Source organism: Cyprinus carpio, chromosome B20 (assembly GCF_018340385.1).
Source record: "Cyprinus carpio isolate SPL01 chromosome B20, ASM1834038v1, whole genome shotgun sequence".
NCBI classification, from domain to species: Eukaryota; Metazoa; Chordata; class Actinopteri; order Cypriniformes; family Cyprinidae; genus Cyprinus; species Cyprinus carpio.
Window position 1 is genome coordinate 14,151,773 of NC_056616.1, and position 288,358 is coordinate 14,440,130.

The 288,358-nt window shown below is 37.2% G+C and overlaps 7 protein-coding genes and 1 long non-coding RNA gene across 14 annotated transcripts; 4 read left to right on the plus strand and 4 right to left on the minus strand.

Moving 5' to 3' along the window:
- The first annotated feature begins 1,931 nt into the window (after positions 1-1,931).
- LOC109112697 (glycoprotein integral membrane protein 1-like) lies at positions 1,932-7,303 on the plus strand. Its single transcript, XM_019125602.2, has 8 exons — positions 1,932-2,097; positions 2,364-2,426; positions 2,525-2,624; positions 3,401-3,558; positions 3,737-3,896; positions 4,001-4,206; positions 6,116-6,279; positions 6,427-7,303. Exons 1-8 carry the CDS (start codon positions 2,008-2,010, stop codon positions 6,536-6,538), a joined length of 1,053 nt encoding a protein of 350 aa, XP_018981147.2. The 5' UTR covers positions 1,932-2,007; the 3' UTR covers positions 6,539-7,303.
- Positions 7,304-7,374: 71 nt separating this feature from the next.
- On the minus strand, positions 7,375-12,645 carry LOC109112971 (katanin p60 ATPase-containing subunit A1). Of its 2 annotated transcripts, none has more exons than XM_042746297.1 (11): positions 12,439-12,645; positions 12,180-12,360; positions 11,949-12,091; positions 10,917-11,103; positions 10,391-10,506; positions 10,199-10,304; positions 9,392-9,550; positions 9,158-9,284; positions 8,642-8,773; positions 8,403-8,529; positions 7,375-8,307 (listed from the first exon to the last, which is right to left on the minus strand). In XM_042746297.1, exons 2-11 carry the CDS (start codon positions 12,357-12,359, stop codon positions 8,109-8,111), a joined length of 1,476 nt encoding a protein of 491 aa, XP_042602231.1. In that variant the 5' UTR covers position 12,360; positions 12,439-12,645; the 3' UTR covers positions 7,375-8,108. The 2 variants fall into 2 exon arrangements, with proteins under 2 accessions (XP_042602231.1, XP_042602232.1); XM_042746298.1 differs by having other exon boundaries at positions 12,198-12,360; positions 12,439-12,642.
- A 731-nt stretch (positions 12,646-13,376) lies between these two features.
- Positions 13,377-58,936, minus strand: mdn1 (midasin AAA ATPase 1). The gene is given in 103 exon segments (XM_042746842.1): positions 13,377-14,560; positions 14,870-15,012; positions 15,124-15,190; positions 15,316-15,430; positions 15,570-15,643; positions 15,897-16,071; positions 16,249-16,364; positions 16,511-16,600; positions 16,980-17,137; positions 17,222-17,386; positions 17,506-17,704; positions 17,861-17,962; positions 18,352-18,507; positions 18,606-18,919; positions 19,471-19,606; positions 19,800-20,104; positions 20,257-20,395; positions 20,571-20,708; positions 20,935-21,096; positions 21,187-21,365; positions 21,450-21,587; positions 21,874-22,097; positions 22,616-23,035; positions 23,311-23,426; positions 23,562-23,667; positions 23,750-23,876; positions 24,025-24,171; positions 24,411-24,564; positions 24,966-25,149; positions 25,475-25,548; positions 25,640-25,749; positions 26,026-26,178; positions 26,316-26,440; positions 26,546-26,640; positions 26,756-26,851; positions 28,286-28,524; positions 28,616-28,901; positions 29,011-29,172; positions 29,772-30,429; positions 30,878-30,990; positions 31,098-31,485; positions 31,726-31,940; positions 32,064-32,228; positions 32,511-32,637; positions 33,086-33,326; positions 33,464-33,680; positions 34,432-34,552; positions 34,648-34,808; positions 34,897-35,030; positions 35,167-35,273; positions 35,355-35,484; positions 36,001-36,114; positions 36,212-36,435; positions 37,261-37,460; positions 37,556-37,704; positions 38,136-38,344; positions 38,465-38,581; positions 38,912-39,071; positions 39,387-39,651; positions 39,736-39,999; positions 40,994-41,083; positions 41,175-41,239; positions 41,242-41,362; positions 41,453-41,560; positions 41,648-41,727; positions 41,730-41,844; positions 41,968-42,090; positions 42,283-42,491; positions 42,623-42,820; positions 43,557-43,814; positions 44,021-44,150; positions 44,286-44,424; positions 44,694-44,824; positions 44,937-45,075; positions 45,410-45,548; positions 45,976-46,110; positions 46,669-46,810; positions 46,902-47,048; positions 47,147-47,355; positions 47,728-47,906; positions 48,441-48,592; positions 48,693-48,800; positions 49,650-49,797; positions 50,150-50,263; positions 50,414-50,510; positions 51,015-51,159; positions 51,248-51,351; positions 51,470-51,681; positions 51,778-51,838; positions 51,922-52,070; positions 53,482-53,594; positions 53,826-53,921; positions 54,079-54,160; positions 54,748-54,923; positions 55,006-55,120; positions 55,393-55,496; positions 55,913-56,044; positions 56,160-56,369; positions 56,504-56,696; positions 56,811-56,917; positions 56,999-57,236; positions 57,581-57,807; positions 58,626-58,936. Coding segments are annotated over 103 exon segments (16,590 nt in total). The 5' UTR covers positions 58,722-58,936; the 3' UTR covers positions 13,377-14,374.
- Positions 58,937-59,794: 858 nt separating this feature from the next.
- Positions 59,795-69,405, plus strand: casp8ap2 (caspase 8 associated protein 2). Of its 2 annotated transcripts, XM_042746235.1 has the most exons (11): positions 59,795-60,039; positions 60,381-60,441; positions 61,005-61,082; positions 61,223-61,326; positions 61,437-61,511; positions 61,629-61,744; positions 61,869-63,852; positions 63,916-64,785; positions 64,984-67,488; positions 68,074-68,172; positions 68,252-69,405. In XM_042746235.1, the coding sequence occupies exons 2-11, from the start codon at positions 60,393-60,395 to the stop codon at positions 68,312-68,314; spliced, it is 5,943 nt and encodes a 1,980-aa protein (XP_042602169.1). In that variant the 5' UTR covers positions 59,795-60,039; positions 60,381-60,392; the 3' UTR covers positions 68,315-69,405. The 2 variants fall into 2 exon arrangements, with proteins under 2 accessions (XP_042602169.1, XP_042602168.1); XM_042746234.1 differs by having other exon boundaries at positions 61,869-64,785.
- A 955-nt stretch (positions 69,406-70,360) lies between these two features.
- On the plus strand, positions 70,361-72,628 carry LOC109112696 (gap junction alpha-10 protein-like). The gene has a single exon (XM_042746791.1). It carries the CDS (start codon positions 71,123-71,125, stop codon positions 72,539-72,541), a length of 1,419 nt encoding a protein of 472 aa, XP_042602725.1. The 5' UTR covers positions 70,361-71,122; the 3' UTR covers positions 72,542-72,628.
- Positions 72,629-75,463: 2,835 nt separating this feature from the next.
- Positions 75,464-172,017, minus strand: bach2b (BTB and CNC homology 1, basic leucine zipper transcription factor 2b). 3 transcript variants are annotated; one of them, XM_042746788.1, is made up of 6 exons: positions 171,699-172,017; positions 158,487-158,759; positions 106,002-106,256; positions 89,554-91,044; positions 82,051-82,257; positions 75,464-80,260 (listed from the first exon to the last, which is right to left on the minus strand). In XM_042746788.1, the coding sequence occupies exons 2-6, from the start codon at positions 158,550-158,552 to the stop codon at positions 79,808-79,810; spliced, it is 2,472 nt and encodes an 823-aa protein (XP_042602722.1). In that variant the 5' UTR covers positions 158,553-158,759; positions 171,699-172,017; the 3' UTR covers positions 75,464-79,807. The 3 variants fall into 3 exon arrangements, with proteins under 3 accessions (XP_042602722.1, XP_042602724.1, XP_042602723.1); XM_042746790.1 differs by lacking the exon at positions 158,487-158,759; XM_042746789.1 differs by lacking the exons at positions 158,487-158,759; positions 171,699-172,017 and adding an exon at positions 109,726-111,470.
- Positions 172,018-180,381: 8,364 nt separating this feature from the next.
- LOC122141093 lies at positions 180,382-191,400 on the plus strand. The gene is made up of 3 exons (XR_006157540.1): positions 180,382-180,507; positions 180,733-180,879; positions 191,264-191,400. It is a non-coding gene; the product is annotated as an uncharacterized LOC122141093 (long non-coding RNA).
- map3k7 (mitogen-activated protein kinase kinase kinase 7) lies at positions 181,957-199,186 on the minus strand. Of its 3 annotated transcripts, none has more exons than XM_042747128.1 (17): positions 198,380-199,186; positions 198,082-198,192; positions 197,901-197,966; positions 197,710-197,755; positions 196,447-196,585; positions 194,802-194,926; positions 193,149-193,277; positions 192,934-193,064; positions 192,752-192,833; positions 191,531-191,637; positions 191,304-191,454; positions 190,585-190,665; positions 186,622-186,689; positions 185,633-185,696; positions 184,993-185,054; positions 184,383-184,498; positions 181,957-183,864 (listed from the first exon to the last, which is right to left on the minus strand). In XM_042747128.1, exons 1-17 carry the CDS (start codon positions 198,464-198,466, stop codon positions 183,684-183,686), a joined length of 1,746 nt encoding a protein of 581 aa, XP_042603062.1. In that variant the 5' UTR covers positions 198,467-199,186; the 3' UTR covers positions 181,957-183,683. The 3 variants fall into 3 exon arrangements, with proteins under 3 accessions (XP_042603062.1, XP_042603064.1, XP_042603063.1); XM_042747130.1 differs by having other exon boundaries at positions 198,670-199,185; XM_042747129.1 differs by lacking the exon at positions 190,585-190,665 and having other exon boundaries at positions 198,380-199,185.
- Positions 199,187-288,358: the final 89,172 nt, after the last annotated feature.

Consider the following 288,358-nt stretch of genomic DNA (forward strand, 5'->3'; position numbering starts at 1 on the left):
TAATAGATATGACCATGGAAAATATGTATTGCAAAATCATTTCTTTTGCGCGCTATCATTTATGTTTTGCAATTCTTTATTTTTGTTTGCAAAAAGCAAAATTATTTTCCTCAATACTTTAATTTTCGTTTGCAAAACTTTATTTTCTTTTGCAAAACTTTATTGTTTTGCGTATATATATGAAATTACTTTGACTCCATATCTTTCAGCATGTTATTCAGCTAGGCTACATCTCATAGACAGTAAAAGAAATGGACACAGCGACCCCATTAGAACTCAATTGAGACAAGTGAAGCCCGTTTTTAGCGATTTTTAGAACTTCCGTTCCTGACGCGCAGACTCAAACTAAGCTTGATGACGTCAGCAACCTGTCTGACAGATGTAAACCTTCTAGTAGCTGTGCGTGCAAACTGCCATCGTTAATCTTGCAGAGACGGCGAGCTTGAGCGGGGAGTTCTTTGGCGTGAGTGAGCAGGAGTAAGTATTCTGATTAATTATTTTGTATAGTATTTTAAAATGTAACGCCAGTACGCCATATCTCTTGACGTCTCCCCGATTGCCTGCGAGCTTCTCCTCCTGTCTGTACGGTAATTTCTCTACTGTGCGACAGAGAGTCGAGTGGTTATGATGCAATCGTTAGCCTATTTTTACAAAAACTGTTTCTACGGGGGCCATAATGTAACATAGAAGGTAATGGAGCCCTTTATACATTGTCGTGTATCTTTAGAAATAAATAATGGACAAATGGAGTCTTTAAAACGCCTCAGATGTAAAGTTATTCGCTGTCAAAGTGACGCAAAAATGAATGGGAGTCAATGGGATGCTAACGCAAGTGAAGTTCTGCTACAAGATGGCGGCACGCGGCCGACTTCAACTTCCGGTCGACTTCCTTGCCCCCTGGGCTACATCTACAGCGAAAGCTGAATTTCCTGGAACTTCATCAGTGAGTCTCACTTTTGGAGTTTTTGCGCGAGGGCGCCCTCCGGCGAGGAGTAAGAATGAAAAATCAATTAATTGAGTACTCATTATTGCTCACGAAACCCTAATTTGAGTAAAAATAGCTATTCTAATTACTTTGAGGTAAAAATTTGCAAATCCTTATGTTTTTCTCCAGGGTAATGAAGTGTGCAATTTTCTTTTTTTATTGCTGCTATATTTATTCTTATATTTATTCTTAAATACTCAGTTTTGTATATTATAGTGAAATAGTATTATTACAAAAGTAATATTCCTTATTTTGTTTAATGTTTTTATTTAGATATAATAACCATAATCATTATTAGTTTTATTGATATATAAAAAACAACATTTTTGGCAAACCTGGTGTTTTATTTTTTTAACTTTTTTTTTAAAAAATAAATTTATTCCTTATTTTCAAAAAAAAAAAATTTTTGCCTTAAAACCCAAAAAAATAAAATTTTTGTCTCAAAACAACCCTGTACAGAATATTTATGTAAAACATTCAATGTCTGTAGCACCAGTGCTAATGAATAAGTACTAGTATCTAATGAATAAATACTAGTATCTAATAAATAATTACTAGAATCTAATAAATAAGTACTAGTATTTAATCAATAAGCACTAGTATCTAATGAATAAATACTAGTAGTACCTAATAAATAAGTACTAGTACCAAATAAATAAGCACTAGTATCTAATGAATAAATACTAGTAGTACCTAATAAATAAGTACTAGTACCAAATAAATAAGCACTAGTATCTAATGAATAAATACTAGTATCTAATAAATAAGCACTAGTATCTAATGAATAAATACTAGTATCTAATAAATAAGCACTAGTATCTAATGAATAAGTACTAGTAACGAATTCACGCGTCGTCATTACAAAATGTATTATTGTATGAATCTTCCTGTAGTACTCCTAATATCCAATAGGGGACAATGCTACCCCAAGGCAAACGGGAATGACCGAAATTACGACATCACGCATAGAGCGTCATGCGCGCATTTTAATTCACGTATTGTTGATATCTAGCGTGATAAAAATGGCGTGTACATGGAAAATACATTTAACGGTTGTTTATTTAAGCGTCTTGTTTGTCCTGGCCAATGCACAGTCGAAACAAACAACCACGGTGGGTGACATTTCTCATATTTTTAGGTATTTTACCGTCTCTCTGATACATTCACGTGTAGCAGTACAAAGGCTTATCTGATAGATAGATGTAACGTAGCTACACAATAGTTTGTCTGACACATTTAAAGAAATCGTCGGTTTAATATTCACGGTTAGTTTACCCAAAGCAGTGTCTTCCAGCATTGAAAACGTAAGCACATTACTGTAAAGTCGGAATCCTGTAAACAAACGCGTTTGTGATTGTGTATGCGGTTTGTTTGACAGGAAACGGTTGTGTTAAACGTGACAGCGGTTAGTGAAACTAACCAGACTAAGTACAGTGTACAGGTAAGATAACTCGTGGAATAATTATACGAGAATGGTGCATCACATCCGTATTATGTTGTTTTGTGAAGGCAAAAATGATTTCTCATCCCTTCTTTCAGATAAATTTAAATATAGGTCTTTTGGACAATGAAACGTTTATTAATGGAGCTCTTCTCAAGCCTTCAGGAGTCACAAGGATGACATGTCCCGCTTTATTGTGTATGTATCTTTGTCTGCCTTCTTCCTACATTTAATTAATTAAATTTCCTCTAACTAACAGTGAAAAATGCAAAGAAAATAAACCCGACCTAACATAAACTAATAATTAGCTAACAGTTGTATTTTTATAAATTCATGTTAAGTACTGCAACGTATAGGTCATTGTTTGTAAATGCTAGTTAATGCATTAACTAACATTTAAAGGAATAGTTCACACAAAAATGAAAAAAAAAAATTGCTGAAAATTCACTTACCCTTAGGCCATCCAAGATGTATTAGAAATTTGTTTCTTCACAGAAACAGATTTATAGAAATGTAGCATTACATTGTCCAACAGTGGATGCACTGCAGTGAATGGGTGCCGTCAAAATGACAGTCCAAATAACTGATAAAAACATCACAAGAATCCACAAGTAATCCACATGACTCCAGTCCTTCCAGTTTGTTAAAAATCTGCATGCTTGTAATTCGAGACGTCATTATTAACTTCAAACCAATGCTTCCAGCTAAAATATGAGTCCTGTATCCATGGTCTGGAGTTGTGGATTAGTATGATTTTTTTTTTTTTTTTTTTTTTTGTCATCTGTTTGAACTCTGACGGCACCTATTCACTACAGAGGATCCATTGGTAAGCAAATGATGTAATGCTAAATTTCTGCTGTTCCGATGAAGAAACAAACTCCATATCTGGGATGGCTTGAGGGTGAGTAAATTTAAATATTTTTGGTGAACTATTCCTGCAGTAGTGGAAATTGATTTTTTCTCTGTGTTTTTAGTGGATGGTTCTAATGTGAGCTCTAGTGATCTGGCGGATGGGTTGGTCAGCAGTGAGCTGAGGCTGATGGTGAATCAGTCATATGTTCAGAGTGATGCTGGAGAGCAGCTTCTGTTACTCGTCCTGAGTCAGGAGATAATCCAGCTGGCAGATGAAAAGGTTTTGATCATTTACCCTATAAATGATGACTGACAACTGAATTCTTTTTCATATCTGTTATGTCCTTTCTAGAGTAATTGAGTCTTAAACATGGAATGGCAGCTTTAATGCTTTGGAATGGATCCAAACTCTAGAATGAAGCTGTGCACGTGAATACTTGATGCCGTACATTTTGTAGGTCCAGCAGCCAGACGCCTGTGAGGTGGAGATCCTGTGGAACCAGAGCTCTGAGGAGATCACACAGGTGACCAATATTTACCCTTCATCAAGAAGCAAGCTCTCTGCCATCCCACGAGAGAGTGACATCTTGGTGACTAATGCATCCATGCGTAATACAGGTTAGATAGATTCCTGGAGTAAAATGCCTGTTGTTTGAAATCTCCAAAAAATGACTGATGCTTTAACTGGAAGGAATTTTATGAATGGTTTTCTGTCTTCACAGTTGAAGACCAAGTGCTTACCACCAGCCACTATCTACTCAAACATGCAGAGACCACTCAGGAGGAGATCGCAGCTCCGGGGAAACTTCCTGAAACACCCTTGCGGATGGACCCTGAAACTCTTTATGAGTCCAGAGAGGAAGAGGAAAGGACCTCAGATTCCTTGCTGCTCGAGTCTCCTCTGAGTGGGTCAATGTCCTCCTATAGTGTGAGTGACTGTTTACTGTTAACTCTTGGACCATAAAAATAATTTCCACAAAAATATTAAGCAGCACAACTGTTTTCAGTATTTGTAATAAGTAGAAAGGTTTCTTGTGCAGGATATCAGCATATTAGAATGATTTCTGAAGGATCATGCGACAATTAAAACTTGAATAACGTCTGCTGAAAATTCAGCGTTGCCATAGGGGAATTATTTTAAATTGTAATAATGTCACAATATTACTGTTTTTCTTTGGGGAGGATGAGAGACCAAAAAATCTTACTGTTCCCAAACCTTTATGTAAATATAATTGAGTAAAAATATAATTAATACATTTTTAAAACCATTAACTCTGGATGACCTTAAAGGGATAGTTCACCCAAAAATGAAAATTATGTCATTAATGACTCACCCTCATGTCGTTCCAAACCCGTAAGACCTCCGTTCATCTTCGGAACACAGTATAAGATATTTTAGATTTAGTCCGAGAGCTTTCTGTCCCTCCATTGAGAATGTATGTACGGTATACTGTCCACGTCAAGAAAGGTAATAAAAACATCTTCAAAGTAGTCCATGTGACATCAGAGGGTCCGTTAGAATTTTTTGAAGCATCGAAAATACATTTTGGTCCAAAAATATCAAAAACTACTACTTTATTCAGCATTGACTTCTCTCCCGGGTCTGTTATGAGCGTGTTCACAACACTGCAGTTTAGTGATATCCGGTTCGCGAACGAATCACTCGATGTAACCGGATCTTCTTGAACCAGTTCACCAAATCGAACTGAATCGTTTGAAACACCGATGAACACCGAGCCGAGCCAGATAACGAACGAAACATTGACTCGTTCTCGAGTCAAGAACCGGTTGCATCGGTTTTCGGATCACCGGTAGTGATGGGAAGTTCTGTTCTTTTCCGCGAACCGGTTCTTTCGGACAGTTTGATTCAATAAACCAGTTGCCGAAAACGGTTCACCAGTTCTTTTGCGCTCGACGTAATGACTTCATTGGCGATGATTGCCCATGATTCAAGCCTTCGGTTTATCCGCGCTCATAACATTAGCACAGAATCAGTTCAGAATCAATCACCAAAAGAACCAGTTCAGTTCAGACGCGCTGTGTGTCAGTCTGCTTCACGCATGCGCAGTATCATCAGCTCCTCGGTTCTCGAACCAGACGCGTCCGACAGAAACGGTTCTTGACTCGAGAACGAGTCAATCTTTCGTTCGTTATCTGGCTCGGTGTTCATCAGTTCTCTCTTCACAGCAGTTCAGTCAGTGTACTGTTTGAGTAAATGAATTACTCCGGGATATTGGTTTATTTGAACTCAGAGGGAGTGTCAGCCATGTTAAAAAAGTTAACAGCTTAAGTCATTTGTGGATTAATGCTTATTGTTGATGTGAACCGTTTCAAACGATTCAGTTCGATTTGGTGAACTGGTTCAAGAAGATCCGGTTACATCGAGTGATTCGTTCGCGAACCGGATATCACTAAACTGCAGTGTTGTGAACGCGCTCATAACAGACCCGGGAGAGAAAGTCAATGCTGAATAAAGTCGTAGTTTTTGATATTTTTGGACCAAAATGTATTTTCGATGCTTCAAAAAATTCTAACGGACCCTCTGATGTCACATGGACTACTTTGGAGATGTTTTTATTACCTTTCTGGACGTGGACAGTATACCGTACATACATTCTCAATGGAGGGACAGAAAGCTATCGGACTAAATCTAAAATATCTTATACTGTGTTCCGAAGATGAACGGAGGTCTCACGGGTTTGGAACGACATGAGGGTGAGTCATTAATGACATAATTTTCATTTTTGGGTGAACTATCCCTTTAATTTCCTTTTTTTTATGCTCTGTTATTCAATATTGTCATTTTCCTCATGTGTTGTTATTGTGTGTGTTGGCAGGTGGCCTGTCAGTGGGTCAAGGGGCTGAGAGATAAACTGAGGCGCTTCTGGTCTGATTCTATCCCACTCTTCTTCTTGATCATGTGGGTGGTGGTGGTTGGTGTTGCAGGTTCAGCTGTCATCATTAAGATCCTGGATCTTCTGTTCCCCTCCTGTGAACACAGGTACAACCTGCACCGACCCTGCATCAAATTCATGCCCATTTCATTTAGTACTGTAGACCTAAACACAGCTGGATTAGAAGTGATATACGGGTTAGTTATCTGAATATCACATATAAATAATACATGGTTCTCTTCTGTCTTTCTTAGGGGATTCTTTCATTTGAATCCAGAGACTCTGATGCCAGATGATGAAAAACAGAGGCTAATGGATAACATGGAGGGAGAAACAACTGAAAAAAGCATTTTGATAGAAAAGTGATGGATGTGTTCTCATTAGTTCGGTTATGTGGCTTTATTTGGTTGACAATACCAATGATTTCAATGTAGCACTTTTAAAAGAAAAAAAATATTCCCCAACATTTCCTAATGAAACAGATTTCTATTTTCACATCTGTGTCTGTTTAACAGCATGATTAGCAAATTACTTTTTGTATTTTTCACTACATTGTGAGGTGGAACAGGTGCATGTATTTAAATATGCACAGTCCGTAAAATATCCTTGCCTTTTTCCCACTAAAGTTTTTGTTTTATGGTAAGACAGGAATTTCTTTGCCTGTTGTGTGGACATGACATTAGGTCAATACTGACAATTAAAGGGCACAGCATTAAAAAAAATGGACAAATAATCCATTAAAGTTAATGTAAAGAACCATCAAAATAACTTTAAAAAATAACAGCTGATTTTTAACTGTCCATATTATTTAAATGGATTTTATTTCTTATTTCTCTGTTTTTAAATGGCCTGTATAAAACTGTTGCTTAATGTTAATATTCATGTTGTGTCAGATATTGCCTGTTACGTTAAGCATGCACACCAGCAATACATTTCAACTTGCATTATGATGAATGAAACAAAGATTTGTACACTTGGGCCTGAGCAGTCTGTCAAAGTATTCCCCATCACATCACAATGTTTCAGTCATTTCAAGCGTTGTACTTTAACGTTTTAAACATTTCAACAGGATGCTTATATTTCATTGTAGCCCTGTCATTGGCTGTTAATAAAATCAGTCATTTTCTGTCATTCTGACGCATTGTTTTTCCTAATAGTTTTTTACAAGAGTAAATTCTGCACAAATGAGTTTGCCTCTGTGAGTCTTTTAAAAAATATTTATTCAATAAACTACATCATTTTACAATTTGATCATAACAATGGAATGTCAGTAATGAAAAGAAACCAGAAGTTCCATAGTGTTTATAAAAGTCAAGTGCTGTACACACCGTTAAGACACGCTGGTCTCATCATTATTAAGACAATTGGCCGACGCTGGAAACTTTGGCCTTTAAATCAACCACAGGAGCAGTAAACCTTTTAGCTTGCATAGCTTTTCACCTCAAGTAGCATTTGGAGACAACAGAGAATAGGGTTTGCTGGTCTTTGGTCATTGGCAGTGATTTTACAAGTAAAGTAAAACCCAATCCTGTGTCCACATTAACATTATTGTCTGTACACACTACAGTAAGGCAACACATCATGGGGCTGTTTGTTATAAGGGCACCAAAACAGGTTTTCCAGCACTCTGGATTTACTGGATAATTAGTTCAGCCTTCATCCTTACAAACTTATGCGAGTGAACTTCAGTTTAAGAGAAAGCTTAACCTGTTTCAAGCTAATCAAGTCCTGTAGATGTAAAACCAATTCTATTACTAGTAAATATTAAACTATTACTGTGAATCTGTACACTCATGATACAAACCTCATGCAAGGCAAGACTTCCCATCCTTTGATTTCAGTCTGGTACAGGGTGGAAGTGCTCTGAGATTTAGTGAAACTGACCCTCAGTCTTTCAAAGTGCTAACGGAGGAACAATTAAGGTTCTTTGGCATCATCAGCAGGAGCCAAACTCCGCTATCCACTTTTCATATTTTTCTAGGTCAGTAGCAGATACAGACTTGGACACTTTCTTGAGTGCCGTCTCAAAGTCCTCCATTGTAGTGGGCATGTGCATCTCATCTTTCGACAAGTTTCGTATTTCCTCAGGGGTCAAGCCCTCAATCCGCCTTCTCATTGCCATCAGGGATGCATCTCTACAATTATTCAAAAACAATGAATCACTTCTAGAATTGTGGGACTTTTAAGCATTGAAAATAATTTCAGCTAGCACACAAAAGAAAGGCTGCACCTGCAAACATTGGTGATGTCAGCACCAGAGTATCCCTCCATCTGCTCAGCGATCTTGTCCACGTTGACATCATTGGCCAGCTCCAGCTCCTTCAGGCTGATCTTGAGTAACTCCACTCTTCCTTTAGCTACAGTAATACAAATGATGACTACAAATACTTCCTTTATGTTTATGCATCTTGAGAGGAGATGTATAAAGCTGATGTCATTTAATACGGTGTGATGGGTAATTCTGAATACCTGAGGGCAGAGGGATGTAAATTCTCTTCTCTAGCCTGCGTCTCAGAGCTTCATCGATGTCCCATGGAAAGTTGGTGGCTGCCAGAACCATGACCATTTTCGAAGGGTCGTTTTCAGACGTCCCACCAACACCTGGAAACACGAGGTGTATTTATTGATTTTCTTTTTTTTTTTCAGAGCAGCTTGACATTAATAACCAAAAATGTTGTAAAATTCATAAATTATGAAATGAAGCAGTAAAGCAACTCTACAGAAGATGTGTCCTTATACAGCTCAGTTAGGAATTCAAATAAGCAGCTCTACAGAAGGCAATAGTGTTTATTCAGCTTATATCAGTTTGATGTTGATTTAATTCAGTTCAATAACAGAGTCAATGTTGCAAAGTTAGTTTCATTTTCCAGCTCCATTCAGATTTTCTTCTCTTCCAGGAGTGTCTGTGTGGTTAAACTGACAATATTGCTGAACATTAATAACTTTTAAAGTTATTATGTATATAAAGTTTGTATGAAGCAGTACCATCCATCTGGACGAGTAGTTCAGCTTTGACGCGTCTGCTGGCTTCATGTTCCTCAGAGTTTCCTCTACGGCTACATATGGAGTCTATCTCATCAATGAAGATGGTGGTGGGGGCATAAAAGCGTGCCTGTATGAACATGCAAACACACAAATGTATGTATGGTGATAAAACAAAGGTAGTTTGGCTACCATTTCACATTTATTAAGGAGGAGTAGCACAGAAAGTGTTTTTACCATCTCAAACAGCAGCCGCACAAGTTTTTCAGACTCTCCTCTGTATTTGGAGGTGAGGGTGGAGGAGGATACGTTAAAGAAGGTGGTTCGGCACTCAGTGGCAACAGCTTTGGCCAGCAATGTCTTTCCTGTGCCTGGCGGACCCACCATCAACACTCCCTAAAATCATATTTGAGTTCAGTTACTGTGTGTATCAGAAATATAGTATATAATGTATATATAAACATAATGTAGAATATAATATAGTAAAAGTGTAACATATAATGCAGCAAAGATTACCCAAAAAGTGGATGGTAATAAATATAAAAGTTTCACAGCTGTTAAATAATACTGTCTCAAATAATTAGTTACACTTTTTGTGTGTGTGACAGTTAAGGGATTTATAACATTACAAAAAAAAAAATCCACTTCAAACAAATGCTGTACTTTTGAACTTATTAAAGAATCCTTCGAAAATGTATGTTTCCACAAAAATATCAAGCAGCACAACGGTTTTCAATATTCATAAGAAGTGCTTCTTGAGCTCCAAATCAGCATATTACAAGAATTTCTGAAGGATCATGTGACACTCAAGACTGAGAATGTAGGTTTTACATTATAGAAATAAATTATATTTCAAAATATAGTACTGTTATTTTAAATTGTAATATTACAACGCAATATTGCTGTTTTTACTGTATTTATGATTAAATAAAAGAAGCTTTGGTGAGCATGGCACTGTGAACGGTTCACCATTGATATCTGAAAGATCTGGGATGGGGCTTTTTGAAATCCATAAGAGTGTATGTGATTTTCTTGTATTCATACTTTCCACGGGCGTCTTATTCCTTTAAAGAACTCGGGCATCCACATGGGCAGAACCACGGCTTCCTTCAAAAGCTTCTTGGCCTCCTCCAGGTCAGCAATGTCATCCCTATATTAAAAATGAAAAACCATCATCTATGACTGATTATTTTGCTAAAAAACATATTTGAGAAAATAAAAGTGAGATGAACCTACCATGTGACATTGGGGTTTTGGGAGATGATGTCTCTCTCCAGAGTTTCAATCAGATCTTTGTCCTCTCCTCCTCTGTCAAACCTCTTCACCTCCATCTCCACACCCTCCGCTTTGTTCTAAAGAGGGCAGAGAGTTTCGTCAAATCAAATCATTTTTAAAATGATTTCTTTGGCAAAAGGTTCTGATGGGCTTTTCTGCTAAATTGAAGACTATTGCAAATGGCTTTGCAAAAATGGTAAGATCAGATTAAGAAGACTTCAACCAAATGCACTGCAAGTACAGCAAGTTCTGTTATTTCATTCTTTGGACAAAAACCAAAGTGCTTATAGTAAAGAGCACAAAGGAAACACCTGCATGTTTTTCTTTAACTCTTTCTGAACTGTTTGCTTTGATGTCAGAAACTGGTATCACAGGTTCATAACATTAATACAGCGAAAGGCATCTGATCCTTTGAGTAAATATTGCGACACAATAGGCCTTGATCAAACAGTAGACAGAAATATGAAATGGATCCACAAGCTCTTACTCTATCATCTTTTGGCTTGGATGGGTTTTCTTTCTTTTCTTTGCCTTTCTGAGGTTTTCCCTTGTCACCGTTGGCAACACGAGGTGAGGGTCGTGGTTGGTTGCGGGGCCCAGCGCTCAATCGGTTCCCGTGGCCTTTGCCTTCTTTATGCGGGCCGGAGGATTTCCGCACTACACATGGAGACGGCCTGCTCACCAACACACAGACACACGCATGTAGTATCAGGACATACAGTGTGACTGAAAGGGGACCTTTAGCAATTTTATTTGAATTTGGCTGAATGGAGTGAACTGTCCTTAATTAACATGGCTGTAATCGCTCATTCAAATGGTACTTCATAATCAGATTATAGTTTATATAACAGGCTCAAGAGAATGAAAGAGAATGAGGGTCTGAGAGACGGTGGGACGCCATTCAGAGCTTAATCTACTTCACATGACAGGAGTGCTGATGGGGGCGTTAAAACTCAACAACTACTATAGACAGGATTCCCACACAGTGTGACCAATGAATTTCCATTTGTCGAAGTACTTGATAAAGATTCTTAAATCTTGTTTTAAAAAAAAGCATATTTTCATGAAATGGAAAATTGTAAATTAAAAAATTAAATCGAATTATTTCAATTAAAATTTCCACTATTTAGTATGGACTTTTTCATGATGTGTTAAAAATGGATTATAATTAATTGACTTTTTAAAAATATATCTCCATCCCAAACCCAAATAGGGAAAACAAGCAAAATTAGCAACCAAAAAAGTAGATGTCTGCACACTGATATTAAAGCTGCACAACCAAGTACAATGTTTCAACCAGTTTTGACTTCATTAGCCACAATCCATCAGGTGCCTGATGCAGACCTGGTCTAAATTCTGGAAAGTCTGATGGCTTGCAATACAAAACGGCATGTTGAAGTCTATGAAACATGCTGAAAAGCAGAATTCTACTTCAAATGTATTATACACACATCCTACTGCATGAGAAAAAGAGTTTGTGAGACTCTGTGATGGCTGTCTGAAGGGTTCAGAATAAAACCTGTGCTCCACGTGAACAGGCATAATGTCATTCTCCTGGCCAAAGCTGCTGGGTTTGGATGGGGTCGACTCCAGCTGGAAGCTCTCAAGTGTTGCCATGATCTCCCGAACTTGCTTAGTTTCCTCATTTATCTCCTGCCAGACCTGGATGAGACAACATGAACACACAAAAGCCTGTTACAAAAAGTGAAAAAAATTAAAGTATACTTTCAGACAGTGTGAACAATAATACCCAGGAAGGAACTCGAACCTGCTGCCACTTCTGCTGTAGAGAGGAGTCTCTGACTGAGTAGAGGTATTTTCTGATCTGCTCCAGGACCCCCTGATAACAGACCACCGCAGAGCTGTAGTTCCCCAGCAGCGCGTACTCTCTGGCCAGCTTCACATTCTCATTGATCTCCGCCAAACTCATTCTGCAAACAAACATTTCAGCTGTATTTTATAGCAATGTGTGTAACGTTAGTTATGGAGTTGAACTGTAACTTACAAACCTGTGAAGTGATCAGTTGTCTCTGAAGTGTGTAAAACTTTCCACGAAAGAGTTAGAAAAGAAAAGGCTCAGCATTCAAAACTCATGTGTGTGCTGCTTTGGATGAGGATTATGTTTGAAAAAATTTAGGATCCAGACAAACTCAAATTCACTTGTTTGGGAAGGGCACTTAGGATTGTGAAGGCGGAAGCAAAGGTAAAAATCCCTCGCGTCGCTGCTTGTCAACATAAAGGTCTTTTCAAAATAAAAGTAGAGTATGGGGATACAAAATTCAGTTATAAACTGAATTAACTAAATGCATAAACAATACATATAAACTAAAATATCTAATTAAAGGAAAATTATTTAATAAAACAACGTTATGAGCATTGTAAAAATAAAACAAGGCACAAATAAAAAAAAAACATCGTTGTTAAAAGGTTGCCTACTTTGGGGCAACATTGTTTTTGCTGGGCATAAGTCTATATGCTACAGCACAGATACATTTTTTTATAGAGCTGTTAATTAGGTATTTATAAAACTCAGAATAGATATAACTTAGTACTGCAAATGTGGGTTCTTTTAGGAATCAGTTTTTAGAATAGCGGTTTTTGATTTAGAAGTAAAAGATCTGTGATTAACATTAGTTGAAAAGATCTTAACATTTTGTTTTACAACATAAATTATAGCCATAACTAAAAGTTGCTAAATAAGGACTACTACAACGCATACATATGAGTTCACATGCCTTATAAATGTAATAAATTGTATTCCTAATGTAGACCGTAACAACAACAGCTTCTAAATTAATGTTTGAGGTGATTCACTTTTGCTCTTCCAGAAATTATATCCATAGAGGTAAATTTATGTAACATCAAAGTCATCAAATCGGTCAAGTTTAACAGCTGTTTCTTCATCTGCAGCTTTTCATTACATAAAGTCAATTATCAATTCAGTTCATAATGAAAACATGTCAAAAATGTTTTATTGTTATTTCCACGGTTATCAGCAAGTTATTTCACGAACTAATATAAGGAAGATGACAGGAGACCATAGAAGTATACCAGGTCACTGCTGGGTTTTGACGAGGTGTACATGGTGAAAGAGTTGGTTTTTTGATGCTGCTTTCTTTGAGACAGAATGCACAGGCCGAGCGAAAAAAATGTGTGCAAAATGTAGATGATACAAAATACTTCAAAATGAAATGTTTAAACCTAGATAAGTCTAGTAAGAGATGCAGCTATTGGCTATACGGTTAAATGTCTAAGAACTGTAGGATATAGAACAGTGTTTGAAATCACAGACAATTTAGAACAGCTTTCAAAAAGTTTCCTTCACTTGCAGAAATTGTGCTTCTGGTTGTAAAGATGAAATAGCCAGTAGTTCAGTAGTTAGAACCCTTTCAAATATACACTGTGGGCGATGAGTAAGTACCAAAGTTTTCATTGAGAACCGTCTAGATGGGAACATGGGTTTTTGTAAAGGCACAGTTTTTTTTTGGATACCATAAACCATAAATGGGTCTGAAGGTGATTACTGACATGCAGATGGACTTTTTTGCATATGATATTATCAAACACTGGCAGTGCCATCACAAACTGGATGCATACAAGACAAGAAAGGGCAAGACAATACTCCTGGGTTGGAGGTCTCTCCAGTCAACATTCAGTCACGTGCATCACATTTCCTTGCAGTTAAAGAAAAAAAATAAAAGATGTGCAAAGTTGACTGATGGTAACAATGGGAAACAATTCCTGGTGACTGTGGTGATGAAAAGGAGAAACCACTTCAATCAAACTACAAATTCAAAAAAATAAAAAAGGCACATGTACAGCAGCCTTTCTAATGTCTTTGTGTGTGTGCTGTGTGCACTGATGTTTGGGACGACTAGCAGCAGTGGAACTTCAATTTTACAATTGTGTCTTCTGGCCCCTCTTAATTTGCCTCCATGTGGTCCATTACTGGTCTGTGGCTGTGACAAGCTCGAACCACTGTCTCAAAGCATCACTGAGGGTCTCTGGGAGGGCGTTCACATTTCGCAAGATAATGTAGAAGGGGAAGGGGAATTCCTCCATGTAGGACCGAATCTCCGGCAGCTCACCCGGCCCTTTAAATATGGGTACTTTGATATCCAATATGGAATCCTAACAAGGAGAGATTCATATATTAAACATCACAATTAAGAATGTATATTTATTTTATTATTTTAATTATGTATTTAAGTAATTATATTATAATAAATATAATTCTAACAATTTTACGATAAATGTTACAAATTCATAAATGCAAAAAAAACAAAAAAACAAAAAAAACCCTGGGGATCATTCAGCATCTTCAAAGTGCATTTCATTTGACTAATTTAGATAATGTCAAAACACATAGCAAATAATTTTTTTAGTTCAGCTAAACCTGGATTGTTAACAAAATCCTGTTGAACCAATCAGATTCCTCACCCTGGAGTTTGGGTTATCCAGCACTACAAATATGACAAAGATGTTTGCGCTGCGAGCAGCCTGAACAGCAGCTGCGACTCTCTCTTTCCCTTCCAAGAACAAACCGCGACCATCAGATACTATTAGCAGTAACTGAGACGTTTCTGTTAAGAGGAAAAATAAAACAAAGCAAAGAAATGCATTAGATCAGAAGGTAAACAAGACTCATAACTAAGGGCTGCTTTGTTTACATCAATGTGACCAAACTAGTTTACCAGTGTTTGTTGAGCCAGGGGTCTGCTGTTTGGCTGCCATGAACATATTTGTTGAAGTCTCTAAAAACTGAAAGATAAAAATATTCCAAATGCTTTTAATTTGCAGTGGGATAAAATCTGACAGTCATCAGTTTAAACATATAACAAGATAATGCAAATCAAGACAATAAGGAAGTCCATAGAGATATTTACTTGAGCTATTCTGGTCTTTTTCTGCTGGAACTGACAGAGCCGCAGTATTTTTGCTCCTGTTTGGTCATTGAACTGCTGGTGGAAGGGATGGAGCAGCTGGACACTCTCTCCAAAACTACAGCAAAAGATGGATAAATGAGTGTGTGGAATGGATGCATGCATTAATTCATTTATTCAAGCAAAAATAGAAAAACTGAGAAACTTTGCACCAATATTACCCGGCCATAAGAGTAAAAAAAATGAGCTGAACTCACCTGCACACAGCCACCTGACCCACCTCCAAAAGTGTGAGAGCATTCACTATGACAGAAACCGACTCAAATGCCAGCTACAGAGACACACACACAATATCAAATACAATATTTATTAAAATAAATAGGGTAACACATCTTTCCATTTTAACAGGTTCAAATTAGGGGTGTCGCAATATACCCCTATTGAGAATAACTGAGTAATAACTGTAAAAAAAAACTATATATTGATATTATGTTAACACTACACATGTAATATTGTTACAGCCCTAGTTAAGTTGAATTCAGTACGTGATATTTAATATCTAAAGTGATTTTGGGAAACTGTACCTGTTTGGAGTGGTTGTCCACCATACTGGAGGAGTCATCCACAGCCAGGCAGATCTGGTAGTTTCTCTTACTGGGTTTTGTTCTCCTCAGCCAGATCTTATCCTTGCGGAACTGACTGGCGATGTAAGGAATGACCTTGCGCATGTTCAGCCGTTTGCCTGTGCGAAAGTCTCCCCTGTGTAGGATCATTAAATAGTGTTAGTGGAAAACTGTTGAGGAGAACTGAAAGAAAACCCAAATGTTGAGGGTCTGGACCAGTGAAAGAACAACATCGGAGAAGATACTCTTTAAATGTTCATTCATGAAGAAGAAATGGTTCTTTTGAGGTTGGATGGGACGGTGAAGGACCGACCTGAGTTTAGCAGCCTGTGTGGGCTCCAAGACAAGCCGGAGCTGCTCACAGAGCTGCTGGGACAGAGGAGATGTCAGGTTCTGGTACTGATGCCACAGCGCTGCTGCTGCACTCTCCTGAGGGACATGGAGTAAGAAGGGGAAAAACAACAACGAAGAAATGGATTAATGAATTAAAAAAATATTGATTTATTACAGTTTCGATATGTGAGGTAAAGAAAAGAAACTCAGGTGTCATCATGTGACTGGTATTATGATGTCACCTCTTCCTGGGATCCTAAAGTCTGTCTCTGCCAGGCCTCCAACTGCAGCTCCATCTCTCTTCTCAGCTCTTCTGGGTTCTTCAGTGGTGCCTGACAGAACACAAATTGGTGTACAATCTATATCCTGAATGTACTAAAGCGGCTTGCCCTCCAAGGCAGCATTAATTTGATCAAAAATACAGTAAAAACAGTAATATTGTGAAATATGATTACAATTTCAAATAACTGTTTCCCGTTTCAAAATTAAATTTATTCCCGTGATGGGAAAGTTACACCACTAGTTTTCAGTGTCACATGATCCTTCAGAAATCAGTCTAATGTGATGATTTGCTGATCAAGAAACAACTTAATGATTAGAAGGTTTAAAAGGATATCACATATATTTTGCAACAATTATAGATGTCTTTACTGTCACTTTTGCTTAAATTAAGAAAAACAAACCTTCTGGAGTAAGCATAAATCAGCATACCTTTTGCATGTCCATGAGTAATTCAGGCACAGTGTGGATGGTGGACTCATCACTCCTCTCTTTCATCTCTTCTTCATTACTGCTCCTCTGTGTCTCTGGCTTCTCCATTTCTTCTTCATTGGCCTGTTTCTGTGCCTCCAAGTCCCCACACTCCAAACCTGAGAGAGAACGGATGGACGTTAACCATGGACACACAGGTTACATGTATGTGCACACACAGCTGGTGGATGTTAATATTCCACCTTTCTGAGAAGCTGTATTGTCGTTTAGCTTCTCAGGTTTAAGCTCCTGGGCTTCAACAGCTTGCAGGTCCTTTTCATCCTCCACATCCATTGCAATGTCTTCTTCTTCATCCTCCTCTTCCTGTTTCACACCAGTCGGCTTCTGCTGTTCTGCGCTGGCAGCATCTAGTCAGAGAATGTTTACATGGATTGGAATGCATTGCAGGGCAGATTCAAACCTGTCTGAATTACAAAATTAAGTATTTGGTGTGCACTTTACACAAAATGAAAGAACAAATCCTCACCATATGTCTGGGCATCGTATCTCTCCTCTCCGTGTTTTATGTGCTCGTACAGGTCAGACTCTTGTTGTGTGTTGGGCTGAGACTGATCTTGTGTTTTCTCCTCTCTGTTGTCAACCGTACACAAACGTTTATTCACACGCTCATTATAATCACCCATTGAGCGCTCATTATCTGCCTGTCCAGGTTTGCGTTTGAAGCTCTGGTACAAAAAATAAAAATAAAATAAGTGCGGACATCAGCTTTTCTATATTTTACACTTCATGCCTTTATGTTGTGATTTGAAAACTGCACTGTTCTCAGCAACAAGACAAAATACCACTTCTATATTAAATAAACGATCAATTAATTAACTGACCTGCGTGTTTCTCTGCCTCTGTTTGTGTGAACTCATCCTGGCCATCAGCTTGGAGTCGTGCCCCTCAGACTGACTGGCATCTGCGGCCCCGCTGCCGTCCTCCTGTGGACATGGATCATTTACATAACTGATTTACTCAACTGAGCTCCAAAATTGACAAAAATTTTATACTGACTATAGAAATTTCATTTAAAGATTTTATTAAACATCCATGACTTTTCCAGGCCCAGAAATAATTTCTAATGTTCCCTATTGTGAAGTATATCTGAGTGAAAGGGGACTTCATATCTATTGGGAACTGATAACTGATTGGATTGTTGGATCATTGTTGTTTGTTGAGTGACAGGCTACTGGAAAGGAGCGATTACTGTCCCGTCATTAACGGGCATAATGTTTTTGATTAAAGATTACAAGAGCACTTGAAAAAATTATTTATTTTTTCTTTTAAGAAATAAAACCCCTTTTTTTATGTAAGGCTGTCACTTGCGCACCTCCTTTGCCTGGTCTCTCTCTGACGCAGCTCCAGCCAGCTCTACTGCGGTGTCGCTCTGAACGTTCTCCTCTCCTGTCAGTCCATCTGACGCATGTTCCTTCCTCTCTGCAGATTCCATCTGTGCTTCATCATCCTCACCCTCATTCTCTTCCTCCTGTGAAATGTCAGATTTCAATTATTAGGCGAGTCTTTTACCTCTGCATGTTTGTATAACTAAACATTTCCATAACAAATTACTTTCAAACAACACACATTTGGTTTTTGCCCTTGATCAGCTGGAATGGACTTGTTCTCATCTCGCCCTTCTTCCTGTCCTTTATTTTTCTCCTCCTCCTCTTTCTCCTCTTCTTCATTCTGCCCTCTTTCATCTGTTTCAGACTCTTGATTCTCTGATTTTTCTGCTCCTTCCTTCTCTTCTGTTTCGTTTTCTTCTCCCTGTTCCTCTATCTGTCCTTCTTGTTGTTCATCTGTCATCTCATCTCCACCTTCCTCCGACCCATCTTTCTCTTCTTCCTTGTTCTCATCCACCTCCATGAGTTTGTCATCTATATCAAATGGATTCTCCTCTGAAACAAAAGGAATAAGTGTGTGAAAAACAAAGCTCAAATTAAGAATAATTACAGTTACACCAATTTTATAGTACATGTAAACTACTGTGCAAAATTTGGAATTAATACGATTTTTTTTAAAGAAATATTATTTTCGGTTAGGATGCATTGAATAGATTAAAGGTGATAGTAAAGGCATTTATAAATAATGTTACAAAAGATTTCTATTTCAAATGAATGCTGCTCTTTTGAACTTTTTATTCATTGAAGAATCATGAAAAAATGCATCATTATTTCCACAAAAATATTAAGCAGCACAACCATTTCTTGAGCAGCAAATTATGATGACATTTAGAATTCTTTCTGAAGGATCATGTGACACTGAAGACTGGAGTAATAATGCTAAAAATGCAGTTTTGCAATCACAGGAATAAATCACATTTTAAAATAGGCATTTTAATTTGTAATATTTTTTGTTGCAGCCTGGTGAGCATGAGAGACTATGTTTCAAAAACATTACAAAATATTAGCAACCCTATTGTTTTGAGATGCCTGAATATTGAACATACCGTCTCCTTCTCCTCCCTCTTCATCCTTGCCATCTTCATCCAGGTTGAGATCATCTGGCAGGTCCATGGCTTCTGTTTCTCCCGCCTTCTCCTGCTTACCGTGGTACGGGTCTACTTCATTTTCATCAAACTCACGCTACAAACACACATGGACATGTTGTTAAATATATACCTATTATTATACTCTCTTCCATTGGGTTCCACAGTTTTGATATTGAGGTAAAGAAATGGTGAAGATTGACATGGGCGTTTCGAGTTTGAATCCCAAAACTGTTTGTTTTACACTGTCCTGTCTAAATAAAAAAATAAAAAAATGGTGCAGGACTGACCTCATCCAGCTGTTCATGGATTTTCTCCTTTTCTTCCTCTTCTTTTAGGTGATCTTTGTCCTGGTTCTTATCTTTGTTTGACTCTCCAGCATCCGTGTTGTCATCCTTTGCCACCAGCTCTGACTCTCCCTGATCCATTCCTGCACCAGACTCTTCCTCTTTATCACTGTCAACATCATCCTCATCATCCTCTTCATCTCCCCACATTCTCTCGTCCAGAGTATCTGTCTGACCATCACCCAGATCCCCCATCTTCTTATCCAGCTCCTCATCTTCTTCCTTATCAGAGTCTTCTTCATCCTCCCCTAAACAGGTGACGCGAGATTCATTTCATTATGTTTTTTCTAATTCTTTGATTGATTGTGAAATTCAAGTTATATATTGTACTATTTGCACCTGCTAAAAAACTATTTCAGTTCAATCTGTTAACAAACTGAGTAACAGTTAGTGCAGTCACCTGGCTCATGGTCTGTGCCGTCATGTATCTTTCCATCAAAGTCTTCAGACATCTCAATGGCATTGTCCTCCTCTTTAATGTCCTGTTTGTTTTGCTCCTCCTCCTTCTTGTCCTGACCCTCCTGGAAGGTGTCTTCAACCTATACAAAGGCAAAGGTTCAGAAATGCATTTAGATTCCAGTTCAGAAATTCATTTCAACTCAAGTGAGAATTCAGTTTAGTGTAAAATGTAAGTTTAATACCAATTCCAATTAATTTCAGATAGTTTAAATGTTCAAATGCTTTCTTAACAGTGATTCACTTGTACTAATGTACCTGATCCTCGTTCTCGATTTTGTCACTGACGTCTTTTACTCCTTCACCTTCTCCTATTCCTCCACCCTCATAATCATGGAACTCCGTCGCTCCCTCACCGTCTCCTCCTCCCATCAGCTCCTGGGGCAGACAGAAACCCTGTAGAGTGAAAGCAGAGAGAGGAAGAGAAAGAGATAGACGAAAGGACAGAGTAACAAAAATGTAAAAAAATAATGAATTAAAAATCAGGACAATTAAGTGTTTTTGGGGGAAAGTGGTTTTAAAGTCAAACTAAATTCAAATTTTGCAAACAGTAGCTTTTCAGGTTGAACAATTCTGTTTCAGAAAGGCTCCAGTGACCAGTGAGGAGCACGAGACAATATACCTTCTGTGCGAGTTCAGTGAAGACATTAGCGAGGACGGACAGCAGCTTTCCTGTGGTACGGTGAGCTCCCATCAGTACAGCCAGATAATACCTCACCAACTCAGAGTACAGACACAGCATGGGCTCCAAACGCACCACACCCCGACATGCCTCTTTCAGTTCCTTCATATAAAATATTCAATACACACATATCCACTGTTATTTTCAGACATAATCTTTTTGGAGATAAAACTGATTATGTGTGCGACTGACCTGTAGTTGGTGGGGCTGACAGTCATCCCTGTGTGATCCAAGTCTCTCCAGCAGCTCTGTCACGACTCCATTGATCTCTGGTAATGAGAGGCTGGACACATCTCCACTCAGATCTTCTTCCAGTAACCTGCTCAAGTGTCCTGGTTTCAAGAGCTCCTCTGCCACCTCTGAGTCACTCTCTAGAGAAGCACACATAAAATGAGCACACACACACATAGATTCCCTCGAACATGCTCTGTGTGAAATCCTGGGTGAATATCTACCTCTCTTGCTTTCTGACTGCTGATCCTCCGCTTTTTCCTTCTCCTTCCTCTTAACAAGTGTCTGAACCGCACACAGAACCATGTTTATTGTTTTCTCCAGCTGCCTGGAGAACTCAGCAGAAAATGGATCGGAGCGTCCTGCATGCAGACAAGAAAAAAGAAAAGAAAAGGGTAAATTTAGATCAATATAGATTACACAGGCAAGATGTTACTCTTTTTATATTTCTATTTAGCTTTAATTTATTTCAGTTTTAGTTTTATTAATTTTAGTCTTCAAGTTTTTCCATCTAATATTTATATTTTATTTTATTTAAAAAATATTTTTATCAGTTTTAGTTAACAACGACAACACTTGTGTCAGTGTGTTGAAAGAGGAAGTAAGGACCGGACATGTCTAAGGTCTGAAAAGTACCTGTGCTCTTACGTTTCTGTGACTGTCTGATAGAGAGCAGGTGAGTCTTCCAGGTGGTGAACTCTGTGAGACAGGTGTCCACCTCCGTCCTTACGGCCTGGAGACCGCAGATCAGGGCAGGCTGGGTACGGAGGACCGGAACACCATCAGGAATAAAGAGTTGTTCTAGAGCCGGCATCTGACCCACCACGATGCCTAGCCGGTCCAGAGAGGAACAGCAAAGTGTGAAGTGATCCCTATAAGGAGGAGACAGGAGAGAAATGTTGATGTATAATTTAAATCTAAAGAGTGATGGATTAAGAACAGAGCTGAGACTAAATATAAAAATTTCCATGACATTGTTACTGAGGACTTCTAGTAAAATAGATAAAAAAATAAAAATAAAATAAAAAATTCACTACAGAAAATTTCCCTTTTTTTTTTAATTCTAGGCCGAAAAAAAGCAAATAAACAAATATAAAATACATATTTTTTAAATAAACAAATTTAAATAAAAAAACATTTTTGACTTTTCTAGGCCTAAAAATTAAATCAAATAAAGTAAAATATAAAACAAAACTATTTTTTTACAGAAATTTCTGTAGTAAAATTTAATTAATTAAATTCAGTATAGAAATCTCCCATCATTTTTAATTATGACCTTCCCCAGGCCTATATGTAAAATAAAACAAAACAAAACAAAACTAAAACTAAAATAAATAAATAAAAATAAAATAAACATTTTCACAACATTTCCACACTTTCTTTTACTTACCAGCTATGGACAACTCTTTCTGTGGATTCCAGGGCCAATCCATCCAGCTTCTCTTTCAGGTCTTTTACTTCCTTCGTTAGGTTCTCCACCTTCTGCTGCACCTCCTTCCAAGCCTGCTCCCCTCTCCGCAGCAAACACGCCTGTGGCTGGATGTGCGGGGGCATGGGAGACGGGTGGCTCAGTGTGGCTTGACCCTGCATGACCTCCCCCTCCCTGGCCTCAGCAGGAGCTGCAGAAGAACCTTCAGGACAGCACTGGAGGATCCAAGAGAGCTGCTGGAGAACAACAGAGCAGTGCAGCACTGAAGACTGAGCCCTGGTGATCCAGTGCTGGAGAGGCTTCTGAGGAGGGAGACCGCTGACATCATCTTCAGAGCAGTGCGTGTCAGACTTGATGCTCTGGATACTGTCAATCAACTTCCTGTTGTTTTAAACAGAAACGAATCAGAAAACATGAAAACAGAAAATACATTTTTTTAAGTGGATCATTCAAAAGTTTGGAGTTGGTACTTTTTTTTAATGTTTATAAAGGTGTCTTATTCTCACCAAAAATTCAGGGTCACATGATCTTTCAGAAATCATTCTAATATGCTGCTTTGGTGCTTAAGAAACATTTCTTATTATCAATGTTGAAAACAGTTGCGCTGCTTAATATTTGAATGGTAGTCTATCTAATGAATCTCTAAAGGACAGTACCCGAGTTGGACCCAGTGCTCTGTGAGTCCAGCAAGTCTTCCTCTTTGCTTCAGCAAAAGTTTAAACAGATGAGAAGAGAAACCTTTACATCGTTGTATATTTCCCAGCCCAAGCTCCTAGAAGGACAGAGCAAGAATAAAAAAATAAATAAAAAAACAATCCCTTATTGCAGCACTCAGAGGACCACAATAAACCTTTAAATCTAAAGAAGACATTTAACTTAGCTAATTATATTGGTGTGAGGCCCTCACCTTAACAGAGCTTTGTAATGCCGTCAGCATGGCGTTGCGTCTGGCCCAGGATCGATAGAAGTACTTCTCACAGCCTTCCCACGCATCCATCATCTCCGCAAATAACCTGTGAACATTATTACTATCAAAATAAGGCTCTGACTCTAAACTCTATGACAGGCGCTAGTCTGTAGATGCTGGTTACATACTTGTGCACCGTGTTGTCTTGTGTCTTGACTGCAGACAGGGCTATCTTCATCTCCATGGGCTGCAGACACAGCGTCTCATCTGGGTCTGCTGTATGACCCCAATTCAGACCCTTACGGTAGGACAGACCTGGACAGAAACAAAACTCAATCAATCTGCTGTCTGCATACACTTCAAGATTGTAGAAAAAGGAATAGATTTTTAAACATATAAAAATAAAAAGAACCTTGATTTATAAATCAATTTTCTAACACCACATGAAATGACTCAGACTGACCGATCTGTGCAAGCATCTTGAAGAGATCAGCCAGTGCTCTCTGTTTCTGTATAAGGATGTGCTTCACCTCTGCCTTCTGCTTCTCCTGCTCCATGCTGCGGTCCACCGTCAGGCCCTGCAGGGCCTGCACATTGGTAATTATCTCAACTGGAACAATAACAAATTGGAGAAAAAGTTAAGTTTTTTCATTCAATTTTCAAAATTCATACACCCTCACGTATGCCTCTAATAAGCCACAAACATATCAAACATAACATGTTGAGTAAGCTCTACTAGCCGGAGGACAGCAAATATGACAGCATAAAACAATGTAGTTTAATAATAAAAACACAAAACAAACTCCTCTATGAAGTTCTCAGGCTATAAATGAAGGCAAACAGTGATACCTGTGAACTGATCCAGGTCTTCTGAGAGCTCAGGCAGAGTGGTCTTCTTTACCAGTTGAACACACAACTTTTTCATCTTCCTCGTGAGGACAGGAAGACGAGCTTGGAGAGACGAGGGCTCTTTATCAGATGAGAGTTCCTCTGGACCATCAGTCTGATGCATGAAAAGTGTTTGAAATACAACTTTGTTACAAAAAGAAACACCATAATGATCAAGATAAGGACAATAGAGTTGTTCAGTAACAGAAAATACTCTAGAATGTTTGGAAAGAGACAATTGAAGATATGTGAGATTATAGGATGTATTTGTATTAGGAGGCCTTAATAGTTTGTATGCGTTTTTTTTTTTTTTTGTGTTTTAATTCATTAGTCTTGTGGATGTGAGTCCTGTACAAATTGAGATAATGCTAAGTTGCGAAGACATCAATATGTGTCTATACTGCATTTTGTATTTTTGTTCCTGGTGTGTGTGTAATATATGTTGTTAAAAAAGTTAATAAAAAAAAAAAAAGAATGTTTGGAAAGGCCTGAAATTTCAGCTTGAGGTTATGTTACCTGCAGATCCCGGCCCTTTCCAGGCAGGGCAGCTCTCAGTGCTTGATGAACCCTGTGCAGAGAAGTCTCCTCGGGCTGTGAATCCACATCATCCATGCTGCTGCTACTGCCCTGCTCCACCAGACACGGTGCACACGGATCCTTCAGTGTCGCCTCAAACTTCTTCACAAACTTAAACAGGGTCCTGATCACAGACACAATGTCATAACTTTATTTTTTAAACCATTACAGCCAGTTTGATGCCCACTGTTTTAGCAACATGTAAAATATACAAGTCAAAACTAGTCTAGTGCTGCAATATAACTAACATGCTGATGAATAATGACATTATCACGTTCAAAATTCTGGGTTCGGTAAGACTTTTATGCTCACAGAGACTACATTTATATTATCAAACGTAAAGAAAGTATTATTACAGTTTCAAATAACTGTTTTCTGTTTTAATAAATTTAAAATGTATAACCCCAAACTTTTGAATGGTGGTGTAACTTTCAGTCAATCAGCCTCACCTATGTGTCTTCTCCACTGACTGCTTGATGGACCAAAAACTGACATCATTCCACTTGGAGATTTTGACAAAGTCCTATAGGCGTCAAGATAAACATTATATTAACTCAATAAAAGGAGACAAAATTACATCTGACAGTAGTCTTGCTTGCTTTGGTTCCACCTACTTTGAGCTCTTTCTCTATAGGGGACCTCAGCTGGGTGATCTTGGCCTGGATGCTCTCTGAGAACTGTGTGTAATATTTATAGAGATTCCAGAGCAAGCTGCAGAGCGAGTCTGTGAGGATAAAAGAAAGAAGTCATTAATTTAATTTGGCCTGGGGTGCGTTTCCCAAAAGTACATTGTAGACCCATTGAAACCAATGGAGCTTTGAGCAACTTAGGCTTACGATGCTTTTAGGAAACGCAGCCCTGCATAGCCATAATTTTGTCACACAGCAGCACTAATACACAAAATACCACAGAAGTCAAAATAAAACAAACTGTACTGTATCAACATTGTATATGTATTGTTCTGTGCCTATGGATATGCTGTAATCCAGATTTCTCTTACCATGTCCTTCCTGTTTGGGAGCCAGCAGGACGTGGCAGTGAAAACCAAGCAGCATGGACAAGCGAACAGAAAACTCTCCTAAGGTGGAGCCTTCAATGAAGGCCTGCAGGGTGGATGTGACTGACGAGAGGGAAAGATTCTCCACACCATCATCTATTGGACAAGAAAAGTCTCATTCAATGCAAACAGATAAAATATGATTAATAATTTATTGTACAATACAAAGCATAGGATGAAGTACTATATATATATATGAGGAGTGTGTGTGTGTGTGTGCGCATTTCGGTCACCATGTCTGGAGTCTGTCCTCTGCTCCTGTAGGTATCGCTCTATGAGTTGGTAAATGGACAACCAGTGCTTGGTTGAATTCTCAGCATGGCGCTTCTGTGCGTTATCTAGGCTGCTTGACCAGCAGCTGCAGCAATACAGTAGTAAAAAACCAATAAGACCTCCATATAGAAGATTAAAGCAACTTAAGCTTTAATCATCGCCTTCAGTTTAAGACTGTATTATTACTTACTTGAGCTCAAGTTTTCTCCACTGAATGATGAGCTGTGTGATAGCTTCCAGCTCATTCCTAAGAGACACTGCCCGGCTAGCATTGTTTTCCCAGTCCTGTGATGAAGAATGAGAGAAGAACTGCTCGCAAACTAATATCTGAAACTGATGACCTAAGCTGGGCACAAATGGTCAGTAAACTACTGACTAGTGTATGAGCTGATTCCCCTACCTGTGCTTTGCTGAGCAGGATCTCCAGACCGTTTAGGAACTTTGCTAGAGGGCTGGAAAGACTAAACGCTAATATCCTCTCTATTACCATGGAGATCTGTGACACATAATACAGAAGAGCGCATTTGAGAAATAGCCAAAAGTTTGAACATATTTCAAAGCAAATTGAGTTTCAAAGAAGTTACGTCTCAAATGTTAATTAAACCAAAGGGTTTTTACCCTACTTGATTCCAAATATTAGAGCCCAAATTGTGATTATACCATTGTGAGATGCGTTTGCTCCTTAAAATATAAATGCAGCTACAGATTTTCAAGAAAATAGCCATGTATACTTTACAAAGCACAAAGAAAAAAAAATGCAAATTATTAATTTCTTTTATCAAATTAAGCACATCATTTTAACTCACTAATGTTAGATGTACATACCTGACAATAAATATTTTTAATTAAATTCAGATTTATTAGTAAAGTGTTTTTCACAATAAATATTATTTCAAAGCAGTTCTATAAAAACAAGACATTAATAAATAAAAATAAAAATAATTCATAAATAGCCTAAAATACACAACCGATCTTTTTTTTTTAAAGAGTTCAATGATTTTACTCAGCAAAGATGCATTGAACTATTCAAAAGTGACAGAAAAAGACATAACATTATTTCAAATAAATGCTGTTCTTCTTTCTATTCATCAAAGAATCCTGAAATAAAATGTGTCAGTTTCAACAAAAATATTAAGCAGCACAACTGCTTTCAACATTGATAATAACAGGAAATGTTTCCTGAGCACCAATAATTACTATGATTTTTTTAACAATCATGTGACACTAAAAACTAGAGTAATGGCTCCTGAAAAATTGGCATCACAGAAATAAAAAAAAATATAAAAAAAAAAAAAATATAAATAAAATATTAATCACACTTGACAACAAAAACAACAAAACAATACTCCAAAAAAAACATGGTATGGGTCAAAATGATCGATTTTTCTTTTATGCCAAAAATCATTAGGATGAAGATATTTTGTACATTTCCTACCATAAATATATAAAAACCTAATTTTTGATTAGTAATATGCATTGTTAAGAATTTATTTGGACAAATTTAAAGGCGATTTTCTCAGTATATAGATTTTTTTTTGCACCGTCAGATTCCAGATTTTCAAATAGTTGTATCTCACCCAAATATTATCCGAAGCCAAGAAATCAAACATCAATGGAAATGCTTATTTATTCAGCTTTCAGATGATGTATAAATCTCAATTTCGAAAAATTGACACTTAAGACTGGTTTTGTGGTCCAGGGTCACATTTCATAATATTGCTTTATTGTACTGTATTTTCAGTCAAATAAATGAGTGTAACAGACTTTCAACAACATCAACTCCAAACTTTGAACAATAGTGTAAATTTAGTAAAATCTTTTTCTTTTCTCTTATTTTTTTCCTTAAGTTCCTTGGGGCTCCCTTCAACCCAATTTCAAAAAACCTGAAACATATGATTGCAATGACAGTGACAGTAGCAGCCTCTCTCACCTGAACGAGTGCAGGGTGTTCAGGCCAGTCGCTCAGGCGCTGTCTCACAGCCTTACTCAGCTGTTCTAGCGCTGGCAGACAGATCCGGGCCTGACTCATATTGGGGTCTCTGTAGAAGTCATACGGCCCATCACTCTGCACAATCAGTTCAGCTGGACCTCCAGAACCGCTCACAGTGTTCTGGAGCAGAGTACTGAGGAGAAGTTGAGAGCCCATCAATTTAGGGTCCACTTCACAATCTGAGAGAGAAAGGGATAAACAGGGAAAGATCAGATGATGAGATATGTGGGGCCGAGGTTTTCTGATTTGTATAAAATCATGCCTTCATACCCATTAGATGGTAGAAGCGGGCTATCAGTGGAGCTGTGATCTGATATGACGAAACCAGGGCACTGATGTGGTCTTTGCTGTGATTGGTTGGTGGGTTGGGTTGGTACCACAGTGACTGAGCATAAGACAAACAGAGTCTCTGATGGACCTGAACCACTGTGCTCATGCTGCTGACCAACAGGAAGCTGCTCGTCTCACTAGACGACGACTCCATATCTGCATCATCGTCATCCTCTATGATTATTGGCTGATCAAGACTAGGTTCTGAAGTGATATCAGCAAAATCCTGTGGAAAAAAACACATTATTGATCCAAAGACAAACTCCTAACTTGCAAATGAGTGTAAATCAATTACATCCCACTTAAAAACTTTAACCCTTTTAGTCCATGTTTACCTTGTGGTAAGACGGGAAAGAGCGTCTGAACTCTCTCTCTTCCTGCTGGTCCTCTGTAAGGCCTGTCCCATGTAGACGAGAGCGACTGCGGTACAGACTGGCTTCCATCTGCTCTTTTTCTCTCGCTCTCTTCTCCTGCTCGTCCCATTCATTCACTATAGCCTGAAAAAAACATCACAGTCTGTTATAAAAAAAAACAATTATCATATGAAACTAATTATTATATTGTTTTTCAAATATAACCAGTATATTATTTTTCTTCTCACACAATGTCTATATCTATATACTACCTAAACTAACTAATAAAAAACAAAAAAAAGATTTTAAATAATTTTCATGACATATATAGATCATAAATAAAGCTTAAATAAATTATAATTACTGGGTGAACTTAAAACATAACTTAAAACTAAAAATTAGAAATGATGCTTTGGCAACTAACGGAATAATTGAAGTAATAAAAACAAAAAATAAAACAGAAATAAATCTAAATTAAAGCCATATAGAAAAAAAAACTAATAAAAATGAGTAACTAATGAAAACATAAAAATAAAAGGCAATATAAAATATTAATAAATACTAAACTTTTTACATATCCACATTAATTATAAAAATATAAAAAAAACAACATTAAAAATAGTTAATTATTTATGTATTTATTATAAAAAGTTAGAGAACACAACATTAAATATCTGAGATTCAAAATCTCATTGAAATTAAATTAAAAATATTATTTGGGATATTTGTACTTCGTATCTCACCTGGCAAACATGTCTGAAGAGTTTTCGCGTCTCTGCACTGAGATGTCCAGCACTCAGTGTGTGACTCTGTATGTACAGCAGCGCATTCAACAACAAAACTGCATGATCTGGGATCAAACGGCTGACCTCTGTTGCTGGCAACTGCTTTCCCAAGCCATTTAGCATGTGCAAGCATTCCCGTGAACACAGGTAGTCTGCACAGGCCAGATCCGAGGATGCCGCTGGACTTGGAAAAGCTAGCATAGTGGACACGAGACGTGACAGACCCGGTTGGGCAGTCACCGACGAGGACACCTGAGACGCCAGGAGTCGCATGCCATGCTGCACTTGCAAAATTGCTGCCCGTAGCGGCACAACCACGTCAGGATAAAGCGGGTACTCCTCGACCAGCCGTTGGGCAAAGCGGTGCTGTGAAGCCTGCCAGACAGCCTCCTCCTTCAACAAACCCTGAATTCCCAGTCTTGATTTTGGGGCCTGTAAGGCCTTCAGGAGGTGGGAGAGCAGGTCGCCCACTGCAGCTGGTTGGCCGATGCTGCACAAGTAGTGCTGAAGTTCCTGATACAGGCGACCGTATTGGGGGTCAGGGGGGCGGCAGGCTTGTTTACGACTCAGTTCACAAATCTGCTCCTTCACCTGCTGCATACGGACCCACAAGTACCTACAAACACACACAAACAACAAAAGAGAGCTCAACATCCAATTGGAAATTGGAAATTTAATTGAATATCCCTAATGTACAGTATGAAAAAAAGGATATTGAGGGGATTTGATCCTAAACAATTTAATATCAATATTAGACCTGGGCAATGATTAATCGCATCCAAAATAAAAGTTTTTGTGTAGATAATGTGTGTGTGTGTACTGTGCATATTTATACACAGAAGCATGTATATATTTAAGAGAAATATGATATGTTTATTATATATACAAAATATATACTGTATATGCGTGTCTTTATATATACATAACAAATATACATAGTACACACACATATATTATATAAACAAAACCTTTTATTTTGGATGAGCGTTGTCCAGCACTAGTTATTTCAATATCGGTTAATATTAGCTAAAAATCTCTCGTATCTGTTATATCATATTCATTACCTGATGCGAGGATGCTGGAAGTTGTCAGTTGTACTACTCTCTTCAAGCTCCGCCCCTGTGAGCAGCTGTGAGGACAGACTCCGCCCTCTCCACTCTTCCTGTAGCAGAGCAAGCTGAGAGACACAAAGAAAGTCATCTTGAGGTGATTTGCATGTAGTTGAAAGGCTGCAATAGATCTCTAGAAATCTCACAAAAGCTACCACTTGCAAGCTTGTCTCACCTCCTCTTGTGCATAGCGGAGTTTATACGCCCTTTTCACTGCAGGGTCAAAAATTGTTTGTGGAGCCCAAACTTGGATTTGCAGCAGACCCATATTCACCCAGAAAACTCCAGACCGGGCAAGTTGGACCGAATCTTGTGCCCGGTTGTGTGCAAACTGTGTCAAGCATGTCACTAGGGTATCTAGAAAGCCCTCTGGGAGCAGATTTTCTGGCAGGCCTTCTCTGAGGGCGATCTGAATCTCCTGGGCTGCAGAAATATGGTCCTGGCCTTCAGTTAGACTGTCACAGGATTCTGCATAGCTTTCCTGTAAACCTGGAGACAACAGCTCAGAGAGAGACTGCAGCTGTCTACGCAACACAAGTCCTTGCAACCTACAGTCAGTTAATCTACAGAGAATGAGAGAGGAAAAGAGAGACAGAAAATTAAAAATGAATCACTGCACAACAGAAATGACAAACTGTTTATTTTAACAATTATAAAAATATGAAACATTTACCAAGGTATAAAAACATTTATAACATTTTTGCAATAATAATAAAAAATAAAAAATCAAATACCATACTGTTCTAAAATATTTAAAATCTAACATGACGTGTTCCCTAACTAGGTGTCATATGTGTCTCTACCTGAAGTCAGCAAGCTCAGGCATAGCCATATTATCCCAAATCACAGCACTCAGATCTTGTAGCTGCCCGATTCTCTCTCTCCACTCTCCCAGGGTCAAACGTGATGATGACAGGAAGTGTGACCCCGATGGATCCCATCGGCCGCCAGCATCAGTGCTGCTCAGAACTCCCAGCATGCAGCGGGACCACACTGCACGACTCAGCATGCCAGGACCCCACATCAACAGACATCACATCAAGGTTATTCAGTTATGTTAAATACAAATAAAAAAAAACAAACTTTTTTTTAGTTCTACCTCTACAAACACACACACACACACACACACACACACACACACCGTATCAGATGGTCCCAACAGTGATCTGGAGTTCATATGCTCCTCTGGGTTCAGCGGATTCCACTTCAGCCAGCGGTCAGGGTCGGAGGTCACACTGCCGCTCCATAACGCTGCGAGTGTCTCAGACAGCAGCTCACACCACACCAGCGGCAGCTCCTCCACAGGCTGGGGAGAGAATTACAAGATTGATCAGATTTGAAAACTGAGATGAACTGAAATTAAAATATTCATCCCTAGTGCAGCATGTGTTTCTCAGTAAATGGAGGACTAAATGCTTTATATATAACATTTATAAATGGAATGTTTAAGAAAGGTCATTTGTATTGTCTTCATGATAAACGTAAAGATCAAGCTTAATTATTGTATTGTCTGTATGGTAAATTCATCAATCATCAGTGCGGTCATTAATAATAACACCAGAAGGATTCTGAAGGTGTTCTGACAGACCCGCTCAGTGCCGAGCAGGAACCAGAGAGGCTGCAGCTGTCGGATATTCATGGGGGTCGACTGCATACAGAAGCGCAGATGGTTAGAGAAGGACCTGCGCAGGCCATCTTCTGCCTCCTTGCTGCTCCTGTAGACCAAAATATGCAAAACAACATGAATAAAACATTATACAGAACAAAGAATAAAGTCTTATTAACAGCCTTGTGCTACAAGATCCTACTTTACAAAATCAAGTGCCAATTTCCAGTGTTATTGTTTACTAAAATTAAAACTTATATAAAACATTTAGCAAATTGAGATAAAGTTCAAATAAAATGAAATATAAATATTAGATTAAAAAAATCTATATAAAAAAAAGTTTGAGTTCTAATATTACTAAAACCGAAATATATTTAAGCTAAATAGAAATACAAAATGAAAAAAAACTATTTAACTACTAAAAATAAAAGCCAATGGAAAATATTATAAAAATACTGTAATAGTATATAAACAACAATAATACTGACAGTGTCATTAACCTGCCCAATGAATTGTTTTATAATAATTAATAATTTGGTAGAGAAACGCAATCATACCTTGGTGTGACTGACAGGTACAGCAGGTCTGTGGTGACTTTCATTTGGTTAAGGACTGCCAGCTCCTCCAGTGCAGGCCACAGCTGAGCCCTGCGCGCAAGCTGCAGTAACACCTCCCGGCCCGGTGCAGCACTGTCTCCAACTTCCTCCTCATTATCTTCTGAAAGAGAGTCCAACAGGCCACAGGAAGCCATATGACCCTGCTGCCGATCCACACAGCTCACAAGCCTCTCCAGAACCCCTGGATAGAATGATAAGAATATTCTGTGTCATTAAACTAAGCGGTCAGGGTTTGGCTGGTTATATGGTCTAGCACTACACAACTTTGTGCCCACAATCCTTACGAATTACTGTCCAAAATGTAAGTGTCTAGTTCACCTGAGTTCTGAGGCTCCAGCAGGAGGTTGGCCTGAAGCACCAAACCCCAAGCTTCCAGTAGAGCTTCTTTGGAGTCGATTCCCATGGCCACACCACGGAGACGAGACACCTCTTGTTTCCACAGCGATGCGAGGCTGTTGTCAAGGCGCAGGTCCCTAACATCCAAAGCCCTGCACAGCACTCGCAGACGGGCTGCACATTCAGCCACTGCCTCCAGCTGCACAGAAAGAAGGACATCTGAAACTTTTGCTAGAATGTCTTCGTTTATTTTAATTTTTATAAAACCTTTTTTAGAAAAAAAAAAACCTTTTATTCAGCAAAAACAAATTAAATTGATCAAAAGTGACAGTAAATACATTTATAATGATATAAAAGATTTATATTTCCTATACTTCCTATAAAAACATCTTCTGAGAAAATGTATCATGGTTTCTACAAAAATATTAAGCTGCACAACAGTTTTTAACACTGATAATAAGTTTCTAGCACACCACATCAGCATATTACAATGACTTTTGAAGGACACTGAAGACGGGATTAATGGCTGCTGAAAATTCAGCTTTACCATCACAGGAATAAATTATATTTTAAAATAGATTTTAAATTGTAATTATATTTTTTATAATTATTTTATAATTTTATAATTGCTGTATTATACTAGATTTTCAAATCAAATAAACAAAGCTTTGGTAAGCATAAGAGACTCCTCTAAAAAAAAACATTTAAAATGCCAAACATACCAATGCCAAACTTGGCATTGAATGGTAGTGTACAACAGTAAACTAGACGGTTTCCCAATTAGTAACATCCAGCTGAATTTCACATTAAAAAGAAAATCCCTCAAACTTTTAAATGATAGTATTATCTGGAGTTGACCCTGTGTAACCCAATGAGCAACACAGATAAACACCGCCGTGCCATGGAGTTCAAAATGGTACAATTTCTTTGTGTCCGATATATCGCCTAACCTTAAATGGCAGTGGTTTTCCTAATGTCTTCTGAATGCCCTTCAGAGCAGAAGCCACCGCCACAGGACTGGAAAGTGCGTTCTGGATGGCCGTGGAGATCGTGTGTAGTTCCTGTTGGCCTCTGAAATGAACATTCACAACATACATATAAACAAACAAACACTACAGAGAACATTACATGATGTATTTCTGTCACATAATAAAGCCATTACTCACTCATAGTCACTATCCCCCATCAAAAGCTGAGGCAGCCGCAAAATGAGGTTTTTGTGCACCCACTGCCAGTGCAGGGACATCACACACACACTTCGAGTATCCGCGGACAGAGTGTTACACACATGCCAGAAACGATCCCTCCACTGCAGCAGCTGCAGGATCTGGACACACAAACACATCACCTTAAACCAACTGCAGAACAGGGCAGCATGGCTATAATGAATATGTTCTGTGGAATAAAATTCTGACCTCAAACATGAGGTGGTCGGAGATGTAGGGCTGGCCTGACTGCACAGCTTGCAGTACAAATGAATCCCACAGATCAAAGAATGAGCGCAGGTGGACCAACACTGGATGAGGCAGGTGGCCTATGTCTACCCTCCCTATAAAACCCAATTTTATAATGTAATTAGTGACATATGATCCAAGCTTTTTCATTGAATATTGATATATATATTTAAAATTGTATCTAATATCAAAAGTGTATTTTTAACAAGGCTGTGGGAGTGAGTGTTGTACCTTTTGAGAAGGCAGTGGCCAGCCTAAGAGCGCTGTTATGAGGCGAGCTGTTTCCAGCACTGCTGTTAATAGCTGCACTCTCCTCTCGGTCCATCAGCAATGTGATTCTTTCAAAACATAAGACATTCGTTTCTAGCCATTTTCCACTTTACTGGAATATTTCTGTGGCAAAAATGATAAGGATTTACCTGTTGGCAACAGCATTCAGTGCTTCCATGAATTCCATGTATCTCTCCTCATCCTCAAAGTTGCAGGTGTTGGCCAAAATGTCCAAGTACTGCTTGTTCCAGCGCATGTCTACCAGAATCCTGTAGTCATCTGGTGAAGAAAGTAAATTTAGGAACTCCACAAGTCAGCAACTGTATATGAGTTTTGTTTTTTGTAACTATGATTCTGAGTTTTCCATATAAATAAATATTAAAAGGCAATGAAGAATGCATTCCCAATGCATTTAACTTCAATAATGTGATTGACTTCAGAATGAAACAGTATTTTCTCAATATTTTGATTTTTTTTGCACCCTCAGATTCCAGATTTTCTATAGTTGTATTTTGGAAAAATATTGTCATATCCTAACAAACCACACATCAATAGAAAGTTTATTTATTCAGCTTTCAGATGTATAAATCTAAAAAAATCAAAAAAAAAATTGACCCTTATGGCTGGTCTTGTGGTCCATGGTCACATTTACATCAGCAGAAAAGTTGTTTAAAAAGGAAGAGACACTTATAATGAAGTACTTACTATTTTAGACATTTTCTTCGAAAGAACACAATGCCGATTATTATTTCAAGTGGTCTTTAAGTGTGTAAATGTGTGAGTGTGTATATGTACCTGTGCTGTGTGGTTGCAAGAGCTCTGCCAGACATTTGCCTTTCCCGATGAGCTTGCTGCTGAATACAGCCTTCAGCGCTGTGGATCCTGCCTCCAACTGCATCAGAGCTACATCTGCAAGCACAAGTATGATCCCAGGTCTCAAAAATATGATCTCAGGACAACACCTTATTAAACACATTAAAAAAAAAAAAATTTCTATACAGCATACCTGCATGTTTGTACGTTTTGGTAAGGTGGGAGAGCCAGCTGGTTCTGAGGACCCAGTCACTGTGAGAAGCTCTTTCTGTCAGTATTTTAACTGCTGTTGGGAGGAGCCGAAGTGCATTCTCAGCTCCACCGGCCAGTCCTCCACCTCCAGAAAACTGCAGCCCATCCAGCACAGCACCGCTCTGCATTGCCCTCTGCAGGTCAACCAGGCTCAGTGGACGATTTCTGAAGCAGTAAAATGTTATTACTATAATTATTAATAATATATTATTACATTATTATAACCACTGTTTTTGTTTTGTTTTTTACAAAAACTTAAAAGTTTTTTTGCTAACTGAAATAATTATAGAATAATTGAACCAAATTACTAATAACAGAAATGTTCATGGTTCAAAAACTACACCAAAAATAAACAAACCATGAATTTATTGATTAAGTTATAACTGCAGTTTCACTTGTGTATCATCTATTTATCAAATATATAATCTAACAAACAAACAAAATACTGATTTATAACTAAAATAAATAAATAAATAAACCAACAAAAACAAAACAGAAAAACATTAAAGCTAGAAAAAATATCCAAAAAAAAAAACTGAACTAAAGTTTCAAAACAAACTTTTTCAAAACAAAAAACTGATCCTAAAACTGACCTAACACAAATAAACAAAATAAATAAATAAAAATAATAAATAAACTTTAATTATGAAATGCTTTAAAAATTAAGAAAATATATTAAATGGAAATTAAAATCAACTTTTGGGGGCGGGGGACTTTTTATCCTTTATCATTTTAGACAGGACAGTGGAGGGATGACAGGAAAGTATTGAGGAGAGAGGGGAGCGGGATCAGCATAGGACCTCGAGACAGGAATCGAACTCGGGTCGCCGTGAGCGCAGTTGCGCTATATATGTTGGCACCAACAAAAATGACTAACTTTAAATGTCAATAACTTTCATGAGCACAAACAATATTAGAATCTTATTTACAACCAATGACTTGGCCGATAATGAAACACAAAATTGTTTATTTGTATAGTGTAGTTCTGACCTTTTTCCGTAAAGACTGAGAGTGTTGAGGCAGTACAGGAGGACCTGTCCGTCTCTCTGGACACTGGAGAAACAGGAGTCCTCAGTGCACAGCAGGGCTGAGGGGATGCGGTCCGGCCACACACCCGCACACAGCAGCCCACTGCCCCAGTCCTCAGAGTCCAGCACTGCCAGCTGCCTCTCAATGACTTCCTGAGCCAGCTGAGACAGGAAGGGAGACGTAAGTTTGATGTGTCATAAATTCATGGCATCATATATTTTATCTTGTTGTGGTTTATGGACAAACATCCATGTACCTGCTGGTTAGCAGTGGTGCGTTGACAGAAAGCATAAGCCTCTCCACAGGCCTGTAAAAGGGCACTGGGCAGATCAACTCCTCTCTGCAGCTGACCAGACAACAGAGACGCAGCATGGAGCAGAGACGACATGGATGATGCAGGTGAGTCTAGAGGACATTAAAAAGAGCATATCCATTAAAACATATCGAAAGATCTATAGTAAACTAAAAATAAAACCATTAAAATGTTTCCGTATTTGAAATAAATTATGTTAACTAAAATAAACTATTAAAAAACCTTTCTCATTTTCATTTTGCTTAACTTGATATGGTTAAATAACTAAAACTAAAACAAAAATTAATAAAAAAAAATACAGATACAAAAAAACAAAAAAAAAAAAACAACATTTAAAAAAAAAAAAAAAAAAAAATAAAAAAAATTAAAAAAAAATTAAAACAAAAACTATAATAGTATCTCAATGATAATAAAATAACACTGCTTCAACCCCAAATGTAAATAAAACAACAGCAGCAATAACAAGTAAAAACAATGAAAAACTAACAATGACATCAAGTTTTTGATCCAATCACAGACTCACCCCATATTGTGTTCTTGATTTCTGAATGAATGGAGATCAGCAGGTCACACACGCAGTCTCCCGTCACACCCAGGGTGTGTAACACCATCTTTAGATCCAGGGTGTCCGAGCACACTCCCTCGTGCTCGCCAGGGATGTAGATCTCAACACCACGGTTTCTCATGGCTCGAGAGATTTCCCCATGTGTGGGATCCATGGTGAGGAACAACCTGAAAAACACAAAGAGAAATAGGATTGAACAAAGGCAGTGAGTTTGACAGAACTGTACTTTCACATTAGACTTGAAACTGTTCAGCAGGATGTGATGTTGGTTCAGGATTTGTTTGTACCTGAAGTTAGGGTGGGGTGTGATGGTGGGTGTGGTTCCATCAATGATCCCTCGTTCATTAATGGTTAATGACCCGCCAGGCTCCAGAAGGGCATTCAGTCGATCCAACACTGAAGGGCTGCAACACGAATAGTTCATAGTAGAGTTATTTTATTACACGTCTACCTGGAATACATTATTCACACTGTGCTAGTTGTATCACTCTAAACACAAAACCAATATTTCATAACCAAATCACCCATAGTTTATTTTTCAGTAATAAGTGTTGATAAAAATGTTATTTCAGTGCATAGGCTAGAAGTCAGTGACTTTATGTGTTATAAATGTGTCACTGAATCATTTACTCAACCAATTCATTAAAACACAGACTTGACTACAAGTCATTATTCTTTATTAAAATGTATCTACTTAGAGACACCAAAAAGCATCTTTTTTACAAACATCTGACCTGCAGAAGTTGACATTGTCCATGAGCAACCAGTCTCCAGCCTGCAGTGCCTGAACTAACGTCCCATCCAGCCACTCAAAGCCACCATGAGTCCAGCCGTCCTGCATCTGGGCCAACCGCTCCTTCAGTAGAGTGAAGTCCATCTGCAGCTTGGACATATCTGCAGGAGACAATCAGAGATTTAATGACACTCAGACTCTTTTAACAAGGTACAAAGTAAGGATTTATTTGATCTTATTTTAATTAATTTACATGTATTTTATATTGTCATAAAATAATTTTACATTTCTAGTTTCTAGTAATAATTAAATATTTTATATTTATTACATTTATTTAATATACTAAAAATAAATATTAAAAATAAATAAAACTTCAACCAATTCTCATTCTCCCAACTCATTCTTACTAAATGTCTCAGAAATCCAAATATCTAATTTGAAAAGTATACAGAAGACATATACTGTCTGTGTCTTACCTGTTAAGACCTTGAGTTTAGTGTTGAGTTTGTGCAGCAGAACAATGATGACCTCCAGTTTGTTTAAAGCCTCAAACGTGACCATGCCCTCTGTGGTATCCAGACCCTCCTCTCTCAGCCAGCGGCGGAAAGTGCTCCACGTGCTCAGCAGAAACTCAGTGTCCTGCACCGCCCCGTCCAATGACATCAGGCCTCGTCTGGTCACCATGGCAACCACGTAGTCCATGCTCTCCAAGACCTGCTGCCACGGCCGTATGATGTCCACCTAAAAACAATCACAAGTTATCACAATCACAATAATCACACCAAGTTAGTGAAATATTCAACTTGTCTGTCATTTCCAAGTAACCTGCTCAAAACCACCCAGCAGCTCCGTTGTGTCCATGGCGCTGTTCATGGCCATGACTCTCAGTCTGTGTCCTGTTAACAGCGCAAGCAGATGCACTAGACTGCTCTTTCCACTCGCAGTAGGACCCACCAGAATGACCATCCACCCCATCTCCACACACTTCATCAGGGCTTCCAGAGGGCGCAAAGAATGATGGGTAATCGACAAAGGAGGATCCAGAGCAATAGGTGCCCCTCCACTACGCTGCAGGACTGAGTAACCCAACTGTGTGTGTGTGAAACAGAGAAAGATCAAACACCAAGATTACAGATTAAAATTAAAAATAAGGATTAAAACCATTAAAATATGATATATTATATTATATTTAGGGCTGGTAAGCAATTAAAAGTTTTAATTAATTAATTACAAATTAATCAAACATCAAATTTGGCTGAGAAATTACTCCCAAAAGATCATTTTTGGGTGGGTGAACTATACCTTTAATAGTTTATTTGATTAATTTTATTATTATTACTATGGAAATATTAAATTATTTCTTTAATGAAATGAAACTCTAAATAATAAACTCAAACTGCCAGTAGATGGTGGTAAAAGTCATCAAGTCTCTTCAACTTGAAGCTGATCATCACCATCAGACCGATATGGTTATTTTGTATGACATCAAAGTACCGCAAGAGCTATAGAGCAGACGACTCCTTATGCTTCTGAATCGCTCTCGCAATACTCTGATGTCATACACTGATCGGTCTGTGCAGCACCGCTTCAAATCCAATGGCCAATGGTTCAACGTGCCAAATGGTTCACCCAATTCGTTCAAAATGTGCATTAAGAAATTAAATGTCGCTGTGTGTTGCTCGGAGACGAACAGTTCTGCTTTGCAAAACAGACAACATTGTGTCAAAAAGAACACAATATTAACTTCTTACTTACTGAACTGTTGTGCAAGATCAGTATCCCATTTGCACTCGTGTGATATTGCACTTAGCCTATTGCTCGTGTGATATTGCTTAACTTTATGATGTAAAAATGAGACAAAAACTCAAACAGGGACTCTAGGCTCCATCACACTGTGAGTTGTTGCCCTGCCTCATATTTGTCATCAATCAGCTGTATGAAATGTCAGATGACAAACATAGGTCTGGGGCAGGGCAAGTGCGTTAAATGTGCTAATAATTTTAACAATACAATATTGTTATTACAATATTATAATTATATTACAATACAATACAATACAATACAATGTATTATTCTGACCAACCTGTAAGTTCAAAGGGGTGATATGGAACTGTCTGGAGCCCATATAAGGTTCAAAGTCTTCTCCAAACACCTTCCTAAACACTGCTAACACCTGAGGGTAGAACATGTATTACTGATCAATGGCTGTATTTTCATATCTCCAGGTTATGAGTGATAAATGGTATTTAAATTAGCATTGCTACCTGAGCCTTGTCTGCCTCAGTCCTCATGCGGTCTGCATACACAAGTCCAACATGCTGGCCAGGTTGAAGAAGCCTGGTGATTGGTCTGTCTGCATCAGCTGGCACCAACGGAACAGGTCACGGAGATTAAACTCCCATGGTCCACCTATCTGGCCCCATTTCCTTTCAACTGACACTTCTTGGACAAGCAGGAAACAAAAAAATTCATGATACATGGGGAGGTGTCAAATAAAAGAGCGACAGAAAAACACCAGAGAAGTTATGCATCGCCCACTTACCCGGTTACTAAACTGCACCATTTTTGAAATGATCACATTGTCAATGTTAGGAAAGATGGAGTCACCAATGAACTGCATGTCTTCATTGGTTAGCGCGTCCACATAAACCTGAATGAGGAAAATACAGAACTCAGATCCATATCCTCAATCAAATGTGTATTTTGAGAAAACAAACAGAAAATCATTCAATCTTACCTGAGTAAATCTGTTCAGGAAGGACCTGGGAAGCCCTTTGCGTCCTCCTCCCTGTGTGAAAGGGTTTTGGCAGCCAAAATCTTGGTTTTCTCATGCTGAACGTGAAAGCGCATGCCCAGCTCAGGGATGTAGATCTCAGCACGATGGTCAAAGCAAGCGTTCAGACCTTCCAGCACTGACTGAGAGGCCAGATTCAGCTGTAGAGATAAGAGGAAGAAAAACAACAATCATTAAAGCTACTCAACTAATATAAAGAGATATTTTAAAGTGATCAATTCTGTATAAAAAAAAAAGACAAACACATTTCCATTCATCTTTACCTCATCTAGCACAATCCAATGTCCAGCCTTCAGCCCAGCAAGGAGAGGACCGTCACGCCATGCAAACTCTCCTCCTTTCCCACCTTCCACTGGCAGGTCTGTCCCAAAGAGATCCGTAACATCCTGTGCAGAGAGGACAAAACAGCAGAATGAATTAAAAACACTATTTGAAATAATATACTATCCCTTAGAGATTTACATAACATTGATGCCTTTTTTCCACCTGTCAAAAAAGGTTGTCATTGCATTGGTAGAGTCATCAAATATCATTTAGATTGCGTTCAACAAAGTAATGCTAAAGCAAAACTGACATACAGTTTGTTCAGACAGGTTGATTCTGACAAGATGGTTCCCAGAGGCCTTGGCAAGGGCAGCGACCAGGCTGGTTTTGCCCACTCCAGGTGAGCCCTCGAGAAGTATGGGTCTCTGAAGCTTCAGTGCCCGTAATATCCTCTGAGCATTCACTGCAGTGGTGCCCGCACTCAAAGCGTAGTCCGACAGACTCCTGCCCTCACTCTCAGGACCTGTGGGTGGATCAGACTATATGTAGCAAACAGAACCCAAAAGTCCTACCTGGGGAACGATCTGATAACAATAATTGCTAACAACACCCAGCTTTAATATATGTACTTTTACATGTTAATAGATTCCTCACCTGCAGCGATGTAGAAGGGGTCAATGCCAAAGAAGTCTTCACCCCACTGGGGCTCTCGGGGGATACTAGTGTTGTAGACTCTGAGCGCATCCTGCATCTCCTCATCCAGCTCTGTAATTCTGCTCAGTCTCTGCTCAAGGTATTCCATACTCGATTTCCGTGCTGCCAGGGCATTCTCTGCTGCTGACACGGTGGTTCCTGATACCATAAAGAAAAATATTGAGGCCATTAAGAAGGATTCAAATATCAAAAATACATGTATAACGTTACTGTAAAGACATCTAATATCAAAAATACATGTATAACGTTACTGTAAAGACATTTATAATGTTACAAAAGTTTCTATTTCACAAAATGCTGTTTTTTTAAAGACATTTATAATGTTACAAAAGTTTCTATTTCACAAAATGCTGTTTTTTTGACTTCCTATTTATAAAAGAATCCTGAAAACAGAAAAAAGTTTCATGGATTCCACAAAAATATTAAGCAGCACAATAGTTTTCAATATTGCTAAAATGAATAATGTTTTTTCAGCACCCAATCAGCATATCAAAATGATTTCTGAAAGATCATGTTAAGACTAGTTCCAGATGTTGAAATTCAGCTTTGCAATAACAGGAATAAACTACATTTTAGTCTAAAAACTACATTTAGAGTCTCCTAAGCTCAAAAGGCTGCATTTATTTGATCAAAATTAAAAAAAAAGTTTAAAATTGTATGATCAAATAAATGCAGCCTTTTGAGCTTAGGAGACTTCATTAAAAATATCTTACTGACCCCAGAATTTTGATCAAATAAATGCAGCCTTTTGAGCTTAGGAGACTTCATTAAAAATATCTTACTGACCCCAGAAACGGTAGTGTATCTTACTACTTTCGAGGGTAAACTGGTACCAAAACATGAAAAATGCAGTTTGCACTCGCTTTTCTCCCACCTGAGCCGATTCCGTCCACATACACAAGGCACGCAGCATGAATAAAGGCTGTTACGGTGTCCAATCGCAGGTCCCATTCTGGCTCCTCCTCCTCCAGCTCCCCCATGGTCATGAAGCCGTCCTCGTCCCGCTCACATACCGTGTTCATGAAGTTCACCCATGACAGAATGTCTCGCACGCTTAGAATACACCGCCGGCCAAACTCCTGATTGGTCAGCCAGTCGATGAAGTCCAGCATGAGCTCTGCTATGTCTTTACCTGAGATGGGAAGAGCAATGATGAGACTAGAACAGTGCAGGACACTGACTAGCCAGGGACAACAAACAGCTACTGTATGTAGTTTAGTGGTAATTATACAAAGCTATTGACTGTAGAATCCACCTATCGGCCAATCAGATTCAAGTTATTCAAATGGTGTGAAATAAGGCTTTTTATAGTTGATTGCTCTGTGCAGAGTGACTCACCTTGGTGGTCATGCTGGTCCAGAGAGAGTCCAGGCCTCAGATTGTGTTGGACGATCTGCATGAGATCATTACGACTGTTGCTCTGGGGGCACCAAATCTCTGTGAACCTGTTCCTGAGTGCTGGAGACAGCTGTACATATGCAAACACATCAGTGCCACTGGTTGCTTGTTTCATCCATGCAAACACAATCCACTTGTTTCACTATTAATGCTAATCTTCAGGAACATAATGTTCCTCAGTCATGCTAATTTTCCATGTACTGACCTCTTTCTTTCCAAAATCACCTCCAGGGTTCATGGTAGCGACAAGCCGGAACTTCTTCCCGGCTATGATCAGCTCAACATCTTCATCATCTCCACTGCCTTTCTCTGCCAGCACCAATGATTTTTCAGTCTCCAACACACTGCACAGAACACAAAGTCACATAATCACTTTAGACATGAGATGTGCCAATATCAATGATGTACAAAGTTTAAGTGATTCGCATTGTCCTGATGAGATGTAGAAGTTGCACATTTGGGACACAATTTCAATTAATTTTACCTAGAAACAAAGTAGTTTCAGTGACCTGTTTTGGAATTTTCCAAGCAAAACTAAATTGAAAACTTTTTAAAGTAAAATTTAAACTGTTAATAAGCTGTCAATGTGAGAACACTGAGTTTAAATTCACACCTGTTGAGTCTCTCCAGCACAGAGTCATCTGCCAGCGAGATCTCATCCATTAGAAACACACCGTCCTGTTTCATCGCCAGCACCAGTGGTCCATCATGCCATTCAAACAGACGGCCGTCCTCCGCATCAGCCTGAAACATAATACATTCGTGTCAAAAAACAGCATTGATGAATAAGCTAGTCTGATTTTAGGACTGGAAATGAGAGTTTTGTAAACTCAATCTTAAGAAATATGAATATTACCTGTTGGGTTCCTGTGTGACGGACAGGTCGGAGGCCACCCAGAAAGTCAGACGTCTCCATATGCAAGTGACAGTTCACAGAGAAGAACTTCTGACCAGCTAATGCAGCAAACAGCTGGCAGATGGTGGTTTTACCACAGCTGCAGTAAAGGGAAGGAACTTTAATCCATTTGAGCTTCTTTTATCTGATAAATAAATTAAGCTATTAAAGGTTTTAAAGGCAAATTTAGTTTCTTGTGCTGACATATTTTCAATTGAAAAAGGTGTTTCTATTTGTTATTGCTAGATGCCAGGTGGTATTAGAGTAGTAATTCTCAACTCGAAGGCCTCTACAATGTCAATACTTGTATTTGTCCCTGACATTTACAACAATATTTGAAAACAAAATGATAACTTTAAGATATGTCAAAGGGAACTGGTCAGATTTTCGAACCCTCTCACCGAGGTTCAACCAGGGACTGTATCACAGCTTACCCCGTGTCCCCGACAAGTAGAACAGACTCTCCGAAACGAAGTGCTCGTCCTACTAGCACAGCCAGTCTCCTCATGCCCTGGGTCCACACCACATGACCGAACTCTTCAGGGACACCCGCAATGCTGTCCACAAAAGGGCCTGCCAAGTGCCAAGCCATCAACAACCATCAATACACCAAACTGAGCCAGCCAAAACAATCAATCTGGCCATTAGTTATAAAGTGAGCTAATCAAACTGATCTTTAGGTAAGCATCAGAATCAAGAATTTAACATTTCACAGAAACTATTTTGCTATCTTAAATTATCTGCATAGACGGAAATAAAAATCACAAGATACAATCGATAAACTCCTACTAAATAACTGCATTATATAGGGAACACGCTGGTAGTGGGTGTTGCTAAGATGCCTAAGATTAAGGGACTGTCATTAAACTGTGCAGTGCTACTGGTATTTGTTTATGTGATAATGCAATGGAACAACCAGTGAGGACAACATTAGTTATTGAAAGTCATCGACCTGATGTCAGAATTCGGTGTGCCTCTGTGTTTGTGCTTAAAAACTCACTGAACTGAGAGGTGACCTGAGCTTCAGAGAAAAGAGCATCTGAGTTCACAGTCCTTTTAAAATGCTTCTCCAAAATGTTCTGGATGGTTAGCGCTTCCTCTGGCTTCCTGACACGGCCGGCCAACAGCATGTAGCCTGAAAGAGTGGACACAATGATTATTACAGTTGGAAATGTTCAAATATTACATAAAAAATTTTGATCAGTAAAATTGATCGATTCACTGATCAGTTCCTTTCATTCAGCAAGGAGGCACTAATTAAAGTAATTTTAATTTAAATAATAAAAGCACTAAAAGTAACAGTACAGTCTTTTACATTGTTACCAAAGATTTCTACTTCAGATAAATGCTGGTGTTTTGAACTGAATCCTAAAAAAAGTATTACAGTTTCCAGAAAACAAGCACCACAATCAATAACATGAAGTACTGTTTCTTGAGTACAAAATGAGCATATTAAATTGATTTCTGAAGGATCATGTAAAACTGAAGACTGGAGTAATGGCTGCTGAAAATTCAGCTTTGCCATAACAGGAATAAATTCTATTTTGTTTTACTACTAAATAAATGCAGCCTTGGTGCACATAACAGACACAAGATAAACATATCTTACAGACACCAAACCTTTGAACTGTAGGGGACATATTTTATTTTTATTTTTACTCCAAAGGGGTCAAAAGTTTGTAATTGATTTTACCGTCATCAGCCAAATGTTGTAGCCAATCACGTGAGGTGTCATTCTGCTCTTCCAGCCTATAGCGTTCAGCCCAGCGGAACAGGTCTCTTAGGGTAATGTACCCATGTTTCCCAGCAAACACACTGGATCCTCTACGTAAGGACTGATTAAAAAGAATCACCATATCAAAAAATATAATCATGAACTTCTCAAAATAGATTCTTATAACTGATGCAACAAAATGAGATGCGCACCTGCAAGTTCTGCATGACTTTGATAAGTTTGGAGCAGTAGGATGGGGGCAAACTGCAGCGCTGATGGAGAATGTTCTCAAGCTCTACACTGGGCAGTTCATCAAAATGAAGCTCCACAAAACGGTTCCTAAAAGCTCGGGACAGAACCTATACAAAAATGAAAGACACATGGGTCAGACCTTGAAAGGATATTAAGACAAGGCTGCTTGACAAATTGGTCATTTTTAAAAATGTATTGAAGAGACCTTTCTGCCCCCGTAAAGCCCAGGAGGATTCTGGGTGGCAAAGAGCATGAATCTGGGGTGGGCTTTGACCACTTCCTGTGTCTCGGCGATGAAGAGCTCCCGGTTATCATCCAGCAATCTATTCAGGGCCTCAAGGACATCAGTGGGGGCAAGGTTCAATTCATCTAGAATGATCCAATAACCTTTCCGCATGGCATCGATCAGAACGCCTTCAGGGGAAAAGAAACGCATATGTTGTTTACATGAAAACATAAAACATAAGGTTAATTGAACACTGAACTGTACATTAAGAGAGACAACTATCTAATTTACCATCTGATATTGCAGTGAATACTTAAAATTTATTAATATCATTAGCATAAGTCAAGGGTCTTTAATTGTTTCAGCCCCCTTTGTGAGTAGATGGATGAAGCCTGGACCTCCTGAGTGTTGCATGTTAAGCCTGGCCTATAATATCATGCAGTTACTACCATTTGCATGTATTTACATAATTTTAACATTAAAGAAATTTGCAATGTAAACATAACAGATTCACATACTTGTACATTTTCCTCATAATGTGTGCTCCAAAGGTTATATACCTTCTTTGAAGACAAGTTTGCCATGCTCATCAGAGGAGTAGCAGCCGATGTACTCCTGGATATCTGTGTGCTCATGGTTATTGATCCGCACACACTGGTTTCCTGTGGCAGCTGAAAGCCATTTTATCAGACTCGTCTTCCCTACAGACGTTTCTCCCTGAATAAGCACTGGATGGATGCTAATCACCAAAACAACACAAAGAGGAAAGACAATGTATAGAAGAAAATGCTGGGAAATGACTCCTAGTATGTTATAAATACAGTATATATATATATAGTATATATATATATTGGAGATCATTAATATATATATATATATATATATAGTTGACTACTTGTACACAGATAAAGAATTACGAGCAATATAAAGATATAGAAGTGTGGGGTTTCACTGATTTGGTCCAGAAAGGTACAGAAAAAGTTTATTTGGAGATCATGAAATCTGATGTAAAAAGGGTGATGCCCAAAAAGTGCTGAAGTCAGCTATATATAGATATAGAAATAAATTGATCTCTAGGTCTGAACTGTCCCAGACTAATGGCACCAAAACAGAAAAACAAATCAGTCGCTACTATGATTACTACCCAAAGAATTAAAAGTGAATCAAATCCTCCCACAGATGAACAGAGAGATGCTGTATATGTAATATTTATCGACGGTGAGATTGATCTACGGAAAGTCACAGGGGACATATCTGGGGTGGGTTTTCCTACCCGGCAGACACCACCCGTGCCAGGTCTTTCAGGTTGAGCTTGACGGAGGGTGTGAGGATGTAACTGGAGTCTAAAGTAGGCTCCATGTCACCACGAATCAGCCAGTACCCCTCTATCTGCATGCATACGCGGTCCTTCGGCTGTGGGATTGGCTGAAGAGAGAGCACAGGACCATTTTCACACAAAGAACATCTATAGTCTATCCCTTTAAACAAATATTAGCGTGGATAAAAGTAGCTCTGAAATGATTACCTGTTTTAGACACTTGACATTTCCTCCCAGTATGTACTGACACACCAGTTTCTGCACAACAGGGTGAGAGCTGCGATCCAGCTGAGTGAGAAAACTCAGACAGAAACCCTGCAGAAGATATTAAACCTCTACGTAAATATACTTTACTTGGTGTTTTTATTTTCCTTACACAATGCACACAAAACACACTTCTCTATTTAAATGACTACTGTTTATGCCCAACAAAAACAAATACAGAGCACTTTGTCATATGATTGGATTAAAACTTGTTGCATTAACTATAATAAATGAAGCTGGTCAATGGTGAAAAGCAACTACTGATGCATAACAAAGTCTTTAAGCTTTAAACAACCTGGTTGCCCAAAATTGACAAAATTAATGTAAAAAAAATTAACCTTGCTTTCAAAAAAATTTGAATTTAAATGTATTGACAATGTTAATGGTTGAAGAAACCCACCATCTAATGTAATAACCTGTTTTTAATTATTTTATTGTGATGAGCAAATCTACGACCAGCAAAAGCTGGAAACCTATATGGAGTGGACAGATACTGATATTAGTAAATAAACAATCTCAAAAATACAGTGTACTGTGTACAGATTGACTGGTGGAGTAGTCGTCATTTTATAATGCAAACTACTCTGTGGGAAATGCAGTGCCGGTGGGACTTTGAAATCCAATCTACACTGTATCAGAGAGGCGTGTTGTGAAGTAAAGACAGCATTATTCATAATGATGCAGCAAAACAACGCAGCTAGTTTGTTTTATTAAGCTGCTCACTTCTGCTGTTGGCACAAGGTGAAACATCCATACCCAGGCAAAGTTCATGTGCCTTTACATTAACAGAAACATCTTATTTCATTATAGCAACATGTAACAGACACTTACTGCAACATACACAACTCCCTATGTGTCAGACTTTTGAGATATTAATGATGAGGAGGACAAGTACATTACCTCATAGAGAGAGCGCTGGATGTTGTAGCAGGGGTCAGAGGCCACATATTTCAGAGCTCTGCACAGAGTACGCAAGCTGTAGTGAGGCTTGTGACCCGTACCGTCCACTAGCCGAGTGTTAGCCTCCTTTCGAACAGCCAAATAAAAACTGGGGGGAAAAGCAGGGAAGATTCTGTTTTAGGAAACATCACTCACAACTGTCTTTTAGTATAGCACCTAACCAAAGGGATAAACATGAGGGATGAATTCTATATGTTGTGTATTTTACAATGCTTGGGATATAAACCATATTTGTTAAGTAAAAACAAGGCATGTCACACCTAACATTTGAAACTCCCTTAATATTATCAAGAAATGCTGATTTGTTTTAGAATGGTTGTGCTATTGGCTACCCATGATCTTCTATATATCAAAATGCAAAAAGCTGTGTTTTAGTGAGGAAAGTCAGTTTGCTGTTCTATGATTGGCAATGGAGACCTACTAAAGTACTGTGAACAAACCTGATGATTCCATGGATGATGCCTCTGGTCAGATTAAGGCCTTTGAGGTAGTCAGAGACGAGGATTCGTAAATCACTCTCACTCTCCAGCTCCTCCACATACAACTCTGTAAATCTGATACATAAACACAATTACATTAACTTCATATAAACACATACAGTGTTCCCAGAAAAGATTTGAATGCTTAAGAATGTATAAATTTCAGTGTATGATATCTTCAAACAATTGTGCTAGATATTTATTAGGAGTCCAAGCCCCTCTCACCTGTTTCTAATGCCCAGTGGCAGGTTCCTCTTGCCTACATCAGTGGCTGGGTTCATGCAGGCAAACAGGCGGAAGTCTGGGTGACGAACCAGAGGCTCTGCACAGAATGACATCATTTGGTAAAGAACAGTAATTTAGCATCAAGCACACTTGCTGTTCTTTTGAACTTTCAAATCATCAAAGTACCCTGAAAAAATGATTTATACAAATCGAGCACCAAATCGTCATATAAGAATGGTTTCTGAAGAATCATGTGACAATGAAGTAATAGCTGCTGAAAATTCAGCTTTACCATCACAGAAATGAGAAAAAAAAAATATTATTTTTAAATTGTAATAATATTTCACAATATTACTGTCTTTCAAAAACATTAAAACCCCAAACTTTTGAATACCACAAAAAATTAAAAAATAATCTACAACTCTCTCTATAGCAAATAAACCAAACTGTTTCAATAACACTCACACCAAACTAACCCAAACATCTCTCTAATGCATTTTATCCAAAGTGTCTACAGTCAGCCTAAAGAAGCAGCCTGGGGAAAAGCAAAGTACTACTAGGGCACATATTTACCCACTATACCACTTTGTTTGGGACTCACCAGTATCGCCTCGATCCAGCAGCACCAGTGACCCAGCGCTGCCCTCCAGCAATCCACTCAGACACTCCAGCGTCTCTGCAGCAGCCAGATTAATCTCATCCAGCAGGATCCATTGGCCCTTCTTCACAGCCTGGGCTAAAGTCCCCTGTGCGGATACACAGACAGCCACAACATTCAGGAGATAACAAGAGAAAGAAGAGATTTAGACAGGAGGTGAGAGGAGAGACAATTACCTCCACAAATGCAAAGACCAAAGCGGATTCACAGGCCCGAATCTGTTCCTGTGTCTGACTGAGTTTGAGAGCCAAAGCCTCCCACTGCTCCTGCAGCAAGGCAGCTATGAGAAAAACACAAAGAAAAAGATCACTGAAAAACTCAAAACCTCTGTTTACACAAAGAATTTAGAAACATCAGAAATTATGACTGATGCAGTTGATTTGAACCTTTAGAATTACCATTGGGTTTATCATGTAGTTCCTTGGTTAGTGCTGATTTGCAGACATGGTCCATGAGCTTCAGAAGGTCCTGCCAGCGTTTGCCTCTAAAGCAGGTTTGGACGTGACCCAGGAAGGTCAGGTTCTGTTTCCGTGAGTATGTCTGGGAAAAGAGGTCCTCAAATGCTTCCCGGAGGGGCAACAGGATAAGCTTTTGGTCCACTGGTTTATACTCAATCATCAAAGATCAAGGTCAGCAAAAAAATATGTACACAGACAGCTTCCACCACATTTGTACCGTCCATATTTCTTGTCACTCGTCTACTCACCCTCCTAATAGGTCAGCTGTGTCACTCTGTTGGTTCATGTTGACCACTCTGAGTTTGTGTCCTGTGGGCAGTACAACAGGGCAGGAAGTTAACAATGATGCACAGTGTTAAACCTACTGGCTTGGTTTAGTTCAGATGTGTTACCTGTCATTTCTGCCAGGTACTGCACAGTAGAGGTCTTTCCTGTGCCCGTCTCCCCGACCAACAGGACAGGTTCCCCTTTAGTGACACACACTGAGAGCTGCTCCAAAAGTACAGAGGATGGCCGTGTGGTGGCAAATGTTTGTCTGCCTCTGTGGGGTCAATACACATCAATTATAGAGGCTTCAATTGTTTATATACTATTATAGCATTTATCAGAATCAGTTTTATTTTTATATTTCCAATTTTCATTTTAATTTTAGATTTTAAGCTTTTTATTCATTTTTGTTTTTGTAAGTTTAGAACTTTAACACTTATTTTTTAGTTCAACTTATTTCATTTAGTTGCTAAGGCAACATTTCTCATTTTCATTCAAGATTTAAGTTTGAAGTTTTATTTTATTTAATGTATTTGAGTATGGAGGACTAAATTGGGTTGGCTCTTCAAATTGAGGTGAAAATTTATTGGTTGCTCCCACGTGTTTACTGTCCAATGGCATTTTTTTAACTCGATTGACAAATAGTTAAAGAAAAGCAACTGGCAAATAGAGAGAAAAGTGTTTGCCAAATGCATTGTTAAAAATATTTATTAATGACATTTTTATTGTTTTATTAATCCACATTTTAAAACATGAGCTAAATAAACAGTTTAAAATTTGTCTATTTATACATAAAATGAATGTGCATGTATTGAATATACATAAAATGAAAATAAAATGAATTTTTAAATGTACTGTTTTATTAAACTACATTTAAAAACACAAATTAAATAAACATCTTTAAATATGTCTAGTAATTTGTCCATTTAAAAAGTTATTTATATATATTTTTATGTTGAATTATTAAATCAATAAATTGATTTTCATTTTATTTTTAAGTGGCACTCCCGGTCCTCCATATTTCAGCTTTAATTCAATTAACAAAAACATATGAACACACGTAAACAAACCATTAACTTTTGCTTCAATAAACTCCTAATTTGCTGCTTATTAATAGTTAGAATGTGCTTTATAAGTACTAATAAACAACCAATATGTTAATAATAAGCAAGTTAATAATACGCAACTAGTGAAGAGTGAGCACTGGTCCCTATACTAATACTACTTTTTTTTTGTTCTCTGCATTTTTCCTCTTGCTTCTTAATCTAGTTGTCTAATAAACCTACCATTGTATATCCTAAATACTGTTGCTTCTGTGATGAAACACCTTTTCTCCTATTTTGTCACTATGGATAAAAGCATCTGCTAAATGCATAAATATACATGTAAACTTTCTTTCAGTACTCACTTTATGCCTCACGACTAATAAAGGAATCCTGCTATATTTTCCTCTGTTATGCTCAAGGCAGTTGTATTCCCTGTCTTAAACAGCACAGTTACCAATCAATCCCATACTGACTCAACTTCTCAGCAGGGTGCCTTCCACACAGTGGTCAGTGTTGGCACAGCCAGACTGGCAGTTACACAATTTGTAACATAGTAGATTGAAAGGGGTAAAGCCAGTCAGAGAGAGCCAGACAGATGAATGGAGATGGTAAGGTTTCACTCTGATAATGCAATCTCACATGCTCAGCCACACCGCGTCGCTCTGCTTGCGGAGTAACATGGCACGGCCCACCGTCACCTCCAGCTCTGTCACACTGATTGCAGGCAGGTACATCTGGCAAAAGTGCTGGGCCTGAAATGGCACATTGACAGTATTAGAGCAGACTTGGTCTCTATATATTATGGAGAAATTTAAGAGGGTGCTTTTCAGCCATTAATGTAATATTGCACTCCAGGCCTGGAAATCACAAATGTAAATATATAATAAAATGTAAAAATTCACAGGGAATTGTAAAACTCCCAGTTATCTCCAGGTTTTCCATGGCCATGTAATAGTTTGCGTCAGTGAAGAGATAACACATACCTTCTCTCTGGATATGTTGAGTTTGCTGCCAATGATCTCTGCCATCTTGAGTCTGCTCTCGGATTTGGAGAGCATGGCAGTGAAGCAGTCCAGAGCCTGAAGGTAAAAACAAAACTTTTATCTTATAACAACACTGGTTTTATCAGTATTAGTGTTCTTGTTTTCTCAACATTTAATGGTGAACACTATAATGTGATCCAACAAGCAAAAACCAAAAAATGAAAGTGACAGATTAATGCTTGTAGCCACTCACCTCTAGAAACACATTTTGTGCTGTGGAAGCACAAGAGTTGTCAAAATTTAAGAAGATTCTTTCACACCACTTCAGCAAATCCCTGTTAAAAAACAAACAAAACAGATTTATATATCTGATTTATAATCATAAATATTAGACACATAGTGTGTGGTGTCTATTGTACACAGCTAGTTATATAAATGTTTTGCCCTGGCCCAAATCTCATACTGTGTTTCTGGCTAGGGTTCCACAGTGGGAACAGAGAGATCGATGTGTCATTGACTGCAGCAGAGTCCAGTGGAAAGCTGATGAACAGCCTGAGGCCCAACTACACAATGGATGGACACAGACTGATACATCACAACTCTGGAGTAAGGGTTTTATGGAAGAGTCACTGCTTTAGATGAACTGTTTGTTACACTGTGAGGACATAAACGACACTCATCATTTATTGATAAGTCTATGGTGTCATTTCTCCATACAGAGATATTTGTAAATGCCCACAAGCATTTAAAAGAAACTGCACAAATACAAATCTGACTTGATGTTTAACTATTTATAGAAGGTACAAATTAACCCTGTAGTACATATTATTTATATCAGTGTATTATATCATTATGCTTTTTTTTTATAATTATGCAATGATGATTTTGAAGACTTTCTTCTAATTCTGATTAAAAGTGTTACCTCAGTGAGAGGCTTCTGCCCTCCAGTGATGTGATGTGTTCATCTGATATGTTTTGGGCTGCACTAGGACCCTGCGGACTGGAGCTGATTTGATGTCTGTCTCCTGTTAGCTGGCAGTAGATGTCCAAAAGACGCTCCACCACCACTGCCAGGTTAGGGTACCGCTTCATTAGGACCTGAACAGAGAAACAAAATGAGAAATTAAAGATATTATCAGGACCTACACAAAATCTATTCCAGTGTTAGGGAACAGCTTACATGTTTAAGTTCCTCTCGGCTCATGTTGCCAATCTGCAGTTTACTCCAGTATTTGTCCAGAAGTGCAGCACGTGAACTCTGCGGTCTATGCCAGGCTCCTCCACTGTAAAACGTCCTAAAAATAGTGATTTTAATCATCATTAAACTGATGTAACAAATTTAGTTTAGAATATTTCAACATATTGACGACTGGAGTAATGGCAGCTGAAAATTCAGCTTTGGCATCACAGAAATAAATTATATTTATATAAAAATACATTAAAATAGAAAACAGTCATTTTAAATTGCAATAATATTTCACAAAATTAGTGTTTTTGATCAAATAATTTCAGTCTTGTAATTACACAGACACACTATTCATTATTCATAAGTGAATAAAGATCTTACCTTCGTGTTGCAAAAAACTGGAATGATGGGGCCATCTGAATGCAGTCCTCTCGTCCTGGAATTGTCAATTTCTTGTTCTCCATGAGAGGGAGCAGAACCGATATCTACAGAAAAAAACAACAAGAGCATGAATAAATATAGCTTCATCTCCTAAACCATTCAATTTATCAGCAGACCAAACCATTTAAACCATTTATCAAAAGAAAAAATCTTTTATTTATATATATTTACATACAGTCTATTCACAAAGTCAGAATATAAATATATGTAAAATGCCATAATAAAAGCATAATTTTGTTTTTTTTTTCTCACATGCAGAAGCAAAACAACATATGCTATATTTCTTAGACAGCATCAAATGTACTGTAAATGCAAACAGCTCTAATTAATGAAAATCAGCCAAAACTCAGTAACAAAAAAAAAAAAGTATTTTCCCATGCTTTATAGACTTTAATAGTCATAACAGAAACATTTCTAAAAAACACTATGTTTTCCATGTTTTTGTGCATTCACCACCCACCACATCCAAAGGAGCGTGATCAATGTCCTCCAGCAGAATCCAGGAACCTTTAGAGACTGCCTGAGTCAGGGACCCCGGCTGCCACACAAACTTTCCAGGAATATCTGTGCAGCGGTACATACCCAGCAACATCTACAGAAAACAAAGACATGGAAAATCTTTTGAGTACTTAACAGCAAATAAACTAAAAATATTGTAAAACAATAAGCAGCAAAATGAAAATGTTCAAAATTCAAGCCAATCTCACCTTACTGTCGGTTTGATCTCCAAGCTGAACTTTAAGGATGTCAGGGGCTTTAATGTGCCCAGTGACAGCAGCAAGATATTCCACAAGAGCAGTTTTTCCACATCCAATTGGCCCTTCCAAAAGAATGGGCTTCTGGGACGCCACAGCCATGGCGAGTCGCCGAAGATTTTGACAGGTTGAATCCACCAGCACTAAATTGTTTAAACTTGTCTGAGAATTACAGATTGAGACATTTCAATACATGCACATTCTCCCATAATACACTAATAGTAATAATACAACTGGCTTTGATTATAGTTATATTAAATCTGGCTTAATATTCTGCTTTGGGATGTCCGTGTCACCTGTTCATCCTGCCGAGGGGTCCGTCTAGGTAGAATCACCCCACACACCACAGTAACACTCCGTGTCAAGTCTTCTGTCACCACTTGACCGCGGGTGACCTTATTTACCCTCTCTTTACGCCATACTGCTGAGCCCTGATTGGCCAAAACCAGAGCCTTTTCTACCTCCAGCAGCTGTGTCTCCTCAAGTGACCTACACAGATATGATATTGTCATTTTGTTTGCAAGCTATAGCTATTGACTAAATTCTGAACAATTAGAACAAGGTGATAAAACTCACCTTAAAATAAAAGATATTCAAACTTACTTCATTTTCAGATGCAGAATCTCTTCACTCGAAAGCACCTTCCTCAAAAATATTGTTTTCTGGTTATCTGTCATGTGGGACACCAGGGCAAGGCACTGGGCAGTGTACTTAAAAAACACACAAAAAGATACAGATTGAGGATATTCTGAAAACGTTCTGGATGTTCTGAGAGACTTTGTCTGATCTACAAACTGGCAATACCTTCTGACCATGACGTCACTGGTGAGAAGCTGTGAAACACAGGCACTCCAGTCCCACAGGACGCGGAACTTCTCACAGTCGCTTTGGAGGAAGCGGAGGGTGGCCCCCATCAGGTCCCGTAATTTCATCCGTCTGGGCCCATACTGGATGGAAGCAGCCTCTTCGCTGGTGAAGAAGAGCCTCTGAAATACTGGGGGAGAGCTGCTGAAATACCTCGCTGCAAACCTGTGAGAAAACAATTCAAATCTGTTCATAATATACTGGACATTTGTTCATTCAAATTCATTCAAAACCGACTTGCCAATGAATCATTTAGACTAATGACTAAATTGATTTGACAGATGTATGATTCAAAAAAGCTACATGCTCACAAACAGCTAAATTCAAATCCAGCCGATGAAATATATAAATTAATTTTTAAAAAATAGCTACAGAGGCTTCTATAACTTTTCCAACTGTATAATATCCATTTTCCATGTTTTACAATTAACTGATATTTCCAGATTTTCCGCTACTTTCAGAACCCTCCTTTGAATCTGTTTTACATGTGATCCTGCATGGTTACTTACGCTTGAGCATCTGGACTGATGTTAAGAAGTTTGCTCAGAGCCACACACAAGCGCTCATGGAGGTCATGATTCAGCCTGACGTCTACTTTGATCCTCTCAGCATTCCTCTCCAACAGGTCCAGGATCAGGGGTCGCAGGTGACGAGAAATGAGGAGGGTGTACTCCTTCTCCAACAAGAGCTGCGCAAGACATTCTAGTATACACTGCCTGTCCTGCTGACTCCATATCTACAAGGAAAAAAATGAATGCCAGCCAAAACAATAAATAAATAATAAATTATAATAATAATAATTTATAGAATAATAATAAATTCCCACAGGATTTTTTTTCCCATTATTGTTAAGTCATAGAGTCATATTTGGGTTATTAGATCTCAATATTTCTTAAAGAAAAAATGTCTTCTAATAATGATGATGATCACAGGAAGAGTTGTAAGCCTTTTAAAATCCTGAAATATTACCACTAAATTCTTTTTTTTATTTTATACTTTTAGCAATCATTATAATCCTATTGGAACCATGTGCTACAAAATCCCATTTTGTTGTGTTTTATGTTGGAATCCTATTAGAAAATTATCATATTGATACCTTTGGATTGGTTCCAAATTATGATAGATATTCCAACCTGTTTTTATGTGCTGGTTTGTATTCGCACCAGTGAATATTGATCATGACTGCAAAAGTAATCAGTGTTTCTTTTATATTGTACCTTGTGTATGTCAAAATAATGAACCGTGGTAGTGTTTTAGCATGTTTCAACAACCCAAACTACTCAAACTATACTACAACATGACCAAAAAAATCCATCATGCTCAAAACAAGACTGAATTCCCAGATAGACAAGTATGCAGAACACTTAAATTACGGTTATTGTGGAAACGAATGAATTGAAATCATTACTTCTGTATAAACACCCAGTGAGCAGCATGTGTACAACAGAAACGTGGGGCAGTGTGGTGTGACACACACGTTGTCCTTAGCATGTGCTAAACAGATGAAAGCCTCTTATAACAGTCTTATAAAGTGCTCAGATCATGCTGTCTTACCTGTTTTGCGAGATACTTGCTGAGTTCGTTGTGACTTTTATCGATATGTCTTGAGATTGCGCCTAGAGATGTCAGGCTCAACTCCAGGTTTTCCATTCTATTATTTGTCGTGAATACACGGATTTCCGACGATGCCTCTGCGGCTGGTAAAGGCTTTAATATTTCAAGTATTCTACGTGATGGGAACCATACGACTCATCACTCGCTTGGCTGTCTAGATTGTATCAACACAGCAAACACGTTCCCGTCAGTATTAAAATCCCAGTCCACATGTGAGTAAATTAAGAGCACTTCCGGGTCATTCGACTGTGTCGCGGAGCTCACGCTCCCTGTGTTGCAAACATACTGCTGTGATATTTTTGTTAAAGGTTTAGTACGAAACTCTTAAATATGTAACGAATATGGTTTTATTATTTTGGACTGCACTATTCAGTGTGAGTGTCACAGCCGTATATTGCTCTTCAAAACGTGTATCTTTCATCTTATTTGGTCAACTCACATAGAGCTGTGTTACATCTATGAGGCCAAAATAAGTTGTCAATAATGAGTTAAGTGTAGGCAATGTTTTAAATATAGGAAATGACATGAGCTCTGAAGGACGTTTGGACAGCAGTAGTTAGATTTAACGTTAAGCATTAAAATTGTTGCAGTCTGTTTAAATACTTGGCCAGCAAGCAATGAACCATGAAAAACAGATGAGGCATGCTTACCATTATTTTGTCAAATTTATTTCTGCTACACCATTTTTATAAATAATATAGATTACTAGACTCAAAAAAAATTAGACTGAAAAGTAAAAAGGAATTGAATTATAAAATATTCTCCTATTCTCATATTAAGAAACGAGATACCCATAACGTTACATATAAAATACAATAAACACAGCAGCATACCAGTACTGAAAAACTGAAAATTGCATTATAAAACATATCCATAAGTACCAAATATGGACTATTTGTATTTAAATTAGGAACGTGAAATTTAGCTAAGAAAAAATTATATATATATATATATATATATATATATATATATATATATATATATATATATATATATATATATATATATATATATATATATATTATATATTTTTTTTGTTTAATACGTTAATACGTTAACGTTAATGACATTTTTTTTTTTTTTTTTAGAAAAGGAGAGACCGCGGGAAAATGATGTCACTTCCTGTTTAGCGAATGTGTATGGTGAAAGGTTGGCGGGGAGCTGGTGGAAGTATGCTACAAATTTTTTTTAAATCGCTGTCTACAAGAAAATTGGAAATTGTTGATTAACTGCAAATGTCATTATACACGCGCATTTGCATGTACGTCAGATCCTGAAGTCCGCTTTGTAGTGTTTGGCTCATCTTACAGATTTATATCCGCCTGTTGTCGTTAGCACACCACCAGAGATACAGGTACGTTATTGTTCATATACTTGAATTTGAAATCACTTTGTGGGCATACTATAGTAATACTGTATTTTGATCGCTTTAATTTGTCGGAGTTTGTGTAAATCCACGGTCGTGCAAGTGTAGCTTGTGTAAGAATTGTAGTGGAATCGTTGGGTGGGTAATTACTTTAATATTACGTTTATAATTTAGTTCATATTTAGTATCACATTTCAATGACTTCGTTTCAGTACACTGTTTCTGCACTACATGACAGGAAGTGGTGTAGTTGAACTGACACATGCCCACTGTTGCTGGTTTTATCACGGTTTTGAGGAACTTAATGTGCTATTTTTTTTGTTTTTCAGTATCTGACTAAAATGGATTTAACAGATGAATATTATGGAGATCTTGATGACAAGCCGTTTGGTAAGACAGTCTTTCTCTCCCGTGCAACAGGCATTTCTTTATTTTCACCTAGTTAACATGCAGTTTTCAGGTAGAGTGCTACTGTGTTGTACCTATTATCTAGTATTTACTTAAGCCTTTATCACTATTTATACTGTAAGTTAATTAAAAAAATGTCTAAGTAATCCACAAGAAATGCTTTTAAAAATAACACATCATTAAATAATAATAATTAAACAATAATTCCTCAGCCGTTTCATGAGATCATAGGCAAGTCGTGCAAAACCAACCGAGTGTAGATAAATACATAAGATGCATGAGCACCACAACAACTGCACTTGAAATTGAGGTCGGGAATGAGCTCATTAATACCTGGTTACATGTAGCTCACTGGAGTGTGCTGTCTGATGTGTAATTTAATCCAGATAATCTTGTTTTATTTACCTCTTTTGATCTATTTCCCAATTTCTCGTCTTAACAGGTTAAGGGGCTTTCAAAGCTCTGAAAACATAACTTACATGTATTGGTCAAGTGTGTATGCTGGAGTTGCTGTTGCATTATGACATTATCAGTGTTTGTTACAGGTACTCTGCATCACAATGAGGACTCGGTGGATATTTACTCTGGCCTGGAAAACAGCCCTAAAATTGATGGGCACAGAGGTGGGTTTCATTAATGAGTCTTGAACTGAGTACAGCACATTCATAGTTTTTATTGAAAGTAATTTGTTGATATATGTGTGTCACAGAAATAGCAAGATAAAACTTTTTAGTCTTCAATAATTCAATAATTTGTAAATTAGGTAAAGTCAACCCACTCCTTTCCCCACGCACAATGGAATCAATGGATATATATGAGGACATTATCAGAGAAGAACAAGAAGAAAAGGAGGCAACATATAATGAGGCATGTGACTTGAACTTTGAATATGGATGCATGGCATTGGTTTGGTTTTGCGTTTAAAAGAAATGGACAGGAAAGTTATATCGTCTCATTGTACTTTTCTTTTATTACAGTTAAAGCAAAAATGTGATGAAGCACAAAAGCAAGTTAAGGAACTGATCTCACAATTACAGCTACTGGAGACAAAGGTGTGTTTCCTTTAATGGTTGTTCTGTTATATATTGATGCTGAATAAATACCCCCCACAAATTAGTTAAAATCTTGGAATAATTTATTTTTTTTTTTTGCACTTTTTATATTTAAAGAATTCGAGTTTGAACAATGAAAACATACTCCTGAAGAAGAACATTTGTTCGGTCATCAAGACAGCTAGAATGGAGATTGTGCGTAAGGATGAGGAAATTAGCAGACTCAGCAATAGGTAAAAACTCCAGCTCTGGTACTAAGATCAGCAAACAGATGTTTGATACTAAGCTTGGCTTGTGTCAGTCTTGGATGGTCTTATATAAAACTCACTTTCCTGTTTTTGTGTGTTGTCATCACAGGTCTGGTCGAGGAAGTTATTTTCGTCGATCTCAAATGGAAAGTGGTCCGACAAACACAAGGCACAGTTTAAACAATTCTAATAGTTCTGTTTTGGAATCACAAGGTGCTAGACAAGATAACGTTGTGAGTGAAGTAAATCAGCACAAAGGTAGAAACTCTGTGTCGGATCCCTGTGCATATCCACCAACAACGTCAACTCCAGCAACACAACCATTTGAGGTGCTCCAGAGATGCCCTAGAACTGATCTTGATAGTCCTCTGCAGTGTCAGAATAAATCTGCTGCTAAATCTGATAGTAAGACCCTCACTGTTCAACCACAGCAGGAGTCCGGAACAGTTCATCCTAACAGAACATCCCACACATCCACAGTAGCAGATGTCTCAAATGCTCCAAAAACGAGTGACTCTGCACTCAGAGTTCCTGATACAACTACTGATTCTCAATTCAGTACCTTGAAAGACAATAAGAACAGTTCATCAAAACAGGCAGACAAGCTAGAAAAAACACAAAAATGCACAAGCCGGGACAAAGAGTGTAACTCAAAGGATAAGAATGTGTCACAAAAGGCTCAGAGAAGAGTGGAAAGCAAATTAGGAAGAACTGAAAAAGAGCTCAAGAAAGGCAATTTTGTGTCCAGTGAAAACAGGAATCAGCAGCCTGAGGTTCCAGTTGTTCTTAAAAGTTCAGAACAATCGAAAAGCCCTTCCTCGCAGTCACACAAAGCCTCACAATCTGTCTCTTCCCAGTTATCCAAAAATTCATTTAAGACAGCAGCAGATGTAGAGACACAGAGTCAAGGGCACATGCATCATCAAAATCCGGATAGAACTAGCAGAGAAACTAAACACTCTGGCTTGAGCAGCACAACTTGTACTTTGGTGGATGAAACAAGCCATTCCCAAAACCACAAAGGGAAGAAAAGAGATGCAAGTGGCCATGAAAGGAAAGAGGAGAAAAGTTCTAGTGCAGAAAGGAGGAGCAGAACTGAAAGAAGCAGAGACCATGAGCAAAAGAGGCCGAAGGAGAGTGACAGAAGTAAAAGAGATGAGGGTAACAGCAGCAGCAGTAGTAGTAAAGAAAGAAGAAGCAACAGATCAGACAGTAGCAAAGAGTATGAGCGAAGGAATATACGGGAAACGGGTAATAAATCTGAAGATAAAAGATCTAAGAAACAAGTTGATGCTTGTGGGCAAGATTTTACTTCTTCCAAATGGGAATCTCAACGAAAGGATGCTTATAAGGAGAAATCATCAAGCAGACTCGATGAACCATCATCAAAAAGCAGAAGGTCTCACGGCCATGACAAAGCTAGAAAGATGGAGGATCTGAAATGCCCAGTCAGAAATGGAAATTCTGATAAGAGTTGTTTTGGAGACAAGGGTATAGACAAGGACAGAGAAAGAAAAAGAGGTGGACATTTGGATCATAGGGTACATAAGCACAGAGAATCAAAAAATTATCTTACGAAAGATGATAGAAAGAAATCTCCTAAAAAGCACAATGTTGTCGGAAAAGGTCAAGATAGTAAGAATGAGCAGGACAAACACCTTGAATCTGAGTCTTCATCAGTGGTGGCTGTCAGCAGCAGTCCCTGCAAAACAGCTGAGGATAATAGTCCAGACAAAAAACTGAGTTTCATGGAAACACTGAATCTTACACTATCGCCTCTTAAAAAGCAAAAGCAGTCTTCTGATCTCAAAGAAGCAACATCTGAAGATGCATCACCTCATAACAGCAGATTATCTGATGCTGGGGAGGAATTCTTTGTCATTGATGAATTAAATAACAGCCAGAACAGAGTTGAGGAAGTGGATGAGGTCCCTGTGCCCACAACTGCAGGTAAAAAAGAAGACCTGACCAGTTCTTGCAAAGAGTCTAGACAAGTTGTTGATCTTTCCACAGCTATAGTCTCTGAGAAGCCATCAGGTGAACAAACAGATATGGATGTACAAGAAGGGAATGCCATGGAAAGTCAAGAGGCTGTGGACAAAGTGTTAAATGTCAGTGTTAAATGCTCAGAGGAGAAAAAGAACAAGATTTCAGATTCCAATGTGTTAGACAAAGATTCATTATCAAAATTAACCCTTACAAGAGAATCTCCAAATCGTGTCTGTCATAACAGCCCCAGAGACTCTCCAGGAATTATAGATAATTCTGTTGTCTCTAATATTTTGCCTACTAAAACTTCAGAAGTGGTAGTTTCAGATAATATTCCTGATTCAATTGTTGAAGTTTATCAGCAGCAAGATCCTATTATTGCTGTATCTGAGGACACTTCTCCAATGAAAATCCAAAGGAGTCCTCAGACCAAGTCTCAGGATTTACCACCAGCGTCAAATGGGATTTGTCAAGATGATGTGTCGTCCTCAGACAAGGCACAAAGTGTTCCTGAGATTAATTCTTCTAGGATTTCTGATAGTTCTGTCAACGTGGAAGTGTCCTCTAGCACAGTTAGTGCAGATCTTGATGAGCCAAGAAAAGTTATTTGTGATTTTGAACAAGTGGATACTTCAAAACTGGACTGTAAGGGAGCAGGGGAAGCAATTGACAATTCAAAAATGATTGAAACACCGCACTCATCTGAAAATCTGAAAACCTCTGAAAAATCCCATCAGAGTCCATCATGGGGTGAGAACAATGTGGCTCCAAATGATAGCACTACTGTCAGAGAGGAGGCCATGTCATCTTCACAGCCTGGTTTCTCAGAGCCAGATTCCACAGAGAAAGAGGAACAGAACACAAAGTCATCAAACCCTGTTGTGTTTTGCCCTGATGAAGACTCCATGATGCTTACTCTTAGGAACATCAGAGTTATCCCAGAGGCTCTCAGCCCTCTTACAAGCCCAGTCCGTCAGGTGAAAAAGGTACAGCCACAGCGTGCTGAGAAGCAACCACATGTCAAAAGTCTTAACAAAGGTAAGCGTTTCTTTTTTGTTGTTGTTGAAAGTATGGATTTAATATTGTATGCATCATATAATATCCAGAATAGCATTATTTTTCTTATGAACAAAGCTGAAAAAAATTCAAAATTGAAATACACGTTTGCGTGACTTGACCTAATGGGTTTTGTCTACAACTTGCTAATGTTAATTTCTTATTGTTTTGTTTTTTCCGATCTCTCAACTGTAACCACTGGATGCAATAAGGATAAAGTGAAAATGGACATGAACAAGGAGAATAAGTCACCTGACTCTTCTGTCACAGCTTCCTCCTACAAAGGGACAAAGGACACCCTCTCGGCTAGTGGAACTGAGGAAGATGAACTAGAGGATGGTGAGATAGTGAGTGAGAGTGAGGAAGAGGGACCTCTGTTTATCCAGACTCCTCCAAGAGAAAAGGACAAATCAACCTCAGGGACTGATTCAAGTCCAAAGCTATCTGGAGTTGGGAAAAGAGTGTCCCAAAAGAAATCTTGCATCCCTGCTAAATATTCAGAGCGAAGCAAGAGTTCAAAGTCGTCGTCTTCTAATGACAGTCCCACCTCAAGTAAAAGACGTTTTAAAACTGTCAGCCCACCATTGAAAGCAGCAGTCTATACCATTGACGGATTTATGGACATGATCGGATCAATTCGATCAGAGTTGAGGAAAAAGTACATGAAGCTTCAGAAAAATGTCACTAAAACTGCCTTCTGCTGTATAGTGGATATGTCTCAGGCTTCTTTTATAGAATTCATTAATGCTGTTGACTTGGATAAATTGTGCTGCCAAGGTAATGACATCAAAGTTAGACTTAATAAAATTATTTCATCTATCATGAGCAAGGTCACCAAGAATGGCATCGTCAATCGTATCTTTGAGCAGAGAGCTGGAGACCTCAAGCAGAAGTTGTGGACATTTGTGGATGGGCAGTTTGACTTCTTGTTCAAGGAACTGAAGACAGCACTCAAAAGTGGATCTGAGCCATCTAAGGATGCCTCATTGGATAATGAAAATGCAACTCTTAAAAGAAAAGAGATTGAAAGTGAGGTGGTGGAAAAAGAACCTTTTAACACATCTGGGCATCTTCACAGAACCAAGATGTCAAAAGTTGACATGGGAAGTTTTGTCAGAGAGGCCCCTCCAAATAATCTCCCTCGCAGGGGCCTTGGGAGCAGGGGTAAAAACATAAAAGCTGTCATGAATGAAGAGGATCAGCCGGCAAAGTTGGCAAGTGCAACATCACATCAGCTTCCTCCTCAATCCTCTGAAAGGTCTGTCCATGAAGGTACCTCTGGATCTGAGACTAGAATCTCTTCCTATGTCCGACGTCTCTCCCATAATGGATCGATTCAGGATAAGTCAGACTTTGAAATTCTCACCGAGCAGCAAACAACAAGCTTAACCTTCAACCTGGTCTCTGACTCTCAAATGGGAGAGATATTCAAGTGTCTTTTGCAAGGGTCTGATTTGCTTGAATCCAGTGTTCCCATAGGTGACAATACAAGTTGGCCACTCAGCACACCTCGAAAGGAAGGACTTCCAGGGGAGAGTTTGATTGGGATTATGACACCTAATAAGACAACCCCATCTAAGTTCCTCACATCCTGGCCTTCCATTTCCCCCTACAAGTTTGCTTCGAATAGCAAAATGCCGGTAGACCCAGCAATTCTCGATGAGAGCTGCTTGCTAGAAGTTCCTTCTAATTCTGAACCATGCCAGCTCCCTCTTCATTCAACTGTATTCTCTCAGAAATCGTACTCTATCTTGGCGGAAGATCTAGCCGTGTCCCTTACCATTCCCTCACCACTGAAGTCAGATAGTCACTTGAGTTTCTTGCACCCTGGAACTGGACAGCCGCTGTCTGCCCCAAACAGTGTCCTGAGTGCCCATTATAGTGAAGATGCTCTTCTTGACGGAGAAGATGCCACTGAGCAGGACATACACCTTTCTCTGGACACCGACAACTCCAGTTGTGGGTCAAGTCCCAGCAGGACATGGGAAGCCTCTGATCCACCCTCTTTCCAATTCCAACCCAATTTACAAATGCAGGCTGTAGTAATGGAGAGGTCAAATGATCATTTCATTGTGCGAATAAGACGAACATCATCTGGCCCAATTGAAAGCAATCAAAATGAAGGGAAAGTGGCACCAGAATTAGCTGAATGTCCAGAGCCGACTCCTAAGCCTAATCTCACTCTGACCCATCAAGACTTGGGTTCCACACCTGGAGAGACGTCGAACAAAATCCCAACTAAGGTAAACGAGTCATGTCACATTTTCGATAAAGCAATAGAAGCTCAACCATCAAGCCAAAAATCCTCATCTGAAGGGGTTTGTGATGACAATGCTGAGCCTGATTCTGAAGCATGTGTTATTGAGGAAAGTAGTACAACAGAGACTGAAACATCAGAGGTGGTTTCAGGAAACATAAAGAACGCCATACAGAGCTCAAGCGCACCAGAGTCTGAATCTGAGAGGGTGTCAAGGAAACGCAAGGAGCACAGATCAGCGACAAAGGCAAAGCGCCAAAAAGTAGAGAAATCTCAAGATAAACATTCTAAATCCAAGCATAAGAAAAGGTCAAAATCCTCCAAAGAAAAACACTCCAAAATTGCAGAACCCCAGGTGTCCCCTAGCAGCCTGTCTGCTAAGAATGTAATCAGGAAGAAAGGGGAGGTAGTGGTGACGTGGACCAGGTGAGTTTATAGAATTAATACCAAAATGGGTGGAAACCAAAGTCCTTTTAAGACAAGTCATGTCCCTCGGTGGCCATCTTTGAAACGCCTCTTGGGCATGCAAGTGCAACTCCTATCTCTTTGAATGGGGAAACATAAAATTCTCCAAAACTGTTCACTAAACTTACGATTAAATTTCATATTTGAAATCACCAAAGAAATCTGACAACAACTGTGTAATAAATGTTGTTACTTTGGCTCAAATAGCGTTATAAAAGGCTTTTTGTTTAGGCTAGATCAGCCTGTGTGCATGCGCAGTCCTGAGCGCACGTCTCGGAGAGCTGACTGTTTCTATAGCAACCGGGACTTCTAACGGCAGCTGCAGTGATGTGCTGACTTTATAGATTAGCGATTGGCTCTTTCATTCAGAAGGCGGGGCTTCCTGCGATTGATCAGCCATATCGAGCGTTGCATTTTTCCCCATTCAAAACTATACGAGTGACATGTCTTGGGTATTCTAGTCTTTGTGGAAACTTAGTGTGCATAACTAAGTACAGAAATACACATTAAGTCAAAGCAACCAATTAATAAGCTAATGTATTTTGAAGACGAAGATCGGGACATACTCATTGAGCTTAAAATGAAAGGCACTTCACCAAAGACATTTGCTGCTCTTTCAAAAAGGCTAAAGAAGTCATCAGAGCAGGTATGCTTCACTATCGTGCTCTTATATGAAGCAAGTTAAACAGCTTTGTTATAAATTAATGATTGATGTTTTTTGACAGATTGAGGAGCGATTCTCTCAACTGATGAAGCTGTTCAAGAAGAAAGAGAAAATGGAGAATTGATTTTAACGAAAAAGTTTGAACTGACTTTATGAGGGATGCTGATGCACGTATCAGAATCTCCTTAGACTCCATAGGCAGAAATATGATACATTGATTTTGAAAATGTGTATTATTTCTGTTGATGTTCATCTGTTTGAAAAAAGCACTTACAGTTGTAACTTCCCAAAAGATCTTCAGTAAATGGTATAATCTGTTTTAGAGGCTTTTTTTTTTTTTTGGCTGACATTCAGTGTTATCCAATTACCAAAATTCATAATCAGAGCAGACACCAATTAGGCTACATTTTTATTACCTAGAGATTTATTTGCAACGTGGTATGCTCTGAAATTGACCTTAATCCCTGTCAAGGACATAAACAGACACAAAAAAGTAGATAAATGACGGTTCATATTATTTTAAGTGCATAAAGCCCTGTGCAGTGCCATGCAATTTACTTGTTTTTGGCAAGTTGGTGATTGCAAAAAGTAGTGCAGATACTGTTTTGTTGATGCTGACATTTTTATGCAATGGAAAAAAAAAGTATTCGAAGGAATTACAAGTTGACTTTTGCAGCATTTGCAATGCCTTTGAAACCTACCTCTGAAGACTACAAATGCTTTTAAATCTTTGACCTAAATGCTTGTCTGCCAGTAGGCCACATGTTTTGATCACTTAATTTTTCCCTCCTTTTGTTTTGTGTACAGTATGAGGTTGGCGTTGGAATAACATGGCTCTAAATGTTGAGATGGAAAGAATATTTGCTTGTTTATTTGTTTTGGTCCTCAACTGTCAGACTTTGAGTTTAAAATCTTTTTCATTAGTCATCCTGATAGAAGAAACTTGATATTTTCCTATTAAGAGTAACATGTTTTTGTTGTTTTATAGGGAATGAGTAAAGGGATTGTTCCCTTGTGTATATATTTGTAAAGTTTAATTGAACTGAAAGATTTTTAAGTTTGAACTCTTTTTAAACCATTTTATTTTTCTCAACAAGAAAAATGTAGATGTGGGAAAAATACATTGTATGTTGTTCGGAAATACATTTTGTAAATATTTGTAACTTCTGACAAACCTCTCAATCTTTTGAAATAAAGCTTATTTATTTAAATGTTTATTTTGAGAAGAATATTTCTTTTTCTATATTGCGTTCTTCAATGCATAATCTTCCTCAGTGATTTGTAGCTCTTATTTTGGATTAGTAAATTTTTTTTATATCATGGGATTAAATAGAACCTACTGTGTAGAACCAAACAGTATCGGGAAGTTTGTAAAATGATACAGCAAAAAACAAGGGCAAACTACTGATTTTTAATTTTAATAATTTTTCCATTAATGTTAACCAATTGGAGGTTAAGGGTTTTCGGCAATGCTTGAAATCCCTAAATAACTTATCACCATAATATTTAGGCTTACTATTACAGTTTGTATACCACTGGGTATAAATGCAGTCACTGAACAATTCCCAGCTCATTGACAATACTATGGTCCAGGCATAAGTGGGATATTTAGGTCACAGACTGGCAGTTGTTAACCTTACTTCACCTCTGAAATCCAGATCTAACTTCTGTCCACACTTATGTAACCCGTGAGACTTCAGCGTGTTAGTACTAAATACTTTTATAAAAGTTTTTAATAAATGTATAAAAATTTAGTTTTTAGCCATTTTGAAAATTATATGAGATCATTTCTAGACTCAAATGACAGCTGAATTCATGCTAAAAATTCTAACTAAAATTCATGTACATGAACACTATAATACTTTATATATTAATATATTTAAAAAATTAAAAGGTAAAACACATAAGCCTACTGTAAGTAAATGAGGTTCAGCTGGTAGGCTGTAATTAAATCTCAAAATTTTGTGCCTAGTGAAGTGTTATTGGTTACGTGAGGCTGAACAGTATCCACTTGTTGAACTCTGCAGTTAATTACATATATCTTATTTCTAAGCGATTAACAGGTGGCTCACATTGCTGAAGTTACATCACTCTCAGACTACAGACAACTAAAAATAGCCCTTCAAGCGTTTGACTATGAAATCGGACGTGTCTCATTGATCATCATGTCTCACCTAAAAACAAAGGCTGTATTAATGGAATACTGACTTATTGCTTACTAAATACTACACAATAGACACTGTACACTGCATATTATTTTTCAGAATTAGTGAATAAGTATATTACGCAACAATAAATGTTTCAAGAAACAGTGTGCTAAAACAAAATGTGTAAAAATGTCTTCAGTTTCGGTAGTCATTTGGTAGTTTGGTAGTCAGTATAGCCAATACCAAGATGCGTTCAGATTTTACAAGTATTCGTTATTAATTATCTAAACTATAGATACTTTGGCATATTTCCACACAGGTCATGGGGTATTTTGGGATTGTTGCTAATATGTTCCCCATGACCCGCCCTCAACAGTTGTGATGCAAGTTAGCCCCTCAGGGTACCGTCCAGCCTACAGATCGATAGCAGCATTGTATGAGTTCAATGCACAGAGAAACTGGACTTCATTCAACAAAGCAATGTTCACAGAAGAGTACTAAACACTCCCACAAGGGGGAAAGGATACTGGAGTTGTATGATATTGTTTTTGTGTGATGGACTGATGCAGCAAGTGTTCTGTGAATACCACAAAAATGTAAGTTTCCCTATATAATTGGATGTAGGTAATCTAACATTTTTATGTGACCTAGTCTATCTATCTATCTATCTATCTATCTATCTATCTATCTATCTATCTATCTATCTATCTATCTATCTATCTATCTATCTATCTATTTCTTAGAGATTTCTAACCTTCACTTTTCCAGTTTTAGGCCATGCGAAAATGGGAGATTGGAACTTGCTAGGGAGTATCTTGGAGGAGGTTCACATTCACTCCACCATTGTAGGCAAAATCTGGCTCACCATTCTTTTTATTTTCCGTATGCTCGTGCTCGGGGTTGCCGCCGAAGACGTGTGGGACGATGAGCAAAGTGAGTTTGTGTGCAACACAGAGCAGCCTGGATGCAAGAACGTCTGCTATGACCAGGCATTCCCCATATCCCTCATCCGATACTGGGTCTTGCAGATCATCTTTGTCTCCTCACCTTCTTTGGTGTACATGGGTCACGCACTATACAGGCTCCGGGCACTAGAGAAGGAGCGCCACAAGAAAAAAGCTCAACTGAAGGTGGAGCTGGAGGAGACGGAGGCTTTGGAGGAGCACAAAAGAATTGAGAAGGAGCTTAAGAAGGTGGAAGAGCAGAAGAAAGTGAGGAAGGCTCCTCTGAGGGGTTCCTTGCTGCGCACATATGTGTTGCATATCATAACAAGGTCAGTAGTGGAAGTGGGATTCATAGTGGGGCAATACGTGCTCTATGGTATCGGACTGTCACCGTTATACAAGTGCGAGCGGGACCCCTGTCCCAATAGTGTGGACTGCTTTGTTTCACGGCCAACGGAGAAGAACATCTTCATGATTTTCATGCTAGTCATCGCAGGGGTGTCTCTGATCCTCAATCTCCTGGAGATATTCCACCTTGGTGTGAAACAGATCAAGCAGGCCATTTATGGATCCAAGTACATTGGAGATGACGAAAGTATTTGCAGGTCAAAGAAAAACTCCATGGTCCAACAAGTATGCATCCTTACCAATTCCTCACCACAAAAACTTATGCATTTGACGCACACTTCCCTCGCGGTTGTGCCCGATGCACAGACAGCACCCATGCCTCACTATATGCCAATGGCTGCTCCTCCATCTAGCCAAGAGGTGCCAAACAGTGACCCTAATGGAGCTGAGCAGCCTCTCAGGCAGAACCGTCTTCCTAGCCAGCCTGAATTTCAGGCTCTCCAACAGTTAGGAGCAACAGAACGACGACCCACTTTGGACAACCGTCCGCAGTCCTGTAGCAGTGAGGAGTCTGGGCCCAAGGGCTCTGGACCGCCCAAGAACATCGGTCAGCAGCCCAGAGCTTCATTCAGAGCCAGTAACATAGAGATACCAGCATCATTACGGAAACATAGCCGAGTCAGTAAAGACTTCAGCGAGGAGAGCGATTCCCAGGAGAGCGGGAACCACCCCACTGCCAGGAAAGCCAGTTTCATGTCACGAGGGCTTTCAGAAAGCCCATCCGAAAGTGCAGCCTCCAAAAGTGGATCGGACACAGAGGCCAACCGTATAGCTCAAGGAGAGAGTCCAGCTATGACACCGCCTCCTGCCACTGGACGCAGAATGTCAATGGTGAGTAGAAAAACACACTAATGCTTATCCACTTGTTGAGTTGTGATGAAACAAATACTGTTTCTTCCACTCAAGTGGGTTTCAAGTGAGAATACTACCTTAACAGCCGTTGAGCGCTATGAGCACTTTATGCTTTTAAAACTCATGGTGTACAGTCTCCGGACTGATGGTGTCTTGGACACCACCACTGTCTAAAAAGTTTTTTTTTTTTTTGGTAGTGCTACAATACAGAAGAATGTTTATTAACACCCCATTTGTTGTATGTTTTTGGGATCTGATAGTGTTTGGACCCAGAAACTATGACAAGTGATGTCAGACTTAATAGCCAGATACTAGTTATGATAATTTGTCAAAAAAATCATGAACATGTTTGGTATTTTGCAAAATTAAAAAAAAAATGTTTAAACAAAAAGAAAAGAAAAATGCTCATCATAACAGTAATTAGACAACAAAGGCAGTATTCACGTTATATCAAATGCCTGTTTAATTTTGCACTTTTGTCAGGGACTACAATGCTGTTTTCATCAAAAAAGAAAAGTTGTTTTAACCAGAGTAAAACATATTATAATTAATAGATGACAATAAACTGACAATCAATCAATAAAACTCCAACCCAAGTGTGAAACATTTTGTTTTAATTTTGTGTGGGCAAAGTGCACCTATGTTAGGAAAGAGTATAAATTTTAAATATTGATATCTAGCCCAATGATTCATTCAGTAAATATGAACAACTTCTCTCTCTTTTCAGAGCATGATTCTGGAGCTGTCTTCAATCATGAAAAAGTGACATTTTGGAGTTTGAAGTATCAGCTGTGCTCTGAGCAGAGAGCAATGGGATGGATATCGCTGTGTGTACCTCTGGCTTAATTTTCATTGACTCCATAATTACTGCAAACATTATAATTACACATTAAAATAATTTAACTGACTTACTGTAGTGCTGCTCTCAATAAACGCTTATAATAATAATAATAATAATAATAATAATAAAAAAGCATTTTAACACACCTCTTTTCAGTGCTTGTATCATTTCTGGTTTTCATTAACAGTGTTTAATAAGAACATGAATTGTGCTGTGACATTTTGCATATGAAATCTATGACTAAGCTCAAAGAGCAATCAATGGATATCTATAACAACAATCAGTCTTAAAAATGCGAATTGACTTAATTAGGCATATTCTTTTGTGCATTTTATAGATAGTGGGGTATATCATCGGATATGTTTTTGAATCAGTCAAGATTTAAGGGCTTTATTTATTTTTTTTAATTATTACTTTTCTTTAAAGTCTTGTAAAAACAAGAATTTTTAGCAAATAGCACCTGTTACAAATCCCTACTGTGAAATAAAGTGCTTCTGTATTCACTGCGATATTATTATTAGAACTTTGGTTGTCTATCTCCAAAATGTAATACTTCATTCTTAATATTTAATAAACAAAATATCTCATATCCGTCCTTTATACTATCTCAAACTGTTTTATAAGCTGTTCTAAAACAGCCGATGAGTTCAGAATGAGAATGTGCTCTACTGCCATCTGGTGGTGAACTTCATATTATAAAAATATTTGACCTTTAACACTGTTTAAACCTCGTGTGATTATAGAATAATGACCTAATACATGTCTTATTTTAACGTTAAGTTTCCACTAGTGGGAGCAACATAGATCTACTATCAGATTTCAGGAAATTGGCTCACCCAGGCCTCATTAACATATCAATACATGCTAAATTTAGTCTCACCCTAGATACAGTTAATCTCACACAGCTGAGGCAAACTTAATTTAAAGATTGATGGGTGTTAATTCTTGAGTACTTGGACAAAACATGTGAATGAAAACGAGAAAATGAGTTTTTCTTGTCTCTCATAAATATAGCTACAGTTATAATACATAAATAATCTCAAATATTAACTGGAAGTACTCACAAATATAATTAACTTCAGTGAATGAATGAACATACAGGATGTTTTTTTCCCTCCCCACAAAAGACTTTATGGTGGTAAGAAAATCAACATTTTGCAAATCACACATACCGTATGACCTTTGTAAAATAAGAGAAACTCAACCCCCCTCAACAAATGCTTTATTGTTTGTGTGACCGAGTTGGTTTAACTCAGGGGTAAAAAAGAACTATAAAACTCACCAGAGTGTGTGCAGTCTTGCTGAACTCAAAGCAGGTCAAGTTTGGAAAGAGGGCCTTCAGAATGAAGGCTGACTTTGATTTTGCCTGATTTATTTTTATAAATCACTTTTATGAAAATAAATAACTGAAATTAGAGTTAACCTTTCATGTGGAAATATGTGTTGCCTTCCTTGAGCATCAGTAAATGTTTCCACCTTTTGTAATAGCTGTGTATGAGTCCCTCAATTGCCCTCAGCTCAGTGTGAAAAGATGGATCTAAAAATCATACAGTCACTGTTGGAAATGATTCAAATATGCAGAAGATGCTGGAAAACCACAGAACGTGCAGGAGCTAGAGGATTTTTCTGAAGAACAGCAGGCAGCTGAACTACTCAGGACCAGCGCAGGACTCATGGACAACTATCACAAAACAGAAAGACCGTCATGGATCATCCAGGAAACCACACACAGTATTAAAATTCAAGGGTATGTAAACTTTTGAACGGGGTCATTTTTTTAAATAAATTATTATTTTGTCTTGTGGACAATATATAAACATCTGTTATGTGAAATAGCTTATTCAGGACAGTATTAAATAAACAATAACATGCAATTTTCATGATCCCTCTTATTAAGTTAAAATTTGCATATTCTGCAAGGAGTATATAATCTTAAAGGACACCTATATATATATATATATATATATATATATATATATATATATATATATATATATAAACACACACAAAGAAGAACTTATAAATGGTTCTAAATGAGCTTATTGAACAATGAGTGGGGAATCAAGCAACTACGACACAACTTACATGATATGTTTCTTTATTTCATAAACAGAAATGGTGTCTAGACAAAATCTGTCAATTATATAACACTAGCAATTGAAATGCATGAAAATGAGTCCTGCACAATACCGTATGTACAATGGTTTTTAAGTCATTAGGGTCATGTAGCATTTCGAAATGAAAAAAAAAGTAAAAACTCTTAGTACAGAATAAGCAAAGAAACAGCTACCTCAAATCGACAATATTAACACAAAACAGTCTTCTAGAAAAAATGCGATAAAGAGTCAGAAAGAGAGATAGAGAGAGAAAAACAACTCGTGTGACTACAAGCCAAAGAGCTATTCCATTAAAAATGATGCACCAAAATCTACCAATACAATAATCCATATAATCTGTGTAAAAAGCATGTAGAAAAAACACCTGATGCAGTTTGCTGATACAGTCATTGACCAGTAATGAGAGGTATGAAGGATTTCACAGGTAGATAAGTGTGAGAGAGAGAGAGTCCGCTCTGCTAGCCGAAACATGGGGGCTCACAGCCCCTGCATACACTCTTCACTTGAATGTGAACTATGGCCTCTGGAAGTTCTAAGGCAAAGTTGGAGGTGCACTTTGTATTCATGGTACACTGGAGCATCCCCGTCGGGCAAAAAGACAACTTGAGGAAAAGGAGCATAGTTATCAAACGGCCATTTCTCTGTTCGCTTGTAAAAACGTACAAAACAAAGAGACAGAATGCTAAACCTATCCATTCGAACGAGCCTCACGATTTCTATGTACATGGCAAAATTCTCGTAAAACACGACACTTTTTTGTAAACATTTTGCCTTTTTCTCATGCTGTTATCAGTCCGAATACTAAATGTTTTATAAAGTTAAGCAAATTGTGAAAAAGGCATGTTTTTGAGCAACCCTTTGGAACGCCAGTGTTCATATTTCAGAGGAGCAGCACGAACGAAACAAACCGGCCAAATTATTCAAACAAATGACATTAAATGGGAGCTTACATAGATGAAGACATGTAGGGCGTTTTCTTGTACAGTATTGTACATTTACGAAGCTTAAAATACACATCTTTTGATAAGTGTGTATTAAAAAGATGTGTGCTTAAAATACACATCTTTTGAACGCAATTGCAAATCCAAAGCTTAAACGATTAGCTGTAGCAGCCAACTGACAACCAAAAACGAATTGCTGGATTTTATTTTGAGATATTTCATAGCCCTTGTTGGGTTTTCATCCAAAATAATTGTGCAAATCTAGTTGGTTTTCTCTACGAATCAGTTATTCTTAGCTTAGAAACTCTATACAAAAAAAAAAAAAAAAAAAAAAAAAAATCATGCTACCCACCCATTAGTTTTATAAGAAGACACAAAAACGCAAGACACAAAAATACGCGAAGAACGAAGGCTGAGCTCACCAGCTACCATCAAAAATGTCTGAAAACCAAAAACCAAAACCAAAAACCTTGGCACGCACCCTGAGACAAGATACAAGAGCAACCACGAGTCCGATACGAAAATAAAACCTCTGTAAAACAACAAAAACTAGCAGAAGTGTTGTTGAGAGGAGAGCTAATAAGCTTATTTAACCTGTGACCAGGACGAACCCTTGAAGTCACCGTGGAGGCAAACATGATGCAGCTTTTAGTAACAGAGGCTAACAGAGGTCAGAATTCCAATCCGTGTCACCCAGACTCCCAGTTTCTTCCACCGTTTCTTCATCGAAACGTCGGCCTGAACCAAAGCATCCCCAGGCTCTTAAGGCCAAGTGTGCAAGCGTGAGGAGTCACAACAGAAAACACAACAAGTACACTGCTATGCGAGGAACATAAATAAAAGCAGATTTGGGAAAATGTTTTTGGATCGCCTTGATGCAGGTGTGACCTTTGATTTTTTTAGAAATGTCAAAATTGTGGACATAGATTCTAAAGTGTACGACAGTGTGCTTGTCAAGTGGAAGTTCATGCTTTCCACGCTTCATTATTCATTATCTATACAACATGAAATAAGAAAAACGCATCATTATAGGGATGATTTGCATATGTGTGCACAAATGTCCACTTGGACCCATAAATCTTTAGTTCTAGTCTTGCACCTGATTACAATTTAGAAATGGCAAATACTGTTTCAATTTCTTTAGAAAAAAGAGAAAGAGAGAAAGAGAAAAAGATCCACAATGAAAACAACAGCACAACTATTCATCACAACACCTCTAGATTCTACATCCCAGGAGAGACACTCCACCCAGTGTGACGTGTTTGTGTGTGTGTGTGTGTTTGTGTGTGTGTGCTTGCATATGAGAGGGAGACGGGATGTATTACAACTTGAAACGCGTCTGAATATTTATCAATCAGACTTGCAAAAACACAAGCACGCATACATAGAGCTCTAGGGGTCAAAGGTCATTCAAATAATATAGAACTATGTCAAATGAGAGGCATTCCCAACAGTTGGGAGATCCAATTCTTCAAGAAAAATGCTCTCAGTTTATGCTCAACTAAACCAGAATAAACAACCATCGAACTGTTTTTTTGAGGCCTACATTTTGAGGCAAAGAAACTCTAAACAAACTATATAAAACAAACAGGCAGCATGCAATCCCATTAGTATGGATATACGTGTCTAACAAATGTACAATAAAGAGAAATATAGGACGAATTTAAAGAATGGGCTTATTCCATCCATCTCAGATCAGATTTTCGATGCTTTTTAATATAGTTTTTTTTAGTGTCTTCCGTAAATATGCAGTTTGAACACTTCCTTATTTTTTTCATTTAAATGAACCTGAAAAAATTCTTTATAAGATACCAAGTCATTAAAGATCATCTGCCTGAAAAGACACTTTTAAGTGTCCGCGTTAAGTGCTTCAATTTCAGACTTTTTAGGGTCCTGAAAAAGAAATCTACCCTTTCTGAAGTGCTAAACGGTCAAAGAGTGCTGAGGGAAGAAAAAAAGCCTTTAATTGACTTTAACATCATTTCCTGTTCCTGTCAGAGCGATAAAATGGGCCGAAACTGAAAGGGTGTGTGATCGTGACGACGTTTGTTTTAGATAACACTGTTCGGAGGTGTCCGTGAACACACTGTAAATACTGATAAGAAATAAGGTTTCCTCAGAGAGCACTTTTTCACATTTAAAGGAGAACAGCATTACGCACACCATTTTCATCCAAATTACATGCAAGGGGCTCTATGCGCTGCACTGGGGTGGAGGGGGGTTGTCGTATGCGAGCGTGTGTGTGCATGCGTGAGTGTAAGAGTGCTAGTTTCCTGAGTTTAAGCACACCCATCGTCATGGGGGATTCATTTGAGACAGGAAACAGCAACAATTTTCCCTTCGGGACAAAAAGGTGCTTGTTAAAACCCCAGAGAAAAGAAAGCAAAGAAAAACGAAAAAGCCATCTAAAGTTCTACCTGTACAATATTACCGAAACCGTCTCCATGCGCCGCATTATTTACAATACGCTTTCTGCCGAGCAAGCACTTCTCGAAAAACATCCAATGGTACAGTATTGCTGACGCAAAAGGTGGGCGAAACTACGATGCGAATCATTCGTCTTTCCGTCGTACTTTCTTTCGTATCAGTGCTGTGGAAGGCAAAGGAGGAATGTTTTAGATACCACCATCTGTACAAATTAAGTGTTGCGGTACACAGACACTACTAACGTATGATGCAGAAGACATTTTTGCATATGGACATTTACAGTCTAGCTGCTGTAGAAAAAAAATCTGTATTATTTTTTTTTTTTTTCATGAGTTATACTGAACATTCAGAATATTTCCTGAGTTTGAATTTACTGTGACAAGGGCCACAAAGAGAAAGAGAAGAGAGAAGGAGTGGTAGAGATTTAGAGGTAGAGGGCAGGAACAGTGAACGTGGGTGGGGGGGGGGGGGTGGGGGGGGGGGGGACGAAGAGAGAGAGAGAGAGAGACAGAGAGAGAGAGAGAGAGAGAGAGCAAAAAGCTGCTGCTAGGTCCGTAGAGGTCTGAATTTGAGATGTGGTCAGAGCCCATCCCATCTGAATGGACTGTAATTGGAAACAGACAGTGTTGCCACTGTCATGGAAAGGTGTAGCACCATCGTGAAGTTCTGTGAGAAGGTCTCAGCCACTCTGCCATGGCTGAATGAGAGAGAACCTGGAGAACAGTATTGCTGCTGTTAAGACAACTGTAGTGTCAACCTTTGTTTAAAAAAAGACAATAAAAAGACATAAATATATATAAAAAAAAAATCAAAAACACTGGCAGAGGCTGGCCATCTCAACAGCCCTCGATTTTTGAGGGTTTATCAGAAGACATAACTAAATTAAATAATAAAAAAAAAAAACATCGTAAAACAAATCAACACAGAGAAACCACCATCATTAGGTACAGTCCTTTCTGTTGGGCTGTTCGTCGGTTGTACATTTATCTGTCATCTCCTGACAGAAGTCTACTGTCACCGTCTGATTGGACTGTTCCAGGGACAGCCCCGCCTCCAGGTAGGCGGAGCCAGGTTCTTGCTCCTCCCTGTCGTTGCTTACGTCTTCGGACCCGTTTCCGGTCTTCCACTGGGCCGGTCGCGGTTGACCGTCTTTTGCGGTGGCCGATTTGTGGAAGCTCTGTTCGGGGGTGGAGCAAGTGGTGAGGTCGATGCTGCCGGTGGGCAGGGCCTGGTTGCCGGGGCGCAGAATGGGGCAGTAGTGATGGACCTGTTCCGGGCTCAGCTGCACATCTCGACACACCTCCTCAGATAGACAGGAGAAATTCTCCCATAACTCTCCCATGCACGCCTTCAACTGGTTGCGCTCTGTTAAGAGCTTCTCCTTCTCACACACCTGTGGGGTGGACACACAGAAAACACACACAGACACACATTTGAAACCTGTGTGTAGCACAGTTTACACACTTTTTGACTAATAAATAACCATGATCTTGCATGACCTTCCGAGTTGTTAATGATTATGAATAAGTATTTATTTTTAGACATCCTTTTGCAGAGACTGCTGGGCACATTACTTGCAAATTTATATGTCAAGTATCAGTTTTTTGAATGATTAGATTTACTTTATCAGAAAAACACTTATCGGATAATCGGGTGAAAACACTTATCGGATAATCTAATGTGTCATGTTTTTCCACTCTTAATATATCCATATTTCAGTGCAGCATAAAAATAACTATACTTAATATAATTATTTTTCATACTGAATATGATCCTATATGTATATACATATGATATGTAATAGTTTTATAGTTTTAGAATAGTTTTGAGCAAAGGTACATGAAATAGATAGTTTTTTTTATATGATTTATAATGTTACTAAATATTTACATTTCAAATAAATGTTTTTTTTTTCTATTCATTAAAGAATCCAGAAAAATATCAATATAAGAAATGTTTCTTGAGCATCAAAGCAGCATATCAGAATAATTTCTGAATGATCATGTGACACTGAAGAATAAAGAAACTGCTGCTGAAAATTTAGCCTTGCCAACACAGGATAAAAAAAAAAAAATTATATATATACATGTGTGTGTGGAAAATAGTTTGAAAAAACAGTTTGCACAATGTACAAAAGTTATTTTAATTTGTAATAGTATTTCACAATATTGCTGTTTACGGTATTTTTAATCAAATAATGCATCATTTGACAAGCATAATAGACATTAAAAAATCTTTTGAATGGAACATTAATAATGTTGTAATTTTTTTCAAATTTAAAATGCACTGAAATATTTCATTATATTTGTATTGAACATACATATAGTCACTAGTCACTAAATAATAGAAATTTCCACGACTTTTAAAGATCTTACTAAAATGACTAAAATGAAAAATCACCTTTTAAAATTCCCTGATATTTACATATTCACAGTTTTTTAATTGTAGGGGCCTTGTACAGTAAAATAAACACTTATTGAGCATAATCATATTATGTAAGTTTTCATTTAACATTATTTACTGTCTTATAAGCCTGATGCCGACAGTGAGGTTATTTCGTGGTTTACTATTCTTGCAGGAAAATTCTTGGTCCCCACAACAGTCAAAACCTGCTCCACATGCATGCATTCACACTTTGTTATGAATGTACAGTGATCTATAGGGACCAGCTGAGTTATGTAGGTCACCCTGCAGCACTAACACTGTCTTCCCGTTCTCAATCTCCACGGAGATCTACACACTTCACACATCTCCCGTCTTCATAAATTCATTCATGCTACAACTTCATTTCAGTTGAGCTTTAATATAGCTGTCAAACTCTGATGATAAGAGGATGGAAGAGCAGGAGGAGAAAAAGAAGAGGAGCAGAGGCATCTCTCCTGCTGCTGTCTGTGAGATTATAGAAAGGATGCACATGTGGCATCAAAGCGCAGGCTGTCAGGCTTCATGCACATACACCGCATCACACATCAAAGACAGTCGGCTCCGCCTCCATCATGGAAACAGCATTGGACCGCCTCTGTGATTGACAGGCAGCGGCGCTGTCATGGCAACGTGACAGCCTAGGAGATAAGGTCCCCTGCCGCTTGTGGTGTTTGATAAAAACCTGAAGGCCGACGTGTAAAATAAAGATGTTGTGTCACATACAGCAGGACAGAGACAGCGAGGTGTTTGTGTGCTTACTAGTTTGCGTATTTCACACTCAAGGTTCAGAATGCAGTCAAGTTTCCTCTTGCGGCAGCGCTGGGCCGCGATGCGGTTCTTACTGCGTCTGCGCACGTCGTGGATAAATTCCAGCTGCTCTGAGGTCAGCTTGTGCATTTTCACCATCATTTGGAAGTCGTTGCGTGGAAGATTTGTGATTTGATCGACTGGGAACGGAAGCTTGACCTGTAAAGACATACATGAGCAAAGCATTATTAGGTGACCTTTTTGCTCTTCTTCCTGAAAGCATTTCTATGTCAGAGCTGAACTGATTGACAGCTGATGGCAGAACAAGGGAATTCATCACACAAGGTGTTTTACTATGCCATTTGTTTGAAAAAAATCATATCATAAAAATAAATCATCCTTTTTGGAAAATGATCTGTGAATTCTGATTAAATAAAAATGTAACCGAACTTGCAATGTATTTCATTACCACTAGGTGGGGGCAGAACACAGTTCTTCACATGTACAAAAAGCATTTCTCAAGATTTCTAACATCACAAGCTTTCAGCTACTGTACATCTACCAGCATCTCTTATTAACAAAGAGGTCAAAAGAGCAAGAAAGACAGACAGGAACAAAGACTGAGAACGAAGAGTGAGAAAGACAAGAACAAGAAAGCATCTTTCTGTCAGAGAAATGAGATAAAATGCTCAGATACTTTAGTCGTTTCTTCCTCTGTTTCACATTCCTGTCAAGTGATTACCAGAGGGCATGAGTATGCAAATAACAAGTGTTAACGAGCTAAGCTGTCAGTGGATTCTGAACATATCGCCGCTTCCATACACACACTCAGCAGAGTAGGAACTCATGTCTCCTTCATGTACGATGAGCGTTTGGCAGTATAAAGCAGCATTTGACTTCTCTTCATCATGGTCTGGAGGGCTTTCTGAGGGCATGTCATACTTCAACACCCTGCTGTTGTCAGAGTGAGCTATCACAAGGGATAAATGAAGGAATACGTGTCATGAGGAGAGGAAAATTCAGGTTAACAAAGTGAGAGGGAGCAAGTACCAGTAGATAAATCTGGTGATATACAAAATCTATCACGGTTTTGAGAGAGAGATTGCCTTTGTCTTTGTACCTGCTTAACACTATGCTTATGGTGACTTCTGTCTGTACGATTTGAAAAGTTTTGGGGTTGGTAAGACTTTTTTTTTAAAATTTTAAAAAGTCACCAAGACTGCATTTATCTGATCAAAAATCAAGTAAAACAGACATATTGTTAAATATTATTAAAATTTAAAATAGCAGTTTTCTATTTAAATGTGATTTATTCTTGTGATGGCGAAGCAGTCATTATTCCATTCTTCAGAGTCACATGATCCTTCAGAAAACATTCTAATATGCTGATTGGTGCTCATGAATAATTTCTTATTATTATCAGTAATAAAAAAAGTTTTGTGCTTTTTGTGGCTTTTTTTCAGAATTCTGTGATTAATAGAAAGTTTAAAAGAACAGCATTTATGAAATGGAAATCTTTTGATCAATTTAATGCATTCTTGCTGAATAAATGTATTGTTTTTATTATTTATTTGAAATTATTTTGTACATTATTGAAAATTACATAGGTACCTTTTCAATTATCGGTTGACATTATTATTATTATTATTTTTTTTACATCTACTGGTATTGGGCAATTTTAGATTTTCAGATTTTATTTTTAGATTTCCCCTATATTTGCCATTAAAATTGCCTTTGCCATCCTCCAATGCACTCTTAATATTTAAAACTAATAATTCATGTTTACACACTTTTAATGTACATCCCAAAATGTATATTTATCTTTATACAGGACATCAAATGTGTAAATTCACTTGATGTATTTAATCTGGCTCTTTTTAATTTGGGGATTTTATTTTTAATTAATTCAGAAAAAAAAATATTACAGAATTTTAATACTGGCTATTTTTCAGCTATTGGCCATAACAAGAAAATAATCTCACATAAACTAGAGTTGTCAATGAATGAGGCAACCAAAGTGTAACCAGTATACTGACTATAGTACTGCCCTACTTAAAAACTCACATGGGCTTTGTGTGATTATGACCCCATAAACCTGAACCACAGCGGTGCAGCTACTCTTCTATGTGAAGTGGACCGCTCTGCTGGGAAGCCCACGGTGACTCTGGTTGAGGCCGAGAAGATGAAAGTGTAGATCTGGCTCAGTCTGGCGCAGAGCAGCAGGGGGCCCGGAGCACTGGCAGGTCACCCCGTTCGGTCTCTATGGCATCATTAATAAATGATGGACAGACCTTTTTCTACTCTCACAGCTCAGCCGTCATCGAGAATTGCTCTGCGTACATGCTCAGTGTGATTTTTGTGTTGTCTTAATGATCTGATTTTTTAGATGGAGAGGAATGTGTTTTTACACGGTCCAAGGAGATGCTTTCTTTCTATGACCTTCTCATGTGTCCTTCCCCTCTCTGGTATATCCGTTTGAGAGGTGTGTGTGTGTGTGTGTGTGTGTGGCAGTAGCATAAGAGTGATGTCTATATTTAGTGTCTTACCACCAGAACCAGTTTAGAAAGCCGGCAGAGATGACAGAACACACACCAGCGGCACTTATAAATTCAAACGTGATCCCGATTCTCTCTCTCTCTCTTCTCTTGTCCCTTTACTCTTTCTATAGGTCATTATTCCTGAAATGGATCTGGAGTGAAAAGTAGGACTCATCTGTTACTGGGAGCAAAGTGGCCCCACTCTTTTTGTCCCTTGCTTCCTCTCTCTTAGCATGGACATCTGCAGAAGGGAATTGTGGGATGGCGATGAACAAAAGAGGTGACTGGAATGAGAGAGGCCAAATGCCAGAGGTCACACACAGATATTTTAGCAATATTATAGGCACACTGTCTCTATGATGAGCTCTTAATTTCCTGTCTAATGTGAATTTAATGTGCAAATAACAAGCGGAGTTAGCCGTCTGGTCAGTTAAAATGCCTTTAGAGGTAATTAGATCATCTATTTGCTAAATATCATTACTGTCCTTCAGACATTCCCAGAATCGTTACTGTGCTGCTATGCATCTCTTCTTTTCACATGTCTCGATAATGAGACGCCATGTGACACAGATAAGAAAACAGTCTGAAACAACCCCTAAGATATTCCTCTTTTTTAACCTTCCCTGCTTTCTTCTCTTGTTTTTCTTCTCTCAGCCCTGTTGCTATTACTGGAACTCTCCACAGGGGCTGAGTAATGGGGGAAAGATATCCATGAACACACACACACACACACACATGCATGCATCCCCCCTCTCACAGACACAGGACAGACACACATGCACACATTCACTCTGTCTAATGGAGTGATGGGATTGTCTGTGGTCACCATAGGGCTTCCTCCCCATCAGGACCAAAGCGTATGCTTGTGCGTGTATGTGTATGCCTAAGATAAATGGCCTGTATGAATGCCTGTCTAGGTCAGTGGTAAATTCCTAATGTAACACATCTGGAGTAAAAAGCACCATCCTGTAGCAATGAAATTATTTTCTCTTAGACGGTAATTGGTTTAAATGAAGAGCTAATAGAGACTTAAATCTCCAGCTTCTCTAATTTTTCTCCCGAGAAACAGACCCTAGCAGAATTATTGGAAATTATTACTATTTAAAATAACGGTTTTATATTTAAAGTGAAAAAAAAGAGAAAAAAAGTGAAAGTGACGTGACATACTATACAGCCAAGTATAGTGACCCATACTCAGAATTCATGCTCTGCATTTAACCCATCCAAAGTGCACACACACAGCAGTGAACACACCCCCGGAGCAGTGGGCAGCCATTTATGCTGCGGCGCCCAGGGAGCAGCTGGGGGTTCGGTGCCTTGCTCAAGGGCACCTCAGTCGTGGTATTGCCGGCCCGAGACTCGAACTCACAACTTTAGGGTTAGGAGTCAAACTCTCTAACCATTAGGCCATTTAAGTGTAATTTAAAATGTAATTCATTCCTGTGTTGGCAGAGCTGAATATTTAGCATACCATAGTACTCCAGTCTTCAGTGTTGCACAATTTTTCAGAAATCATTCTAATATGCTGATTTCTTAGTATTATTAATGATGGAAAAAATTGTTGCTTAATACTTTTGTAGAAACGGATTTTTTTTTTCAGGATTATTTTGTGAATAGAAGGTTCAAAAGGACAGCATTTATTAGAATTTCTTTTCATTCCTTTTTTTTTATTACAAAAATTTCAAAATGACTAAATAGCAGACCGTTATTTGACTGATATATCAATCTAGCACTAAATGAACTAAAACTGAAAAAAAAAAAAACAAGCAGAAATTTTGCATGTTCATGTTTTAAATCTACACCATAATGTTTACTAAAAAAAGTTTACTATAAATCATTATTCCAACATAACAAACTGCAGCGATTTACCCTCCATTTATGTTTTTGTTTTTTAATATCTAAGCAAGTTTCACATTTAACAGAGTTTTAGATTGACTCTAGACATCCATTTATTAAACAGAAACATGTAATATCCGATTCTTCTTGAACAAACAAACAGTGAGCTTTCGTAATATTTCAGTTTTTCACCTTGAGCATACTTCAATCGTGCGGTTTTACAGTTCACCAATGCAACGTCTGACGAATAATTCGTAGACCACAATCGGCTCATATTGAGAGAGCGGCTTGGCTTAAAAGACGGAATGAGAGGAACAGAAATGGTTCTGACTTCACTCCTCACTTCCTGCGGTGCATGCAGCTAAAGGGTTAATGCTTCTTGCACACTGATTTTGAAGAATGAGAATGAAGAAGTGAGAGTGAGATTTTCGTCTGTGGGCTTTTCTGATCACACCCACTCACTTCGAGATCAATACTTCACCCAGTGCAACTGAATGACTAAAGCATAAAGAAAACGGTGGAGATATCAAGATATGATTATGGCCCTCAGTAGGGCATTTTTTTTCTTTCTTTGCCCCCTCTCCTGAAATTTCTGCTGTCAATCTACAGAGAAATCTTCAGGTAGCTGTCAGAGTGAGTTGCCCTTAAAAGCGGTTAAGACTTCACTCCTTCAGTATCTTCTTGGTGTCAATTGAGCCTCAAAAAGTATATATTATTGTGTGTGAAACAGGTTAAAGTAAGTCCAAATCAAATGATATGGGAATACAGCTGCTCTTGAACCTCAGCTCTTCCTGTCTGAATAGGTGCTGATCGCAGAGGGTAAGTGATACTGTATATGTCTCATAAAGGAGAGAGAAAAGTTCAAAGTCCTGGTTTAACTCCAGTATCTAGACTGGCCGAGACTAGCATTTTGATTAGCCTACAGTTTAACAACTTCCTTCCTCCCTTGAATTCATTGTTTCGAGCAGCAGGCTGAAGCTATTTTTGAGACTGTGTTTCTCTCTTTGTGTGCAGATCCTCCTCTCTGTCATGCTCTTTCTCTAACCTGCCATCTGCTGTAAAACCACAGAAAGGACAGAGTCTCTTCCCTCAAAAGTCTGTTTATATTGTGTTAATACTGTCATACCACTAGGGGAGAGAGCAAGTAAAAAACAAAGAGAGAGACAAGTTTGTTTATCTGTAAGCATGGGTTTTTATAAAACTAACAATTTTGAAACAAGTTTTTGGTAAGATATTAAGTAGCATAACTGTTTTCAATATTGATAATAAGAAATGTTTCTTGAGCACTGAGTGAAAAAAAGCCAATTTATGAAGTATGGAAAGTTTATGAAAGGTAGCGCTTGCTCTCGATGAAGTTTCTGAATGAAAGAAGTGAGACTTTCAGTCCTTTTAACAGACTTTTGTCAGCCTAGCTTCAAAGAAACGGTCAGGTTGTAGAACAACAGTGAGAACGAAACTGAGAAGAAGGGTGAATTTTGGAATTAAATGGTATTTCAGATACTAGAGTGTCATGATGAGAGCTTTCAGCATCAGCAGCTATCTGAGATCTTGAACATCTGGAGATACAGTTCCAACTCAATTGTACCTGAAACTAAATGAAGCCGTTTGTGAAATTAGTCATCTTTAAGTGATTTTTGGACTGTTGCTGAATGAAAACTGGAAAGAGAGAGTAAACTAGTTGAACAACAAAGCTCCATTGAAAAGCCAAATGAAGAGTCAGATGTTCTGACATTAGCTTCTGGCTTGTCTAGCTGTTCGGATGCTGCACACAGTGTCTCGTGTCTTGTAAGCACAACACAGAATCAATGCATAAACTGCTGAAAGCTAGCCAATTCATTCCTGAGTGCTCAGTGTTGCCATGACAACGGACCAGTTTCTTCATCATGGCCCCTACATGCATTCCTAAAGGTCTCAACTCCAGTCTATAAATCTCCAGTCTTTATAGTGCTTTACTCTTTCAAAATATATAGCATCATCCCTAGTGAAATCTCGCTCAACTCACACTCAGATCAGACAATATGCTCTAACCAACTTCACATTAATGTTTATCCATTCTTTTTCTTCATACCAAACCTCATAAACAGTTTTTTATCAATGGCTTCTTTAGAAAGACAGTGAGAAATATCATATACCTTCAGTTTAAGCACTGGGGCTTGGTGTGTGAACATATGCTTTGATTCTCGCTTAAATTTTTCTTAGGATGAGGCTGTGAATTGTAGCTTACTCTGTTACATTACACATTACTGTTTTGCCTGTAGGGCTATATACATATTTGACCTATTCTTAGCTGCCCTATTTTGCCCTGTTTTACTTTAATCTTCACTTCATCATTCCATTGTACTGTACATTGTCATGTTAACACTGAGACTGAGGGTTTCAAAGTTTTAGATTCAATTTTGATTTGAACAATTTTAAAGGGATAGTTCTCCCAAAAATCTGATCAAATATCCTGTATTCATGTTATTCAAAACCTGTATGACTTTCTTTGCTTTGTGAACAGGAAAGATATTTTGAAGAATGTTTCATTTGCTTTGTCCATATAATAAAACTCACTGGGGTCCAAACGCAACACAGGACCCCACTGACTTTCATTATATGGACAAAAAACACTGAGACATTTTTAAAAATAACATCTGTCTTCTGCTGAACAAAGAAAGTCATACAGTTTTAGAACAGCATGAGAGTGATTAAATGATGACCAAACTGTCATTTTAGGAGAACTATCCCTTTATCACTTTCTCCAAATCATATGTTAAGAGACACGATTTCAGTCATCGCTTACTGTGCTTTCCCTATACAAAACTTGAATGTCAAATCATGTTTGCTCCTCTCTGCTTTATTCCACACTATTAGCTTTTTCCAAACAACACAAAAAAGGTCAGAGTAGTATCATTGCAGTTATTCATGTTCATGTCGGTACAGACATGAAAATTATTACAGTGTTTATTGGCCCATTAGGAGTCTGCAGTTCTATTCAATGAATAAGGATCAAAGGGGAGGTCTCTGATAGCATGAGGGTAGAGTGCTTAAGCTAATTGGTTTCTGAATGAATGGACTTCAGGGAATGAGATGCATAGTGTGCTTCTGGAAGGACGACTGTTGGACAACAGGTAAACACGAGAGAGAAATCTAAAAGACTCACCTCAGGGCCTTGCTCTCGAGCATGACATGATTCACTGTCCCCCTCCGAAAAGGACCCTGACTCATCACTGGAATTGGTTCCATACGACTGCTCACACTTTATCTTGGGCCGCACGCGTGCAAATAGCGCATCCGTCCCACCGCCTGCCTCCTGCGGGTCAGTCGTGAGACACCGTGTCACATTGGGGCAAGGAGAGGACGAAAACTCGAACTGCGGCAGGCTGCAGGGAGACCCGCCACTCCCGTCCTCAGCATAAGAATACGACGAACAGGAACTGGAGGTCCGAGTTCGGGTCTCTGAGGGGGGCGATCGCGGGCATACTTTGATTGGCACTGGGCAACTGGTGTTGGGCCTTTGGCGGCAAAGCAGGGGTGGGTCGCTGGCTGTGGTGCTGGGGGAGTAGGTCTGGGAGCTGGGGAGGGACTGGCTGCCGCCGGCCCACAATCCCTTTGGCATGTGTTCTGACAGCTCCTTCTCCAGTGAGTTCCCGCTGGGATGGGAGTGGGTGGGTGTACCCAGTCGGTCACAGGGCCCTGAGGAGAAGATGACACTGCGGCGATCCGGCTCCACCTCTTGCTTGCACACACCATCGCAGGGAGCTGACTTCAACGTAAGCCCTGGCGGGAAACCATCTGTGTCTTTGGGGAACGCCACAGGCATGCCAAGCTCATTGCCAAGCGAAGGCCTGTAGTCTTTTTTGTGGTCTCCCTGAGTGGTTCCTTTATCCTGGGCACTGACGAGTCTGTTAGCGAAGACCTGCTGGGGTGTGCTAGGCAGGTCCTTCTTAAAGAGAGTTCGTAGGCAGGTGGGTGACTTGCTGCTGCCTTTTGGTTGGTCCACTGCAATGGAACCATCCAGTTCCATCTCGGCCACACCGTCCTTTTCACCACCATCCTGCTCGTCCCCTGACAGGCAAAGCGAGATGGACTCTTCCTCGCTGCGTGGCTCCTGCTTGATTTGCATCACAGCTGGCCTGTTCATCTCCTTGAATGTGCTTGGAAAACCTGAGGTACTGGTGTGTGAGGAGGTGTCGTTATTGTGCTTGTTGCATGCCCACTGGTACTTCCTGTATTTAGGGCATCGTGGCAGGTCTGAGGTGCCGTGATGCTCGAAGTCCATCCGTCCATCAGCGAACTCCTCTGTCGCTGCCAGCCGCTCATGGTCTGGCCGCCGCAAGGAGTTCAGGGCAAGTTCACGGCGAGAGTGTGGAGAGCCAGACAGGGTCACTGCAGTTGGCGTTGTTGTCAGCAACTCAGGTTGCATGCTTTCTTCCTCCGAGTGATTGCTCTCAGATGCCATCTTGCGACAGAGGACCAGGCCATCCTCCTCACTGCGCAGCTGGGCCTCCAGGAAGCGAAAGCAGGAGTCTTCCAGGTTGTGCATGCGCAGGAATTCAGCACAGCGGATGACCTCCTGGATGTTTTCTCTGCTGAGCAGCAGCTTAGCCGTATAGGCAAACTGTAACAATGGAGCGAATCCCCGGGCACTGACCTGCGGACACACACACAGAAAGAACAGGGGAAATTGCCAATGTTACCATTAGCACTGCCATTGTTCAGCGCACTTGGAGTGTGCTGAGAGAACTCGACAGCTCAAATGACCGTAAACAAACACTGTAAAGTGCCAGTTAATCTTTTATCAGGTCAGCACAGAACGTTCTATACAGAGGGAAACAAAAAGTGAAAAGGTGGAGGCTGTCGGTAAGGTCAAGAGACCAACCTCATTTATGTAACAAAGATATCTGACCTTCACCTCTCTAAGTTAAGCTTGGCTAGTGCCTCCATTTTTTTGCGAATGGTTTGGGTTTATACACATAATGTCACATCTATCCCTTGGGTGAGCCACCTTAAAGCCTAATGGGCTCTAGGACTCTTACGACTTATCCCTACTACAGCCATCCTGAGCCTGCTGAGAGAGAGAGAGAGAGAGAGAGAGAGAGAGAGAGAGAGAGAGAGAGAGAGAGAGAGAGAGAGAGAGAGTGAGAAAGATAGAGAAACAGATGCAGACAGATATGGAAGCCTTCCATTTGACCTACTGCTAGATAATTAGGTAAATGCCTGAGCCTGCAAAAGCTTGGCAGGCCCGCTGTGGCCTTTGCGCTGTTAGCAAATGTGAGTAAGTACATTTAGGTGGGGAGAAAATAATAACCCATCACAGCTTTTCATGTTTTGAGACCCCCCCCCCACCTTGTAAGATCTATAAACCCAGGCTCTATATAACTCTCTGTATAGGCTTACTTGTAAACAAGAGAAATTGTAATTGAATGCTGATTGATAAATCATATTAAGCTAATTATTACATTACCGTTACATCACTAAAAGTAGCTTTTCAAGTCAAAACAAGTACTAAAATGTCTCAAAACCTTTGGATGTTGTTCTTTCTCTGCCAGTGAGTCAGACTCTGCCTGTGCTATGCTAGAGTCAAAACGTCATGGAGAGACATCGATGTAGGTGCTCTTCGTTCTCAGACACATTACAATGGCTGGACTTTGATCTGGGCCAGCATTGTTCAGTCCACAAAGTGCTCTCTCTTTTCTCTCAATGATGTAAAGTGCTTAACAGCACAAGTGAACTTGTGCTCATAGATGGGAGGGAATGAGATCAACACTTTATGTTCAATGAATAGGAGACAAGACACTGCTTACTATGAGTTTGTTTGTTTTGTTGATAGGGACAAACAGCAACAGTAAGTCTTCCTTGATGTTATCAACACACTTTTCTTGTGGTTAGAAGAAAGTTCAGAGAACCTCTTTCCTACTATAACACCAGAACCAAAGAATTTGTTTTGTAGATTTTTCCATTTAGAAAAAACATGGGGATTGTATTTACAGTCAGGGCAAAGGCATGGAGGGAAACCCCAAGCTTATGGTTAAATAAGCCTTTTCTGTTATGATAAGTCAAAGCAAAGCTGATTGCTGTAGTGTGGGGAACGTAAAACAAATTAGACAGGAACACATTCTTACACTCAGTGAAAGACTGTGGATTAAGCTAACTGTTGTCTCTTTGATTACAGTAAAATAACAAAAGCACAGTATAATTTCAAACCTTTTTTTCCTGTACAAACATTTGAGGATATTGTTAATCATTTGAATGTTACCTGTATTAATTATCAGCCATATTTGAATATATTCAAAGGAAATAACAGTCTCTGAAAAGCAGAACATGCATAGACTTTGGACTTTTGCTTAGGACACTACATAAGAAACAGGGTGACCAGAATCTTTCTGAAGAGGTTTATTTTGTGATAATGATCAACTGACTGACAACCGACAGACTATATATCCCCCTAATTTTATGGCTAATTTCCAAAAGAAAAAGGCACATGAACTACTTTCAGTTACATTATTTTTGTATGTGAGATGAAAGACACTGCAGAATGATGCAAAAACATGAAACCAGCACAGTGTAGGAGACTTGTTGCCAGGGACAACAGTAAACTGTTTAGTGTTCATTATACAAGAATATTCAACTGTGAAATGCTGTGACTGACCAATCAGAATCAAGTATTCCAGATATATGACTGTTGATATATGATAATGTGCAAATCTATAGACTTTCATTCTTGCAAAGTGCAGAATGAAGAACATATCAAATCTTCCTAAGAAAGATTTGAATGAATAATAGATGACATTTATTTTCCATCTCCTTCAGAGATGTCATGCTCATCCAGTCATACTGTACACAAACAAAAGGTTCTATAGCATCCACAAATATGCACACAAACAAAACTGATGACTACCGACTCTGAGTCATCCGGGGCTGTCTGTGTCCAGCAGACGCATTATAGAACAGAGAGAGAGAGAGAGAGAGAGAGAGAGAGAGAGAGAGAGAGAGAGAGAGAGAGAGGCTCATCTGCCCGCTGGCAACACAACAGCACTAATCAGTCACTGTTGAGAGGAAGCTGCTGACTCGTAATCTTTGTGGGGGATGGTGTGTGCTAGTGTGTGTATTGTATGTGTGTGTACAGTGTATGGGTGTGGGGGAGGACTGTATGTAGAATGTGCATGTGTGTCTGAAGGGGATGATCATGTCTCTTAGACAGGAAGTGTGTCCACTTAGGAAAGAAAGAAACAGATACAGAATGAGGGAGAGATTTCATTCAAACCAATGATGTTTTTTTTTTTTTTTTAAAGCAAGATCATTCAGCGTAACCTTATCATACAAGCATTAATAAAGACCCTTGAATTATTGAATATTCAATGTTCAGTTATAGGAGTTATAAAATTAAACATTATTGTGAATAGTACAATTATTTTAATGCATTTTTTTCAATTAAGATGTTTCAGTAGCAAAAATGACATTAGTATTCAATTCATATCCAATAATCAATTTAAAATGTTGAATCAAATGAATTTTTTAAATCGATCATTGAAATGAATGTTTAAATTAATCAAAATTCTTTGCATGATACTTTTCATATATTACAATTTTCCAGTAAAAATTTAGATATGTGGCTGAATATTGCTGTTGTTATATTGATGCATTTAAATAAAAATAATGATGATTATTATGCATTAATAATTATGATTATTCATTTTATAACAGAAGAGAAGGGGATTGGAAATCAACCCTTTCAATAGGTATCTAGAAAATAAATTCAATATCATCAGAAACCTGAACATCTTTTACATTTTCCCAATGTTTTGTGACAGAAGGTGGAGAGCGACAGTTATGTCGGGAGGTGTAAAGGTATGGAGAGGTTATGCCTGACAAACAGCTCTCTCTGCTGGGGAAAAAAGTGCTGAAATGTGTTTTTCAGCTGACATCAGCAGACACAGGCTGCAGCGGCAGCATCGGCAGCATCGGCTGCGCCATCTGTGACTGCTACTACAAGTGTCTCTGTGACACCCACCCATTAGCCTGATGGAGACAAAAGAAAAGAAGGAAGGCAAGAGGGATGGAAAGTAAGCGATGGAAATGTGAAAACAAAGGGAAAGAATTAAAAGATGGAGGGGTTAGAATTAAAATGGGGTGGGGGGTGGGTCATATGATCCAAGACAAAGGCTTAAAGTGATAACACCCTAAAAATATTAAATCATTTATTATTTACTCTTCCTCATGTCTGCATAAAAGTATAATAATCCAAATGTTATTCTCTGTGTGATGAACAGATTGAAATCTAGAATGAATTTATTCACTGAATATCTTCTAGAAGTCAGAAGGTATTTTGAAAAATGTTGGTAGCCCAACAGTTTCAGTTCCTATTGTCTTCCACTGAATGGACAAAAAAAAAAAAAAAAAAAAAAAAAAAAAAATTTCAATGGAACTGAAACATAAAGGTTTGGAAGGACATGAGTGCGAGTAAATGATGATGGAATTTTCATTTTTGGATGAAGTATCCCTTTAACTGCTGTGACTGGATCAGTGAGACATCAGAGCTGTTTCAGTCCGATTCATGAAGCAATCAATTATGAACAAAAAATTCAGAAAAGTTCAACCAATTAAATGAAAAGATCCAACTCAAAAGAATGATTCTAACTTTAACCGTGTAGCACTACAAAGTCAAACAACAAAAGAGAAGACAAAAGGTGCTCACAGAAGAGGAAAAATAAAGCACTATTGCAGCTCATTAAGGGACAGACTTTGACATATGAGCCACTGGACCTGTTAACAACATTTATTATGTGGAAAACAGACAAAGGAGCAAATTTATCTCTACGACAGATCTGGGCCATTTATGCTAATTCCGACTACAGACTATTCTCCCTCATTGGGCCTCAAAAGGGTCATATTGTTACAAAGCAGGAAATTACATGAATTGTACATCATGCATCCTGACAACTCCTGACTATTCGGGAATTCTGCCAAGCGATTCCTTCCACGGAATGCTATAAACCCCTCACACCTGCCCTCTCGTTCATTTATCCCCCCTCTCTTTGATCTTCTGCCTTTCCCCTCTCAGTAGCAGAGACGGCTAATTTATGTAAATTCGCTCCAGCAAATTCCTGCATGTCATGAATGTTAATGAGGCAAAGATCCGCATGACAATGGAGTGAGCGCTTTACAAGGGTGTCTGAAAAATACAAAACCTCTACTGAAGACGGGACACCTGCGATATGAAATCTGCTGACTAACCTGACATTAAACTCCAAATGGAGACACAGACAAATGAGCCACGGTGCAGCACAAAGTCACGGTTCATGCTGAACGCGAATGTGCGGGGCCACGGTAAGGGCATTTATTGGCTGTGCTTCAAAACCTACTGAGACAGCATTTTTGAGCATCATAGGAAATTTGAAGGTTCGTACACAAAGTTAGAGAAGGCAGATCAGTGGGTTTTGAAACAGACCTTCAAAATGATCACAAATACCATGTTTTAAGGCAGCAGTTCATCATTTTTTAGCTTTTTAGCACTGCATGAATAAAATGTGAAAAGGGTTACTACTGTATATCTGGAACTGTCATCTTCATGGACCAATCACGCTAAACCTGTCACATTTTTATCCATGTGGAAAAATCGTTATTTACAATTCGGGAAATCTTGGACAGTTCAATTATTACCAATATTTTTGTTGTTATAATTTTATGTTTTTTTTTATTTTTTTTATTATTATTATTTATAGTAATTTAAGGTTCATATAATGATGTGATGCTATTTTTAGTTTTTATTTATTAATAAAAATACATTCAAATGCAATTAACAAATTGACATGAATACAGCATATTTTTTTTCTATTTTTTCTTTTATTTTCTTTTTTTGATGGATAAAGTCAAAAATAAAAATCAAATAAAATACATCCCAACCCTACATAACAAAAAAAAAATACACCAAAAAAACTGCTTCACTATTTATTAATATTTGAAAAAAGTCTGTCCACAAAATCGTGATATGAATAACATGCAGAAAAAAACACAAAATTATACTCTCTGATAGAAATGACATAAACAATACTGCTGTGCAAAGGCAAAAAAATGTTACTTAGATATTTGTCGAAAATCAGTTATTGATATTTTTGGGACATTCAAGACATCCTTTATCATGTGTATGAGTATCTTGAGTCAGTTTTGTTGTTTTTCCGAGAAAATAATGGGTCGTCTCAACCATAACTTTGAAAAGCCCCAGAGAAACCAAGGCAGAACAGCGTATAACACCAGTTACCACTCTTACACTTAGTATGGAACGCTCAAATTGAATAACGGCATTCTGCCTTTGTTTAGCCGCACGTTAATATGAAGTTACGGTGCCAGCTTGGAGTTATACAGTGTTCTGACTTTGTTTTACTGTCCATTAAAGTCTGCCGGATTTTAATTACGGTGTAGACAAATGAGTTAGATAGATCGTGATCTACCAAACAGCTCCATATAACAAAGCACTGTAAAGACTAGATACCTTGGCATCAATATGTAATTGTGAATAACCTTTAAAGATTTTTCTTTTTCTTTTTGTAATGCAGATTATTCATCAGGCTATCACTTCTAGTTGGATGCATGTGGACTCAAATGCAGTAGCTAGCATGATCAATCATAAAATCAGTAGCCTACTAACAGTTCTCAATTAAATCCATATCTTACCTTTTCTTGTAACCCAATAAAATCAATCCATGGCGATGAACGTCATCGGAGATGTTTAATCCACAAGCATTCTGAACATTATTCCCATTTGCTGGTGTTCACATCAATCCACAAGTCGTTCTTTTAGGTTAGGTTATTTCATACAATATAAAATCACTTATGCTATGTCTAGCATTCTTTTACGTTACTGAGCATAGCAATTGAATTGGTATCCACTCATGTTTAACTTTCAGTCTGCTTGTTATTATCAAAAAAAAAAAAAAAAAAAAAACTTAATACAGTCACATTACTATATGCAATAGCCTATATGAGACAGGCCATGATCACTAGATTTTATACAGGTGTTACCATAACGATTGTGTAAATGGTGATCGGCAACCAAATATTGATAATGTGGAAGTTACTGTCTTTTGCCTTAGTGTGACTTCTCACTGTTTGCAGACAATGCAAAGGCAAAGTACATTAACTTCAAAATAGGGGTAAAAATCAAGTTTGAGCTCACAATTTTTTAATGTAGATAATTTTCATTACTAAAACATCTAATTGTTAAATTTCCAGTGTCCTACCTACAATTAATTTGGCTGGAGAAGTAAAAAACTTTAAAGTTGTTTTTCTCACTTTCGCACTCTAGCGAGTTAAGGTCTTTTGCCTTTGTAGGGCAAAATACATTTCTAAGAACTTCTTTTAAATTAAAATTTTCCTAACATCAATTATTTATTTAATTAATTGCCCTTTATTCCTTTTAATTTTACTTCCTTTTACAAGTTTCTTTATTGTGGACACTCCTCTGACATTTGTTTTTCAGATGCAGATTTAGGTATTTAATGCCATTGCCATTCAGATATTTACAGGTCTATCTAAAGTGCCCAAATTCATTTTGGGTTCACTGTATAATGTGTCGGACACGTACACACACAATGTCACATGCAGACACTCAGATGGGTAAACGCTTCACAGATTTAGAGTGCGATGGATTAAATCAGATACTCCACTGGCTAATCCTCTCAAAGTGAGGTTTACGGTACACCACCAGACAGAGAAAAGGACATGACCTCGCCGTCCTTAAGAGCTGGACATTGCAGCGTTGTTTGGCCTTTAAGACTTTTTCACTCTTGTTTTCCTTCTTGAGTAATTTCTCTTCTTACACAGATTTCCATTTTACAGACGGACTTCCTCTCTTGCTGGCTTTCCCTCTCTGCCCAACCCCCCCGGCTGTGATAAAAGACAGATCTCCTTCCATCTGCATGATCGGCTGCAAATGTGTGATAGTCTCGTGCAGCATTCATGTATAGTCTGCTGTTATTTCCTCTCTGACTTGCTCTACCCCTTAGGATTAGCCCTCGACTGCCCCAGCCAGGTCCTGACCTGCTTGAAAGCCTCTTACCATGTTTGGGGATATCAGCAATTAACCGTAACACCTGCTAAACATTTAGCCTTTCCCTCAGATGAGACATTTTCTGTATATGTGGTTATGAGGTGACGCAGCACTGATGTTTCACAAACCCGAAAACTGCCTGTTGAATTCAAATGGTCAGGGAGAGGATAAAAATAAAATAAAATATTATATATTAAATAATTAGTTTAAATTCAATTAAATTTAGAATGTAAGCGAAAAACATGTAAAAGTGAACAAATTAATTATGGTAACACTTTATAAAAGGTTAAATTCATTAACGCATTAGGTATCATAACAATGAAAAATACCTTTATTTAATCATTTATTAATCTAGTTAAATTACTTTTATTATTTATTTTTTATAAATATACTATTGTATTTCATGTTTGTTCATAATATATCCAGCTTATGTTCATTTATTCTAATTTAAATGTTATAAAAATTAATATATAAGTTTATGTATATCAACATTACCCAAGATCAATAAATGCTGTCAAACTACTACTGTTAAAAAGTTTGAGGTTGGTGCTATTTTTTATGTTTTGAAAGAAGTATCAGTAAAAATAGCAATATTGTAAAATATTACAATTAAAAAACACTTTTCTTTTTTAATATATGTTCACATGTGTGATGGCAAAGCTGAATTTTCAGCAGTAATTACTCCAGTCTATAGTGTCACGTGATCTTTCAGAAATCATTCTGATATGCTGATTTGTTGCTCAAGAAACATTTCTTATTAATATCAGTTTTGAAAGTTGTTCTGCTTAATATTTTTTAGAAAAGTTTTTTTTTTCCTGAAAGGTTTCATTTGTTCATGATTCTGTGATATCTGAGATTTCTTTCTTATCTCTTTTTAACATTATAAATGTCTTTACTGTTCATTTTGATCAATTTAATCCATCCTTGTTCAATTATTAAAAAAAAAGAACTTACTGAGCTCAAAATTTAGATTTTGTTCTTTGTTAATTCATCAAGATACCTAATGCATCCAAAATATTAATGAAAAGTGTTACCTTAACATTTATAAAAGTAAAAAGTAAAATTACTTAACCTTTAATGATTTAGCTACTGCTTATTAGGAACAATTAACTTGTCACTATATATCATATTACTGGACAAAACACTGAAGGAACACCAAACTTGCTAAACAAAGGAAGGAAATCTCTTTAAATTCAGCAATCCAAAGTGACCCTCCCAACAGGCCCTTCAGAAATACAGTTTCTCAGAGCTAGTGTTTGGAGGAATGAGGATATTTTGCAATTCACAGCAGTATGGGGTGTGTTTAGATATGTGTTTTGCAGTGTACGTGTGTGTTGGGGTTTGAGAGATTTGCAATGGTGCCGAATCGCATGTGGTTGCTATTCACAAAACTGTAAACTTTATAACAGGAGGTGGTTTGAGGTCACTGTACAGACTAGTGCTGAATCAGAGTCGCCGAGACAGACATACATAAACATACAGACACAGACTGACGCTGGCTGTCTAAAGCAATGCTGAATCACAGTGACACAGCTGCAGAGCACAGCTGCGGGACTCAAGTATGCATACACACACTCATAAATACCACACCACACACACATACTCTCTGGTATACATCAATAGTCAAGTTCAATCAAGCTCTGAAGTACTGCATTAAAATAAATTGTGCTCAAAAACGCAAAAACAGGTACGTTGTACAGTTCTCTGCAGAAGATTCTTGCAGTAATGATGGGCTTTATCTCATGTGCTATATGGCTATTCACCAAATACATGGATTAGTACTCTTCAAGCATTTGTTTTATGTTGTCTAAAAGCTCCCACTAAGAACAAAGTAGTCCATTACAATGTACAACGAAGTCGAAACTTGGACGAGCGGAGTAATTTGAGCTCTGGGCCAACACTGCAGCAATATTACAGTAAGAATAAAAACAGAAGTCTTCTGAAATAATTTTCAAAATAACTGAGACACAAGATGGCGCAAGTAGCATTTGTATGCAACAGGAGCGTGCGAATCTGCGGTGCGAAACGAAAGAAATTGAAAGTAGCACCACTTTCATTTACCCGGATGAGCAGAATTATATATAGAGTTGCCATGGATGATGGTGAACATTAGGAAATAGAGTGAAATAGCAAGCCAAATCTTTCAGCCTCCTCGGTTATGGAAGTATTTTTACCTTCTTTTTTTCATAGAAATTTTAAAATAAAGTCAATTAAACCATCAGCTACGAGGTGAATCACATTACAAACTTTGATTTGAGGCAAAAAAGTATTTAAAAAAAAAGTCAAAAACAAGTTTGTGTACTTAATATATTAATGAGGTAAAGAACTACAATCCCACGAAGCACTTCAAATGCAGATTTTTTTCCTGCAGAATCATGGGTAATGTAGTTTTTAACAGGAAATCTGCTGTTCAACACCATCATTTAAAACAAAATCAAAGTTGAAATAATCTGTGCTGATGGTTTCATCAAAACCTTACATCGATTAACAGTCTTGTAGCTCACAGTAAGTGTGCTTTTGAAGGTTTAAAAGTTAGCATTCAAAATCAGTTTCCCTGTGGAGAAATTGAAAGAGATATTTACTTCTGGTACTTGACTGCTGCACTTTATTAAAAATACCAGACAGCTGGATGGCGCAATTGACAAATCAGAATGATGAATTTATATGGTACAGATGCTGAATGATGGTTTTATTATAAGACAGCCTTAAGGCCACTCTTAAAAGTAATGCATGAGTCACAACAGTAGCTGTGAAAAAAAGATAACAGACAGAGAAGAAACTGGGATGAAATCCTGAGCCATTAGGTGGTGTCACAGAATAATACAGAAGAAAGAATCACTTGAATCAGCAGAGGTTACAATGGTAAGGCAAATTACATGATTAAGGAATATAATACAGGAAGAGAGTGGTGAATCAACTTCCTTTGAAAATTAGTCACACTAATACTTTTTATGTTGAACTATGTCTACAGATGAAGAACGAACTGAAAGCAAATATCTGGGTCATATATAAACTGACAAACCTAACACTTACACACGGTTTCATCATGTGACGGATGGCCATTCAGACTGGATGCTGACAGCGCTCAACTCCTAAAGCGCCAGTTAATAAGGCCAATTCACACCCGTCTGTGCATCTAGCGCAGCGGACCTTAAGCCAAAGTCCTGGCAGCTATCTTGGTAACACCCCTTGGCAGTTATTTTTTTATGCAGTTAATTAGCAGTTTACCAACACTATACAATACAAGTGCAGACCAAAATTTCTGAAAGTGTTTAAGATGTGTATGTGTGTTCTGGATGGATGGATAGATAGCTATATACATTTTTTAGTATAATTTTTTTATACTATTATTATTATTATTTAACTGAAAGGACTTTAATTTCTACATCTGCCAAACTGAGCTCTATTCTCTACATTAGCTCAACTTCTATTCATTTTATATGAGTGGTTCACCTTCTCCTGTTACTGTGTCTGGTTATGACCTCAAAATGGGTTGCATACATCTAAAAACAAATAATAAAATGCAGCTAATCATATATGGAATTCATGCAAATAAGCTTCCATAGTAAAACAGGCTTATCAATGTAAAAAGGGAGAAAAAGCTTTTAGTATCATTTATTGGAGAAGTAGAAACTGTATGGTATTTTGGTGCAAACTCATCTGTCACTTTGGCCCAGAGTTTATTCCATGCATTAGGCTGGCAAATGAATGATAAATTACTCTGTCTATATCATATTAATAATTTTGCATATTGTTGAGCCTTCTTCAGTAATACATTTTAAATATTCAGAGTCAATTTTGTACAATAACAATTTGTTGGTTGCCATTCGTTATCCAATATAAAATCTATAAAGGAGCAGAAGCAGTTGAGAAGCACTGATCTAACATGCGGTTTTCTCTCATAATGACTGTGGCTGGAGGGAATCCAAGACCATCATCAAAGCACAACCTTTAATATGAAAGCCAAATAATAACCACTACTAGCATAATAACCAAATTAACCTGATAATCACACTCAAGACATAAAAATCGTCCTGTGTATCATTAAGTTCTATTTTTTAGGCATTAAAAAGCTTTAAAGAAAATCTATTTGTATAAAGACACTGCAGACAGTACATTTTTCATGGATATCTTGGTATCGGAATCTTGGTAGTCTAATACAGGGTTTCAGGGTTTCTTCATCTCCGCAGGGGGTTGAGGGGGAGGCTGTTTTTCTGTCTCTCTTCATGATCTGATTCCCAACAAAGAGCCGATTAAGGACCTCTCTCTCTCTGCTCAACATTCCCTGGCTAACACAGATGATGTCACTAACCCGATGCGGTCCCCACGACTCAACAATAACAAGGTCATCTGGGAGGGGTGGGGTGGATGTGGGGGGTGTTGCGGAGGGGAAGAGAAGGAGGTGGCGGTGCTCTTTGTTTCACATTTCATCTGCAGTGAATTTTTTTTCATCAACCACCCCTCCAGCACACCCCCACCTCAGCTTAAACCCCCTCCCGTTCTTCTCCACCGTCACTTGCCTCTTGAGACATATAGGGGGCGATGTTCAGCAAACCAAATCACTGGATGCTGCTGCGAATGTGTGCGACACACAGAGCACAAAGTCTACACACACTTACGGCACAGCAGACACACCGCCTGAGACTTTCAAGAGCTGCAGACTCTGAATCAACATGACAAAACAAATCATTCATCATATTACAAAACAACAGAGGCTCTGTAACTGAAATATGAAATGCGCCTCGATTTTCTGCTGTTGAAAAAAAAAGCATTAAATTAAACTTATCTGGAATATGCGTGACATTTACCGCTATTAATAGTAAGAGACAGTAACACATTTTCTGTCACATCTGAGGTGAAGATAGGCTCTTTTTTTAATCTTTCGATGTAATTCTCTCCTCGTTCACACTCACACTTGACTATCAGAGTGAAAGACTGATGAATAATTGATGAAGGAGGCAAGATGTGAATGAAGCGTTTCATTTTGTTGGAAGTCTCTATAACTCCTTTAAATCATATTAAATCACAATTCTGCACAAACAAACCTGTCAACATATCGCTTCCTTATTTTTAACATTCCTCAATGACAGAAAGGCAATGCCAACACTCTTCGACTGGCATATAATAAATAATAAATACATCTCAACAATAATGTGGTCGTAGCCAGTGTATATTCTATAATAGTACTTATTAATATTTTAAATTAGCATCTATTTTTTATTTTCAGTCTTCATTTCAATGTTAAAGTTTTAGTAATTTTGTTATGTGCGGTTGTCATTTTTATTATTTTCAAAAAATATTTTTATACAGCTTAGAAAGTATTTTAATTTCTGTTTTAGTAATTTTAGCACTTCAACTTATTTCAGTTTCATTGCAAAATTTCTAATTCTAATTTCAGTTTTAAGTTTACTTTTTAACTTCATATTCATGTTTCATTTCAGCTGTATTTCAATGAAACACATTTTAATTGTTAACAATATCATCACTGGTCATATTCCACTTTCAACCACACGTCCCATGTGTTACAAGTGTCCCACTTGAAGATGTGCATGTGCGTGCTCACAAGATAGTGAATGTATGAGCGGAGGTGTGAATACATGACTGGAGGTGTTCTTATGCCACATTAACACCTCTGTGGAAAACTCAATCGCTCCAGAGTCCGGAAAGCAGGGGTGTGTGTATGTGCATTTCTGTGCTAATGTGTACAGCAACCACAAAATCTTAGCACACCTTAGACCACAATTTGAATTGTTCAGTTCCATTGAAACTCACATCATAATCGTACTTTAACACACCTAGAGGAAGACTGCAGAAGCCTTTGATTCAGAAGTATTTTCCTCATTTATCTGTCCCATAGGGTTTTTAAAAGTCTTTGTGAAATGATTATTAGCCAAGAACCAAACCAATCAGCAATAAGATCAATCACAACATTACAAACTTTGATTTAAAGCACAAATGTATTCAAAAATTGTACAAAAAGATGGTTTTAACAAGGTTAAAAACTATAATCCCACTATAATATAATGATAATTAAATTCTGAATGAATTAAAAACATATTGATTTGAAGGAAGCAATTATATAAAATTAAACCATGTAATTTCCGTCTATTGCAATATGTACAGTATACAAAGACCACAGGGAAATTCACAGTGTTTTATGGGAGTGGTTCTCTGGCATGATTTTCTGCTTTAATTCTAATTGGTGGAGATTTCAGTGCAGAACCATGGGAAATGTAGTTTTTCACTAGCAATTTCCTATGCTAAAGATGATTATATTAAAAAATATATTGAAACAATATGGACTGGCACCTTAAACAACCTCGTAGGCCACAGTATAGGTCTGTTAATTTATTGTTACAAATCTATTTCCCTATGCTAAATGTTTTTTTTTTTTTTACTTCCAGAACCCAACTGTTGCCCTATATAATATTCAATTCTCTAATCCATTAATGGGCTAAAATTACAAGTAATAATGCTTGTCACTTCAGACAATTTTCAAATCTGAAATTGTCACAACTAAGTCTTGTTTAAAAAAATCTTCATAGTTTTGCTCTGTTTACTAATAGCTATATGTATTGCTTGCTATATGCTTACTAGTTTGCTAACTTTACTTTCATTGAAATCTCTGCCTTGTTTTTGTTTAGTTGATATGAACTTTAAACGTCATTAAAACACTATAATTGCTAAAGTACGTCTCATTAAAATCACACTATGTTCTTACTCAGCTACATAATAGAAAGTATAATAAATGCATCCACTTGTTATGCTAACGCTTTGCTTTCGAGAAACTTTGCATCTTAATTTTAGATTCATGATGGAGGGTTAATGTAACAGATGCTAGTTCATTAAATGTGCATTTTGGGCTGTGAGAGAAGACAAACTACTGCTCATGTAGGTGTATGAGTGTGTGTTAGAGAGACACGGTTTTGCTCATAAAGATGAGAAAAATAATGGCCGCTGCCATATGGTAGGTAGACAGGTGATGAGTGATGATTATAGTCATGCTTTACTGTACATCATGATGTTAGTATACTGGAAAAGTGATGCATGAAAAACCATGGATTTTTTTTTTGTTTTTTACTATTTTTACTAGCAATACTCAAATGCTATGTTGTGAGGCCCACCTAAAACATACAATATTATTTAAAGGTTTGGGGTCTGTAAGATTTTTCTAATGATTTTGTAATGTATTTTGAAATAAGTCTAATTGACTGTAAAATTACAGTAAAACAGTAATATTGTAAAATAACTTATTTTAATATATATATTTTTAAATCAATTGAATTATATGTTGAAACAGCTGTACTGCTTAATATTTTTAAGGAAAACTTGATATATTTTTTAGAATTCTTTGATGAATAGAAAATTGTATAACATTACATTATTAATTTCTTTCAGTCACTTTTGATCAATTAACAGCATGCTTGCTAAATAAAAATATTGCTTAAAAAATATTACTGACCCAAAACTTTTGAATGGTAGTGTATTCACCAGTGACCTGGCAGCCTCTCAGTAATTTATTGGATCATTAATGTGCATGATAAAAATGTGTTTATCCATACCTCCTCTGGCATGCTGAGAACCAGTTCATTGTCACTTTGGGTGACGAACCCCTGTAGGAAGTACTCGCTGCAGGCTGCTAGGACAGCCCTGTGCGCGCGGAACTCCTTCCCCTCCACCAGCACGGTCACATCACAGAGCAGGCCCTGCTTCCGCTGCTCATTCAGACCCAGCAGGATGTTGGTACAGTGCACTGTCGACTCATACACGTACATGGGAGCTTCAGACTTCTCATCCACGGACATACCGCTCACACCCTGCGCAGAAACAGACAGACAGACATAGACGGGTCAACTTATGTCATCCAGGTGACAGCAGAAGTGCAACAAAAACCTGGTCTGAAATGAACTCTCTAAACCCCAAATGTAAGCACAACTGAGTTTGGAGAGGAAATACAATGAGCTAGAGAGGAAAGGAGCTACAAGACAACTGCAAACTGGTTGAAATCGCAAGAACAGTCATTCTATCTTATATGTCATTTAAGCTAATGAAATCAAAGACATGCTCTAATAACAACGGAAGGGCTTGTGTTTTCATTGCAAACACTTCTCAGATCTTGCTTGTAAGTCACAATCATCTACTAACATTCTCAGATTCTTGTGTTTTGTTTTTTGTTTTTTTACCCTAATGAGGCCTTATTACAGAAACTTCCTGTTTTAAGTCTTAAGTTAAGATAAGACTGTATTATGATGTATTATGAATCTAGATAGGACAAGGATTGAAGTGGCCACAAGTGTGATTCATGAAATAAAATGTGACTAAAATATGGTATGCTGTGAATAATATAATAATGTGCTAATAATATAATGACCAGCTGTTTTGCACAAACATGCAAATCATTTACTTGTGTGTGTATATATGCATATCTCTTTCACACACACATAATATCATTTAACACTGCTTTTTATTGCAATTATGCAAATTCTATGGGTGGTGTATTTTTTAATTTATAAGAACACTTATTTACATTATTAAAAAAAATATTTATATTTTTACTTTTTTTAACAATAGCTAATACAATAGCTAACATGAAATGTTACATTAATGTATTATGAATAAATTATATATATTTAATAAATATAACTTAACATTAACCTAGATTAATAAATGCTATAAAATGGTAATTTATTGCTAATTCATAATACTTATGCATTAAAAATGCTAATCAACAGAAACTTCACCAAAAACTCTTTGTTTTGCATCTGGCAACAAGGTTGAACTATCTCACCGTGACCACCTCCTCAAAGATGCCACCTACAGCAAGTAAACACATAACCACACACAAAGCAAAACAGCACAAACAAAGCCCCAAACCCTCCCACACAACCAGAGCGGGGATCATCTGCTGTGGCAGTATTCACACTCACTCATTTAACATACACCCCCATGTAAACAGGTATGCATTCACACTTTAAACAATGATCCTATGTGCGCACACACAGTGGTGGATTAGCTGGGGAAGGTGATTTAGCTGTCAAAACAGTGGGGTCTCTGCTATCGGTTCTTACGTAGGAGGCACACAGAGAGATATTGGCACATGCGATCTTCAGACATCCAGTCACAAAGATTACCTTGAGCTCTTATTCCTTTTCCTTTCCCCTTATTTCACCCATCAAAGCAGCTCAACCGGTGCATGTGTGATTAGGGGCTTAAGTGTCTCTGGATTCTGGATCAACTCTGTGTACACAAACGTGTCCTGCCCCCGTACCCCACGTCCTGTATCAGAACCCTTTGACAATCGCTCCTCTCAATGACTCCGACACATTTAATCTCATCAGGGATTCTCGTTGGATGGGCTGCCTTCTGGCTGCCAAGTGAATATCACTAACTTCAAATTAGCATTCAGCCCTGCTGCTGATTTGAATAAGTGCAGATTGAATATGACGAGTCAGGAGCAGACCTCAGCATAAAGCATAACCTTATGATCCTCTTAAGGAATTTTATTTGCAATATTGGCAAGGTGTGCATATGTTCTCTGAACGTATAACAGGCCAGGCAAATCCGTTCGTTTAGAAAGAACGGAGAGAGAGATGGGCTTTTCACACTTGAAATTGTTAAACAGGGAGATGCTAAACTCTAGGTAAATGCAAACCTAGGTTATCTTGTTTCAGACTCTAGTATAAGGTCAATAACTTAAGATGAATCCAACTTGCCATGGGCACATGACCTATATGTGACCCCGGACCACAAAACCAGTCTTAAGTCGCTGGGGTATATTTTTAGCAATAGCCAAAAAAACATTGTATGGGTCAAAATTATAGATTTTTCTTTTATGCCAAAAATCATTAGGATATTAAGTAAAGATCATGTTCCATGAAGATATTTTGTAAATTTCCTACCGTAAATGTATATAAAAATGAATTTTTGATTAGTAACATGCATTGTTAAAAATTCATTTGGACAACTTCAAAGGCGATTTTCTCAGTATTAAGATTTTTTGCACCCTCAGATTCCAGATTTTCAAATAGTTGTATCTCGGCAAATATTGTCAGATCCTAATAAACCATACATCAATGTGGAGCTTATTTATTCAGCTTTCAGATTATGTATAAATGTCAATTTTGAAAAATTGACACTTAAAACTGGTTTTGTGGTCCAGGGTCACATATTACTAAACAAAAATACAGTATATAATAATAAAAAAAAATATATAAATAAAAAAATTACAATATTTGTACTACTGTTTGTGTTGTCCCACCATTTAACATTTAAATTTTTTCCCCCTCAGTTGGGAACTAAATAGTATGTAAAGGTTTGATGAAAAGCGCATGCATAATTAATAAGGTAAGCACTGTGTAGTTTATGATTGATTGATGATACAATATCTCGAAAATATAACTCTACATGGTTTACATCAGTGTTGTTGTTATTTTTTAAAAATGGACATGAAAATACACTGAAAATATAAAAATAAAAGCTAATTCAAAATATTAATACATGTAAATAATAGCAAAATAACACTGGTTTATATTGGCATAATTATTGCGACCCTTTTTATGTTATTTTATTAAATAATTGATTAATATAATTAATGTGATATGATATGATATGATATAACATAACATAATATAATATAATACAGTAGACGCTTTGATATATACCATACTAACTCCAAGGTACTTCCAAGAATACGACAGTACATGCTCAAAAACATGAAAGAACCATGGTTAAAGTTAAAAAAGGTAGTACCATTGTACATTCATGATTCATGCTACCTTTTCCAAAAAGCCATGGTACTTTGTGGCACAGATTTGCAGCACATCGTCAGAAGCTTTTGAAAGAAATTACAAGTGTGAATGTTGCATTGCCCAGGGTTAAAGTGCCTTTAAAAAGCTTATAAACCAAGGTTAAGCACAGCGTGAAAAGACACACAGAAAGAGAGGATGCTTAAGCTCTGAATCAGGCAGATTTAAACTGCTTTTGAAACTACACAATCTCTACTTTCAGTCTCTGCCAGCAGTCTTTTCCACAACACACTGAGCTATTTAAGTTGTCCGGGGCCAACTTCTGCTCGCGGAATGATCGGTGCATGACTAAACAATTCCTACAGAGCTCCAGTGGCAGCCAACGCTGCTCTTTCCATCCCTCCCGAAGCCAGGGCTGCCCCTGTCTGCCCCGCTGTGGTGAGGGTTGTGCAGCCAGCGCTCCTCCCTGCTCCCACAACCACCACTGACTGCACCTTAGGCAAACTCTGACCCGCAGAGACACAGGCCTGAAATTTCTTACCCTTGTCATCTTGATTTAACTCCTGACTGGGCAAAAGAGGCAGTTTGTGTACTCCATACAGACGATGCAGACAGGCGCAAGCCCTCAAAGCTGGACTCCATTCACAGCAGGTTGCATGTGGTGGTTACTGTCGAAAGGCTCCTTCAATCAGAGCGAGCGTGTAGAAGCTGTGAGCCTTGACGAACGCTGACGGTTTACTGCTGCCCAAATTAAAACGTAAAAACAGAAAGTAGTCCTTGGTCATTGGAAATGGCTGTGTGCCAATGGAAACTCCTTAACTAAGAGAATGGAATCAGTGGGCCCAACGCCTCCCTGTCTTTCTTTCTTTCTCTTTCTTATCTCTCTCACTTACTCTCCGAGAAAATTAAACCACACGGCATGTGGGTTAAGAGATCCTATACTGCAGTGTGTGAGTGTGCATGCGTATATGTGCGTGTGTGTGGGAGGGACACTGTGGTTACCATGAAAAGGAAGAAAACAAAAGACAAAGATGGGTAGAGAGTGGCTGTAATGCATCTGTGGCTGTGCAAAGCACCAATCACATCCTTATGAAGCAAAGAATCATTTTTGTTATTGTTAATTTTATTAAGTTTATTTAATGCATTTGTCTGCCACAAAGAGCCTTTGCATAAGAGCCATTAATTTGGGAATCAGGTTACATTAGCCAGGATTCCATTCAAAGTTACAAATAATAATACAATAAAATAATACAAAAAATAAGCACTGTTTCCACTATATGTGTGTTCCAATATATATTACTAAAAAAGTAGAAGGCACTGAATATAATAATTTTCATATATAATATGTTACTTGCACCTGTGCAAGCAGACAAAATAAAATAAATTTGGTCATTGTTTTCATGCATGCCAGAATGTAACAGTTCTGGGAGGCAATTATACAGAAATATACAGACGACAGACTTTGCTTGGGCATTTCATAATGGCCATAACAACATTTCAGATGCTGTGGAATGAGATCGGTCCACTGGTTACTCAGGTTTTGCCATCCCATAGTGCAAAGTCACATTAACTTTTTAGATGGGCATGAAGGAATTTATTTGGCAAATGCATTTCAATCTCCCATTATTCCCACAAGTCCTTTTCGCACAAGTCAAAACCACCTCAAGCGAGCGTAAAAACTTTTTTGCAAGTGGTGTATTCATCACTCGTTTCTCATTCGATACTTCAAAATGCGCATAAAAACATGGTGATGGAAACATAGCTACTGACTGTGCTGTATCTTTTTTCTTTGCTAAAAAGAACCATGCAGTTCATAAGAATCAGTACATCAGGAAACATAGAGCACAAGCTGTTTAGTCTGATTCTGATGAAATAATGATTCTTATGAACTGGTTCTTTTTAGCGAATCAGAAACATTCAGTGCTAGAAGTTTAGTTTGTTTTTGATTCACGATTAAAGAACTGGTTTATAAGAGTTGTTGTTGAATTTGAATGCGCTGGTTGCATTGTATGTTGTTGACAGCACAGTCCATAGGGACGGCACCATTAAAATACACATTCTCTGCATTATAAAACAGCACATGGTCTTTTTATTGCATCACATTCAGTACAGACTGCAAAACGATCATCTACGTCTCAGGTCAATTATGAGTTATTTTGTCATGTCTCAGCAGCGGGGGATTGCCACTGCTGAAAAGTAGTGCAGGAAACACTGATTCCAACTGTGAAATTTGACTGAACTATACCTAAGTATAAGCAAATTTGTGTCCGACATTCCCAGACATTTACAGCAAAAGTCCCTCCAATTATTGTTTTTCATTTTGTTTCCTTTCCTCGCTCTAAATATGTTTTCTATGCTGCCTTTGGTGGATAATGACCTGTGTGTTTCCAGATGTGGTTGCAAGGTTCATAAGATGCCAAACACACTATTTCAAAATTGGAATGTGCTTTCTTTCCATGCTGGGATTTTCAGATGTGTGCACTGTGTGCACAAAAGGATGATGCATATGCGCACAAACTCTCCACAAATGACTACTCTCGGCCGTGTTACCGATTAGAACTGCTGAGGGATGCAAGAGGTTTGTGTTACGTCTCATTCTTTCTCTCCATTCCCTTTCTTCTTTTATTCTGCAGGCCTTTCTCAATCTTGTTAAGCATGGCAGCTAACTGGTTTTGCGAGGAACACTCCCACACACATCAAAAGCAGAGCTCCATGATGGGTTTCCTACAGCTGTTGCTGGCGTTCTACTTTTTCCTGCTCCAGGGGCTGGAAGAATACCAGAGCACTGAGACTAATCTAAAACCAGTCGATTAGACTGAGTATGAAGTCTCACTTTCAGAGACGAACACCCCCGAGACAAAGACAAATGATTGTGCATCCAACTTTTTAATAGGCAATGCAGACTTGGTTAATCACTGGCATAAACAACATCTTCAAACTGAATTGTCTCCTCAAAGTGTTCCGATGGAAACAGGACTATGTGTTTAACCTGAGATCTGTGCTGAATTTAGAACCTGATTTCAGACTGATTTGTGAATGAATTGTGTGGCGGACAGTTACAGCTGATTCACTCAAAGATCCGACTCAAAATAACAACCCAAGCTTGTTGGAGAAATGTACCTGTGGCAATCTTTCTGCAAAATGATATTCTTGCATGTTTTGCAACACTTTCAAAGTGAAATGTCAAGTCAGTCATGCTTAACGCGTGTTCAGTTTTATCTAAAACAAATTGGGACAGAATCTGGCAGTGTTTTATTACATTGGTTGTACATATCTTGGCACTTCAGAAAATAAATGTCTGATAAGTGGCGTTAAATGCAATTTGAATGCATTTGAAAATAATATACCACCTATACTAAACTTTACCCTAAACCTAAACTTAACAAAAGCAAACATGAGATTTGCCAAAACAATGTCATTTTAGCATTCTTCTACAAGTCTTTGAGCTCATTTATGAAGTGCTGTCAATCATGTTTCAAAGGACTCAAAGGAAAAATGTGCTATGCATTGCAAGTGTAAAGCTGTACCAGAGGAGCTGCTGAGCAAGTTTACTACATCAGAAATCCCATAGATATGGAACTGCTTGTGAAGATGTAAACGTCAATATGTATTAGTTTACAAATCACATTCTATGGTAAAAGTGTTCATAATACAGTAGTGTGCAGTCATATTTTGTGTTAAAAATAATAAAAGTAGTTGTTTTTTCCTACACTAAAGTGAATTGTATATGTGTAGGTACATTTTTGAAATTTGTGAAAATGTGGGTATGGTAGAGGCTGTGTTGCAGAAGAACAATTCAATTCACAAGTCAAACATCGCTTCAGTTGCTGAAGAATGCATCTACATGATTAAATTTATCTTTAATTGAAGCACTTCTTAGTCTATTTATGTCTTGTGGTCGTTTGACCACTCTGAGCAAAGCAGTAATTTTCCTGATATAAAGGACACTGACCTAATGTCCTTATAATTAGCACTCAAACATTCTTCACTTGGCTTCAGATTTCAGGCGAACTCATTTGAGACTCTAAAAATAAACAAAACCATGAGAGGCCTTCTTTACAGCTTCACTATGCCAACAAAGCAGAGCTGGGTGTTTCCATGTCTGTCAACCTTTAAACTCGTTTAAATATCTCAGCTAACATCAGTAAACAACAGCTCAGATTCAGTCCTGATAGAGGTGCATGCTACGTGTGGAATGGGTTTGCAGCTGTGCTCTTGCACTCTGCAGGAAAGCCTGACATGGCGGTTTAGGGGGGCGACAGCATATGATGTGCTCTGTGATGTGTGTTCTCCTCCCCGTCTCCATAGACATTCTCTGCTGTTGAGCAGAACGCTTCTGACAGAATAAAGCCACCTGCGCTGCTACATCAACAGAAAACACTCAACTCACCTGTGACCATCTCCATAAACACCCCTTACTAAAATCATAGTTTCCACACAGATAGAGCTCTAAATACACTTGATACCACAGACTGTTACTACAAGGGGTAACACGATGAATCAGAAAAATGATCAAGATTACAATTAGTCATGAATTAATCATGGAAACATTCAGTTACAGCATTGATTTAGATCTACTGTCGTTCTTTTAAAAACGTGCATGTTTCCACTGTAAAACAACAAGATGTAAACACAATGTAAATAAGATATTTACTATACAGTATAAACAGCTACACTGACAGACTGAGTGACATTCAGTGACTATTAAAGAGCATTGTCACATTGCTTAATTTATGTGTGTTATGTGTTAATATTTTTATTCAGCAAGGCTAATTAAAACACCAAATCAGCATATTAGAATGATTTCTGAAGGATCATGTGACACTGAAGACTTTAGCTTTGGCATCACAAAAAGAAACAATTATTTATTTTACTTGAATAATTATAACTTACATTGATTTGTGATGGTTTTACAGTAAAACAGTGTTAGCATACACATTTTTTTCTAAGGCAAGTGCTATGACACCTTTCCAAAATTGCTGGCCACTCAACAGACTCATTCCACTTATGTAGTCAACATTAGCAGCAGTTACTAGCATGGCAGATTGCATCATCATTACCAGCACTCATTTTATTATTACTGCAGATGAAGTGTTAAAAGCAACTGATTTGCTTTATGCTAATCCTCACGCTAAATCCTAGCACGATATAGATTTACATTCAACTCTCTCATTTCAGCAAATGATCCAATGAACTAGGTAGCGGTTTTACATGTGATGACACCAATCAACTAAACCTGCAGTTTGACAGGTTTGCTTTCCACCAGTAGCTAATTATCAGCTATTACCTGTTAAAAGCCCATTTACCTTTAGTACACACATGGCCAAACACACAAAAAGACAAACGTGCACACACATGCAATCTCGTACAGGCTTGTGATCTGTGACTTCCATTCAGTAGTACATTTCCTTCAACCCTCTGACACTGAAACAGACTTAATGGCTCATTACATTCCAGCTCTGCTGGGTATTAATCATCAGCCTCTATGACTAATCCTTCTATTCCACATGCGCATACGCTGACAAAAGTGCACACTCACTAATGGAGCCCTTTTAATGGTTCTGTCTCAGTGGGCCTGAATGACAATAATGGACATTTAGAGCAGCGTTTGATAGAGTGTTCATCTGCGGCAGAGGACGGTCTCGACTGTTACTGCACTGGACTCTAACAGCTCTGCTAGAATTATTTGTCCTAATTGGGTAGGAATCCTAGTAAATAGCTCTTGTTATAGAGGGTAATGTGTAAAGACAAGCACGTGGAATGAGTATAATTCCTCTGCTTTGTTGAAACAATTACCCACTGGCTACAGATTTTCATTTAGACTCTCATGCAGCAGTGCGGGAACAGTCCTCTCTGGACCTTCTCACAAGCCACAGGCTGTTGTTGTTCTCGATTATTTACTTACAGTAGTTGACAGAAGATGGATTTTTTTCCATCAGACACACTTTTGACTACAGTAATAAAGGTAAATGGTACTTCAGTCCCTCAAAGGAAAGTCACTGTGGTTCTCTCCAGGCACTGAGTGTGCTTGTCTGAAGGAGATCATCCACTTGCCTCCTCAGCCGCAATAGCTCTTTTCCAGTTGTGCATGCAAAACTGGTGCATAAAACAACATCAAAGGCTTGTGGGTGTTTCCAAAATGATAATCTAAGTGTGCATCACGCATTCATTCCACTCATTACTATTGATCCTGTAGGTCTCTTTGATTAAGATCAAATGAAGAACTAATAAGCTTATTTAGTGCTAGGCAAAGTGCATTAATCTGTGCACAGAGAGAAAAGAAATTATTATTGGGTGCGGTTGGAGTAAACAAGCCTCTGGCAGAGTATGGCTTACTAAGTGTTTTTTGTTTATACTATGCCACATGTATGATACAGTTTTTTTATCGGATTTAAGGGGTGAACCATTACTTCTACAGGCGATACATCTGCGATAATGAACCCGATATTGCGTAGCTTGTCAGTGATCTACGGCTCTGTCTATTAAATGCCGGTCCATTTGAAAGCAGGTGATGGCGATTTAGCGCTAATCAGGGAACCGGCTTTACTGACTAGATGTGCATGATTATATCGTTAGATATATCGCACAGCCCTAATTCCAAGCTTCATCAAATAGATCTATATATGTAGAAAACCTTAACCTTGGACAATCACATGTCATAAGCTCTTGATAAGAATAACACGACTTTATACAAATACTTTCAGTGTGATGTTCCTAATGGAATGCAATTACTATTCTCAATGCTAACTGCATATCCAGGATACATAATCATGCTTCATTAGTGCCAAACATAATCAGTCTATCATTTCTCTGTGTGGCTCTCCTACGCACTTGAGAGGAATGCACCTTTTTCTTTCTTAAAGGTCAAGAGACTTTACCAGCTCACTTTTTATTATAAGAAAATTTCCACTTTCCCTCTAAATTTGTTTCAATTTCATCATTTATGCAGAAGCTGAAGTCTAGATTTCGTGTGGGTGCCAAGCGCTTGATAATGTGATGATCTGAGCTCACATCCAAGATATTACTCTGTATTGTCTGTGTATATAGAATACAGTACTGTGTAATAAAAAGTGAGTTCAAAAAGGGCAAAGTATGTTTGCACAAATACAGATTTTTCTTGCTTTCCCGACAACATGCAAAATAATATTCAAACATTTTATCACTGTCATCTTAGTTGCATACAGTCAAACATTATTTAGGATATTTATATAAATTACATTTCAAACTGTTGGGGCAGTAAAGAAAGAAAGAACGAAAGAAAGAAAGGAAGAAATTCTTTTATTTAGCAAAGATTTTTATTTCAAATAAATGCTGTTCTTTCAAACTTTTTTCAAACTATTTATCAAAGAATCTTGAAAAACTGAATGATGGTTTCCACAAAATAAGCAGAGCAACTGTTTTTAGCATCGATAATGAAAATAAAAGTTTCCCGATTACCAAATCAGCATGATTTCTGAAGGATCATGTAACAATGAAGACTATAAAATTCAACTTTGTCATCACAGAAATAAATTACATTTTAATATATATTTAAATAGAAAACAGTTATTTTATACTTCAATAATATTACACAATATTCCTGCTTTTAACGCATTGTTGATCAAACAAATGCAGCCTTTGGAGTACAAAAAAAACCCCAAAAAACCAACAACAACAACAACACAAAAAAAACCCTGAATGGTCGTGTATATATTAATATCATCTTTCCGTGTAGTTTTTAGTACTCCGCTAGCCTACTCACTTTCTTTCACCGGGCGGTTCACATCACCCTTATCATTATTATACAGCTAATAATGGCTCATTCACAGAACACTTAACTCCTATCCTGCCCTTGTCTGGACCACAGGAGAGTTTCATCCACAATAAATCTACCTGAGAACTAATTAAAGCCTCTTAGACTTTGGCTGGGTCTTGAAACAATAATTCACAAATGATCACAGACATTAAGTATGGCACAGGGCACCTGCTGTCAGCAAGAGGTCAATGAGTTCTGGTGTTTTGCATTATGGCAGAGGTCTAATAAGGACACAGTGGCATTGACATGTAGATTTAGGTCAAAGGCATACCTCTTCAAACATCTGACAAGAGGAACTAGGTTTCGTGAAAGTGTAAGAAACCAAATCGCTTGTCCTCGCCTTCCGCTCCATTCAACACCCTTCTTTCAGTATTACTAATAGTTTTGTCAGTGATTTACATGAAGATGACAGGTACTGACAGACAGAGAGACAAGCAGACAGAAAACTGCAAAAAAGCAGGTGACTAGAGTGTGAAACAACAGAAACAGACTTAGAAATGAGAGGACAGGAAGAAGGGATTTTCTTTATTCTTTCATTGGGGCTTTCCAGTTCAGCCACATGCAGATAAATGACTGGTGACCTCTGCGTCTGCACGCACAAAGCTGCATATAGTATTTCCCAAACCTTTAACAAAGACATGTTTTTACTTCTTGTTGGGAATACCTGGCATTCACATATTTGGCTGCTCAGTTTTGTTTAAGATAGGATCTGATTGATTCCCGGTCGTGAAGATAACATGGAATCCTGCATGGAGTGATGAAGTTAATTAGATCTTTGTATCGATTGGGAATGTGCCTGTTCGATGCAGACATATCATAATGCCCCTGGAAGCCTAGACTAACATCCTGACTGAGCTCTTTTGTGCTGAACACACAACTAAGTGTTATTTGAGCTCACTTCAGTCATACTTCAGACACGCTTATCAGATAAAAGTCAACCCAACCACACGGTTTCACAAGCGGCAGCCACAGCAGACGTAATAAGAATATTCGACGTATATGATACACAGATATGACCTCACTGCAGATTAAGGTCAAATAATTTTCCTTCAAGTTGCAGTTTTTAGTTTTATTTTATTTACTTTACTTCAACTTAATCTAAATGAAAATGGATTTTAGATTAAATAAAATATTTTTTTGTACTTTATTTATTTATTTTTACAGTTTTAGTTTTAGTTAATAACCCTGGATCACATTAGACTTGATAAAAATATATATATATTTTAATAATTAGTGCTGTCAAACGATTAATTGCGATTAATCGCATCCAAAATAAAAAGTTTTTGTTTGCATAATAAATGTGTGTGTTCTGTGTATATTTATGTATTTATATACACACACAAAGTATATATTTTGAAAATATTTACATGTATTTTTACGTCTATATTTATATTCATATAATTTATAATATAAATAAATATATTTATAATATAATAAAATAACAATAATATATAAATATATAAAAATAAATTTTTTTTTAAATATATACATGAATGTGTGTGTATTTATATATACGTAATAAATATACACACTACGCATACATATATTATTAAACAAAAAAAAAATTTGTATGGGATTAATTGCGGTTAATCATTTGACATATTGCTTTTTTAAAATATAATATTATTTAAATTAAATTGTATAATGTTTAAGGTGTTTATTTTAATTCAGTAAATGTTTAATTTATTTTAAGCAATTGCAAAATTATGTTTACTGTTTTAGTTTTAGTTAACGATAATAACACTGGATCACATAAAATTGATTAATTAATTATATTTCAAATAATGTTATATATTATATCATAAATAATATATATAATAAACATGTAAAAATAAAATTAATATATTTTATATACATTATTTTTTCATATGGTAATATATTTTTTTAATTTTAATTGTACAGCAGGCTAATAAAAAGTGAAATATTATAACTTTAGATAAAGGGCCCAGATATTTTATACTGTCATCAACATAAATAAACATCTTTACAAATATGAGGATGGTGATCTGGTTGTGTGTGGAAAGTTCAAGGTAGAGGTATGAAGCCATGCCTTTGTTCATTAAGCCAAGCTCAATCTCTAAATGGATTCAAGTGCCTCTTGCGCAGGCAGAAATCAATAGTATTGTCTGCTTGTGCTGTACCCCTAGGGAAAGAAAAAGCAAGGCATCATCGCTTTCTCTCTCTCTTTCCTGGAGTACACTGAGACATTGTTAATTATTCATGACTGGGACTGCCAGCTGTGTGTGAGTGCGACTTATTCATAATGGAAAATGTAGAGGGGGCACGGCTTTGCTTGAGTTATTGTACAGCTGGGGTAGCCAGAAGCCCAGATCCCATCATCATCAATCTCTGACGACCCCTACTGCCTGAGGATCTGCGTGTTGCAGACATATAACACAGTAAAAATAACAAAAGCAACAACACAACACTACACATGGACAATATTACTGACCCTCAGATATTTTCAGAGCATTTTTGGTAGAGCAGCTAGAGAAATCAATCGTTCTGAGTCACTGTAACTACTCTTCTCTGCACTAGACTCATTTTCTGAGGTAGACGCAGACTAAAACCCTCTTTGAATAACTCAATACTAAACACACGAGATCAGCCATTTAGGAAAAACAATCAGTAAAAAACAAATCATAATGTCTTCCTGGCTTCTACTCAAGATGACAGCGTTTATCTGGGCTATAATATGAAACATTCATGTTGTACGGCAGGGCAATCAGAGGTCACATTCTGGGATGTGCTCATCGCAGAGGACTGACATTTAGCACATCTTCTCTACTCTTTTCATGGGTCATCAGTTTACTTTATGCAAGTTGCTTAAGATTATGACTGAATTTGAAACCTAATATTTGAATATTTTGTAACATTTTCTAAAAAACCCAGACAAGCATGTCAAAATCTCTACACATAATATAATATAATATAATATAATATAATATAATATAATATAATATAATATAATATAATATAATATAATATAATATAATATAATATAATATAATATAATATCAAAATTAGAACATATTAGGAAAAAGCTCATTTCAAATGTTTTATAATATTATATTATGGTATATTGTAAAATAATGAATATAATACAAATTATGAACATTAAAGACTATTAATTTATATTATACTATTAAAATACTTAAAGTACATATAATAAAAAAATGGAATCCATCAGCAAAAAGTAAATTTCAAACTTTTTACATTTTTACTTTTTTTAAATTCCAGTTGATTATAAGCTCATTATAAGATAAACTTTATTGTCCCGAAGGAAACTTGTATTGGACACAGATTTGATGTAAAAGAACATACACATTAATTAAATCAGTTACTCCTGTCATAAATGCCTTCACAACAGAAAGCACGTGAACTGATGGAAGCAGCGTTACCTCTGAATGATGTCACAGCAGAACCATGTCAGTGCAAGGGATGATGGGATAGTCTGGAAATTCCAATGATAAACAAAACCATTCCACTGAAAGAACGTTCATATTGTTTGAAATCTAAATAACCTAACTTTGAACTCAGGCCACTGCAAGCACAATGACACAAGAGTGGTGGCATCTGGGGAGCTGATCGTTCCTGTGTATGTGTGTGTGTGTGTGTGTGTGTGTGTGTGTGTGTGTGTGTGTGTGTGTGTGTGTGTGTGTGTGTGTGTGTGCGTGTGTGTATGTGTGTGAGTGGAGGGGAGGAGGATCAAGCATGCTGGAGTATTTTGAGCTGAGGTTGATTAAATGTAGCTTGTATGAATCATGACTTCCCACATTGCAGTTCACAAAGCAGCATGAGTCATGAGCAAGTCTTATATGGTAACAGACAGGACACACACACTCTCACTATGTTATGCCTGAACGAGTGCAGATCTCTGCTGCTGATCTGCAACAGTTACACCCTGAATCAGAGAACCAACCTTTTATATTCTTGGGAAAGCTGTGAAAGACACCTGTTTGATGCAAGTCACTTTAAAAACGTGGATGTGATTGCTAGTCACTTTGATTACAGAAAAGAGTTGTCACTCCTGTTTATAAACCAACTGGGTGTGAACAGAACTGTATTTAGCAGGACTGACGTCTATCTATCTATCTAGTCTCTGTCTGTCTGTCTACCTATCTATCTATCTATCTATCTATCTATCTATCTATCTATCTATCTATCTATCTATCTATCTATCTATCTATCTATCTATCTATCTATCTAGTTTCTGTCTGTCTGTCTGTCTATCTATCTATGTCTGTCTGTCTGTCTGTCTGTCTGTCCATAGAACAGATGTTGATGTTTAATGTATATACAGTATATATATAGTCACGCTTGAGCAGATTGACAGGCTGTGATCACATTCTCTAAGAAAAAAAAACAGGTATTCCTGTCTTAAACATAAAGAGAATCATAACATCCTGCAATGATAATCCTCAAGCACCTCGAGCAAATTCTTTTCATTTCCAGAGACAAACACACAATTCAGCCGATGTCAATCAATCATTGAATGCATTATTGCAGCTGCCCTATACAGGTTTTCACCCAAAACATCACGGATATGACATACAATTACAAAATGCATGCACTTAACATACTCATAAATCCATTCACACATAGATATACTATCACAGTCAACACAAGTCTGACCACTGTTGAACCAACAAACCGAGTTAACTAGTGGTCAGACCTGTCAGAAGACCATTTTAGAAGATGGGATGCACAACTGCATCACTGGAATTTAACTGCACATAGTGAATTCATATTAGATTTGCTAGGATTTTATTTTGCACAAAACAAACCTCAAACCAATGGAGGAAATGTAGACTGATGGAAAATCTCCCCATAGGAAAGAAGTGACACTTAGCGCCACCCACATCTGTACTCTCAGGGCAAGTGTGTTACAAACTGTGTCATGTGTGTGTTTGAGTTGAAATGGAATATGAACATTTGCACATATTATAAATGTTGCATGACTCTTTTTGCATACACTTTCTCTTATCAGACACACACAGACAGTAAAACTTGCTTGGGTCCATTTAAATTGCATGTCAGGAATATATATTTTTGATGGAAGCGATGATCAGTGTCGGCTAGTGTCCACAGATAACCTTCGAGCCACTACAATGGCTGTTTCATTGATAAAGTAGCTTGTTCCTCTTCTGCAAACCTGTCCAAAATTCATTCAAAGAACTATTTATTCAAAAGGGAACTATGGCTTTATGCTGAGGTTGTCAAACTTTAGTACTCCAAATACAACTACATGCTGTTTACCCCTGAGTAAAATGCAGTCTCTGAATATGTTTAGAGAAGTTACACGGTAGAAATAAAGAACGGCCTCCCTCAGGATCAAATAACAGGCTGGCAGCCCTGGTGACAAAATGCTAAGAGCTAATATAAGCACATAGAGGTGTACATTTGTTAGCGAGTGTGTCAGATACACACGTTAGACACGTAGGTTTCCAAAACAACGGCAGTTTGCTGTTCATGGGTCTCAGCTACTGAGACAAATATAGCAAATGAGAAAATAAAGGTGTGAAAACATGATTCCTTTGAAAATAACAGAGAAGACAGAATTACGGACAGGGCCTCAGTGAGCCTCAGACTTATCAAGGGCCACAAAAGCCTCAGACCACATGGACTGAAGAGGCAGAGCACAGGTCCCCTATGTACATACTGCACAAACTGATCACTAGGGCCCCTCAATACTATTTATAATTGTCTAATGTTAACCTGTCAAAACACCATTTCCTTTTTTTTTAGCCAAATTTGTTAAACTCACTAATCTATTCTTCTGTCTGTCTATCTTTCTGTCATGTCTATCTATTTATCATCTGCCTGTCTGGGTATTTATCTCTGTATGCCTGTCTGTCTGTCTATCTATCTATCTATCTATCTATCTATCTATCTATCTATCTATCTATCTATCTATCTATCTATCTATCTATCTATCTATCTATCTATCTATCTCTGTCTGTCTGTCTGTCTGTCTGTCTGTCTGTCTGTCTGTCTGTCTATCTATCTATCTATCTATCTATCTATGTCTGTCTGTCTGTCTGTCTGTCTATCTATGTCTATATGTATATCTATCTATCTATCTATCTATCTATCTATCTATCTATCTATCTATCTATTATGTTTTAAAACTGTCTGTCTGTCTGTATATCTATCTATCTATCTATGTCTATATGTATATCTATCTATCTATCTATCTATCTATCTATCTATCTATCTATCTATCTATCTATCTATCTATCTATCTGTATATCTATCTGTCTGTATATCTATCTATCTATCTATCTATCTATCTATCTATCTATCTATCTATCTATCTATCTATCTATCTATCTGTCTGTCTGTCTGTCCTGTCTGTCTGTCTGTCTGTCTGTCTGGCTGTCTGTCTGTCTGTCTTTCTTTCAATCTAACAAACAATGGCTAAATATATCTATCTATCTATCTATCTATCTATCTATCTATCGTTGCCTGTCTGTCTATTTATGTCTTTTCATAAATATGAATTTAAAGTATTTACTTTTTTTATAATTAAAAATGACTAGTTTATAAACTTAGAATTATATAATTTTAAATTCTACGTCTTTACATTCAAGTTCTAATTGTATTTAATTTGCTACCTCAACTAAAATTCAGGACATTAAAAAGACATTTGGGTGGTTTGTACAGGTCTAGACAATGTGAGAAATCACCAATATTTTAAGACAATATTATTACCATTATTTTCATCTTCCCCTTTTATAATCCATGAAGTCATTACCCATGTTTTTCCACTCTAAAAGGCTGTGTATTTGTCTGTTTGCGTGTGAGTGCGTATATGCTCCTTCAGATAAATCATAGTTTTAAAGGTTATGATCCCAAGTGTACGCAACTGAGACCTGTGGGTTTGGGGTTAAACACATATGAGGCTGACTCAGAACGAGAGGACAAATATTTCTCTCTCTCTCTCTCTCTCTCTCTCTCTCTCTCTCAAACACACACATAAACATACGGTGGAAATATTCAGATCAGCTTAAAGCTGTAGAGTGTGTAACTGATGTCAGACATCAGTGGGAGGCTTCTGCCCACTGCTTACTGTGTGCTGGTGACAGGGTTTCCTTTATCAGCCATCTGACATTTGGGATGTGGGATTCTTGCTGCTGACCTATTCAAATATTAACCGTTAACTGTTTTTTTAAACAAGGCTTTCACAAAACTCAAGATGTCAGTCACTGAGAGGCTCTAGAAATGCCAACGATCTGCCTCTTTTTCTTGCACACTGATATCCACCCACACACACGTTTTGGTCGGGCCTGTTTTGTGTCAATAAAGATGTAGCATCTGTTTTCATACTGATTATGCTACAGAATTTTGCTAGTCGATATAGGGTCACTGGCAGCATTGAGAGATCAATACGAATCTTGCAGAATATTGATTTCATCTTGATGAAAACACTGAATCTTAACATGGTGTGTAGCCTGGGAGTACAGCAATGCAGGTCTTTCTGAATTCCATCAGTACTGATACAATCGAGGGATGCAGGATGCATTCACACATACATCTGCATGAAGGGCCCAAGGGCCCCTCTGGGGGTGTACTGACCAGCTGAACTGTACAGTTGTTGTCTTAACCCAGTGTCGCTCCACATGGACTTTATGTGCATTTAATTTACTGTAAGTACCTAGAGAGTTTTGTCAAGTGTATGCTAAGTAATATAGCAGCCAGCGTTCAAGCAAAACTTTGTAATTTTGTAGATTGGATTGTAGCTTAGAGGCTAAATATCTTGGTTTGTAACTGAAATACTGTAGGGTTGAACCCAATAAGGTGTGATAAATAAAATCACCAACGATCAACCATAACGTCTTTTTAAAGCTAAAAATAGACAACATTCCCGGATTGTGAAAAGCTTAAAACAAAAAAATTGTGAGAATTTTAAATTCAACTTTTCACTCAATTGTTATGCTGATAATATAATTTATACAAAATATTTTATTTAATTAGAAAAATATAAAGTAAAACAGAAGCATTTTCACAAGTGGCCTCACATGTGTGCATTACCAGCTGATAAAAAACGTACAAAGACGATTTATAAGAAAGAGGTGGATTTATAAGAAAAAGAAGAAATGGTATCTTATTCATAAAGTGATCATGATATTACGTGTAATTGAACATTTCCAAACAATAGAAGAAAAATTACACTAGAATGATTCAGCTTGGGCCAGGGTTAGTCATTCGGTGGCAGATTAAAACTAAAGGGAATTAAATCATACAGAGTCTGTTACAGTCTTGAGTCAATCTGAATGACTCAGTACTACAGTGAGGACAGGTAAAAATGAGCCCCTCTTTGGAAACCACATTTTCCATAGTTGGTGAGAAGCTTTCGAAAAACTACCAGCTGTCATTTGACTAAATGAAACCGCTTCTTGAAAGAGCTTAAAGGGATTGTTCACCCCAAAATGAAAGTTCTGTTAACATTTCCTCACCTTCACGTCAATGCAAACCTGTATGACTTTCATTCCACTGCAGAACACAACAGAACATATTTGAGAAATGTCTCACTGTTGTTTTCAGTATATACAACAAAATTCTTTCAAATATCTTCTTTTGCATCTCACAGAAGAAATAAAATCATACAATCATACACGGGAAATACATTTTTGGTGAACTATCCCTTTAACTGTGTGCCATTGCACAACTGTACATGTTATTTATTTTACACCTCAAATCAACTATTTTTTAATTTCAAATGATTTACCTCCCTTTTTATGATATGATGCTTCAAGTGCTGAGTAATAAAGAGACCCAGTAACATTTCATAGCACAGTCTTTGTCCTAGAGAATGAAAGGAAGAGGAGGATGATAGACAATTAGTGAGAGACAATAGAAAGAGAGAAAGGAAAATGTCCCTTCTGAACTCTGTATCAGCCCTTGCTAGTTTCGCCTCATAGTGAAAACGCTCACAGAAGCGGTTTCTATTTGCAGACGGGCGATGTAGCAGTTAAGCAGTTTGAAATGACACGCCTGAGACTGTCGGTCCGGTCCAGTTTGGTTGGTCTGGGCTGAGTTCTCAGAAAGCAAGGGCTGGTGCGTGCCGCTATAGCAACGGATGTGGTTTAGCATCATTAAGCGTTTTAGCCAGTCTGTGGTGTTGCTACTCCCACACGTTGGACACCAGCCTCCATGTCTGCATGTGTTTCTGATGCAGCGAGCGAGAGGGACTCATGCTTCCGACAGCGCCTGACCGAGGTCAGCCTCCCACAGGCCGCAAATGATTCCCTGTAGCCCTGTGCAGACGGGGCCCGCCTAGGCCAGCGGCGCAGATCCACGCTTGTTTGTTTATAAGGAGGCAGCGGACTAAGTCTCTCTCTGCGTAAGTGCCTATTTTTAGCACCTTTTATCCTTCAATGGATTTGTAATGGCTCAGACTAGAGATGAAAAAAAAATGAATAACACATAAAAAGAATGAGAAGGATATAAAAGATGATGCTAAAGCACGTCAGAGGTTTTTATGTGATCTTTCATTATTTTCTGGGCAAAGAATTTCCACCTGGAACCTGCATTTCCAGTATTTTCCAGTGTCACATTTAGGTTAATAACTGTGCCATGTTTAGATTTATAGCCATACTATCCAACATATAACTATTCCAGGGATGATTACTACATGGAGAGGTCATGGTACATGGTAATCCACACTGGTCAGGGTTTTTCTGCCATAAAGAGAAGAAAATAAATCAGCATCTTCTCCGTCTGTGTGGCATCCCATCTGTCCCTTTGTGACTCTTACTCTGCAGATACACAAAGGCTGTGAAAGCTGGCTAATCTGCTCTCTTTATTAAACAGGGATGTGAGAAATATAAATACATCTCAACTCTCTGACGAGACTACAGAACATTTTACATGAAAAAAAAATGCACTCGCTCATTATAAATTGCTGTTTGCATGACAAACACTGTAATTTTTACTCTGTAAACTCATGCAAGATGAAGACTCCAGTCATTTCATTAGCTTTATAAAAGTTTTCAAATTTACACAGTATGGGTCTCATCCTGGGGGCAGCCATTTTGAGGTCACATGACATGCTTTATCTTGGTAAACTTACTTTTAACATAACTAACAAATACATCAGCAGCTAGGGCATTTCTATAACTGAATGTTTGATTTTGCATGCTCAGGGAGCAGTAACAGGATCTTGGTCAGACAGCGAGACAGTTCATGCCTCTCAGTGCTCAGCCTAAAATCAGTTCAATTCCTGCTTTTTTAAACACATCAAACATACACTTCTGTTCAAAAGTTACAGGTCAGTAAGATTTCTTTTTTTTTTTGAAAGAAAGAAATGCTTTTTTTTTTAACCAGGGCACATTAAACTGATTAAAAGTTTAGTAAAGACACTTATAATGTTACAAAGCATTTCTATTTCAAATAAATGCTCCTCTTTTGAACTTTCATCAAAGAATCCTGAAAAAAAAATGTATCATGGTTTCCATAAATATTAAGCAGCACTACTATTTTCAACACTGATAATAATAAGAAATGTTTTTTGAACAGCATATTGTTATAACATTTCTGAAGGATCATGTGACAATGGAGACTGGAGTAATGACTGCTGAAAATTGAGCTTTCCGAATAAATTACATTTTAAAAGATATTAAAATAGTAGTTTTAATTGTAATATTTTCACAACATTAGTGTATTTAATGTCTTTTTATCACATAAATGCAGCACTAGTGAGCATGATACTTTTTTCAAAAACAAAAAACATTAAAAATCTTACAGACCTCAACCTTTTGAATGGTACGGTACACAACTTATAGAAATATATCTATTTTATCATTTTTACATATCTATTTTAGATTGAATTGATCTAATATCTAATTTAGATGACTATTGTCTCTGACTTGCTGAAATATGAAGAACTGATTTGAAAGCAATATCCAGCTATATTCCACAGCCTTCCGACACAGCTAATAAAATCATTTCAAAACACCCAGCTCTCTCTCAGCATGTTAGTGTGGTCATTTACAGCCATGTCATTCTTTCTGCTCGATACGTTTGCTTCAACAGACCTTGCATAAACCCTGACCATTGATTCCTTTCGTTGCATGTGTGCAGTTATATTCTATGTGATCGACACCTCACATGAACGTCAATTGGGAAATTAACACTAATGAGATATATAATTAGTCAGATGGCATACACAGCTCAGGTCAAAAAAACACCTAGATAAGGAACTAACAAATGTATAGGGTTACAAGTGCCAGATGAGTCACTGAAATGCATGGTAACTCTAACCGCTTTAGATTAGAATCACTGAAAATGGTGACAATGTGCGTCTATGTACAGATTCTGCTCAGTTTGAATAAGAATGCTCAGTACAGACGTACTCAGCTCTGAATGAATCACCACACATCAAGCTGCGCCTCTCATACTGTAATCACTGAGGCCGATAAAAGCCTTTTCACAGCCCTCCACCTGCCAGTGATCTCGAGTGATGACTCACCAGGCATCCATCACCTCACTGCAGAGTGACTCAGTTACAGCAAACTTGCAGGTCATTTAAGGGGAGCGCTGACGCACCGCACCGCACCGCCTGAAACACCTGTGTGTAACGCATACCCTTCCCCTTCTAACAGACTCAACCACCAACCCAAAGTAACCTAGCAAACCTTACAACAACAAAATGAGTTTCCTGTTAACAAAGGCTATGCTGCACAAAAACTGAGAGCACCTATTTAGCAGCAACCTTGGCTGGAGGGGGCTAGATTGCATATCTCTTAATCTGAAATATGGATAAAATTGTTATATTTGCCATACAGTGGACCCAAAAATTAAGCATGCACTGATGTTAAATCTGATTAGCCAAGGAATTCTCCAGTGGCCAGCCCAGGCCTCCCACACACAGAGATATGTCAGTGTAATAATAATTACTATTGTATATGACAAATAGTATCCCGCTTATTACACGGCTACTTACCACATAAGTAAATAAATAGATGCAAAATATTGATTTGAGTTGAAATATTTGAACGCAAAGCTTCCGTGAAGACAGCAGTTGTGAGCAAGCGGAGAGTTCAAACTAGACGGACATTTAAGGGAAACGGTGCAGTCAAACCACTTATTACACAACATTTGACCACAAAATAATTAAGGCAATAAAATAATTAAGAAGAAAATGTTTTAAAACCTTACCAGTTTGTTAGTTCTCTTATAATCCATTACAGCATACAAAACAATCGTAGCAAAATGGCAGCAGCTGCGTTTGTATGAAACAAGAGCGAGTCTGCGATACCAGTATGACATAATTAAACAATTATACACCATTTTGAATCGAGTTTTATTATTTTATTAGCTAAACAAACACAAAGCTTCCACCAAGAAAAAAATTGTTCAAGCAAGAGTACAGCGCCGACTGTTGTTACCCGGATGAGCCTGCGTTATTAGCTTTTACCAGTTGTTATCAAGGGATAACATACCTCGGAATGTTGCGCTTTATATTAAATAATAAACTATTCCACATAGCCACATAATAAAAAAGTTTATACAACACTTAACATTCCAGTTCCTAGATTGTTTCTGTGTATTAATGGTGGAGATATGTCAATAATATATATATATATCTTTTGCAAGTTACATACGTAGTTGCACCAGCAGGTGTCGACAAGTGACTTTACGAGTTACTGAGTCACTGAGTCATTCATTCAAATGATTCATAAAACACAGATTCATTCAGTAACAAATCAACTGTCTTTTATGAGTAAGTCAGTGGAGAACTTGTTCAAAAATTCAACTAGTGAACTAATGAATTTATTCTATATAATTTATGAATTAATAAATTGATTCAAAACTGTTGATACTGTAAATGTATTAATAAGACTGTACATTTTTAATTTATAAATTAACATTTTGAAACCTTATTAATCTCTCAATTACATTTTTCTCCCCTCACTAACAATAGCCGGGTTTCCATCCGAAGTTGTGAATTTAACTTATGTGCAAAATTGGAATATCACACAAAACATTTTCGAACAAGCACCGTTTCCATCCAACGATAAAAATATAACAAAATCACCAATAAAAGAAAAACAAACAACAAAATAAAACAATAAAAATATAAAACAACACTGAACACAATAATTTTCATATATAATAAATTACTTGCACCTCAGAACAAGCAGACGAAACACAATGAATGCAGTTATTGCTTTCGGAGGTGGATGCTGCTGTTTGGGTATGCAGTCGTTTAACAGTTCTGGGAGGCAATTATACAGAATTGTTTTGTTGACAAACTTTGCTCTGACATTTCGGAATGACCATAACAACATTTCAGATGCTGAGGAACAAGTCAGGATTTATCGTCCCATAACGCAAAGTCACATGACTTTTTTGATGCGCTTGGAGGAATTTATTTGCAAAATGCATTTTCATCTCCCATTATTAGCATTAACCCTTTTTCGCAGTAGTCAAAAACCACCTCAAGCGAGCGTAAAAACTTTTTTGCCATTTTTATTCGAAATTCAGCGTTTCCGACACTCGATTCTGATACGATACTTCAAAATGCGCATAAAAGCAGGGTGATGGAAAGCCAGCTATTGTTTTAGGTTTGGCATATTACCTTAAAGTTATGTAAACTAAATATTTTATGCAATTTTTAACCAATTTAAGTTTTTGTAAAGCTATATGCAAATTCATATATCTCTGTTTATGATATTTTTTCACTGGAATGAAGCTTAGTATCACAAAGGCTTAGTAAAAGTGATATTTTGATGTCAATGCAACAAATTTCATCTACTTTAAGTATTTCATATGTGTCCAAATACTTTTTGAATCCACGATAAAATAACTATAACTTATAGATACAGCATGTGGTCCCTGCACACTACACAAACCCACATGCATACTTGAGATGAAAGGATGCACCTTTCAAAACGGTGCCGCGTGTACAAAATATTTTCTGAACTTTGCACCAAAAAACCCAAGACGTTGCACCTTGGGGAAGAAGTCTAATACAGTATGATAATCCTCTTTTCAACTTTATGTGGAGAAATCCCCTCTTCCTTAACTCTCGAGGCGGTGCTGTCCCCTTTAAGAGGAGAAAATGACAGGTTGAGGAGGGCAGACCGGGGCAGGGGGCGAGAGACAAGATGAGGAAGGAGATTGTCTGAGCGAGGGTGAGGGTGAGGGGTCTAACAGATAATTGGGACCACAGCTCTCGTTCAAAGGGCCTCATAAACTCCACGTACACCCACCAACACAGTTGCTCGTAAACATGCTCACGCTCGCATGGAAAAATGCTGCCGAGGTTGCACATAGGAATAATGCCACATATGAACATACACGCACACCCACGTGCAGAATACACATGCATACATGCGACACACACACACTAACCGAGCAGACGTGGTTGAGACCAGGGTGCAAAACATAAGCATGCACACAATCTTCAAATGTTTTAACAGACAAAACAAAGAGTTTCACAATTCAATTGCCACATTATTCTTATTAATATATTCTTAAAAACGCACATAATTACAAGAACGAAACGTCTTTCACCCTGAACATACAGTACACTCACATAAATACACACTCACAGTACAGAACACAAAGAATGTTCTGAGATGTGTGTGTTACTTCCTCTGAGTCATAATTTTTCAGTGGGTGCCAGAGATGAGTCATAGAATGTTCCACAAGCCCAATAGTACAGACTCGCAAGAAACGCCTGAATGAGTTCCAAACACACTATTCATATTCTGTCCACATTTAGGTAAACAAACCACATTTACTCTGCTATTATTTACTGAATGAACAAACAGTCTATAATGACATATTATAAGCGTCTCCTCAGGTGTAACGTCCCCTCAAGTAACCTTCATTTCAATGCCAATGTAGCAGTTATTGTTCTAAACACGTGTCAAAACTGCGTCAAGAGTAGAGGTGAGCGGGGTAAGATATGCCAGTGAACTGTGCATAATGTTTGCCGTGACATCATATAACATATCATTTATAAAAAGCAGATCATACTGTTCAAAGTTGGGCTCAGTAAGATTTTTTTTACATTTAAAAAAAAAAAGAAATGAACACTTTTACTAAGCAAGATTGCATTAAATCGATCAAAAGACACAGTAAAACCTTTTACACAAATTTCTCTATTTCACATAAATGCTCTTCTTTTGAACTTTCTATTCATCAAAGAAGCACACACACACACACACACACACACACACACATATATATATATATATATATATATATATACTATTTAAAAAATATTTCAAAATTTCACTTTTTTACTTTTGGTCAAATATGCAGCCTTAGTGAACATAAGAATTTTACAAAACAATAAAAACATTTTAATGACTATATATGATAGTATATAGCTGTAAAGTTATTAAAGTAAAAATAATCTGTATTTTCTACATGCAAATTTAATTTTGTGTAAAAGAACTTACTCCGATTACTTTAAAAAAAAAGCATTCACTTTACTAAAAAATTATGATATGTGATAAGATTAGCACACAATTATTAAATTAAGTAAATGATGTTGTGTGGTAAAATATGTAAGAGGCTACGGGGTAAACTGAAAGCTTTGCCTCAAAATCCAGGATACAATTATGGAATTATATTCAAATGTTCTAAACATTAAGTTTTTGCTCTGACTAACTTATGACAGTGTAAATAAGACTTTGGAATGCATTAGTCATTTTATTTCCTATTTATGTTCATGTCTTTATTGGAAATGAAATGATCACTTATTCATCAATGATTCAATGTATCACTTCATTTGATACTGTTCCTATGCTGTAGGGGTTTTCTTGCAGATCTTTTTCTTTTTGTATATCAGGTCATAGAAATGACAGATATGGTAAAACTATGGTACACTGCATTCATCACTTAATGTGAATTCGACATTAGTGCTTTATTTCTCTCCATCTGCTGTCTTTGAAGTTCAATTCCGTTTGAGAAATTAATAGGCTTTGCAAAAGAAATGTATTGTTATACGAGTCTTGAATAAGGAGGCTTAGAAAACATGCATCACATCAAAGGAAGTTCAATTAGAGCAGGCCTCCCATGCGTTACTGAAATGTGGGAGCAAGGGATGAGCAGGGTGTGGCAGAGAGGGGTCCCGCTCATTATGAATTCAATAATTCTCCCTAGATGGCTCCAGTCATAAAAGCGCTTTCTGAAAACGGCGAGGGGGGGGGGCGCTCACATCATTGTATGGATTATCTAGACAGCTGTGCATGAATATGGCCGGTCTGCAGCCATCCTCACACTTACAGAAGCATGTGATAATATACAACATGATCTCATTTGGCTTGGTTGAAGTGGAGCGCAGAGGAAAGCCTCCTGTGAACAGACTGTGTTCGCATGGATGATGTGTATGTTGATGGTGGCAGTGTGAAACCTTGTTCTGTACATTCTTCTAAGACGCTTAAATGCGACAACGACAAATGACAAGTGCCTACATTTTTTAAATGTTTAAAATATACTCATTGTACTCATGTTGATTTAATATGGTTTTGAATTTATATTATAACATCTTTAAGGAAAGTTTAATGTTATGTGGTGCAACCATCAAGAAAACGTGATAACATTTTAATTATATGTACACATCTTAATTGTTATTTAAAAAAATGTATATTTATATATTTCTCAAGGTAAAAAAGTTATACTAATATTCAAAAGTTTGGGGTCAGTTTTTTTAATGTTTTTAAAAGTGGTCTCTTATGGCTGCATTTATTTGATCAGAAATACAGTAAAACAGTAATATTGTGATTTATTTTTAAATTTTAAAGAACTGTTTTCTACTTTAATACATTTTAAAATGTGATTGATTCGTGTGATGGCAAAGTTGACTTTTCAACAGCCTTTACTCCACTATTCAGTGTCACATGGTCCTTCAGAAACCATTTTAATTAGCTGATTTGCTGCTTAATATTTTTGTGGAAATTGTGATTTAAAAAAAAAAAAATTCAACATTTAAAAGAACAGCATTTTTACAATTTTTGCAGCGCTATAAATATTTAACTGTCACCTTTGATCAATTTAATGCATCCGTGCTGAAAAAAAAAAAAAATCTTCCTGACCGCAAACTTTTGAACAGTACTGTAAATATCATAATATATAATTTTGCTTGCCAGGAGTGATTCTAGAAAGGACCAACACACTGCACACATGCTGATAATGCTGCGAAAGTAAATCAAGATCTACTACTTTTGTCCCCGACAAAGACACCCCTACGTCAGGAGGATTTGCCTATGCATACTACTACAGTTTCTCAGCAGAGGTTGAGCCACTCGACTCCCGGAGCATGCAAAAGAAAGGATTAGCATTTGAAGCTCCGCGACACAAAGCGTGGGTTCCCTGCTCGTGAAACCAGAGAGTGCCTCTTCCTTCACATTTATTGTTACCATGTGAGCCTCAAAGGAATTAGAGCCATTCATCAAACCTCCAGACCCACTACCCATGCGCCGACGTTTGAAGTGCGGTCAACTTTGCCAGGCTATTCAGTTGTCGCAGGGCCACAGAGCCTCAAAAAAAAAAAGAGTAATACAGAGAACGTGAAAGGGGTCTTTTGTACAGAAGAGACGTTAACCGTGTATGCAGCCAATGTACATCTGTTTCAAAGCTCTTGGGGCAGACGGACACTTTATGATGAAGAACGCATTCCTGAAATAGTCCAAACTAAACATGGGGAAAAGGATATTTCTCTTGTCTTCCATTGGCAAATCTTGAGGATCTTGTATGGTGAAGGTACAGGTGCTGTTTTGAGCATTAAGAAGTGGTAATCTCTACTGATAGAGAGGGATTATTCAGACTCAGTCTGATTTATTGCTTGCTTTATTGGGTTAGCCTGCAGTGCAAGATGTCATCAGCGGCTTCCAGCAAGCTCTATTCTTGCAGTGATAAATATTGATTTACAGTCACAACACTTTTGAGACTTTATGCTGCACTGTCACTAAGAGGTGGTGTGCATCTTCTTCTGATGTCCAAAGGAAGGAGGCTGTCAATAAACCAACAGAGAGCAACAATAAATTCACCTCATATACAACGACTAGGGGAGGCAGAAGTCACAATGTTTATTTTATAATTCAATAAATTGCACAAAAGCCTCACAACAATCAATCAACATCCAAAAGCTCTGAGATCAAATTTACTGTGATCAAAACGCTGAACCCTCCTTTTATGCATCATCTTCAACTGCTTAAACACCAGAGATGGATCTAGCACAGTTATGATAGCAAAATTAGAAGTCAATATCAATATCAGTAAAACTTCATGACAAAAAAATCAACTTTTAGATGTACTTTATAAATATAAATCTATTAAATTATAGCATCTCTTCAAGCCATTACCAAGTTATTCTTATTTCAAGTCAGTATAAATAAATAAGCAAACAATGTTTTTACTTTACTTACAATTCATTTAAAAATGATTGTGATTATAACTGATGGAATTTAATATTATTGAAAAAAAGCACAACAGTGTTTCCGCTGCATCAGAGGTTTCTATTTACGTAATGTTTTTGCAGCAATGAGTATTGTAGCCAATCACAGATGAGTACATATTTGTAATGGCCAATCAGAGGTGTTTAATTAAATCAGCCACTAGTGCTGAAGAAATTAGTTCAAATACATATCAACGTACCAGTTTTGAATAAGTGATGTAAATAAGAGATTTATTGTGCAGTGTAGTCAGCTTCACAGATTCTAAAATCTCTTATTTTGTAAATTTTACAGATGCACAGCATAAAAACTAATAACCAATATATGGTTTATTATAAAAGTCAATTAAAAAATAAAACACTTAAACTTAAATTAATCCCTTTAAATGCTACAATATCCAGGTAAATAAATCAACAATTATTTTTTCCCCTAGTTTACGTTGATTATTAACATAATAGACACCAACAAGTCAACTGAGCTGCATGTAGTTTTTTTTTTTTTAATTATAGTCTTTTTTTTTTGTATTGAGTTGACTTAGTACCAAAGTACTTTTGACATCCCTAGGTGAGGCAGTAGAAAATAAGGGGAACAAGTGCACATTTAGCAAGCGTGCAGTCTCTTAGACAATGCAGAGAGTCATTGAGAGGCTTCAAGTCCCATCAATGGCAGTCAGTGTCCCATGGGTCTCTCAGTGTCTGAACATGGAGGGGATGGAGTGGGGAGGAAGGTGCTGGAAACACAATAGAGCACCAAGATCTCGGCGCCTGATATTGATGTCATAGCGCGCATCTCCACATTATCCCTGCTATTGATGAGTCTGATCTCAGCCTGAGGGGGGAAGTGTAGTAATCGTGTGGTCTCTCTCTATCTCGCTTTCGCCTTACATCACCAGAACTTGCCTTGGTGACGCTGACATTAAGTATTCCATTAATAACAGCATCATGCAAATATAATTCAAGCAGAGTGGAGAAAACTGTAAGGTCACAGCATATGAAAATCTACACTCACAGAAAAAAAGGTACAAAAGCTGTCACTGGGGCGGTACCTTTCAAAAGGCAGCTCCAAAACACCACTGCAAGCAAATATCATAAAATGTGTTGTAAAAGCATTAAAGACATCAGAAATTAAATGGGTGTAATAAGTGTAATAATGAACTGGCTGCTGATATAGCTAAAAATATGATTTATAATTCTCAATATTGTATATATATATACAGACAGAAAGACAGACAGTCAAAAATCTAAAATATGATTGACAATTAACAATCTATGTATATATAGACAGATAGATAGATAGATAGATAGATAGATAGATAGATAGATAGATAGATAGATAGATAGATAGATAGATAGATAGATAGATGGATGGATAGATGGATAGATAGAGATAAAAAACAGATCCATGGAAATAAATTCTAACAACGTAACTGTTAATAAAGTTTAAATCCAAGATGCTATTAAAACATTTTTGTCTTTCCATTGATATACTTTTGAATTGTAAGGCAAGGAAGGAATCTCACAACTTTAAGAAACGTAATAGCACTACAAAAATGATCTAGATACTCACAGTGTTGCTTAATTTCACATCAACAGCAAAATCATCGCTAATACTTCAATTCAAAGTACAGTACATCACCCCGTCCTTTTATGAATACAGTAGAAAATGTTTATCTCCTCCTGTGCATTGCAAAAAATGACACAGAATCTAAGATATCAAAATGCACTGTTGGCCTTGATGATGGAAACTTTGAGCCACCCACTGTAACATTTAATGAAATTAAAAAAGGAAAGGAATCAAAGAAACGTAGGTTGGGTCTCTCCCTCAGTATTTCCACGAAGAGAAGCAAGAAATGTTGTCCTTTCTGTATCACCATCATCATCACCATAACTGGTGATCTTTTATCTGCAAAACATGTCGGGAAAAAATCTGATTAAACAAGAGAGTAATTTCACTCCTTTTTGTGGTTTAAAGAGTGTATTGATGACTGGGGTGTTTTTTGCTGCCTCTCTTGTCCATTAGAGCCAATAAACACAGACATGACTGGAAGTTCTCAGTGAGTGGCTTTCCCGCTACAGGAACCGAATATGGCACACAGCCATTAAGAAAATATGCAGCAAAATAAAGGATGATCGCCAAACAGGAAACAGTTCCATTGTGCTGTTATGACATCATCCAAACCCGAGGCTTGCATCTCCACCTTTCTCCATCTATCGTTGGTCTTCCTACTCCTTCATTCATCTCCAGCTCCTCTTTCGTGTAATGGAAGGTGTACGACATGCTTAATTGGTCTTTGGCCGTCTGGTAGGACACACTATCTGCGTCTCTAAAAATATCCCTGTGTGTACGTTGACTCATGTGCACGGGAGCCCCGAAAACAGTAGAAGGAAAGGATTTCGTTGAGTATTGATAACGGAAAAAGACAGATAAGATGCATATCCGTGGTGACCTGAGAGGGATGAGAATGCTCCTACATGCACGTCTGACGTCACCAGAAACTCGAGGAGGTCTGGAAGAGGAATGGATTTATGCTTTTGCACGCCTCACTCAAAAGGCCAACACATCAGGTTACCTTCTCACGGACTTTAGTTACCCACAAAACACTGTCTCTCAATGGACTGACCTCATCTTTCTACAGGGGGCTAATAGATGAAAATGGAGTGAAATTACAGTGCTGTTTATGGCTTACGATAAACGGTCTATGTCTAACATGTTATTTTTATCAGAAAGAAATGCAAACTATTTGTGTAGAACTGCTCTTTTATTCACTTTAGGGATGCACGATATCAAAACTGATAACCAATAAATGGCTCGCAATTCAAATGAAAGAATATTTTGTCAAAATAAAATAAAAAATAAACACTTGGAACTTAAAATTAATCGTTTTAAATTGCAATTTAGGGACCATAACATTAAAATGTACAGCATGAAAAATACACATTTTGAGATTTGCTAAATATTATGTTACTATTATTGTTTTCACTGTTGTTATTATTATTATTAGTGTTTTCATTAACTTAATTTTTAATTGAATTAAACATACTCTTTGAGCGTTATATGTCAGAGTTATTCTAAAAGTCAAAACTAAAAGTAAATATATATATATGTATATAAATAATGAGCAATATACATACACTACAACAAAAAAAAAAAAAAAAGACAAAATCTGTGTAAAATAAAAAAAAAAAAAAATTCATGTATGCACCAAAGCAGCCTTATACTTAAAGGGAAGGTTCACTCAAAAATAATGAAAATCACCCCAAACCTCCGCTACGCCTATGACCTAAGTCATATGTTGGAACACCGCTCTCTCGTGAACATATGTATGACAGTTATTGGAAGCTAGAGATTATGGTTTATAAATTCATGGAAATTTTTCTTACACAAACGCTTAAGAAGGCCTTTATTACCCCCCAAGAGCTGCGGATGGATGCACTTTTTTGGGCTTCAAAATCTCAAGCACCATTCACTGCCATTGTAAAGCTTGGAAGAGCCAGGACATTGTCTAGACATTGACAAGTCTGATTGTATTCGTCTGAAAGAAGAAAGTCATATCCACCTAGGATGGTTTGACGGTGAGTAATTTTCAATTTTGGGTGGACTATCCCTTTAAGGTTATAATAGATTTAAAGTTGTTTAGAAATTTTGTATTTTCACACAACATGCGCATTTGGGTTTAGCCTCATGTCCACGTTGAAATCAATCGTATAAAAAAAAACACTGTTGTGCTCTGGTGAGAGAGAAGTAGGCTATTACTTTTTCCCACAAATCCACCTGGCAAACGGCTGTCAGGTCTGTGGCTTCTCAGTGGAGCAACCAAACTGTGTAGGATCTTGTTAGGTCTGATCTTATCTGCCCTGCTTGTTTTTCTACAATAGACGAGTCACCCGTATATAAGATGTTTCCAGGGGACAGGCCAAAAGAACAGTTAAACTGAAATGCGGCGATGGCCTCTTTTTGCCCTCATGAAATACAGGGTGAGGATGTGTGTGCGTCAGTATGAGTGTGTGTGGCCCCACTGTCTGCTACTCTCGTCTTATGGAGGGTGATGGAAACACATGTCAAAAAGGAACTGAGTGTTTAACGTCTCCTGTTCAGCAGACTTCCTGAAACAGGAGGCCTCTCTCCGTTTGGGTGTATGTGTATGCATGCTTTTGTGTAAAAGTGCTGTCTCATACTTTGCCTTTTTCTGCGATATTTCACTGAACCACTTCCAAATTGTATCCACAAAAAGAAATGAATGGTAATCATGACGTCGTTTTTTCACGTGGAGTGGAAACCGCCATGTTGCATTCACACAACCAAACATCAAACATCAATGAATAATTGTATCATGCCTGACTGTAAATAATGCATTTTGTAAATGACATTGGTTACTGAAAACTTTCATAAAATACCGCAATCACACCACTAGGTAGCAGTAAAAGTCACAACGTCTGTTTCTAAAATAAAATTCTCGTACTCAAACCTTATTCAAGTTTCAGCATTTACTGCAATAATTTGCTTCATTTTTTAATTTGTTGAATGTTTTATTGCTATTATCTATCTATCTATCTATCTATCTATCTATACACACACGCACATATACATATATATAAAAGACTTGAAAAATGCAACTGCAAATTGCAAAAATTAAAATCAAATCAAAAATCAAAAACAGGCAGTATAATAACTAATCCAAAGGAGACAAATGAATGTTTTAGGGAACTTAGTGAATCTTTACAGGTCTGAGCTAGAATCCGAACTCTCAATCGAAGATTTATTAAAGGCAATTCATGCTTTTCCATCTGGAAAAACTGCAGGCCCAGACGGGTTTGGCTGCAAATTTTTTAAAGATTTCAGTAAAAGACTGGCCCCCTTTATGCTGAGAATACTACACGATTCAATCCAGAAGAATAAACTTCCTGATTCTTTATTTGTTGCAAATATCTGTGCCAGGTTAGCACAACACTTCTCAACAATTATTCATCCTGAGCAAACTGGGTTTATTCCAGGAAGGTTTTCATTCTGTAACGTCCGCCTACTTCTAAATATTTTATTTGCAAATCGTCAATTAGCTAACAATTCTGCTGCTGTTATTGCACTAGATGCCCAAAAAGCCTTCGATCAGATTGAATGACCATTTATGTTTGAAGCACTAAAACAGTTTGGATTTGGGGATAGATTTATCATCTGGATCAAAACTGTTCTGACCAATGGTATTAAATCAAGCTCTTTTGAACTGCAACGGGGTGTAACATTGTACTTGAGCCATTAGCTAGGAATGAGAACCCATCCACATATTCATGGTATCTTTCTGAGCAATGCTGAAAGTCTGATCAGTTTATATGCTGATGATCTTTTACTATGTGTTATGGATCCTGTTGTTTCAGTTCTAAAAATGTAGTAAACTATCAGGATACTCAATAAATTTAAATAAAAGTGAATTTATGCCCCTAACAAATAACTTAAGTGATGCCTTTTTGAATAACATACCATTTAAAATAGTGAAGGATCACTTTACACATCTTGGTTTGAAAATTCCAAAAAATCCTCAATATTTGTTTAAATATTTTTTTTATATTGTTTTTTATATCCTTATATGTTTGATAAAGTCAAATTAAACATTTAAACATGTACAGTTTATGCTGTATTGGAAATCTCTATATAGAAGATCAATTTGCATCTTTTTCACAAGTTAAAAGTACGTTTACACTCCCACAGTCTCACATTTTCCATTATTTGCAAATTAGAAATTATGTAAAAAAAATATTCCACAGTTCATAAATAAACCTGAAAATCAGACATCAGAAAATTCTTGAAACCAGACATCTGGTATCTTGCATTATTCGTGCTTTTGCAATATCTGTATGCACTAAGCACCTTAAAGCAGTGTGGTCTACTGAACTGAATGATGAAGTGACTGATGAGATCTGGGAAGAAGCCTTGTTGAGAATAAAGAATTGTTCGGTAAATTCGAGATATAAATTAATCCAGTTCAAAGTTATACATCGCCTTCTTATTCCAAAACTAGAATAAATAAAATATTTCCCTCTATAGCTTCTCAATGTGATCAATGCAATAGGGAGAAGGGGACACTGGCACGTTTATTTTGGTTTTGTCCAATTCTTTATGTTTTCTGTTCTAAAATTTTCAAATTGTTTTCTAGTTTTTAAAATTAATATTCAACCTGACCACAGTCTGGCTATTTTTGGCTATTCTAATGTAATGGACTATAATAAATATATATAATATATATAATATATAATAACTATAATATATATATATATATATATATATATATATATATATATATATATATCTGAAGTATTGAATTTATAAAATAATTGTAAATATTGCCATTTATGTATGTGTGTGTGTGTGTGTATATATATATATATATATATATATATATATATATATATATATATATATATATTAGGGCTGTCAAACGATTAATCACGATTAATCACATCCAAAATAAAAGTTTTGTTTACATAATATATGTGTGTATACTGTGTATATTTATTATGTATATATAAATACACACACATGCATGTATATATTTAAGAAGAATATGCTATGTTTATATATTAAATATATTTATATATAATATAAAATATAAGAATATAAACATATAAATGTATATACATGTAAATATTTTCTAAATATATAATTTATGTGTGTGTATTTATATATACATAATAAATATACCCTGGTCTGTACACATACATATATTATGTAAACAAAACTTTTAAATAAAATACAATTTTTATAAATAAAACAATAAACAGCACAAATAAATAAATAAATATATATATATATATATATATATATACATATTTTAAAATAAAAATACATATATTTAAAATCTATTTAACAGAAAAATATGAAAACTATGTTGTATATATTTGTTAATTGAGGCAGTCCTTTTTTTCTTTCTGTGTGTGTGTAAATATGTGTATTTTATAATCCTATGTTAGTTACTGTTTTTTTGCATTTGTGTTTGTTAATATAACTTCTAAACTTTAAATAAAATATAAAAAATAAAATAATTTTCATTTAATAAATTAGTCAAGTAAATAATATACAAGTTAATATATAATATTTGTAATGTTACATAATCATTTTCATAAGTGAGATAGTTATTCTAAATATATGTATTTATCTGAATAAAAATTATATTCATACATATATATATTTTCATATAACATATATAATAATATTAGAGCATATATTAATTGTAAAAATAGATGGCAAGTTACTGTCACATAAGATAAAACACAAAATAAGTACCAAAAAAAAAAGGTACACCGCTATAACACTTTGCCTTCTGAAAATCACATCCATTCTGGATTTGAATCATGTGAACAGATATATAGCTTTTCCATCATATAAATAGCGATGCAGGTCACGTCATTATAGGAAAAGGACTAATATAGTTGTAAGTTTGTGAAAACCACACTAGCACAAAGAGGCACGTCTCTCTGCATGCTTTAGCAGCTCTGTAGTGCTAATTGAGCGAACGGAGTTAGCGCCAGCCTTGGAGGCCAACTGTTCACAATCCCCCTCAGAGCTAAAGATAAATTCTCCCACCACAGTTAGCAGCACACAGCACAGGTTCGCAGAATGACATTACAACTACTATATCACACCCACACACGCTCAAACTTACACATCCTCACACACAGTGAGCTAAAGAACTTCTGAATCAAGCACACACTCACACATCACTGGATCCTAAAATATGATGAGCGCCTGGATAGAAGTGCTGTAAAATCATGTTGAGCTGACAAAAGAAAATCCTTTCTGCTACTATCTCTCTGGTTGCCAAGAGGTGACTTTTCAGAAATGCAGTCCAAGTTTAATTTAATTTAGCATAATATTTCCAAACACATAATTCAAAATCAGATCTACGGTATTTTCAGTGTGACTCAAGAACATCACGGCTCAGTATGAATTAGTGAAATATGAAATATTTTGCACTCACTTTACTAGTGCTGTTGTAATACGTGTGTGTGGTGAACCATCTGTGATCACATGTCACTGTATGTTTCAGACTAAAAGTGACTGACAGGATGTCAGTGCAAAGGACAGGTGTGCTTCATTTCCACACAGTCATGGATCACCAACGCTCACAGAAACAGGTTCATTCATCTCTCTTTTTCAGCACGTCAGTCTTGTAACAGTGAAACAAAAAAATGCCTTTGGAAATGGTAATGTTCAATGCAATAATAAATAAATTAATAATACACTGCTTTATGACGGTTTTGGACTATAATAAATGTCTATGAAGAGGAACTGCATGTCTGTTGACAGCACACAACATCTGGATATTTCTCTAAATAAATTATGTTAAATTCCAGGGCTGTCATTAAGATATATCTTTTAAAGAAATTAATTATTTTATTTCAGCAAGGATGCATTAAATTGATCAAAAGTGACAGTAAAGACATTTATAACGTTACAACATATTAATCAAAAATTAATCAAAAAAAAAAAAAAATATATATATATATATATATATATATATATATAATATATATATATAAATATATATATTATATATATAAATATATAAACAGAACAACTGTTCAAAATTGATAATAAGAAATGTTTCTTGAGCACCAAATCAGCATAGATTGATTCCTCAAGAATTAGGTGACACTGAGGACTGGAGTTGACTGCTGAAAATTCAGCATTTTAAAATATATTCAGATATTCAACAACCATTTTAAATTGTAATTGTAACAATAATAGTTTTTTTACACTATTTTTATCCAATAAATGCATTAGAAACCTCAACATTTGAACGGTAATGCACAAATAAAGTGGAACATTTTAATATAAAAATAAAACCTAAGAAATTATTCAAGGAAACTTAACATTAAATCAAAGCTAACTTTTTTGTATTTTATTAATATTCATTTCATTTTAATAATATCAATTCTTATTGTTGGCCCCTTGAATCCCTGCGTACGTGCTGTATTCATAGCAGCACTGATGTACATGACAGCTTAGGACAGAATGTGCAATGATTACCAACATTAGAGATAAACAAAGATCAGTGAAGCACTTCAGACCATCCGGGTGAGACAGATGTGTGTCTCTGAAGGTCAGACAGACAGATTATCCAGCCTAAAAGAAGGGGGATGAGGGCTAAAGGCTGCAGATAACGGTAATCATAGTAACAAAAACGACTCCAAAGTCTAGCTCAAGAGTGTTTTTACTAATGTTATTAATCGCTCTTAGCCTATATCTACTATGAGTTCCACATTCACCACAACCAAGAGTCCCATTGCCGTAGATGTTTCATCACCCATTTGCAGCATGTTCCTCCTGACCTCAGCCTAGACAGGAGGGCGGGAGGAGGCGGAGTCAGGAGGGGGAGGGGTTGTTTTGACACTGAGTTCTGCCAATCATGCAGCAACAGCTTGTTTCTCGATCAATGAGGGGGGTAGGGAACCAGAAGAAGACAGGACTACAGGCAACAGAAAGAGAGACCGGGTTGAAATAGGACGAGTCCCTGACTGCAGCGGGCTGATGAGGAAGCCGCTGACTCAGGAGTTCCTGGTGTTTAGCGAGTGAATATGTGACTAAACGGAGTGCATTCCACAGCCTTGATTCACCCCGCTCCCTTCCCCCCTAACAGCAGCCCGCCCAACCCCTCGTGCCTTTTTTCCAGGGTGATCCCTGCATTTTTCTCTCTCTTTCTTCTCCTCATTCTTGGTATGTCAACACTTCCAGACTCGCTCTCTGCCAGGTCTGCTCACTGACCACGGCATTTTTAATTGGGTGAGTTTGCCACACAAGAACAGAAACGCAGCCCCCCCGCCCCTCTCGCTTCGTCCCAAACAAAAACATCCTGAGGGCCAGGCCTGCACAGGGCTCCACTACAGGAAACAGGGATTGAGCCGAGGCCAGGCTCAGACCCAGACAATGTGTTATTAGCTAGAAAAAAGGATGTTCTTCTGGAAACAATGACTCGGGGGCTTTGTGAGCGATACAGTATTGACGTTAGCATATGCTAATTGAGGAATACAGCTTGCTAATTAAAAAAAAAAAAGTAGACCCACAATGAATCTGTGCATATTTTGCATAATTTCTGCACTGATTGTGAGGGAACCATCTGTGGAATTCTGCTCAAATACATAGTCAGATACCAGCTAAAAAATATGTAATAAGAATTTTTGTGAGCTGACATAGCAATTCTGCTGAAACGTTGCATTATCTTGTCATTTCCAATAAAATTATCTAATTATGCTTAAAACAAAACTAAATGTAGCCTACTTGAGAAGCGTATTAGACATCTTGTCAGAGAAAATATCTTAATTTGTTTTTTTACCTAATAAGCAAATTTAGGTTCACATGTATAGCATAAATACTACACACTTGATGTAAAGTTTGGCGATTTTGACTTTATGAAGATACAACAGCTTTTTTTTTTTTTTAGAGTTGACAGAAAGTGAAGTGGGAGAGAGAGAGGTGCAGGATGGGAAAAGGTCCTCAAGCCGGGTTTGAACTCGGGACACCCGTCGCACAATGGCGCTGTAATTCAGCACAACTGCCCACAAGGCTATCGGCACCAACATAAATAAAGACATTTATAATGTTACAAAATAAATGCTGTTATTTTCTATTCATTATATCACCCTGGTAAAAAAACAACAACCACAAAAAAAAATAAAAAAATAAACAGTTTCCACAAAAATACGAAGCAGCTGTTATCTGTAATGATTTCTGAAGGATCATGCGACTCTGAAAATTCAGCTTTTCCATCACAGGAATAAATCACATTTTAAAATATATTCAGATATTCAACAGACATTTTAAAATTATAATAATATTTCACATTATTACTGTTTTTAATAACTAAATACAGCCTTGGTGAGCATAATAATGTAAAAAATATACATTTTCTGTATTATCATCTTACACATTCCTGCTTCTCAAATAACGGTTTATTGTTTAAGGGTTGTTTCCGCTATTTTAACCAGAATACAGGACAAATCTACAGAGCATTGTGAAATCCTGCGAGTGCAGATTGAGTGGCGATGAGCTCTGCTAACAGAACGCACTGATCTAACTGGCCTTGTAAGGAAGTATGTGTAGATTACCCCCAAAGCTATGAGGAACCTAGCCATGGCACCATCTGTCCAACTTCAGCTAATCACCTCTGCCAGATGGAAGAGAATATGGAGCTTTTTTTTGTTTTTGAGATTGTTTCTGCAAAAATGCTCCTCTGGATAATTTACCTCACTTAAACCTTATTAACGGTGCTTAGTATACTGTTATAACACACTACTTAACTCAACGTAATCTCTAATTTTCCTGACACGTCCTGTCACACAATTACAGGAGTTAATCTTAATACATTTTCAAGAGTCATTGATTAGAGCAGATTTAGCTTAGGTTAGGTCCACAGTAGCGGAGTCGACCATCTTAGATTATTGACAAATCCACATTCCTCAGACGGCTCTGTGAAGGGCAACCAGTCCTCGACTGAAAGCCTTAGTATTCAGCTCAGCTCTCGTCAATACTTCTGACTTGAGTCATCAGCGCTTTCGTTTGATGGCAATTTGATTGCAACAGTGGACATTTCTCAGTGGGAGCTATAAAAAAAATGTGAATACTGCTATCAACCTGCGATGATTCATTTGCCTGATGCCTGATAAATACACACAATTAAGATCAATATCAAAAGGAACCGTGAATAACTCCATGTTAGTCATGTAGGAAGCTAAGCAAACTGCATGTAGTGACAAAAGCCAGGCTTTGCAATCTGCCAAAAACGTTCAGCTTCCAGTTACCCATAATAGCGGTAACCATGGTGATCATGACTTCAGAGCGTGAAAAGGAAGCCATTCAAACTTTCAACATTCATGACAACAAGCTGTATGTTGCATGGCGGTGGAAAACATATTCTTAAACATATTAGAAAGAATTTAAATTTTTTTCCAGTCACATGAATGATGTTATGTAGTCATTTCTTAACATTTCATGTGCCGATGAGCTTTCTGTCCCTCACCCGTTGGTCAAGCCCCAGAGGCGTTTATAGTTTCCCATGGGAATTCAGTCAAATTTCAGTTTCCAGCACACGGAGGGATTTAATATGCCTCAGGAAATCTTAAGCATGATCACTTCAGCTGAGACATTATGCAACAAGTGCATATTAAATGTCTTAAACTCCCAGTGGTGAGTATATTGATGTAAAATGGCTGCCATCGAGCTGTAGAGAGGAATTACAATGTCTGGACCTGTTAGAAACCCACAGGGGTTTTCCCTTCGAAATAGAGCGCAGGAGGTCATTTTAATGTGAATATTTGTCATTCGGCAACACACATTTGAAAACAGGTTAGAGCAGAGTGATTTATTTATTTATTTTTTGACACATACATTATAAAATGCCCCACTAGCCTTTCTGTTTCTTTTGGACTTGACTGATAAATACAGCAAGAGTGGGATAAATGAGTGGAGAGCTGGCCACTAACAACATGCTTCACAAGACCCACTCAATCAAACACTATCTAACTGAATACCAATAACAGCAAGAGATCTAATCAATAGGTGTGAAATAGAGTTAGAATGCCAATGAGCTTGAAATAAAATAAAATAAAATAAAATAAAATAAAATAAAATAAAATAAAATAAAATAAAATAAAATAAAATAATAAAATAATAAAATAAAAATAGAATAAAATAAAATAAAATGAAATAATGAATTAAGATTAGAAGACACTGGAATAAATTAAGGTAATTAGAAAACTAGTATAAAAATAGTTGTTATTTAAAAAACTGTTTTTATATAATAAAATAATGCATTTTGGATTACACTGTTTTTTTCTTAGACAAAAAATTTAAATAAAATAAAATAAAATAAAATAAAATAAAATAAAATAAAATAAAATAAAATAAAATAAAATAAAATAAAATATGAGAATTATGTTAGAGGTACTGGATATTTGGTAATACTTTGGGAAAAAATTGTTGTTAATTTGCAAAAAAATATATAATAAAATAATACACTACATTATCACATAATTACTCACATTATTACTACATATTTACACTGGCAATGGCTTAAAAAAATAAATAAAATAAAATAAAATATAAAATAAGTGCTTTTTTGAAAACATTGTCAATTTGCGTGTTTTAAAAACAATAAGAAAGAAAGAAAGAAGGAAAGAAAGAAAGAGAAAGAAAGAAAGAAAGAAAAAAAGATTGGATATACAAAACTATATATACGTATAAAATATAAATATTTTGAAACTTGTTGGCGGGTTTTAGTGGATATAGTCTGGTTTTGGCGTTTAAATACACATTCTTGAGTAAACAGTAAAAAAAAAACAGCTAGACAGAGTGCAGAGCAATGGACAAAGACACATTTATATAAATTCTATTTAAAAGTTAACTTGACAATCTTAAAAATACAATTCTCATGGTCAGATGCTAAAAAAAAAACTGCATTAAGATGCATGTAAAAATAAAAAAAGTGCGCTACAATCAGACAGCATGTTCACACACATTCTGATGTGCGGTGATGTCACATGGGACGAGAGGATAGACAGATAACTGAGGGTACAGCAGGGCTGTGTCAGTGCCTGCTGAAGCTTGTACTTAACCATGGTCTGAACCCTGCCCCGGGCTGATCCTGACACCATAATAGTCAAATTAGATTTGAGAGGTGCTGTGAATGAGAATAGCACTGACAACACTGGAGGGATGGAGCGGGGCACAGATGTGACACATGCACACGTCCCACATACTAGAGATATGCAGTTCTGAGAAATACACGAGCTCAAAGACAATTCATAAACATACTTTAATACAAACGCACTTCCTGCAAACTAGTTCAGAGAACCAAAATTTGCTTTTTGGGAGAAAAAATGTTGAAAATCTGTTTTCCACAAGCTTTTCAGTATTTCACTGAGTTTGAGACATTACATTGGTGGTTTTGCTGAATCATGCCAGCTCATCAGTACTCAATTGTTGACTAGCTCATAAATAGTTAATTAGCATGTGACGCCGCATTTCCTCATTTGAAACTTGCTTTAGATAAAAGCGCCTGCAAAATGAATACATGTAAAATGTACTTACTTGGCAAAAAATATATAAATGGTAAATAAATAAACTAAAATAAAAAGAAGTATAAATAAAAAGAACTAAATAAATAACTAACTAAATAAACTAATAAATAAATATATGAATATATATATATATATATATAGAGAGAGAGAGAGAGAGAGAGAGAGAGAGACTGAGAGAGAGAAAGAGAGAGAGAGTACTACATAATAATATATGTAAATAAATATTTAACCCTAAATTAAAAAGTATAAATTCCATTTTCACAGAAAATCCATTTAAAACAATAAATAAATGAACAAAGAAATAAACAAACAACTAAATAAACAACAACAAAAAACAACTAACTAAATAAAATAAAAAAATAGAACAAATAAAAATAAATGAAAAATACTAATAAATAAACAAATAACTAAACAGATAACTAAATAAATAGAAGATTAGGTAAACTGAAAAATAACTAAATGAAAAGAACAGCAAACTGACAAATAAATACATATGTAAATATGTATATATATTTACATATTTATAAGTAAATACATTATGTTTTATGTTATATTATAATATATGTAAATAATTATGTAAGCCTAAATTTAAAGCAATAAATAAATAAAGTGAAAAATAAACAAACACACTAAGTAAATAAACTAAACTAAAATAAACAAAACTACATAGAAAAAACTTAAAATAAATGAAATAAATAAAATGAACAATAAAGAAACAGAAAACATTAATAAACAGAAAATAAACAGTTAAAAAAACAAATAACCAAACAGATAACTAAATAAATAGAAAAATAGGTAAATAGAAAAATAATTAATTAAAAAGAACAACAAACAAGCAAGTAAACAAACAAATAAATGAACAAATCAGGTTTATCTGCCTTAGGTTTCAACAGCACCAAACCAACAATAACCAAGGAAATTCATGGTAATCTACACTAGACTGTGAATATCAATCCTTTGCGTTACAGTTTATTTCTCTATCCTATCTGTTACAGTAAACATTCCACATGTTCTAATTCCCATCAGTCTGCTTTCCAGTTCAAGCGTATTCAAACAGGACTGAGCAGTGAAACCCGTCTCTCTCTCTCTCTCTCTCTCTCTCTCTCTCTCTCTCTCTCTCACACACACACACACACACACACACACACAGACACGTGTGCAAACACACACTCACCTCCTTTCCACCATATATCTTAAGAGAAACATAATACAGTATGGCCCTTGCATAATACAAAACATATCTATATGTAGTGGGAACCAACTCAAAACATGCTGGTTTAGAGCAGAACTGGAGGCTCTGGATTGCACGCAAAACACATCACAGCCCGAGGAGAAGCGGTCAGAAATTAACATGCAGGTTAATAGGTCATACTCAAGGCTGGCACTTGCCTTTTAGTGTGTGTGTGTGCTTTTCGGCTTGTTCTGGCTTTAATTTACTGCTATGTTCCTGTCTGCTGCAAATGCTGGACTGGGCAGGCGGGCAGGCAGGACAAGAGAAAGGGAGATGGGTAGAGAGGAAGCTGGCAGGCACCTCGACCCCCTCCCCTGCTCTCTGTCTGCCTGCTGTGTGTTAAAATATATCCGTGCACATGTCTCCCCTTCCAGAGTCACTAGACATTACCTTATAAAAGAACCAGAGGAATTCTCTCTCTCAACCCTAATCATAGCCCACCCCTTGACTCCATCTGCATTGCAAAAAAAATAAAAAATAAATAATAATAATTTTAAATAATCTTTTTATTTATTTATTTATTATTATTATTATTTTTAATAAATATAGGGCAATTGTTACTCTTATCGACTTTGGCCTCCTGCAGGCCAGGAGGATGGTTGCTTTGAGTTAGAAAGAGACTGAAATATCTTCTGCACACTCTTGGATCAAGGAGATGGCAATGTGTGTTACTTTAGAGAAGTTAACGTACATTACAAGGGGTAAAGCACAGCAATTTGAAGAGATGTGGGCACCTTTAATTGATTTCCTTAAGAAATAAGAGGGTGCATGTATTAATGTTTTGAGTGTGACATATTTTTGTTCTGTTTTGTTTTATTTTAATTACTGATGCTTTGATTAGCATATTTGGAATGTTTTTGTAACTTATTTTCCTTTTGGTGATATAATTTTTGTTATTTGGTTATTATTTGTTTTATTGGAAAATCAATAAAAAACTGTTGAAAAAAAATATAGGGCAATTGTTATTGATTTATGTTATTGCTAGTGATTTATGCTTTAAACCAATTTATTTTATTTTATATATTTTATTTATCTATTATTTATTTTTTCATTATTTAGGAACAATTGTTAGAGTTATGCTTAAAAATTTTTTTTTTTATTTGAATTTCTGCATTTGTTTTTTCATTTTAGGAACAATTTATGCTGAAAACTTTTCTTTTCTTTTCCCAATTGTTTTGTTATTTGTAGGATAGCTGCCGGATATATGGTTTAAACCAGGTTATTTTATAATTTTTTTATAATATTTTATAATTTTTTTAAAGGACCAATTGTTAGATTTATGCCGAAAACTTCTATTTTAGTCTTTTCACAATTGTTTTGTTATTTTTAGGACAACTGTTAGATTTATTATTTAAACCAGTTAATTTTTTTATTTATATATATTTAATCTTTTAGGAATAATTGTTGGATTTATGCTGAAAATCTTTTTTTTTGTTTCATTTCCCCAAATTATTTTTAAGAATTATTAGATTAATGCTTAAAACCAGCAAAAAAAGGTAAGAATATATATGCGCAAATTAATGTTCTCTAAAAAAAATTACTTTTTTTTACCTTTTTATAATTTAAAACATTTTTTAAGATATTTTTACTTGAAAACAAATCAAAAACACTGATTAAGAAAATAACATTTTGCAGTGTGTCACCCTCTTCCTCCCTCTATCAGTATAAAGAAGCGTCCTCTGTGTACACGGATTCACATGACTCAACATCTCTGGCGGTCTGAATCCAGCCTCAACTTTGCTCTGTTTTTCCCAGGGGGGAGAGGGAAAGCGAGTGTGGGGATGAAGAGGGAGGGAGCGGGAGAAGAATGACGGTGGAGTGGGGGGTTCTGGAGCATTGCCCCGCGCTGGCTCAAATTTCCCGCTTGTCAAGCCTGATGGATTTGGCTAAAAATAAAAGAAAGTGGAGGCCCATGACGGGCGGATGAATGAATGAATGAACTTTGCTGCAGCTTTACCCCCTACCCCATCCAAAAAAAAATAAAAACACTCCCCGATAACCCTCGACGGCAACTCCGAGAACTTCCTCCCTCACTTTCGAACAAAGATGTTCTGATGCCAAGCGTGGCTAAGAGAAGTGCATTCCAGAAACAAACGTCCCCTTTTTCCCAAAGTCCAGACAGTGAGAGAGCACCACGGAGAGAGAGAGAGGGACAAAAGAGACACAAAACATCCCAGGAAGACTGGGGATTCTTCTGCTTTCATTAATGCAACCCCCTTTGGGCTACAAATACAAACATAAGGTTCACGCTGGACAGTTTGCAGCATAATACACAGTACGAGAGCGGGGCTAGTTGTCACGACTCACTAACTATACTTTTATTCAACAATGACACATTAAATTAATCAAAAGTGACAGTAAAGGCATTAATAATGTTACCGAAAAAGAATCTAGATAAAAAAAAAAATCCAGAAAAAAATTAAGCAGCATAATTGTTTCAGCATTAATACTAATAAGAAAATAATTAAGCATCAAATCAGCATATTAGAATGATTTCTGAAGGAACGTGACAATAAAGAGTGGAAAAATGGCTGCTGAAAATTCAGCTTTGACATCACAGGAATAAATTATATTTTAATATATACTAGAATACAAAACAGTTATTTTAAATTGTAATAATATTTCACAATATTACTTTTTTTTTTTTTACTGAATTGATCAACAATAAATGCGGCACTAGTAAACATAACAGACTTTAAAAATCATAAAAATAATTTAAAAAATTTTTTATAATGTTTGTCAATCAAAACAAGTTGGACAGGACAAAATTATTTGATATTTTAAATCCATTTTTGCTGTTTTAATAATTGTTGTGCATTGCGTAAGTGTGACAACTTGCTCCGAATGATGTGACAACATGCCCCACTACTGTCAACATGTGTTTCCTTTTCGAGTGCAGTAACAGTGTAAATATTTAATAACTAGGTACAGAAATCAACTTTCAAAAAACTAGCCTCTACTGGTCGCCTCTATTCGACACCCCACATGAACAGGGTGAGAAAGGCTGCATGATGGGTAAAAATAAAAATTAGGCCATTCCCAGAGACCAAAAGGAAAGAAAGAGACACCAGCAAAGGAAATCAAATAAAAGAGAGGAAGTGAGAAGGATTCAATGTCACCTTTGTCAGGTCAGAGATCTCGGTCAGAGATCTCAAGCCTTGAGCGCATGTCCTCCAATGTCATCTCGAAATGCATTTGCACATACCCTCCCAGGCATGAGCAAAGCATTCCTCAACTGTTTCCCATGTTTGGCCAGCTTCAGATCACTGCAAAGCTACTGTACCTTACCATCTGTGATTGCAGCTGTGGTAAACACTCCATCCACTGCCACTCACAAAGTTTATGTTTGAGACACTGACCAGCAGCAGACCAGAGAAGTGCCACTGTCCCCCCGTACCCTCTTACATTTACATTTAATCATTTAGCAGACGCTTTTATCCAAAGCGACTTACAAATGAGAACAATAGAAGCAATCAGACCAGCGAGAGAACAACAACAGTATACAAGTGCTATAACAAGTCTCAGTTAGTCTAGCACAGAACACTTAGCTATGTTTTTTTTTTTTTTTAAGAATAGAAAAGAAAAGAAAGGTAAGTGCTAGTATTAGTTGGTCAAGTGCTGGCAAAAAAGATGTGTCTTTAGATGTTTTTTGAAGATGAGTAAAGACTCAGCTGTTCGAATTGAGATTGGGAGGTCGTTCCACCAGCGGAGCACAGTCCAGGAAAAGGTCCGTGAGAGTGATTTTGAACCTCTTTGGGATGGTGCCACAAGGCGCCGTTCACTTGCAGAACGCAAGCTTCTGGAGTGCATATTCTGGAGGTCACTCTTGATGTCCATTGATATAGATACTTCCTCTTCAGAAAGCTAATTAGACGAAAACAGCACCTGGTTTCACCTGGCCTAAATGGCTACCCAAGAGCTTCCTGAAATATCTTCCCTCACCTTATCTCACGGTAGGAGATGTTACGCGATACAGCAGGGTTAAAAATAGCCTCTCTCTCTTTCACTCGTTCTCCATGACCTTTCACTTCGTGCTTTCCTTACCGCTCGGAGCGTCTGAGGAAGCCTCAACATGCTACTCCTTGACACAGAGGAGACTCCTCGAACCAAAACACACCCAGAACAGGAGATGGTGTCATAGCCCCAAGTTTCTCACGGGGCAGTAAAATGAACTCAGTGGCGGTGTCACATTTGTGATTTATAAAAGAACCAAAGGGAATGGCTGAAAAGAAGCTACGCAAGCCAGCACAAAATGGTCATTTACAAACTAAATGCCGTCAGTCATTTCCAAAGGTTTACCTGTCATATTAAAAAGCACACGAAATATCAACTAACCCCTCAGGGTGTCGTTAAAGGATAGGATTGTGATTCATTCATTAGGATATGACGAAATGTTCACTCGCGCTCATATTTGGAAATCAATAGGCAATTTTGTGTTATTTAATCTTTGGAAATTCTTACTGACTGATTTCCCACAAAAAGTTTTCCTTGCTAAATTGACATAAACGTCGCCAAATTCCATGACGTAAGTGCCAAAACTCACGGAGAGCGAACGCTCCTCTGAGACTCAACGAAAACAAACGAGAACATGTTTAGAGAAATCTCAAAATCTTTGTTTTCATATTTGCATCAAGCCGCTCGCTCACCAGACTCCAGAAACATTACATCACTGAGAGCCGGGAGCCCCCCGTGGCATCGGGACCCTTCACTTGTGTGGTTTCATCAATCAATGCCCTTTGAGTGAAAAGAATGCATGAGAGGGAGGGAGAGACGTGAAAGCCATTTGTTTTCTTTGTTAGGCACAAGCGGAAGACTTGAATCAATAGCTGAAGCCTGTGAAACAAACTCTGGAGGTGGTCTGCTCACAAACAAGCCGTTCTGAGTCACACGTTTTAACGAGTCATTGCTCTCGGACATGGGAGAGAATGAGAAACACACCACTGTACAGTCTGGCCTTGATGCAGCTGCGCCGGGCATCTTAATCCATGACATTACAACATACTCAAATCACTCTTTCCTTTATGTTCTTTTTCCTCTGTCCACTTTGTTGGCTGGCTTAATGCAAAACACAAAGTCGTAAAGTGAGTTATGTTCCCCGGTTACATTACTTAAAGGGATAGTTCACCCCAAAAATGAAAATCCTCTCACCGTCTACTCACCATCAGATGTTTTGACCGTGTAATGAAACTCAATGGGGTCCAATGTTGTTTTGGACCCCACTGACTTTCATTATATGCACTTTTTATCTTTTGTTTTCCACAGGAGAAAGGTTTGTAATGACATCAAGGTGAGTAAACGATAAGTAATTCTCTTTTTTGTGTGAATGATTCCTTTTATAAGGCCAAGCAGCAGTCGTTGAGTTTACGAAAGAGATGGGAGAGCGAAAAATCAAAACAAAAGCGTTGAAAGCCTGCTGCTTTTCCCTTCCACACAATCCAGTCATTCAAAGGCATTCCTGGTGCATGATGGGGGAAACTTCACCCACTCAGAGTTATAAGTGCATGCAACATGCCTCACTACGACACGAACAATGTCCTCTTTCACTGGCTTCACCCCATGCTGCACATGCAGAAAAGCACGCTGGGAACGGGACTGATCGCTACCTCACAGTATGCACACGCTCGGAGGACGAACTGAGGCTAGATACAGACGATAGCCATATATGGAGGATAGGATATACAGTAAATTGCCATGTCACTGAATACCGACTTTTTAAATAAGAAATTGTAAATGATCAGTTAATGAATATAAAGCCAACATGTGTTTTACATGACATTGTAAAAACTGAGCTTGCATAATGAGACTGGAAATCTAATTTAAAACGGGAAAGTTTTGTTTTTTTTTTCTTCCAAGTTTTATTTTTTGCAATTTTGCTTTTATTATGACAGGACAGATCAGAACTGACAGGAAGCAAAGTATAGGAGGTGGAATAGGGAAAGGTCCTTGAGTTGGGATTCGAACTCGGGACGCCTCTACTGCAACTGCGTTGTATGTCGACAAGTTTTAGAATTTTGAAAATGTACGTCGACATGATTTTCATCTATTTTCTAAATTCAGATTATAGATCTTTTTGTGAACAATTCATCCCTATGTGTTTCATATTTTTAAACTAACTTGTCCTCGTAATTTTTAATCAAAATTTCATAACTGGGTCTTCCTGTGACTAATGACAGACTTCTCCAATCATTTAGTCTGCTTAAACTCTGCCCCTGTAAGTTTGCAAGCAATGCCCACATCTTATAATCCAATCAAGAACTGATGGCTAAAACCAAGTCCCCCTCCTTTCGAAAATCTATATCACTTGGATGTGTCGCAATACGGAAGAAAAGATCTGCCGCTACTTTAAACAAAGACATAAAATGCCATAAAAATAGTAAAATGATTGTGTAGTATTTGTAGATCACTAATCAAAGACAACATGACTCATGTGACTCTTTGTACAGATGGTCAGATGTTCTTCCACTGCAACACAAGATGTTCTTTGGATCATCACAAATCATGCTGAAGAACATGATCATCATTAGGTCTGCAAACGCGTGTTCATGCAGCTCGAGTGCTGCTGTCATTAAAGCAAAGGAGGATGGAACCAAAAGCTACAACATCCTGAAATTCGTCTTCATTTTTTAAAAACAACTTTTCACCCAAATTGTTATACTGATAATATATGAATGAAAGAATTTATATTTAATTAGAAAAACGCAAAACAGAAGCATTTTCACTTGCAGTCTCAGACATTTGGATTACACTTTTTGTCATTATAGTACTCAGGTGTGGCATGGCTGACATTGACAACATCAGGAGATCTACAAAAGTTCTTCTCCTCGAGCAAAAATCATGGAATTGTCTTTTCTGACCTGCATTATCCCCAAAAATCTGAACAACCAGCAGCTTTACCAATGTAAATCTGTGAGTGAGTCTAATGACTCGGAGACAGAGCTTTCTTTTGTCCTTTTTAATAGCCCTCCAATGAAGACAGGATATGAGGCTTGACTTTACATACACATAAGACGCATCTGAGGCCATTCACTCAAGGATTTCAGAGTCACATTTCAGAATGATCAAATCTTTTCCTCTCACAGCAGCAAAAGCCGCTTCACCATATTAAAAGTTCAACCGGAATGTCTGAACGTTCAGGGAAAGAAAGAGAAAATGGATACGACAAGGTACTATGATGCTGTAATAATTAGATTGAACCTTCTGGCAGGAATTCAGCTATAATGAAAGTTAATATTGCAGTCACTTTGTGGCTCGATATTTATTTATACTGATATTTGCTGCACCTGGAGAGGAAACTGTGAAAAGGAAGCTTTATTTCCTTTGCAAGACACTTTAGAAATGCAAGTAGGTAAACTACAGCAGAAAAGCAAAACTTTTAAGAAATCTATTTTTTTTATTGTTGCGATTTTGCACCCGATGTGCCTTCTCTTCAAAATGGCAGACTTCCTAACTGAAACTAAACGCTAGATATGCAATGTTTAATGGAGATCTTTTGCAAGATTGCAGGTGGTTTCATTCAAGTTCTCAAAGGGGACCACCGGACGTTTGCAGGGATGTTTGAGGACACCCGTCAAACATTTACCCGCCCCACAACTGACCTGATACCTGTGTGAACGTGATCCACTTCCATCATCTTTTGGGACTATATAAAATCTGACAATGTCTTAAGTCAAGTCTGACTTGCAAACACATCCAACAAAACAAGATAGCAATTCCAAGCCAAGTCGCCCATCTTTTCTGCAAATGCATTCGGGTGTAAAAGCAAAAGCCATGAAATGCAACTCAAATTTGATCACTCACAGTGGTCTGTTCCATTGTTTGTCTGCTCTGACAGGAGGTGACAACGACAGCTCCAAGTGTTAGCATGCGCTGAGATGCTCCTGTGTGACTGTGGGATTGAGACGCATGTTGTGGTGCAGCGCCAGCAACAGTTTTCGGCTGGGTTTTCGGGGTCGACAGCACAGGCCTCCTAATAGAAGAACGTCTCTCTGTGTGGAGTAAGCTCCACCTCTGTCACGCTAACACACGCCCCTCGGACTTCATTGACTGTAAACCTCAGCCATACTTCCTTTCCTGTAATGAAGAGTGAATTTCTTATTATCACACATCATATCTTTCTCAGATAATCAAAACAACAAATGTCGGTCTACATCTTATGAGGCAAAGGTTTAGTCACCCGTTTTAGATTACGCTTATTCTAAATGAATGATGTAATGAATCACAGTTTACAAAGTGATGTCGTGTTTGTAAAGTGAGCTACATCATTTGTAGTCTCAGAAACATTTTAAACCTAATTTGTCAGTCATTTGATCTGGTGTTGGACACTTGTTAACTTTTAATGTATGTTAATGAATGTCAAGCCAACATTTTTTTTTAACTTTTATTAATATTACAAGTGGTTTATTTCACCTGTGCAAACATTCATCACCATCTCTGACATTAAATTATGAAAAAAGGCATGAACATTGAACATTCTTGATTTTTGCACTAATTATATTAGATATACATTTTCTTGTTATTTCTTTCTTTTTTATTTAAAGTTTTTTGGAAAGCTTTAATTGAGGTTTCAATAAAAGTTTTACTCAAGTCTAACACTTTAGCTGTAAAACTATTTTTGTTTATTTTGTATATTCTAAAGCTTTTCTGCATATTCTATATTTTCACAGTTTGTGATAAATGTATAGATCAGTAAAATAAACTTGCATTGGTTGTATTGTAATTTTTTTAATGTTTAAAGATAAGAACAATATAAAAAGACAATAATCTAAACTTAAAATAAGCATAAAATAAAACCATGTAAAGTCCCATTATTATATACATCTAAAATATTATATAAAATTTGTACATTTATTATAAAAACAGAAAATCCCTAAAAAAAACAAAGATTGTTAGGGTCATGTGATAATACATGCTAGTTTCTATTTCTTGGAACATGCTTCATGGAAACATTTCTAAATGTTAAAACCACGTGTCAGACAGTTAGTCTGAGAAGTTGAAATCTTACACCACCCTACATTTTTGGCTTCTTTTTCCATTTTTTAAAACTTGATAATTGCTGTAAGCATTTGCCTATAGGCAAGGGTGGAGCCCTGTTCTTCAAGACCGTCCGTGTCTATGTCTATTTGAAAAAGACAAACAACCCTGACTAGTAATCTCAGGCTTCCGTGCATCTGCAAATAACTGTTCAGCTGCCTGCATCAAACTGTACAAATATGTGTAATACAAATATTCTTACAAACATATATAAAACACATATTAAGATATAATACAAACACCTACATCCCAAACAGAACAAGAACCACAAATTACTGAGAAAATAAAAAAGGCTATAATCTAAAATAAGATTAAAATTAAATGTTTTAAAAGTTTCTTAATATAAAATTAGAGCCACATTTATAACACAAATAATCCAGAAACTATTGTACATTTTTCAAATGTTAATTAATGCTGCTTCTTCCTTTGCTCTTTGAAACAAATCATCTAACTAACCAAAAACTATTTAAAAACTATTTTTCAAATAACAAATAACTTCAAATAATTTGAACGATTTAGTATTTTGAATAAAAAAAGCAATTTTTTATTCAAAAATACATTGTTAATTCCTCTTAAAAGTATTGTTTTATTATTATTAATTATTACTTTCTAGTTAACAATTAAAAAAATAATCATATCAATCACATCACTGAAGCCTGTCCACTAACATTTTAAGCATATGAATAATATGCACAAAGTCAAAGATAGCACCTATAACACTTACAGCAATCTCAAGATTCTTTGTGGAGTGTTAGCTAGAGAATTAAAGACTGCAGCATGTTTTCTTTCAAGACACTCATCAATGGAATGACCGGGTCTTGGACTCATTGACCCTTGGCACTTATACTGTTGACTGTAAGTTAAGGTCACAGCTATTGACTGCAGGCCCATAAATCTGTCCGTACCTAAAGGTGGGAGGAGCAGCTTCTATCAGCTACCTGATAAATCGAGCTCGACTCTGAGTGGCGTGCAAAGAGAGATACATTTATGGATCAATTCATTCTTAACAGCAGTATTATATGGTGTATAGAACATTCGAAGCTTTTGAGGTCTGTGGTCGTGACCATTGCGATCTCAGGTTAAGAAACTGTAATTCTGTCCCACGCACACCCACCTCAGGCGAGTTAAAGCAGCATTCCACATGTCAAACTGCACTACATGACAGTGAACTCTCAAATACCATGTGTAATCTTTTCCATTCTACAGAAACATCATTTCCTTTGACCTTAGGCTTTTGTTTACCGCTGTAACATTCGGCAAAAAGATGTCAAATGTGTTTTTTGTGTGTTTGTGCGCTTGTGTAGGGTTTCTAACATTTGCTGTAATATTTTTTTCTGTCGTAAATGATGTACTGTTGTTATCGTTCTCTTTTAAGACACTGCGAAAACAACTCTACCCAAATAAAGACAGAACAAAGCAAAGCTGTCACATTCTGCAAGCCACACTGCAAGAGCTCAACCAATAAGAGGTTTCTGCCAGGCAGCGTAAAGCCACCACCGGTGCACGGTGTTGATTTGGTAAAGACATGAGCGATTTACTGTACATTAGAGACAGGAAGTGGTCCCGCCACCCCTGCTGCTCCACGCCCACCTCTTACCCCTCCCCCTCACCACCTGTGCGAGTCTCACAGGATGCACACACACTTACACACCTCCAGCTGCACAAAGACTAAAACCACATATCATACTTGTTTTTATTCATTCACACCTCAGTGCCCCACAAATCATTAATTTACTCCAGAGACGTAAAATGCTTCTCAGACAATAAACTCTTGTTTTGAAAGCTACTACTGAGTTCACAGTCGCTGATGCGTACTGAAATCATAATGTGACAAAAACAATGAAATTCTGAAACGAATGAAAGCGAGTGTGGTCTGCAAGATGTCTTACAAAGAAATAGACTTAAATAAATCACTCGTTATTAAATATTAAAATGCTTTATTACTCATTGTCTCTTTTCACATAACATGATCATTCAACATGCATATACATAAATCACATAACACAAGCACCTTAATAATACTTATTATTATTATTAAGTTAAAAAAGTAAAAACAATTGTATATATTATTAACTTTTTAATCTTTAATATTATTATTGATTTATAAAAATATGAGTAAAAAGATTGTTACTTAACTATAGAAAATAATATTAAGAATAATATTACATTTTGAAAAGTGTTAATAAAATAAGTTATTTTTCTAAATATGATCTTAATTAGTGCATAAAAAACACCATCATAAATAAATGACACTGAACTAATTGTGTTAGCATACATTTTTTGATTAAATGTTTCTGTTTAATAAAGTAGTCAGACACAGGCTCCTTTTCGTTAGTTAAAAGTATCCATCTGAAACAAATACAAATACAACAACAAAAAATAGCAATATGTTATACGTAAAACTGTGGTTTTCCCCCAGATCTGGGGTGTTAAACTGAAAACTGCAAGCAACACATTGCATTCAAATGTGAAATTTACAACTTTAAAAAATCATAGGCTGTCCCTGTTTTTAAACTGTTGAAGCTGTTTGCCAATTCTAGTGTTAAGTAGTGAAGCCAAGAAAATTATATGTTGAATATTTAAATGATTTCAATTTCATACAGTCACAAAATATAAAAATGAACACTCTATTAAACCAAAAAAAGTGATAAGAGCTGTCCAACCAGAGGTTAATCTATCCATCACTCCTTTAGAGTGTTAAACACTGCTGACTTGTTTGTGCTGAAAGATTATTATTTATTCATGATTATTCATACAAGCGTTCATCATCCACAGATGTTTCCAATAGACTGCGGTGTAAAACAACCTCCACGCACACAATGGGAATGTTTTGTTCATCATTTCTGAAGTGCAAAGCAATACAAATAAATCCGTCTTGGAGGAATTCTGACCTTTGCCAGAGCCAGTGTTTCCTCCGAATGCACTCTGCCTTCCGAGTCGCTCTGGCAAACGGAAAACAACTCGCCACGCAGGGGTCACCCCCGCTGCCCTCCATCCTTCGCTCCCCATCTCTTTTTACTGGCTGTCTCTCTCTAAAACAATGATCTCACACACTTACCAGGAATCCGCTGATTGTTTTAAATACCTTCCACTCTTGTGGACTCAAGTCACTTTTTCCCATCCAGAAAATAGGAAAGAAATGCCAGAAGGGGAAGAAATTGACCTTGGCAGGAAGTTTAGTATCTAGCATGCCTGAGACACAGTTCATTCAGGCTCTCAGCCGACATTGTTTTAAATTACCGCTGTCCCATGCAGCAATTCACTATGGAGTAATGGAGAAAAAGAAACAGAGAGAGGTCAAAAACATCCACATTTTTCTGCAAGTTAGGGTTGGCTGCAAATTTAAGGAATCCGAAAATGAAGTTGCCAAGGTACAGGAACAGTCTTTTTTTTTCATTTAACAAAACCATTTCTCTGACGAAGAGTGTGTAGCGGAGGTTTTGACAGTATAGCTGTGGTATGCTCACCTGGGATAAGCCTTGACAGAGCATCTAATGACGCACTTACGGAGCAGAGAAAAAACATCAACACTTCTGCTGGCACACATACCCAATTCTGAATCATTCACATAAATGTTTAAGGGCAAATATGGCATGAAACATTCATAGCAACATCATTTTCATATATGCTAAAATATGCAGGAAAGATATTAATGGCGTCATGACAGATGGGGGAATAGGAAAAAAACAAAAGACACAACAAAACACATTTTCCAGATTGGGCGGCACTACTGTGTGTGTTATGTGCTTTAGTAAGTTTTGTGGTATGGTGTGTAGGTTATATTTAGACTGAACATCAACATACATTGACACAGCACACTGCATATGACTCATCTGTACCGACACAGGCCAGTGACACCCCTGCCCTCCCGCGCACGATTCCTTAGTCCTATTGTGGTGTGAAACCATTTTCATTTGTGTGTGTGTGACAGTGTGTCTATGTATATAATGTATATATGAGTGTGTGTCTGTGTAATCGCTTGAGGCTGTGCCTGGCCCACATACACTGTAGCACTTGGAGTGGCTGTTTGCAGGCAGTAAAGACACTCAGGTCACTGATTGCCTGTTTGTCGTGTCTGGAGAGAGTAGCGCTCAAGTACTCTGAGCTTAAGGCTTCAGAGCAGCCAAGTATTGATAAGGTGGCCTGGAGATTTCTGTAGACAGCAGCACATCAGTGCATAAATAATGCTGGAGCAGTTAAGAGTGTGAGAAAGAGAGGGAGAGTTGCAAACGGAGATCCAGTGACACTGCACAAGCCGACACTGCGCCCCGCATACTTCCCAGGGGATATCTGTAGAAGTAACCTTTACTAGATATTTGGAATAGCCTGCAGTGTTAAATATAATGTTAAAAAAATATACTTTTCAATATATAATATAAAAATACTTCTATTCAAAAGTTTGGGGTCAGTAAGATTTTTCGAAAGAAATTATTATTTTTAATTACTTAATTATTAATCAGCAAGGATGTATTTAACTAATAAAAAGTAAAGTAGAACTATTACACTGTAAATTTTTTTTGCACTTTTACAAAAAACTTTTGAATGTTTTATTCACCATAGAATCCGCATCCGCATAAATATTAAGCAGCTCAACTGTTTTAACATAATAGTAAGAAATGTTTATTCAGCATCAAATCAGCATATTATATTGATTTATGAAAGATTGTGTAACAATGAAGACTGAGTAATGGCTGCTGAAAATTCTGTTTCAAAACAGGAGTAATCTTTTAAATATTTTAATAAATTTTATAATATATTAAAATACAAAACATTTTAAATTGTAATAATTTTTCACAATATTATTGTTTTTATTGTATTTTTGATCAAATAAATGCAGCCTTGGTGAGAATAAGAGACTTCTTTCAAACACATTTAAAAAATCTTGCAGACTATAATGAATGTATGGTTGTACATATAATATCTAGATATAAAATATGCATTTAAATATAATGAAAATATAACATTTACATTTAAATGTAATTAAATATACATTCTTAAATAATATAACTCTGTGCTAAAATAATATAATATATAATAAAATAAAATGTTAATATTCTAATATGATTAAAAAAAATTTAATTTATATAAATTGTCATAGTCAAAATTACAAATGACTGTCATGTAAAACAACTTGTTTAATTTATATGTATGTATCATTGTAACAGTCACATCTCTTGGGCTTTATATCCCTAAACAATGCATAGTTAAATAAAAAAATTAAAAATCACTAGACCCACAACTCATTTTCACCAGATTTACTTCAGCCAAACATTGTGTAGCACTTTGTGTAGGTGTTTGGTGGGTAAATTTCCCCAGTGCGATAGATGTAGAATTGTTTCCTGTGTCGGTTGCAGTGTCTTTCGGACTGAACATACGCTTCCTATGGTGTGTTCTAATTGAAGTTAGCCACCTGTTGGACCTATTCGCTCTATTGCCGGTGAGTCAGCACAGTATGAGCTGTATGTTGCGCCGAACTGCTCTATCAAACAGGACAGACTGAGTCAGCCTCACTCCGATCTAAACTTTCTATTGGTTTTAACTCCCACTCTAAGCGGAACGCAGAGGAGATAAGGAGAGGAGAGAGATGTCTGGCACATGGAGAATGTGAGAATGAATGAGTTGCAGACTGCAGAGTAAAGCGCAGTTACATGAATGAGTGTGCGAAGTGCAGTGAAAGTAACCAAAGAAGTCTGAAAGATGGAAAAACAGCGTGCTAGTGGTCTGCCGTTCTCCAGGGTTCTCTAGTTGCAGTGCACATGTGACTCAGCAGCTGCAGGCATGAATATTCTGACAGGGATGACAGATCCCAATTTAACCGCAGAACAAACACACACACACCCAACGCACACAGGACAATCATCCACAGAGGAGATGCATTTAGCTTTAGCTTATAGGAGCGGAAAGAAAGTACGACTTTTATTGAGCAAGGATGCATTAAATTCATCAAAGGTGACAGCTGAGACATTTATAATGTTACAAAAGATTTCTATTTCAAATAAACGCTGTTCTTTTTAACTCTGTGTTCATCAAACAACCATGAAAAATGTATCATTGTTTCTTCAAAAAATATTAAGCAGCAAAACTATAAGAAATATTATCTGAGCACTAAATCAGCATATTAAAATGATTTCTGAGAGATCATGTGACACTGGAGTAATGGCTGCTGAAAATTCAGCTTTGCAATCACAAGAAAAAATGATGTTATGTTATAAATGTATAAATTTTATGTTTTAAAATGTAATAATATATAGTGACCACCATGCACATTTGCTTGTATAGAAAAAGCAGCTTTAAAAAAATTTTCCACAGGACAAAGTCATTCCGGTTTGAAGAGACATAAGGATGGGTAGATGATGACAGATATTCTTTTTAAAGCAAATAATCTGCCGAAGGTGTGACTCAATTGGACATGTGATTGCATGATTTCTCCCACAGTATTTTATACTAGAACTTCTTTTAGCTAAAATATTTGCTACTAACATTTCTAAAGATACAAATCATTTTTATATGAACATTCTGGCAAGTCTGATGGAAAAAAAAATCATTTGAAATAGTATTAAACATGTACATATATTGTAAGTGTGTGCCCGCACACACACAATCTAAAACCTGCAGGGCAACAGGTTCAAGTGGTGAAACCAAACTTGCCGTAAATTGAAACAGCATAGTTTCACAATGGCAAACAACTCTGTGGTAAATACCTGCCACAGAAACAGGAAAAAAATAACAAATGACTGCAGATGATGTGCTGTGCAAATACAACGAGCGACAGCTGAGTAAACTATGACACTTATCAGCTTGATCCAAAAAAGAAAATACAGTAAATGAAACTGCATTTCACCCCTCATTGTTATTTAAACAGGTACGGCTAGTTTCTATTGTTCTCTTGACATAGTTAAAATAACACTAAAACCGCTTCTACACTCCTACATTGCCACAATATTAAATTAGGAAACAGTTCATAATGACTTAAATATAAAAACACCTATATACATAACCTTTATTTACAGTCTCAGAACAACTTATATCTACACACAATTCATATGAGTTTTCATACAAGTACAAATAGGTCTGTTATGCTCACAGAGGCTGCATTCATTTGATAAAAACTACAGACAGTATTGTAAAACACTATTACAATTTATAACATAACAATGCTGAATTATCAGCAGCATTTACTCCAGTCTTCAGTGTCACATAATTCTAATATGCTGATTTGGCGCTCAAGAAACTTTTGTTTTTATTATCAAAATTAAAAACAGTTGAACTGCCTAATTTTTTTTTTTTTTTTGTGGTGATACATTTTCAGGATTCTTTGATGGATAAAAAGTTCAAAAGAACAGCATTTATTTGAATTTCTAAATGTCTTTATTGTCACTTTTGATCAATTTATAATGCAACCGTGTATTAATTATTAATTCATACATTTGAAAAAATCTTACTGACCCTATACTTTTGAACTGTAGTGTACATTGAGAGAAAGATCAATGAGAAAGAGAGCAGAATGTGAGAGGTTTACTATGTGCGAGAGAGGATGACAGTATCAAAACAGCAGCTGTGCCGTGTGTTTACTGCTCGCTCAGAGCCACCGCCGCCAGGAGGAAGCACCGAAAATCTGACAGACACACATCATCCATTAATAACTACACACATAAATCCCTCGATTCAGCTTACAACAGAACTCCCACGAAGAAGGAGTTTAAAAAGCAATGATCCGAACGTGACGGTAATTGCGTTAATTCAGCGCTCCGAGTGGAATTCTCTTTCCGCACGCTGCTGTGGGCTGGAGAGACTGTTGACTGTTACGGAATTCCTGGTGTGGTTTTTATGGGCTTCCATTGAGTCGAACGCTTCCACTATTCCACCCATAAACTTCCTGCTCGTTTGCGCTTGTTGTTTTTAACTGGAGCTCAATTCAGGCCAGATGTGGACCGGCCTGTCAGTCATTTTTATTTATTTGTTTATTTGCGTTTTAACACCGTTTAAAAGCACTGGATGACAGTGGCAAGTCAAAACTTTCAAATGAGACAATTTCACTGGGATGCAGTGATTTATAGTCTGATTAAGGTAACACAAGCAGGCAATCCCAAAAATCCAAGAACAAAACAGTCCAATCAGGATTTGGCCTGTGGCAACAGCCAGTGAGATTTGCCTTGGCACAAACACCGATGAGAGCGAACACACAGAGAGATTCCCTCTACTGTCTGCGGGTTTGTGTGCCATTACAGACACACTGATGATGCCAATCACTCACTGCCACCCAAATGCCATGTGAGAAGAGAAAAAAGCACCTTCTGAACTTAAATGGCTCAGCTTGCGCTCTCAATCTCTCTCTCTCTTTTCCTTTTTCCCCCTCTCAGAGGCTGGAACTCGGTCAAACATGCCTTAGTGCTGACGTGGGACGGCTATGGGAACATGTTTTCATACCCAAGGCTCTTATTCTGTGCAAAGAGCTTTACTGGTGGGCTTATTCAAACAGGCGGGAGAAAAGAAATGCTAAAACTTGTAAAATCTTAAATGTACCAGAACACTGCTGTTCCAGTACTATGATGCATGAGGGTTTGAAATCTACTTAATCCAATATCAATCATTAGGCATTAATGAGGTTGATGTGAAATATTGGTATATTTTCCTACTCTAGTTATTCAATGCCATCCAAAACAATCAACGACAATGAAATTGGCTCTTTAGAAAAATTACTCTTAATACCTGTCATGAATCATCAGCATGAAAACGCCTGGAAAGAAAAAAAAAATTGCTGTTAAACTGTTATGTGTTCTTGAAAGTTTTAGGTCATTTTCTTAAAAGATAATAAAAATAATAATAATTAAAAAAACCAATAATTAATTAATTTACAGAATTTGCATGTAATGGATAGTTAACTCTAAATCTGTAATAAATCTGACTGATCAGCTGTGAGCAAGAAAGCGAATCATGAGAGACTGACTTGCAGAGAGAACATGCTGAGGGTGGAATATTGGAGGGAGATCTTAATGAAGCTGTTAATTGCGCTGCAGACTCAGGTCAGACAGACTCATCCTCCCTAAAATTATGATTTTATTATGAGTGCTGACAGGGGCTTTTTTTGCACTCCTTTTCTTTCTATATAAGAAAATGTAGCCTACATCTGTTCAAATTCTACAAGACAGCTTACATTTCATGGGACAGGAGGAGATTTACATGTATGATAACAGGGGATTTCAGAATAGGGTCTGGGGTCTGACTGTATAGTGTTTGGGGGTTCATGAAAAGGTTTAGAAAAAAATACTGTAAAAATAAATAAATAATTCGTTTTAACTAACTAACTAAAAAATAAACAATATAAAAATTATAATAAAATAAACATTTGAATAATTTGAATAAATAATACATCTAACAGTAAAGTATTACAAGGAGTATAAAAAATTATAATGTAATGTAATAATGTACTTTATGTAATAAAGTAATTTTTCAACATATTTATAATATTGATTTTTTACAGTATAAATTGGGGCTTTATTCGTCTAAATATATTCAGCTAATTAAATTTTGCAAAAGGATGCAAAAAGAATAATCATATTTGGTGGTCTGTGACATCTAAAAGATTAAAAACCCCTGATTTAAAAGAGACAATAAAAAGCACACCTATTTCTATTCATGCAAATACGTTCTCATAGACTGATTAGCATATACCCTTGAAGGAAATTACCTTAAATCACAGAACTATATACCGCAACACAAATATTTGTTTGTTTATGAAACCCACAGGACTTCCTTCTTTGAGACACAAAAGAAGATGTTAGGCACAATGACAGCCTCGGTCACCATGCACTTTCGCTGTATGATGCAAAACGATGCAACGGTAGTGAATGGTGACTGCGACTGTCATTGTACCTAACACCTCCTTTTGTGTTCCACGAAAGAAAGAAAGAAAGTGAACAATGTGAGAAAAATTATGACAGAAAGTTCATTACTTTTAAAGACCTGTCACTTTAAGGCATCTGCTGATGCACAATGTATATCTGTGATCTCCATCAGGGGAGGGACAGTGTTGAGCTTGAACTCATGAGACTGTAAAAAAACAACAACAACAAAAAATACAGTGGCGTCATATCTGCACCACGAGATCACGTACGTGTTTCTATACATTCAAATCGATTTACAAACCTAAAATAAGAATAATTCTTTTCAAATAAGACAATGACGTGGTGGGTTTTGTAAGCTATGGTTTCTACAGTCTTCCTTAAACGCTTAGAAGGGGGAGGGGGCAAGTGCAAACAGTTTCATAAAAGGACAAGTGTTTAAAAAGCGATCCTATGAATAGGCAATTAGGGCAACAGGAAATTAATTTCTCATTCAAAATTAATGCAAAAATACGCAGCAACGATATGGTGATGGTTGAACGTTTCAGTCTGTCATGTATCTGGGGCAAAGGAAAAATATCGTGGATGGTTCAGTTAGTAGCGCCGCAGACAAAGGAATGCAAGCGCAGCTCAAACTGCTGCATCACCTCATTTCAAATGCCCTCATAACATTGATTCATTCAGATGCCTGTCAACTCACTCACTGAATTACCGGAATTCATTTAATTAATGCATTAATTAAATGAACTGACTGTTGGGAATCCAGTCCGAAAGGAAGAATATAGGCTAAGTAGCCTATATGTAGCCTACATACACAATACAGATTCCCAGCACAAAACACCCTATATATATATATATATATATATATATATAATCATTATTGTTGGCTTTTCGTATAAATGCATAAGCGGGAATAAGTGAAAAATTCTGCGAAATAAAACAGCCAAGTCATTCATAACAACTTCTAACCCATCCACGTAAACTTCTATAGCTATCAAAAAATCTGCTATAGTAAATAACGTTTACAAATCTCTAACGTTTATTAACGGATGTCTCTCTAAAATACGGTTACATCACATTACATTCCCGAACGCTCGCGCGCTTGCTTATACATTCATCTCTACTGGTGTCCGTTAAATTAGTCATTTTATTCCAGGCGGAACTTAACGCGAAACACCTGCATCAATTGAGGGCAGTTCATCGGTGTTATTTGAAGACCGGAGATCCAGCATTCCAGAGCGCGCGCGCTGAAAACGGTCCCTCGTTCCTTTAAATGGTAGCAGAGACGTTTGCATTGGCTGCTGAACCAAATAAGGCTCGCCGTCCCTTACACAGCAAATATTCTGCTGATTTTATGGGGATTAATCAGAGTGTGTAATGCAATGGCTGCGGTTGACATCAGAGATGTGCTGCGCAGAACAAAGACAGCTTGCTTCCCATTTTTACAACCCACTGCAGTAAGCACATTTTCCGACAGCCGTGTATTTTTATCCGGTTGCTCTTTGAAACAGCGATGAGCTGATATGCAGCCCCTGCTCTACAGATTAAACCCCCATGCTTATTTATAAAAAACATATTAATTGTGAGTATTCGTTTCGGAAAAAATCATATGAAGTTAATAATATTAACCGCTGCGATAATTATTAAACTATTGCAACCGGCTTGATTTCTCAACTTAACCATTCAATAGGAAGAAAAGGAGGCGGGAATCTACACCGGGGGTCTCCGTCGTTGTTATGATCGGTCAAGGCCGAGTGACAACTTCTTTTCTTTAAGCGAAAACAAGCCATGCCTGACCCCTCCTCCCCCCGGGATCGCAGTGCATCCCACTACTACCAAAAACAGCTCAAACTATAGTCACTGCTGCACAACAGGATGTGGTAACCGTGCGTTTAAAAGGGAGTGGGTTTTCAGCTGAAGTAAACCCAAGCAGGCATGCGGTCGAGTTTTTTCCCTTTAAGTGATATTTGCCAATATTTATTTATTTTTTATTTTTTTTACACAAAACCTCCAAGTACCTGGTAGTTATGAAATAGCCCACTCAAAAACGCAAGTTTGGCGCTCCGTTTCCATTTACGACAGACGAATCATATGTAATGCACAGGACGCATCGAGCAAAAATAATCATGCAACTCACCTTCAGCCTAGTTTTTTTTCTTCCTTGTGATCCAGCCCTTTTGTCCGTTTAGCAAATATGTATATTTTTTCACATGATGACTTCTTTGCAGACTCCTAAAGCTCCCGGGCTGCAGGGAGATCACGGTTTGCGGTGCACTCTTTCAATATTTATTTTTCTTTAGGAAGGGAAAAGCACGTTTATGGTTGTAAAAGTGTTTCTAAAATGTGTGTATGTGTGTAAATGTGTGTGCGGTGATCTCTGCAGCGTGCGGCTCCGTCTCCTCTGTTTGTTACACTCGAATGAAACGCCTACTCTCAATCGCTACATTGTTGACATTCGCGCGCTGACGTCATCCCATCCCTCATTCACAACATAGCGCGCGCTGCGCATTGCGTTGCTGCCTCCAGCGGCAAGGCACCTTACTCCAAATACGTGCGCAGCCGCGGTTCGCGAATTAGAGTAGCGGGGACAGCCGATGTGTGTTCCGAAGCCAGTTTCACGAGGACAGGCTGATTCTAGACGACGACTCAGACCCACGTCTTGAAAAACTTTTAAGGACAATACATACAAATTGAAATTGATCGGCCGTTTGAAATGCGTGGAACTGAACAGGCTACTGACCTGTTAGTTATGAACACTAGACATCGTTTTCTACTATGCTGTAATTTCACTTTTAGCAATATCAAATTAATTTATTCAAAAATATTTTGTATTTGTATTTGTTTCTTATTTTTAACATATTATTATTTACATGTTTTTCAGTGTAGGTTAATTTTTTTTAAGTCAAATTTAGGACTATATACTATGCTGTGATTGGGATTTCAATGTTAGGCTATAAAAATGTTTTATTCAAAAACTTAATTTTTTTACCCACTTACAAATGAATATTCTTCTGTTTCTGTATATATAGGCACATACATTTTTAATATGTCATAATTGCTATTTTATTTTTGTATTCTAAAATTAGAATACAGATTATTCAGAAAAAGTTATTTTGTATTATTTTATTTTATTTTTTTAAAAGTTGCATGAAACTGAATATTTCTCTGTGTTTATTTTTTGAAAGTTAATTAATATATTGGCACATACCTTAAAGTGTTGGCAAAAGTGCCAGTAAACACACTTTTTGATTCTAAAAAATAAAAATTGTATATGTAAAAATACACTTGTCCTGAGAAATGTTCAACCTTTCAGTTATCAATCTTCATTATACAGACACTTGAATTATTGTATGGTTTGTGTGGTTTTATTGCATTTACATATTTGTATAGCAAAAATATGAAAATGCTAACATTTTAGTCTGGGGGACAGCAGGTTTTGAACTACAGTAGGTGTTCAAAACCAAATACTGTACAAAACATCAAACCTGATTAAATAAATAAAAAAACACAGCTCCCCTCGATAATGTATCTTATGTTATCAAAGAGGGCTGTGCATTCTGATCTTTTTTTAGTCCCTATTAATGCAATATTATTATTATTATTATTAACAACAACAAGTTATACTGATTGTTTTAAACAACTAAGTACTTGCAGCTAGAGTGCTGAGATGACGCTGTGTAAGCAGCCTAGCTGGGGAACACAGCTCCTAATTCCAGTATGCTTTGTGCAAAAGAGAGCTTCAGCTGAAAATATTCTTATTTCTAGTATAGAATCCATCCCCTGGGGAACATGCATGTAATTATAAATTATCTAGCAGCCACAGACAGTTAATTTGTTGTTCTTATTTTATAATTCAGGGTTCAAGCGTATACAAGAAACAGTACAGTAGATAGACAGTCATAGTAAATCTGCATTTCTAAAATATAGAAATGTATTAAATAAACAAATTGTGCAACTTTTGACTATGAAATATGTGAACCTAGCCTAGTTATCAAGTTACCCTTTTCTTTCCACCTTAAGAACAGCATCTAATATCACAGTTATTTTAGTGATTCACATGCAAAATAATTTAAATCTCGCACACTGTTCCAGTTTATATGCATATAAAACATTCTCATTTGGCTTTTACTGAAGGATCAGAACAGTCATTTATGGTGTTGACTGTTGCACAAGAAACATTCACAAGGACTCAATGTCCACATATGAAAAGCCAAGGAGTTCAAGAGGCATTCCTGCTCTTGCTGATCTTTCCCTGTGGTCTTCTCCCAGGGGCCCCACCGCGCCGTCGGATTGAGTGATTTAAGGCAAAGTCATGGGACTTCTGATTCCCACCACCATTCTAGTAGACAAACAGACAGGTAGATAGATAGGGAGAACAAGTGAGATATAAAATAGACTTTGCATTTTGGACAGGACCTTTCAATTTACTAACTAACCTACAAATGAGAGAAAGCGGCCCCACTGCAGCTCAAACAAACAAAAAGCCCTAAAACTTCCCTCTGCAATTACCACTTCAACACATTGTCATATCTAAGGCTTAAACAGAGCACTTGAGGAATGGATTTCTCTGAACCTCGTTCAGCAAGACAGCAGACAAGTACTGACAAGTATATGTATGTATATATAGGTTAGAAAGTATCTTCATACATGCATACATATACAATTTTAAATAGTGGTTTTCTCTTTGAATCGATTTTAAAATGTAATTTATTCCTGTGATGCAAAGTTGAATTTTCAGCTCATATCATTACTCCTGACTTCAGTGTCACATGATCCTTCAGAAATCATTCTGATATGCTGATTAAGAAACATATCTTATTATTATCAATGTTGAAAACAGTTGTGCTGCTTCATTGTTTTTTTCCAGGATTCTTTGAAGAATATAAAGTTCATATATATATATATATATATATATATATATATATATATATATATATATATATATATATATATATATACATATTTTTATGGTTATGTACAATCCATATAACACAGTCCTGCTCCTGGAGCACCAACACAACTGCTTAGAAGTTTTTTAGTAATCCTAAAGAACATATTTAGGTGTTTCAAGTTGGTTTAATTTGCATCAAAGCTAAACTTTGACTTATTACACCATGTATAACAGCTTAAAGCTATTTATTATGTCTTCATCAGAGTTCTGAACTGTATACTGGAAAAGAAAAAAATATGAAAATTGCTAAACAGCTCCACAAAAATTGCCAAATAAATGATTTTATTGTTCTTGGTTGAAGTTCATCGAAGCATCAGCGCAATATCAGACGACATGTCAAATCCCGCAAGCTGCCGAAAGGTATGAGTCATAACAGTAAGGACTGGTGTAAAATCAAAACAGGCCCCCTGAACCAGTCGAATGCACAACAGTCGGCCACACTTGATGACTCATTTCGGAGGAGATTAATTAACTTTGCGGTCGCTGCAGTGCAACAAGGTGCCATCCATATACTGGCTCACTAAGGTGCGAGGCAAGCTCCGACAGAGGCACAAAGACGTAAACTCAGCCGTGTACTCAGAGGCCAGCCAACGTTGCATTTCAAGCCAAATGCTTTGATTACGTCAATTGCTGCTTCCCCAGCAGAGCCTCGGGGAGCAGGCTAACCGCCATTCACAACACAGACACCACACAGATACAGCTCAGGTTACCTACAGGACAGGTAACACTTCCCCCCTGAGAATGCTGCACACCTCTCTGCACACAAGACGGTACACTTTCACCCACACACTCACTCATACATACTCATGCAGGCGTAAAGATGAATAAAAGAGAGTGTACTTGCTTTATAACTTAAAGACATATTCATAACATTGTATTATTGAGATAAATGCTTGTTAAAAGGATAATTCATCCAAAATTTACTCAATTTTTGTTTTTTACCTTTACAACCCATATGACTGAGAATTTTTGAAGAATATCTTGGCCACTCTTTTCAATGAAGACTAAGTTTGTAGCTGCAAAATAGCCACAAAAGTAAAATAAAATGGATTCATATGCACTATTTTCTGAATCTTCACAAGTCATACAATAGTTTTGTGAGATATGTAATGAATCATTAACTGGATATCTTGATCTCTGCCTCAGTTCTTATTGGCATGTTCATAAAAGAAGTAATGATGTCTAATTTATTAAAAACAATTTTTTTTTTTTTTTAGTCAGATCCTTTGAATAACTAGTCTGACTGATTTGTTCAATTCAGTCCTTGAGTTTAACTCCTTGCAGTATTTTATTATTATTTATACACCATTATAGTATTTACTAAATTAGCTTTTATTTTTATATTTTTAAGATTTAATTTTAATTTTAGTTCAGTTTTGGTCATTTTAGTTCGTGCTTTTGTCATATATTAGTTTATTTTAATATTTATATTTGAATTTGAATATTTTACTTTGTCATTTCAGTACTCCAACTTAAACTTATTTCAGTTTTATATTTATATTTTATTTAATCTTTATTTCAATTACACTTTACAATTACAATTTTTAATAGTTTTTTTAGTTAACAGAAACAACACTGACTCACCAACTTGATCAGGTTTCAGTGGTTAACAGCTTACTAGAAGGAAAAAATTATTATAATAATTATCATAACTTTTAAGACACTTTTATGGTGCTTTTATGTTTGTTTTGAAGCTTTAAAGCCTCAGTCCCCATTCATTGTGACTGCATGGAAACCAGCGACCAGCACATTATTGAAAAATTTCAGAAGAAAGCGAAGAAAGAGGTTTGGAACTACATGAGGCTGAGTGAATGATGAGAGAACCTTCATATTTGGTTGAACTAATCTTTTAAGCTCCATTTTTGTCGGACCTCTTCTTAAAATTTTGGACAGAAAGTTGTTACTCAGCAGACCATCTCCAGACATTCAGATGAAAGACAGAACTTTTACATTTGATAGGTTGTTATTGTACATTTGTCAGCTGAGGATAAGTGTGGGTGTTAGTGCATGTATATGTGTGGGTGGTTAAAGGTTGTTTTAGAGTTCAAACCCGAGCCAAACCAATAGTTTTGTTCTTGGCAATAGAAACACTGCATTTTTTTTGATCAGCCACATCTTGTACTGAGAGCAAACCAGTCAAACAATAACAGCACTGTGTTTACAGCCTATTTACCGTAGTGATGAAAAGTGAGAGTATATGAAAAAGGAAACGACAGTTGTAGCACATGTATCAGTGATGAATCATAAAAAAACCCTTTGAAATATTCTTAAGGAGAACACTTTCAAAATGTGTTCACTTGTGTAAAATAGACTTATTAGATAACAGATCGGCATTCTATAAATAATTACAGCATATGAGTGTACTAAGATCAGCATAACAATAGATCTAATCCATTTGTACACATAAAACTTTGTACACCCATATGATGTGCAGAGACAGAGTTGTACAGGCTGGCCATTGAAGCAAATCCTTTTTGCAGTTTATAAAACAAGAATCTGTAAACTAAACTGCCTTTGCTCTGAAAGCTGAAAGCACAAGCATATCTGTGTCTAAATACACTAAATGTCTATAATTGATGAGTTAGCACATGAAGAACCACAGGAATTAGCACTGATGTTGAAAACAAAGCTTAAAAAAAACATCTCACCACAGAGGCATGTGAGAGCGTTGCTGTTCAGAGGTGTTGTTGTGATTCCGCTGACACCCTACGAGCTGTGGCAATTATCAATCCTACCCTCAATCTCAAATTAAAAATATCAAAGCTTCTACCACAGCAAACATGTTCCTTTAAAAAGTTAGAGGTCCTTGAGATTGTATAAGTGCATAAATGATCACCCTGTTTGCTCATAATGCCTGAAGATGTTAAGACTACGTATACGAGATCCTGTAATGCACTCAAGCTATCATTTTTCCCCATGTGGTCTGTTTTCCACTGTGTTCTAGTGACTGTGTGCATTCAGCCCCTGTTAGCTGGATCAAACGGATGAAATCCTGTACATCCAGACTCTCTAATTAGATTTCTGTAGATGAGCAGCTACAGTTCGCTCTCTGGGCCACGTCTGACTGAAACGAAACAAACAGGGTGTGCGAGATGACTCATCAGTTTTAAAGCTGAGAGTCTGAAGCTCCTGTGCTGTGCAGGGAGATGTTCATCACTCCACACGCTCAAAGCCATTACCTTTCCACCCACGCCGTGTCACCCACACACACAGGCGATCACAACAATAGCTGGTTGTGGTTTGTCTCTCCATCTCTCTCTCACAGTCATTTTATCTTTCGATCATTTAGATTCTATCTCACCTACATTTTCCTCCACTGGATTTAAGGTTTTGAAGAAGAAAACATCCATGATGATCTTCATTTCTTGTGTATTTACTGTTTAGCATAGTTCCGTAGTCATCTGCTTCTCTAATCTGAGTCCAGTAAAATGGGACTTTTCACTGTTTGCATCACTGTGGCTGTCTGTGTTTGAGCATTTCAAACAAGCATTTCATTAGTGGTGGGGATTTTTCAAAGACTTTCTGCAGGTTTTTATGCCGGAGGATGGCAACAAGTGGTTGCTTTTATGAGTGAGTCATTTGAATCATTCACTCAACCAATTTGTTTTATAATACTGATTCTTTCCGGGATGAAACAAGTGACTGTTTGAAACAAGTTACTGTTTTTTGTTTCTGAGAGAGAGTTTCATATTTCATTGAATCATTAACTCAACCGATTCTTTCAAACACAGATTTATTCAGGAATTAAACAAATGACTGGCTTTATGAGTAACTCATTGAATTAATTGCCCAACCCAATCGTTCAATAACATTTGAACTATGAGTGAGTCATTTGAATCATTCAGTCAACAGATTTGCTTTATAATACTGATTCTTTCAGAGATGAAACAAGAGAGAGAGAGTAAGTTTCATTAAATCCTTAACTCAACCGATTCTTTCAAACACAGATTTATTTAGGAATTAAACACATGACTGGTGTTATTTAATTGAGTCAACCATTTCAAGTACTGATTCATTAAGGAATGAAAAACAAATGACTGCTGGTGCATCCTAAATCATGCAGTGTCCGAGTAGGTAATACATTTGAATTTGCACTTACTTTGTGACTGTTAAAAAAGTATGTTCTATATAGTGTGAATATGAGAAGTATGCATGAAATTCAGACGTATTACATCCTCCATGTTGTTACTATCACATAACCTGCTTCACTGCCATTCATTTTTCCTCTCCAACAGCCTCATGGGATAGTAAAGTATCCAACAAATTACCGCCTTTATGAGTGACTCATTGAATCAGTTACTCAACTGATTTGTTCATTTGCAAATTCACTGAGCAACAAAACTACCTTTATGACTAACTTTATGAATGAGTCATTTGAATCAGCCAAACAATTCATTCAGCTGAAATTCTAGTACTATGTATTTCTCACGACAGTTAATTCAGTTTGACTTCTTTTAGAACTATATTCATGAAAGAAAAAGCACATAAAGTAACTGCTAATATTGTTTCTAAAAAGTTGCTCAATATTATTTTTTTTTTTCGTTTTAATAAAGACAATTTTACAGCACTCTTATACTTGTAGCTCAGTATTGTTCTTCACTGTCAGTCTTTCAAAGTGCCTTTTACAAGCACAAGGTCACATATATTACACTGAGGAAACTGTGTCACACAGAAAGAGCCAAATAGCTCCAACCAAACCGATCCTTAATGTTCAAATATTTGTTGTCTTGTACTTGAAGAAACTGGGAATATGTAAATTATGAAGTGAAACCTGCTTAGTATGGTTTATAAGCCACAGGCTCCATCAAATCAATGACAGGGACTCAACAGTTTCAACAACTGCAATGTGTGAAAATGACACTGTTAAAATTGGGCCGTCATCTCACATCTTAAACGTGCTGATTTGAGTGAGAGGGAACATGTAACCCTTTAAATAGATCTAAAGCATTGTATCAGCATACATAAACCATTTACTTCAGAGACATTATGTACCAGAAGATCATTTTAATGTTCTCCATCCTTTAGGTGCTGGAGGAAAAAAAGCAAATCAAAGACCTCAGACTGGTGCACCAGCAGCAGTAAGATCTCTTTGTCTCCTCTGAAGGGTCTCGGTGGAGCTGTGCTCGCAAGCATGCGAAGAATCGCCCATAGCCACATTTGAAAAGGGCTGGCCAGGGAATCACTCTGATTAATGAAATAAGTTATCTGGAACACTGTGGAATTTATAGACTGATATACAGATATTATGACCCAAATTCTGGCCATTACTAAAAACTGCAACCACCTCTACCATTCCTAGCCTATTTCCAGGCAGTTACCATGGTTACAGGGAGAGAAAGAGAGGGGGAGAGGATGAGAAAGAGAGAGATCTAATACAAATTTCAGAGAAACTTTGTCACCACCAAAAAAAAAAAAAAAAAAAAAAAAAAAAAAAAAAAAAAAAAAAAAAAAAAAAAAAAAAAGATTGATGATGCGTTAAAAATGACAGCATTTCCAAGCAACGCCACTAATAAAGCATGCAAGACATAAAAAACAAAAACGAAACAACACTTTGCTGTCTGAGGAATAGCTATTAACAACTCGTATGATTTTATTGCATCAGTTTCTAACTCACAATTGATTCACAAACTGTAACCCGGTACATAAAGACACAGAAATGCCACGACCGCCCTGCAGTTTCTGTTCCTAATGACCTCACCGAAGCCCAGGGTTCCTCCGGTCACCCTAAACCCTCCATAGTCTTGTTTGTCATTTCTCGCCATTGCACTGAACAACAAAAAACAAAAGGCCAGGATGACAGCATCTCATCCGACGGCCCCTAAACAATACCCTCAGTCCCTTTCTCAACCTCCTGAACACTTAACACTGGCCAAAGAAGATACAACACCCCATACTTCACCAAAGGAGAGAGAAATGACATCATGTGGACTGAATGAGTTTGATTCAAGTCATTCCAACCTCAAGCACATGGCGTGACAACAACTGTACTGTGCAGGTATCATTTAAACCTAATTCGCACAATACTTGTTATTCTAGGCTGTAATACACACCATCTCCCTAAAGTTTCTTTATATGAAGAGATTGGCTAGTTCTTTTGCTAATGATATTGTTTTAATTTACTACTTCTTTAACTTAAGAAATTAAGGTTCAGTTGTTTTTGAAAAAAAAAATACTTGATGTACGTTGTTGTTTATCATTGTCGTGTGTGTATGTGTTTTAGTCAGCACCGGTCTCATCAGCATCGCACCGGTTTCCTTTGTTTGAGACAGAAAGGGTTTGCGGATGAAGAGAAATGGCTTAAGCTCTATCAGCCTCTTCTGGTTGAAAGAAGCATTACATCGTCAAAACATGAAAGGAATATTCCAAGGTAAACTCAATCGACGGAAAAGTGTTGATTACAAGAAATGCACAATAAATAATTTCCACTTGTCCTTCCTTTTCCTTTAAATAATGTCACATTCTCGGCTACAGTAAGTGGCACTGAAAAAATACAAGACCGTGATAAAATACAATTCACACACTTTCGAAAGTAAAGCACAAGACATTAACTATATTCAATTTAACACGATTTTAATGTGAAAAAAATCTTTTACTAACATTCTTTGTGTGAAATTACAATTTTACTTAAAGGGCCAGTTCACCATAAATGAAAACTCCGTCATCAACTGTTGCTGGTCCTCATACTATGGAAGTCAATGGCTACCATCAACTGTTTTGTTGTAATCTTTTGTGTTCTACAGACCAAAAGAAATTCATACAGGTTTGGAACAACTTGAGGTTTATTAAACTATGACAGACTTTATATTTTTTTGGCTGAACTCCCTCTTTAATTACCATGACATTGTAACTATCAATCCTAAAATGACCCTAAAATATTTTAACAGCTTTATAGTGCGAATAATACACAAGTTTTAACCGAAGAATTATAGTGCTTTATAAAACCTTTACATTTATGCATTTAAATCCTCTAAATTATTATTATTATTTTTTTTTTTTTTGTGAGTGTGGTTATGAACTTAAAGGAATAGTTCACCCAAAAATGAAAATGTTGTCATCATTCACTTACCCTCATGCTGTTCCAAATCTGTATGTTTCTTTCTTATGTTGAACACAGAAGATATTTTGAAGAACAGTTGTTGGTCCCCATTGACTTCCATTGTAGGGAAATAAATACTATGGAAGTTGACGGGGACCATCAACAAAATATCTTCTATATTCATATTTTAAATGATTAAATTATCTTGTATATTTACAACTATTAAATGGAATTTAAGGAGCATCCCGCCATTCTTAATGACACCTCTAATGAAAGATTATAAAACCCAGTTGCTGATACAATGTGATAATAGTGTACATATGATGTGCAAAGAGAATGTTTGTGAACAGCATCCTGTTTATAAAAATGTTGAAGTGCAGACCAGAAACAGCACAGACAGTCCCGAGGCATGTTTACCTGTTTGATTTATTTCAAGATGCGACCTTCACCTGTGTATTCCCGTTCCCAACAGCTTAAGAAATCAGACATCTTATTTACAGCACATAGTACAGAAACTTATAATTAACATTGAACTCCAAGAAAGAGAGAAAAAAAAAAAAAAAAACACTTCACTGTTAAACAAAAAGATTTGCAGTGAACTCACTTGAAGATCTTGAACATCCAAATGTGACTTTACCCTGCTCAAGATTTTCACGGTAAAGTGAGCATTCCTCGAGAACCATGACAGCGGGATTGTGCAAAAATGTGGGTTGAGTTGTGCTAGGGGCAATAAAGTAAACAAAGTGTTCATCTAAAAGGAATTCAAACCTAATGTAACAATCCGGCTCGGATTTCTCTTAAATGAAGTATAGTGATGTAAAATTAGTGGTAAGAACTAGGAACTGAACTAAAAGGAACCAGAGTGCCCTTATCATAATTTCAAGATGTCTGCAGCATATTGACAAGATCATTCAGACCAGACCACAATCTGGCCACCCTCGATTTCATTCATGTTGCCTTCGCAAGCCTTTTAAAACTCTCACTCACATTTCTAAACTCCTAATTGCATTAAGCGTGCCATGTGTGAGCGGTCTCGTTGCCATAAAGCAACAAAACAAGTCAAGTAAAATGCAAGCGATTCAACTCCAAGGCATCACGTGAACTAAAAATACATAAATCAAGCTCAGAGAAAGAGCGTCTTTCCCACACTTGCGACAAAAACTATGAAGCGGATCTCTGAAAACCCTGGTTAAATTACCATACACAGTTAGATAAAGCAAAGAAACACAAGAATACTGAAGTCATGATTAAAATGTTTCACATACACTCAAGTCCATTTGTTTTTCGTTCTCTGGTTTTCAAACGGGATGTCAAAGGAAGCGGATTACAAACGCAGTTTTCTTGTGAGGCCGCACATACACACAGATCGTCCCTTGTTTGTCCATAAACACAAGGTCGACATGCAAGGCATATGTAAGATACATCCCCCGATTTTAATTGATACATTTTATAACACTTTTTTTTTTTTTTTTTTTTTGCATAAAAAGGGGTTAAAATGAAAGTACACGCAAAGTTAATGCAACGAAATATAAATCTAAATTTAAAATGATATAATTAGCTTTTGTATGTAACTTTGCTTTCACATTCTCAAGGACCAACACCTAATCGAGGGGAACGAGGCAACCCCCACAGGGAATTCTGGGATGTTTGAGGAAGGGGGAAAACGTGTCATTCCAAAGACCTCATTTTACATCCTCCTTTTAAACAGCTCTATACTCAAAAGCCCTCTTTTGAAAATAAAACGTGTTTGCTGGCTCGTTTAGACTTGTAGATCTCTGAAGAACTGCGTGTTTGTCAGCGGCCAACAGTCTTTGTTTTACACCCACCTGGCTTTAATTGTGGCCCTGCTATTGCATATCCTGCTGGAATCATGGGTACATGCAACGCAGCATGCACAGGGAAATGACCCATGGTCGCTTGAACTGTGGAGCACATTTCATACAGTTACCATCTTCACAGGTTTCATGGGTGCATAAGGGCATGGGCGGCCAGGGTGGGGTGCTTAAACAGGCAGATTTTAGGGGTTTCTGGGCCAAACTATAGATAAACCACCCCGATGTTTGGATTGGGGAGGATAAAATAACGGGGACTGTGATTATAGAGTCTGTCTAGCTCTGTTTCATAATGAAAGGGGTTCATGAGGTGCCCTTTCTCTTTTGCTGCTGTGCACGGATCAGCTCCAGTTGCTTCTTGCACTGCTGGTAGTAGGTAGACAGGCTCTTGTTCTCCTCTAGGAGCTTCTTGTGCTCCTGAGCGAGGCGACACGCGTTCTGCTGATCCTTCTCATCCTGGTCCAGCTCGTCTATCAGCTCTTTCCTGTAGAGATGTACATTAGAGAAGACTTTGGTATCTAGTTTATACTGGAATTGTTGTTTTCGTATCTGTAGTACAGGCTAAATTCTGCTTTACCATACACCATTTAACAGTAACTAATAGAGTTTGAACAACAACTGTTGCAATGACCATAACTCTAGAACCATAAATTCTAGCTGCAATATTAGAATTTGTATCAAAAATTTAGAAATTTCTCTGATATATGGAATAATTATTTATATACTATTAAAGTTTATATTAAAAAAAAATATTTTTCAATTTTCACTTTACTTTTAATTTATTTTTAGTAATTTTTGTGTACATTTGTACAGATTCTTGTTACTATTTAGGTTTACTTTTATTTAGCTATTTGTTTCCCATTAATAATTTCAGTGCTCAAGTCAAACATTTATATTTTAATTATTAAGAAATGTGTTTAATAGTTTTAGTTAACAGGTAAAGGATCACAGGTTCATATTGTACACACTAATGACTTGAGTTGATTGGGATTCCTCACTTACTTCCTCTGTATGAGAAGAGCGATCTCTGTCTGCACCTTCAGGTACTCCTGTGCCATCTTACAGTGCTGCTCAAACACTGCCATTGATTCTTTGGAGTTTGGACACGGGGCTAGAGGCTGCAAACAAACACAGATTCATTCATCAAATGTCACTGCTTTTGGCTAATTAATCTGAAATGCAAAAGTGATATTTATACCAGTCATGGCCTGAACTCCAAAAATCTCAATTAGCTGCTATGCATTTATAACTGAACTACACCATATAAATAGTATTAAAACTATAACCCAGACTTGATTCAATTAGAGGGCTGTTTTTACATCTGAGGGATACCACAGCACCATCCAGACCACAGATATTGACTAAACAGTTTCTATGTGTGTGCAGTCATACTTCACAATTAGTGATGCACCAAAATGAAAATTCTTGTCGGAAAATCAAAATGTCAATTTTGGACAGACTGGGATGAAAACTGAATCAGAAAATGTTACATTTTAATATGTAGTATTTCATAATTTTACATTTTAGCCTTTTTTTTGGAGGCCAAATCCTGTATATCATATCATTCACATTTATAATGTTCTCTCTGATACCTCAACCTAGAAGTGTGTACCTGTAACTGATGGTCCAGGGTCAGGTAGGCCATGGGGATGGAGTTATCTGAGCCATTGGTGTCTACAAGAATGAGAAAACATCAGAAAACCATGAACTGAGGACAGAAGATCTGATTTATTCCATTTGGTTATTTATAATATTTGGACCTGAAGTAGATCTGAAGCAGCCCCCCTACGCAACATAAGTGTTTTTTAGTTTGTTGTGTAACCCTGATAGTAAATACACTGGTAATCCGCAGAAACAGAGAGTGAGAGTTCAGCAATAAATAGCAGAGTCTCATCTCAGTCCAGGACTGCGACTGTCAGACAGAAAAGCGCCTTAAATCATTGATGACGCTTACGTAACGTCTGCCGCTCTGCCTGAGCCATTTACTGTCACTGATACTGATTTACACACACAAACACAGAGGACGTGAACTTTGAGGACACACTGAGGGAACACAAGCAGCGTGCTCGTAATTATCTTTACAAAATGTCACAATCTGCAATGATGTAATTTCAAATGTGCAGAAAACTGTCATAAAATAATGTATCAACTATAATCCCAGCTGATTGCCAGTTATTAAACATTTATACAATCCATTTTTAAATGTAGATGTCTGTGTTTGATGCTTAGGAGCAAAACTATAGACTCTGTACCTGTCCTGTCTGGTGTAATCATCCTCACACTGGGACTGGATGATCTGCTGTTGTTCCTACTATCCTGTAATTGGTCAAACAATATGTCAGCTATATATATATATATATATATATATATATATATATATATATATATATATATATATATATATATATATATATATATATATATATATATATATATATATATATATATATATATATATATATATATATATATATATATATATTTTATATTAAACTAGAAAACAGTTATTTTAAATTGTAAAATATTTCACAACTACAATTTTTACAGTAATATTTTACAAAATATTTTTGGTAAAATAAATACAGCCTTGCTGAGCTTAAAACATTTTAAAAGCATTAAAATGCATTATCTACAGCAGGGGTGTCAAACTCAATTCCTGGAGCGCCGGAGCCCTGCAGAATTTAGATTCAACCCTAATTAACCACACCTGATCCAGCTAATAAAGTCCTTCAGGCTAATTTGAAAACTACATGGTATGTGTGTTGGAGCTGGGTTGGAACAAAACTGGAATTGAGTTTGACATCCCTCATCTACAGTGTATTATTACTAGTACAAAGTTATGTTTACATATGAATGGAATTCACCCATCCAGAAAAAAAGCACATGAAAATGCAGCACTTAAATAAAAAATAAGTAAATAAATATTGAAAGATGAGAGGAACTCAACCATCAACTGCCTAAAGTTTGGATGAACTCTACTGTTTTCCCAAGAGCACTGAGGATAAGTGTGAAGGAAGAGAGCTAGATAATGTTAGGATTTAACCGTTCGAAAGCCCCCTGCCTTTTTTTTTTATTTGATAGACTATTGTATCCTCCCAGTGCATAATCAGATGTGAGAGTAAAGACATGGAACAGCGTCTAGTTACCCGGCTGTTAAAATGCTATTGTAAAGATGGCATCTAAACTCTTCCCAGTTCCATAAACATTGCATCACTGGAAGTGTAAAATTGAAGCATCCTACCTGACTGGACTCCGTACCAATGGCAGGAAGGTCCTGCACTGAACTGCGTCTATGAGGCTCACAGGTTGCTGCAAAAAGAGATGGAAGAAAGAGAAAGGACAGAAAAGAGGAATCTGATAAGTCTTATTTGTAGCGCATGAGCTCTCGCCCCAGGGCTGGAGCAAGAGGGATGTGACACTCAGACAGCTGCACTGATTAAATTCCCAACTCACTACCATGACAGCATCTCCTCTAACATGGCCTTCACGTGACCAAACCCCTCACAAGGCCATCCCAACAAAACACACACAAACACACCCCCTACCCCAAAATCAGCAGACCACACCTACAGAATCACACTGCAGTTTGGCCTGCACTGATTGGACAGCTCCTATCATTGAGTGATGATTTATTTTTTGGTTTGGAAGTTAATAAGTTTGTATTTATAGAACATGAAGCAGCAATGATGATAGGAGCTGTACTCTCAATCATGCCTATTAGAAGATTACACAAGTTTACTAAAGCCTATAAACAAAAACAAACAAATCTCATTGTAGGCAAACTATAATTCAGGTAGAGCATCTAGAATAGTGCCCGCAGAAATGAAATACAATCATTAACGATGGACTGTGTCTTACTAAATATGATTTACGGAAAAATACATGATGCAAATGTTTAGGAGGAATATTCCGGGTTAAAAACAACTGAAGCTCCACAAACATCTGTGGCAGGTTGACGAATTAAAAAAAAAATCATGCTGCAGTGTAAGGAAACAATGAAGTAAATCATATTTAAAATAGAAACCATTCACGGTTTTAAAAGTTTAACCATAGTCTTACAAGTTAGCATAAGACAGGTGTGACAATCGTTACTAACCTGATCTATGCAAAGTTGCATCCAACCTTTCAACTAAAGTCATGTCAACCTTAAAAAGGTAAACCCTGTCAATATTCTCCCAATGAGACAATGAAGGAAAGTGATTTAATAATTTGTAAAGCAAAACTCCACCCAAAGCAAATATGTAGACAATTTTACAGATCGTTTCTTTACTCCTAAATATAATTATATATATATATATATATATATATATATATATATATATATATATATATATATATATATATATATATATATATATATATATAAAATAAAATGATTTAACTAAAACAAAAACAAACAAACAAAAAAATTAAGTTGTATGTGTGTTATATTTATATAAGGCATGTGCATCTTCATAACTGAGGGCGATATGATACACATCGCGATGCATAGCCAATGATACAATAAAGATACATACGAAGCAGCTATCAATGTGATGCAATACGATTCACCCCTATTACGATGCAGGGCGATCCCATCCGATTTGAATTAATGCAATTCAATGAAATACGATGCAATGGAAAAAAATATGATGCTATGCAATTCAATACAGTATAGAGAGTTCGCTTTTATTTCTTTGGTTCAGATAGACAGAAAATCATCAATTAAGTGCCTACTGACGCCTCAGTCTCTGTAGGGTTGTGATACGTCATATTCATATAGCAGCAGTGGTGATGAGAGAATGCATTTGAAAAACAGTTTCGAGAGAATTCAATCTACATATATAATATTGATAAATTAATGGTTACTTTTTAAATAATAACAGCATTGCACATCTACTACTAATTATATATATATATATATATATAATATTGAGAATATATATATATATATATATATATATATATATATATATATATATATATATATATATATATATATATATATATATATATAAATAAATAAACCGTATTTACCATTGCAAATATGTTAGAAACTATGCATTGTGATACAAATGCCAACTTCTATCCGATGCACGATCTTTTAAATTGATGCATCGCACCACTAACTTTTATGCCGATGTGAATTGGTGAATCTATATATATATATATAAAAATATTAAGCCAATAAAAACAATAACTTAAAAAAATACTAAAAAGGCTGCCAGGTTCTGCATGGCATTGCTTGTAAGATCATCACTTTAAAATGCATTTTAATACCTAAAACAAAGAATTAAAATGATTGTCTGTATTCATCAGATACTGCTGATAGGCCCCAATTTGCATTTAATCAGTAATATTGCTTTTATATAAATGTAATCTATCTTAAGCATTGATATCAGCTCACTGAAGAACTCAATTAAAAAATAAAATGTAATAATGGCAGAAAACAATTAATACTCTTTATGAATGAATATGCCTCTTTAAACACTTATTATTAATAATGATTGTCACTGATGAGGTCAATTCCATGTCAAAATGATTATGAGAATAACAAAAATGATTGACAGGTTGAGAGCTTGCATGCAGGAGGGATACAATTCTGATGCAAATCAGATTTTCTCATTGTTACACCAAATTAATAACCTCTTCCATCATGCAACTCCTACTTTTTTCCCACTCTGCAATCCTTCAATGTCCCCATTTCCTTCAGCTTTATTAGGGATGAAGAAGATAATAATAGCGATGACCCTCAATGTGAAGTAGATTTATCACAACTACATCCACCGAATTAATGAACGTTTATGGAGTGTGTATGGAGGAGGGAAGAACAAGAAACAGAGCATTTGGCGATATCTTTTCTGCAGGCGAGACAAGGGCGAGCTAGTGTACGACCACTGAGAGAGAGAGAGAAACACACACAAACACGCACGCTGGCTGATCACCGCCTACAAAGCCAAACAGGAAGACTGAGGCAGCCAATCAATCCACATCCCCATCTCCACTCTCATTCACCACACATGCTGATCAAATAAATCACTTTAAATCACTGCTTATGGGATTTTCTTGATTTGAAAATGAATAAATATATAGCATTAACAAGGTGCCTCTTGTGGTAAGAGGCAGAAGCAGTCATGAGGATGGGGTGTGAAAATCATTGCCCGCAGTTCACTATAATCAAAAAGAGCAAAGAGAGTGAGAGAAAGAATGAAGAGATTGGAATGGTTGTTACTCCAGGATCACTATACGCCATCAAATCTGACACAAAAAAATACTTGTCGGAAAGATTAGCTGGATATGAGATCAATATAGAAAATGTAAAGATTGCTTTTGGATTTAAATACAAAGACACAAAGAATAAAACACTAATCTAATAATCATTTAGAGCATGGGTCATGAAACCGTTTTGACTGTCATTTTTAATTGATCATCACTGGAATTATTTCCCAGCATGCACAAATCAAGGCAATTAGTTCTGTATCATTTACGCCACACTTTCTGAGTCATCAATTTCTAGTCATTTGTGATGACTGCATACAGATTTAAAATTTAGGATAAATTTTTACAGAGACTGCACTCACAGAAGGGCTTTTCACACTTAAGTTAATTCTAGGTTATTCTAAAACCTAAACAAAAACCTGGGACATCTTTCTTCATGTTTCACACTGCTCATAATTCACCCAAGGTTACCAATTCATCCTGAATATTCATAAACTGATGTTTGACACCACACACTCCTAAAACCTGTGTTTTAACAATCTTATTTGCTTTTTTTGCAGTATCTGTGTCAGTCAATTGATGCATTTTCCATCACCATTTGACATTTTGTAATTATATTATTTTAAATAATGAAGTACCAAATGGTACTGCACAACCTTACTTGGAAGATTTTTTTTGTTTTTCAGATCAACTGGAGCATATGGCTTCAATACGGTTTAAACTAACCATAAGGTTATATGACCCCCGATCAAGAATTTCTACCACAGTAGTAATTATGCATTACTGCGACATGCATCTTCATAGCACAAATGCATGTGTTTGCAAGTGTTTGGATAATGATCATACGTTAATGTTCTTTGTCATCTTTTTCTACTCTTTTCCACCAAGTCAGAGTGATGAGGGATATGAGACATTCTGGAGTAACAACCAATGCGGACTTGTGCGTCACAGTGACGCCCTTCTCTGATTAGAAGCTGTTTGCTGGGAGCGCCTGGACTCCCGGTACCTGTGACGATGATCTTGGGAATGTCCAGAATGGTGCCATGTGATGCCGTTTTACGGTGACCTCGCTTAAATTGTGGACGTGCTGCAAAAACACACATACAGACACGCGCATGTAGCGACGAACACAGGCATGCAGACAATGTGTGTACTGAGACAGAGAAAGGGTGGTGCAGACAGCAAGGCAGACTGGGTAAGAGATGTCACTCCATTCTTCAGCTGCATTAGAACATACATGCAACACATATACAAACACGCACACAAAGCACATACATCCGTGCAGAGGCTGGAAGCCTGCAGGAACGAGTGACTGCAGAAAGACAGATCAAAGGAGGAATGGAGACGCCATGCAGCTCTTTGTTTCTGATGTGTGTTTGGGCGCACTGGCTGAGATCAGCGGTACACCGGGTACTAGTGTATGCACTATTCAGCCAGTGCAAATACAGAAAAGTGAGGTCAATGTCTAAAAAAAGGACATTGTTAGTGGTGTGTGTTCTTTGTTAACATATTAACCTGAGAACAAAATTCATAACAGGAATAGAAAGGTGTGGAGTTCATATCGATATATCAATATTTGTGTCTACTGCAAAAGAGAAAAAACTCCACATTAATAAATCAATGGTAAATAAAACTGACTTGTATGCATGAACTGTAAAATGTCATTGTCTCTTAATGAATTTCAGGCAAGGAATGCAGCTTTAGCATTGAGGAGGCAAATGTTACCTGCGGGAGCAAAGGGCAATCTGTGCTCCAGTTCGGAGAGATCGGTGCTCATTCGTTTGCTGTCGGAGGAAGCCAAACAATGTGGTCTGCCAGAAAGACTCTCTACACTGCCCCCTCTGGAGAGAGGGTGACCGGGCCTTAACGGGTCGACCTGAAACATACACAAATACCGATTCAACTTCTGAGCTTTCCAAGTGAACACTGCCTTTGTGTGGTTATGTAGTTACCTTTGATTTATATGGGAACTTGATGGTGTCATTGCTGCCAGGGGAGTTGGTGTGCTCCATGTTGATATCGTTCTTGTTGCTGGTACATGTGTAGTCCATATATGAGCCTGGATCAGAGAGATGTGTTATTTAAATTTACTTTAACTTCAGTACCCTTCTAAAATGATTAAAAACAACAACAAACCTATATACAGTTCACTGCGAAAAAGTTTTGGGGCGGTAAGAATGGATTTTTACATTTTGTTGAAAGTAGTCTCTTAGGCTTTATTTGAAAAAAAAAAAAAAAATACAGTAAAAATATTGTGAAATGTGACCCTGGACCACGAAACCAGTCATAAGTAGCACTGGTATATCTGTAGCAATAGCCAACAATACACTGTCTGGGGTAAAATTATTGATTTTTCTTTTATGCCAAAATTCATTAGGATATTAAGTAAAGATCATGTTCCATGAAGATATTTAGTAAATTTCCTACCATAAATATATCAAAACTTAATTTTTAATTAGTAATATGCATTGCTAAGAACTTAATTTGGACAACTTTAAACACGTTTTTCTCAATATTTGGATTTTTTTGCAGCCTCAGATTCCAGACTTTCAAATATTTTTATCTTGGTCAAATATTGCCCTATCCTAACAAACCATACATCAATGGAAAGCTTATTTATTCAGTGGATGATTTAAATCTGGATTTAAAAACAAAACTGACCCTTATGACCGGTTTTGTGGTCCAGGGTCACAAATATTATTACAATTTGAAATAACTTTTCTATTTTAATATATTTAAAACTTTATTTCAGCAGCCATTACTCTAGTCTTTAGTGTCACACTGACCTTCAGAAATCATTCTTATATGCTAATTTGGTGCTCTAAAAAAATATCCTACCACATTTGAGTTGTGCTACTTAATAGAAAACAGTTGTGTGCCTTAATATTTTTGTGAAAACTTATATGTTTGGAATGTAACAAAATAACAGCATTTATTTGAAAAAAATAATTTGTAACAATGTAAAAGCTTTTTACGGTTCCATTTGATCAATTTATTGCATTCTGGCTGAATAAATTCAATTTTCTATTAAAAATAACTTACTGACCTCAAACTTTTTTATGGTAGTGTAACAGTCTGGAAGAATTTAGTCAAAGCATCTAAACCATTTGTTTTCTCACCCACACAGCCATGAACAAGTATTTATTATTCAAACCTATTATGTTATTCTGTACCTGTGCTGGTGGCAGAGTTACTCTGGCCTTCATCTGAATACTGATAAGGGTACTGAAGAGGCTCTTCTGATCCTGGGAAATACTAGAGGGGGGAAAGAGGGATCAGTCTGAATAATAAGATGCAGAATAGACAGTCAGGAACACTGGGATGTTTGCCAAGCATGCTGGCAGTGTGGTGTTACCCTCATAAGGTGGCTCATAATCTTCACTATCTCCTCCATGGAAGGCCGCTGCGATGGGTCTTTGGACCAGCAACGAGTCATCAGACTCTCTATGGGCTTCGGTAGGTTCTCAATGAGAGGTGGACGTGTGCCTACAGAAAGAAAGAAAGATTCTGAAACTTCTAATCTTGAACCAAAAGACAAAGAGTCTCAGATGGGGCAAACGTAACACTTACCACGGTGCACAGCCCACATGATGCGGAAAGCAGGGCCACCGATTTCATCAAAGGGCTTCCGGCGTGTGATCACCTCCCAGAGAATAATACCCCAACTGAACACATCACACTTCTCACTGTAGTTACTGCCTGCAGCACAATCATACAGATAGCAATCACATTTACATGCTCTTAATTTCCTGATTTAGGTCCACATTTTATGTAAGCCTTTATTCTAAAAAAAATATTTACAAGCTTCAAAGCTATTGGGTATTCCTGTGATTACTTAACCTCAAAAAGTTTCATGAGAAAGAATGATTTTTGTATTATTATTATTATTATTAACTTTTAAAAAATTTTATAATGCTTAAATAAAGGATTACATTGATATGGATGAGTTAACTTCGTACAGTAAGTTATTTGTATGACTTGCACTACTGTACAAAGGTTTGGGACCACCAATTTCTTTTTTCTTTTTACACTTAAATTCAGTAAGGATGCATTTCTTGAGTCAAAAGTGACAGTAAAGATAATTATAATGTTACAAAAGATGAGTATAAATCTTACCAAACCCCACTCAACTGCATTATCCATCAACCACACAATGTGTGCACCAATACTTAAAGAATATACACCAATACTTAAAGATGAACAATGATATTTCTACATATTTTATTTTATGTTTTTTTTGGTGACCCATATATTAGTGCTTTTCTGTAATAGATGAACAACACACATTTCCTTACATTTATCACATTTTCGATTTTCAAGAATAATAGATGTACATGCACTCCCCCCAATAGAATAATAGATGTTAAGTACAGTAAAATGTAGAACTAAAAGTATTTTTTAAGGAGTCTGGCTCCTTTGGTAAATAATTATTTTTTAAGGAGTCTGGCTCCTTTGGTAAATAATTAATTATTGTATGGTAGGGTTGACATTTGCATCGAACTTCCCAAAATATTATTCATGCAAATGGTACCATACAACAAAGAATGAAAGATATTTCCCATAAGCTCATTTTCTGCCATCCTGGGTGGGGGAGCCTTCATCTTGTCTGCCTTTTTTGAACAGATGAGCTAATTTCCTCTCATGCTGCCCTGGAGAGCCTTAATTGCTGCTCTTATTATTCTTAAATTACAGCGCCTCGTGCTAGTATGTCTTTAGCTGCCTTGCTCTAGTCTTCTGATAATACTGTTGTCAGTGCAGCAAATGAGCAGTGCTGCGTCTCCTCTGCTGGCATTGCTAGTGGAGTAATAACATGGGATTTTTGCTCCTCCCCAAACAAACAAGATAACAACCTGCTCCTAATTGATGTTTCCTCCGACCCCCCTGACAGCCAAATGCCCCTGAATGTGTTTGGTAAAATTTAAACCCATTACCAGTTGATTGCGAAAGCATGCATTAAATTATAATGGTTTCATCCATCATCTAGACCAGGAACGTCCACCAACTCTGGTTTTGGGGAAATATTTGTATGAGTAACAGTGAAGACTGAAATGGCCTATGAGAAGTCAATTAATGAGAAACAGGAAAAAAAAGTGAAAAGGAGAACGAGTTTTGCCATTAAAATCATCTGAGAAAAAAAAAAATCAAAAAGAGCCGATTTATAAGCCAATGGCTGTACAAAACTGAAAAGTTTTTGGGATTTGGGATTCAGTTCCTGAATCTTGCCTTCAAACACCTCTGGGGCCATCCAGGCAGCGCTTCCCTTGTTATTAGTCATGTGTGTCTGGATGTCACATGCTGTCCCGAAGTCACAGATCTTCAGCACAGTACCTCCAGCAACCAGGAGCAGACTAGGAGCAAAAAAACATATACAAAAGATGTAAACAGAGATATCTCCAGGAAGAAGACAGACATGTAGCGAACTCACAGAGAGCATTTTTAGGCATCATGGGAATACCATGGCAAAAGTGGTCTCAGATAAATTCACCAAATTATGACAAATTCTGCAACTTTTTTTTTTTTTTTGCGTATTAGTCTATTCAGTTGTGTGCATTCCCATTCATTGCAATGCCAGTTGCAATAAAGTGTGCAACCTGATTACTAACATCTTTATTTCCTGGCATTGTTAATATTGTTGGCTTTTATATTATACATTTCTTGCAATTCCCCTTATATGTTAATTGCTTTGAAAAAAATCAGTATTTATCATTAACTGAATACATACCTTCTAGTTCAAATGTTTGGGGTTGGTTAGATTTTTTTTTGTTTATGAAAGAAACCTCTTAAAAGATGCTCACCACAGCTGAATTTATTTGATCAAACACACAGTAAAAAGAGTAGTTCTGTGAATTATAAATACAACTTAAAATAATTGTTTTGTTTGAATATATACTTAAAATGTAAATTTTTGTTTCTGTTATTCTTGTGGTTTTCAGCATTTATTACCCCAATCATCAGCATCACATGATCCTTCAGAAACCTTCTATTATGCTAATTTGTGCTCAAACATTTTTTTTTTTATCTCAGTTGACCAGAAAGTAAAAAAAAGAAAAATAAAAATAAAATAAAATAATAATATTAAATTGTTCTCACCCCAAACTTTCCAGCATGCAAAAAAAGATTAACCACATATTTTTAAAATACACTTCAATTAGAAACGGCTACAATATTTTGAGTAGAAATGGAGGTATACAGATGGCAGTTAACAAGTCACCAACTGCGCTTTAGTCCTATTAAATGCAGTTTAAGCACTTCTGAACGGTTCATGGGGGGTTGATGCCAGCTTTAGTGAGCTGTAATATATCAAATGTTAGTAATAACCCAGTTCTTCCCGAGAACTTCATTCTCAGTGTCTGGGAGAGAAGCCAGCTGACCATTTCCATGGTGTGCTGCCAGGGCTTTTTACAAACAGAGCCTCATAAATAACCAGCCCTGGCCTGGACAACACCATACGCTGCCATGATGTAAGTAATGCAGCGTAAGACTCCAGAACATAAACCCTCTGACACCTGGACTGGACAGCATTTATGATTAATGGCTGCCCTGAATGATCCAGTAACTTTTCCATCACAGTAAAAAAAAAAAACAAAGAAAAACACATCAACACATGTAGAGTGAAAACAAATGGTCTGTTTACACCTGGTATTAATCTCAGGTGATTTGATCACAAGTGGTCAGGCAAGACTCAATGTAATCAGGTGTGTTTAAGACCCTTGAATAATAGCAAAAACAAATCTTTATGAACATGTAGACCATCCACAACGAGAACAGACTGTAACAAGCATACAGGTGAGGAGAAAAAGGTATTTTCAGTGTTTTCCACTGACATGAGGCAAGACTGTAATGAGAGAGAAATAATGGAGGTGCATACTTGGGAGGTTTGAGGTCCCTGTGAATGAGAGCCTTTGGTTTCATGCCATGGAGATAAGAGACCCCCTGAGAACACTGCAGGCACCAGCTCATGGCGTGAGATGCAGTGTAGTGAGGAAGGGGCTCTGCACCGTGCAGCACTGATAACACAGAATAGTCATAAACACAAGCACACATACACACTAAAACATTCACTCAATCAGTTGTGGTACAGCCTCATGTGCTTGGACGCTGAGAAGAACTTTAGCAGTTGCTATTACTATAGGCCCAGGTTTGGGGAACAAATTCAAAACAACCATTTTTGAAATATTTAGGTAAAGGACATGTAAAACTGTACCTCAAAAAATACTGCATAACAGAATCTCTTGTGATTCTTTGAGCATGTATGCAAATTTGTATATAAACGCCAAAGAGTATTTGGCACATTACTGCAAATGAATTCTACAACATAAACTAATTATGATCTGACTTGTCCAAGTACAAAACTTGACGCAAAGCTTTTAATTTTACTTACTCCCTTTATGTACCTTTAAAAGGCGAACATAATATGGCAGCCAAAAAAACCCTTCAAAAATAGCAAGCATGATTTTTAATAACCCCCTAGAGGGACCCAAACCCCTGACTCTACAATTCATAAATTTGGGGTCGGTTCTTGCTTTTGGAAGAAGTCTCTCATGCTCACCATGGCTGCATTTATTAAAAATACAGTAAAAATTGTAATATTGTGAAATATTATTACAATTTAAAAAAACTTTATATTTTAAAATGTATTTTATTTCTTCCATGACAAGGCTGAATATTCAGCAGTAATTTCTCCAGTCTTCAGTGTCACATAATCCTTCAGAAATCTTTCTAATATGCTGATTTGGAGCTCAAGAAATATTTCTTATTATTACCAATGTTGAAAACAGTTGTGTTGCTTAATATGTTTGTAGAGAATGTTATACAATGTTTTACAGATTATTTGATGAATATAAATTTCAAAGACACAGCATTTATTTATGATAATTTTTTATAATTGTTACTTTTGATCAATTTAATTCATAAATATTTAAAAAACCTTATTAACTCCAAACTTTTGAATGGTAGGGTACTTATAGGCAAATATTGATTTTTTTTTTCCCCTGTTGATTCACAAAAGATTTTAGATATTTACTACCCTTCTAGCTGATTTTGATATAAAATAATTCTGTGCATGTTTTCAAAAGATCTTGTAATGCTACTTTGTGAATAAAATGTTGCAAATAACTTACTAAAAACTTACCATTATACAATGAACCCCCCTCTGCATATTCCATCACCAGACATACCTGCAGTAAAAGATCAGCAACCTTGTTTCAAGTTTCTTTTCACAAGAACAATATATATTGTTTGACTATAGCAAACACTTCATCATCAAGTTTCATGATCTCATGATCAAAATCTACTAATTCACAATATGTTGTAGAGACTTACGGGTTTCCTACAGGAACCATACAGCTTCACGATGTTGGGATGATTTACACGGGATAACTGGCGAACCTGGAGAAGAGAGAATATAGAACACCCAATCAATTGCTTTTTTTTTTTTTTTTAATAAAAATAGACCAAATGTCTGTTTACTAACGTGAACAAGTGAAACAGAATATGATAGTACCTCAACAAAAAAGGCATTTCTCTCCAATTCACTCTCTATAGTCTTGATGGCCACATCTCTACCTTTCCACTTGGCCTTGGACACAACACCAAATGCCCCTCTGCCCACCACCTACACAACACACATGTAAGAGAACATTACACTGAATGAAAGCACATTCACAACATCACAGCAGGGCAGAACATTTCAAAACATGTTCCACTGATAGTATTAGCTATCGAGGGAGCGTTTGCAGGACATTTCCACGCTCCTGTCAGTGTGTTCATTAACTTTATCACCTGTTTATCATTACACTCACCTCTTCCACATAAATATCAGCATTATAGTCTATCTCCTCAAACGGGTACACAGGTGTTTCCAGCATTTCGGCGGAGAACATTGACATCGCTAGCTCGTTAGCCAGCTAATCATTAATACACAAACAGACTTTACCGTCCTAAAACTCTTCAGACTTCCCAACCGAACGGTTTCAGAATAAAAACGGAAGCTGGGGAGCCTCTTCCCTCGACACGGTCTGCATTACGCAGATATACGTGTATGATAAGTCACTTTAAAAACTTGTTTAGCGGCTAACGTTAATGAGCTAACCTGCCAATCTAATCCGTTAGCCAGGCGGCTAAGAGGCTCCGAACCAGATTAAAGTATGTCAGACATGCCAAACGACGGAAAATTGTTGTCATTCAGAGGTGGGGAATACGCCCTTGGGTCTCTGTGAAGTACACGTAAGGGTATCCCATCGATATAAAAGCGCCGGCTGTTGAGTGTTAGCGCTAGGCCGCTTCTTGGCTCGCGCTGGGGCGGTCGATGGATCTCTCCTCCGCGCAGCGCTCACTCCACACTGCCGCTGCCGCTCCGCACATCGGCCTTTCTATGTACCCGATGATACCGCTCGATAAAACCTGCTTTTACGTGTCCCGTTAACCAGGACAAAACCATCCGAGCCATCGGACGCGGGACTACAACTTCACAGCTCTCGCGCCTCCATGGGCTCGTTTGTTTTCTTGTTTTCTGCGGGGGTTGTTCAGGCTCCAGGAAGTGTGCGCTCTCTTGTATTTTCCCCCCTCTAGTCCATGCCAACTGAAACGTCTCCAAGATTGGAGTCAAACAAGGCCTGCTATCAAAATATATAGACTTTTCAGTGACGATGTAGTTGTCTTTTTTATATAATTTAGATGCCCTGATATTTCAAGATAGATTACAACATAATATATACAATTAAGACACAAAAGTGCAAAACAATTAAATAAACAGCAAAACTTGAGTAAAAGAGTTGCTTCTTTACTGAACCAGGTAACATCATGCACGGAGGCCTACAAAAAATAAATACATTTCTTATTTAAGCAATACATATCTTACGTTGAACTTCTCGAGTATCTGGGACAAAACGGGGAATGTATATATTTATTAATCTGTGCAGCATTCACCTTTGTAGAATTGACTTACATGAAGGAATACATTTCCAAACTGATTTTCAACTCCATTGTCATCACAGCACATAAGACAATTTAAACGATATATAAAATAATGTTACAGAGATTAAATGTCAGGGTTGTGATAGAAAAATATGCATAATTACTTGTAATTATAGTAGAAATATAAAAAACTATCAAAGCATGTGTGACGTGAAATCATAGCAGGTGAAATGTGGAAAAAGCTAACTATTTCCAGATATACAGTATATATATATATATATATATATATAGATATATATATATATATATATATATATATATATATATATATATATATTTTTTTTTTTTTTTTTTTATTTTTTTTTCATTTTTAACAAAAGCACAATATAAACAAAATATACAAACACAACAACTGTGTTTCAACACCATAGAAAAACCACATCCATAAGATGTTATGCATTACAAAATATCTGAAAAGGAGTGTGATGAAGTAAAGGCTTATTATTTTCCCCATCCCATATACAACTAACAGTGTAACAACCACATTTCTAACAGTGTAAACAAAATGTAGGCCTATGGCACAGTGGTGAAATCTAACAAAAGAGGTATATTTATAAAATAAACCTTTTCCTTCTCCTGTCGGGATATAGCAGTGATGTTAAAAACCTTTTTTTTTCTTCTTCTGAACATAATGAAGATCTCTTATTGTGAGTCAGTGGTTGGGAACAGCCCTGGTCTGCTCCTTATTCGACCACTGGAAAAACACAGAACTAGAAAATTATTCAAAGGTTTGGTAAACTATTGTGAGGCTTAATTTGACTTAATGTTATTTTACATTATCAGTAATGTCAGTAATGAGGTTCTTGTCTATGACTATATGTTCTTGATCAGACCTCACCGCTGGACTTCAATTACTGCCTTTTTTGAAAATAATTGTCTAGGTAATTGATCATATCAAAGTTTAAAACACCGCTGAACATTTAGCTTAAATTTTCCACAGCCAGAATTTCATATTGCTGCACTAAAATGAGATTTTAAAGAATTCAGTACATTAAAATGTAGTCATGTTGTCACTTGCACTAACACTTATCTAAAAAGCATTTGTGATTCATACCTATCCAAGTCTATTTGTACAGTGTTGTGTCATTAACTGGAATGACATCAAACTGATCAACAAATCAAATTTGCTGAGCAACCTGCTCACATGCCCTCGGTGAGCTAAATATAAACCCAGAATTTCAACCATCATTTCATGACAGCTGAAAATGATACCTATTCATCACTGGAAAAAACACTGCTGGAAAACTATAAACAACATTCGTTCATATGCAAACAAGGTTACTGAGATGAAGTAACCTTTCCAGCGGTGCGCTGTCCTCTCTGGGGAACTGGTGACATCATTTCCACTGTGGGTTCCATGGAACAAATAATGGTGCAGGTCTGTCTCTTTCATTTAATTTGGAAATAAATACTAGCAGGAAGTGGGGGAGACCGGGGATAGTAGTCAAACATTTTACCCTGCTGAATATTTCTCAGGGTATATTTATTATTGACTTGTGTACAATTTGTGTATAGCCACATACTTGTAGTGTCTGAAATAAAATAAAATAAAATACCACCCCCCCAAAAAAAAAGATACACATCTTTGTAATGGATTTCAGCAAAATTGTAACAATTATGAAAGATAAATAAATATTAATTCAAACCCTTAGTTAGGCAGATGTAGCCCCTGTGACAGCTAGCTCCAGTCTCCCCTAAACAATAATCTTCACACTTCTTCTCAAGGCCTTTCTTATGGAGTTTTTATATATTTAGCCAAATCAATAAACAGAAAACTTCTCATTAATATCAAAATATATGTACTTTTAAGTGATGATGTAGTTGTCTCTTTTTATATAATTTAGATGCCCTGATATTTTAAGATAGATTACAACCTAATAGATACAATTAAGACACAAATGTGCAAAAAAATTAAATAAACAGCAAAACTATATATATATATATATATATATATATATATATATATATATATATATATATATATATATATATATATATATATATATATATATATATATAAACTTTCTTATGGACATTTTTAGAAGAATACAGAACTAAAAATCAAATACTCCTCATAAATATCCAAAATAGACTTTTCAGTGCATTCTAATGAATGCAATCAATTCTCTTAAACATAATGCCATTATGATGATGCAGTGATAGTAATTAAGCTGAGCGGATATATTGAATTGTGGCCACACAGGTACCATTTATATCCCCATGTAATAATTAGGCTTAATGATAAAGCCAAATGGCTCATTAGAATGCTCATCCACGTTCGTCTGAGACAAGTACAAGAGTAGGCATATGGTGTGGGATCTGCGCTCTGAACAGATGATATTTGCTTACCTTGTGTTGCTAGGTTGTCTTTATCCAGAATGCCCTTAGACACACAACATTGCCCTTGTCTGCTTGTTATTTTGTAAGGCGTGGGAACAGGCATCATTCTGTCTAACAAGAACCTTGGTGAGAGTTCATCAGCGCACTTTGCCATCATCACAGCTATGATTTTGAGCTTTATTACTAACACTATAGGTGGTTTCTGTGAAAAACTAATAACAGAAAGAAGTGAACAGCAATCTCCTTGACTTTGTAGTCCCACCACATGGTGGCACTGGTACACTATCGAGTTTGCATCACCAGGGGCAAGCGCTTCATTACCTTCACTATGATAAAGTGTTGAAGCATCTACAGAACACATCGTAGGTACATATGCATTGCTGTGATACAATTAGAATAAATTCATTAATTTCCTTATGCTGGTATCAGCACTCTGTTGAAGTGGAAATAATCTTTTGCCTCTAATAAGTTGATTGATTGCATAATGATTCTGCAGCTGACAAACATTTGTCTTTCGTTTATGGCTTTTTAGATGCCGTAAGCTCTTAAGCTTGGCATTATGAATATCCATGTCCCAAATAAGACAAACAATGTTTAATTGGACTAGGAAGAGTGTGTATGCGTGTGGGGTAGGGGGTGCAAGAAAAGGCTGTTCTTTGTAAATATTCATGCAGATCATTTTGTGTAAGTAGAACAATTCCCTCTGCTGCAGCCAGACAAGCAAAACAGAGAGAAAGCATCAGGGGACTGTGTGCAGTCATTTTGTTAAAGAATTTTAACTCTATCTAAATGCTCCATTCATTTGCTCTGGATTTATGTGACACTTAAAATAAATCAGCTGAAGAATAAACCCAACAAGCTGATTAGTACTAGTCTACTGCTGCTGTAACAGTGAGCACCCACATAAAAGATCCCTGTGAGAAATTGCTATGCTCACTGAGTGCTGTTCCTGCATTTTATACAGCATAAGCCTAGAGCAAAATAAAGGCATTGTATCTGTAATGTTGTTTGATGTGCACATGGCCTGTTATAAAAAAATGTTGCATATGCAAATATTATTGTCTTTGACAAACAATGTATTTTGGTCAATGCTGTTTTTCCTTTTTTAAATATAATATTACACATCACTTGCGAGGGTGTTTCGCCTATGAAAATAGTTCTAAATGAAGCCACAGAAAAATCAATCCTTGTGCCTTCTCCAAGCAGCATACTGTTTTGTTCTTGAGCGCATTGGTTGAGTGAATGATTCATTGAGTCACTCACAAAGTGGCTGCATCTGAAATTGCATAGTAACGTACTCCACAGTATGTGAAGAGAGGTACTGTTTGAATTAAGTACCTGGATGTTTTACTACTTCAAATGAGATTCTGAAGTGCACAGCCAATGGACACTTGAGGCCACGAGAGAGGATTTGAGAACGGCCACATGATAACATGATGAATGTAGTATATCTGGAATTTTTTCACACTACAAAGATTCATACAACATAGAACATGTATTTAACAGTCGCAAAGTAATTACTTACTCAACAGAAATACCTGCTCCCTATGCAATATCAGACCAGCCAATCATAGGATGGCAGGAGTGTTGTTATTTATACTGGTGCATGAGCCCCAATGAAATAGCTTCAGTAAAATATATTACTCATAAACACTTGTCTGATGGTGGAGATTATCATATCCCTAAGAATCTGCAAATATCAGCTGTTTAGAATCAGAACTAGTGAAACCAAATACCAAATTCATGAATTAATTACTCTTTTAAGTTTGTAAAAAAGCTCTGAAATTGTTCATGATTCATTTTGATTTATTCGGACAGATTATTCACACTAAAATGATTCAGTGTGTGTGTGTTTTTTTTTTTTTTTGCAGGTGAACTCACATAACAGGAAAACTTTATTAGACAAAACAAAAAGAACACTGGATGAGGTGAATATTTACCTGCAATCCATTGTGTATCAGCAATGAAACAGCTTTTTATTGAGCGTTCCATTTGTGAATGTGAAACACACTCTGAAGGTCAAGACAACTGATATATCCAAACAGTGTCAAATTAAGCCATTTGTATCTCAATTTAGCCTCATGTTTTTTTCTTGAATAAACATGAAATTTATAAATAAATAATTTGAGTGAATGATTTAATTAGGTTTTCACTCATAAACACAGTCGTTTGAGTCATTCATAAAGAATCGCTTTTATAATTCCTTAGATAATAAATATTTACAAACGCATCGGTTGATTGAATTATGGACTTTCTCATTCATAATGGCAGTCATTTTTGGTACCTGATTGAGTCAGTGCTTTTGAACGAATAGTTTTAATGCGACTCATTCTTAAAGCATAGTTTTTTTTTTTTTTATTATTTCTGAGGGAATTATTGACTTTCTTACTGTAACAATAGGTCAACTGAAGGCGAGTTTAAGCACCCAAGTCCAGCTTTATTCCAAAAGTAATCCAAAATAAAAACATAATCCAAACAGAGACTTGATTAAGAATGAACAAACTTGACTCACCGACAGGAGGTTTCAACATCTAGACACGACAAGAGACAAAGGCTACATGAGGGCTATATACACCAAACAATCAGGGTCACATGACACAATGAGGAATAAGACACAATTAACAAAGAAACCAATAGCAGGAATACAAGAGGGCAAAGGAACCACTAGACAGGAACCATGACTAAACTCTAAAAAAAAATAAAAGGGATGAGAGCAATGAACAAGAAACACAAACAAAACCCAAACCCCACGTTACACTTACTCATAAAGGCAGTCCTTTTTTGTTACAGAATGAATCAGTGCTTCTGAAAAATTGCTTTAATGAATAATTCAGTGATTCACACATAAAATTCACTTGTTTAACTCCTGAATGAGTCATGTTTTGAAAGAATCAATTGAATTAATGCTTCAAATGACTTACTTCTAAAGACAGTGAATTGCCGACATCTACTGTACTGTTGAAGAGATTTTGCCTGCAGAAAATGGTACCAAAACATTTATTTTATGAAAGAACCTTTTTTACAGTGTGAGCTAAACGATGATATATCACATAATACATGATATTGCTGTTTTACACTGAACTTAGTTATTTTAATGCCTCATAACAGCATTTGAATAAATGGCCTATTCTCTCATCGTAAAGCATAATTTGAGCTCTGCCGTCCCTGCAGGGTGTTGGGTGACAGAGTTACTGCAGCTGCTCTCAGCTGGAGCCTGGCTGCACAGCCAAAGAGACCAACTGCTGAGCATGAGGACCAGCTGAGACTGACCTTTCCGAATTGTTCCACCCGAGCTGGGGGACATTGCGCTTGATAAGTAGTGCCAAGCGAGAAGGGGGGTCATCAGGGGCCGAGACTGTACCGCAGCACGCCAGCGCCTCGCTCAGACCAAGCAGATCCCAGCGATAAGACCTCTATTGTCTAACTACTGTTAGAATTTGTCAGTCAAAGTTTAAAGAGGATGGAAACAAGCGCAATGAGTGACCTTTTCTGTCTGTTGCGGCTGCTGCATCGCCACTTTAAAATCAAGGCTTTCTATCAAAGGCGTCAGACGTTATTAATCTTTAAAAGATTCATATAAGGAGATGAGAGCATTATCCTCAAGTGCCCTGGTTTATGACTATCTCAAACCTTTTTATCTGAAAAAATGGAGCGAGTACCACTTCTTATCTGACGCAACGTTGTCATGTGAATTTCACAGCAGTCCGTTGTAAAAAACGAAACATTATTAAGCGCAAAATGTTTTCTCTCAGGAAATAAGTGATGTAAAATTGGCTAAAGTGTAATTACATTTATCTTCAAAAACAACAACCTTGCAGACTAAATCTACCCTTTAATGGAGAATTTTCATTGGAATTTATAGCCAAAGGCTAAACATTTGCATTCGAGAAACCAAGGTATAAGTCCCACAACTCTACCTCATAATGATGCAATAGAAAAGTGCAAAAATAAACAAAATAATAACAATGATCTCATGAGAGCATGAATATAGACGAACGCGGTGTACCAAAGGAACGGTATTTGTCTGCAGTGCTACAGAAAGAGGCCTGCTGAATGTCTGCGAGTCATGGTGTTCTGTTCTTTATGACACACTTTTGCTTATTTTCTGTCTTAGCTTCACTCCATTTGTTATGCAGTGCCTACATCTTATTTCAAAGAGAATCAATCATTTTAAAAAGTGATTTATGCCATGTGGACGGTGTCCAGAGCAGTAGATTAGCTCTTTAAAGCAGTCTCCAAGGGATTCAGCCCAGTAAACACTCGCTTTTTTGGGACCCCGAGGTCAGCCATTCTCTTTTTTCAGGGTCACACCGTCTCTGAATAAATGACTCATTGTGATTGTAGCATAAGGGCTGCAGTAGCTTCGAATAAAACGAGGCGCTTGCCCAACCTCTCTGACTCTGTGTGGCTCAGAATTTGCTGTGATTTCTAGAATAACTAATTAAAGGAATATTTCAGCCAAAATGAAAATTCTGTGTTTTTTTTTTTACTCGCTTCTGAACTGGTTTTCTTTCTTCTGCAGAACACACATTTCCGCTGTTTTTGTCCACACAATGTAAGTAAACAGGGTTCAGAATTTCAAGGACATAAAAGTAGCGTAAGAGTAATCAATCCAACTTTAATGGTTTAATCAAAGTCCTCTGAAGCCTCACTGGTGATGCCCTCATGACACTGACACAGAAGAACCAACACAGTGCAACAGCCAGTTTCTGGAAGTGAAAACCCCATTCATTTTCTCCAAAGGGGAACTGATTATTAAAGATAAACCTTTAAAGACAGGGTTACTGGGAGCTGCAAATCAGGAGTATATACTCTTGTTAAAGCCATCAGCCTGCATTATTTTAACTTATTTTTATATAACCATGTTTAACAGCAGAATTCTACCCATTTTTCTGAAAAAAAAAAAAAAAATCTCCAGCTGAGAATAGAAAAATTGATGAAAAAGTGGACTGGCTCTCTGTGAGGTTTTATATTACTTACATGTCGCCATGTTTGGTTTAGCCTTTATATACTGTAGTTGATCAATATTTTGATGTGATTTGAGAATTAATTTCACTGTTTATCAAATCACTTCACAAGACTTGAATTAAACCAATGGAGTTTTCTGGATCACATTATAACACACAATCTTTAAGTCCCGTTTGGAGCTTGGAACTGTTGGACACCATTAACTTTCATTTTATGGAAAAAAAACATCTTCTTCAGATGTTCTTTAGTGTCGGAACAAAACGAGGGTGTGTAAATAATAACATAACTTTAATTCATGGGAGAACTATCCCTTAGATACTGACCATGCACTAATGAAACCTATCCAAAACATCTTCAAAACATGCCTGTGTGAAGTTGGTCAGTCTGAAGAAATGGAAGACAAAAATCCAAGCACTAATGTGCCACTTTCTGCCTTTCTCTGTGACATTCTTTCTCCCTCATTATGCTGTCCGTCAAACCCGGGCACACCGGAGTCAGAGTGGCCTGAAATGCATCCTTCTACCAAGGCCACAGATTTTGTGCTCACTGGCACTTTATTCAGGCATAGGTCCATTTCTGTGATGAGAAGAGAGGAGCATTCGTAATGAGGGTAAGAGCACTCACTGGAGAAAAAAGAAGTGTGGAGAGAAGGAGAGGAAAGTCATCTCTGGCTTCTCTGGATAAAGGAGAGTCTGTCGGTTAATGTCTGCATCTGCTGCAGAACCCCCTGCTATGAGGGGAAGAGTTCTCTCAAACTCCATAGGCTGTCTGCTGCACCAGACAGACAGGGATCAAGGACATTCTTGTTATTTGTGATTATTCTTCCTGCTATCTTCTCTCCTGCTTTCTGTAGAGGATTGGAGTGATAAAAAAGACAGGCGACTCAAAGGAGATTTTAAGAGGAGCTTTCTGTGGGGCAGGATATGGCTGAAGACATCAGCGCAGAGTAGGACAGCTCATTTCTCTTCAATGCCACTGGGTCAGATGTGGAGGAAACTGGGGATTTGGCGGGATTAGGACCACCCCGTTAGCTCTCAGTCCATACAGCTGACCACTGAGTTTAAGGTATTGGAGGTAAAGCTTGGCCTTTGGTGTTTGGGTGTGACCAATGGGAATCAGGCTGTTTTCCGTCAGTCAGGACTGAGTTTGAACGTTGTTTCTAAGATAGTCAGCTGGGATGTGATATAAAGGCTCTGATTTATTCTACTTCTAACCTCTTTTTTTGGTTGAGCACATAAATGCCGTAATGAAGGTGTTTTCAGCCTTTTTAGGCCAAGGAGACCTTGGAGGAGAGCTGGTGTCACACAAGATCCTATCCTATCCTAACTTTTTATGGGTACTTTATTTTGATGTCTGAAAATCGCTTATGTTTAAACATGAAAATACACACTACTGTTCAAAAGATTTTTTCTTTTGAAAGAAATGAATACTTTTATTCAGCAAGGACACATTAAAATGGATTAAATTTGGTAGTTAGGAGCTTTATAATGTTTAAAAGATTTTTATTTCAAATGAATGGTATTCTTTTGAATTTTCTATTCATCAAGAAAGTTATCATGGTTTCCACAAAAATGTTTACAAAATGTTTTCATCAAGAAATGTTTCTTAAGCAGTAGATCAACATATAAAAATGATTTCTGAAGGATCATGAGTCACTTAAGACTGGAGTAATGACTGCTGAAATATCAGCTCTGCATCACAGGAATACATTCTATTTTAAAATATATTCAAATAGAAAACAGTTGTTTTAAATGTTAATAATATTTGACAGTATTACTGTATATAAGATCAAATAAATGCAACCTCAGTGAACATAAGAGACTTCTTTCAAAAACATTGAAAAAAATCTAACAGACACTAAACTTTTGAACGGTATTTTAAAAAATTTTTTTACATATCACATATTCACATTATACTATGCTGCAGCTTACAAACATCAAGATAAATATTTCCTTTTCTGTTTTCAGTTAGCTTATGGTTAGGCATTGAGAAACTGGTATAGGATCTTGCATGACAAAAAAGTCTAGCGTTGCAGTTTAAGCCTGGCCTTTAAATATATGCATTACCTACATTATGATGCGTACATTGCAGATCATTAAAAATAACTATTATTGAGTGTATACTGGAGGTATACTTGTACGGTACATTGAATGCATTTTAATATGAGAGGGGCAATGAAGCATTAGCTGAACTTAAGCTTTTTATTGTTAGCAGTGGTTGAAGTTAACTTAATATTGTTTTTCATTTTTTTCCACAAAATGGTTTGGTGGATCCCCAGCAGGATAACCAAAGACTTCCTCTCTAAGACAGAGTTTAAGTGCAGATAGTGATTCCTCATTTTCTCACATTTGTAGTCCACCATTTTTAGGAAAAGCTTAGTTTCCGTTCAGAACTGCACCGTTGTGCCGAGGGACCGCTTACCGCTTGATTTTTTTCCTTTCTGAAAAGCATTTCATTTCTTAAAATAATGGAGTCAATGCAGTGTGGAGGTATTTGGATCTGTGGAGTCTCACACTGGTGAAGGGGAATTGACTATTATTCAGTGTTTACCTGCATGGTTCCTGCCAAGGGAAAGATGGCAGCTGTTTGTTTTTTCTTCACCTCAGCACACCATGATGAACTGTGACAGCTGACATCTGAGCAGCCAGTCAAAGAAAGTGCCTGTAATGAGCAGCCTGCTTGCTTGAGAGACACATGCCATCATATCTCAAATAAAGTTATTCTCCTCCTATCTCTTTTGCTCACTCACTCACTCACTCACTCACTCACTCACTCACTCACTCACTCACTCACATGCTGCATTTTCTCGTCAGATGCCAGAGGCTAACACTAGGGATGCTTATCCTAGGCTCGTTTATTTGTTTGTTTGTAAACAGGTGTGTTTGCATTGCACCTAGATTAAAATGCACAAACGGTTTGAGTATTAAATTTAGTTTGCATGTTTGACACCAGATGCTAACAAAACCCTCGAAGGAGGCAGGCGTGACACTGGATGCTTCTAGATGCAGGTGCATAGTGCACGGTCATATGTGCGGACGCACAAAACATCTATGGAATATACATAAACTCATCATCTGATAAAGAAAGCACACCTGAAAATCGATATGTTTACATGGGCTCTTAGAATGCAATTAAGGAAGTACTATGATTAAGTTAAAGCTTGTGTAAGCAGAATACTGTAATTATGTTAATGTGATTACGCTCATAATTAGAGTAACCATAATTGCTGTAAAAATTTGAGGTACTGCAGTTTAACCATAATTGCACAGTACCAGCATGTACACTGCTGTTTAGGGCCGGCAAGTTTTAGAAAGAAAAAAACAGTAATATTGTGTATTATTATTACAATTTAAAATAACGGTTTTATTACTCCATTCTTCAGTGTCACGTGATCCTTCAGAAATTATTTTAATATGCTGATTTGCTGCTGATTTTGGAACAGAAAAAGGTAGGGAGCTCAGAAAACCATGTCTGCCACTGATGCAGCTTTGTATGCTGCATTGATATTTGCAGTCCTATTAAAAAGATGTCAAAAAGAAAAAGAAAAAATGCTGATGCAGAGGTTAGCATCATATTTTGTTGGTGATGATACAAGCTTTGTTAGAGTGAATACATTCCCTAAATGAAAAAAGGGCGGTGTTAAAAGTTGAAGTACAGTCAATGGTTGCTACGCACATGAATGTTCAAAAATTACTCATGTAGAACCTTGTAATAGACTTTTGACTCCACCAAGCATAAACGCCTGGAGAGGTCTCTTCAGGAACAAGTTTGTAGTGACATGGAAAATTAATAAAGGAAATTGAGATTCATTTATACCTGCCAGCACCAGCTTACACATCAGCAAAACTGCCAAACAGAGGTCAAAGAAAGGGAAAGCTGATGTTCGGGCGGCCCGAGCATAATTCAGAACTGCTTATTTTTGTTCTTCACCTGGATGTATCATTCCCAGTGCGGCCGGTGTAATGTGAATTTCCCCCCTATTTGCACAAGCCATAAATCAGCCGCATGAGAAGAAGCTGTCAGATCGGCAGCACACGGAATCTGTAACAAAGTCAATATATTACGTCTCTCTTTCAAACATGGAGAAACATGACTGTGATAACTGAGCAAAGAGAAAATCGATTAAGCTACTGTGCTCTATTTGCTTTTGACAAATGCATGACAAGTATTTAGCAGAGATTCACCCTGTTCGGAAGTCACATGCTTTATAGATCCTCACTTTTATTGTTTCGCAACATGCGGTGTAGGCCTCGGTGCTGGATGGTGGTGTTTTGCGATGGGCTTTCTCTAATTTACTTGTTTCAAATGGCTGGCATAATTCTCAGTTTTAAAATGCCAATACGCAGCACAAGCCGCCGCGAGGCACAATCTCACTAAAATGCTAAAGTCTCTAAATCTCTCTCGCCCTTTCTTCTCTTTACCCTCATTTCTTCTTTGCCAATTTAATTAGCTTGAATTTTCCATTACACACAGGTTCAATCACATCAGTGAACGCTGGTAGGCAACTAATTGATTTCGAGAGTGCAGCTAGCTCACTGCTGATTCTCCAGAAGATCCCCAAGATTGTCTGGAGACTAAGGACAGAGTAATTTGGTCAAAAAGCTGTTTTTGTATTAGATTAGGCCAATGAATCTCATTTAGAACAAGAGGAGTTTGCAGCATGAACCTCCCAAGGGTCCCATATGTGCTGGCATTGACACATAAACCTGACAGACAGGCGATATTGCGGCAATATGGCCGCTTCATCAGCATTAGATCTCACCCTGCTGCTAACGGAAAATAAATGTCAATTAGCGCAGATGGATCTGTGAAGTGTTCTATCCCGAATGCGTCTTCAGGCCACACACTTTGGAGCGTCGCTCTAATTTCAGCCAGTTTTTGTCATCTGCTTGAAGTACAACCTAGAGAGACAAAAGTCAATTGATTTTATTTCAGAGTCCGCCCATGTTTGCTGCGTCTGATGCCGTTAATTCTTTGTACTTAACACACTTTCATGTTACATTGTGTGCCATAATAGGGCTGCTTCAATGCACATTAATGTGACTTAGTCCATCTTTCATTTTATTTATTTATTTACTTATTAATATTATTGAAAATGTATTTCAGTGATGAGGAAGTGTATTTTTTTACATGAGTTGTTAAGTTTGACATACATAATAGATAAAAAATAAAATTTACCTTTATTTATTTATTTGTTAGTTTATTGCAGATTTGTTCCAGTGATGTGGCTGTGTAAAAATTTAATATATTTATTTTATTTAAGAAAGAAAATAAGTTTGACATCTAAATAATAAACAAGTTTATAAATATGCATAAACAAATAAAAAACAAGCAAACAAATAAGTAAATATTCATTATTTTTATTTATTGCAGATGCATTTTAATATTGTGGCTGTGTGAAAAATTTAATACTTTTGTTTTAAATAAGAACAATTGATAAGTTTGACATCTAAATAATAAATGAATGGAATTTCTAAAATATTTGAAACCAATTTGAAATAAATCTTAATGGTATCAAATAAAAGTAAAGAAGAATCCTACTGGATAAACTGGATTTTTGTAAAGCAACTGAAAAATAAAATATATCTTAGTTTATGCAGTAAGAGCTATATAAGACAGTAAGTTTCAGTAAGTATTTTATATTTTAATATGATATTTTTTTTTTCAAATTAATTTTCTTAGGATTCTTTAAAGATATAATCTAAATTATGGAATCAATATCCATAACAATTATTTAATTATTTATGTTTACCATCTGTGATTGACAGGTGGTACTTTGACACTGGTGATATCATGTAATTTTTTTTTTTTTTTTTTAATTTTTTTTTAGTTTTTTGTGAGGCAACTGAGAAAAATAACTTTTCTTCCTCTTCATTAGTAATGATGACAAGCAGATTGACTGAATGCCATCTTTGCTGATGATATCATTCTCTGCATTCTTGGCCAATCTCTTAATATATTCTGCTGTGGGGACCTATCCAGGAAGCTTGTCGGTCACTCTAAATTCTGCATCCAGACATGTGTGGAACATCAGGGCAAGGCTGCAGCAGTCAATCACACCTCTGCTGAATAAAGGAATCTCCCTGCATTTTAGTTAGCATTTGGGACCCCCATGAGAGAGAAAAAACACTTTTATTTTGTAGTAGTGAAGAAATTAAAGGAATAGTTCACCCCAAAAATTAAAATGTTCTAACCCTAAGGTTATCCAAGATGTAGATGACTTTGTTCCTTCAATGGAAAATATTTGAAAAAATGTAGCATTAAATCACTTGCACAGCAATGGATCCTCTGAAGTGAATGGGTGCTGTCAGAATGAGAGTCCAAATAGCTGATAAAAACATCACAATTATCCACAAGTAATATAAGTAATCCACAAACTGTGTAATAAACAAATCCATTTTCTTTTCTTAAAAACACACAGCTTTTCACTTCACAAGATGTTAATCGATGGACTAGAGTTGTGTGGGTTACTTGTGGATTATTGTGAAGTTTTATTTTATTTTGGACTCTGACGGCACCCATTCACCGCAGAGGATCCGTTGGTCAGCAAATGCTGTTATGCTATATTTCTCCACCCATGTTGTTCTGAATTCTATATGACTTTTTTTTCTTCTGTGGAACATAAGATATTTTGAAGAATGTTTTTATTGATTTTGTCCATTCAGTGAAAGTCAATGCTGACAGAATTTTTATTTTTGGGTGAACTATCTATTAAAACAAGTGTATACTGATTTGTTATTGGGCTGTTCTGTACCTTTTCTTTAAAAAAAGCACCTCATATGACCATCTGTATAAAGAATATCATTACAGAAGCCTGTTAGCCATGTGATTTGATATAAAAGTCTTGTTGAAAGTAGTGGCGGATCATAATATAGGTGGTATAGTCAACCGCCACACTCTTCACAACTCTATCTCTTATTCGCTGAAGTTTTAAGGGATTGCGCCCACTCACTGAAAATGAGTCGTGTCCTTGCAAGTAACTTTTTTCTGAGCAGCTCTCCGCGCTTTCCTTCCTTCCCACCGCCCCCTCTCATGTCTTCTTCTGCTGCCTGACTGTCTGCCCATGAAAAAGTCTCCTCACCTGCTAGAAGCCAAAAGTGAAGGAGGGATTATAGTGCTGCACAGTAGTTGATGAAGCCTGTGAAATTAGAAAAAAAGCCTTTCCACTTATTGGACTTTCCCCAAAACATGCAGAAGGTTTTTATGTAATGCAGAGGATGTAATAGAAACAAAACAAGCAGAATCTTAATTTAATGTGTTGTAATATGTCCGTATCCTATGACTAGCAATGTTTTTTAAGTATTTTGGAGGTAAAATTGTATATTTCTTTAAATGGGTCAATAACAAATAAGAGTGTCCACCATAAATAATTTGAAAATGATTTATCTTAAGATAAGTTGAACAAGATAAGATGAACTTTATTGTCCCAAAGAAAATTTGTACTGGACACATACAATACAATATCTGCTGTTTTATACAAATAATATCTTCATTTTAAATAAAATGACAAATAATGTCATGTGGTATAGCCATCAAGTAAAAAAAAAGTAGTTTTGTTCTGTAGTATTTTTACACACATAATTAATTATCAATTCATAAATGAATTGTAAAATAAATTATTTTTAATTTGTGTATTTTATATACATTTTACATACATTTTCATTTCCTTAACCATTACCATTTCCATTACATTTCCGAGTGAATTTTATATGGAATGACGAATAATGTAATGTGTTGTAACCATCAAGTAAAATAATTTTTAATAAAAAATATTTTACATTTTAAATCATTTTTAAGGTTTTTTTTTTTTTTTTTTTTGGTGTAGTTTTTAATGTCTGGTTCTAATGTAGTATTTTTACACACATCATGAATGATTGATTCATAAATATCATTAAGTGTTTTTTACAACCTAAACTAAGATTTTATGCAAATAAAAAATGAAATGAATTATAAAATAAATCTGATTTTAATTACTGTATTTTCATTACTTTTTTAAATACTATTATAGTTTTTATTCATATGTTTAATTAACTTTTATTTTTATATTTTCAGTTTTCACATTTCCATCAGATTGTACATTTGAATTTTAATAACGTGTTTTTGTCATTTTTATTTATTTTATTTATTTAACACTATTTATTTATTTTATTACACACACACACACACACACACATACACATACACACACACACACACACACACACACACACACACACACACACACACACACACACACACACATATATATATTACTATTTGGGTTTAATTTATTTTTATTTATGTCAGTTAGCTGCCAAGACAACATTTCATCTACTATTAATGTTCTATTTTATTTCAGCTTTATTTCAATTAACAAAAATGTATATGTAATAGTAATGTAGTTTAGTTTTAGCTAATGATAATAACCCTTATTTTAATTCAGAAATGAATATACTCATCAAGAGGAAAGTCCATGTATTTTTGCATAAATTAATATGTCCGGGAAAAATTATGTTATTGACCCTTGTTAAATATCTTTAAATGTTGAATGGTCCTATAATGTATTTTGGCTTACAACCAAGATAAATGTTTCACACATTTCACATTTTTGTTATATATAAATGTTAAAAACATGAATCCCCTTTAGAAAGAGCAGAGTGATGGGTGATAATGGCTTGTGGGGTAGATACTGGTGATAATAGCTTATGGTGTTGCTTCTGCTATCCCTTGATAATTCTATACATTAAAGTCAAGTATGAATGTGCAGTGGTTTGCACCTTTAGCTGCTAGACTGTTGAGATGAGGTCCACAAACAGATATTGCCTCTTTTCTGGATTTCAAAACACTTATTAATTTTCATCTATATGGTACAGAACTGGAAATGAGAAATATAAATTGCTTGTTTTAAAAGCTGACACTAAAATTCCTTCCTCAAACTGGAAAATTTTAGCGCTGCATAATATGTTACCTTAAAGTAAAGTATGCTGATGTTACCCATAGACACTTAAGCTTGAGCACACTGAGTGAAAGAGAAAAGTTTTTATGCTCCAAAGAAAATTTGAGGATGCCAAACAGTGAGAGAGAGAAATCTCTCATGGGATTATATCAAAAATAAGAAAAAATACTGTGGTTTAAATCTAAATTTTAAAACACAACCCTGCCTTTGTCCTGTCCATTGGCTGGTCAAAATAATAAGAAAAGAAACCCCAACAATGAAGCCACTTTTATTTGTTGCATTTCACAGCACTTCTCATTATATTGGAGCTGGGTGAATGGCTGGATGAGAGAAGAAGAGAGTCAAAGAGATAAATGGAGTTAAAGAGCCGCCACATCCAAAAAGACTGGTCAACAGACATAAAAGACAGTAACTGAAGTAGATGTGTTTTGAAACACTCTAAAATTGAAGACCTCCAGCATCTAAGGATTGTAAGTTCATCTTTTATGACAGCAAAACACACATATAGGAACTTTTGTACTATTTTTCTCAGTGTTTTTAACCCCCAAACCTGCGTTTTATTGCCAATTGTGTTTAAAATACACAATTCATTTTCAGTAGTTTTTGTTATACACCAAAGGGCCAAATCATTTATCGCATAAGTATCATAAAGGATCATAAGCCATCATGAATAAAATGATCAAGTCTGTCGGATTACTGCTCAACCTGTCATCAATGTTCTGCTGCATGTTGATTTGTTGAAAGAGACAAAAGAAAGAGGACGTGTTTCCTGACACGTTGAACAATATGTGATGCTTAAACACGGTTGTACTGTCTAGAGAGCAGCGTGGGAGATAACCTGAAAGGCTTTTACCACAGACGTCTCTTATCTCATCTGCTTCTTTTAGCTGATACAAAACCATTTACAAATTCGTGAGCTTTGAATAATGGAATCAAGCCAGACTGAAGAAATGTCTTGTTGTGGTTTCTCTCTCTCAGAAGCGGTAACATTCTCCGGTTTGAAGCAGGCCACATATTTTAATTAATGTGGCTCAGAGGGGGATCACACATGCTGTCAGGGGCCCCAAACCCGTGGGGAGCAGAGGAGCCAGTGGTGGCAGAAGATGTTGCGCTACACACACTATTTAATTAAAAGACAGTGGCTAAAGCCAGCGACTGTGCCGTGTAGTTGAGAGGCAATGCATCATTAGCACCAAGCTCATTTCCTCGCTACAGCTGACTAGAATGGGCACGAGAAGCAATTAGGCATTTTCTAACACTTATTAGGAATTAATTGCCAGTTGATTTCCATGGGTGGAATGTTAAATGGAAGAGGGGCTTCGCCAGAGGGGTGGGAGCGGGAAGGTTGTTCCAAACTTTATTGATATTGATTATTAAAGTGGGTGATTGGATGGTAATTGCTGGAACCTTTTGACACAGCAGATTCTAATTACAGGATGAAATATGATCACGCTTATGGGCTTATAACTGTGACAGACCAGAACGGCACCGATTTCATTACCAATACCGTAATATGTTGTGGAAAAGAACAACTGTGATTGAATCATATTGTTTTCATTTGGTTTGCAGGCATTGTAAAATGATAGGAGCTATAATTTAGGAAAGGCAGGTGCCAGAATGCAGATAAAAGCATAGAAAAGCAAGCAGAGCTGAATGTAAAATATGTTTTCCCTGAGATAAAATAGGAATTAAATCAAATAACTTTCAATTATGTGGCTTCATGGCGTGCATTTTCAAATATTTTTATATTTTTGAAAATATCTCAGTGTTTTTCTGTCCATGCAATGAAATCATTTCGGCACAGTGTTGTTTTGGACCTCTTTGAATTTCATTAGACAAAAACTGTTTTTCAAAACATCTTCTTTTGGATTCTGCAGATTAATGGAAGTCGACTGTTCCTTTAACATTAAGCTTAAAGGTGTGATTTTATTTGCATGTTTTAAAAAATTACATTAGGTTAAAATAACCAGCCATTTTTAAGGGTCAGATAAGGTTAAATTAGGTAATAACTGCAGATTTTTGCAGCATTATTTGTGCAAATTATTTGCAGCATTATTGTGTTAAAAAGAAATTTACTATCTACATTCAGCAATTATTAATTTCTTCAAAGTGTCTGGAAACGGGGTTTCCTGAGTTGTTAACAAATGTGTTAAATCTGAAGTCAAAATTATTATTTAATATGAGTAAACAAACCTGGCAACATAGGAAATAAAAAAAATTGTTGTCATCATTTACTCATCCTTACACCACTCCAAAGCTGTATGACTTTCAGAATACAAACGAATATGATGACAGAATTTTCATTTTTGGAAGACTGTCTCTTTAAGTATAACTTTTTAAAGGCACTTTGTGCAGTATGGTTTCTGTGTCCATCTGTTGAGTTTAAACTTATTCCTAAGCAACTTCTGTGTACCTGTGTGAGGTAAAGCCTTTAATTATTGACTACTTAAAATAAACCTGCATAATCCAGTGTCAATGCGAAAGAAAGATGGAATTTAAAACCTATGCTTCTATTCACATGCCATGCCATGTGAAGTTGTGTTCTGAAAGCACAGTTAATTTGAAGTCACGTTTAAGTTTAACCTTTAAACCTCCTCAGACATTGTTCAGTTCATCCTTGAGAGAGAGTCTCATTTCACAAGTCACATCTGTAAACACCTGCTGTTTGCGAGCACTCTGCTGTGCCCATCTATCCAGGAGTCCTTAAGCCCTAAAGACTGTTTTTTCAGGCCCGGAGATCTCAGCTTTCAAGCGCTCTTTGGCTAAATAGAGCTTCACCTGGATGAGGAGGAGAGGAAGTGAAAGGCCAAGAAGAGTGTTGTGTTTACACTGGGGCTTCCTTCTCAGCCAATGGGAATCCAGCCTGGCAATTTAGAGAAGTAAATGGTATTATTTTCTTCCCAGGCAATCAAAACACTATCTCCGTGAAAAATGGCAAGGGTTCTTGCGACATGATTGCTCAACTTTTTTTGTGGGTGGGGGGTGGGAACCATGGGCCGGGCCTGGGTAATTCTCAAAGCCACAGACTGCACCGATCCAGCCAACATCTATCATGCGGCTGGCAGTAAAGAGATACTTGAGATTAGAGGACAGGAAACAGAGCCTAGCTGCTTCCTCTGTGTGAAATGTGATACAAAAGGAGTGCAGGGTCCCTTGCACTTTCTAATTGAAAAGATTTTGGGACTAAATCAGAGAATTTCTCATGGAAACCTGTAGCCATTTTTCCTCTGATGAAAAGGAAATCATATCCACTGCGGTCGATTAAAGGAAACCCAAATATAGACTCCAAAACTTTTTCCAGTGATTCAACAGCTAACTCCATTTCTCTTTTCAAAGCAAGAGAAACAATCAGGTATTTTATTAAACATTATTTTCTATTGAATATGTTTGTATATATAGAGTATACAGTATATATATATATATATATATATATATATATATATATACTCAATATATACTATATATAAATGATGCACTACAGTTCAGTACAATTTCTTTTATTTTTTTTCTAGTGCAATTGTTTTTGAAAGTCTTTTTTGCTCACCAAGGCTACATTTATTTGATTTTAAAAAAAAAAATCACAATTTAGGATACCTATTTTCTGTTTTAATACATTTTAATTATTAATTTATTCCTTTAATGGCAAAGTTGAATTTTCAGTAGCTATTAGTCCAGTCTTCAGTGTCAAGATCCTCCTGAATTTTTCTCATTCTCATCTTTTTCAGGATTCTTTGATGAATAGAAAAAAAACTGCATTTAAAAAAACAAAAATAAAAAATAGAATTTTTTTGTAACATTATAAAAGCCTTTATTTTTGATATATATATTTTATCAATTTTATATATTTTATATATATATATATATTGAAAAATTTATAAAAATATATATTGAAAAATTTATAAAATACTTGCTGCTGTGTTTCATAACAAACTAAAAGCTATTTAACCTACAATTACAATTTTGCATTCATGCTAACGTTCAAACAGATAAACAGCTTAGCAAAAGCATAAACTGTTTGTTTTTGGGGTAATTTCCTGTTTTCACTTGTGTATCTTATACCCAAACTATTCCCTGAGGTCTTTATGTCCCTCAAAGCCAGGGAAAATAGACTCCCTCCCTGGCATCATTTGCACAGAGGAAGCTGATTAAAAGTATGTGCATCGAAGTCCTCCATTACACAAGAGTCGAAAATAGACACCTCCACTTTCCACACACTTCAGTGATGAAGAGAGAGCTGTTAAAACCAATCACGACTAAGATTACGCTTTCTCGCTTCCACCCGTTCCGCAAGCATCTTCGTTAGCGAAACTATCTGAATTCAAACGCTTACAAAACATGAACAAGTGCAGCTGTGGCTTTAAAGATAGCAACAAACATCTTCTCCTTTTTCCGCTTTGCAGAGCCTTATTCAGAGTAATTATGTAGTGTTTTGACAGAGCAGGAAGACAGCAAAGTGTCTTATTTTCCTGAAATGAAAGTACACAAGCAGAGAGAATGTTTCTGTTAGCGAGAGCAGATGTTGTGTCTTTGAATAGCGGCCGACTGGTGGGAGACATAGTGAGCTCGGGTGCGCTTCCTCCATCTTGCTGAGATGAATTCCTGGTAATTGAGGATGGGACGACAGCCCCTCTCAGCTCTGTCCCCGTCGTACCCTGAACCAAGACCATTCAAACCAGCAATATTATTTAAACCTGCAAAGCTAAGAGAGATGGAGGACAGCAGAGTATCTGTTTACAGACCAGATACTGTAGGTAGACACTAAAGTTTGTGTTAATGTTTAAAAAAAAAAAAAAAAAAAAAAGCTGCATTTATTCAATCAAAAATACAGTAAAATCAGTAATATTACGAAATCTTATTTCAGTTTAAAATAACTTTTGTCTGTTCTAATATATGTTAAAATGTAATTTATTCCTGTGATGCAAAGCTGAATTTTCCAGCATCATTACTCCAGTCTTCAGTGTCACATGATGCTTCAGAAATCATTCTAATATGCTGATGTCACTTGTGATAAATTTGATGTTTCAATTTAATACTAAAAAATGCATTAATTTCTTTTTTTTTCTTTTTTAAATAACAACAACATCTTACTGACTCTAAACATGCATATGCAAATGCATTTTTTTGGTATTATCCTGCTATGTGATATGGTATGGTTAACTTTATTTTAAAGTTATTTAATTTTTTAAACAAAATCAGATTCCTGTGTATTTATCATGCAGTTTTTTATGACTTGAGACTCTGCATGGAATGTTGTAGTATTAAAATAATATTTTTTTTATATTAAGTTAATCATTGTTATTTGTTAAATGAAAATAATAATAAACTAACAAAAAAAATACAATATTAACAATAAAACGAATATAAAATTTTAATTTTATTAAAGTATTATTATTATTATTTTACTAATGCAGGACTATGGAAGTGAACTGAAAAAAGCCTTAAAAGATAAATATATACAAAATATATAGCCAACATTAATATACTGTTGCCAATTGTATTATACTACATTTTTACAACTCTCATAATAAACAGAAAGTTCAACTGATTGTTTTTGATAATGACAGTTTACTGTCCTTTTCATGGAGCCCTGCACATGACAAGCAAGAAAAAATTAAGAAATCATGCACACGATTTACTAATTCGTTCCCTCGATGTACTAAAACATGCACACGATTACTATTTCGTTCCCTCGGTTTATAAATCGTGTGCACAATTTACTAATTCCTTCCCTCGATTTATTAATCGTGTGCACAATTTATAAATCAAGGGAACAAAATAGTAAATTGTGCACATGATTTAGCCTACTATATTTTTCCTGCATGCCATGCAGTAGGCTCCGTACCTTTTCTTGTCTGCATGACTGTACAGTATTTTACATTTCATTACAATATAGACATCTGACATTACAGCTTGATCGCTAAGTGATAATGACAAATTCACCCCATTCCTCCTTTAAATATAATAATCCACAGTCATTATGGGAATTAATATTAATGGTTTGGGAGATCCACATAATCTGCACCTCATGTCTGTCACGACACGCACACAAACAGGTAGATCCAATTGCAGTATGTTTTATTAGGATAATCCAAATCTCATGGTCAGCCAGGCAAAGGTCACAATCCAGGTAAGCAGTCCAGAAACAAGAAACATACACAACATCCAAGAACCACGACAAACCAGGGTGACATTCAACAAGGACTCCGTGACAATGACCGAAACAACCAGGGTATTTATAGACAGGGAAATGACAATGCTAACGGGGAATTGGCTGAGTGCAATGATTGATAACCACGGACAGCTGAGTGCAATGAGCAGTGATGAAACAGACAAGACTATGGGAAATGCAGTTCTAAAGTGGAGTGACGATAAGGGGAAGTGAGACCCTCTAGTGGCCACCCAGGGAGACACAGAACAGACACCGTGACACTACCCCCCCTCTAAGGAGCAGCTTCCAGATGCTCCTCAGAACAAAATAACCAAAAAAAACAAAGACCAGGAGGGAGGTGGACTGGTGGAGGCAGAACAGGGGGAGGGATGGCGGGCCAGGCCCGTGTAGGGGAACTGGGACCGGCAGTGATGGCTCCCCTGGTAGCCCAGGTGGCTCGGTCAGATCAGGGGGCCATGGTGGACCCGAAAGTTCAGGGGACCACGAGGGACCAGGCAGTTCAGGTGGCCACGGTGGACCCGAAAGTTCAGGGGACCACGAGGGGCCAGGCAGTTCAGGTGGCCACGGTGGATCAGTCCATTCTCGTTGTGCAGACGGCCAGGGAGGAATTCGCCATTTGAGTGGCCCGAACGGAACCTGCCAATCGGGGAGCCAGTAAGGAGCAGGCTGTGGCAATGGCCAGGTCACGGCATTGGGAACGGCATCGGGAACGGCCTCAGACAAGGGCACCGCCTCGGGAACGGCCTTGGACACGGGTATCGCCTCCGGAACCATCTCGGGGCCCCGCATCGGCCTCCGGAACAGCATCGGGCACCGCCTCGGGAATGGCCTCAGGAACGGCATCGGACAAGGACACCGCCTCGGGAACGACCTCGGCATCGGGCACCGCCTCGGGAACGGTCTCAGGAACGGCCTCAGGAATGGCCTCAGGAACGGCATTGGACAAGGACCCCGCCTCGGGAACGGCCTCGGCATCGGGCACCGCCTCGGGAACGGTCTCAGGAACGGCCTCAGGAACGGCATTGGACAAGGACACACCGCCTCGGGAACGGCCTCGGGCACGACCTCGGGCTCCGCCTCGGGAACAGCCTCGGGGCTCGACATCGGACAAGGACACCGCCTCGGGAACGACCTCGGCATCGGGCACCGCCTCGGGAACGGTCTCAGGAACGGCCTCAGGAATGGCCTCAGGAACGGCATTGGACAATGAACCGGGAACCGCCTCGGCATCGGGGACCGGCACCGCCTCGGGAATGGCCTCAGGAACGGCATCGGACAAGGACACCGCCTCGGGAACGGTCTCAGGAACGGCCTCAGGAATGGCCTCAGGAACGGCGTTGGACAAGGACCCCGCCTCGGGAACGACCTCGGCATCGGGCACCGCCTCGGGAATGGCATCGGACAAGGACACCGCCGCCTCGGGAACGACCTCAGCATCGGGCACCACCTCGGGAATGGCCTCAGGAACGGCATCGGACAAGGACACCGCCTCGGGAACGACCTCGGCATCGGGCACCGCCTCGGGCATGGTCTCGGCATCGGGCACCGCCTCGGGAACGGCCTCGGGAACGGCCTTGGACAAGGACACTGCCTCGGGAACGACCTCGGCCTGCGCATCGGGCACCGCATCGGCCTCCGGAACAGCATCGGGCACCGCCTCAGCATCGGGCACAGCCTCGGGCACTGCCTCGACCTGCGGAACAGCATCGGTCACCGCCTCGGCATCGGGCACAGCCTCGGTATCGGAAACAACATCGGGCACCGCCTCGGCATCAGGAACAACATCGGGCACCGCCTCGACCTCCGCCTCGGTCTCGGGCATTACATCGGGAACCGTCTCTGGCACCGTCTCTGGCACCGCATCGGGCACCGCCTCGGCATCGGGCACCGCCTCGGCAACGGGCACCGCCTCGGCAACGGGCACCACCTCGGCCTCGGCATCGGGCACCGCCTCGGCATCGGTCACCGCCTCGGGCACCTCCTCGGCATCGGGCACCGCCTCGGCATCAGGCACCGCCTCGGCATCGGGCACCGCATCGGCACACCGCCTCGGGCACCGCCTCGGCCACCGCATCGGGCACCGCCTCGGCATCGGGCACCACCTCGGCATCGGACATTGCATCGGGGACCGCCTCGGGCACCGCCTCGGCATCGGGCACCGCCTCGGCCACCGCATCGGGCACCGCCTCGGCATCGGGCACCGCATCGGGCACCGCCTCGGCATCGGGCACCGCCTCGGCATCGGGCACCGCCTCGGCATCGGACATTGCATCGGGAACCGCCTCGGGCACCGCCTCGGCATCGGGCACCGCCTCGGGCACCGCCTCGGCAACGGGCACCGCCTCGGCATCGGACATAGCATCGGGGACCGCCTCGGCATCGGCATCGCCTCGGCCACCGCCTCGGCCACCGCCTCGGGCACCGCCATCGGCATCGGGCACCGCATCGGGCACCGGGGCATCGGGCACCGCCTCGGCATCGGGCACCGCCTCGGCATCGGGCACCGCCTCGGCATCGGGCACCGGGCATCGGGCGCCTCGGCATCGGGCACCGCCTCGGGAACCGCCTCGGGCACCGCCTCGGCATCGGGGACCGCCTCGGCAACGGGCACCGCCTCGGCAACGGGCACCGCCTCGGCATCGGACATTGCATCGGGAACCGCCTCGGGCACCGCCTCGGCATTGGGCACCGCCTCGGTATCGGGAACAACATCGGGCACCGCCTCGACCTCCGGAACAGCCTCGGTCTCGGGCATTACATCGGGCACCGCCTCGGCATCGGGCACCGCCTCGGCATCGGGCACCGCATCGGGCACCGCCTCGGCATCGGGCACCGCCTCGGCATCGGACATTGCATCGGGAACCGCCTCGGGCACTGCCTCGGCATCGCCTCCGGATCCGGAAACGGGCACCGCCTCGGCAACGGGCACCGCCTCGGCAACGGGCATTGCATCGGGAACCGCCTCGGGCACCGCCTCGGCATTGGGCACCGCCTCGGTATCGGGAACAACATCGGGCACCGCCTCGACCTCCGGAACAGCCTCGGTCTCGGGCATTACATCGGGCACCGCCTCGGCATCGGGCACCGCCTCGGCATCGGGCACCGCCTCGGGCACCGCCCTGGCATCGGGGACCGCCTCGGGCACCGCCCTGGCATCGGGGACCGCCTCGGCATCGGGCAACCCCTCGGGCACCGCCTCGGCATCGGGCACCGCCTCGGGCACCGCCTCGGCCTCGTGCATAGCATCGGGAACCGCTTCTGTCTCGGCCACCTTCTCGGCCTCGGGCATTGCATCGGGAACGGCCTCGGCATCGGGCACCGCCTCGGGAACCGCATCGGCATCGGGCACCGCCTCGGGAACCTTGGACAACTCCACCTGGACGACCGCGGCCTGCTCGGGAACGTCCTCCTGGACGGCAGCGGCCTGCTCGGGAACGTCCTCCTGGACGGCAGCGGCCTGCTCGGGAACGTCCTCCTGGACGGCAGCGGCCTGCTCGGGAACGTCCTCCTGGACGGCAGCGGCCTGCTCGGGAACGTCCTCCGGGCTTTGAGGAACGGCTGACGCCTGTCTCCTCCTCCTGCGGCCTCTATGATGACGTGCCGGTGGCTCCTTGACGGAAGACTCAGGCGTTGAGTCAACCATCTTGTCTGCCAACACAGGTGTAGATTCGACCCTCCTGTGCAGTGGTGCTGGGTTGGTGGTCATCTCGTGCTGTGGTGCTGGGCTGGCGGCCATCTTGTGCTGTGGCGCTGGGCTGGCGGCCATCTTGTGCTGTGGTGCTGAACTGGCGGCCATCTTGTGCTGTGGCGCCGGGCTGGCGGCCATCTTGTGCTGTGGCGCTGGGTTGGCGGCCATCTTGTGCTGTGGCGCTGGGCTGGCGGCCCTCTTCTCTGGAGACACAGGTGTGGTCGAAGTATCCCATTGAGCACGATGGCACAGGTAATGGGTAAACCCCCAAAAGTCTAGGATCTCCAGCCCCTTCATCTCCCATTGAGGTAAAGGGTCATCCAGACAGTTGTTAAAAAAGTCCTTCAGTGCTGCATCGTTATAACCCATCCCGACCGCCATGGTCCAAAACAATTGCGCCAGGCCACCCACCTCACTCCCCCTTTGACGAAGGGTGGTTAAGTTCCGGAATCTCCCCCTCCGTTCCTCCATGGTGGCTGGGGAACCGATTCGAAATCCCACACCGCTGGATCTAGGCATGACGGAGTCCTTCTGTCACGACACGCACACAAACAGGTAGATCCAATTGCAGTATGTTTTATTAGGATAATCCAAATCTCATGGTCAGCCAGGCAAAGGTCACAATCCAGGTAAGCAGTCCAGAAACAAGAAACATACACAACATCCGAGAACCACGACAAACCAGGGTGACATTCAACAAGGACTCCATGACAATGACCGAAACAACCAGGGTATTTATAGACAGGGAAATGACAATGCTAACGGGGAATTGGCTGAGTGCAATGATTGATAACCACGGACAGCTGAGTGCAATGAGCAGTGATGAAATAGACAAGACTATGGGAAATGCAGTTCTAAAGTGGAGTGACGATAAGGGGAAGTGAGACCTCTAGTGGCCACCCAGGGAGACACAGAACAGACACCGTGACAATGTCAAGGCCAACTGAGTGTACTCATTTTCCTATCTTAGATGAAAATCTAAGAAGTTAACATTATTACATGAGCACCCCTTCCCCCAAATCTCTCCTCTCCTCTTTGCTTCTTCCTGGTTCGGCCTGCGGTCACCTTTGTGTTTCAGGCTTGTCAGACAGAAAGTGTGGGGATGCAGTGGAAAGTGTTGAAATTCAAGCGCTTCTACTTCTGATGGGTTAATTTACCGGAAACACGGTCGGCTCCAGAGGAGAGAGAGCAGTTGTGTTTCCAAATCCATTGCAATAAAAGCAGCCCACCTTCCTGTGACATGTAAAAACTGAAAGTAGTCCATTTAGAGAAATAGTGGGTGTTATCTGTGGTTTGAACTGATAGGTAATGGGATTGTGAACTGTTAAAGGAATACTGTAGTCATTCAAAAATAACAATTCTGTCATTTTTATACTTGCGTGCTGCAATTCTTTGCAGTGGAACACAAAAGAAGATCTGGATCCAGGTCATGCTCTCCTACACAGGCCTTAAAGAACATGCAGAAGTGTGACATGTACACTTATGGCTCTGCTTGGATGTCCTTGTCAAACTTGAGCAGAAGTCATCATCCATACTCTGTTTATGTGTGCGGTCCTTATCAAACGGCTGCAGGAATCATACGATTCTTGATGGGATTTTTAATCCACTAATCTTGACTGCAAGACATGTTTTCAGAAACTTCTCTTTCTTACTGAGTAAGGGTATCTTTTGGATAAAACACAATAAAATGTTAAGTATATTTTATATATAAGTATATATATCTTAATTTGTGCAGATAAGTGTGACAAGGCTGGCAGTTCTAGAAAATTTTGTGCATTTTATATCGGCCTTGTGGTTATTGAATGATCTGTAAGTAAAGACCCCATAAAATAGAGAGTGTATTGTGAAGTACAAGTAGTAATTTGCAGTGATACAAATGGTCCACTCAGAAATGCAAATGCGATTTGAATAATCTTTGCGGTTAATAAAATCTCTTTTAAAGCTTTGTGAGTTTGATTGCGGCTCTCTTGTTAATTTGGGTTGATTAATGAAGAAGCCTTTTGGCTGTAAAGGTGTTGTGTGGGAATTGGGTGTTGGGTTGCAGGATGCTGTAAAGCAAGAGCTATTTAATTAAATATTGAGCACACACATATAGATGTCTGTGTTAGCGACCCAAACTGAAACCAATGCTAATTAAATTTCAGCTCTGTCTTGGGAACCACCACCTTCCCATGGAATGTGAGTATCCCACAATACCGTGCGGCATACCTGTGAACGCATCAGTTCTGCCAGATAAACAAAAACGCAGACGCAGTTGTTTTAGCATTATTCTAAGTAATTACTTTCCACTAGATGTCATGGAAAGTTTATCTGTCACATTGAGATGGGTATTGAGAGTACATTATGACCTAGAGAATCATTATATCATCTGGGTGCGACCATCCAAGACATCTATAAATACACGCTATGTGATAGATTAAGCTGTTTGTCATGCTCCAAAGATTAATATCATCACTAAATTAAATGAATTGACATGCATTGCAACATTTGATAAATGTGTTGCCTTACTGTCAAGCAGATGTGTATCTTGCTAGCGTTAGCTCTGCTTCACAACCTAATGAGCTGCCTCGCTAAAGATGCATCTTAACCATCATGCAACTTCATAAATAACCTGTTTGAAACGCACTACCACAGTCATGTTATTTTTTTCTGCTCATCCGGCATATTATTGACCATCAGCGGGGCAAAGTAATGGTGGTGATTGCAAAAACACATGGATACCTAGGAAAAATAAAAAGTTTGGATTTGAACCACATCAGGTGCTAGAAAATATTTTTACAGACCTTAAATTAGCACAGACCCTACTAAATCTAACATTTGTGGATATTTATTTTATTGATGCACTGATATTATTATTATTATTTTTTTTTACTGAAGCTGAAATTACAATTTTAATATATCCAAAAACCGAAACGGGAAATTAATTTTATTTAATCAGCATTACGGTATATATATATATATATATATATATATATATATATATATATATATATATATATATATATATATATATATATATATATTAAATAAAATAAATTTTATTTAATAATCCAATGTATATATTTAATAATATACAAATTTATAATAATTGATTTAATATTTAATTTATTTTATTAAGTCCAGTTTTTTAAATTGAGGCAGCTACAGGTATCTAGTCGTCACGCCACCTTAAAGAGCATCAAAACGACATTTATTTGTTTATTATTTATTATTTGCTATTTTATTATTTCATTATAAAATTGACAAAATTTGAAAGCTGAGACATTCTTATCAAACATAACAAAGCACAAAGCTTATTGCCATTATTGGATGTGAGCTGCTACACTGTAAAAAATTAAAACCTCTCCAACTCAAAATTTTCTAGTGACTGGGGTACATGTAAATTTTTCAGTTGCCCTAATTGAATTTATAAAATTCAATTCACACTAATTCAGTTTGGCCAATTGAAAAATTTAGATGTGATCAGTCAATAGAAAAATTTGAGTTGGAGAGGTCTGAATTTTTTCTACAGTGTACAAATAATGTTTACTCAGTTTTTGTTCACATATCAACAGAAAACGGCATAGATTAAAAGATCTTCATCAGAATGAAAGATTAATTAAAAACGATAAATTAATATTATCAACCAGCCCTAGCATGGTTTCACACATCTGAAATGTTCACCTTTTGTAGCACGAAATAGACACTGACAGAGTAAATCTACACCATCAGAGAAGCACAAATGAAACCATTTTGGTCAATAATTTTGGCACTCCAAAAAATGTTGGAATGTTTGGAATGACATGAGGGTTAGTAAATGATGTAATTTTCATTTTAAGGGAACTATCTTTAAGTCTTTTACTAGGTTTTGGAACAGAACAGTTGTATACTTATTATTTCGAAGTAAGAAACTTTTTGTGTTGATGTTTTTTGAATGTTAAAAGTCTTTGTGGACTGTCAGTAGTAGTTACCTCACACACACACACACCTGCACTTCCCCAGACTCACCTGTGAGTAATGAAGATGTCTCAGGACAAAGCTGGAGAATATGAAGTGGGGATAAAAGGAAGAAGAAAAAAGCTGGCATTTTATTTTTGACTCAGGGGAGCCAAAGTGACAATCGTTGTCAGGCTGAAAAAATAATGAGTTGTGAATGGAATGTTTTTCAGCAGTGGCTTGTGTGAGGGCGGGAATGAGGGAATTGAGGAACAAGAGGACGGGAACAAGGGATAAGCACGACATCGGCTAGTTTAGTGACAGCCTCTGAAATAGTAGAAACTCAGAAGTTGACTTCCTTCTCTGCCCTCTTCCCGCCTTTCTGTCTATAATATAAGTGCTGTTACTCTGCGAGGAATGCAGAAGTCAGTTTATGCATGGTTAAAATTACTGTTGTTGGTTATAAAAAACCCTCAAAGAGCTGCGTGCTTTGGCTATAGTGGCTCGACCTCCTGCTTACTCAATGTGAGGAGTCAGTTGTGTTATTGAGCAAGTACCTCCAAGAGAGCCATTTGGAAATTTGACACTCATACTCCTTTAAAAAAAAAAAAAAAAAAACAATGTTTGATGATCATATGCAACTGAATAAAAGTCTAGATGCTTGGGTTCATTCAACCAGGTCTATATTAAAATTAACTTTTTCATACAGGATGCAGTATGCTTAATAATACACTTTTAATACCGGGGTTTTCCAACTGGGGAGTCTGTGGAAAAAGTAGAAAAAAAAAAAAATCAGATTATATACAGATATATTAAAATATAAATACAGTTTGGGGTCTGTCCAAAATTTTATTTAAAGAAATTAATACTTTTATTCAGTAAGGAAGCATTCATTTGGTCAAAAGTTACAATAAAAACATTTATAATTTTATTTCAAATAAATGCTGTTTGTTTAAACTTTCTATTCACCAAAGAATCCTGATAAGAAATGTACCCCAAAAATATTAAGCAGCATAAAAGTTTGGTTTTGCATCACTGGAATAAATGACATTTAAAATATATTCAAATACAAAATAGTAATTTTAAATTGTAATAATGTTACTGTTTTAACTATATTTTTAATCAAATAAATGCAGCCTTAAAGTGAACATAATAGACTTTCAAAAACATTAAAAACCAATAGTGTATCCACCTTATTCTTCCTGTAAAACTTCCAGTCTCATTCGCTTCCAGTTACTTTTAGCTGTACAAAACCACTAATTTTGCTGCTTGATATCGCAAATTAGTGTTTCTTACTGTATTATTTTAATGTATTTTTCTTTTCTATTTTTGTATGAATGCTGCACGCTGTAATTCTTCTCATTATTTTCCAACACCAGCTAATCAACCGGAAGTCCCGCTCATATGCTTACTTCCACGTTAAAGAATAAAGTGAATAGGCCTATATTAACATTTTTAATCAATTGACAGCCCTAGTGTATACAGAGCTACTATTTTGAGACTTCATTGTTTAACGCAAATGCCAAATCAATTGCCCGACACCAGAAATGAAACATGCAAATGCATGCAAGCATTGTTAATAGACCTTAAACTGCTTCCATTTCTATAACTTTAATGCATCACACAGGCTGGTAAAAGGCCACTTGAGAACACCTCCTCATTCCATATGCAACAGGCGCCAGGGAAACAGATCCTAGATTAATGGCACTTAGGTGTTTGCATAAATTCTTTATTAAGCTTGAGTGCTTCAATTTACACTGTGCCTAGAATAGTCACTTTATTCATGTTCCAACAGTGAGAGTCACACCTGGACCCGTGGCTCTGTCTTAAACTCGGGCACTGAAGATCTGTTCCTCTGGAACGGTCTGATTAATTCAGTGCGGCGCCAGCAGTTTCCGTGAGAGAAGTCAGAAGAAGAGACGCCTCAGAGTAAAGGGCAGCCTTTGCCCCCAGCAGCCAGCATTGCTAAAGACTGAAACTGTGAGAACGAGAAAGAGGCGCAGTGGCTTTTCACAGAATGTCATTCAAGTCTTCACCTTCAAATAAAGTAGAGGTCATTAGTAGAGAATTATCTCATTAACAGCCCCTCTCGCCGGCTCTCCAGGGACCAGTTTCAGTAGAGGCCAGGCCTGATATATAGATGGAGTTTTAATGTGCTCTATAAAAACGAAAGGGCCATGCTGTAGACTGGGCTGTAAAACTCAGTCCGTGACAATACCGCCACGGCTTAGTAGATAAAAGGCATTGGCAGGCACTAGGAGCTGATTTAGGATTTGTTTCCTGTGTCTAAATCAAGCTGAATCATTACGGATGAAAGCTCAGGACTGGTCACAAAACAGTTAGTAAAGCTGATTGGCGCTCTGTTGGACGGCTCCCGGTCCTGAGCAGCTGTTCGAACTGAGGGGAGTTAACTTCCTCACAGTGGCTCAGGACTCAGTGTGAGTAAATAATTAAACATGGATAAACACAAGCTAAAAACTTAATGAATATTTTGGGAGGGAGACAGATTGGGTCTGTGAGTAAAGCTTGCTGGGAAATTATTGTTTTCATGGTGTGGCTACTACAATGCAGCCAAATAACTGAAATTAGGTAACATCACTCTAGCAGTTTTTATCCGTACTTGTAACTATCATTCAACTCATTTTAAAGGATTTGATTACCCAATGCTAAACTTTCAGGGTTAAACTAAAAATTCAGTCATCATTTTTTACCCATTTCTTCTTTACTTGCAGATGCGAAAAAATGACAAAAGCATCATGAAGGTATTGTAAAAGTGGTCCATACAACAATTTCACTATATTTTAAGTCTTTTGATGACATACAATGACTTTATGTGAGGAACAGACCAAATTCAAGTTGTTATAATAATCTAATTTCCATTTTCTCCTTCCATAAGACTTAAAACTCACAGCCATTAAAGTAAACATGAAAATAAAATTCAGTATTCAACAATTTTGTAAATGCATTCATACAGTACATTGAAAAGAGTGATTCGTTGGATTTACTAAATCTTTTTAAGGTAAGTGGTTACAATCAATTTATTTTAGCTACATTTAAATAAATTTAGTTGACTTACTTTTAAATGTTTTTTTTTTTAAATTAAATGTAGCTAAAATAAATTTAGCATCATTGTTTCAGTGTACTTAAATTTTTGACCTTGTAATATTTAATGTTAATGTTATAACTTTATTTTTTCGTGAAAATAAAGTTATTTTAATCCATAAAAATAATCTGAACTACCGCTATGGTGGAGCAAGAGTTCAAAGAGAAATCTACTAAGCAAGTTAGTCATTTTTATAGCAACTCTGCTGAATAAAAATATATTAGGTTTGGGTACTCAACTGCCCCCTTGAGGTTTGTAATATTTTGGACAACACAAAAACAACGTTCATCCAGACTGAGATGCTTTTTCCAAAAACGTTGTTAAGGCTGGAATACACTACATGACTTTTAAAATCAGAACAGATTTTAAAACACTGGGCATCATATACTTACCGACTTTGTAATAGTCATAGAGGAAAAACTGGCCATCATGCACTAAATGACTAAGGATCATACACTATCAAACTTTAAAGTTGTTCCAGTCACAACAAACTCATGGAGAAATGTGCGCCTTGTTGCTAGAATACACTTGCCAAATAAAAACAATATGTGTTCTAAAATCAGCTAAAAATATCAAACATTTTTGATATCCTCTGACTGGATGGAGTCATAGTCTGAAGCTAAAAAATCAGAGTGTGTGTCCATTATCCACTATGTGATTTTCTATAAAATCTGTCAACTCAAATTTGCAGACTGGCTCGGACTTTTGACAACTAGCATCAACTTCTCCAGACAGTAAATCATCGGAGGAAACGGGGCAAAAACCGTGTTGTGTTTTCCAGCTTTTAGCCAAAGAGTGTCGCAAGTTCCATCATTTGAACAATTTAGTTCAACCATTTTCTGTTTCCCAAAACCATAGTTCTAATGAACATTTGCAAACAGCATCGCAAAATTGTGTTGTCGAAACTACAGTTCTCAACCAGTGACTAGAAGGATCATTTCTTGTTAGTATATCATGGCGTTAAATAGATAATCCTCTTTAGCAAAATAAGCTAAACGTTAATATGCATTACAATCTATGTTTCATTGTATATAAACTGTACACAAATTTCATTTAACTAGTACTCAGCTATCATGTTCATTATTTACAGCAATAATCTGATATTAAGTCAACCTCAAACCGAAGTTAAGCAGAAATTATTACTCCACAGAGAAGTCAACCAAAAACTGAAAATTCTGCCATCATTTACTCCACTTATTTCTTCTGTTGAACACAAAATAATATATTTTGAACAATGTTGGTAACCAAACAGTTGACATTAGCCATTGACTTAGTATGGAAAAAATACTGTACTGTCAACTGTTTAGTCAAACAGCATTTTACATTGTTGTATGGGGAATGCATCCCAGGCCTTTTACCAAGTGCTTGCATTTGCATATTGTTGTGAAGTATATTCTTGCAATAAAAATTCAAAATAAATGCCACGACAAGTTTGATAGCCATGACAAACATAATTTAGGTTTTCACACTTTCATCTCCGTTATAACACTCAAGTAAATAAAAACACATACCCGCTAACTTGTACTGTTTATTTGTAACACCTTATCATTTCCATGCTTGATGCTCTGCAATGACGGTGTGAAAAAAGTCTATTTTAAGTGTTGTAAAATCACTGTATTGCACCACCCTGCATACTCATCACTCCTCAGCAGCTGCGGAGGGAACATTTCTGTCGGATTGGACAGCTGTTTAACACAAACACACCATCTCACCATCTGCAGGGAGAAACCTGTTGGCCAATTATACCCGTCGAGTGTGCAGTTATTGGTAGGTTGACAATTAGGCACTGATGCCATTCGTACTTGAGCATTAGGCACAGACAGTGATACTGCAATGCAGCGTGGGAAGTGAAGAACCAGGCTGCTGATTACAACCATCAATTAAGAGTTTCTTTTCTCACAGTCGCTCATCACAGTTACTCCAGACATTTGCTTTTAGCCTTGTAGTAGAGAAATGGCCTTCAGAAAAGGGCAGAGAATTTGGTAAACTTGCAGGCTATTTGTTAACTGGGAAAAAAGATTAGCACCGAGGTAATAAACATATATTCTAGTCGCCATGATTATTTTTATATTTAAAATCACAGATAAACAGTCCTTTAATTAAAATCATGATAGCATTCCACAACAGTGTTTTGAGACGTAAAACTCATTTGGCAACATGCTCAAAAGATGCTTCTATCTTCTCTAAAAATGTATTAACTACATGTATGTTGAAAGTTATAGATTAGAGTATGTTGCTAATTATAATACTATACATGCTACATGGAAAAAGTAGCTTGTTACATGTAAGCTACTTCATATTTTTATAAACATGAAGGCTGTGATTTGATTGCAATTTGCTTGTTTCTCTGCAGAATCACAGATGATGCAATCCATGGTTAATTCCCCAGTTGAACATGATTATTTAAAAAAGATTTTGAAATAATGAATGCTGGTGGCTTCAACAAAAGCATATATCATCGACTAACAACTTTATAGCTCACAGTAGGTCTGTATTTTAAGGTGTCTAATTTTCATTAAAAATCTAATTCCCTAGGGAGAAAATGAATGGGATTTTTGCTTCCAGAACCCAACTGTTGCACTCTATATGATACTCCACAGCGAGCAATCAAGAAAAATTGTCTCAGATTAGAATAAGTAAGCCTGCTATACCAAATAAGACTACATGGGGATGTCTATAAAGGACTAAATGAAGACAACAAAACTAAAGCTCCCTGCAGCTTCTTATCCTGATAACATATGTCTAGCGGCACACATGAACCTTTTGAAGTCTGATTTTGGATAGACTAGTCAGGCTGAGGTTCACGCTATCCTTTTCTTTTTCCGAACCTTGACTTTAATTCCAAGTTATTTCCTTATATTTTTGCAGAAGTCAATAGTGGGAGAGTTATTCAAGGGGTGTACTAGACATGGCTAGAGGGTCCAAATAATAATCGATTTACAAACAGCAGGTCTTTTTCAGTAAGAAGAACCTTAAGAAGATCCTTTAATAGTGCAAACCCAGAACAATTGTTCATGTAGAAACAACAAGATGGTGTGCAAGAAAAACATGCCCCACTTGTCAAAGTTACCATTTTGAATAGTTGGAGATCTGCTTTGGTAGATTCCCATTGGTAGTCGCTGTTTTGCTCCTCATTTGCATACTGTCAAACTTTTCTCAACTTTGATGTGTTGCTGGACACGCCCTCATCCTGTTGCCAAGGGTCACTGTCGCTCATGTCACTGAAAGTTGCTCGCTCTCATTGAAATTTAATGAGTTCGGGTCGCTTTGTCACTGCAAGGCGGCAGGATCTTGAGAGGAAGACCAGATGCTTTTCTGTTTGAATGTAAACGGATGGAGGAGATGCCTCAGTATGCTGTCATATTATTGACTGTCTTGATTAGTGAATCAAGTCGAGACGTTTGCAACAGGTTCTGTAGGACTGCAGAGTTAATTCAGTTCTTTGCCAACTATTACTAACTGTCATAAAACTCCAGGGCCTTTATGTGTCATGAACGTTGAGTGGCAAGAAGTGGTTTTATGACATGAACCTCCCACCTTGGGAGTAACACCATGAAAACTACTTTTACACCACCACCTTAAAGGGTCACATATAGGTTGGCTTGTGCCAAAAATAGTATGAAATGGACATCCTAATAAAACAGTCTTTAACTCTGTATGATACTGACAGCATAATGCATTGCTGGACATAAAAGAGGGTCTTAGTTACCAATAATTTGCTGTTTTTAAGCCACATGACCTTTGATTTTCACTTCAAGACTTCTTTTCCTGATCTCACTCTTACAAGAAAGACACCTGCTAAAGTGCTCCAAAAATTACTCTATTAAACACATTTTGCTGTTTTTACAACATCATTCTTTTGCTGCATCTTTAACTTGATGTTACTGTTAATTGATCCACTTTATCTAACAGTTGTACATAAAATTGAGAAAATATGAATTTTGCAATTTTTGACAATGGCAAAAATGGCTTATATGGATATTTCAATAATCTATGTTCCCCCCTGCCCACTCTCTCTTTATTCACAGTGGCATCAGTTATATTATTACATTTATTGATTTATATGTATTGTTTGTCTGTTTACCATGATAAAACAGCATTTATGCATAAATAACACAATTATAATTTTTTTCTTCTTTTCAGACAAAAATGAATGGAATGGGCAAGATGTATAGCTTTTATGAACAATATTGAATAACTCAAGTATTAATTATGATACAGTGTTGCCATTTAATTTTGTTATTAAATCTATTTTATGCAAGAAAAAAAAATACATGTGAAAAATATTCCAGACTTACAATAGAATATAATGCTGTACAGAGTTGAAAAAAGAAAAAAAGATGTTTGTAAAATAATCAATTAGATTCCTTCACAGCAACTAGGAAAATAATATCCTAAAACAGAGCATATGCCTGACGCAAATAAACCAAGGCATTGTGATTAAAAGAAAAGAAACAAGACCAGATGATAATAATATTCATACTAGTTGGCAATGAAATAATGATACTGACAACTATAAAGAAAGTTTCACAAAATAAAATCAAATAAAGAAACTCATTAGCAACAGTGTAGCTGACCCAATAGATCAACTATCATATATCCTTCCCCTTCAAGAGATCAGAAACTCTTTGTTAATACATCAGAGTGCATTAGTTTGATAATATATAATAAGTACCTGCTATTTTCATGAGCTCACAAAGAAACTTGGCCAGACGGCAAGCACAGGACCGTAAAAATGTGCGGGCACAGGTGCCAACTGGGCAGGGATGAGGCAGTACTAAAATAATTCTCATCTCTTTAACAGGGCCAGAATTATGACTAGCGTCACCGGTGGCTGGCATCCGTTACAACATTTTCAGAGGAGTTATGCATTTAATCTCGTCTTATTGCTGTAAAGCACTAAATTTAGAGTTTTCCTTTCCATCTCTTCCTACTCCTGCCACGTTTGAATTCAACAACCAGATGCATCCTGTTAATTAGTTTATTTTCCATTGCATTTTTGGCTCTCCACCATCTTGCCCATGTGAAAAGCTGAACTTTTTGCTTGAGATGAGACTACCCTCTACCCACTGACCTCTTGGGGAGCAGCTTCATAAATGTATTAAAAAAATCCATGTTCAACTCCGGCCCGCGATATAGATATCATTTCAGAGAGGCTCTCTCAGCGGGGTTCTGCGGTCTGCTGAAGAATACTTCACCTGAAGCTGCTTTTGTACCGCTGAGAGGGAGAGAAGCAATCTCCCCGCTGTCCTTTGGCAGGGTGAAGCTGGACTGTGCTATCATAGGTGTCATTGATTCCCTGTGCTTGATGATGGTGTTGAATAGGCAGATGGAGAATGTAGATGGAGTTGAGAGGGGCCGTCAATGTCCTTCAAGTCCTGAGTTTGGAGTATTTAAAGCACTTCCGAACAGACGGATTCTCAAGCACTCACCCCGTCTTTCATTCGCTCGTCTCTCACGCCCCTTTGTTTCACCCACTTTTCTTCCTCTCATTTTCTTTGTGCAATGTCTTTTTCACCTTCCCCTTCTTGTGCTTTTCTTCTTCTGCAGCCTATTTCTTTCTTTTATTCTTTCTTTTTTAAAGAAATAGTTATCCAAAATTGAAAATTCTGTCATTGTTTATTCACCCTTATGTTGTTCCAAACCTGTTTGATTGAAACTGTTCTGTGGGAAAAAAATTAAAATAAAGATTTTTTCATGCAACGCAGGAGGATTAGAACATTCAAGATTCAAAAAGGGGAAGGAAAACAAAACAAAACAAAACAAAACAAAGAAAGTTACAAAAATGGTCCATATAACTCATTCTGAATTCATACAATAGGTTTCTGTGAGAAATAGTCAATCATTCAAGTCATTATTTACTGAAAACCGTGTGAGTTGTGAACCAGTCAGATGCATGAATGAATCATATAAAAACTTCAGAATTAGAGCAGTTATTGAAGGTTTTTTTTTTTTTTTTTATAGTAGTAGTAGCCTAATAATAATGACAATTAGTAGTAGTAGTCATATTGATATATGTCTAATGTCTAATTTACAGAAATAAAGTGACACTGGGTGAGTAAATAATTAGTAAGTATAATTACAGAATTTTAATTTTTGGGTGAAATATCCCTTTAAATATCTGTTCACTGGCCTGCATCCAAGTCTTTCCACTGGCCTCCAGCATGTCAGGCTGCAGTTGCATACGGTGTCCGTGCCATGTGCATAGGTTTGCATAGATTCTGACAGGTCGACCGCATTGTTCCTGTGACTGCAGAGCTTGCCACGCTCACAGCTGAAACCCAGCGGAACCAGCGTGGTCCGAATCTCCCAAGCTTCCCCCCTTGCCCAGAATCTCGTAGTCCTGGCCATCTGCTGCCAGCACTACGAGGCTGTTGAAAAATGCTGCCTTGATGAACTACAACAATATAAAGCACTAACATCATAAGAAAGAGGCATTTCCTCCCAGTCTCCGTCTGCTTATGTGTGTGCATTCATCATTTAGATTCTCATTAGCACCAAATTGACGTTAATTTCCTTATCGCTATGATTTAAATTGAATTTCATAATAGATCCGACAGCAAGCAAATGAACAATGTGATGCAACCAAATTATGCTGCTGTTTCAGTTCCCGTAGTTACGGTGTCCAAGGCCAACACTTCATGATCCAATCAGAAGTCGGGTACCGATCATGCATGCTCATTTAGGCTGAATGCAGGGGGAGAGGAATTCAATTGGCTGTCAGCAGGAGGCTGTTGCAGTCTATTTTGGTGAGTAGTTTGGGACAAATCATTGTTCTCTTTTGATGAGCGATATTATGGAGTACCGCAGGAAGTTATTGTCATGGGGCAAATTAATAACGCATTTCCGACTGACCTTGACTAGTGGCTCACATTTTGAAAAAGGATTTAGCAAGGCCCTGCTGAGGTGATTGTTCGCAGTTCTGAATATTCAGACCGCAGTTTCCTTTCGCTAGAAAATAATTAAGGCTAAATCTTAATAATGTGAATAGAACATGCTGGTGATTTACATGCATTACCACCAATGGTAGAAAGCACTTATTTCATAATAAAAACAACCAAGAACAACCGAGAAGGTGAGTTTTCTTGTAAACCTTACATTTTTTGAATTATTTCACATTATGGTGAAGCACAGAACGTGAAAGATCCAGTTTTTACATAAATAAGTATAGAAATAGTACTCACATCTGTCTTTGTGTTTCAAAATATTATAAGAAAAAACAAATGATCATATAACAGTATATATCATATAACTACATATCATGCTTTAATGTAATCATGCCATAATAGTTTGGCAGCTGCTCATTAACCTTCTGTGAAGCTTTCACTATGAGATTAAAGCAAATTGTTCTTGTTCTTGTGAAGCTAAACACAATCATCCAAGAAAGTAAGTCAAAGCTCTCACAGCTTGACTCCAAACCAGTTTTAGTTTCAGGCAACATGTGAATTACACACACTGAAAAACAAAGGCGAAATTCAGTGAAATCCTTGTCTATAACACCATAAAGCAGGGTTCATTGATTTCAAGCCATCACGCCTCTTAGACAAGCTTACAATAGATGTATGATGATTGACAGTTCTTTTTTTCTCTTCACAGAGAAACTTGAAAGTGCAAATGTCAAACACACTAACTTTGCTAAATTAGACAATTCAAAAAAGTTTGAAGACTAATATTTTCTTTTTTTTATCAAACATTTTCCATGACTTCATAAAAAATAATATAAACAATAATATAATCATTTACAAATAATATATATAAGTCATAAATCTAATGAATTATTATTATTATTATTATTAATTTATTTATTATTTATTGAGCTACACTTTATTTTGAGGTGTCCTTGATACAGTGTAATTATCTACGTACTGAGTAATATTAATTACATACATGTACTTACTATGGTCAAGGTTAGGATTAGGGTTTGTCTTAGGGTTACCTGCATGTAATTATGCATAATGTATTGTTATTATAATAGTGAGTACATGTAACATGTAAAACACGGACGCCGTAAAATAAAGTGTTTCAGTTTATTGATATTTAGTATTTAGTTAAATTGTTACATAAATTTAGAAAGGAGTTTACCAGTTATTGTGAGTATATCCTTAAAGTAAACTTTTCTGTAGCCTATCTGTTGGACACAGAAAGCTTGAGAAGTTTTTCTGATGGTCATATATATGTACATACATTTACCTCACATCATATTGAAATGTAAAACCGAAAGTAGAGGAGCACTTTAACAGAAAATCACCTTAAGTTGAAATGTAAACAGGTAGACCAAGCAGATGCTTCAGCAACAGGCCAACACACACACACACACACTCACAGTTTCCAGACTGTAACAGCTTAACAAAATTGCCTTTGCAGCGTCGACTGTGGCAGTGTATGATGTCGTCCCTCTGCTTATTTGCTTGTGGACTTGTTGCTTGAACATAAACTTGTCACCTAACAATTCCAGACTAGCTCTTATATGGAAGCAGCAAGCATATTTGGAGGTCCACAAACTCAAAAATGTTCATATTTGGGAGATAACATGCAATTAAGTGATTAAAATCACAAAGCCTCCTGCTGTCTCACGATTAATCCACATCAAGCTGCTGAAAACTAGAGTGGCACATACGTTATTGTGTAATACTGTGAGAAAACACACACCAAAGCAGATTTGATTTATTCTCTCAGGCTGCTGTGGATCGGCACGTACAGCATGAGCTGCACAATAAGATCAAGTCAGGCAAAATGAGCATCAGCATCACTGCAAATTACCCTGCAGGAGTCAAACAAAGAGACTCGCAGTTCGGCTGCCATCCTACGGGGGGCGCAATATGCCCAAACTGCACTGCCGAGGGAGGTGTAAAAAGCACTATACAAGTGTCTAACCTGCACAGTCACCTGTCACTGGGGCTATTAAGCTGGTTGCACCCCTCCGAGGGGGTCATGGTTAGGGATAGCTACTTATATGGGGAGCTGGAAAATGAAAGGTGTGGGGGCACAAAACCAGACCTCACACCATTAAGTCATTTGCAGGGCTGACAAAATGGACCAGACGTCTATGAGCTAATGACGTCTTTCTGCTGTTTCTAAGGGCTGGTGTGTGTTTGCAAGTGTCCGTGTGTGTACGTTTGTGTCGCTTGCTGGTTACCACGCATGAGTGAGTGAGTTCACGGGAGAGAGAGGTAGCCGTAGCCTACCTCGGGATAGATTATGCAAAAAGAGTAAAAACATGTATGAATGACAAAAAGTCAGCCCTTTGCTCGTCAAACCCGCCTTCAACAATTTGCCAATTTGCATAAACCCCTCTAATATCTGACCTAAAAGAGCTGTGGCGGCTCCGCTTGAGCGGTAATGCTGTGCATCCACACCGCTGACTCTCCGTGTCTGACGGAACTGAGAGAGGTCCGCTCGCGGCGGTCAACGCGCCTGTCCTTTTTTCACAGGTAATTTGCTTCACATTTCCATATTTGGATTACTGCTGTGGGGCTGTGCTGGTGGCCTTTTGCAGGTTTTCATTTGAAATATAGCCACCGCAGTTTTCCTCAGCAGGAAGCTTCCCATAGTGCTCCTCTCAGCGCTCCTCGATTACTTATAATGATCAGAGATTCCAAATCTCTCCCTGCAGTTGGCAAGTTTCAAAAATGAATCCTATTGCATGCTAGACAATTTAATATTGTTATTATATATTTATTTATTTTAACAGAGGAGGGACCATATATATAGTGCTGTCATTATTTAACGTTTTAGTCTCATTAATTAAACAATGTGGCGACTGATTAGCCTAATCTAATTAATCACATGTTAATTGGACATCACATTTGGCTGAGAAATTACCCACCAAAAACTAATTTAAAGCCATTATTGTGTTACATGAGAAAGGCATGAAATATATAGCATATTACAAAAAGTATCTTTAGAAGGATTTTTTTTTTTGGGGGGGGGGGGGGGGGGGGGGGGGGGGGGGGGGGATCTATCCTTTTAATTATTTCTTTATTATGGACTTTTCGTTTTTATTTTCAGATTTTTTTTATTAATATGTAAAAATGTAATTTTTTTTTAATTAAATTGTTTATTGTTAAAAATTTTACTGCATTATTTTTCATAACTAATTTAATAGATTGACATGTTAAATCAACAGCCCTAATACATAATATTATTATTTGTTTTACATATAACTGGGTAAATTGTATATTTTGCCAGTTTACCCTGCTGGAATATCCTATTTGTTATTTTCATAATAATTGGATTTTTTTACATTTTTATTTTATTTTTTTCAGTTTTAGTTTTCATTATCATTTCATGTTATGTGCTTTTGCCATTTTTATTTATTTATTTTCAAATATTACATATACTACCTTTATTTTTATTTCTAGTTAATAATTTTAATTTTAGCCATGGCAAACTGTCTAATGTGTTTAGTTTAACCCTCTATGGAACGACTTTTTATTTTTTGGGGAAAAAAAAATATTTCACTTAATTCTTTGGGAGCTTGGGGATCCCTGATAATATATCCATGATAAAATTTGTGCCCCCCCCCCCAAATCAAATAAACAAACTACTAATAATTATACCACTTCATGTAAAAATGTTCCTCATATTACATATTAGTACCATATACTCAAAACCAACATCCAAATGACTGTGTGTCCGTGTGTGTGTCACTGCGTGTGCCACTGGGTGTCTGTGTCACTGTGTGTCATTGTGTGTCTGTGTCACTGCATGTGTGTCACTTTGTGTGTGCCACTGTGTGCGTCACTGTGTCTGTGTCACTGTGTGTGTGTGTGTCACTGCATGTGTCACTGTGTATGTGCCACTGTGTGTGCTACTGCGTGTGTGTCACTGTGTGTGTGTGTCACTGTGTGTGTGCCACTGCATGTGTCACTGTGTATGTGCCACTTTGTGTGCTACTGCGTGTGTGTCACTGTGTGTGTGTCACTGCATGTGTCACTGTTTATGTCCCACTGTGTGTGCTACTGCGTGTGTCACTGTGTGTGTGTCACTGTGTGTGTGCCACTGCATGTGTCACTGCGTGTGTGTCACTGCTTGTGTGTCACTTTGTGTGTTACTGCGTGTGTCACTGCATGCGTGCCACTGTGTGTGTCACTGCGTGCGTGTGTCATTGTGTGTGTGTCACTGTGTGTGTGTCACTGTGTGTGTCACTGCGTGTGTCTGCATGTGTGTCACTGATTGTGTGTCACTGTGTCACTGCATGTGTGCACTGCATGTGTGTCACTGTGTGTGTGCCACTGTGTGTGTCACTGCATGTGTGTCACTGTGTGTGCCGCTGTTTGTCACTGTGTGCGTGCCACTGTGTGTGTCACTGCATGTGTGTCACTGTGTGTACCGCTGTTTGTCACTGTGTGCGTGCCACTGTGTGTGTATGAAGATAAAGTTTGCCAGAAAACACTACTCACTTAAGTCAGTTTATCAGCTGATAGGCTTGATTCCATGTAGCAGCATAATAATAATAATAATAATAATAATAAGAAGAAGAAGAAGAAGAAGAAGTATCAGTTACACACATAATGCACATTCTTTGAGTTTTCAGAGCTCGTAAACATAAAATTCATAGGAGGACTTGAATGCACCATATGGTTCTAATGGGCCTCCACACTTAAGCATGAAATGCCTATTGCCTGAACAAAAGTGCTCTAACTGCACCAGGTTGCCCTGAGGCAAAAAAATAAATAAATAATAAAAAAAATAAACACACACACACACACACACACACACACACACACACACACACAAAAACAAAATAAGTATTTTAATAACCTCTATGGTGTTGTTTCTCCTGTGTAACAAATTATATTTTAAGAGATTTTAAAATTATTTTAAAATCACAATGCTATTTTACATGGTGTTCAAATCCCCACCATCCTTTTTTTCATTTCTTTATGTTCTGTAGAAGAAAATACACATCGCTTTGTTTCGCCTCATTTTGAAACTTTGTAACTGCTAACTGTTAATTAAATTACACTTTTAACCTTTTTTGTCCTTTTGTTTGTTTGTTTCTATTCACAGCACAGAGCATGGAGAAAAGACTGGAAAACAAGAGAAAAAAAAAAAGAACATGGGAAACCAAATTAGGGAAGGCTGCAAACCAGGCTTAAATCCGCATGAATTCCACAGCTCTCACCTGAACAGATAATTATTTTTATGATTGGCAGTAAGATGAAATGATGTTTGGAACAGACCAGTACAGTACCTCCAGTGATGTAATAATGACCTTCACCCTCAGCCTGTTCCTTCCCCATCAGCCATCAGCATCTTCCCTACAGACAAAAATTAAAGGTCTAGACCGGAATGACAAAGACTGAGAAGGACCCTACAGCCAGAGCAGAAAGAACGGTAATAGAATAGGTAATCAAAAACATGGCCTATCTATCCCATCCCATTCTCTCCAATACAATCACTTTTTTCTGCAACTAATCATAAAGAAGCAGATAAGTCTGATGGTGGAAAAGCAAAAGTTCTATTCAGGCAGGATTAAAATAAGTTGAACAAACACTCAGAAAATAGTATCTCCCTTCAGGGCAAGCCTGCAATCATTTCAAAGTATCATTTTGCAAGTTTGAGCTAGTAACTAAAGTAGGCAAAAGGACAGATTATGAAAAATAATAAAAAAAAAGATTAAAAAGCTAAATGAAAGTAACATTAAAGTAAATTACAAGTATTTTGAAATAATTAAATAGGTTTATTTTAAAAGCAGAGCAAAATTTAGGTTTCCCCCTGCAACACAGCTCTAAATATTTTTTAAAAATTATGAGATTTGAATATTTGTGCATATTCTATCGCCTACACCTTTTTCTTTTACATAAGATATGATGAAAACTGAATATAAAATGTGTATATCTACTAATTTTTAATCAATGCATATTAAGAAGTGTAGAAATGAGTATAAAAAGGGGACACAGGAATGGAATGTATATAGAATGTAATGTGAATTGTATTCATTTGGAAGACTAAATAAAAACCAATATATAATTTTAAAAAGCAGCATCAGCATTCTTCTATAAATCTTTTATGTTCCATTGAAGAAAGATGATCATACAGATTTGGAACATCTCATGAGGGTGAATAAATAATGACAGAATTGTAATTTATGTTTGAACTGTCCCTTTAATACAAAAAACAGTCTTACACAATCATAATCTCTGAGCTGTAATTCTGCTTTTGCATTCACTTTTCTCTCAAAACGCTATTCTGATATCTACCACATCCACAACGGATAAGGAAAGGCAGTGAATGTTTGGCAAAAATAAATAGCCTCAGACCTCCTGTGAGGAAGAGAGAGCCATTTAAGCCAAACGTTCGTTTCCGAGAGCAAAAAAAGCAACAGGAATTGAGACTCTTTCAGACGCTGTGTATGAGTGGAGCTTTTGTGCCGAACCTGCGTGCGATTATTGGCTGTGGGTGGAAATATGATTAAGTGCACTCGGAGCTCAGAAGCAATAAGCGCCCACATTTGTGTTGCTTCAGGAATATGGTCTCACAGCCGCTCTGAAGGCTATGTGATTTACTGTGTGAAAGGTCAAGTTCAAACTGAAGAGAAGGAATATATTATACAAGTAATGTAACCTTATTAAGTGTGAGTAATGAGCGTACACACACCTACAGACATTCATTCTTTTAAAGGGACACAGCTATACAGATAGAAGGACCATTACGAGTCAAATACACAATTCAGGAAGACTTAAATTCTCTAATAATCTACATCGGGCATGATTAATGATACTTCATTAATGATAATGAAGTGCACCTAAGCTCAATTTATGAATCTTTATGATCATCATGAGGGCATCTGGGATGTTCATTCAATGTAGAGAATGTGCTACACTTTTAAAAATAAAGGTGCTTCAAAAGGTTCTTCACAGCGATGCCATAGAAGAACCATTTTTCAGTCAAAGGTTCTTTAAAGAACCATCTCTTTCTTACCTTTCTATAATCTGAAGAACCTTCTTTCGCCACAAAGAACTTTTTGTGAAACAGAAAGTTTCTTCAGATGTTAAAGGTTCTTTATGGAACCATTTAGACAAAAAGGCATCGTGAAGCACCTTTGTTTTGTATTAGAGAGAAACGGATATAATCAAACTTGATGATCTTGTATAAGCTTTGAAATTACACTGCTTGAGAAAAGGGTATTGACACAAAGTGTAATTATGAGGGTTTTTAGCTTGATGATCGAATTGATTATCGCATGGATTTTGGCATTGCATTAGCAAGCTCTGGCAAACACTTCATAAACCATTTCCACTGGAAGTGAGCTCTGAGTCCAGAATTTCTCTTGAAATTAACAAAATATTACAGCAAACATATCAAATGACATTTCTTTCAATTAAAACCATTGAGATGAATTACCCTGTTGATTCAAATCTCAAGATGTGTTCACCCGAGGTCAACAGTTGAATCCCTCCCCACATACTTTCATGCAATCCATGGAAAAACATTGTGACTGATCCTCAAATTGCCCCTTAACTCTGAAGATTTGTTCTCCAGGCTCCCGGTTTCAAGGGGCCAGTGCTCATATTATTTATTACTGCAGGTCTTGGTCTCTGATTAATTCCAAGCTAATTGCAACCTGTGCGTGAGCTATTGATTTCTGAGACATAACTTTGCCCCTGGCTGCAATTTAGTAATTGTGCAAAGACAAATGTGCCTAAAACCTAATCTGAAACTCAGAAAAATTACGACCATAATCACCTAATATTTTAGAGGCTGGTAAACACGGTGACAAAAAGCTGCCCTGCTTTTACAATCCACCCTTTGATACTGTAAAAAATAATAAATAAAATAAAATAGGGCATTAAGCGATTTTACAAGCCTGGGGCCCTAGAGATGTGGAGAGATATTAAACAGAAAATACTGAAATTTTCACACATAGCCAGGAGAAACACTTCCTGTCCAGAGAGGAATCAACGGTATATTAAAAAGCATCAATATATATGAGCTGTTACATAAGATCTTCTCATATGGCCATGCAAATTTGGCTCTTAATGAATTAATGGAATTACACAATCTAGCTTCCAGCTTTCAAGTTAGTCCTAATAATAATATGTGACAAGAGGAAAATTCACAGCCTGCTTATTAGTGATTTATTGAGCTTTAATTGGATGTTGTTTTGCTCTTCAGAAATGAAGACAGGAATATTGCTAATAAGACAGCATTGAACATTTTAAGATGTAATTTACATTAAAAAAAAAATAACTAGCAAATAAATAAATAATTAAATATATATTTGTATGCTTGTTTCTGCACAATATGCGCTTCTTACCTGCACACGGGGGTCTAATGAAGATGTCAGACAGTAGTTTTAAACTGTCAGCGGTCACTATGATCCTGGCAGACCTGATGGATGAATTAATAGGAAGCGCTGTCTTCTTTGACCTGGACCTGGCAACCCGTCCTTACTCCCATGGGACGAAGCTGGCAGTCTACTTAGTGTCAAGAATGGAACTGCCAGATATACAGCAATCCTCATTCATTTCCCTGAAAATGTGCCCGCACATGACAGTACATCCCCGAAACGGAGCCATTCCCATGGAAACATCTTTAGCGGTGTCTATCAGGCTTGACGTTTGTTTGAGTCTGATGTCATTGTTTGCTGTATGCTTGAGTCAGCTACTTGAATGACCTCACCAAACGAGTGGATCAGATCTCCATAACATGGGTGGAATGAAATTAAGAGTAAAAAAAGGAAAGCATTCAGTCCATACATACACAGATATAATCAGATATTTTACAGTATGTAAACTATAAGTACTTATTATAGTCTGCAAGCACGGCAAACATTATTAAATAAAAAAAGTGAAAACCTAAAATATTTTTCTCTTATGTCTCTTATGCAACGCTGCCTTTATTTAATCAACAATACAGTAAAAACAGTTATATTGTAGTTTGTTATTAGAACTTAAAACAACTGTTTTCTGTTTTTATATATTTTAAAATGTAGTTTATTTCCAAAGTTACATTTTCAGCAACCATTACTCCAGTCTTCATGTTTACATGATCCTTTATAAATCATTCTGTTATGCTGATTTGATGCTTAAGAAACATTTATTGTTTTTATCATTGTTGAAAACTGTTCTTTAAATTGTATTTTTTTCACAATATTTCTGTTTTTATTGTATTTTGATTAATCAAATAAATGCAATCTTGTTGAGCATACAAGACTTTTTAAAAACATAAAAAAAAAATCATAATTATATATATATATATGTAATAAAAATTATATAGTTGTGAATTTATTTCATTTAATAAAGAATAAAAAATATTATTTTAATAATGTATTATTTTATTTATTTGATATTGACCCATGACCCATGTAAATTATTTAATTCATGCAATTATTTGTTATTAATTTGATTGATTATTTAGCATAATCCCATTCATTTTTAATCAATTGACAGCCCTATAAAGAACTAAAATGTTATGTCAAGGGTCGTGGCATACTGGTTAGTGCAAATGTTCCAGACACAGTGAGCCTTGGTGTTCATGTCCCACATTAAAATCAGGTATATATTTTTATTTATTGATTGTCCGAAGTACATATAGCCTTAAGTGGCCTGACCATATGCAGATAGCCACATGCATCATCTTCTGTATATAATCTCTCAGCTCTTGTATTCCTCTGACCTTTTGCTGAACTTTCTGCCATTAGTCTGAGTCGAATTTGAGCAGAGTGCATATTTAAAAGTGTATACTCTTTCCTTTTCATCTTGTGCTGAAGTTTCCTGACAAGCCAGAGGGGATGCGAATCAACGTGATATCTGGAAAAGTGCATTAAAGTGATAAGTTTATTCCACAGGCATGAAAGGGAATGGCAAAATAAGGCATCTGGCTCAGAGTGCTGCACTACTGGCGAAGCGAAGAGACTAATCAGACGCCAGCCTTCACAGAGAGAGAGAGAGAACCTGCCTCACCAGTGCAGACTGCAAAGACGACAAATCATAGACATACTGAGAATCCATATTTCATTTCTACAGGGACTGTAAATTATGAAGGGCTAACAAGGAATGATAAGTTAATGCTGAGGCTGAGATTATATTTAAAAAGCTATGTAAAACTATGGTAACCAGACATTCGATTGCTCCAAACTCGTCAGTGTATCTGCCATCTTAGAATGGTCAACATTTCTGTTTCACAAACAGTACATGAAAACACAAGATGCGCGTGACAGTAGTTGTCCACTACAATTTCTTTTACACAGCACCTGTTTACTCTATATGCAGTTAATTGTGAGTTGTGAAAATTTAGGACTGTCAGTTCTGTTTAAAATTTGGTTGTCACTCTCGTTAATAAGCCAATTGCTTGTGAATGTAACCACATTTACATATTTGTGATTAAATTTCATTTACTAACCCTCATGCTGTCCCAGATGTTTATGACTTTCTTTCTTCAGATGAACACAAATGGAGATTTTCAGAAAAATAATCCATCTTTGTGAGTCCATTTAATTTAAGTGGATGGGTACAAAGTTGACGTTTCAAAAAGCACACAAAAGAAAAGTTCTGTGTGTGGGAAAAGTAGTTAATAAACCATTGATTTCGGCCAACTATCCACATGTAAGTTTGTTGTCAAAAACTCACTTGAAGCTTCCCCTCTCAGACAATTATCCACTTGCATTACATGAACGAGATGCATCATTTTCTAAAAAAATCTCCATTTTTATTTCATGAGAAGTTGATGATAGAATTTTCATTTTTGGGTGGCATTCTAAAATGCATTGCCCATGTGGGATACACTGCAAGATGCAAATGCAAAAGTCAAAGTTGCTGGTTTAGCTCATGTTTACATAGAAACACAAATGAAAAGCAAAAATGGATTCTCTGTGAATGGGCTAAAACAGGACTGACAACCATATTTTGCTCCTGTGTGAACCTTTCATTTATTGTCAACGATGCACATTCCGTTATTATGCTTTGGACTTGGCAAAGGCTTCATGTCTTCATCGCTAATCATTACATGTTTTGATTTTATGCCACCCAGGGTCATTATAATCGAAATATATCCTCTGTTTCCCTGCACGACTTCTAAGAAGTACTGTCACCATTCATCCAGAATGCTTGTTAGATGCTGAGCATAACATAAAATGCTGCAAACAATGTGCACAATCAGACATGTTCCCCCATTATACTAAGAAGTAAAGAAAATAACACCTTGTTTACCTTCTAAAAGCTCCTTGATTGCTGCAAATAATTCTGTTTGTGGCTTTGAAACATACTGAGTTCACTAACTGGAGGTTTTGTGAGTTTCTTTGTGCGTGGCAGCGCTGTGGTATGAAGATGAGATGCGTATCGATTGTTTTGAATGCGAAAGACGTAGAGCGGATGCACTCTGCGATCCCCCATCGTCTTTTTAAGATCAGCTTCTCTCTGATGAGGATCCAACACAGCCACAGGCACACCAAGAGCTGCTCTCTCTCTGAAAGGAACCGTACACCATCACGCTAAGCCAAAGTTTACTCCCCAGAGAGCAATTGACTACATACACATCCTCTCTTCTGCTGTCATCTGTAAGAATGTGTACAATTTTGCACTTTACTGTGATACTAGATACAATTATGATAAGATTTTTTGGTGAATAGATGCTCTAATGCAGCTGTTTTGAGATCAAGCTACTGTAGCAGGGAAGTACTACTGTATTTACCTCTAGGATCAGCAAGAGGTCCGTTTTATGAATCTTCAGTGGTAGTGGTGGGGATTGTGCATTAGCCTGAGGCTGATTAAATTTAAGGGATTTGTGAATCCAGAGCTGATTTGGCTGAAAGGGCAGGCCATAGCATGATTAATGGCCTTATCCAGAGCTGATTCTTACCCATTGGTGATTAGATAATCAGTCATCTCCGTGTCACACTTGACTGCAGAAATGAGAGGATAAGGGAAGGAAGAGGTGTCATAGAATATGAAAATGAGGTGACACGGGGTCATTATGAGCTGTAAAACCACAAAAAAGCATTTTGCAGACATGAACCAAATGTGATCAGACCTATAAAGCTTCTTTGAAACTCTCCAGAGTGATAAGTACGCTAATTTGCTGTAATGTTATATTAGTTAATGTGGATATATATATATATATATATATATGTATATATATATATATATATATGTATATATATATATATATAAAACATTTTATATATATACTAACAAATAAATTAAAAAATGTGTCCTGGCCTGTACTATGTGCAGTGTCACTTCCATTTAGCAGGTGCTGATACTGGACTGCATAAGTGACAGTGCTCTGGGAGAGAAGTGTGATAAAGATAAATAACTGCTACTCGGGAACATTTTTTGCATCATTAAACATGGCAAACATATTAGCTTGCATAGAGTGAAGGAGAATCCCTGAGGAGATGGGGCTGAATCAAGCAGCCCACAGTGATCATAAAGGGGTATAGACTCTTGCCAATCCTTGTAACATCAAAGACGAGTGAGGAATTCACTTCACGCTATCTGAATAACTAAACAGAGAAGAATTCTTTGCATATAGGCAGAGACCCGATGAACAGCACTTGTTGAAAATCCCTTTCCTCAGGACACCTAGAGAAGACCTCAGTGCTCTTTGTCTCATGGTCAGGTTAACTTAATGCTTGTCATAGTTTACTCAGTTTACTCAGTTACGCCAATAATCGCTGATCAAGCATTTCATAGTGTTACCTGTGCTGAGAGTAACCTCCTTAAGTCATTTTTTAATAATAAATATGTTACTTCCCGCATAATATTTAATTGCACATACTTTTCAATTTAATATGTGTGCAAAATAATATGTATACTAGTCATTTGGACTCACATATTGTATATTATTCTGATGCATAACAATATTTATCTGCACCAGTGTTGCAAGATAAAACCAAAAACATGCCCTGTGTCTACTGCATGGAAAAGATTAAACTGGCATATAAGATAAAAGTCTTTTTAGTATTATATGGATGGACACTTTTATAAAATACTACATATTTTTGTCCAAATTTTTATTTGGAATGATTAAATTAGCATTTTTAATATTTTTAACATATATTGTTATAACAGTAACAATCCATAATAACAAATTTTCAGGTAAAAATAAGGGATTATTTTAAAAACACCTTGTCACAACAAGAAAATCTAAAACCAATTTGTTCAGTATATTAGAAAGAAGAGGTTAAACAGGCATTATGTTAACGGTGCTGAAAATTTTAACAAAAGGTCACTGTAGGTGTTATCTCCGAAATATATGTCCATATATAACTGCACATGCGTTCCAGCGGCCTAAAGGTCACTCCTCTGCCCCGCTGCCCTTCTGAATCTCTGCCTTTAATAAACAGGGCTGTTAGCGCTTTCATCAGCCAGGTCAAGCGTCACCCAGAACCCTGCACTGACAGGAACTCACCTCATTGTGAGCCAATATGGCCACTTAGGTCTTCCTTCAGGGCTTATATCTCTCAAAGATAGAAAACAGGTGCCCAAAACAACAAACGTAATGGGATTTTAGCCTCTCTTTTTTTAACACCATAGTTTCTGGACCAGATGAGAGAGAGAGCACCCAGGCCTGGCCGTGCTGCAGAATACCATTGTTTTGAGTATATATTGACATTTCACAGGCTGGTAAATGAGGGAGACCTGGCCCCTGGCCTCAGTGTGAGTTCAGAGCCACCGAGCAAATTAAACGCTGGACTGGGGGGCTGATGGGAAATTGATGTTCCTCTGTGTCCCTCAGCACTGTTTGTTTTTCAGTGAAGGCAATAAGTTGGTATGGTGTGGGTGCAATCTCACTCTTTATACACATTGTGCAAAACAGCATTTACTAAACATTTAAGTTGTTGCCCTAATCAAAGCTGCTAATTACAACATATATTAGTGTCCAAAATAAAGGATAAAACTTAAAAAAAAATTGGTTTAAAACATGTAACAACTTCTTAAAATTGCTCTCTTTGTATTAATAACGGTTTCATATAATTTTGAAACACTTTTATAGTACTTTTAACAAAAGTTTGTTACTAAAAATATGTGGTGTAACCATCAAGAAAACAGTAATAACATATTTTACTTTCACCTTGACATGAAAGTGAATGCTCTTAGTTATTATTTAAAAACAACAACAACAACAACCACAACAAAACACTTAATTAATTAATTAATTTAAACTATCCTAAATTATTAATTCATAAATATCATTATATTTTTATGGTGCACATCACATGACATTTATAACCATGGGTATTAACCTTGCCCTGTAATTAAAATCGTCAAATCATTAATTAAAATTATTAATAGTATTTTTTAACCTTGATAGGTTTGCAGTGTATTTCCTTTTTTTTCATATTTTTTTTTTTTTTCCTTTTTTTCCTTTTTTTTTTAATTACACACCTTATTGGCAGACCGTTTAATGTATAATGTTTTTTTTCTTTTTCAAATTCTGTTCTTTTCTTAGAAATCTATTTTTTTATTGAGGCATTTTTTAATTATGGTATCACCCTTATATTTTTATTTTATGCACTCAAAAATATCAAAATAACTTCATTTCGGAAATTAAAAAATGTTCATAATAGAAGAGTATAAATGTATAAATGTAATATTTGAATGGATTTTGTATTTGTTTAAATTCTAGTCATTATGAATGTATAAATTACACATTTGAATGGATTTTATTTGTATTTGTTTAAATTTCTTAATGTAGGAACTGTATATTTATTTAATTCAATTATTGAATATATTTTAGAATAAATTAAGGCCAAAAATGAACGTCATGTCATTGACCCTAATACCATTCTCGCGAGAGGAATTACATTTTCTAAATCTAAGTAGAGATGAAATATAATTTGCGAACATATTGCAATCACATTGAGTCAGGACTGGAGCCAGGAGAATGTGATTTATCTCACCTCTGAATGAGAGAAAATTGGAGAGTTGTACTGTGTCTTTTTCTCGTGTGATTGGGTTTCCTGGAGCATGAAGTGTGTAGGTACGTATGACGTGTTGTTAGAGTAGCTGATGTTATGTAGGTGTCAAGGAGATGGAAGTTGGCAGACACATACAAGAGTTGGGCAGAGTTTATGAATCGGAGCTTGTGATCTACAGCTCTTTTGTCCTTGAGAAGTCGAGGTGCACATTTGTGCTGGAGCGTGCGCTTACATGTCTGTTTGTGAGTGCGAAAGTGAGTGAATACGCTTGTTCTTTGATAGAAAGGCAGAGCAGTGTCTGCCCAGTTCTTTATTGTCTCAATCTATTAAATGAACTGTCAGTTATCAAGTCTGCATCTCTCTCCAGGACAAAAAGTTGTAAAAGTGAGTCAATGGAGAGGTTACTTCAAAGACACACTCCTATAAAACACTATGGGAAAAAAAACAAAGAAAATGACACAGACAATTCCACAGCAACCAAACATAACAAACAGAACAACAGCAATTCTAACTAAATGAGTGATGCCTGTTAAGTACGTTCAAATGGTTCTGTGGTTCCACTTTTCTCCAATAAAGTAGCATACAACTGCACCTGCGTAGCTGTAAAATTATCATCTGGCAAACAGCTTTAAGGCCAGTGAAGAACAATGAGAGCAATTAATCAGCTAACTGAGTACTTCAGGCTGTCTGGGTCACTAGGTGGGCCACCACACCTGTGCTGCCGACATGCTTGATGTCTCTCTACAGTCTAATGAGCATTTTGATGAGTGAAACCCATCACAATTCCAACTGTGGCATATAAAGGTGCAAGGCGCAATCTGTCACAGGGCCACGGCTCACACAGAGGTGAAACCAACCTGAGTTAGATTTACAGCCACGTCTTGTCTTTGAGAAAGGGTGCTTGTGATCACATTTGACATGGTGTTTCCCTTTTCTGCTAAAATGGTAACATAAGCTCACTGGAAAATGTGCCTTCAAAACTCACATAATTTACCTATAAATATAATTCACTGCAGTTGAAATTAACATTAGTGGCAGTAAAATGGCAACAACTTTTATTCATGTTCACGCAAATGTTAGGGGCAGATCTTTGATGATTAAAGTCTTGTTTTCAGCCAGTTCCTTGCAAAATTCTGTTATGACCTCAAAACACCTTTACCATATAGTGCATGATTTGTAAACTAATAGATTTTGATGTTTCCATTATATCACCAGCTTCATATGCATCACATACTGTACATGCATTTTCTGATGTAGTAAACTTGCTCAGTAGCTCACCTGGTACAGTTTTGCACTTGCATTTCAAAGCACTCAGGTACGAGTCCTATGAAACAGAATCATGAAACTAAAATGGCAAGGTTTCTTCAGGAAATGTGTTTCTATCTCACATTTGCTTCTGTTAACACTATCAGTCAGGTTTAGTGTAGGTGTTACATTACTTTTTAAACATTATAACCATTTGGTTAAGTGCTTTAACTTTTCACCAAACAATTTATTTCCAAACAGCGGATTCAACAACCGATATAAAAAAACATTGCCATATTCACGTTCATCTATTTTATATAAAACTTAATGTGCTTTTAGTGGCACTCACTAGACATTTATTTTGAAAGTGTCACGAAACATGCATAAAAAGCAACATGCATTTAAAATCTGCTTTCCATAAATGTTACAACAGACACGTTTTTTTCCAAATATCCTGGGTTGTGAAATGAATAGCAGAAGTCACATTCTGGAAGCAGTCCCTTGCACGGTTGTATAGCTGAAAAGGTGAACTACTCTGTGAAAAAAAAGTATTTTTTTATAAATAATAGTACATTTTATAATAATAAATTATTTGAAGATTCACTTTGAGCATTCAATCAAAATATGAAAGTCTGCATTTTTCAGAGACTAACTGTTGTTTTTCCATAAGATGGTGGCAGTGGGTGCTGTTTACGCAATCAGATTACGATGTGCAAAACAATTTTCAATCAGCCAAGCAAATAAACGGATGCAAGGTCACATACACACCAATATGACATACAGCAACTAGACATTTTTTTGTCATTTCTCATATGCAGTATACAGCAGTGCACATTGGGTGAGATATGGCCCATAATGCAACTGACCTTTTCATCTCTTGTGTGTTTTTAAATTCGAAGATCAATTAATTTTTTAGAATGAAGCTTTTTAGTTTGTAGTCCTAAAACCCATAATGTAAAAGTTGTTTAAAGTAGTTAATTAAGGACTACAACTACCACATGAATGTATGTTTATGTGCTTGACGAACCACACAAAATCTGTAGTTCATATAGCATCTTTTTAGCAACGTGCGATTTTAAAGCACTAAGTGGTTTTAAAGCTCATATTTAAGGCATGACTGTGTGAAATGTATGTTGTTGAAAAAAACAGGAAAGTCTCTTGAAGTAATATGATCCACAGACCGTTATTTTCTGCATAGATCACCCTGCATAGCTTTTCCTGAGGGAGGAATTAGCATTTAGGGTTAGCCAACAAATTGCCGTCATGACTGAACATCTTTATTAGACATGGAACATAATAAGGTCATATGACAATGCAGTTTTTCTTATTGCATAATATGTACTGTCTGACATTTTTAATACATAAATCGGCAGTATGCTAGTATTCAATTCTGTACAGCAAAGTTGAGTCAGTGGCTTAATCTGTGACTCGCTGGTTGTGAGTGAAAAAGAGGAGGCACAAATCCTTCTAAACAAGTAAACATCCCTCTTATCTCCTTCAGTTCCGCTGCTTCTAATAACAAAAGCTGAACTTGTGACTGTCTGAAAATCATAATCATAAAGTAAACAACCAGCAACCAGAGCATGGAACAGGCTTTACACCTACTGAATTCGTCGGCCTGCTTTCAGACTCGCCTCAGTGAAGAGTGAAAAACGCTAATCTTCAATAGCATTTTAGCTCTGTTGAGCTGCTTTTGTGGTGCAAAGATAATTTATGGATTTTTTTTATATCATGATTCACAAATGCAGGAACTCTAGAGACCAGGTTTACATCTTCAAAAGGAGGTGAACAAAAGACGAGAGCGAAAGCGCTGAGGGAACCCTGTCAACCCCACAGACTCTCTCAGCACCAACACCAATCGCACATTCACCCAAATGTGTTCATTAACAAAGGGTACCCACGGTGTTCATATTTGCTCTCCCTGCAAGTCTGGTTGGTCTGGTGAGGAAAAAGGCAGCAGCTTCTCCCATTAACCAGGCATTGTAATCGGATTAGAGCTTAAAGAAATGTAAGATGGCAGACCATCTTCCTTTAGACTCCTCTGGCTATGGAGATTGTCGCTGGTGAGCGGATTATGGTTTGTAGAAGATGAAAGCAATTATTTAATGTCTGCGGGAGTCAAAAGTGTAATGGGAACAAGTTAGTGCAATGCGTCGGAATGCCTGTGCTGTAAGCAGTGTTGTCAGCCAAGTAAAGACTGCGACAGGTTTGCATGTATAACCCTTTACACGTAACTAATGAAGTGTATTTCATTCAGTGATTGCTAAAACATTTGCATTTCAGTTTCTCAAAGTAGATGACAACTAAAATATAGGGGAGGCTGGGGATGATTGTCACTTTAACTGCTTAGAAGCTAGTTTTAGGGATAAAATCCCATGACCACCACCCTCTTGAGGTGACAATAGAAGTTGTAGGACTCATTTCTATGTCATATTTTGATTTGAGATTAGGTCAATGGATGGTAAATGGCAGAATTTGTATTGCATCGAGCAGCGGAGTCAGCAGATTCTGTTTAATAACATTTGCATTAACTTCAGTCTCACTGTAAAATAAAAAAAGAAATAAAAAATAGAATGATCATATCTGAGCAGACAGAGAGGGCTGTAACCAAAATTTTACCATTTAATAAAACAAAATGGGATTGTATAAAATGACATTTATAAGATGACATTTAGCCTCCAGTTGTCAGGCCAGTTGTTTATGTATTTATTCCCCTAATGTGTGTGTATATATATATATATATATATATATAGAAACACATTTCGAATACTTTTCAGTAATACTTTTTTTTTTTTTTTTACAGCTAAACCAGCCTCCTCTATTCTTTGGGAAAGTAATGCGAGATTTTCTAGACCGTTTGTCAATGTGATTCATACTGAGGGCAAACAATATCACATGATGACAAACTTCCGTGAGATAAGATGATATCTTACAGTAAATTTATTGGTAATTACAGAAAACACGCATTGAAATTCCAAATGTGACAGGACATAAATCTAATCCAGTGCATTTCTGGATGGGATCCCAGGTTCCGCTTTTAATCATACATTTGATTTATATTTCATGATGAATCGGTACAGTAGAAAACACCTGAGAACAAAAAGCATTCGTTTTCCAGGAAGATGTCAGCAATAAGTCCTAACTCATCTGGAAAATCTTGCACTGGCAGTCTATATCTGATTCTTCTCTTTAAAAAAAAGAAGAAGATATTATCAAATTCACAGAGCGGTCTGTGCATGGTCTTGTCATGGGAAAGAGAATCGCAAGACAATGAGCCCATCAATTCTCTTAATTAATCTAAACTGGGGATTAGTCAGAGGCGCTGCATTTTCAACCAATAAACCCCCCGTTTCCTGAAGCTTTTGCAGCCAGAGCTTTTCACCTTCTCACACAAACACATGTAATCTCACCTTTTCATTCGCCTCTTTTTAGAATGGCATGCTGAACTACATCTCTTCATGGAGAAGGCAAGACTCCTCTTCCCAAACTCAACCTCCATGTGTCCAGCCTCCCCAACCTGATTGTTTCTGCTTATGTCCTCTTGTCCTTCCGCAATAATGAGCCCCTCCCAATGAAAGGCATGTCCCTAGTGTCATTGAAGTCGCCTAAACTTTAGTTCCTGATGATTCGTGGTGTTCCTCCCTTGCTGCACTTTGCCAATGCACCACAACATCTGCCGAATAACAAATCGCTGCCCTCCTCCTCTCCTCCTCCCCTCATCAGAGAAGAACTCACTCACACTGACCTCTCTCTGCTTTTAGCTCTCTGGGACATTGTTTCAAATTAAAGTGCTACAGAATAGCGGTTCTTCATGGAGAGGCAGAATATGTCATGGCTGTGCACTTTCTGCGATTTTGTGGCTACTACATTTCTTGTGCATGTGACTTTAGGTAACAGGTAACCCAAAATGGAGATGTCATTATTTACTCACCCCTCATTATTACCCGTATGTTGTTCTAAACCTTCATCAATGTGTTTCTTCTGTGGGGGGAAAAAGAAAAAAAGACAAGCGCAATAAAAATATCATAGAACTGGTTCATATGATTCTTGTGCTATGTTTTTAGATTTTGTGTGACATTCAGACCAAATTAAAGTTGTTATTTATTGATAAGTTATTACTCACTTCCAGTGATTTGTGAATTGCCGTAAATGGATTATTTGAATTCATGAATGAATCATTTAGTGAGAACGATCAGCCTAAAAGAATGATTCATTCATTGACTTGTTCCCTGAGTTCAACTCACTGAGACTCATTCACAAATAATTTCATGCCGTTTGTTTATTTATGTGCACTTAAAATGCCTTCATGCAAAATAAAATTTGGCCACCTTTAATGTAATTTTCATTATTGTTGCTAAAAAATAATGAATACTTCTGTTGAGTCAATTAGTTATTCTATTTCTAAAAATAAATATTAAACAATGTCTTTAAAAAAAGCTTGTTTCTAAAGAAACTGGGAATAAGTTTTTTTTTCTTTTGCTTACATGTGGTTTCCGAATGAGTTTTTTTTTTTTTTATCTTTGATTTATTATAAATTTAGATGGAACTTTTTATCCTCATTTTATTATAAATTTATAAATCTTTTTCATTTCAAACTTTTTGAATAATCATGACTTCTGAATATTCAGTAACTGAATGAGGCCCTTAACAGCAATGACAACTAACCGAATAAAGATAAACAGTGAGAAGATTTCTTCAGGAAAAAAAAAAAAAAAAAAAAACTAATTTCATTTTGGTGTATTGCTCCTTTAATAAGCTCATGTAAACATCTAAAGGTCTATGTGTTTTTAATTTGTGTTGTTTCAATAACACATCTGACTGTAAATATACTATAGACCTCTGTAGCTGTCAAATAAATTGATTGGCATACAGTACACATTCTCATGGAGGCTAGTTAACTGAAGGGCCATTAAATGCAAATGAAGTGACTAGGTAATCTGAGGACATTTGTTCTGTTGATTGTTTACAGGGGAGAAACAACAGACCTCATCATGACTTGTTTATAAAAGCAATAATGCAACTGAATGAGGACAAAGACAATGTGACCTGGCAAACAAAATTAGGATAATTACAAACCAAACAGAATTAAGAATGACTATGGCTCCTATGCATAATCCCTCATAAATTCATTTGGGGGAAAAAAAAAAAAAATTAATATTCAGTCCTCATTATTGCTTCAGAAAGACATTTAGGATGAGCTAAGCTATTCATTTGAATCTTGAGGTATCTTTATGGCGGTGGAAAATTGTGCTATAGATCCATTTATTTGGCTTCTATTTATCCTGGCCATTGAGTAATGCGTAATATAATTAGTTCCTCCTGTACCGCAGTCATTACTGGCAGAACATTTCGAGACACATGGACTACCTCAGCTGTGCGCTCTTTAAAGTCTGAGATTCATCTTACTGATAGTGTGATTACATCAGGAAATGATTTACAATTCACAGTCTGTGCTGCTTATTTTCTGCCAATTAACGTTCAGGGAATATCTGAATGTGAGAGCGTGAGTCTGAGAGGAGATTAACAGCACCGCTATGATTTTCACACAGGAGAAACGAGCAGAAGGTATTGGGGGAAAGTTGCGAAAAAACAAAGTGAAACTAATGTTCAGCTCTCTTGAAACTCTGAAACAGACGTTGGCTGGGTGACAATAAAGTTTTGTTGAGATGCTTAAATTTTAATGTGGGACTGGCGTGTGGCGCCATCTATTTGCACCAAGCTTCTGCCGACGACTCCCAGGGCGCCTGGGCCGGGCCGCTTGGCACCGCACTGAAAGAGCATAAGAAAATATAGCTGCAATTACAAAAAAGTGGGCGCTGACGATATCATCACTCCTCAGGAATTCTGTCTCATTCCCCCCATCTAGAGAACACAGCCTCTCCGCGGTAATCCTGTATTAATGCGGTCGAGTTCACCCAGAGTATCAGCACTGACTAAGTAAGGAGGATTTTCACACTCCCAAACTCTCTGTAACAACAGCGTTGTGATAATGAAGCTTATGAAATGAACTTAGAAAAAAATAGTGAACCAGGCAGGTCATTTTATAATTGGCCTTGTGGCTTTGTCCCATTTCATCTGCGTGTGACGTGGCACTGACTAAACGAGTATGATATTTCACAATTAAGAACATCACAAGCTGTTTATCTTCTCACTTTATGGGCTGACTTGTCATCCATTTCATAACTTAGTGTTTTTTCCTCTTTTCAATTTTTATTTGTCATATCTGCTGCTCAAAAGACCTTTAGGGCATCATATTTTCGGTCGTTAATTTGGAACGGATGAATTAGAAATTGGATAAGGTGTGTGTGAGCGAAGGAGAAAAGGAAAAACGAATAATTCATTGTCCATCTTCTCCTAAACAGGCGCATAACAATTATGTAGTGGAATTAATCACTTTGCGCGCAGCGGGAAACCTTTGATAATTTGTGTATGAAAAGTCAGAAATGAGGATTCGCAAAAATAAATTAACACTGTTTGACCTCAATCTTCTTAACTTCAATCTAGTTAGTCAGTGCTTTAATCACTGTAATTAATTGGCTGCCTGGTTTATTCATAGCAAGAATAATGCTCATATTTTAGCCAGTCAGCTCCTTTAAACAGTATATCTCTCATATTAGTGACACCGAGCAAGGCTGTGAAAGCTTCTCAGGAGAGTGTGAATAATACTAGCAGATAATACAAGCGGAACCCTTTGTGATTATGGAGGAAAGGGTGAGTGACCCCGGCGGCCACCATTTTCTGCCCCTTTCTTAAACTGCTCATGGATGCTGCTAAAATGAGAGGTTTAAATCGTTTATATAAAAACCGGCCTAGCAAAATGAAATGAAATCTTATCAGTGTATTTACCTGAACAAGTAGAGCAGTTAAAAGGGTGTAATATAGCAGTCGAAGGAATGAAAGTGAGAATGCGTTTGGAATTAAATCAAACGATGAGTGGCGGTACAATGAGGAAATAGGATGTGAATTACTCTGGTCATAACAATTTAATCAGAGCTATGTCTGCTTAAACAAACAGCACTGAAACGATGACAAGTTTTCAAGACTTCATTGAAAACACAGTGTAAACACTTTTGTAAGGGTTTCAGAAATCTCAAATAAAATGATTTAAAAATATATCAAGAAAACCAACAATAGAGCACAACAGTACTTTCTAATCATCAATGAATACTGAAAATATGTATCAGTTTCCAAAAAATATTAGGCAGCACAGCTGTTTTCAACACTGATTATAAGAAATACTTCTTGCTCACCAATTTGAATGATTTCTGAAAAATCATGTAAACTGATTTTCCAGATTGCTGAAAATTCAACTTTACATCACATAATAATTTATAGTTCATGTTTAAAAATATAAATAAAATAAAAACAGTTGTTTTATAGATTTTTTTTTATAAATCTGATTTATGATTATATTCATTTTCATATTTGAATGAACATTTTAAAATATTTTATTCATATAAAAAAATCTATACATTTTACAGTAAATAAATGGTTCTTCATACTCATAAGCATTGCATCATTAGCAGTTCCTTTTGCTTTGAATCAAATTTTATTTATTTATTTTAGAATTTATTTTGTTTAAGCACTCTTTAATGATTGTTTTAATCCATATGGATAAATTAATGGGGGAAAAAACTCTTTGTAATCAAGGCCACTGAAAAAGAGTGGTATATAAACTAATGAAATTATGATGATGTTTTCCCCCTGTAAACAACAAAAATTTTACCTCCAAAACAAAATTAAAAGACACTCCATGGCTCCTTTGAGTGACAAAATTATTGGCACATTATGTTCTTTTTCAAGTAAGGAAGTAAGTAATGTTTCATTCTATAGCATCTTTCAATAGCAAGTGTCACAAAGTGCTTAACATCAAAATTGTATAAAAAAATATATATAGACATGTCAATTAAAAGAACAGATTAGACAAAAGCAAGTTTGGACAAGTGAGTTTTCAGCTGCTTTTTAAAAATGTCTTCTGTTTTTTCAGGATTTAACTGTAAGTAATTATTTGCCATCCAGACTTTAATAGAGTTTATAAAATTTAAAAGAGTAGACAATTTTGTAATTTCATGAGGCTTAAAAGAAATATATAGTTGAATATCATCTGCATAGCAATGATAGCGAATGCCTTCAAAATTACTTATCAGTTTCCCCAGAGGCAGCAAATACAAAGCAAAAAGCATTGGGGGCAAAATGGAACCCTGGGGAACACCACAGGACACAGATGCTGTTGATGAGGTATAATTTTGAACTCTTACTGAGAAAGACATGTCTGATAAGTATGATGTAAACCAATTCAAAGCTATTCCAGAGATACCAACCTGCTGTATAAGACTCTCAACTAATATACAGTGATCAACTGTATCAAAAGTAGCAGTAAGATCCAATAAAACCAGTACAGAGCATAATAATAATACATCTGAGGTCAAAGAGGGACCGCCCAGCTTAAGCTGTGAACTCATCTGAGGTTTTGGGTCAGACCATTGATCTGAGCGTTTCTTTATTGATGAGTGCTTGATCTGGTCCATCTATGCTCTTTTACCCTGAACGCTATGATTGATTTTACCTGTATTCTCTCATAGGCAGCGATCAATGCTCACAGCTGATGAGGCTGGGATTACAGGACTGCCCCAGAAAAGCTGCACATTCAGTTTCCTCTCTTTCGTTTTGACCTTCTTACTCGTTTTGTGCATTTTGCCCACTTTTCTTTCACTGTGACACCTTGGACCTCCTAGGAAAAAATGAAGTGTTGGTGAGGGAGAAAATTACTTTGCAGAGATTGCTTATTGTCTTGCTTTGAATTGACAAAGTGCAATGTCAAATGGGAGGACGAGTCTCTCAAGAGAAGTGAATCTGTCATTGTAGTTGGACGAGTTGAAAGACTACATCGTGTCTAGCCACAATACAATATGTGGAACGAGCCCAGACATCCATAAATGGCTTGAGAAATTTATATTTATGGTCTGCCTATGCATGGGGCCATTTTTCACTTCCTAAATGCCAAAGTAAAACACAAAGACTCTCTGAATTATAAATATGACCTTGTGAGTGCTCTAATAAACAATAAGCTGTTTCATTTTCATCTCCAATGCCAAAGTAAAGAGGTTTTCCATCTTCTTCCTGTTCTGTTTGTCGTTCGGCCTTTGACCGTTTAGTGTCAAGCTGAGAAGCACGCAGAAATGGAGCACATATCACTGTTGCGTATGTCCTGTAAAAGCTCTTAAGCTAGCGTGACGTTGAAACTCTGTGCCATTTGAGAGCTAATCCTGCTCTGAATGCCTGCTACTGTTATACCCCTGTGTGCCATGAAAGCCTTTTTTCATCAGGGGAAAGTGAAAAATCAGCAAAGTTAATTTTTCAATTAGCTGTTACACAATCATATCAGTGTTATTTATCATATAAAGCTTTAAAAGATGAGCAAACGTAACTATAGCAGTGTCAGTGACAAAAAAAAAGCCAAGAGAAAAAAAAAAAAAAAAAGGTCAAAACACATTATTTAAAATTTTCATAGTCTATTTTGTGTATGTTTTATATTGTATCACATATAAGATTTTATTATTAATTTTATTACGATGTTTTATGAATTATTATGAATTTATTATGATGTTTTATGAATTAATTAATGATAATTGTGACAGATGATTTTATACATTATTTATATACTGTATATCTATATATTACAATATATAATAAATTAGTTCATCATTCATATTTATTTATTTATAGTTATTTGATATTGTAAGAGATTTACTGACCTTGACACACACACACACACACACACACACACACACACACACACACACACACACACACACACACACACACACACACACATATATATATATATATATATATATATATATATACATATATATATATATATATAATTTTTTTTCAGCATCTTGGTTGCACTAGATCTACCTTGGTTATTGAAAAAAAGTTTCTGAAAAACTTATTTATTTTAAATAAAATGATTCACTGCTAATTTTCCAAAGAAATAATAATAAAAGATTATGCCAAACTACTTATTAATGTTTTCTTCTCAGACATTTTATTTTTAGAGCAGATGAGTCACTCTCATAACCAAACTAATGTTTTCAAACTTATTGTATGTGGTAATGTAAATTATTTTTAACAATTTAATAGATCTGCACAAAACAATGTAGTCATCGACCCAGCGATGTTCCCACAGATCATAGTTTTGAGTTTACAAGAATGAATAATTAGCCTTTACACAGAAGCGAATGCTCATCTTATGCACAAAATGAGCTGTTTTGCACAGCCAATCGAGTGAGGAAATACGGTGCAATAAATGTTAATAGCTGATGTTTTCTCTTTCAGCAGAAATCCTTGTTGACCACAGAGCGTTCCCTGGAGTTAGGGCAAGAGATGCCCATAAGAGATAGTTTGTCACCGTGAGGAATAGACCAGCTAATGAGCCTTCTCATAATCCTTTGGCTTGGGACTAATGGGGCATTTAAGGGAAGACAATGCATCTTGCCGCATACAGCCCAGCCTCTCCGTCTCATCCTCATTTGTGGGAAGTCATGTAAAAGTCACCATGCAATTAGCAGCCGTAACAATGAGCGGTGCCGCTACGTTAAGGTATTTACTAGCTTCAGTGGACATGGAAATTTAACAGTCATGCTGTCAGTGAGAAGAACGACGACGGCTGTTAATTTTTTCCGAAGACGTGTTCTGTTTCCTGAAGATCCTTAAATGAATGATTTTTTTATTTTATTTCCTTTACTTAACATATTGTGACAGTTATGTTTTATTCATATCAAGATAATGAGCTCAGTGCCAACTAATTTAAAACTTTCTTCATAATGTACATTACGGAAGGCACATGGAAAAGTAATCAGTCTCAGGAATCCAGAAAAACCCTCTGAGTAAGCATAATGCCAAAGCCTGCTAATCTAACGGCCATAATGTAACAATAACCCCAATCGAATTTGAGCAGCCCTATGGACCCAAGCGAGAAACGATTCATCCTCCTGGACGAATCCCAACACGACCCTTTCCGCATTTCTCATCCCGACTCTTCTCTTGTGACTTCGGCAAGAAATTTGCTCTCTTCAAACCTAACTAATAATGATAGTCCTGAAAAGTCATGCTTCATCCGACTGCATTTGTCTTGACTAGAGAGCTTGGGTTCCAGTGGGCCTCGTTGTTGGCCAGTGGCCCAGAAAAAACATATCCATCCTCATATGCTATCAAAGATAGAAGAAACTCTTACACCGTGGAGAATCTTCTTCCTCCTGCTGTTTAAAGCAGGGATACTTTCCACTTTCTGGTGCAATACTGTGACCTCATCAAGGCAGTTTGCTCCTGTATGTGTTTAATGAATATTTATGCCTGCCTGGCAACAATCACATCGTGAGAATTGCTGTGGGCTCTGCCACCGCCAAGCTTGGTTGATCTCGTAGACCACAAGCCATCATTTTCATACCTTTTGTCTCGCACCTGCTGCGCTCGCTATAGTGCCAGCTATCCCGTCTCCTCGCTGTGACAGATCCATGCATATGTCACGTGAAAGTCACAAGAACCTGACATGGGGTGCAACTGAAAATGTGTCCGTAATCAAGGTTGATTGCTTTGTTTGTCATCTCACGAGGTTGATTGATTACGGTCTTCTGTGTTTTTGTTGTTGGAGATTTTATGCACATCCTCTCGGCGCTCGGTTTTAAATTACACAGACAGTTTTCACAGGTAATCAACACATACATAAGTACATGTAGTTTATGCATAGTGCTGTTAGAACGTGTCAAATGTGGAATCCCAGTAGGGCCGGAGTTAAAGGAATTATGTTTAATTAGATATAGAGCTGGCGCAGAGTGGGAGGTGAGACCTCTGGTGGATAGTCCCTCTGTCTCTTTCGTCATGTTGGGCGATAATGAGACCCATGGTATTTCATGTTCCATAAAGGTCATTGAAGTTTAATTTGGACATTTCACCACAAATTCAGTGGTGAGTCAGGAGGTCTGAATGACACTCAATTTCAGCTCTCCCATTCTGGTGAAAATTAACTAAATGTAATACCTGGAGAAAGGGATTCTAGCAGGGGGTTGTTTTTGCAATTATCTATGCAACTGATGTGAGAGTTTTATCTTCAAATTTCTCACTATATATTTTAGCTGTCTTTAGAATTGAGATTTTAGGCTCTGATGAACAATCATAAATGAAAGAAATTTTAGTGTGTGTGTCTTATGAAAACAGCTCAGTAGTGTCAGTTTCTATCAGATGACTGCATGTACCTTTGTTCTATCCTGTGGTTGTTGATTGGACAGAGCTGGTGGTCAGTTGTAAGAAAGGGGTGGAGTTTAAGCAGTCTGGCATACGTCACCAGAGAGAAGTCTGTGATTTCACTGGAAGATAGAATTATATTTTATTTAAAAGATCAATAGCATGCATTTACAAAATAGGTGAATTTTCATTTCATGCTAACTTTAATTCACATGGCAAATAAAAGCAAACTGATTGTTAAATAACAATTTATGGATTCCTGGGAGATGAAGGTTTCTCAAGTGGGTGAGCCTCACTTACTGTGATATAATGTGAAATTTATTTCACCATCTCAATTAAAAACACATATAAATTCCTCCTCCTTGTGGCTCGGTGAATTAGACCATAATTTTATTGTCGACCCTTCTTAAGGTCTATTGGTGAGGGCTGATTAGAGGAAAGCAGCTGATCACAGGCTGTTTGGACATTGTGTTTGGAGCATTTAGGGCCATTATGTTCTTAAGAGAAAAAACTGCTCCAGAATTATTATTATTATTATTATTATTATTATTATTATTATTATTATTATTTTGTAATAAAACAAGGGTTTTTAAAATATGTTATAATATGCACTTTGAAAAATTATGTAGAAATGCAAGGGTGTAGAAATTATCTTAAGAGAGTGGGGAGACATTATAAAGATTTGCATAGATAATGAATATTAATTAGGTGACCGTGAACTGCTGATATAACGGGTTGGCAGAGGCTTCTGCTTGGTCTTAATGGGCTCATATGATGCTGCTAAAAAATAACATTATTTTGTGTATTTGGTGTAATGAAATGTGTTTATGTGGTTTAAGGTTCACAAAACACATTATTTTCCACATACTGTACATTATTGTTTCTCCTCTATGGCCTTCCTTTTTGAAACGCCTCGATTTTTACAAATCTCATTGTTCTAAAAAGCGTGGTGTGCTCTAAATGGCCGGCTATCCAGTGCACTGTGATTGGCCGAACACCTAAAATGTGTGACGGAAATGTTACGCTCCTTACCGTACTGTGATGCCGTGTGTCCCGGCGCGACAAGACAAAACAAATACAACCCATTACAAACGAGGCATTTGTAGCATCCAGTGGGGACAATACTACTGATTATAATGACTTATACTGTCTTTTTACACATTGGGTTGCATCACTCCACGTAAACATAAATCCATGTCTGCATTTGTGATTGGAGAAATGACAAACAATAAGCGCTACTCTACACTGCTCAAAACTCGCGTTTGAATCATCATTGGCAAATGATTTAACTATGTAAACGTACTTACAGGCTGCGAGTCAGCATTATTTGTCAGAACACCAGCACACATATGAAAATTATCCAATAAAAAAAACCTCTTCAAATACAAAATAACCACCAAACACCAGAATATTTGGTTTGAACTGTTCTGGAACAGTGTTAGAAATATAACTTAACCAATGATTTCTAGTTGTGTCCTCATTTGGTAGGCTAACCAAAGTAGTTTCGCTTTCATAACGAAACACACAGCATCTCCACGACATGCTGGTGGCGGTAGCAACAATACTACAGCAAGAATAAAAGTAACGCCTTCTTTCTTTGAGTGAACATTTGGGCGGTGTTATTCAAATCTTCCCACACAGTGACGTAGACATGTGGAGGACGTGTTTAAACAAGGCGTTTTAGGAGGGCGCGGACGAGTCTTAACTTTTATAAAGAATATTTCTTTGGGACAGATACTAAAACCACAAAAACAAAAGAGACCTTAAATATCAACAAACAACCCCTAAAACTCCAAAAAAAAATGAAAACTACAAAACACACCATAAAACCCCCAAAAAGTAGCTGTTTTAGGTGGCTGACTATTTTTCATGATCTTTACCAGCCCAGTTTAAAGTCTTATTAAAACCATAATTGAGAAATTATTAATACACTTGTATTTAATGGCTCAGGGCATTTTTAAAATAGGATAATCCTTAGGTCATTAATATAAATAGAGCAATTAGCTTAATTGGTACATTTAGACTTTTTTCAAAGGCCATATTGGCCAATTGTGCCTGCTGGCCAGGAGAAACCACAGACATATGTGATTAGTAAGATTAAGTTAACACATTTGTTCTTATGATATATGATACATGAAGCTTTAAAAGTGTTAATTATTACAAATTTTGCTTTTGGCCTTAGAATTCTTCAGAAGAAAAAAATCATCCATTGAAATCCACCAACGTCCTGGGAACAAACAAAATAAAGTATTAGCACATATTAAGCAGACAGACCACTAATACTCTACTGACTGGACATGTAGTTGCAAAGTTAGTTATAAATTACTAGAATGTCGACTATCAAAATAAAGTGTTACAGACTTTAAAAAATCTCCTTATCAAACTGGAAAAGGACCCTATTTCATGCATTGACCCTATAACTTGTTCATTAGTATCCTTGTTCTGGATTTAATAAAGTCACACATAGAATGACTGACATATAGAGGATTGATACTTTGAGGCTGAAATGTTGCCTATATGACATGCATTTCAAAAAAGTGTTGCTGACATTTCCAAGTTTCACAGCAAACCCACTGAAAGGATAGAACAGAAAATCCCACAGTTATAGGTTTGATTCCAATGTCCCTGCCTGTTTTATTATTTGATGACAATGGATTACTTTGTAGAACTGAAGGGAAGGGAATGAAACAATGATTCTCAAGTCTTTCTGTCTCTCACCCTCATATTCCTTCTTTACCTCTCAGAGAGTAATAACCTTGAAGATGTCTCTGGCAGCATTAACGGAGTGCGGTCAGGCTTATTTGCAGCTGAGCTGGCTACTGATTACCTTGTCAAGCAACTCTCGATGTGAAGGCTGGTGCCTTGGCAACTTTAAAGGTGTGGGAACTTTCTTGCGACTGTTTTCAAAAATAGCGCAAATTGCCACCTTTGTATTAGGAAATTGGCAGGCAAATTGGCAGGCTTTGTGTGTTTCTCTACTCTTCCATGATGGACAAAGTTAAAGATCACTCTATAGGAAGTACTTCCATTTATTTATTTTTCTATAGTGTTTTTATGCCTAAATGCTTTAAATTAAGGATCTTACCATTTTAAAAGGAAAAATAATAAATAAATAAATAAAAATACAGCATTTATTAGCAAAAAGTGTTGGGGTCAAGGATTTCCTCAGATTTTCCATTAAGATTTTCCTTTTTTTTGTATTAAAAAAAGCATTAGGACAACAATGATTATATTTTTGCAGTTTAGTATAGTGATTCAGTGGCTGATCAGCTGGCTTTGACCAAAGGAAACTTAGGAGCTTAAGAAAAAAATCTGTCATTCAGTATCAAAACTGTAAAAACACCAAGAAGATTGACTATTCAGGTATTCATTTCAACAAATTTAGAGATAAAAGAATAAGCGATGAAAAAAGTTTGACAAAAAATTGGTGTAGAAACAATTTTCACTCAAAAATTGCTAGTAAATGTAACAAATAATTACAAAAAAACTGCAAGTAACACTGAAATATGACAATTTAAAGTAGAAAGACTTAAAACAGTATTTTTTATTTTGTTTTATTTGTAGCCTTGAACTTTTATATATATGTATATATATATATATATATATATATATATATATATATATATATATATATATATATATATATATATATACACACACACGTAAAGTGAAGGCCATTAAAAAAGTCATATGAAACTAACTCTGCCCTGCCTTGTTTCATATTCACCTGACCAACTTTACCTAACTTATCATCCTTGAAGATTGGCCTAATTTGTAAATAGTCACTTTCTCTTTCATCCTTTCTCTAAGGAGTCATAATCATCTAGCGGCACACTGTGTGGCTCATGCTCTCTAAGAACTGGGTCAGACTCTCAGTCATGCACTCAGGATTACCTGTGTGTATCTAATTATATTCGGTATGATATATGTACTCGATTTTACTTAAATGACAAAGCCATACAGGCTTCCTTAAGCCCATCATAATTTAAATCAAACAAGTGTATGGCAAATACTGAACAATCTTGTCGTTTTCTATTTATACAGTCATTTTACATCAGACTTCCTGCAAGAGTATTCTGAGAGTCTGCTTTCAGTGCTTTTCAGTGCAATAAACCTGGAAGTATGGTGTGTGAGCGAGAATGTGTTTGGCCAGGGATCATCTGAAAGGGCTGCAGTGAAATGCATATCATCCGTGACCTTTCACTGGACAGCGGAGAGCCATGATGTCATTAGCACCTGAGGCAGTGAGGCAGGCTCTCCGTGTGCCCGAGCCGTGTCTGGGTGAGGACAGGCCTGCCACTAATGATGGTGTCTGCCATGCAAAGGTCAACGGAGAGACCACAGGAGGGTTTGAAAAAGAAAAACTTGTGCCAAATATATAAATCTGCAGATTAAGAGGGGTGACTGGGCATTTGAGACTAACTGTATTGCTGCAAAGCCATGGAGAACTCTGTCAGTTAAAAATGTTATGGTATATTTATATAAAGAACTGCTTGATGCCTTTTTTGTTGCAGACACATTTTCACTTGGCTTGGATTAGAAAGGACATATAAGTGATAAACACTTAAGCTGTAATCATTTGTATTATTTTGTAGCAAGAAAAATGGCTAACAGGCACAATAGCATCTTTTTCACAGGCACATTTTGTGTAATCTCCACTATTTTGTCAAGAACTGAAGGAACAGACAGTTTTTCAAATTTTTACTATTTTGTCAAGAATTGAAAATCTAAAAACAATTATATGCCTATTCTATTCTATTCTATTCTATTCTATTCTATTCTATTCTATTCTATTCTATTCTATTCTATTCTATCCTGAGATATTATAATGATTATAATATACTATAAATATTTATACATACTGTGAGGTTTTATTTAATTTAGTTTACCAAGTCTTGTATTAGTTACACCAAAATGCTGGTGGTGCTCAAAGTCAGTAACTCCAGTAAAATATAAATAGTAAGTTCATCCTTGTAAATGTTAAAACTGCATTTATTTTAATGAGTTTGTTCTGGATTACTGACAGGCCATTATATTAGATTGAAAAAGAAGTCAGCTGCCATGAGATAGGTTTCCCTTGGTTGGAACTGAATAAAAGGAACTGTAAGAAGCTACAATTGAGGGAATGTCTTGATTGCTTTTTCTCTTGCGAAGGAAAAGCAGACTGGCACATGCTCTTCCTGCATAGTGCTGGTGATGGAGAGAGTGCTAACATCTGGCTCAGTTCACTAACAGAGTTACCAGGAGCTGTAATCTATCATCTTATGCAGAACAAACAGGGCTGAACCATTTTGGATGCAGTATTTCAAAACTTTTTATTTTATTTTTTATTATTATTCTTTTCAGTGCAAACATGCCTAATTTCTATGTAAATGAGACTCATCTATTGCACCTTGTTCACAAAAGACTATTAGTGGAATTAACGTTGTGCTATTAAGCAGATCATTTTACCTGAACATCACGTCACTATGATCTGCTTCAAAACCAAACACATGTAATGAAGATGGTTGTATAACAACTAAAGCGCTACATTGACATTAATGAGTTTTAGTCCTTGCCAAGTGAAGACCTTTGTCCTAAGTCCTTTGCAAAACTCAAACTTTCCATGAAAGTAAATTCATCTCTGGAGCCAGTTCTTCACGCTTCAATGCTAAGCCAGATTTTCAAAGTGTTTTTACCCGAAAATTTGTGGTCTGAAACCTTATCCTCTGCAATCTCTGTCACTCAAATCCATGTTGCGACTGGCATATGAGAGAAAGAGCTTATTCATTTGATTTGCACAATAGAAAACACAATTTCTCTTTCCTTGAGAGGTTGAAATGGCCTGTGATGAAATGGGCCAAACAGCAGTTCGAAAAACAAAGACAACTTCTCATCTTGCTCATGTCAGGATGCATCATTCTTGCTATATCATCAGACAGAATGATGACTGGGTTGTTGAAATTTCGCATAAGAAAAATATTGCTGATGAAAATACATCAAGCTTCTCAGATGCAATCTGAACAAACGGCTCACAGGGTGGTGACAGGATTTAGCTAGTGTTATTGCGGGAATAATTTCACCCAGCAGACATTAATTCTTCAAAAAAGCCCAGACCAAGCCTGCCTTAAATGCTATAGAACAACAACTATTGCAGGATAAATAAATTAAACAGATGGAGATACTGGAAAAATGGTCAAATCTTGATAAGCTAGGAATAACCACAATCTCTTTGCACGTAAACTTTAAGTTTTGATGTCAATGTCAATAGCCCATTGCTCGATTTTTCAAGCAGCCTTTAGCAGATTTAGCATCTACATCAATCCTTAATGGGTTTTATAGCTTTAAAACTCAACACATTTCATGACCTGAATAACTTGATTCACAAACCATGAACTAATATAGATGTGATCTTATTTTTCATGTGCCAGTGCCTCTGCTCAACACTAACCTGACCTGAGGGTTTATATTGAGTCCAAGGCCCTTTTTCTCATTTAGTGTTGTCATAAAATTGTCAAGGTTTCCCCTGCAGTGGGAGAACAGGTTGCAGTCTTTTATCCATCTGTTTCTGACTACCGAGCTCAGCACATTAAGAGGTGAGATATGGGTAACAAGAGCATATCGCAGTCTCCAGTGAACCGTAGTTCAGCAACACAGAGTTTACCTGAACTCAACTCTTCTCTTCAAAAATAAAAAGTGTAATGGATATATTTTTGATCAAATATAGGCTATCACTATAAGGTACTTTTTTCCCCCAAAAAACATTTAAAAACCTTAATGTCTTAATGAGTCTTGAATTTTATTTTTGGCACTATTATTTGTCATTGACCTTGTTAACAGAGAACATACTGTAGCATTTTGTGATATACAGGAGCTGATGTGGCTTAAATAAAAGGCATTGTTCTTAGTTCTTTCTTCTTAATTACATTTTTAATTATTTACTTTAACATTTATATGACGATTCAAAGCTTTTCATTATTCTTCATTATATCTTTCAGATTTGCAATAGAAAATGGCAACAACTACAATGTTCTTCTCTCTGACCCTGATGGAGGAGCTCTACATGCTCAGTGACTGTGGAGTGAAGCAGGGTTGGATTGAGACAGCAGAGCATGAAAATGACTTTCCCCAGGCTCAAGAGTAGGCAGAAAGAAAAGAAACGTAGAGGATGTGTAAGCAACGTCAGGCCTCTCTGCTCTGCAGGAGAGGACGCTTCAGTCAGGGAACTGGAGCAGCGGGAAAAGTCACAGCAAGGCATGTGTACAAGGCACTTATGACTGCCATGAGCACTTGATTAACATTGCATTTGATTGCAGATGCTTGCTAACAAAAGTTTAGCAAAGTGGATTTGCATCATCAAAAGAAATGACATCAATATGACCCCTGGCAACAGAACTTGAAATATACAGGTGATTCTGATGGTAGAATTATTTATTTAGAGATACATAGAATATACTGTGCTGCAGGAATGAAGACAGATATGGGATTGTTGTGGCCTTTCCCTATATTTAAATATTCATTTATGAGCATTTTTTTTTCTTTCAACTTTCAGCTTGTGGACTATAAAATGAATTTTATTTAACATAGCCTACTTTTTTTTTACACTCATACATGCATTGCAGAAGAAATTGTAATTTTTGTTGATTTTTACTGATAGCCATGAACAGTTCTATCTCAAATAATTCACTGTGTCTGATAGTTTCAGTGGACTTAAATGATGATGTTGGAAATTACGTTTAACTGACTAAAACATGTCTTTTGTCATGCTACACAAAGAAATTATATATTTTGTATAGCTATGAGACAGTGTAAATGATGCAAAGTAAAAATGTTCCATTAAAATTGATACTTAACTAGATTTGTTTTTGTTAGCACATCTTTTTCATATATGCCATGTAAATAAAACTTTTAAAATATTTGTAATTATCCCTAACTTAGATCACCATTGCATTCAAGATGTAAAGTTGAATTCCAATTTTAATTGCAGATATGGTCAAAAATAAATGATTGGTCACGTGACACCAGTGTTTCACGTCAGTGACGTCAAACCATCAGCAGCGTCGCGTTAAATGGCAAAAATTTTATTGAACACGTCGTGAATCTGCAACGGTAGATCAGTTTCAAGGAAGAAAGAGGGAAATTCTACTGTTTCTTGGATGGCATGGTAAAACAATTAACACATCAGAACTTTGTAAAATAGCCTACATATTGGCAATATTTGGCACTAAATTAAAACATTTTGTGTTCGTTTAATAATATAATCTTATCAGTAATATTTTTAACTAAAATAAATATTGGTGCCAATGAATTTATTGATATTATATTGAGCTGAATTTACGTACTAATGATATAAAATTAGTAGGCTACTCGAAGCTATATAGACAGTCAGCCTCAGCCAACAGCATTTAAAGCAATTAACAGTTATATGAACATCTTTGAATTCCATCCCTATTTTAATTATTTTAATTGATTTACACATTTTTAGTTGTTAAACATCTCTTGGTATGCAGTAAGAATCCCAGCTAAAATTAGGTTTAGAAGATGCTGTGTGCTTGGTCTGTCACAGGCTTACTGCTGTGTGATGTAACCCTTTATCCTTTACTGAGGAGAATTTGTATTCCACGAGTCCTCTGAGGTGTTCTGTAGTTTTTATTGAGAGAGAGAGAAAAAATAGAAATCTCACAGGAGCTCATTATGTCAAACCTGATATCTTCATCTCTATCTCTGATACCCCCTGCGGAAATTTTCCACATAGAGTCTTATGTATATTATCACTATGCTGGTTTGATCCTGTTACGCTGGGATATTATTTGAAGCACATTTGACTCCATCAATATTACATCAGACAAAAAGATCACATACAAAGTCTATCCACATCAAAATGTACCTCTCACTGACAAATATTTGAATGTCACCCTTTTCCCAATTTTCTAATTTTCCTGCCCCACGAACATGTACTCTATGAATTATAGGGTTTTATAAACAGATCTGACTGGTAACCAACTGGTTGTTTTTCCTGCTGCTGGTGGCAGGCATGTGGTACAGGTCCTTCAGAGGTTAGGGATCTAAAGAACAGATGAAATGAAACAATTCTCAGAGGAATTCCTGCTAACACCTGCTTTTTCATGCCTGTCCATGCACTGTGGTTAGTGAGAAAACGATACTGCCTGACCAGGCTTGTACCATTCCACCAGACCCATTCTGCTCAGTCAGGGGTTCTCAACCTTTTTCAATCCACCAACCTTTGTCCAAATATGAACGTTCTTGTCATCATTTACTCACCTTCATGTCATTCCAAACTATCACTTCTTCTTCTTCTTTTTTCTTTTTTTTTTATACCTTCTTTTATGTTCCACAGTAGAAGGAAAGCCGTATAAGTTTGAATCAACATTTTTCATGTCCACAATTTTCATTTTTGGAAAAACAATCCTTTTAATTCTTGCCAGGCTGCGACCAGAGTAAGAGTTTAATGTTGATGAAACAGTCACTTCTTGTCCTATGGATGGTTTTTACATCCATTGAGGTTGTACATCTATTTTTAAGCCTTGCGAAAGTAATTTATTTGGTTTCTGTGATATATGTTTATACTACACTGATGCTGCAAATTTAGCTGATTTGTCACTAAGATAATGTTATCCAGGTCTATCTGAATCACTGAGTTTAGGTTTTGTCTAAATGTTAAAAATGCCTGGGAAGCATTTTATAAGAACGTGTTGAAAATTCCAAACCAATCAGTAATGTTTTGCACAATGTCACCATTTATCAGCAAAAGTGTATTTATGATTATGGCTGCATAATTTCCAGCTTGTTGAATATATTCATTTTGTTAAAAAAGTTTTAATTAAGAAATGGAAAAAAAAAAAAAAAAAAAAACCTAAAAAATTAACATTTAAGGAATAGTATAAATATTTCTAGCAAATATAAAAATTAATTGATACAAATAAAAATACATTTATTTGTGGTATGGTCAGTGAAAATCAGAACTTCTGATAAATAATATAGCATAGAAATCTTCCCCAGCTCCATCAGCATCTTTGGCAAGCCCATGTTTGAGGTATAATTTTATTTTCTATTCCATGCTCTGTGATTTGGTACTGGCTGATGGAAATGAGACTGAAAAACAAACTGCATTAGACTATTTGGGCTTGAGTGAATCATAAAGATTCAATAAAGCGTAACCAAGAGCTGCTGTTTTGTGTTTCTGGCTCATGACAATTCTGGCATATTATGTTTCAACATTAGCCTGAGTATCGCATGGAACCACCTTGGTAGTTCCATTGCCTTCGCAGGCATTCTCATTACACCGGACCACCTAGCTCTCAAGTGTCGGCAGATAATTGTTTGAGAGCTCTCTCCTTTACCTGACAGACCCATTAATGGTTTCATTTACAGTGAATGGGCCATTCAGCCCAGTCAGAGCTCATAGAATGAGCTAATGCCACACTCTATTCAACAAGTACAGCAACCCAATTTAATCTCTGGTGCTGTTGGCCACCAAGTGGTTCCTCTCTTGCCTGAGGAGAAAGTCTTGGACACCTAGAGCTGTCAGTTCAGTACTCACTTCAGCCCTTTTCTTCATGTTTCTTTTTTCAGAACGCTCAGGAGGGAGGTAAAGGTTGAGCAGAGGCTAATGACGCTTCAACACAGAATGTTCTTTGAGATCAGGCTCCTCGACTTGCGGCCTGGCAGCCTCTGATTATAACAGTGATGGCTGGACAAGCGAAGGAATCGCTGGAATTGTGCTTGTGGAGCAGAACAGAACGTTTGGAGATGTTTCCAGCATGTGATCAGTTAAAGAAGTTTCCCTCCTCGGAAGACCTTGAGTGTGTCGGTGGAGGACAGGTATGGTAGTGGTGGCTGCTTGTGTTGGTGGAGCTACTGAGAAAGCTCTCAACTGACAGTTCTTGTTTGATATGAAGGGGCTCTTTTAAGTGTTTGAAGTTTATTTTTGAAGTTGGTCGAGTTCACCTATTCACTTTGCAATAAAGTAACTGAGGTTAACCCTTATCGACTGTTTCCTTTTGGAAAGTATAAAATGTTTGTCCCTGAAAAAAAATAAAATAAAAAAAAAACTAGACAGAAAATATATATATTTAAAAAAACGCTGCCAACAGATAAGCGCTTATTATGTTTGAACTTGAAAGTCTTTTATAAAATGCTGTAAGGTCACTTCACTTCAGAAATCATCAAATATTAATAATAATAAAAAATCATTCATAAATTCACATTCTGGTCAATTCTTTGTATGGTAAATAAAAAAGAAAAAGAAAAAAACCTACAAACTCTTCCCTTAAATTTCCTGTTTTTCTTTTTTCATGATAAGATGACATGATTCTCTGCAAACAGCCTTGCTCTTAGCTGCTCTCTCATTTAGCGGTATTTCTTATGAAATAAATAGAGTTTAATTGATTCCGTCAACCGGTTATAATGTTTCATCATGGACAGTGTCAACATAGCTACAGGCAGTCTATTCCATTCTGCATAAAATTGCTCTTCAAATAAAAATTTCTTTCTTTTTTATTTTGCAAGACATACTTAAAGCTAAGTGTTATTCATGATCAAATTCAAACACAGAAGAGCAGGTGCTGACCTGAGAATGCATGCAACACACACACACACACACACGCACACTACCATTCAAAGGTTTGGGGTTTGTACTGTAAGATTTCAATTTTTTTTAAAGAGGTGTCTTATGCTCACCAACACTGCATTTATTTGATCAAAAATACAGTTATATGGTGAAATATTATAACACTTTAAATTAAATTTCCATTTTAATATATCGTAAAATGTAATTTTATTCCTTTGATTGTAAAGTCGAATGTTCGACAGCCATTGCTCCAGTTGTCATTTTTAATCTTCTACAATTAATGGCGTTATGCAAACTAAACAAACCATGAGCCTATTTAAGTGTATTTGAGCATAGTTAGATTAGTCTAAAAAAAAGGGAGGGAAAAATCGGCCGAAGTGCAACGGTGCTGTACGTCGACACGCTGCCCACGAGGCTATTGGCGCTGACACAACAGCCTTTTTGAAAGCTGATTTGTTTTACATGAAGTGAATCGATATGACATGACTTTCTTTCATATACCAGAGCTCCAAAAAAAAAAATAAAAAAATTGAGTAAGGAGCGATTGGCTTCTGTAAGAAAAAAACTTAGGCACCAAATAATTTTTTTAGGTGCCACAGAATAAACGATTTTTATTTTATTTTATGATTATTATTATTATTATTTTTTTTACATTTTAACATTTCAATCATACTGTCGTGTGTTTATGTCTTATGTATATTATATTTTCTTGACTCTATCAGCAATTTAATCCATCTTGTAGATGTCCTGGGAACTAAGGCTCACTTAAAGTAGAAACTAAATGTCTTTTCCAACTTGAAATATACAGTCACAAAGAATTGTTCATTATCTGTACCAATATCATGGACCATAAGCATCACTTGGCCACTGAGTGTAGTTTGGGTTTCTCCTCAGTGCATCCTGTAAATGATGTCATAAACTCTTAAAAATAAAGTTGCTTCATGATGCCATAGAAGAACCCTTTTTTGTCTAAATGGTTTCATATAGAACCTTTAACATCTGAAGAACCTTTACGTTTCACAAAAGGATATGTGGCGAAAAAAGGTTCTTCAGATTATAAAAAGTTGAGAAAGAGATGGTTCTTTAAAGAACCTTTGACTGAATGGTTCTTTGTGGAACCAAAAATGGTTCTGTGAAGCACCTTTATTTTTAAGAGTGTAGGCTATGTCTTTCATACTTTCAGTCTGTTTTCTTAAAGGGGTCCTATTATGCTCTTTTACAAAGTCTTGGTTTTGTTTTGGGGGTATACTTGAACAGGCTCATACTAGGTTGTTCGAAAAAACATTATTTTAACACCTCTCTCTCCAGTCTGGCATGAACACTTCCAATAGTTCCTGTATCAAATGAAGGCCCGCCTTCTGAAATACGAAATGTGCTGTGATTGGTTAGCTGGGCCAGTGTGTTGTGATTGGCAGGACTCAGCGTCTGGTTGGGGATTGTAATGCCCCTTACCATAGCCGCCTGCTGCGAGCTTCAGTGTAAATATTGCATCAAAATCAAATCAATTTGAGCGCGATTTAAACCCGGATGATTGTAACCCCACTAAGTTTGTCTGCCTTGGGAAAGCTAGTGTGTCTCAGACATAGTGATAACACTTGCTGTCTTCTCTAGTGCAGGTCAACCATGTCTCGTCCCATTCGTCGGTATTTGTGATATCACAAATCGCGGAAAATATGCGTTGTAGTCCATACGAGTCATTCGGTGTAGTTTTTAAAAGATATTTCTGTTAAATAAAATATCTCCTTTTGAAGTGAACTTTGAGCTTTGTAACTTTGCAGATCTTTTTTTATGCTCAAACAGCAACATTACAGACTAACTAAAGTTGAAAACGTGAAAAAGCATAATAGGACCCCTTTAATTAGTAAAATGCAATTTAATAGGATGAGTTGAATCATGTAGACTACAAGTTAAGTAAAAATATTAAAATGCAATAGTGCATAAATATAGCAAAATGCTCCTCTTTATAGTTAGGCTATTTTCTAGCTGACTGATGAGCTTATGGACACCAGAATGGTTATTCTGAGGTAAATGTATATTATGTCGCAATGTTTACAAGCTTTACATGTTTTCCGCAGTTTGAAACATTGAATGAGCTTTTACACGAGACGTTTCCGTAAGTTGTAATGTAGGCTCTCTTATAAAATAGCCTTCCTTTTGATGTTAATTCATGTTCATTATGTACTATAATAGTACAAGAGAAAGATTAAATGGGTTCGCTTGCCTCTTGAACTAAAGCAACTGCGCCTGCCACATTAAAGAGCGGCAAAACTGTATTTATTGTTTGTATTTCTTTATGAATTTTGAATCATTTTGAAGCTGATACTTTGTTTATTAAAAAGTAATAAAGCACAAAGCTTTCTGTGATTACTGGACGGCAAGTGCTCTTCAAACAATGAAGTTCACGCATTAACAGAACACAGCATAGCCTAAGCTCTTGTTAAGAAGAAGCCATATTATTAATGATTATAAACGAGAATTGTTAATGATATTGCCAATATCCACACAGCTGACAGCTTTACCTGTTGTAATTTGTTCAAGTTATGCACAAAATAGATGCTGCTTTTCTGCTCTTTCTCTTCTTATGTCTCCGTCATTTATCGCTCTCTCATGCTTTACAACTGAGCTGTGTTGAAATGGACAGTTTTTTCAGCTAAAACTTTGATGCGTATCGTCTCAGTTTAACTCAGTTTAATTCGTGAACATAGCAAATGATGCGATCGCAAAACAATCAGGAAAAAAGGCATTACATGCAAATTTTTAAGTTATAACATGTAAATATATAAGCCTAGTCGCCAGTGGCGACCTCAGCAAAAACTTCACTTGTAATTTAATATTTTTGCAGTTTGGAGCCCTGTATACACAATCATTCAGTGGTTTGTGCTCAGTAAGATATTTTGTGTGTTATACTTGCCAAGGGTAAATTTATTTGATCAAAACTACACTAAAAAAAAAAAAACAAGATTAACTGAATGTGGTTGCAGTCAGTTTATTTTAGCTACATTTAAATAAAATTTTGTTGACTAACTTTCAACGTGTTATTTTTTTTTTAAATGTAGCTTAAATAAATTGTTTGCAACCACTTTTAGTATAATTTAGTATAATTTTTTTTTTTTCAGTGTACAATAACATAACAATAATGTGCAATATTATTAATGGATCTTTACCCTTTTTAAGAAGCAATTAGGGCTGGGCGATATATCGCATGTGATTGTCACGTGCATTTCGTCAGTAAAGCCGGTTCCCTGATTACCGCTAAATCGCCATCACCTGCTTTCAGATGGAGTGGCATTTAATAGACAGAGCCGTAGTTCACTGACAAGCTACTCAATATCGCGTTCATTATTGAAGGTGATTCATCTGTGATAATGAATGCGATATTGCGTAGCTTGTAAGTGATCTACGGCTCTGTCTATTAAATGCCGCTCCATTCGAAAGCAGGTGATTGCGATTTAGCGGTAATCAGGGAACCGGCTTTACTGACTAGATGCACATGATCATATCGTTCGCTACTGTATATCGCCCAGCCCTAGAAGCAATGATATCAAAGATGTTTTTTGGTCTCTGTGAAATGTACCATTCTCAATTGCGAAATTAAATGAATCAAGCATGAGAGAGTCCCTAACACATCCCATATTTCTAAATATAATGAATGAGGAAGGCCATCTAAGCCTGGTTACTTGCCCTTCTGAAGGCTTTTTAGTTCTTCATGAAGCTCCGGCAAACTTAACGTGACCTCCAAAGAGTCATTATCCATCTGTGTGATCCGAGGCAGTTCTAATTTATCCAAATACTCTCTACAAATGGACTCATTTGGTTTTATACAGATTTGTGTAAAAACCTTTAAATATGTTGTTAATTATCATAGGATTTGTGGTTACTTGATCATCCGAAGATTTTTTTTGCACTGATGTATGCCTTAGACTCACATTCCCTCAGCTTGAGGGCCAATAAGTGGCTAGGTCTCTCCGATTTGAAATATTATTTTTGCCTCGTCCTATGTAAAATAAATTTTGCCTTTGATTGTAAAAGTAAGTCATATTCCTCTTTCAAGGAGGGCAATCGTGAAGCTTGTTGATCAGAAAAAAAAATTGTTTTTGTAAGTTTTGTAATAATCAAATCTTATTTTCTAATTGTGTAAATTGGTGGGTTTTCACTTTGGCAAGAGCAGAAGAAAAAGATATACAGAATCATCATATTGCACACTTTGTCATCTAAGGGCCTTGGTCTTAGTGTTGGAAAGGTGAACATTACATAACACTGCAGAGTGATCAGACAATAAAATTGCTAATATAGAGATGGAAGAGTTAGATGAAATTAGAGATGGGCTGAGAAATATGTAATCTATCTTAGAGAAAGTCTTATGTCTATTAGAAAAAAAAGTGAAGTCCTTAGATGTACAGTAGTATTCTGGATTCCCTAAAGATTGATTATATTAAGTTCCGTGATAAATTTATTCAATAACTTCCAGGATGAGTTTGCTGTAGTATCATGATGAGATTTATCCAGTGCATGATTTAAGACAGCATTAATATCACCACCTATCACTAAAGGACAATCAATCTGCTCGAGTAATATATTGGAAATATTTGTGAAAAATGCACTGTCTGCCTCATTCGGGCAGTAAATGGAGACCAATGCTAACCTGTCATTATGTACTTTACAGCGTATAAAAACAATTCTACCCTCATCATCATTCCCTATATGTTCAATAGTTACATATAACCTCTTATCGACTAAGATAAGCACCCCCTTAGTTTTATTACGAGCACAAGAGAAGGCTGCCAGTTTGTAATACTTGTTTTGAAAATGTACCACATCGCATTGTTTTAAATGGGACTCTTGTATCAGGGCACATGAAATCGATTTACGGTGCAAATATTCTAATAAACTGGTATGCTTAATATGAGAATTTAGGCCATTGACGTTCAGTGATAATATATTTAGAACATGCATTGTGTGCTCACAATGCCAAAATTATGTCTAAGTGAAGCAACACAAAAGCAGGACCATACTGCCAGTGACGTGTAGACGTTAGTATGTATCCTAGATACCAGTCCACTTAGATGCATAATCCTTTTAAAAGAAAAGCATAATAAATAAAAGTACTGATGTCTGTTGAAAGGCAAAACACAAGAAAAAGGAACAACAAACAACTATGTACAAAATCCAAAGCAGAATGCACATTATTGAGAGTTTTGGTCTGCATAAACAAAAGAAATAAATGTTGATGCGTGACCAGTCCACTTCAACGCAAGACATGTCCCCAAAAGGCCCACTAAGCCAAAAACGTAATATTCGAACCTGCTCACCATTAGCCCGAAAAAGAAAGAATAAATAATAATAATAATAATAATAATAATAATAATAATAATAATAATAAAATATTTTATAAAAAATAAAATAAAAAAAATTACCAGCCAGCGGATGAGCGTACAGGACAAGAGCAGGATTACAAAAAGAGATTGCCCTGGCCATCTTGTTATTGTTCTCTTTAGGGCAGTTAGTACCACCACAGACCTCATTGCTGATTTTCCCTCGTTGAGCTGAAAGGATGGAGACGGTAGCCATTGTCTTCCCGCTGCTTTGTAGCGCTGCAGAATATGTCTTCTGTGACAGTGAAGTAACTAAATCCTCCGCCTTTTGAGGAGAGTCGAACATCATCTGCTCACCTTTTTGCCATAGTTTAATTACCCCTGGATATGTGAGGAAGGGCTGGAGACCAAGTGCTGTCATCTTCTTCAAGACTGGATTAAAGCTCTTTCTCTTGGTAGTTGTGGCTGGACTAAAGTCTGGAAAAAATAGTAGCGTGACATTGTCCTGCGTATATTTCACCAGATACGCCTGTCGAGCACCTTTCAGGATTGCTGACCTGTCATGCCATCTTAGAACACAGAAGATGAGAGTACGTGGCCAATCAGAGTTTTTCCTTCTGTCATACACGCGATGGGCCTGGTCAGTCTCGATGTCATGGACTTTCAGTGAAGGGATCCACTTCGAAAGATATGCTCCGAGGAAGCCTACTGCTTCGGAGCCCTGCGTCCCCTTTGGCAACCCCACAAGTTATACGTTATTTCTCCTGCTCCTATCTTCAATGTCTGTCTTTTTTTTGTGATGAGTGGTTCCAGCTGATTTCTTAAGGTTCCATGTGTCCATGTCTGGCAAAAAAAAATCAGTCATACTCCACATTCCATACCAGATGGGGGCAGTATGCCTCAATAAAGTGAATTGGTCTCCTCAAGAGTAACAAACGAGAAACGGCATAGTCTCTATGCTCCGCCCCTACCTTCACAACAACCCTAGAGCCATAGCTGAAGCCTAAGAGGACGTTTTGCCTCCAGAGGAACGTTGGGTGATGTCAAGTGATTTTGAAACAATCAAAAAAACTTGACCGCTCTGAATATAGTGAGTGAGTGCGCGCGCGGCCGGGGCGCGCTCTCTCTCTCTCTCTCTCTCTCTCTCTCTCTCGGGTTCATTATCATCGAAGACATTTCAAGCTTCTTAGGTAATGTTACATTTTAGCATCAGCTTGGTAGAGACGGGCTTTGGTAGATAACAGGTGAAAACCGGATCGGATCTGTGGGTAACTTATAGCTAGCTAATTATCAAACGCAGCTACGGTTAGCCATCGCTAACATTAGCACGTTTATCGAACAGCCTTCAAAACATTTCTATGTTATAACTTCCCGAAAAAAAACGCAAACATATAAAACAAACTTCTAGCGAAATACTAACAGCATCTTACTTACCAATCCAAAAGAAATGTTGCACGTTCGGAGTCGAACCTCATTTCTTTCAAGTCCATCAGTTGTCTCCAGCGATGGAAAGCAGTGCCGATGTTTACTCTGGTTCGGCTTCTTTTCTTATCGGATTTGATTTGTGATTCCGAGCGCGGTTATTTCCCTGTAGCGGGTGGTGGTGGTAGGTGTCTCTTGCCAAGGGCTTCAGCTATCCTTCCGCTCTCTTCCCCTGAACTGAAATGAAGTAGTGGGCTGTACTTTCCACACGATTGACATCAGGTTCAAGTACGCCCACAAGCCGTGCGAGTTATTCGTGTATTGCAGGTTGGCTGGTGGTTATGTTGCCCGCATACCGCCTCCCATGGCCGAAACTGGTATTACGACACCTGTCGGGGGGCCGTGGCTAGTAATGCTAATGCTAATTAAGGTTGATATCTCTGCAGCACTATAACTTGACATTTTTTTTATGACATCATCGCCCTTATTTCTTCTCATTCTTTTGATGCGTGTAGGTCATTTTTTGGATATTTATTTTTACCTCAATTTTTACACATGGCACCCTTAAGGTTGTGTATCCTCCTATCCTCACGTGCTTGAATGGAGTTGACCCGGTCCCGTGTCTGTTTTGCTGCATTGGCTAGCTTTTCAACTTCTGCTTTTAGATCTTTTACAGAATCGTTGGTCATTTGTATCCAAATGTAGATCAGGGAGTGCTGGGGTAAGTACATTTACATTTTACATTTATGCATTTGGCAGATGCTTTTTTTCTTTATTGGTGATTGTTCAATCTCTCTTTTCCGAACGTCCTTGACTGCTGGGGTACTCATAGTGGGTTAGGTAAAGAGTGGTTCAAAATTTACTGACAGGATATATATATAATTTCTGACAAAGTGAGCAGAGCGAAGGACTATGCATGCATTGCTGCCGAAGGGTCACATGATTGAGTGTGGGATTTTATAAAAAAATTTCAAAACTGCTATTAATTTCTTTGTAGAACTTTTTAACTTGGGAAAAATTACAGAGTGCACATTTAAAAACCATGCTAAGTAAATACTGAGTGTGAGCTAATATCCTTAATGTATTTGTCAGAACCCCTCAGCTGAAATAGCCGTCAAACCAGGCAGTTTAAGAACATTTCTGTGCTTTCTTGGCCTCTGCTTTGCATAAGTGTTCCAGCTCAGCCCAATCTGCACATGCATAATGAGAAATTCTAAAATGCATAAATCGAATTTGTTCCCCTCACTTTCTGCAGTTTTGCATGTGGCATTGGGTTGACAGCCATCCACGTATGCTTGAGGCCGGTGGTTGTTAAGAGTTTCCAGCATCGTCTTACCCAGTAATGCTGAGGGGAAGCTATTTTGCTAGCCTTCAGGGATCTGTTTTAACAAGAGCAAAGGGACCACTTTTTGGAGGGAGTTCTGTTATGGCTACTTTGTAAGGATGCCAGTTACAGAAAACTCTGACAGTCTGGATAAACTCAGCAAGGAGTCAATATCACCTGGATTTTGTAGTCTGCCCGTTTTTGATTCTGTTTGAGTATTAAAACTTCAGAGTGCTAAACCAAATGTCACCAGAGGTAGGCTCTCAATAGGCTGGTGAATTTCACAGTGATGGGGATATTCTGCTCGGACATTAAATTGCTGAAAGGAATATTTTCATCATATAAACACACAAAAAACAAATACAACACATTCAATCAGAACTACCTGCTCCCCATCTGCCTACACACACACACACACACACACACACACACATACTGTACCCCCTCTTGCTCTATGACTTACTCTTCAATGTGAAGATAAGGGGAAACCTTGTTTACACACTGCTTTGCATCAGCAGCTTTCCTTAAACTTCAGCGAGTTGATGAACACAGTTAGATGAGAATATGGCGGCCCCGGTGCTCCAGAGTATAATTGCCCACAGCTGTGAGAGCTGTGTAAAGCAACACTGTTGTCTGTATTGAGTGGCACTTTTGAGATGCCGATTCTAAATTGCAGGCGAAATTAGGGGTTGATTCACATT

Excerpts from the sequence above, each read along its gene's own strand:
- LOC109112697 (XM_019125602.2), top strand. The coding sequence starts at position 2,008 with ATGGCGTGTACATGGAAAATACATTTAACGGTTGTTTATTTAAGCGTC. Across the intron at positions 3,559-3,736 it reads TCCAGCTGGCAGATGAAAAG|GTCCAGCAGCCAGACGCCTG; the intron begins GTTTTGATCATT and ends TACATTTTGTAG. Across the intron at positions 4,207-6,115 it reads GGTCAATGTCCTCCTATAGT|GTGGCCTGTCAGTGGGTCAA; the intron begins GTGAGTGACTGT and ends GTGTGTTGGCAG.
- map3k7 (XM_042747128.1), bottom strand. The coding sequence starts at position 198,466 with ATGTCAATGTTCTCCGCCGAAATGCTGGAAACACCTGTGTACCCGTTT. Across the intron at positions 198,193-198,379 it reads CTGATATTTATGTGGAAGAG|GTGGTGGGCAGAGGGGCATT; the intron begins GTGAGTGTAATG and ends TGTGTTGTGTAG. Across the intron at positions 196,586-197,709 it reads GGGGGGTTCATTGTATAATG|TGCTGCACGGTGCAGAGCCC; the intron begins GTAAGTTTTTAG and ends CTGTGTTATCAG.
- LOC109112696 (XM_042746791.1), top strand. The coding sequence starts at position 71,123 with ATGGGAGATTGGAACTTGCTAGGGAGTATCTTGGAGGAGGTTCACATT.
- bach2b (XM_042746788.1), bottom strand. The coding sequence starts at position 158,552 with ATGCTAACACTTGGAGCTGTCGTTGTCACCTCCTGTCAGAGCAGACAA. Across the intron at positions 91,045-106,001 it reads TTCTCAGCATGCCAGAGGAG|GTCAGTGCCCGGGGATTCGC; the intron begins GTATGGATAAAC and ends GTGTGTCCGCAG. Across the intron at positions 82,258-89,553 it reads CTCGAGAGCAAGGCCCTGAG|GTCAAGCTTCCGTTCCCAGT; the intron begins GTGAGTCTTTTA and ends ATGTCTTTACAG.
- LOC109112971 (XM_042746297.1), bottom strand. The coding sequence starts at position 12,359 with ATGAGTTTGGCGGAGATCAATGAGAATGTGAAGCTGGCCAGAGAGTAC. Across the intron at positions 9,285-9,391 it reads TGCGGCTGCTGTTTGAGATG|GCACGCTTTTATGCCCCCAC; the intron begins GTAAAAACACTT and ends ATGTTCATACAG. Across the intron at positions 8,774-9,157 it reads ACTACTCGTCCAGATGGATG|GTGTTGGTGGGACGTCTGAA; the intron begins GTACTGCTTCAT and ends TCGTGTTTCCAG.
- casp8ap2 (XM_042746234.1), top strand. The coding sequence starts at position 60,393 with ATGGATTTAACAGATGAATATTATGGAGATCTTGATGACAAGCCGTTT. Across the intron at positions 61,083-61,222 it reads TAAAATTGATGGGCACAGAG|GTAAAGTCAACCCACTCCTT; the intron begins GTGGGTTTCATT and ends TTTGTAAATTAG. Across the intron at positions 68,173-68,251 it reads TAAAGAAGTCATCAGAGCAG|ATTGAGGAGCGATTCTCTCA; the intron begins GTATGCTTCACT and ends GTTTTTTGACAG.